Raw genomic sequence first — 288358 nt, forward strand, 5'->3', positions numbered from 1 at the left:
CCCCAATGGAAACAATGGTGCCCACTTCTTCCAGGCAATGCTCGCTGCTCTCCAAACCATCGACCTGTGGCCTGGTGCATGTAAGGTGGTTGCCACTGGACAAAGAGTCCTAAACAAGTTGCTTGTTCTACAGTCCTATTCCTGGAACTCTCAGAGTCTGGGTCAGCCCTGGGAATGGAGAGTTGAGAAGCCAACACCTAGCCTCTGCTGAATCATGTCCAAGAAACTGGCCTTCTCTGAGGATGTGTCCCATGGAAGACAGCTGCAAAGTGGCTGTATAGCCTTGGCTCAGGGGCCAAGTAACAACAAACTGTGCTACCAGACCTCAGGGTACCTCCACCCCCGCCCCACCCAAAGCATGGAAGACCTGATGACAGTATCTCCTCACCTCAAGCTCCCAAGGAATTCCCAGAGGCCTCCCACACCGTACCCTGACAGGGCTAGGACGCAAAGAGAGAAGCTGGGGAAGAGGTCCCAAACCTTAGCCTACTCCTGAGGACGGTTTGTCTGTTGCTTGGCCATTTCTTGGGAGTCCAGTGGCAAGTTCCAAAGGCCTGTGTAGCTCATAAAGAAGAGGCTCAAATATCCCAAAACCAGCTGAAACCAGCTCACCCATTTATTTGACTGAGAACATTAAGAAGGACAACAAAATTAAACAACCTTTAATAAAATTCCTATAGAAGACTCAGTCACAGGGCAAGAACTCAGCTGTCTTTCCCATTCATTGAGGACTGAGAGCCCCCAATATCCTTTGGAGAATAAGCAGTGGTTCTGCTGGATCGTGCCAGTACTCAGAGTGTCTACTTCACCTGCACATCAAGCCAGTAGTTCCTATTGCACATATTAACATTATTCACCACCCAGCACCCTAAGTGTGTGGTACCTCAAGAAATAAACTGAAGACTTCCATGTGGCATGAAACCATTTCAGTGTGAACTAGTATCATTGAAAAATCACATTATTACAAGTTTTAATAAATACAGTAAGAATAGCTGGCATTTTACTAAAATACTGAATTTTAGGTCTGGAGTTTATTCCATAAATAGGTTCCTTTTCATTTGCTTGCTTTCATCGATACATCTGCTCAAGTATTATGTACTATGAAGTGAATTCTTTCACAGATACCATATAAAAAGTATATTAATATGTGCCTCATTACAGAAGCAGCTGGAAGAACTGGATCGCAGTTAACCAACTGAAAGGTAACTTAGGAAAAAGCTCCGATTTTGTAAAACTTTAAATACAGGCTAGAGAATACCAAAGAAACATCTTTTTATATAGAACTCCCACTAGAAATTTTATAAATATAAATGCAGCATATTTTATATATATATATTATGTTCACCTCACCAACAGATTTTCAGCAAGTCTGGCTGGAATGATACTACCAGGTAGATAAATATTAACAAAATTAATGAGTTTCCATAGGATTAAAAGATTTCTTTTGAAAAATAATCTTAGATTCAGATTATAATTTGTACTTTATACAATTTTAAAAGGGAAGGAAGATAACTTTCTTTGATGCTTCATTTGGAAAATAAGAACAGTCCCCAGGTGTGGACAAGTTGTTGGCTGAATGGTAACACCTGGTCACAACACTGAAAATAAGTATTTACACCTTTCTCATAAAGTACCAAACACTTTAAAAAACAAAAAAGAGACATCAAACAATCCCTAGTAGCATTCATTCCTTGGCGTGCAAAGTCAGCAGGAAATGATTATCCATAATGTTGACAGGATTCATGATGAGTCTTGGAAGCATTCAAAAAGCAGAGTGTAGTTGTCAGGGATTGTTCACATTAGTTTCTGTGGGGTGCCTTGTTCTTATTTATCTCTGAGTTCATATAAAGGATTTCATTCCCTTTATAACATCTCTGGCAGGGTCTTGTTCAATTTAGTGCAAGTGCAAAATGAAAACAAAACAAAACTAAGGGGAACATTAGGAGCAAAGGCTGGTCGTTAAGATCTGTAGTCTTTCCGGACTGTGTGGGCCATCCAGTTCACTTTAGTAGTCCAGCTTTCCCTGAGTGCCTCATCAAATTTTTGCTTAAATTGTTTGAGTGCTTCTTCTTCACTTTTCCCTAAAGCAAGAGAGTCCTAAAAACAAAAGGGGAGAAATTTGATTTTATAGATCTGCAGTAGAGATATGTAAACATCAAAATCTGCAAGAGACTGGTTTGGCCATGACTCCCCAGCCACCACCAGGCAGAGTGGCTCACGTAGGTATCTCAAGTAGATATTATCTGCAGGATGGAGAATGAATACCAAGTAGTAAGATGATGCAGCCTTGTCAAAGGGTTTTTGAAGATTAAATTAACTTGTAGTTACTGCAAGACACACAGCTGCCCTTCTAGGAAGGTAACTCAAGGACCACTAACATTGGCCAAGTACAGGAAAGTTGGTGAAAAACAAGGTGCCCACCAGCTGCTCCCTGGTCTTCTAGTGTGTGGGCAAGAAGACACAGCCAATACGAGTCTTCTTCATGCCCCTTCTACAATGGGAAAATCATCTGGGTTACGAGCTCCTCTCCTTCATATGAACTTTCCAGAATCTTTTCCTAAAAACCACCTCAGAGGAAATGACTTTGTTCCAACCCTTCAGACATGTGAATGAAAGGGACAGCTCTAACTGAGCCCCACATCCACCAACTCCAACATAGAAAGCAAAGGAGTTGTAAGGGGTTGTACCTTAAGATACTGTATATCCTTGACTGATGTGAGCTCGGGGAGTCCTGCAGTCAACATCAGTGCAAAGAGAGTGATGAAGAGATTCCCGTGCCGTCGTAAAATCAGGTATGCATCTTCACAACACTGGCGGAACCTTCAGGAGATGCAGCAAACACGTGAGCACAGTGTTATAATGCGGGGAGACAAGCCATTTCATAAAGGAAACACGTTTAGATTTTCTATTAGAACTGCAACACTTCTGATTTTTATGCCTATGAACATAGTCACAGGGCTAAGATTTATCTCAATTATCAGGTTCCCTAAAACCACACATAATCTTTCAAAAACTAAACTAAATGAAAAGTCTATGATAAAGCACAGTGTAACAATCTTGGCTTTTCACTTGCCATGAGTCTCAAAAGCTGATCCCTAATCAAGTAAGGGTTTCTGAACATGAGTCTGGGTTCTGGATTTGAGGCCTAAACACTTTAATGCCACTCACCACGGGAAGTATATCCTGCAGACACCCAGAGTAAGAAATGACAGTAACAGTCACTTGCTAAGTATGTAGTATATTACAGTACATTATGACCACATGATATGTGTCTAATTATCACAATAACCCTTAAGTTTAATTATTTTTGTCCACATTTTGAAATAAAGAAACAAAGGCAAGGAGATAAGCATTATGTTTGGGAACATACAAGTAGGGAGGAACAGGGATATGCCTGTCCTGGAACCTAGGCTCCCTAATTCTTTTCCACACAGAATGACAGCAAAATGCCCACTCTCCTAGATTCTTACTGTCTGTCAGATGTCTCAGTAGAATCACAGAATTTTCTGAAGCAGGTAGAAAGCAGTACACTACACCCTGTAACTTACTTCCCATTTCTAGCATTCTCTGAGAGTTTCTGTCTCCTGAGCATTTCTGAACTTACACAAGGATGCGACAGGCAAACTCCCCCAAACCTTCTTTCTCAGACTGAGTACCTCCCAGGTCCAAATCTATCTCTGTTAGGTCAGAAGAGAAAGGGTTCGACATGTTTAGATATGATATGACATGATAGTAACACTCACCGGCCAAATTTTTCTGTGTTTCCTGTTTTTCCTTGTTGAATGACATGAATAAAGTCATAAGTAAGAATAAAAGGCACTCGCTCCCTTTTAATACCAAATTTAGATTTGAAATTTCCAAGAATATGTCCAAAGTCGATGTGGAAGAGCTGAAAAACACATGGGACTTAGTTTTCCTCATTTTTCTAGCAGCTTTCAGGTATTTCTATTTGACAAGATCGCTGCATCCCTGGACCCCATTCACGCCCACCCTCTGTTCACAGCTCACCACAGCACTCAGGAAGAGAATATTTCTAACAGTCTTAGGTCTTTTACACTTAATAATAACTCCAATATTAAGCTGTGGGTACTAGTGGGAGATCCCATTGGCTCCCTCACTTTGACTTCACCACTCAGCGGCATTTTCTCCCCACTCCTTCATGACTTTGACTGCTCCCTGGTATCTGCCTCCAGTTTTTGAAATACCATGTTTATAATTATTTTTACTTTGTAATTTTAGATTACTATTCTTTTTTTTTTTTTTTGGTGGTACTGGGGTTTGAATTCAGGTTCTCAAGCTTGCTAGGCAGGTGCTCTAGCACTTGGGTCACTCCAACAGCTCTTTTTTGTGTTTGACATTTTTGACATAGGGTTTCACCAACTGTTTGCCTGGGCTGGCTCTGAACCTTGAGCCTCCTGACCGCCTCCCTAGAAGCTAGCATAAGCCACTGGTGCCCAGCTGGATTACTATTCTTATCATGGAAAATGAGGACTTAGGACTCTTATACCAGATCACACAGTACTACATAATAGGGCACATTATGTCATCATTTCTGGTTAGATCATATTCGGTACTTATATTGCTCAGTTATGTAAATACATTTCAAAGGAAAGCCATATGGTCGTGGGACACTATAACTACATTTCCTTTTTTGTTCATTTTTTTTTTTCTTGAGAAAAATCTTTTTTGGTTTTGTTTATTAGTCATCTATGACTCTACTGTTAGTTCTTCCAAATTCTCCTTAAAACTCCACAAATCATTTTCAAAACTATTTTCCAGGGCTGAGGGTGTGGCTCAAATTGTGGTGTGCCAGCCTAGCAAGTGTGAGGCTGTGAGTTCAAATTCCAGTTTGGCCAAAACAAAACAACAAGACTGTTCTCCAGAAGGTGAGGTAATCTACTGGTTTCTCTCTGGGCTGGCTGTCTCTACTCCTGGGCTTCCCCCTCCCTTTTCTCCACTGAGGTCTCCGGTTTCCTCAGTTCCACATCACCCTCTCTTTTGCTGTTGATCAGGGTTTCTCAACACTGCCAGGCACTGCTGACATCTTAGGTCATTACAACTCTGTTATGGATTCTGTTCAAGGCCAGCCTGAGCAGTGAGACCTATCTCAAAAAAAAAAAAAAAAGGAAAAGATGCAGAAGAGGTCCAGCATTTGAGACCCTGCATGTTTGAAAATGTCTTTATTGCACCTGCATACTTTGTTTTTAGGGAGTGCTGGGGGTTGAACCCAGGACCTTGTGCAGGCTAAGCTATACCCCTCCACCTTCATACCTGGTTTATAGTTTGGTTATAGAACTCAAGTTAGAAGTCATTTCTCCTCAAAATTATGAAGGCTCACTCACTTCACTTTTCCAATGTAGCCCCTGAGAAGCTAAATCACTGACTCTTGACCTCTGCCATGTGGCCTGCCGTGTCTCTGGGAAGGCTTAGAAGCCCTGATGCACTGGAATGGTAAGGACCTTAGTAAGGTCTTCTCATCCAATGGGGGGCTTCTGTGCTCTTTCTACTAGATATTCATGAGCATCAGCTCTGGGAAATGTTTTATATCATTTGCTTGGTAAGTTCCTCCCTTCCTCTTCTCTATCACTTTTTTCTGGAGTCCTATCAGACTGATGGTATATCATCATTTCTGTCTTCTATCTCTTATATATTTATAAATATTGATATACAGAGATAGTCAGATGGACAGGTAGGTAGGTAGATAGAGCATTAACGCATTGTGGTTTGAGCTACATTGCCAAGATTTAAGTCTACTCTCTGCTGCCTCAGTTTTCTTACCAATAAGATGGGGATAATGCCATCATTATCACCACGAGGATGCCATATATAATAAACTTAACAACTGTGCCTGGTCACCACGAGGATGCCATATATAATAAACTTAACAACTGCCTGTCACACGATGTTTACACTATTTTTCTTTTAACTTTTTGTTTGTCCCTGTTTCTAATTTCTAAGAGCTCTACTTTCCCATTAAAAAAAAACAGAACTCATTATTACTTCATAAAAACAATGCCTTATCTCTTTTATTCCTGTTGTGATTTTTAAAACCATCCTCTGACTATTGCAGTTACTATTTCTTCAGAGTTCACCCCCAACCCCCATTTTCAAAATAGAGTTCTCTATCTTTCATGGTGAAAGCGTCCTTCAAATGTCTGCTAATCCAGGGGGCTGGTAGAGAACATGCTGAGCATGCCTGAGTCCCTGGTCCAATCCCAGCACTGGAGTGGGTGGGAATCTGCTAATCCAATGGAGAGTAGAATGGTGGATGCCAGGGGCTGGAGTGGGGAGATGTTAGTCAAAGAATACAAAATTTCAATTAGGAAGAATAAGTTCAAGACATCGAGTATACAACACAGTGACTATAGTTGGTAACACTGTACTGTTAAAAATTGCAAAGAGGATAGATAAACTTAAGTGTTCTCACCTCAAAAAATGTATGAGGTAATATGTAAGGTTATTAGCTGGATTTAGCCATTCTAGAATGCATACATATTTCAAAACAACATGTTGTACATTATAAATATATATGATTTCTATTTATAACAAAAATGTCTGCTAATCCTTGATTGAAAACAAGTCACTTTTTAGTGACTATGTAATGGTGGGCTTCCTTGGTGACTGGGAGCTTCCTTGTAGAGTGACTGGGGAGAGGATGTCTAGGTCTTTTTACTAAAACCAGATTCTCTTCAGCCTCATGCTGAGGATGGGAATATCCACGTGTTGCCAGTGTTTTTGCAACAAAGCAAGTGGCTATGGATTAGACAGTAGTACGTCAACATTCCTTTTTACTATGGCACCTTTCCCTTAGGCCCTATACAGCCCAGTCTCCACAAGTCACATGAACAGCTTCCTTCTTGGGGTAACAAAGGCAACTCCATGTACAAACTGCCCGTCAATCCCACTTTTCACCTCTTCCTGTACTCCACCTTGAGCCGTGCTTGGTGTCTCTGATGCACAGCTTGTCTGAGATTGACACTCTGCACAGACACTCAGGTTTCCATTTCTCAGCTCTGCTAACTCGCCGCCACTTCTCTCTCTCACTTGCTTTCATCTCCACATCTGACCATGTCTTTCACTGCCCAGGCCTCTTTGCTTGCCATCTGTGACTTACTGGGTTTACATGTGTCTTTTTATTTTCATTATGACTTTAGAGGGATGTCAGGAAAAAATGTAGAAAAAGCAAAGTGTTCAATCTAAGTAACCAGCAGTCAGAGGTAATGCTTTTAAGTATGTATACAAGAGTTAATTTTTAAAGTCCAAGCCAGAACTCCCAGCTCTTTGGGAGGTGTAAACTTCTGTGTTCTACCCAGGGCCAGAGTTCACATACTTGCCCAGAGGTTTTTATGCTGTAGGCCTACAGTTGGTAGGAATTCCAAGGGTGGCTAAGTGAAAAAATTTTCATTTGAAACTAAGTTCTTCTTCGTAAGTATTCTCATCTAGCTTCCCTAGCAACTTAAGATAGTACTCACACCACTTTTCTCCCCACTCCTATGTATGACACATTTGATGTTCTAAAAGAGAAAATGGCTCATCCAACTTTTCTTGCTTTTAGCACTAGATATGATATCCTCTCCTCTTTCATTTTTCCTTTCCTTCATTCACTCAGACAAGGTCTTACTATGTAGCCCAGGCTGGACATGAACATGCAATCTTCCTTCCTCAACCTCTCAGTTTTGAAAGTGCTGGGATTACAGGTGTGTATCACCATACCTGGCCCAAATATTTTTTGTACTGAAAGAATAGGCCACTTTTTAAATAGCGTAGTAATTTAAAAAAATTTTTCTTAAACGTTTAAGTAAGTGTTTACCATCTAACTTTAAGCAAATAAATGAAAACGTGAAGCAAACAGCTTATGAAACAAGGGTTGGTGGGAAATTTAAGGAAAGACAAAGACATGATTTTAATAACACTGAGGCCTTTGCCAGACCCTGCAGTACAGCTTACCTGGCCAGTTTTTTTTACCATGATGTTGTCACTATGTCTGTCACCAATCCCGAGGACATAAGAAGCTACACAGTAGCCAGCACAGGACAGGGTGAACTCCTCAATTGCTCGATCCAGGTCATCCCTGAATAAACGGAAATAACAAAGTTATTCATCCTCCAAGTGTGTGGGAAGGGATGACACCCAAACCATACCTGTTGTTCTCTTTTTAATTGTGAGGAGAACTTACAACACAAAGCTGCAAAAACCACCCGAGCAGAGCATAATAGGAGGCAGGCTAGGTTCAAAGACATTAGCTAACAGCCTTAGCCTCTTAACTGCCTGTGGCCTGGATCTCCCATTTCAGTGGGAATGAGGTTAAGTTTATGTGCATGGTAGTGAGAAGCAACTGTGGGCTTTGCTAGATCATGTGAGGGTTTGGGAACATTCTTATCAGTTTTGACCTCAGGCTGGAATTCTGTGTTTTTCATGTTTAAGGGCTACATATTGCAGTTCCAATAATTTAAGTGCTAACTTCAACTAGAAGTGAGTAATGTAGATGCTTTGGAGACAAAGCCTTAAGATAAAAATTTGGAAAATAATTCTCACAATATCCAAGTCCTTGGATATTATCAATAATAAGCTTTGAATCTGAATTTGAAGTATTTAGCCAAAAATACTTCCTGAGCACTTCTCTTCACTGTGAAACTCCTTTATTTCCTATATATTAATGCTCATCCAACACCCCAACTATAAATAACACAATTCTAAGCATTTCACTTTTAAGTTTGGAGAAAACATGGTCTACAAACTCATTTACCTCTATTATAAAATTACCCTATTAGAAACCCAAGTTCATATATTCATATTAAGTTGGTACAATTAAACAAGACTTCACTATGCTATTTTAAAGACATTTAAATTCTTAGGTTACAACTTATTGCAGGGCTTCTCAACCTTGATTTAAATAAAGTAGAATTCAATGCTAACAATCTAAGATTTTAGGAAGGCCTGTGTGTCATTCTGTGCTAATCTACAATAAAGCAGTAAGTAATGCTAATACTTCTAAAACACTGATGATTTCTATTGGGTGAATCATTATTTGGGCGAATCATTATTGCTCTTAGTACAAAAAAAAATGACAATGAAGCAGAATAAACTAACCCAGAATTGTATTCCTTAAGCCAGTTGAGAAGGGCATCTTTGTTGAAGGCTGCTGCAGCAGCCACATTGCTACTGTTCAGCTGAATGTCAGCAATCGTCTCAGAGGTGCTCACAACTTCAATGAGGCCAGAGCGATCTCCTGTTGCTAAACAGCCATAAGGCAGCATCCTGAAAGGAAAAACATGGGCATAAAGAACTGTATTTTCCTTAAAAGAGGAACTAGTAATTTGGTAGTTTTTTTGTTTGATCGTTAAAAAAGTTATCATTACTGACACACTTGCCATTACTCATTAATGTGTTACCATACCAAAAAATACAAGTTCTGTCTTCTGTTAGGAAATAAAACTCTTGGCCAACTGATGGAATGATTTACCAGAATTCCAATGTTCCAACTAAATGCATCACTTGCTACATAATTATTCTGGTGAAACAATTCTATCTGCTTTGGGAGATGGACAGAGCATGTAAGACAAAAGAGAAGTACTTAATTTTTGCTCTTAATTTTGGGGAAGGGGATCATCCTTTGAAGAACACCTAATAGGTGCCATGCACCAGGCTAAGTACTGCACACATGATGTTTGTGAAAGCAACTTCATTCTTCTAATAGCTCAGACCACAATCTTAAGATCATCTCTGACTACCGTTCTCATGCTCAACATTTATCAGCCTTGACAATGCATCTAGAGCCATCATGGCACACACCTGCAACTCCAGCACTCAGAAAGCAACCACTGGCTGGGACAGGAGGATCGTGACTTTGAGGTCAACCTTGGCAACATAGTGACTTTGAGGCAGGCCTGCTACATCATAAGACCTTAAAGAAAGAAGGAAGGAAAGGAGGGAGGGAGGAGGGAAGGAAGTCTAAGTACTTCTACACTCCCACCCTTCCTCTGCTAACACCCTAATCCATGTTACCAAGAACTTTTACCTCAATTGTTCTCAACAGTTTCCTAACTGGTCTTCCTTTTACATCATAGTCTGTTCCAAATGCAATGGTACCATGATACATTTAAAATGCATTCATATCACTCCCCTGATGGAAATTTCTGTAAAGGCTTCTCACCTTAAAGTGAAATTCAACATGCTTGCCCTGGCTCGCCATGGCTGCTTCAGTCTAGCCCCCTTCATTTCTCCCATTGTTCACTTTGTTCCTAGTACACTGATCTGCTTGCTTTGCTTAACCATATCGGGTACAATACTCAGTCACTCCTGTACATATGCAGTTTTTTCTACCTGGATTATTCTTCTCCAAGACATCTATGTGGCTTATTTCCTCACCTCTTTGAAGTCTCTGCTGAACTATCAATGTCTCAGTGAGGACTTCTTGGATCATCCTATTTACAATGGCAACATTCTCCAAGACAACAGTCACTATTCCTTTCCTGCTTTATTTTCCAATATACCTCAACTCTACTCAAGTTCGTATATATTTTACTTATTTGTCTGTCTCTACTATTTGGGTGTAAGTTTACCATGTGTGGATGTTTTATTCACTATCTATCCTCAGTGCCTGAAAATGTGCCTGGCACAAAATAGATGCTCAATAAATATTTCTGAATCAAGGTAAGTTCCCAATTTTATAGATGAAGAATGTAACTAACTTGCCAAAAGTCACATATTTAACTAAGCGGAAGGTACAAACTTAACCTGGGTCTGTGTAGTTCTTAAATGACCTTTTTAGTTTAACAGTCACCAGAATCACTGACTACGTAATAGGCTGTGTCTAGGGTAAACAATACTGAATAGGGAGATTGATGTGGAATAAGAACTGCTATATGTTTTACAGTGATTAAATAAAGATGTGATGTCAACAGATCTGCATCCTCACTTATTTCTTGAGTTGAAATCTTATCTTTCCAGCTAGATTATAAACTTCTTGGTGACATCAGCTTTAACTGAAAGGGGGTAACTGAAAATGTAGAGAAGGCTAGTAATCTTTCAGAGATGAGATCTGACATTCTAACTAGCTAAACTGGGTGTGGTGGCTCATTGCTATAATCCCAGCTAATCAGGAGGTAGAGACAGGGAAGACTGAAGAGATCAGCCTAGATAAAAAAGTGAGATTCCCCATCTTAATCAATAAACCAGGTGTCTGGCATGTGCCTGTATCCCAGTTATGTGGGGGAAGCCAGGGTGTAGGTAGGAGGGTCACTGTCCAAAGCTGGGCAGACCCAGGCAAAAAGCAAGACCGTATGTGAAAAACATAAAGTAAAAAAGGCTGAAGGTGTGGCTCAAATGGTACAGTGCCTGCCTAACAAATGGAAGGCCCCGAGTTCAAACCCCAGCAAGAATGATTACCAATAAAATGCTCTAAAAATATTTTAGATTGTCAATATTTTAAATTTTTGCTAAATTAAGAGGTGGTATTTTGCTTTGACTTGATCCCTAGTAAAGAGAAAACTTTTCTTGGTTCTCTTTGGGCCATTTTAAGCAGGGTTTCTAAGCTAGGTGTGTCAGCACATGCATGCAGTCCCAGTACTACAGCATCTGGAAGACTGGCAGGAGGATCACAATTTCAGGGCCAGCCTGAGCCATACAAAAAAACCAACAAAGAAAAAAATTTCTTTTGGAATTAGTTCTTTACATCCTTTCACTAGTATTGCTGTTAAAGATTTTCTTGATTATTTATCTGAACTCTTTACATACTACTATTATTTTTGGAGGTGTGGCCCAAGTGGTAGAGCACCTGTTTTGCAAGCCCAAAGCCTTGAGTTCAAAGCTCAGTCCCACCAAAAAAAAAAAAGCACCACTAATATTATTATTTTCTTCTCATTTTGGTTCAAATTTTCTAGAAACTCTACTATAATAAGAGTAACTTGGAAATGGAATAGGGTATTTAGTAAGGTTCAAGTAAAGATAAAGTAACTACAGAAAATGCGAAGGACAGAATTTATGGCCTCAGTAAACACTTGAGTGCAACTCTGTGCCAAACACTTTGTCAAATGTCAGAAATTAGCAGTCCCTACTTTCACTGAGCTTACAAAATGCAAACGCACAATGTGATCTCAGTATGAGAGAGAAGTGCCACGGCAGGAGACAAGGAAGAGCTCCATGAAGAGGAAGGGCTGCAGGACTGGAAGGGGTGCAAGGCAGAGCATGAGAGCAAGGTAAGGAGAAGACAGTAACTGTTGGGAATGACCACGCAGGACCGACAGGCCATGGAATAACTTGGGGGAGAAGGACACATGGGATGAGAAGGTAGTATGTGATTGCTAGGGCGTGTAATAACCAAGTAAAACAGGAAAATTTTGTTAGTTTCTAAAATTTCTTCCAAAGACAAATTCAGTATTTTACACTACTTTAAGCACTTTTCTAGTTCTGGCAAAAAAGGGTTGGGAGAAAAGTGTCAAATTACATTCTGGCTGACTGACAGACCAATGGTTTGCTGTCCATCTCCATTGTTAACTTACTTCTTTTAAAAATTTACCTCTCAGTAAAGAAAGGCAAGAGCATTATGTTTGTATGGACACTCCTCGCCTTATCGTGACACAACACGTGCAAAGCAAACACAGTCAGGTTAAAGTGCACTTTCTCACTTTCCTGCATCTCTTCCCACCTCACTTGCAGCCAAACTGGGCACAAGTCCAACAACTTCCTCTTCAAAAGCAGGCTGTGATGAAAGCATTCAGTGCCTGAGGATGGAACACTCACAACGGGAAGGAAAAAACATCCTTGTCAGAGAGACAGCTTGACAGAAGTCAAGCTGGGGACAAAGTCCTGGAGCCCTGATCATCTTATCTAGGCCTCCTCTGCACTGAACTTCTACACTTCTTACAAAGGGCACAGCAACACTTTTAGTAATGTTTACCTTCCTTTCTCATTCTCTCTGACCCAGGAGCAATGTTACCTTCCCACTAAAGCAAGAATTTAAAAATGAAATACACGGCACTGCAGGACAGTGGTAGCCCCATCTCCTTACTCTGAATGGATATGTAGCAAGTACTCTCTGTATTGACGCTGCTACACCCATCCAAGGCCAAATGACCCCCAAGGAGGCAAGTGTGAATCTGTGACCGCAAGTTTGCATTATTTTCACATTCTTCCTTCACTTTGAAACTGCCAATAACAGTATCATTAAACACCTTAGCTATTACTTCTGCATAGGTCTCTTAAAAGGGAAGTAGCCTCCATTAGTGTAACACAGATCTAAAAATCAATGGAAACAACTATCAAAAATTGATTTCATATGTATTCATAGGGACAAGGGACACAGGATGTCTACCAAGGGCAAGACATATAGACAATGCAATAGACTTGACAGAAAAGGTTGACTTGTTACTGTTTGTTAATCACAAGATGTCAAGGTATCTCAATATACTGATAGCTTACAAATGTTCTAATCTGACATGAAAGATACTAAAAAGGTATTACGAAACATCAGAGAAAAATTAAAATGAACAAAATCAATTTGCATTTATGCAAACATGGCACTGTTAGAAATACTAAAATAGTAATGTATAGAAGGTGCCCAACCACTTGAAATTGAACTTAAAAGAGTATGTGCTACATGACCCAGTTTAACCTGAACAGCTGGCCAAAAGAAAAACAAACACAATAGAAACACTGGAGCACATATATTTATAGAAACAGTAAAAAAGGTTTGGTGAGAAAAAGATACTAGTTTGAAAACTCAAAAAGAATTAAAGTCCTTCACTTAAAAAACAAAAAAACATGGGGTCAGAGGACAAAAAGTCAGCAAAGACCTCACTGGACAGATGAACTCCTTTACTGTTAGATAGACAATGCTTCCCATCAGGCAGCCACCAAGTTTATTTCTAGCAGTCCCACATGGGACTGCCTCCCTTTATCTGAGGTCACAAAGAACTTCATTTGATGCTAAATGTACCTTATATTTGGATAGAATGGATAAAGTTAAAACTAAGAGAAAACAACGTGGTTGGGATTTTCAGTTAGGCTGATGGGACCAGAAAAGCTGGGACAAAGTCTTCAGCTCGGGCTCTCGTGACTCATAGTATGGACTGAATCTGTCGTTAGCAATGTGCTAACTTTGGAAAGAATAAGTGAGTTCTAAGCCTAAATTTGAAGATTTGTCTCCCCATTTTGTGGTGGAATCCAACAGTATAGATTTCCTTTTTATAGAAAGAATCTGTATAGGCAACAACGTCAACAAATGGCTTTACGCCAATTAAAACCCCGTGGGGTTTCCTGTTCTCACGCAAAGGGTTTCTTTCAATGACCCATTCCTGTTACCTATGAAGTATTCCTTAGGAGTGGTTGGACAAAAAAACTTGCTAACTGATCATAGCTATAATTATGTTTTTATTTAAACAGTTCTCTTAGAAATTCTTCCTGATTTAAGGGAAACAATATGCCACTACTTTTTTAGCCACTGGGACTTTTTAGATGAATTATGATCTCTTGTCCTTACTCTAAACACTTCTCCAGTTCCATGAAATGAAAAACCACCACAGCAGATTGTTCTTTCTACCTTACAGAAAGGGAAACACATGCTCTCAAAGGGTCTGCAAATAGAAACTCTTCCAAGAAATAAAAATCAGGTATTTTGGGCATCATTATATTTTGGAAAACAAAGGGTTACTGAACTTGTTTTACTACAATTGTTTTCTAACATAGAAAAACTGGCAAAATTAATTTAAGAGTCTGATAGTCCTAGATTTTAATCTGATTCTCATCCTTTTATTTTAAAATCTCTATTGTCTGAATTTTTCTCCTGTGTTAAGGAATCACACAGCCTCACAGGGTTGTAAAGCTTACATGATATTACATATGTGAAGAACCGCCTAATTCAGTCGATAAATAGCAACTGTTTCAAAAGTTTTTTAAAAAATTTTTTAGCCAGGCATGTAGGTACATGACTGAGTGCACAGCTGAAGCAGGAGAACCCAATTTTAAGGCTAGCCTTGGCAACATAGCAAGACGCTTTCTAATGACAAAACCAAGGGCTGGGGTGCAGCTCAAGTAGTAGAGCACTGTTTAGAAGCACAAGGCCCCAAGTTCAAACCCCAGGCCTGGAAGAATGGGGAAAAACCCCCAAAACCAATAAATCAAATCCGTAAGCTGGTATGTGATTCTTGATATCTGTCCAAGCCTTCTTAAAGTTCAAACCTGTTCTTTCTGAAATTTCAAACACGTGTAATTTTAAGTCTGAAGAGTTTAAATAAAGTACTGTTATCTACAGCACACTGTAAAGTACTACACAACTACAACGATAGTAACAGCAAGAGGAAAGGAACTGCAAGAAGGTTTAAGAAATTTTGCTAGGGAGGGATATAACACGAGACAAAAAAAAAAAATTTCACTAGAAGTCTCACCGAAGATCCAGACCAGCTTCTTTCCAGAGCAAATCCATCAAGCGCAACATTTGGAGTGTTAACATATCCTGTCGCAAATCTAAGAAAAAAAACCTGCTTAAATGTATGTACTTTTTGTTTTATGCCGATTCACTCGTTAATTTAATGTTAATGAACTGAATTCAATCAAATTTAACTGAGACCATTCATAAAATGCTAATTTTTGTTCTAAAATTTTAATGTCAGCCATATTTACTATGTCGAACACACGCTTTCATTTGCCCAGCACTGTGCCATTTACTTCAGAAATTTAGTAAACATTTCTTAAAAACTGTTTGCCGTGTGTTAAGTCAATGTACTAACTGTAGAGATGCTATAAAACCGTTAGTACTATGCTGCTTTTATATTATGCTACGTTGCTATTTTCCCTTCTTGTTTGTTTTAGAGTTGTACAGGAAGTTCTTAGGAATTGTAACTGCACTACGGGTCCATAAAACTAACAGCTGAATGCTTATTACCATGTCTAAGAGCATTTTCAGTCTCAGCGCTCAGGAGACTGAGGCAAGATCATGACTTTGAGGCTGACCTGAGCGACGAAGGAAGACCCTGCCTCTAAATGAACGAACAAATAAATAAATGAGTATTTTGAGAAGGGTACTTTTAGGTAAAAGAGAATGTGAAACTAGTGACTAAGTTTTTGGGGTGTTTTTGGTGGCACTGGGGTTTGAACTCCGGGAGTGTCACACTTGCCAGGCAGGCACTCTACCACATGAGCCACTCTGCCAACCCCTTTTTGTGTTGGGTATTTCTGAGACACAGTCTTGCTATTTTTGCTCATGCTGGCCTCGAACTATGATCCTCTTGATCTCTGCCCCCTCCCAAGTAGCTAGGATTACAGGCAATGAGCCACTGGTGCCTAGCACGACAAGGTTTTTGTTGCTAACTATTTGTATGGTCAAGTGGTGTTAAATATCTAGCAAAACACCATGAGGGCCAGGGTGGTGGTACAAGCCTGTAATCCCAGTACTAGGGAAGCAGGCAGAAGCAAGAAAATTGAGACTGTGAGGGCAGTCTGGATTACATAGCAAGACCCTGTCTCAAACACAACAAAACAGTGGGTTCTTTATAAAGAATGTGTAAGTGCATCTTATGATAAGCACATTTACTTATGTTACCTCACTCAATTCCCTTAATAATGCTGGCATATGGATGATGTGTGCTTCACAGACATGAACTTGAGGCTCAATGAGTTTATAAGTCACACAGCTAACAAATCATAATTGGCTTCTGTTTGGGGTGATTGCTTCAGAGGCATTTTCTTTATAAGGGTCAGTCAGATATTTTAATTAAAATGTAAACTATAGCAGTAACATCAATATTGCTATCATTGAAACAGTACATATGAAACCAATGAAATATCCTTTTTTTTTTTTTTTTTTTTTTTTTTTGGTGGAATTGGGTTTGAACTCAGGCTTTGTGCTTGCAAAGCAGGTGCTCTACCACTTGAGCCACTCCTCCTGAAATATTATCTTCTATCACAATCTTTTTACCAAAGGAGTAGGGTACTTGGTACTTTATAGGGGAAAAAGAGGAATGTTTACTAGAAGATTAAATGTAAGTGAACTATGGAAGTCGCTGGCCAAGAGTAAAAGGGTACTTTATTTTAGGACATGATGGATTTGACTTGATGACCACTGACAGCTACTTCTTGGTTGCTGTTACACAGCTATAAAAATTAAGCAAATTCACAACAAATGAAAAATTATAAGGGATTTGGAGCTGCAAGAACCTCAGTACTTACCATCACCGTTTTTAAAAATCACTCCGACCGAATCCTCACCAAACACCTTGTTGCTGTACACCAACCACAACGGCTTCATTTTGGAGTCCATGTATTTGCACTTTTCCACACTGAAATCAGCCAAGAGGAAAGTCAGCCCACTTTCATGTTAACAATATGGCAAGACTAATTTTTCCCTGATACATCAGGCTTGGAAAAACTCCTCACCTAACTAATCCTTTCAGGATTTACAGAAGTCAAGAGCTAGAAAGTTTTCTTTTGGTAGAAAAGGAACCAGGTGGACAGCTCTGGCTGGCATCAGCTGATGCCGGATGAGTTGTACTTAACCCAGGACCTGCCTTTTCTCTGCTTTTACTTATAATTCCTCCTCTTGCTTCCTTAAATTTCCTTAACTTTTTAGAATTATTTTTAGTGAATAAAAAAAGTAGAATATATGACTAGATTAAAATCAGGAATGTTAGGAAATCATTATTTCTTAAAAGGGGATCAATTGTTTTTGTTGGGACTGGGGTTTGAACTCAGGGCTTCACGCTTGCAAAGCAGGTGCTCTATCCTTTGAGCCATACCTCCAGTCCATTTTGGTCTGGTTATTTTGAAGCTGGGGTCTCCAAAACCATATGCCAAGGGTGGCCTTGAACTGAGATTCTCCCAATCTCATCCCAAGTAGTTAGGATTATATGCATTAGCCCAGTGAGGGAATCAATTTTGAATTGATACTTTAGTGATATACATTGTTATTTTTTCATTACTTTTGTATGAAAGACAGTGAGAAATAAGTTTCCAAATTTATTCAAGACTTCATTTTAAAACAGGATTGTCAATGAGTAGATAATTTATTTGTGGTTTCCAACCACAATGTAGAAAATAAATTTAAGTACACACTATCAAAAGGATATTCCTGGAGGCAGCAATCAGGAGGACTGCAATTTGAAGCCAGCCCAGGCAAACAGCTCGAGAGACCCTATCTTGAAAACACCCAACACAAAAAAGCCGGCAGAGTGGCTCAAGTAGTAAAGTGCCTGCCTAGCAAGGACAAGGTCCTGAGTTCAAACCCCAGTACCACAAAAAAAAAAAAAGAGGAAATTCATGTGTAATAATTTTTACTAACTTCACAGGTAAGCTTAGCTGATAGGCATACATTCTACTGAACACAAGCAAAAGGATTTGTAAGATTTTTCCTTCCTTAATTATATTCCACTTACTGGGACTAATAGCTGGTCCTACTGCTCCCCCAAGGTAGTGACCCTAAAATCCTTCCTGCATTGCTATATACCAATGCACAAACCATAAGCAATTACTTACTAGAGTTCTGAGAGGATGACACATGGATTCAGAGGTGACTGCAGGTCAGAGAGGGCTTCCCGGTATGCATTCTGTTTTAAACAAGTGTGCATGGCCTCCTTTCCTTTAGCTCTGTTTAGCTTCATTGCATTCAGTTTGATTAAACTATTTAAAGTTTTTAACTTGTTGAGTGCTTCAACCTGAAAAATAAGTTTTCCCAAACCCCAAAAGTCATTTATTGTTAGAAAATAATAAATATAATGTAACGTGATTATTCATCAGTAACAGCTACCTCAAAACACACACACAGCTGAAGTAAAAACTGTGTTTGGCTTATGACAAGCATTTTACCTACAATAAAATAAAAGCTTATTTTTTAGCACTTGTTATTTAAGGCATCATTTAAAACTTTCTTAAACCTTTTTTTTGTTTTATTCTTACCTTCAACCGAAGACTGCCCATTGGTGAACCCATGCACACTTTCCTATCTTTTCCTTCTACTCAACTTTGCCCTTAAAATTAAGAATGGAAAAAGTTCTGGTATTTACCTCTACCACCACATCTGAGAAAAATACCCTTAAAAACCAAGTTCTGACAAAAAGCATCCTACACAAAGGTTTCAAAAAGTCTCAAAATTCACACAGAGAAGAAAAAAAGAAAAAGAAAACTCTTATAGAGTAAGACTAGGCTAGAGTCTACCATTTCAACAACATAAGGCAGAGTGCGAATTCACTACCCCCTAACACCACAAATTATGTAGCTGTGTCTCCCGTATCTGGGGAAATCACAAGGGTCAGCACATCTGGAGCGCAATGGATAAGCCTCACCCTAGGAAGACCACCTTCTTGATCATGGTATCTCCTCTACCAGGTATCTTAAACCTTTTATTATATGAAATTTTGTAGAATAGAGGAAACTACACAGGCATCAACTATGAGTATTCAAGAAGATAAGCATGAAATCAGAAATGGAGGCTCATACTTGTGATTCCAGCACTCAGGAGGCTGGGGCAGGAGGATTAAAAGTTTGAGGTTAGCCTGTGCCACACAGGGAGACCCTGTCAAGAAAAAAAGAAAGAGGAGGAGGAGGAGAGGAAGAAGAACAACTCTTATATGAAATCTTCTCAGAAGATTCTCTTTCCACTAATAGGATAGCTAGAATGGATTACTGTGCAAAGTATTTGTTGTTCAAGTCTAAATTACTTGTTCTTATAATGAGGTAACTCTGGCTATCAAAGCCTATGCAAATAAAAAACGTTTGCAAGTACAAGCAGATCAATAGTGGCCAGCTAAAACCATGTTAAATAACTGAGGGTCTTCATGTAACATACAAAATTCCTAAGAACACAGTAACCTCGGCCAACTATAAATCAAAAGGAACATTTTATGAATAGCTCATTAAAACTGGACACAACAAATGGTAGAAACATACATAAAATATACATAGGGCTGGTGGAGTGGCTCAAAGGGTAAAAGCACCTGCCTAGCAACGTGAAGCCTTGAGTTCAAACCACAGTGCCACTAAAATAAAAGAAATAACATATATAGAAAACATAGTGAGCACTGTGGCTTGAAGTTCCAGGAGCAGGAGGTTTATTTTATATGCGTTCAGTTTTGAACTCTGCTTCCATGAAGGAAAATCACCAGAACTCTACCAGGTGTGGGTCAAGCATGCAGTTTCTGCAGACAGGCTGAGACCTTGCTCACAGGAAACTCATGAGGTTCTATGTAGCTTGATGACAAAATCAAGCTTGCCAAGTTAGCCATCTGTCAAAACCACAGACACTTTTTGGGAGCTGTACAAACACTGGTGACAAGGGAAGCAGATGAAAACTGGGCCACGCAAACAGGAACTTTTTGAAGTCTTTCAAATCTGAATTTCTTCCGTGTTTGTACAGTGGGGAACTTTCAAGCCCCATCTTTAATTGTGCTGATATTCATTTCCTGGATCAGTGTCCTGAATGGCCATAAGTCAACTACTACCAGCATTTCAACATGCTGTCTTTTTATAGGCTTATGGTAATAACAAGAACTGCCATGTAAAGGGCAAGCTTCTCACAGTTCATCAGTTAAGAAGGTGAATAAGAATCATCTGTTTGTATACATTCCTTACTGTTGTAAAAATCAAGCCGAGGCTCCCAGGGAACCAAGAAAATGTGCAGAGTGATTTGATCATATGCCTGAAGGAAACAATGGTCATATGATGAGGTCAAACAAATAGGGACCAACCTTATGAGATTCTGTAGAAAATTTGGATTTTATTTTCAATGTAATGATGAAAATTTATTGTAGGTATTTTAAAAGGAAAATAATTGTGAGACCCTGAGTTCCAACCATAGAACCACAAAAAAAAAAAAAAAAAAAAAAGGAAAATAGTATAAAACACTCTCAACTAAAGATTACCTTGTCTTAAACTATGGGTGTGGCTCAAATGGTAGAGTGCCTGCCTAGCAAGTTTAAGGCTCTGAGTTCAACTTCAGTATCACAAAAAATTAGTGGCTATATAGAGAATGTGCGTTTGGAGGTTTGAGGAGCCCAATATAGGATGTTAATGAAGACGTCCAGTGAGAGAGTAATGGATTAGACTAGGATGATAGCCAGGGACACTAGCAATACAGACTGGTGAGACATTTAAGTGGTCTCTAAAATTAAGGGAATTAATAATATCAGTCACATGTTATTGTAAAGAATAAATGACCCCCAGTAAGTGCTGAACAAATGTTGGTTATTATTACTATCATCAATGGACTTTTCAAAAGGATGGAGTTAGAGGCAGTTGTTTTAACATCAGGAAAGTCCTAAATAATAAAACCATCTATGGAAGTCTATGAGAGTTTCTCTGGCAATGCAAATGAGTAGTATAGTGTAACTGAACTATGATAAGGATTTGATATGACATCAAGTAGAATACTAAAAAGGGGGCAAAAGTGAGTGAAAGACAAGAGATAAGGAAATAGAAGGTATTTAAGTGAGATAAACAGGTTAGAAGAACTAAGGAAATAGGGGAGCCTCTGCTACAAGGCAAAAATAATGTGCCAGAAAGCAAAGCCTAGGAAAGGTGTTTCCAATACTATGGAAAATTTCAGCTAAGTAGACTGACTATACTGGTTTAAGGATATGTCAGCAATATGAGACTACTCTGATATTTACTAGTTACAGCAGACTGATGTGTACCTACCGTAACAGTAAGTATCTGAGAAGGAAGCCTTCATGATTCATCTCCAACATGCATCCATATACCTAGTACATGGAAGAGACTAATTCCCCCAACATCTGATGATCCGTAGGAATTCTTTACCTAATTACTGTAGACTTTTCCTCTCAACCTTCCCCAAAGGGGGAAGTTACCAAAGTTAACTGTGTGCACTGGGAAAAAGGAAAGCATCAGACCTTTGGGGGACTACTGGATTAATACTAAATTCCAAGAGACCCAAAGTGTCACTGTGGTTCACTGGCCATAGTAAGAACTTATGGAGGTCAGTTATCAATGGTGTTTTAGCCCAGGACTGTCTGTCAGGGGGTTGTTAAAATCATCCTTATGTTACCTGCCAGTTTCTGAATGAATAATTGAAGAGCTATTCAGTAGCTGGAAGAATCTCCACACTGGTTCCTGACTTGTAAGGTGAGGGATGCTATGGTTAAGAAAGGACAGGTGGAAGTCTTCTGAACTGCCTCTAACTAGAAAAACAGGGTATCAAAAGAAATGATGCGTTCCTGAAGAGAATGAAGACAGGAATACCATCAGGGGCTTGAGAGATGTGGGGATGGTGATCCCCAAAACAAGAGGCTTGCCATTCCTTAGCTCCATAAATCTGGATTATCTCCACAATAAAATACAGAAATAAACTAGACAATGAGACTGCAACTTTTAGCAATACCCCCTAATTCTGCTATACTTTGTTTAGTGGGACATCTTCACAGTTCTCTCAAATACCTTATGTTTTATTTTTGCTTTAAAAAGGAAAAAAAAAAAGGCTCTAAAGGCCGTCATCATTACCCATTGTTAAACACATCTAAACAGGTTTAAATATTATGTTTAACTGTTTAAACTTATTAAAACTTAAGGCATGCTATTAATAAAGAAAATATGAAGAATCCTAGCTAATTAGGTTTCATGTGGCATTTGGTTAATGTTTCCCTGTTAAGTTTGTTGAAACTTCATCACTTGCATTATATTTTTATAAAAGAATGTATTAAGGCTAGGTGTGGCTGGGTGCTGGTGGACATGTCTCTAATCCTACCTACTTGGAAGCCTCAGATCAGGAAGAGCTCAGTTTGAGGCCAGTTCAGCCAAATAATTTGTTGAGACCCCCATGTCCAAAATAACCAGAGCAAAATGGACAGGAGGAGTGGCTTAAGTGGTAGAGTGCCTGCTTTGCAAGCATAAACCCCTGAGTTCAAACCCAGTTCCACAAAAAGGGGAGGTGAGGGCAAGGGAACGGACGGCTAGAGGCAGTGGCTCACATCTATAATCATAGCTACTCAGGAGGCAGAGATTGAGAGGGTCACAGTTTGAGGCCAGCCTGGAACAAAAGTTTGCAAGACCCGATCTCAACCAATAGCAGGGCATGGTGGTACATTCCTGTCACCTCAGCTACACTGAAAGTGTAAATAGGAAGGTCATGGTTCACGGCAGCCCAGGCATAAATGTAAGACCTTATCTCAAAAATAACTAAGGAAAAGGACTGGGAGTGACTCAAGTGGCAGAACGCCTGCCTACTGAGCAAGTGCAAGGCCTCAGTTAAAACTCCAGTATTGCCAAAAAAAAAAAAACAAAGTATTAATCATACTCCAATCTCTATGAACTAACATGGGGGAAAAGTCACATTTGATAAAACAGAGTAAACAGCATGAACAAAATTGGAAATGAATATTAAGACACAGCCAGTACCTGTTTAGAAAGCACTTTCATGTGTCCCACACTTCCTCGACAGTACGCTTCAAGGATGACACCAAATTGTACTGACACAGCAGGAATGTGCACCTCTGACCTGCAGAAAGTCAATATCCAAGTGGTTTATTTACCAAACACTTCTCATCACCAAATAAAGACTCTGCCTTTTTTGTTCTAGTATAAAATGAACTTAGGATGCCAACCAAACAAAAGAACTGGTCATCTCATGCATAATTTCTAGTAAGATGGTCAACCTTCTAATTTGTTAAGCTCCAGTGCTCAAAAGTTCTGAGATTTTATTAGCTAATCCTTTATACTAGAAGTTTAACATTTTTACATGTTACCAGGTTTGCTTTCTTTTGGTTGGGGAGGCAGATATCTTACCAATTTAGAGTTAATTATGCTGAAGCAGAGACCTATTAACTGGCTTCATTCATCTGACTGATATCTCAATTAGGTTCTATTTGATCTTTAGTTTCACTTAAAGAAGAGTGTATATATTTGGAAAAAGGAGGCATACTTTATTTTGTTGTTCCCTGAGAGATTTAAAAATAAGACTGAATTGGATGAGAAAAGAAGAGTAAGAAAATCAGTAAGGAAACCAATGTCCTACAATTAACAGCACGGTATTATAGAGGTCATATTCTCTTTAAGAAGCTTAACCAAGCCAGGTGTTGTGGCATACATCTGTAATTCCAGCACTTGGAAGGCTGACTCAAGAAGATCAAGAGTTCAAGGCCAACCTAGGCTACACAGCAAGATCCTGTGTCAAAAAAGACAGAAAAAAGAAAAAGGTATTTCTTTTTGATAAACATGAAAGTATCTAAGTACAGACTCAAAAATGAAGATTTTTCAATTTTCCTAGAAGGCATGGGGAGAAAGAGTAACTTTTACACTCCTGATTTGTAAGAGCTTGGTGAAATAAGGCTCATGTAGTTTTGAAAATGATCTAGTTAGTAAAGACACTGAAATGTAAATTGCTATTGTTACAGTAAAACTTCATCTTCACTCAGTAACAGCAGTGATGATAATATCACCCACAACCTTCTGAAAGGCATGAATAAGCCTGAACTTAGCCCAAATACAGAGGAAATAAGCACATCTGATTGGGAAAAAGTAATACATTAACTGTTAGTTTCAGTTAAAAATAAGCAGGCATGGAGGCACACATCTCAATTACTTTGCCAAATCACAAACTCAAGCTTAGGTATCAAGAAATAAGAGAAGGGGGATAGGAGTGTATCTCCTATCATGAGCAAGGCCCTGGGTTCAATTCCCAGAACCACAGGGTGGGGAGGGAGAAGGAGAGAGGGAGAGAAGGGGAAGAGAAGGAGGTGAAAAGGGGGAGGCAGGGGAGAGGAAGAGAGGGAGAGAGAGAGACAGAGAGAGAGAGAGAGAGAGAGAGAGAGAGAGAGAGATATTGCGATTAGAGCCAGTCCCCAAACAGTGTAAATGTTATATAGACAGATCCAGAACAACTCGCCCAGCTGCCTGATCCATCAGTGTTTATGTTACACTGGGTTATATTTACCAATGCACGCCAGGATCTCAAATTGAAACACGAAAGACTTACCTAAGATGCCAAAACAGAAACTGCCCTATCCTCCGATTAGCAAGTGCTCTTTCTAGTAGGAATCTAGAGAGCGCACAATCAAGAAAAGGCTCGTATTTTAAAACTTGCACCAGTTGTAGAAGATACTGAGACAGTTCTTCATCACTGAAAGAAACAAAAGACAGAGCAGCTCAAGAAAAAGATCCTTCCCTATCAAACCAGCAAATGGTAACTATGGCAACTCCTGGGTCTTTTGGGCTAGGCTGTTGTGTGTTACCATCACTGTACTGTTACAATATCACAAGAAAAGCTAAAGATATGGTGGGGGGGGAAGAGGATCAAAACAGATGCATGGGCTTTTTACCAAATGAATTCAATCGATATAATTAATGACTATAATCAGCCAAGAGTTACCAAAATATTAATTACGTTAATACTAATTGTTGATCATGTTAAAAAATGTTTGTATTTAGCAAAACAATAATTTTTCAAACAAAAATCATAGCAGCACATTAGGATTTATTTTACTTTGCTATTGTTAGGGATAAATAATTCCTTTGCACATGTCAGTGAATGATCAAAATCTTAACTTCAGATCATTTCAAGGACAAGGAAATGAATGTGTTGGTACACTGGAATTATACTAACTCACTGAATTAATATGACAGTATTGCAATATTGCAATTAACTGGACTGAATTACCTCAGGTTAGTGGTTATCTATTTTGTGTCTTCATCGCCAAACCTACTCACTATAAACCCAACTCCAATCGGAAGCAACTGCAAGTAGTCTGAAGGGACGAATCCCCAGTCATCTATTCAGTGCCTATAATGTTGGACAGCAAATGGATACAGAAGTAGGCTCAGGCAGATCTGGGACTGAAACCCAGAGCAGTAATTGACAAAATCAAAACTCCTAAGTATAAAATTTAACATAGGAAGAGCCATCAGCATTAGCTACGAGGGAGCATGGGAATGACAGAGAGCTCCTGAGTAGTTCACTACATTGAAGAAAAACCCTTGGCTCAGCCCATGGGGAACCAGGTGGCCTCTCCCTCCCCATCAGGTCTCCAATGCAAACTTAAGGAGACAGCAGAGCAACCAGGAGCTTCATTTCGAAACTGCTTATACCACAATATTAATTAATTTATTGTAAAACCATGCCTCTTATGAAATCTATAAATAGTGGAAAACACAGTAATATGAAAATAGGAAGCTGCTTCTCTCACACATCTAATTTTACTCCACAAAAATACTCCTGGTATCACAATGTTTAAAAGATACTTGATTTTAAAAGTAAGAAAAACAGACCATACTACCATACTTTTCTGAGAGCTCTCATCTTTCAAATAAACACATAGTACATAAGCCTCATACTTAAGGCCAGAAACAAAAAGGGATAAATAAACCTCAAAATGCTGTTGTCTAAGATTGTCATTTCTTTAATAAACACCATAGATTCTCACACATCTACTGTCCAAAGGGACTATACAAACAAGTTCATTGCAGCATTGTTCATAAAAGGGAACTTTGGAGAAACAACAATGTTCCTCAACAGGAGAATGAATTAAATTAAGATTAAGATGTGTCCCTAGATAGAATATTATGTAGTGTGGGACTGGGGTTTTGAACTCAGGACTTCACACTTGCAAAGCAGGTGCTCACTCTACCACTGGATACCTCCACTCCATTTTGCTCTGGTTATTTTGGTTAGTTTGCTCACAAACTATTTACCTGGGCTGGTCTCAAATCATGATCCTCCCAATTTTAGCCACCCAAGTAGGTAGGATTATAGGCATGAGCCACTGGTACCCAGCTAGAAATAAACTGCATTTATACATAATGGAAGAAACTGACCTCAAAAATATAACGATAAATTTAAAAACCAAGGTAGAGAACAGTACATAAGCCTGAGGTCAAGCCCGTGCTCCCAGCTGCTTTGGAGGCTGAGGCAGGACTGCTTCAGCTTAGGGCCAGCCTGGGCAACATAGTAAGACCCATTGCAAAAACAAGAAAAGAAAAGGGTGTTTTTGTGTAATTTTTAAAATGTACAATATTATTACATATTTATAATTTTATAGCTATAAATATACACAATAAAACAAAAGCTGTGGTCCGGAAGGACACACATGGCTACGGCAATAGCTGCCTCTGGGAAGGAAGAGACGTAAGCAGACCATGTCAGGAAACCGAGGACTTTAAATTTAACTTAATGTGCTTGCTTTAGGCAGAGGGTAGTCAGGTGACCGGCACCCAAAAAATCCCCTGGCCACCAAGTCTCCAACACAACTCCCTTGGCCTCTTCCTTTTTTGTGAGGCATTCAAGGAGACACCCTCATTCCTGCATGCCCCACTTATTCCCTGCCCCCAAGAAAGCCACCTGCAGGTGATACCTCATCTGTCGCAGGCAGCTCACAGCGTACTCCCGGACATACTGGTCTGGATAGTTGAAATCTAGAAGTTCCAGAGCTTCCCGGGGGGGCAGTTTAGGCCAAATTTGAAGTAGCGCCTGAAGCTGTTTAAAAATGGAAACTGGTTCAGACATAATGGAAGATGAAAGTCATCAGTTTTTCCCTGGCACAAAGGAGCACAGAGATGGTCAAAAGAAATAAAAACACACTTTTAATTATCAACCTCCAAAACCCATCTGGTTAATAAGGACTAACAAAGATTGTCTGTTGTTGAAACGTTCTGTATGTAAGTTTAGAAAGCTACTAGGTACTCATCTGAAAATAGAGTAAGACACTGAAAATGTGGATTCTAGAATGATTAGCCAGTGCATAACACAAGGACAAAGAAGAAGAAAAAAGACCTAGCTTTGCACTGCGGCAGCACTGTAGACAATGAGGTTTACTTGAGGCACAATTACTGCTAATTGGAAAAAATAATGATCTAGAAACATTTAAAGGTAAAATTCACAGTATGAATATAAGCTGCAAATCTCAAGCTAACAAAAGATCATTTGCATGTAAGTAGCTCATTAACACCTCAATAAAAAACCAAAAAGGAGTTCACGTCCAAAAGAATATTACATGATGGGGGCAGGGGGGAGAAATGACCCAAGCCTTGTATGCACATATGAATAAAATTTAAAAAAAAATTTATGCCAGATTCCATTATGCAAATACATATGTGTGTTTGCCTCACCTTGGCAAACATACTTATATAACAGAAATACATCTCATTAAACAATATTTGTCCTCCCTAAAAAAAAAAAAAAAAAAAAAGAATATTACATGACAGAACTTTTCAGTGATCTTAATGTGTAAAAGCTCCTCAAATCTTAATATAAGTAATCTGTCACAACTAAACAATACCTAGTTTATTTTTGATAGGCAAGATAACACAACCATTTCCTATTTACAGATGTCAACGAGAGTGACCTGGACACGGTGTTAACAAGGAAACCTTGAGTATGAGCTGGAGGTACAGGTGTGTGTGGGGAAGGGTTAGGGTGGACAAAGTCACACCGTTCAGAACCACCAGTTCCTGTGAACCCAAATCTTCTAGAGAGGACACTTTTTTTTTTTTTAGTGGGGCTTGAGCTTGGGGGCCTTCACCTTAAGCCACTTTGCTAGCCCTATTTTTGTAAAGGGTTTTTCAATAGGGTCTTGAGGAACTATTTGCCCGGCTAGCTTTGAACCTTGATCCTTCTGATCTCTGCCTCCTGAGTTACTATGATTACAGGTGCAAGCCACCGGCACACAGCTAGACAGGACTCTTATTGCCTTTCATCAGAGCACTGTGAGACTCATCCAGGTCATTCCTAACAAGAATTCCTTCTTCTCCATGATTCTGATATGTTTATAGCACACATTCTCATAAGGAATGGGAACTGAGAAAAAAATTAGTTATGGGGGAGAATGAAAAATGTTTTGTATGTTTGAATAATTTTTAAACTACTATTGGCATAATTTACATGTGTAATTTGAAATTTCATAATCTAAGTAAACAGATTACATTATTTAGCAAATATAGTGAAATACTAATAGCTTTTAAATTTTAACTTTATATCTCAATTTCTATTCTTAATCCATCCATGAGTAAAAAGTATAAGCTTTATGCTTGCTCCTTTTGCGTATAAATTATAGGTAACACGCTATGTTAATGTATATACAATGTATGTAAGGTATCAAAATCTAATAGGAATATTGCTGTTAGGGGAAAAATGACTAAAAATGTTCTTACAGGATATGGTAATGAAAAAAAAAAAAGTTGAGAAACACTGGTCCAAGATAAGGAACAGCAGAGTGCTGCCCTAAGATTAGACACAGTGACCAGTGGAACAGAATAAAGAACCTAGAAAACAACAAATCTAAAGCTAACAATTCTGCAACAAAAGTGTTAAGAATGTTCTTTGACACCCACAGAGTGGGAGAAAATATTTGCCAACTATACATCAGACAAAAGACTGATAACCAGAATATATAGGGAACTTAAAAAACTAAATTCTCCCAAAACTAATGAGCCAATAAAGAAATGGGCAAGTGAACTAAACAGAACTTTCTCAAAAGAAGAAATTCAAATGGCCAAAAAACACATGAAAAAATGCTCACCATCCCTAGCAATAAAGGAAATGCAAATTAAAACCACACCAAGATTCCACCTCATCCCTGTTAGAATAGCCATCATCAGCACCACCACCAACAACAGGTGTTGGCAAGGATGCGGGGAAAAAGGAACCCTCATACACTGTTGGTGGGAATGTAGACTAGTACAACCACTCTGGAAAAAAATTTGGAGGCTACTTAAAAAGCTAGACATTGATCTACCATTTGATCCAGCAATATCACTCTTGGGGATATACCCAAAAGACTGTGACACAGGTTACTCCAGAGGCACCTGCACACCCATGTTTATTGGGGCACTATTCACAATAGCCAAGTTATGGAAACAGCCAAGATGCCCCACCACTGACGAATGGATTAAGAAAATGTGGTATCTATACACAATGGAATTTTATGCAGCCATGAAGAAGAACGAAATGTTATCATTCGCTGGTAAATGGATGGATTTGGAGAACATCATTCTGAGTGAGGTTAGCCTGGCCCAAAAGACCAAAAATCGTATGTTCTCCCTCATATGTGGACATTAGATCAAGGGCAAACACAACAATGGGATTGGACTTTGAGCACATGATAAAAGCGAGAGCACACAAGGGAGGTGTGAGGATAGGTAAGACACCTAAAAAATTAGCTAGCATTTGTTGCCCTTAATGCAGAGAAACTAAAGCAGATACCTTAAAAGCAACTGAGGCCAACAGGAAAAGGGGACCAGGAACTAGAGAAAAGGTTAGATCAAAAAGAATTAACATAGAAGGTAACACCCACACACAGGAAATCAATGTGAGTCAATGCCCTGTACAGCTATCCTTATCTCAACCAGCAAAAACCCTTGTTCCTTCCTATTATTGCTTATACTCTCTCTACAACAAAATTAGAAATAAGGGCAAAATAGTTTCTGCTGGGTATTGAGGGGGTGGGGGGAGGGGGAGGGGGCGGAGTGAGTGGTAAGGGAGGGGTTGGGGGCAGGGGGGAGAAATGACCCAAGCCTTGTATGCACATATGAATTAAAAAAAAAAAAAAAGGATGTTCTTTGGAGAACATTTGATAAACTGTGCTGGGAAAATGGGATATCTATTCCCACTGCATAAGCACACAAGGAGAAGAACAAAACAAGACCCTAACCTCTCACCAGTTAAAAACATCTCAAACTGGATTAAAGATGTCAACATAAGAAAACAAAGAGGAAACACTTTAGGACAAGGATTTTTTTGGTGAAGACTCCAAAAGCACAGGAAACAAAACCAAAAATACACATCAAACTAAACACCTTCAAAGGAAACAAACAGCACAGTGAAGAAACAACCTATAGAGTGGAAGAAATTATTGGCAAACTATGTATCTGACAAAGAGATGATATGCAGAATGTATAAGAAACTCCAAATACTCATAACAAAAACACCCAATAACCAAATCAAAACTAAAATGTGCAACAAATCTAAATAGACATTTCCCAAAAGAAGACACAGAAATGGCCAAAAAGTACCTGAACAAATGCTCAGTATTTGTAATCATAAGGTGAACACAAATCAAAACCACGAGTTGCCATATTACTCCAGCAAGAATGGTTAAAGATGAAAGATAACAAGTTCTGGTGAGGAGATGGAGAAAAAAAAACTCTTGTACCACTGGTGGGAATGCAAACTGGTACAGCCATTATGGAAAACAGTATGGTGGTCCCTCAAAAATTAAAACTAGAGCTACTAGTTGGTCAGCGGTCCCACTATTATGTAGCTATCCAAAGCAATGAAACTGATTATTTTGAAAAGATACATGTACCTCTATGTTTATGGTTGCACTATTTACAGTAGCCAAGAAATGGAAGTTGTATGTGGAAACACACATCTGCAATCCCAGCATTCTGAAGACTGAGGCAAGAGGATCACAAATTCAAGGCCAGCCTGGGCTACAAAGAGAGACTCTGTCTAAAATAAATAAGTAAATAAATTTAACTAGGCCAGATGTGAGGTACATGTCTGTGATCTCAGCACTTGGGAGACTGAAGCAGGAGGACTGGAAAGTTGAGGCTAGCTCAGGCTACATAATGACCTGTCTTAGAAAAAAAAAAGCAACAAAGGTTATTTAACATATGAAAATATACCTATGAGGACAAGTAACATAGATACTGAAAGGCAGTTACAGAGATGATATTCTGTTACCTGAGCCACATCTTCAAGTTTATTCCACTTGATTGAAAGGAGTAATTTTGGCAGTGACTGTGGGAAATTCTCTCTGCAGTCTTGTCGCAAAGTCCAAATAAGATCCATTTCATTCTCACACAGCTGAGACAGGGGATCCCTATCCAAGATTTCTTTCAGTACCGCAAGAAACTTTTTTCCTCCTCGACTCTAAGAAAGTAAAATGCTCACTATAGAATTTAATTATGCAAACACTGGCAAATACTCAGCAAATTTACATGCAACGGAATTATATATAGTCATGAACTTAACCCTGTGAAATACAAAAATGTAACTCCTTAAAAAGATTAATAAAAATGACTCCTTTTAAAAAGTTTTCTTTACTCAATATTAAATTTATAAGCTAAGGACGAAGAACTTATTTTCAAAACAATTCTAAGAAAACTGTTTTTAAAATCCTTGTGCAAACACTAGGTGGCAGCATTGCTCTCATTAAGTGCCAATCATTTATTATTTGAACTGACTTCTTAATTCCTATAAACAAAAAACTAGGATGATTCAGACACATACGTGAAAACAAAAACAATAAACAGGTGCCTTGTTTTCTGTGCCTAGGCTCAAAGGCATAAAAGGTCTGTAGAGTAAGAACTATAGGGGCTGGGAGTGTAGCATGCATGAGGCCCTGGGTTCAATCCCTAGCAGAGCAAAATTAAAGAAGGATGAATCTCACCAGAATGGTGGCACATGCCTGTTATTCTAGCACTTGGACAGGAGGATGGTGAGTTCCAAGACTAATCTGGGCTACACAATGTAACTGTTATCTCCTAAAACGCTTCATTAATTAACTGACAAGTTGGTAAGTGTGTACCTGTAATAAAACTTAGCTTTGTTTTACTGAACTGCCTTTAAAATTTTTCTTTCTTTCTTTTTTTTTTTTTTTTTTTTTTTTTTAAGCTTTTCTTTCTAGGACTCTTATAACACAAAACTTATGGGGAAAAAGATGGGGTAGGAGGATTCGGTTCCCATGGTCACAGTGTGGCCCAAAGCCTTTCTAACCTGGGAAGACCGGGGACCTGACACACTTGGGAGTTAAGCATTCAAATCCGAAACACAAAATTTAAGCCAAGAGACACTAGTGGGGGAAGTACCAGTAATACACAACTTGCACTGAGAATATGAAATGATTTTCAGAGTTCTTAACGGTGAAGCAGAAGAGAGCCTATCCCAGTAATTTCTCCAAGTAGCCAACATTAAACAGTGACTTGATTCTGAGGGGAGGAGATAAACAACCATTGTTCCCATTCTGACTCCTGGCCTCTATATATCATATGGAAGGAGGGGCTTTGCTGAAGACACTTAAAAATTATAACCCAATGGTGAGAGAATACAAAGTCTTAAAATAGAAAGAAAAAAATTCTTCTTTACTTTTTCCTTGAGTACTAGAATCTTTATCCTTAGTCAAGCACATGACAGCCCAGCTAACGACTGCATTTCCCAGCCTCGTTGTGGTTCAGAATAGTCACACGACTAAAACCTAGTACAGAACTACATGTACTGATTACATTGCAGAAAAACTAGGCTACAGGCTCTAGTCTTGCTTTCATGTTCCTGCTGACTATAATGTAGTAAAGTAGGAAGCTGGGGCAGAAATATTAAATGACAATCTTGGCGGTGCTCCAAGGTGGACGACTTCTAGGTCCCCCACACTGTGAAGCTTTACTGCACTACTTTGCTGGAAGAGAGAAGTACAGCCCCCTCCCTCAACTAAATAAAATCCACTAAGACAATACTGTGAATACATAAAAATCAACAGCAGCATCCCTTATATACTGCAGAACCTGTTCTTGTGTCCAAAAAGGCCTTGCCAAATGAACACAGATCATTCACATTTAACAAAACACCAGTATGTACACTCAGACTCTTCTGCATGAGCCTTCCATAAATTCATTACCATAACTGGAACGCATACAACTCTACAACAGGAAAAGGCCACTTACTCTTGATACTTACTGACACATTAGCACTATCACTGCTTGCAATCTCAGCTGCCTTTTCAATAATCTGTTCAAAAGAAATTTTAAACATTAAATTTTGACTCATTTGTAGAATTTAAGTGCAAATAATTACACCTGTATTTAGACTACAAGGGCCTACATATGCTCGGCGTTTCTATACTTTATAACATGAATTTTCAAAGAAGAGAAATGTGCTTCCCATGTGCTTCCAACCCTTGACAACAGGGAAACAGCAGTATGACTGACGGAGATAGCAGCTCCTGGGGAGCACTGGGCTTGTCTGCAGACAAAATAACTTTTTTTTTTGAAAAATAAGTAAATGCATTCTGATTAAGAAAATGCAAATGTAAGTTACTAAATGTAGAGTAAGTTTACTACTATGGTTTTTTCTTAATCAACAAATGTCAAAAGGAGAAGCTGGGGCTAAGGTAAAGTTCTGGCTGAGGGCTTCCTTGCATGTGGGAAGCCCAGGGTTCTATCCCCAGCACTGCCATTATAAAACAACAACAACAAAAAGGCCTAAAATTATTTTTAAAATTCATTAAGTTTATAGAGGGAGCTCCTTCTTGAAAAGAGGGGAACTCCCTGGTATAGTGGGAGGTTTGACGGCTCAGAAGATGCAAATCCTGTTACTGAGTTACACAATCCTAAGTAAATAACTTACCTCTATTCTCATGTATAAAGTAAGTTCATTCCCATCCTATTCCATATAGTACTGATAAGAATGAGATTATGGTTATTAAAATTAAACCATAACTATAAACCAAACTGTAACCATAAAAGCAAACTGTATGTAAGTGGTTACAGTGGCAAACACTAAATTGAATAAAAAGAACCTAAGAGAACTTCTGCCTTCTCCATCTGTATTACTGACTTTATAATAACCATATACAGCTTGTACAGCCAAAGAAAAACTGTTAACTATAAACATACATATTTAAAGTCTAAAGTCTATGCCTAACTGACCTTCAAAACAGACTTCCCAAGTATCAAAAAGGCAAAAGAAGTTTCAATGACCAGGTATGGAAGATTGCAGCAATGGTAAAATTATAAACTTTAAAGGAACTCCTAGCAGAAAAACATTTTTACAGAACTTTAAATGAAAAGTACTTGAGTGGATACAATTCAAATGAAAATGAAAGAAACACTGAGTTACACAAATTTGCACAATGCTTTTTAAAATCTCTTCTAGGACTAGGGATGTAGCTCAATGGTACAGCATTTGCTTAACAGTACAAGGCCCTGGGTTAAGGCCCCAGCAAAACACACACACATCACTAACACAGGAGTGATTACATGTTTCATTTCTGAACCAACATGCTGGACTCATTTCAAACATTTTATATGTTCAGAGTTACATATACGAATACATTGATAGTATTTTTACACAGAAAAAGACCTCAGAAGAGAGCCAGGCATGGAGGTACACACCTATAATGTCAGCACTCAGGCTAGCCTGGGCTACGTAGTGAGTTCAAGACCAGCCTGAGCTGCATGATGAGACGCTGCCTCAAACAAAATAAAGCAAACAAACAAAAACCCTCAGAATCATTGTATTTTCCCCCTTTTTATAAATGAGGAACCTAAACTCCAGAAATGCATGCCTTTCTTGGTCAATGATAAAGCCAGAAGTAACAGGGCTTGTGAGCACCCTGCTCCACAGCCCTTCCCCTGAATAAAACTGTCAATGCATGTAAAGTTTTGAAAAAGAAAAAGATATACTGAACTTAAACTAACATACACAGCCAGAAATTAACACCTTGATTATTCTGAGCACAGTAGCTGCTGGAGTAATGCACTTACCTTATCAAAAGGCGGGTAATAATAGGGATGCTTTTTATTCTCTGGAAATTTAATGTGCAAAGCAGTTGCATTTTCAGTGTAAGGATTCGTCTGAACAGTTCCCATTGGATTCAACATTTCTTCAAGCTCATCTAAAACACGCAAGTAATTTTGATTCTTAAGAAAACGTTTCCAAAACTAAAAACAAAACAAAAACCCTGCAATGGGTTTCCTCTCATGAAAATGATCTAAAAAGTGTTTGGCAGACAATTATATTGGAAGTCTTTAGTGTTCTGTTAATGCTTGGAATAAAATTTGCACACATCTTTAAAATAAAGTTAACAAAAATTAATGGTTACATGACCTCTTCAAATTTAGTTAAGTCTTTTCTATTCTGAAAAAGAAGCTTAATTGGACCTGCTTTTCCTCCATCAAAATTAGGTGGCCACTGCTGTTCGTGGATTTCTGAATCATATGAAATCTGATTTTCACGGTCATCACAGAACTGATATTTGGAGAGCCAGAATGGCATTCTTCATGTCAAAGCTAATCTTGCTAATGCTCCTTTAATACGACTCCTAACACAAATACCTTCTCTGTAGTCTCTGCAATGTGCCTTTTACCTAACCAGCTGTCTCTTTCTTCATGGGATTCCCTCCTCTCTTCACACCCTAGATATGGTCCATTTACAGATCTGTGCGTGGACTACACTGTAGTCAGGAAACCTTGTGGTTCAGATAATGTAACGTCCTAATTTCATATATAAGTAAAATCAAGATGACAGAACCTTACAATCTAAGGCCTCCCCTTCCTATTCTGATTTCTGACACAGTTATCTTCTCTGTACCTCCTAAAGAAGACAGGGTCCATTCTGTCTATGCAAAATGTCCATCAAGTATGTACGCCCAGAATTATTGCCAAAAATAGAAAACCTTTACAAATTTCAATTCCTTAATCCTTTGCTCCTCTTATTTAAGATATTCTGATCTTACAGATTAGAGGATCACCTCAATGGAGGCAACTGTGCTTATTCATACTTCTAGAGCTGATTTCTCAGTAAATCATGTCCTATTTCTGCTCAACAGCAGCATCATACTTATTTGTCCTCTCAAAGGCAACTTATCTGAAGTCAAATGTAGCATTTTAGTATTTATCAGTTCCAAACATATAGAGATAATAATGTTAAAAGAGGTCACAAAAAAAAGGGATCCTGATGTGCTGCAAATGGAGAGGACAAATCAGTACAATCTACTGAACAGCAATTTCTATAAACAATATTTCTTTGACTCAACAAGCCCACTTCTGGGAATTTACCTTAGACATATAAATGCACATCAGCAAGGTTATACATTGTAGTATTGTTCGAACTATCAAAAGATAAACCTGCTTTTAAAAAAAAGCAGTTCATTATGCAGATATATAAGAGGAAAGAAAGCAAAGAGCAGAACACTATAGAAAATGTTAGTTTGTATAAGAATTTATCATTGTATTTCCTAGTGTATATACATGAAGAATTATGGAAAGACACAAAAGAAGCCAATTCAGTGATTATACACCTTGCAATGATAACCCAGGGATTCTGAGTGACAAGTTATTTGTAGTTTCTCTTTTCCTGCTTCCCCCTCTCCCTTCCCCTGGATAAATGGGACAGTTCTAGAGCTGATACCTGAAAAGTTAATTGTGTTTATTATTTTTATTGTACATTTTCTTAAGAGATGAAGTCAGTTTCAAAGTATGTTCAATAAATACCACCAAAAACTATTTTCACTAAAAATATCAGTCAAGTTGCTTCATGATTCTGGAGAGCATATGAGGGTCTAAATTAAGATTTCTGAGGACTGGTGGAGTGGCTCAAGTAGTACAGCACCTGCCTGGCAAGTATGAGGCCCAGAGTTCAAACCTCAGTACCACCAAAAACAAAACAAAACAAAACAAAAAACAAAAAACTTTTTCTTTTTCAAAAAAGCATAGTGCCTGAAATACTTGTTTCTACATTGTAAAAATACAGTTCCTCATAAGAAATGTGTCAAATACACATAGCTCTCTTGTATTTGATGAATAATAATTTATAAAATTTATGGGAGGTTTATGTCATGATGTTAGGAATAACAGAAAACACATGCACACAATTGTGAGGAGTTTATAAATGTCAGTGAATAACTGATTATCCAAAACATAATTTCTCAGGTAGCAATTCCTAACTTAAGAACAATTTCAAATACTTATCACTCACAAAATAATTCAGAAATTCCAAACACTCACAATGTTATCAAATACATTGAATAGAAAAAGAGAAAGAAATCCACTATTATTATACAAAGTTTATACTAAGAATTCCAACTTTGGGGAAATCAGTACAGAATAATACTCTAGGCTTGAACCAATTATGTAAGGTTGACTACCTTATTATTCTCTCTGGTGTTTAATTTTTTCATCAGTAAAAATGAGAATAAAAGCCAGGCAGACTGGTACATGCCTGTAATCCCAGTACTCAGGGAGCAGAGGCAGAAGGACTACAAGTTTGAGGCCAGCTTGGGCTATATAGTGAGACCCTGTCTCAAAAAAAAGACAGAGAAAGAGAAAACTCACCTGTCTCATTTGATGAGGGCACATTAAGTGATATTTGAGAGATCCAAGGATGTAGAAAGTGCTTCACTTATCTCAAACTTCAGACTAAAGCCAACTAATGAACAAGTGTTTTTACAAGTGAATGCACTTTCTAGTTAGTGTGCCTAGGAACAATAAACATTCAAAGACAAATCCTTTTACGAATGTGTCAGAGTAACCTATGTTCATCTGTTTTAGACAAACGATAAGGATATAAAAGGAAGGTTTATTTACTGAAATGCTAGAATGGTGAGTCACTAAGAAACTCCAACTAGTTCACAAGCCAAAAGCTAGTTACTCTTTAACACTACGGATTAGATTATAAATCTTACCAGGAAATGAAGACCAGCTGTGCAGTATCACGTCTCCAGACCTCAACTGTCCTTTAAAGTCAAAGACCATCGTGTTCACCCATGCTACAGGATAATGCTGTTGAAGAGACGCCATGGTATAAATATGCTAAGAATGAACTTCAAGGTACAAACATGTTCACGCCCTTTGTTTCAATGTTACTTCAGGAAATTTCTACAGTTCTAGGTGATCTCCAAAAAACCAGTCATCCAAACTGAAAACAAGACATACATGGGAAAATGTTCACCATCTCTCTAACAGTCAAGGAGAATCCTAAATGCCAGTTACTTACTCCAAAGTCTATCCACAAAATGCAATGTTTGCTGTACAGCCTTGACGAGGAGGAATTTGTGATGATTCGAGAAAATATGTATGATACTGTAGCAGGGTATGTTTTAACAATTTTTATCCCAAATAAATCTTAATGTGGGAGGAGGCAATGTCTCTAGGTATTGCAGAGTTTATCTCTCTAAAAAGGAGGCTGGTAGGACTTTTAGATACATGCTTGTAATCCCAGTACTCAGGAGACTGTGCAGAAGGATCTTGAGTTCAAGGCCAGCCTGAGCTAAAATAGTGAGACCCTGTCTCAAAAAACCCAAAAAGATAACTAAACAAAATGTGTACATTCCCTTGTTAAGTAAAAAAGGAAGAAATTTACATAGACACAGACAGCAATTGGGTTTTGTGTTTGTTTTGAGATGGGGTCTTGCTATGTTGCCAAGACTGGTCTGGAATTCCTGGGTTCAAGTGATCTTTCTGCCTCAAGTGCTGGGATTACAGGTGTGTACCACCACACCTGGCAGTAACCAAATTTTAAAAACATAAAATTCGTGTCTTTCCCCCACTTCCTAAACAACTTTCCCAAGATAAGAAGAAAATGAAAACACTTGATTACAAATATGGAATGGAAGGCTGGGTACTGGTGGCTCATGCCTGTAATCCTAGCTATTCAGGAAGCAGAAATCAGGAGGAGAGTGGTTCAAAGCCAGCCCAGGCAAATAGTTCACCAGACCCTGTTTCAAAAAACCCATCACAACAACAACAACAACAAAAAGGCTGGAGGAATGGCTCAAGTGGTAGAATGCCTGCCTAGCAAGTGGCAAGCACTAATTTCAAGCCCTAGTACCCAAAACCAAACCCAAAAACAAACAAACAAAAAAATACCCTTTATCCAGAATTTCAAAATTTGAGACACTCTGAAAACAAAAGGGTTTTTTTGGTTTGTTTTTGTTTTTGTGGTACCAGAGTTTGAACTCAGGGCCTACACCTTGAGCTACTCCACTAGCCCTTTTTGTGTTGGGTATTTTTGAGATAGGATCTTGAGAACTATTTGCCCAGGCTGGCTTTGAACCTTGATACTCCTGAGTAGCTAGGATTACAGGCGTGCGCACTGGCGCCTGACTGAAAACTTAAAAGTGTGTTCATGATTAATGTGATAGCAAAGTATGGCCAGAGATGACATGATACTAGTAAAAGTCTTTATTTGCCAAATTTAGTGTGAAATTCATATTTCACCCCAAATGCTGCTATGCTTAGTTACACACTTGTGTCCTAGACCCCACAAGGTATGTCGAGTGAGGTACAGTCTATGATCTTTCTGACATACACAAAATTCTGAATTCTCAAACATATCTGGCACCCAGAATTTTACTTAAGGAACTGCAGACAACTTATTTAAAAAATATTTTCATTCTTTTTTATCTGTATCTTCTAAAAAAGTATTTGTACATCTGTGATACAATACTTACATTATGAAATCTCCTAAATGTGCCAAAAGAACATGAATGAACAAGATATAACCATGGAAATTTTTTTTAAATGAATTCTGATTTAGTAGTACTTAAAACTTGACAAGATCAACAGAAAACACAATTAATTTCTTTGATCAAATCTTTCCCTATAGGGGGGAGAAATGACCCAAACATTATATGCACATATGAACAAAAGAAAAAATTTAGAAAAAAAACTCTTTCCCTGTATATATATAACAGTTTTCTGTAGGTGTTACTTACAGAACAATATTAAGATAACCTTGTTATTTTATAGATATAGAGAATTTTATTTTAGTTTGACATGACCCTAAAAATCTTCTTAGGCAATTCTTAGATTATACTCAACTTTAATTTTATTACACACTGAAGCTTTTTATTGTACATTTTTTTCCCTTCCTCTTTTTTTTTCCTTTATTCATATGTGCATACAATGCTTGGGTCATCTCTTCCCCTCTTCCCCCCCCCCATTACCCCCCCAACCCCTAGCTACCAAGCAGAAACTATTTGGCCCTTATCTCTAATTTTGTTGAAGAGAGAGTATAAGCAGTAATAGGAAGGACCAAGGGTTTTTGCTAGTTGAGATAAGGATAGCTATACAGGGAGTTGACTCGCACTGCTTTCCTGTACATGTGTGTTATCTTCTAAGTTAATTCTTCTCGAACTAACCTCTTCTCTAGTTCCTGGTCCCCTTCTCCTATAACCATGGAAATGTAATGTCTTTTTAAAGTTAGCTCTTAGGGACCAAAGTTACAGCATATAATTTAATTCATACTACTCAATTATTTCAGTCTCAAAACCACCCCACTATATAACCAAGTTTTGGAAGTGAGTGTATCATTACCACTTTTCCAGCTTTCCGGATGGTCTGGTATTTAGAGGGATTAATAGCTTTAGTTGATTTCTTCGTTTTTACTTTATCCAAAACCGCATAGACAGCAAAACATAACCGAGCCATTCTTGGCAAGTCACAAATATTAATATCAAATTCCAGTGGTTCGTTCCAAATGTGATCATTCTTCCCTGATGTCTCTGAGCTTACGATGGCTTTACACAGGAGCTCCGTACCATGAAAAAGCCCAGCCCTGACATGGGCCTGTAGGAGAGACAGATACAAGATCATGAGTGTTTTGCACCTGAAGAATCTCTCTTTCAGACAGTGAAGAACAACAGACTGGGAGAAGCAGCACACCAGATTTTAGAAGGCCTATTTTATCTATAGTGCTATTGGACTGTAATTAATCAGTATGTTGCTTGCTGAACTACAGATAGTTTTACCTCTTTTCACTTAGTAAGGACAGCAACTACATGATCCCAGGCTGGTTGAAATACAGTCTTGGAAGTTAAACAGCTGAAAGAACCAGGACAGTATGGATAAAGACACTATCAATAGCTCTCTCCCACTGACTCCACTTAATGGGGCTCTTCCTCCTCTTCTGAAGACTGGGGAAACAATGACTGGATGAGAAGGTTCCAAATTTCTTTCTACTTCTAAACAATTTATGAATCTGTCATTATTAGTGAACAGATACTCTGCCCATACCTATGATTATCCTCTGTCCTTTTGTTTTTTAGGCCCATATTGGGGTACTGTGGGGAGTGCATAAAATATCTCAGAAAAATTTACTGTCCTTTGAGTAATTTTTAAAGATATGACCTAATTATCTCTGATCTACAAGTGAATGGCAAAAAACTGAAGGCAGTACTAAAGGATGGACTAGGGTATAGCACAGTGGTTGAGTACTTGCCTAGCATTTACAAAGCCCTCAGTTCGATCCCTAGCACTTAAAAAAAATTCCCACCAGTACTAAAACACACAGATTGAACCAATGATATACTTTTTAAGGTCAAAAGTTTTTATATCAGCTTACTCAAATGTAACATTACCATACAATATTGATAAATATTTGCTGACTACATAATATATAAATGTGAATGACTATATATATAGAATTATTTAGTCTTGTTCATTCTAAAAGTTTATCAATAAAAACTTTTGACTTGTTAGGTGTTACTATCCCAATTTTAGAAAGGAAGGTAAGTATGCAAGAATATTCAGACTTTATAGATAATAAAACATATTAAACACTAATATAAAAATTTAAATACTGGTATTACCATCAACTGTCTAGTTATTATAAACATTTCTTATTAATTATCTGAACTTATAAACTATTAAAAAGTCAGGTATGGTGGCATACACCTGTAGTCCCAGCACTTGGGAGGTTCATAGCAAGACATTTCTCAAAAATCAAAAAAACAAAGGAGCCAGGATTGTGACTCAAGTGGTAGAGCACCTGCCTAACAAGTGTGAGGCCCTGAGTTCAAATCCCAGTACTGCCAAAAAACCCAATTAAAAAAATTAAAACTATGTTATACTGGCACAAATAAAGCTATAGTTTAGTACAACAGATACAATATAACGGCAAATGACAGCTTAGTTAATACACCAAATTCCAACAAAATAAACACAGATGGATCAAATGGTTAAACATTTTTAAAACAAATTTTTAAAAATTATTTAAGAGCTATCAGAACATCTGTTGAAACTGGGGGACAGGGAAGTCTACGAACTTTTTCTTTTTTTTTTGCGGGGTAGGGGGTGACACTGGAGTTTGAACTCAGGGCCTCACACTTGCTAGGTAGGAACTCTACCACTTGAGCCACTCTGCCAGCCCTTTTGTTTGTGATGGATATTTTCAAGACAGAGTTTCTCCAACTATTTGTCCAGGCTGAATTCGAACCAAGATCCTCCTGATCTCTGACTCCTGAGTAGCTAGGACTATAGGCATGAGCCACAGGCACCCAGCTCTATGAACTTTTTTATATTAAGATTTTCCTGAAGAAAAATTTTAACATAAAAGAAAACTGGTTACTCCACTCAAGTTTGGATTATTAAACAGTGAAGATTAAAGTAATAGGGCTTAGAAAGGATTGCCAAAATCACTAGGAATTTGGATCTGAACACATCAGCTGATTTCTCTCCACTTCAGGAGAAGGGATTTTCCTTCTATTTAATACTCCCGGTCCCACTTGCTCCAACTCCCAGGCACTCTGACAGGGTTCCTTTGCTCCTCTGCATTGGGAAAATCTTCCTCTACACCAGGCTCTACACCTGTGCAAGTCTCTCCCTTATCAAACTCAAGCAAAATCCTCCTCAGACGCTAACTAACATATTACTGTTTTGTACCATGATGTGAACAGCACTGGAATCAACTTAGACACCTCTTTGTCTCTGTCCTTCACTTCATCATGGTCTATACAGGGAGAAAACAGTCTGTAATTTAAGATTACTTAAATGAAGAATGAAATAACTCAAATGCTCTTAAAGGAACATTCACAGGATTGGGGTGTGGCTTAAGTGCTAGAGCACCTACCTAAGAAGCATGAGGCCCTGAGTTCAAACCCCCAAACTGCCAAAAAAACAAAAACAAAAACCACCTCTAAGGATGGGGGGTAGCTCAAGCAGTAGAGTGCTTACCTAGCAAGCACAAAGCCCTGAGTTCTAACTCTGGTACTGTCAAAAAAAAAAAAAAGCATATTCCTAATGTACTATGTGAAGAAAAGAACATGAATAGAAGTTTATACTAGGATGCCAGGAATATTGGGGACTTAATGACATAAGTCCAGTTATTGACTTTTTTTTTTTTCTGGTGGTACTGGAGTTTGAACTCAGGGCCTTGAGCTTGCTGGGAAGTCTTCTATCACTTGAACACCCCCCACATCGCCCCATGCTTAAATAACCTTTGATTTTATTTTAGGCCATCTTTAAAAGATTTTACAACTAATCTTCTAAAAAAGTATCATTAAAATGGTTGGATGCTTTAAATTTAAGATCCTATATAGAGACATAACACCAAAATGTCCACAGGTGATCCAAAAACTCACTAAATTTAATGAAAAGCAGGAATGGGAAAAAAATGAGTTTTTTTGAGACAGGGTCTTGCTATATAATCCAGGCTGGCCTCAAACTCACCTTTCTTGATATTCCAAATGCTAGAATTACAGCTATATACCACCATGCCCAACTTTTTTGTTATTTTTAAAAACAACCAGTTAGGGGCTGGAGGTTTTTCTCCCTGTTTTCAAACAGGCAGCTGCAGGACTGAACAGCCATAGTTTTAAGACAGACTACTTAACAGACCGGAAATAAAAAGTGGCTATTTAAATAAGACCCAGTCTCATTATGTTATCTAGGCTTATCTTAAACTCTTGGGCACAAGCAATACTCCTGCCTCAGCCTCCCATGTAGCTGGGCCTACAGGTGTGCACCACCACACCTGGCTAGGAGAATAATTTTCATACACACTTCATCTCTCATTTTCCTAATCACATTATCCTCTAAATAAAATTTAGTTGCCTATGAGAACCACAGAACAATTATTTTTTCCAAAGCAATTAAGAAACAGCTTATTATCAAAGTATGTATTATCACTAGAGAAATCCTCAAAACTGAAGAAATTATCAACTCCACAACCTTAAAACAGGTGATCAAAAACTTGTATGACATAATATATTCAAAATCCTGCTCCGTGCATTTAAACAAAATTTATATAAAATCCCCAAAGCAGTTCGCAAATACAGGGAAGTTAATTCACTGAGGTAGTTCCATACGGACATTAAAACACAGCTTTGTCACACAGACTTGCATTTTATTGAACTCCGGCTTCCTCACTTCCAAGTGCTAAGGCCTTGGACAGCATTCTCTGATTTGGTCTAATTTTTGTTTTGTTTTTTTTTTGGTGGTACTGGGGTTTGAACTCAGAGCTTTGCACTTGTGAAGCAGGTACTCTATTGCTTGAGTCACACCTCTGGCTCTTTTTGCTTGGGTTATTTTGGAGATAGGGGCTTGTTTTTTGCCCAGGCTTGCCTGAACTACAATCCTCCCATTTTATGCTTTCCACCACAGCTGGGATGACAAGTGCACACCACCATGCCCAGCTTTTCTCACTGAGAGGAGGTCTCACAAGCTTTTTTACCTCAGCTGGCCTGAAACTGTGATCTTCCCCATCTCAGCTCCCAAAGTAGCTAGGATTATAGGTGTGAGCCACCAGTACCCAGCTACTTTTTAATTTTTATTTTTAATGAGGATAGTAACTGAACTACCTCAGAGAGTTGTTGGGAGGCTTAAATGAAACAAGACAGGAAGAAACTTTAAGCACAGCAGCTGCTCAGCTGTGCTTACCATTGCACTAAACGCTATTTAGTGTTAGCAAAATTATAAGGTAGGAAGAAAGAACACAAAACTGCTCCAGTTTCCATTCTGGATTCACAGATTTTCTTTTCCTTCCTGGTTTATCTTCAGAAGACTTATCATCAGGTGAAGAACACATAATGGATGGGACTTCAGATTTATCAGACAGTTAGAAAGGGTCCATACTGCTGTACAAAATGTTACATTAAAGGGAGCTCAACAGGCAAAGAAGGAAAAAAGACACCTACTTCCAGTACAAAGACACTCTCCTGGCACTCCTTAAGAAAGGAAAATGGAGCTGGATGCCGGTGACTCATGCCTGTAATAGTAGCTAGTTTGGGAGGCTGAGATTGGGAAGGCTGAGGTTTGAGGCCAGACCAGGCAAATAGTTTGGGAGACCCCTCCATCTCCAAAATAACCAGAGCAAATGGACTGGAGGTATGGCTCAAGTGGTAGAGCTCCTGCTTTGCAAGCATGAAGTCCTGAGTTCAAACCCCAGTCCCACAAAAAAAAAAAAAAGAAAAGAAAAGAAAAAGAAAGGGAAAACAGTGTGGCACAGCTAGGTGCATAAGAAGACTGTGGGAATCAACAGGTTGGCTTGGGTTTGAGAAGCTAGCAGCAGAGTCATGCTGTTTAAGACCATTAAGCAGGAACACAGCTAAAACAATTCAAAGTAGCTCTTTGTGTTTAGGCTACAGAAAACCTTGGGTAAAAACAGGGTATGAAACTAGAGGAAAGGAGGGTGGTAGATAGGCTGTTGCTGTAACTCAGGGGGAAGTAATGAATTACTACAGCCTCAGGAAGAGAAAAAGAAAGGAATGGATAGTAAAGGATATTAATGAGGTATGCTCTGCAGGATGTGATCAACTGATTAGATGTGGTAAGGCATGGGGCGACCAACTCCTCTACCAAACTTGAGAGGAGACAGCCAAAGGGGGAATGGAGTGGGTCGGGGACACTGAGCGTAAGATGCCTTTAGAAATGTGTATTGCAATGAGTACAAATAGCACTCTGGAACTGAATAAATATCTGGTCTAGAGGAAGAGAACTCATAAATGAAGGTGGTAGAGGTTTTCAAGCTTCTTACAAGAATACTGGTAATACTGGCAGAGTGACCCAAGTGGTAGAGCACCTGCTTAGCAAGTGTGAGGCCCTGAGTTCAAACCCCAGTATTGCCAAAAAAAAAAAAAGAAAAAGAAAAAAGAATACCAGAATTCAACAGTAATTGCTTTCCAAGCCCTGAAGAATACTAAGTGAGAAGAAATTCACCCTGCTTGAGGTAGGGTCCAAGGCTAAAGCAAACAACCTATCTGACTTCTGAACTCTCTGACCTCCATCTCTCCACTGGGTCTTTCCTTTCCTGTAGTTGCACAATTCTGTAGTCACACCCTAACATGTTACTTCCTAACATGCTAACAACTCCAGGTCACTAATTTGTAACTCTTACTCCCTAACAGTCTTCCATTTCAACTCTCTTCAACACTTTCCACAGAAAAACTCACTTACCCCCAGCAAGGCCTCTACTTCAACAGCCAACACCTATGCCTCCATTTCTCAATCGGCTTTTCTGCTTTTACTCTCACCAAAACTCTGTAAGTGCTTGTCTCTTGTCACATTCATCTGGAAGTCCATAACCTGGAAACATCTAATTACCTGCTTCTTTTCCATGCCAAATGTTTGTGAGCCAACTGGCATCATGTCTGATCAATTTCAAACGTAAAATTATTACTTAATCTCCAGAAAAATATCTTACCCTTCCTTCACTGATCAAAACATCTACTGCAGGCTGGGCATCTGTGGCTCACAGATAGCTATTTGGGAAGCTGAGATCAGAAGGATCTTCAAGGCCAGCCTAGGCAAATAGTTTGGGAGACACCCATCTCCAAAATAACTACATCAAAACGGACTGGAGGTATGGCTCAAGTGCTACAGTGCCTGCTCTTTGAGCAAGGAGTTCTCAGCTCAAACTCCCATTTCCCCTTCCCCCAAAAAAGAAACCTTCTACTGCCACCAACTCTGTCAGATGAGCCTACCTCACATCCAAAAAACTACATTATTTATTGGAGCAGGGTTTCACTTTCTATTTGAGGCTGGAATGGAACTTGGTATCCTCCTGACTCAACCTCCTGAGTGCTGGAATTACAGACATACAACAGAAGGTCCAGTTTTGGTTTTTTTGGCTGGTACTGAGGTTTGGACTCAGGATTTCACACTTGCTAGACAGGTACTCTACCACTTCAGTCATGCTTCCAGCCCTTTTTGCTTTAGGTTGTTTTTTAGGTAATTTCTCGCTTTTTGCCTAGACTCGACCACAATCTTCCTATCTACACTCAGGAGTAGCTGTAAATGCCCGACTTAAGTTATCTTTTTTGTCAGGTTTCTGTTACTTAAAGATGACATGCTGACATGACAAGATGCCTCCTATCTGAACTCACACTTGCTAGGCAGATGCTCTTACCATCTGAGCCACTCCACCAACCCTTTGTTTGTGATGTGTTTTTTTCCAAGATAGGTCTTGAGAACTACTTGCCTGGGACTGGCTTCAAACTGTGGTTCTCCTGATCTCTGCTTTCTAAGTAGCTAGGATTACACCCTGTGAATCTACTGAATTTAGAAGTTGTAGAACATTAGAACACTGAAATATTACTTTGCTGTTATTTGTAAGATAAAGAAAGCAAGTCATTCAAATATCAAATTGGGTACCTAATACAAAAAAAATCAGAGTCCCAAATTTACCAAAGATATACCACTGTTATTACAAAGTCATCACTGTGAGATGATGAAATAGAGTACTGTGAAGTGTATTTTACTTCCTGAAAGATGTGGGTTATTTCAGAGTCACCTGGCATACCACACGTCTCCATGGACAGCAGAGAAGGGTGGGTAGGTGTGTCATCGGTCTACACTCCGAACCCTGCTGAGGAACTCGATGCCCAGACGGTGACTCTAACTATATCCCAGACTTACTGTGTATTTGACCTTAAATAGGTAAGCAATGTGGCAGGTGCCTAATCCTATACAAAAACCAGCATTGAGTAAAAATATACATACAGAATTTCCTGAAGGATACACAATGCATCCATTTCTTTGGAAAGTTCAAATAAAATATTACTATTCAATTAAAGTTAAACCATCACATGGCTGAGTAAGAATATTTTGAATTAGTTTGGTCTCTGATAGAATGACTTTTTCTTAATTTCTATTTTGTATCTACCTAGTAAAAGACACTATGAGATAGCTATATAAAATATCATACTCTACCACCACTGTGTTTCCTCATAAGGACTCACTAAACACGCCTCTCTTGATCTGTGGCATCATGAGCAACAAACTCGTGAATAACTTGTTTGCTTTCATGACATTCTGATTATAGCTGATTAAGTTTTCCTGTTCCCTTTGCAGGCTGGAGGCCTGGCTCAAGTGCTAGAGTGCTTGCTAGACAAGGCCCTGAGCTCAAACTCCAGCTTCCCTTTACTCTGTCCACTGATACACTCTGTGTGCCAGACAGAGCCAAATATGTAGCCCATATCAAGTAATTAATTACTTGAAAAGTAATTATTATTTTATACCTATCTACTAGGAAACTTGCTGCCAACACTCTTATTTCCTGTCAACTAAATAGCCTCAATTATTTTTTAAAACGTCAAAATTAAGAATGTGTGTATTATTAAGACACAAGGAGAGGCAACATGAATGTTCATCTCAAGTCATTTGAGAACTGTGATTAGGTAAATCACAAAACACTAAGTATATTTTGCATTTGTCACATGGGAGGTAAGAGGATATGAATTTCAGGTTAAAAATATTTCTTATTTTTGGTGGCCTTACAGATGTATGAATTTGTCACTTTTTATATATGGAATTTAAATATAGAGTAAAAAATGAATATTTTTCAAGATTTTGATGTTAAAGACAAACTACTTACAATAAATTTTAATAAATTTAAATTTAAAAATAAATTTTAAAATGGTAGTATCTCTTATTGACAATCTTTGAGAAATAATAACAAGCATCCACCATATAAGCGCTGAATAAATATTAGCTAGGTACTATTTTAGTTTTGAAATTTCTTTCTTTTTTTTTGGCAGTACTGGGGTTTGAACTAAAGGCCTGGTGCTCTATCACTTGACCCATGTCCCAAGGCTAGCTAATACTATTTTAAAAACACAAAATGCTAGTCCTAACTGCATCAACCCAAATTTCCGGCAAAACTCAGGTATAGAGAATGAAGGAGTATTACGTATGAGTTGGCTATGAAGCTCAAAAAACTCAAGTACAATGGGCTAGAAGACTCCCACTGACTGTGAGCAGCCACAGAAAGAGGTGACTTGGAAAGAGAAGCAATAAAGAGCCAGGCTGCTGAATAATCAGAGGTGGGAAGGAATGGTTAAGGGAGGGTAATGGGAGGGGCAGAACTAACCAAAGTAAAGTATACTCACAGAGGGGACAAGACTATAAAATAAGTACTATGTGGGGGGGAATACTTGTGGGAGGGGGAGAGGGTGAATAGGGAAGATGAAGGTGAGGGAATATGGTTGATGGGCTTCAGATATGTTCATGAAATAAAACATTGCAACCTCTTCCAACTGCTTTAAGTGTGTGTGGGGGAGATGATGGGAGTGATCTAACTAATGTACAATGTAAGGCTATTTGGAATGGTCACAATGAATCCCCCCTTGTACAATGAATATATCCTAATAAAAATGAAAAATAAAAAAAGAAGAACCAGGCTAGCCTGGGCTTGGTCACAATAAACTTAAAAAGAGACCCTGCACATTTTGAAGAAATCTGATGGGAAAAAAAATCATTATTTAATAGTCAAATTGTAATTTATTTAAGAGAAAGTCACTTACTTCTTTTGGATGGAAGAGCAGAATTGGGGACTGAACCCAGGGCTTCCTGCTACTGGGCAGTTGCCCTACCACTTGAGCCATGTCCCCAGCCCAATTTACATTATTTCTGCTTGAGAAATATCTGGTAATTCACTAAAACAATTAAAGTTAATAAATGGCTAAAGATAAACAAGAGTAGTAAAAATAATCTACATTTACAATAAAGTGATGAAACTTCGTCTTCTGAGTTTTGTGCCAGCCATGGAGGTACAGGCCTATAATCCCAGCACTTAGAAGGCTGAGGCAGGAGACTAGAGTTTAAGAGGCCAGCTTAAGCTAAGTGGCAAGACTGTGTCTCAATAACCAAAAACAACAAAAAAGAATTTTTTTGTTTTTTGGAAAAAGCAGTAAGAAAATCCATTCTCTAAACTTATATCATGTTAAGTCTTATAAAAACTGTCCCAGTGTCAGATGTCTTGAGTCATCTTCAGTCTTCTGAAGTTAAGAATTTTAAAGTACCATTTTACTTCATACAGTTACATGTTTCACATCCAACTTTGGGAAACTCCAAAGAAACGCTGTATCACAAGTCCTAGCACATAAGGAGAGCAAGAGGAGTAGGCTTTGTCATGCAGAAAACTAGCCACTGCACTACAACAGGGAGGTGCCAAGCCAACACACAGACTGCATTCCTATACTCACCAATTACAAATGTTCTGTGTTGGGCAAGATAGGAACTTTTTTTCACAACATCAACACCTTAATTTCCTTCTTGTTCCACAATATGGCCAAATCCACTACTTTTTTCCCTTTAGATATTAGACACAAAAAAAGATCAGTAGCATGAACAGGATAAATTCCCATGTTCTCATGAAGTCTCACTTTGCATCCCTAATCATTTATACAAGGGGAGAACTACTTCTTTTCTACTCATTCAATAATTGAGTCTTATGACTCAAAACTGAGAATTACAATTACCAATTTATTATGGAGGCTACTAAAAAGGATAGGAATGAACAGCCAGATAAGAAGGTATACAGGGCAAGGATCAGAACGGACCTTCTGTCCCCATGGAGCTAAGGAGTAAGTACCACCCTGTCAACGGATGAATGTATTTGTCAACCCTGAGCCTTTTGAACCCCACTCATTAGTTTTTATGAAGGTTCTAGTAAGTAGGCCTAGCTGATTAAATCACTGGCCACTGGTGATTAAGCTGGTCAGTAACCTCTCTTCTGACTTGGAGGACAGGGCATGGGGCTGAAAGTTCTAATATGCTGTTCACATAATTGATATCCCTGATACGCCCTAACGCCATGTAGGGACTTGTAATCTCCAGTAATCTTATTAACATAAAAAAATTCCGATCACTACCCCGATTCCAAGGATTTTAGAAGCTCTTGACTCAGAAACAGGGGATTAGATCAAATATAGTAAGACAAACTGTCACTCAGGAAACTATATTTTTCTAAGTTTTAGGAGTTCCGTATCAGAGTTCTTAATAAGAAATACATATTTCTTATTTATGCCCCAGTTTGTAAAAACAAATTGGTTCTGACTTACGGGATGCTGTGTAACCTTTACGCATGGTTACATTAAAGAGATGGTTACATTAAATGTGTTAATTCACTACACAAATATCTAGTTGCAGGCACTGAAATAAGGAGATAAAAAGGTTAAGATACATTTCCTGGATTTCTATACATTCTGATTGGTAGGGGTGCTGAAGCCCACACACTGGGCTGTGAGGTATCACGGCAAATGACTAGCATGTATGGCAGAAGCGTGAACACAGAGCACGTCTGGACATGCGTCATGTTTGGGTGCACTGAGCTTCGTGAATTTGTGTGTTTACATCCTTTACCAACATGAAGTTTCCTGTGGTTATTTCCTCAAGTAGTTTTTCTGAATTGTATCCTTTCTCATCTCTTCTTCAAAGTATACCTAGGTTAGACCTTCTGGTACTGTCCCACAGGTCACTGAGGTTCTATAAAATTTTTCACATCATTTAATTTTTCCTTTGTTCAAACTGAACAAAGTTTATTAATTTTTAAGTTCACTGACATTTTCTCATCACCATTCTGCTACTGAGTTCATTCAGTGGGTTTATAAAAACTCACTTATTTTTCAGTTCTAAATTTTCCACCTAATGCCTCCTTATAGCTTGTTTCTGGTTTTGATTTTTTTTTTTTCCTCCCTTTGAGACAGGTTCTCACTGTGTAGCCCAGGCTGGCCTTGTGATCCTTCTGCCTTCACCTCCTGAGTGCTAGGATTACAGGTATGCACCACCATACCCAGGCTTTAGCTTGTTTCTTGGTTGAGACATTCTTTCCATACTCCTTTCTACCATGTTTCCCCTTGATTGTTAGAGCATATTTACAGTAATTGCTTTAATGTCTCTGTGACAATTCTAATATTTGAGTCACCTCATTACAAGCATCTCTTGACTATCATTGTCCATACAACTTGAGATTTTCCTGGTTCTTTATATGCCAAGCATGTACTCCAGAAAATGTGATTGCTATGCCATGAGACACTGTGTCTCCTATGGAGAATGTTATTTTTGTTTTAGAGGGAAATGGCTAGGTTCAAGTACCAGGTTCCAATAAGCCTTCTCTATGAGCTATCCTTCTAAGGCCCGTTCAGTTTTCAAATCTTTTCCAGGGTATTTGCATTTGCCCAATGTGTGCATCACACTTTAGCCAGTCTGAGACTCTGGGTGATGGTTTATGTCAAGTTTAGTTCTCACAGGTATAGACTCAGATTCTCAGGTGGGCAACTAAGGGATGGTGTATGAGAATAAATAACTTTAAGTTGCTGCTTTCCCGAGTTTCTCCAACTCTGCAAGCTTCAAAGTAGTTTTTGGTAACCTGAGGCTCCCCTTTACTTTTTTCCCAACCAGAAAGCTGAGGTTTTATTCATAGGCTCTTCTTGCAAACTATGCTAAACACTGGAAGGACAGAGAGAGAGAGAGAGAGAGAGAGAGAGAGACAGAGAGAGAGAAAAGATAATGAAGGTTTACTCCATTCTCATGTCCAGCCTCTCTATTAGAGAGCACAGTTCAGCATGGAGTTTAGACTCCTATTAGTCCCCTCTACTGCCACTGTTGCTACTGCCATAGTACTGCTTCAGAGACTGGGCCAAATGAAGACCCAGAACAGAAAACAAACAAAGGAGAAAGGGAAACAAGGGTGAGATCTGTACTCTGGAAGTTAGAAGACGCTTTCCCCATCAGATCTGTGACCACTAGTTTCCTGTGCTCACTCTGGCTGCAGTAAGGCCATCTTTTTAGACTGTGAGTTACAGGGTGGCTCCCATGGTAGCAAGTGTGAAACCTAGAGTTCAAACCCTAGTATTACAAAAAAAAAAAAAAAAGTACACAAGACTGGGAAAAAGATGACCATGAATCCATATGCTACAGAATTCCAAGAACTCTCCCACAGCTGGAAGATAGGCAAAGTGGTGAACTGTCAGTGAATAACTAGGATTTTCATTTCAGATCTCATAGAGTCAGGTGGCCTACATGATCTCTGGGCCTATAAATGTGATGGAATGGACTCTTGTGGTTCAGTTATTTACTGCATGAAATAGCTGACTTTAAGGAAGATTATTTCAGTGAGTTTGACCTATTTGATGAACTCTATAAAGGGACTAGGAAGTTTTGAGCAAAAGATTTAAAGTATGAGGGACAGGGGCACAGCTCGAGTAGTAGAGCACCTACTGCGCAAGCATGAGGCCCTGTGTTCAAAGCCCAGTTACCACCAAAGAGACTCAAAGAATGAGAAGAAGTTGATGCTTAAAAAATTCTGTTTCTGGCCAGGTTCTTGTGGTTCACACCTGTAATCACAGCTACTCAGGAGGTGGAGATCAGAAGGATCACAGCTCAAAGCCAGCCCGGGCAAGCAGTTCTCGAGACCCTATTTCGAAAATACCCAACACAAATAAGGGCTGGCAGAGTGGCTCAAGTGGTAGAGTGGCTGCTCAACAAACATGAGGCCCTGAGTTCAAACCCCAGCACCACCAAAAAAAAAAAAAAAATTCTGTTTCTGGATTTAAAAACAGAGCAGACCACAGGTAAAAACTGAACAGTTTCTGGTAACACAGAGCAACTCCCAGCCAAGAAATGGGATTTTCGGTTCTTCAACAGTGAAGAATAGTATTTGGCCAGCAACTTGAATCAGTTTAGAAGCAGGTTCTTCCTTAGACCTGTTAGAAAGAAATGCAGCCATCACCTGGATTACAACCCAACACTTGTAAGACCTTAGCATAAGCAGAGAATCTAGGCACTCCACACCCAGTAAGCTAAGTACTGTCTTAGATTACTGAATTTGCACTTATTTGTTATGCCACAATAGGCTAATAAGGGGCTATTATGAACTTTATACCAACAAATTCTCCAAAGGACAAAAACTATCAAAACTGACACAAAAGAAATAGAAAATCTGACTACCTATGTTCCACTTATAAAATTAAATTCCTAATTAAGTCTTCCCACAGAGAACTCAGGGCTCAGATGGCTTGGAGTAAATTTTCTCAAACACTTAAGGAGGAGAGACTACCAATTTCTCATGCACTTGTTCAGAAAAGAGGAAGGGAAGGCTTCTCGACTGATTAATTCACTTCTGTGGTACTGGGGATCGAAACGAGGGCCTTGTGCATGCTAGGCAAGTGCTCTGTCTCTGAGCTGCAACTACAGCTTCTCAACTCATCTATAAAGGTAACCGTATCCTGACATAAAATCAGAGAAGGGCATTACATGTAAAGTGTAGCGCTGGAGATGTGGCCCAATGGGAAGAATGCCTGTCTAGCAAGTGTAAGACCCTGGGTTCCAGCCCCAGTACAGAAGAAGGAAGAAGAGGAGGAGGAGGAGGAGTAATAATGTAGACTAATATCCCCAATGAATAGAAAATATTAATAATTCAAATTAAGCAATACATAAAAACGCTAATACAACTTTACTAGGTGGGGCTTACTTTAGAAATGTAAGGTTGGTTTCAACTTTTGAAATGATTAAATTAACCGACTAAAATATAAAAACCATGTGATCATCTCAATAAATGCAGAAAAAGGAAATTGTCAAAGTGTAACACCCTTTCAGGATAAAAGTTGTCAATGAACTGGAGGAAATTCCCTGCCTTTCTTTAGGATTAAGAGCACAATGAGAGGCTGGAGGCATCACTCAAGTGGGAGAACACCTGCCTAGCAAGTGTGAAACGAGTTCTAGCCAGTGCCACCAGAGAGAGAGAGAGAGAGACTGCACAGCAAGAATAGTTACTATGATGACTAATTTTGTGTGTAAACATGATCAAGCTGCAAGATGCCCAGATATTTAGTACACATTATTCTGGGTGCTTCTGTTGAGATACTCAGTCAAACAATTTTCTGGTGTTTTAGGATGGTACTAACATTGGACTCAGTAGACTGACTATGGCAGATAACCCTCCCTAATGTGGGCTGGCTTCATCTGAATAAAGCGAAAAAGCTGACCCTCACCCAAGTAAAGAGAGAATTCTTCCTACCTGACTGCCACTGGACTCTAACGGAATACTGGCTCTTCCTGGCCTCAAGCCTGCCGGCCTTTAGGCAGACACTACATCCTCAGCACTCCCAGCTCCCAGGCTTTTGGGCTTGGGCAGAACTGGACCTACACCACTGGCTCTCATGGGTCTCCAGCTTGCCAACTTACCCGTAAGATCCCGAAGTGGAATTGCTCACCTCCATAATCATGGGAGCCACTTCTTTGTAATAAATCTCTGGTATATAGATATACTTGTATTTAATAAGATAATATAATCTATGTGCATCTATTTAGCTATACATACATATGTATCTATAGACCTATAAAAACATCTATCTCCTACTGGCTCCTATTTATAGGGAGACCCCGAAGTAATCCATCTACTCTCATCACTTCTACTTAGTAATGCACTTGAGGTCCTTGCCAGGGCATTATGTGAAGAAAAAAGTTTGGAAAAAAAGAAGTAAAGCTGCAATTTTTTTTCAGACTTCTCTTTAACATTAAACTAGAGTGTTGAACTTGTGTAGCAAAATGTAGCTGCAGGAAATCATGTCATAATTACACTGAATTTACTGAAATTCAACTACATAATCCCATGGGTGGGGGAGAAAAAAAGAAAGAGACCTAGATGGGGTATGGTAGGGAGAGATACAATAAATAATACAAGTTAGTAAGCCATTACTCCTCTTTCTATACACATGACCACAATCAATAGACTCCAGCCTGAGGGCTGGAGATGTGGCTCAACCAGTAAGAGCCCCACAGTTCAAACCCAAAACAAACTAAGAAACAAACAAAAACTGCGTAGAATCCAGCTTGATAGTAAACTGACAAACCTAAAAACATAAAAATCAATAATTTTAGACATTTTGCCACTGACAAAGAAATAAAGCATAATATTCAAGAGAAAAATAAAGAACACAGAAAAGACTTCTTTAATCTTCTTGAGGAAGAAATTGAACAGTAATAAAGAGAAATAACAAGTACAGAAAAATTAAGCAACTGATAAACTCTCTTCAGGGCTGCAGGCAAAGCTCAGTAGTAGAGTGCTTGCCTAGTATGTGCGAGGCCGTGAGTCCAACCCTCAGCACCGGAAGAAGAAAAAAATGAACTGAGTGAATTTGGAAGAAAAAAAGAGAGGAACTGATAAATTATCTTCAAGAGACAGATAAAATAACCTACAAACTGGAAGAATGAGTAGGAATTCCCATTTATTACTATATATTTTATACATCTGTACACAAAACTCATAGGGTAAAAGCATAGATGTGTATACATATATAAAATATGTACTATATTCCATATGATTTTAAAAGCAACTTTGACTGTATATGATTTCTGCCTTTAAGAATGAATTTCCCTACTGAATACTTAGTAATCCATAGGAATGACCAAGATTATTAAAAAGTAAATAAATCAGATTATAGACTAATGTATCACTTTATTCTATAACAAATCAACCAATTAAGAAATAAATACAACCAAAACCTTTCTGAGTCCAGACTGTGTGTGTGTGTGAATTTGAATATGAATATAACACACTGGCAAGGCTTGTTGAGTTTCAATTCCTTATGATGGTAAGACGTGAAAGAAAGAGAAAAATAAAATCATTGCTAAAATAGAAAACAGACAAATTGGTCATAAACACACATACAACACATAAAATGAAAAATTTAGTGCCTGTTGTGGTGGTGCATGACTGTAATTCCAGCGACGTAGGAGGTGAGACAGGAGGATTGCAAGTTTGAGCCCAGCCTGGGGAAATGTCAGTAAGACCCTATCTCAGAAACAGAAATAAGGTTGGCAGAGTGGCTCAAGCACTAAGAGCACCTGTTTAGCAAGCATGAGGCCCTGAGTTCAAGCCCCAATACCTCAAACAAACAAACAAACAAAAACCCAAAATAAAAACAAAAGGATGGGGTGTGTGGCTCAAGAGGTAGGTAGTGCCTTTGGCTAGCATATGTAAAGCCCTAGGTTCAATTCCCAGTAAAGCAAAAATAAGAAAGAAAAAAAAAATCTACCTGAACATAAGATCAAAGCCCTTACTTTCATTTTTTTTTTTTTTTTTTGTGGCACTGGGGCCACAAAACTAAGGGCTCATGCTTGCTAGGCAGGCTCTCTTACCAAAGCCCTTAATTTAATGACACTACTCAAAGAATATTTTAAGTTATGTTTATTCATGGTATACTACATATACAAAGTGATGTGATTACTATATTTAAGTAAATTATCACACAAGATTACCTTCCCTTTTTTCCCCCCCCCTCTGGTAAAAGTCCCTAAAATCTACTCTCTTAGCAAATTTCCAGTACATAACATATTAACTATAGTCTTCATGTTGTATGTACATTAGATCTTTGGAATTATTCATCCAAGATAACTCTTTGTGCCCTTTAACAGACATTTCTCTATTTCCCATCCCTCAACCCTGATAACTACCTTTGCACTCTCCCAAGGAATCTTTAATATCATGTGTAAAAGTGAGTGACTTAAGCTCAGTGTGGTGGTACACACCAATAATCCTAACTGAGGCAGGAGGATAATAAGTTCCAGGTCAGCCTGGGCTACACAGCTAGACTCTGTCTTTTTTTTGGGAGGGGGCAGGGAAGAGCAAGCAAGTGGCTGGTAATTTTTGGCAAGGTGACTCTGAATATATACTCATGCCAACAAAACATGTGAAGTGAACTGGATCTCTTTCTTGGATCGAAAAACTATTCTTAGTTTTCTGACCACCAAAAAAGGGAAAATGTATGCTTTATACTTTGAGGCAAAATGCCTTGTTCGATCTTTATTTAATTATTTAGAATTGTGCAATGAACCCCACGTGTTATCAACTTGTGGTCTATAATGCAGTCATCTACTTTCTTCCAGGAAGTGGTATTACATATTCTCTGTGTTCAGCAAGTTTAAAGAAAATAAAGGCTAAAGTGGAGGTTGAATGCAGTTCTGGCAAGGCTGACAGGAAAGTAAGCTCACATAGAAACTTGTGAATTGTAGTTTGGTTTAAATTTCTCAATCTATAAATAAAATTTGTTGGTCTTTCCATCAGATCTCTAGCCACTCAAAAAAATACTTAAAATATGGTAATCTCTATCACATGTTAATTGACGGGTATGGGTAAAATTTAATCTCTAATGTGACATTATTTGAGTGTATAAGTTATTCAATAACAAAACATAAAGCAAAATGAATTCTGAAAGTACTCACTTTGACAGTTTCTTCTGTGTTAAGTTTATTTCCCTTCACCAAGACAATTTGGAAAGGGTTGTTATTGTCCCAAACATGCTGCAAAATAAGGAATCAAGAGGTATTTTAATGAAAGAAATTAATATTCTATAATAGCCATGAAAATCATCTACCAGCTCTCAAGTCCATTGGCAAAATTATGAAAACAGAGCTCTGAATTAGCAATTGAAAATCATGTATATTAAATTAAGCATTACTGGAGATGTGGCTCAGTAATAGAGTATTTGAGTTTGATTCCCAGCACAAGGAAGGAAGGGAAAAAAAAGAAAGAGACTGCTAAGACAAACAGTAATAATATTGCCGGGTGCCAGTGGTTCACGCCTATAACCCGGCTACTCAGGAGACAGAGATCAGCTCATGAGACCCTATCTCAAAGAAAAAAAAAAAAAGAAAAGAAAAAAAATCCATCACAAAAAAGGGCTGGAGGAATGGTACAGGGTGTAGGCCCTGAGTTCAAATCCCAGTACCACAAAAAAAAAAAAAAAGCAGTAAGTTATAACCACTAGCACTTGGTTTTCATGGCAAAACAGCCAACATTCTACTACCTCTAAAGGATACCAAAAAAACCCAAATATTAAAAGCTTTGGACAGACTGACTATATTAATATAGTGACCATACTATCAAGGAACAGTTATATATATACTTTCTAAAGATTGAGTAACTGATAAAAAAAAATGTTAACTGTTCAAATGAACACAATGTTTATTTTATAAAACATATAATATTCATGAAAAAAACACTATTTTGAGGCAGGTATGGTGAGGCACACCTGTAATCCTAGCACTTGGGAGGATGAAGCAGGAGGATCTCAAGTTCAAGGCCAGCCTATGCTACACAGCAAGACCCTTTCTCAAATAAACAATAACAACAGGTGGCTCAGGTGGTAGAGCACTTGTCTAGCATGCATGAGGCCCTGAGTTCAATCCCCAGTACTGTGCAGAAAGAAAAATAACAAACAAAAAAACACTACTTTGGGTAAGCTGATATAAATAAAACACACTGATAATTCAACTATTTCTGCACAACAACTCTTTCTACATATCTAGATATTCTACTAGAATGCCTCAAATTGCTCATTCCAACTCTAGGTTTAAAGTCCAATCTCTAATCTGATGATTTTTGGGGGGGACAGCAAGAAAGTGAATGGCATATTTATGTTTATTTGTATGAGCAAAGAAAAATGATAGAAAGCTCATTTTTAAGTAAATGGTGATGTGTCTGGCAAACAGGCACTGGTTTTCACATAAGAAGTGAGCAAAAGGAGGGCAAGGGGCATAGCTCAAATGGTAGAGTGCTTGCCTAGCAAGTGCAAGGCCCCACCCCAGGTTCAACCCGCAGTACTGCCCATAGGTAGGTAGGTAGGTAGGTAGGTAGATAGATAAATAGACAGACAGACAGACAGACAAAGTAGGTAGGTAGGTAGATAAACAAGTCAGCAAAGGACATGTGTGTGAGACTTCGTATACAACCTAATAAAACCACATGCTTTCTTGGGGTTACAAGGTTCACAGATGGAACTTACAGAAATAACTCGTGTTTTCTTTGGTGGCAAAGGAAGAGGAGGGTTGGATGAATTCCGACTTATAGCAGCCTCGATGGCAATCATTTCCTGTTCATACATTTTCTTGATCTTGCAGCATTCCACAAGTATAAAATGGGGCAGGGTCCTATTCATCACACAGTTCCGGATATACTACAGTGGTAAGAAAGAAGGTATGTATTTTCAGGCAGATACTTAAATCCACAGAATACAAGTAATTTGAACAGCACTATACCAAAAGCACTGTAAAAGTATATCTTAAACAACTCAGTATCAAGTATCAAGATAATTTAAGGTGGGGCACAGTGGCTCACACCTGTAATCCCATTAAGCCAAGAACATACATAACTGCAAATAAAAATGACAGAAACATGCCACAATGTTACCAATGATAATCTCAAAGGTAGGGTAGAATTACTGACATCTATTATTTAACTCTGTGTAGCTTTCTGTAGGTTCTAAGTGCTCCACTATGGACACACTTTTTCTTAAATCAGAAATAAAAGATAACACACTCTTCTGAGAAGCTGATAGCTGATACACATACCTGGAACTGAATCAGCGGGTGATCACCAAACACATACTCCACTCTGCCACTGACTTGCAGCACATAGTCATAGGGGCTGGCTTCATCCTCCCTCCCATGAACAGTCAAACGCTTCTGGATTGCCAACTCATTTATTTTGATAGGATTCATATCAGGAGATACTTGAAAGCTAAACACATCCTAAAAACAGAAGCAGGAAATTTTTATAATTGTGCTGGAAAACCACAATAACAACCAGTTTATAATAATAAGTACAAATGTGCCTAATATTTGCATGTGTACAATCTTTGTCCTTTATATTCCAGTAAATTTTTCTGTATTATAAATATATGCCCATATAAAATTTCCTAAGATTTATGATAACTTGCAAGTCATTTACTGACCTCACAAGTAAGACTAATATTTCACTAAAGTTTATTATCAGGTAGTAAATCATGTACTTTCCAGAGAACATTTTTCTTTAAGATGTTACAGAGCCTGGGGCTGGAGGCATAGCTCAGTGGGAGAGCATATGCCTAGCATGCATGAGACCCTAGGTTCAATCCCCAGCACTGAAAAAAAAAATTAAGTCTATATGAAAGAAAAAATGCATATGTTGGTACCTGGTAAGAAAAGATCCATTGTTATAAGGACAAAACTACACATGGACAAATCTGTCCAATTTTACAAACATGGAAAGAGAAATACGTAATTTCTAGTGCTAGGGATAGAACCTAGGGTCTTTGCATAGAAATGAAAAATAAAGATGAAGGATTAACATGTCTGTTCATCATAAAACCCAATGGTACAAAGAAATATTACAGATTCTCTGATAATATGAAATCCTCTCATAATCTAACACAGTAATTTTCAACCATATGGTCATGTACCAAAGATGTAAGATGTTCAGTATCTCCCAAAGCAGCCAACTGCTACTGTAGACAGCTGCAATTGTTAGAAAATTCTCTACTGACCTGACATCAATTTTGGAATATTTTAAATTAATTTAAATCACTTCCTTTTTCTATAAGATATCTCAAATTCAAACTTATTAACCCTAAACCTCTTAGGTTTCATATTTGTTTTTTCTAGTATTTTTGCCTTTTTCTCCTGTATTTTCCATAAGGCCCTCATCAAACTCTGAATCATCTAGTGCCTAGATCTTGGACTTCCCAGCTTCTACAACTGTGAGAAATAAATTTCTATTGTTGACAAGCTGCGTAAACTATGTATTCTATTATAACAGCCTGATTAGAATAAGACGGTTTCATATGCATCAACACATACAGGCTAGGATAACTGGAGCCACTTTGAGAAGTTACATAACTCCCCTTTTCTTTCCCACTTCACTTCCCCAAAAAATATCAATGATCTATATGCTTGGTTTTTTTGACTGGGGTTTGAACACAGGACTCCACTTGCAAAGCAGGTGCTCTATTGCTTGAGCCATGCCTCCAGTCCAATGATCAATGTCCTAATGATTCTGCAAATCCCTCACCTTCTTCCCAATGACTTTCTCATACTTCAGGTTCTTCACATCTCCCTAACTAGCAACAACACCTTCTTGTGTTATCCCTTTACCTCTTGTATTATCAACCTCAAAAGTAACCACTGCTCCTTCAGAAACTAACCTGTCTTTAAAGGAACGTCATGGAGGGCTAGAGGTGTGGCTCAAGTGGTAGAGTGCCTGCCTCACAGGCATATTACCTTGAGTTCAAACCTCTGTACCACCAAGAAAAAAAGGGGTGTGGGCAAGTAAGTCATAGAAAGATATGCTATTCTTTTAAATATAATAGAAATGATCATAACTGCCTAAAATTGTGCTACTCAGTAAACTTTCTGTACTAGTGGAAAAACACTACATTGTGCTGGTAAATACAATAGCTCTACTCACAAATAGCTCTTAGGCACTTGATTTGTTGCTAGTATGAAAAAATGAATGAATTTATTCATTCATTCATTTATATTGTACTGTGGATTAAAGCCAGAACCACACTGCTGGGCAGGCCCTCTACCACTTCAGCTACTCTCCCAGCCCTTTTGGTTTTTACATTTTTGTTTTTGTGACAGGGTCTCCTAACTTTGCCTGGGATAGCATGGAACTCATGAGCCTCCTGTCTTCACCTCCCAAGTAGCTGGGATTAGAGGCATGAGCCACCACACCCAACAGAAATGAATTTTTATGTTAATTTAAATTTAAATCTAAATATAGACACATGGTCAACAACTGCTATATTAAATAGCACAAGTTTAAATGATAAAAATCCAAGTTCTTTAATGTGTCGTGAAATAATTCTATAATTTCCTCTATATTCCACTTCATACATAAATGGTTCAGAAACATTCTTATTATAACTCACATTTCTGTAAGTTCTTACTAGAACTCATTAGTTCTTATTAGAACTAATGGAATCGGGTTTGAAAAACAGCAGTCATTAATAGAATATAAAATGAATTAATATTTTTCAAGAATTAAGAGCAGCTTAAAATAAGTTATGAGCAAATATATCTGAAGAATCAAAGAGCAGTCCAAGAAACAAAACATAAATGAAATTCCATAGTCAAAGAAAAGAGAACGGCAAACTTAATTTTTCAAATTGACAGCATCGAATATTATCAAAGATAGGAGAAACCAAACTCCCCTGCTGGGAACATAAACTGGTACATCCAGCCAGGCACCAGTGGCTCATGCCTGTAATCCTAGCTACTCAAGAGGCAGGGATCAGGAAGATCATGGTTCTAAGTCAGTCTGGGCAAATAATTCAGGAGACCCTATCTTGAAAAATACCCAACACAAAACAGGGGCTAGTGGAGTGGCTCTAGTGGTAGACTGCCTGCCTAGCAAGCATGAGACCCTGAGTTCAAACCCAAGTATCACAAAAAAAAAAAAAAAAAAAAAAAAAGAGTATATCCAACTGAAGAACTGTCTGGTGATATCTAATAAACTGATTAGACACACATCCCTACAATTTTCCAACTCTGTTTCTAGGTATGCCCCCAACAAAAATACAGAGTAGCAGTATTCCATGTATTTGCAGTTGGTCTTCATACAATCTGTGTGTGTGCTTTCATGTACATGCATATATAACAACTGAGGAAAGCTGAACACTGACTAGAATTTGAGGATAAGAAGCAAGCAAAATAGATCAAAGAAGACAAAGAATGAAAAGATAAGCTACATACTGGAAGAATACATTTGCAGTACTTTTTTTTTTCTTCCTGGAGACAGAGTCTTGCTATATTGCCTCAAACTCCTGGGCTCAAGCAAACCTCCTGCATCCTGAGAAGATGGGACTAAAGGCATGTGCTATCTCATCCAGCTTTGCAGAACATATTAATGAAAGGATGAAAACTCCCCACCCCAGTCAAAACCTTCATAAATCAGTGAGAGTAACACAACCTAACTTTTAAAATACACAAAAATAAACAAACACAATAGAAAAAAGTATTTTGTAAGTATGTGAGAAAACATTCATCTTCATCAGCTTTGGTGGGAGGAAGCAATCACAAAGAAGATGGAGGTCGTTTTCATTCTCACTCTAGAGACTAAATGCCTTCAGTCTATTAAAAGTGTATTCTTTTCCTAATAAACTTTACTAATCACTTTTACTACAGAAGGAGGAGGAGGAAAATAGACTGTAACAGATTCATATAATGAAATTGTATATATAGTCAGGATTTCAAAATATTCCCCCAAATGCCTCTCTTAATTCTTTGAAAGCAAATTCTTATCTTTTAAAGAACTGGGGCTGGAAGCCTGGCTCAAGAAGTAAAGCACTTGCCTAGCAAGGCCAAGTTTCAAACCCCAATATTCCACCCCCCCAACAAAATACCACCTGTCATCTAGATTAAGGAGAATTCAATTGGACTGGTTTTTCCTGTATTTCAAGCAGTTCTTCAACAACACTTTCAATGACTTCATAAGACTTGTAATTGTACAAGGCAATCCATTTGCATTGTATTATCCAATGCTTACAAACAGCTGTAGACTGGAGACACCCAACAGACAAGCACATGGGTGGGGACAGAAACTTTGTTTAGAAGGCAGGAACCCAAATCACTAATGACTGGATTCACATATGAGCACTGTGGAAATTCAGCCTACCTGGGTAAGGAAAGGTTTATTTTTGATGGCTTCATTCTACGTGCTTCAATGTTTCTCGTGTTTCTGGCCATCCTTCTGCTACAGTCTTTGCAGTGCCCCCAAGTATCACTCTTCATTTCCTTACACACCCTCCAGCCTTCACCAGGAGACTACTTCAAATTATGTGCCCCCCCACCCCAATTATTTCTTACCCTGAAAGTGGCTGAGGCAAAAAACCAACTTTGAATGTACTGCTAGGGTTTATCAGTATACTTTACAAACTGTGACTACTGGAATTAAAAATTATGCAGGCTGGGTTAGAGGCTCAGTGGTAAAGCCCTTGCTTTGTATGTGTAAGGTTGTGGCTCTCCAACACCACAAAACAGTAATCATAATAAAAGAATAACAATAATACATGCGGGGATTTCACTGGAACTGTTGTTTTGTAAAGCTGAGACACAATAGGCCCATGACTCTCTTGACCTTGTTTCTTAAGTGCTCTGGTCTAAGGCTGCCTGATTCGGACTATCCAGTCACTCAGTGTGCTGTGTCTTTCACAGCAACTGCTGCCTAGCTTTCCTCCTACCAGTCCCATGGTTTTTAACCAAACAGCTATCTTGTTACATTTCTCTGATTTTTAGTTTGCCATTTCTCACTTGTTGCTTCTCATGGGCTAGAGTGATAATCAGCAGTTGATGGTGAAATGGTCGATGAGCATTTTACAGAAGGGGGAGAGGAGTGGGCAGAGAATGAATGAATATATGATGGAGTGGGTGGCCAGGGGCTTGTATTCTGAGATTGTGTCGCTCTTATTTTTTAGTAGTATCTATCACTTAAGAAATTCTATCAGTAATAAATTATTGTTTTGGGTTTATTTTACTTGGCCAAATAAAAATCTAAATTGTATGTGACTTCTCAAACATTTTTAAAAACTTAATAATTTTACTGGTCTATACAATCCAAGTATCTAGGAACTTGTGTTTAATGCTTTGGGGAAATGTTTACCTGAAGAAAAGGAGACCAGGGGAAAGGCATATCAGCTACATTTTCAACTATCTCAATATCTAGCGTGCAAAAGAAAAGGAGATTTCAGGGATACTACGCTGAAATGGCAAAAGTCAGAAGACAAGATGAACTTTTAAAATTTTTTAAATTTGAAATTTAAATATATGATTGCACACAGCGTAAACAAATTACTACAGGCGGCATAGGACACACATCTACACAGCAGTAGCTGTAAAAGGAATTATACAGACTCTAACCACGTTCTCTCTCAGTTCCTTTCAACTTCAAAATCTATGGCTGCTTGGAGTCCAGTCAGATTTCATTAAGATCTTCATCTACTATGTATACAGGATTCTGTGTTTAGAGGATGCTTACATTAAAATGTGTCTATCCCACTAGAGATTTCACTCATCTCTAATGCAAATCAACTGGCCCAAAAAGGCAAATTACCCTGAGTCAGGGTTTTCAAGCTGAATTTTAATCAACAGTAAATATCCTTATTCTACCTCTTAGTACAAAAGTCCCTAAACATATTTTAAATTTGAACCTGACACTTTATAATACTTAACTCTTGACTCAAATTGAACTTTTAGTCTCAATTTACCTCAGAACAGACTAAAAATGGCATTCCCCCCAGGCAAGTTTCTTATCTGGGGGGAAAATGCCTGAAAGCAGGATGCTTTTATCACATCTGTCCTAAGAAATACTTTTTAACATGTTTTCTAAAAGGAAGCAAAACTGTACAAAACCAGACACCTGGATAAAGTCCTGGTTCTACTGTTGACTATTAGGCCTGGCACAAAACACTAACCTCGCCCTTTCAAGTTTCTTCAGTGTTTAACAGGTATAAGTACTTTAGAGCTAGGTATACATAGCTCAGTGGCTGAGTGCTTGCCTAGCACATGCAAGGTCCTGGGTTCAATCCCCAGCATGGCAAAAATAAGAAGAGGACAACAACACTTTATAGGTGGGAACTGGAGAATATGAAAAATATCTTACATAATGTAAATGCTTAATAGAGAATAGCTACTATTATAATTGTTACCACTGTTATGGTTATCAGAGACTATCAAGAACAGACATCCTTGAATTACCACCTTAGTATAAGGCAGCACCTAGATGATAGGATGACCATACTTGACACAAAGGTAATGGCAAATAGATTATTCAGATATGGACTACTTATATATACACTTATTGTAACATCAAATTCCATACCACCACTTAATTTGCATTTTCATAAAATACAAATTAAGAATATGGAAAAATATTTTGATCAGGCCTTCCTTTATAGATATAAACATCTCTTTACAATGATTTGAGTTTTTTTAAACATACCTTTAAAATGTAAAAACTGAACAGTTAATTTTACAACACTATTCTAAACTATCAAGAAATCATATCAAAAAATCATAGAAATTATATATGCAAGGGAATCATTTTAGATGCACTACATAATTCTAAATATACACCCATCTTAAATTTTAAGTTTTCTTTGTAATTAGTTCTTACTAGGAAAGCAAGAGACACTTTTTAGAATGGCGCAGCATTCAGATAAAAATCAGAAATTTATTTCAAAGTATTTTTTAAGAAACATAAAGCTACCTGACTATTTTCAAAGTGAACAGCCACAATGAGCTTTCCTCCATAAAGTTTATCTTCCAAGTTTTCAAGGACAGATGGTTCGTGCTCTGGAGGATATGTCTGCTTCAGCCAGTCAATCCACGATAATCCCACAAGAGACTGAATCTTTTCCTCACTGAATTTACGCATTTTTCTTCGAAATTCATTCACTTCAGGATCCTTCAAGGCATCAAATTCATGAAGACCTAAACATATTTTGTAAATGTGTCATTTTCAGTAGCTAATAATAAATTAAAACACAAAATATTTTCAACAAAAATTAACTTGATGTTTGGTTTTTATCAAGCAGACCAAACTGGGCAGGAAAATAGTATGAAAGATCATAAAAGAAGCTAGATAAAATATTAAAAAATAAATCTCATATACAGAAGACAAATATAAACTTAAAACCTTATAAACGAATGTGGATTGATAGCCAGTCATATAATCACTGAAATTCATAATACAAAATTTAAAACTACCTATAAATGAGCAATAGTTTTTTTAAACAAAGCAAATAAATCACATTTAAAATATATGAGAAAGACTAAAAATCTAAAAATTGTTCCAAATATTGTATCAGAAAAAAGAAATCTCCAAATTATTATTTAACTTAAAACTTAGTAAACCACAGAGGTAGCTACACTGGTGCAGTGAAAGAGGACATGTAGAAGATCTCTATACCTTCCTGTCAATTTTCCTGTGGACCTAAAACTGCTCTAAAATATAAAATCTTAGCTGGGCATGGTGACATGCCTCTATGATCCCAGCACGAAAGAGACTGAGGCAGGAGGATACTGGAATTCAAACTCAGCCTGGACTACATAACCTGTCTCCAGAAATAAAAAAAATAAATGAATGAATGAGAGAATGAGAAAGAGAGGAGAGGAGAGGGAGGAAAGGAGAGGGAAAAGTAGGGAAGGGGAGGAGACAAAAAGAATATACAGCAGTGTAGGTGTTAAAAAGAATAAAATAGATCTATGTTATTAATAGCTCCAGATGTACTACATTTAAAAAGTAGGAAAAGAATAGGTCAGTAAGCTCTTTTATGCAAAAAAGAGCACACAGAAAATGCATAAATTTTTTTATTTAGGAAAGATAATCGGAGGGCATAACTCAAATAATAGAGTGCCTGCCTAGCAAGTATGAGGTTCTGAGTTCAATTCCTTTTCACTGGAGGTTGGAAAAATTAATCATGCAGTGTGGTACCTTACACTTTCAACACAGGAAATCATCAGAATCCAAACAACAGCTCTGAAATGATTAGTTGGAATAAACATGGAGAACTAAATGAATAGGCACCCCATCTTTCAGAAAAAGGTATTTTAGCCTGCTAAAGGCAGTCTCCTTTGGAGAGGAGGCAGCAGCCGTGTTCCTGAAATGTAACTGAAATAATTGTGTATTGTTTTCCCAGGAGGCATGATCTCACCAAGCCCTGGGTAGACTCCTCATAGACAGCTCAGCACTGAAAACATCAGCTTGTTAGATATTAAGGTGAAAATTCATATCTAGCTTTTCTAGATATATTAAGAAGTACAATTTATAAACAGAGATGAGCATATACACTTATGCAATGAAAACACTGTTTATATCTTGATCAAACTGCAGGGCACACTACACAAACAGCTTATATACAATAAGCCACATGATACTGCATGAAACATAGCATACTGTTTATAGAAAGAAACTGAAATCTTTTAGCAGACCATTGTGCTGTGCTTAATGGTAAGGCCACCAGATAAAACAGCATGCTCTGCCAAGCACAGTGGTGCACACCTATAATCTAGTACTCAGGAGGCTGAGGTAGGAGGAATGCAAGTTCGAGGTCAGTCTGGGTCACACAGTGAGTTCAAAGCCAGACTGGGCTACATAGTGAAACCCTATCTCAAACAAAATAAAACATCACAACAATATACAACAAAATCCAGCATGCCCAGTTCAATTTGAATTTCAGATAAACAATGACTAATTTTCAGCCTAAGTATATCCTATGTAATATTTGGATCTGTTGTATTTTTATTTGCTATGTTTACCAAGTTTATTTAGGTAGAAGTAATGTGGCTACTTAATCCATACTTAGAACACTGAGACCAGAGAAACACTCTCAGTTTTGAAAAAGTGGTAACATCAAGGGGCTAAGATGCCCTAAAGAAACTGTGCTCACTCTGGTACTTTTCAGCATAAAGATACACAAAGGTTATATATTTTCATCCACAAAACCACAAAACAAACAACTCATAAAACATACAAAATACATTTGAACTAAATACATCAAAAATATCAGTGGATATTCCTGTCCTGGGTTACAAGACTGTAAGTAATGTTTTACACTTTCTTTTCTTCCACATATTCTTTAATTTTTTTTATGAGCACTAAAACGAAGGAATTTTTTTTTCTAATGGATGGATACAAAGTGAAGATCCTAATAAGCAAGAGAAAGTTTTCTACTGAGTAAGAACTAAAATTTTACAAAAATCTTTGCATGTCTAGAAGATAAAAAGGAGTAGCTTTTGACTGGGGCCACTGGTATGTTAGAAAAGACTTGTACCATACATGATTATAAACATGTCTGGCATGGCTCAAGGATGGTACAGAGCCTGCTTGGCAAGAGTGAGGCCCTAGGTTCAAACCCAGGGCCACAAAACTAAAACCAAAAATAAGCTAGCTATCCTCTGAAGTAACACTTTCAGTGTCATCAAATATCAGTGTCATTTAGTAAACCATTAAGTTTCTATTCTAATGTGCTCTCAGCGAGTAACCTCAGGAACATCACTAACTAGTCTCAATTACCATAAGATCAAAGAAAAGTATCTTAAAAGGAATGGTACTGCATTATCCACATTAGAGAATCTCATCAATAGAGGAAGCCAATTAGACTCAAAACCTCCAGTGATTGTCTGGTTTTGTATCTAATCTTCAAAGTCCCTCAGTCAAGTACTGACAGTAATCCTAGCTACTTGGGAGGCTGAGATCAGGAGGATCACAGTTCAAAGCCAGTCCAGGCAAATATCCAAAATAACCAGAGCAAAATGGACTGGAAATGTGGCTCAAGCAGTATAGTGCCTGCTTTGTGAGCAAGAAGCCCTGAGCTCAAACCCCAGTCCCACCAAAAATAAATGAATAAAAGCCCCTTCCTCATAAACTCTTATAGTTTGTACATCAAGTCAATCCCCACTCTAGAGTGAGATCTTGATAAGCTGTTGGCCTTGGGACCCAAGATTTCTACATGGGGAGATTCTTCTCTGTTCTTAATTTTGTTAAAATTTTCCCTAGAATTAATTTTCAAGGAATTGCGTAGACATGATATATACTTACTCTCTACAAAAATAAGTTATAATTAAAATAATTTCAGTTAAGGAATAAAATTTGTCAAAAACATGAGCTATTTATGGAAATATTAACCCGCTTAAAGTCTTAGTTGGTATAGAGAGTTCGTATAAAATATGCTCACATTTTAAGGATATCTCTCTTAGGAAAGGGCTTTGAAAGTACATGAGGTAAGGAACAGTCTTGTTTTGTTTCAGCAGTGCTGGGTTTAAACTCAGAGCCTCAAGCTTACTAGGCAGGCTCTCTACCACTTAAGCGTGCCCCCATCCCTTTCTGCTTTAGCTACTTTTCAGATAGGGTCTTGAGGTTTTGCCCCAGCTGGCCTGGCCATGATCCTTCTAATCAACCCTCCTGCATAGCTGAGGTTAAAAGCTTGCACCACACTCAGCTTATTGGTTGAGATGGAATCTTGCTAACTACTTTTGCCTGGATTGGCCAAAATTTGATCCTCCTGACCTCTGCCTCCTGAGTAGCTGGGATTGCACATGTGCACCACGATGCACAACCTAAGAATAGTTTTCTTCTTTCTAAGTAGTCAAAGACCAATAATTTTGAAAAATAAATATAAATCATTAGTTAAAAACAACATTACATGCATGCACAGAATTATCACAATGAAACCCTCTTGTACAATATGTTCTTATAAAATATTGGTAGAGGAAAGCACATATAAACCACAAGCTCTTGTATTCCATGGCAATACTTCTAAACATTTACTCTCAATTCTGCACTTTTCTTCCCAAACTGTAAACAGTACAGGTCCATGGACTGCACTGTGAAAAGTTATATCTCATGATATACTTACACAATAACAATGGATACACTAAGAAGTCATACTAAGAACTTTTAAATTACCTTTTCCTATAAGGACACCAATTTTTGAGTCCAATTTTTCTGCAGGGTCACAACTTCTTGTCACTAATTTGAGAACTGGAAGAAAAGGTCTGACATCACAAAGTCTTCGTGTTTCATCTTCAAGCTCCTCATATACCGCAGTTTGATTCACACATGCAAACATGTAGGAGTCAATTTCCATAAGGAGGTTAAACATTGGGTAATTGTGAACTTGCTTCCATAACATCTGCAGGAAAAAAAAATAAGACATATTTATCTGGAATGGAGACACTAGTCTAAGCGTACAAGACACATGTATAAGGGTGCCAAAATCAAAACTCATTCAAGCTCACCAAATGTTTAGTAAGTGAATTACACATATTATAAAACTGTGAAAATAAAATAGAAGTAAATTCCAATGTATTCCAGCCTAGATACATTAAAGTTTTGGGGGTTCTGTTTTGTTTTCTGCAGTAGTGGGGAGAACCCAGGGCCTTATAAATGCTGTGCAAGTGCTCTACCACTTGAGCCAAGAAGACCTTTAGATTTTTTTTTTGTCTCTGAGATGGAGTCTTGCTAACTTTGCCCCAACTGGTCTAGAACTTGTGCTTCTTCTGCCTCTGACTCCTAATAGTTTGGATTATAGGCATCTACCACCATGCCCAGGTGCAACATTTTTAAAGAGCGAATTGCAAGACAGTGTTGTAGCATTACTCCATGTTTGTAAAGTAATATAACAGCATAACACACAAAACATGCATTACAAGCAAAATTACTAAAAGCAAATTATCTATGGCGATTAAGAGTCAATGAGAACTTTTATATTTAATGTTCCTATAAATATTATATATTCCAATCAAAAGAATTAAACATTTAAAGCATGCATCACCAACTTTATACCAAGTCTTAATTCTTTTCCTCAAGAATTCTTTTCTATTTATCCCTACTAGCACTGCCCTGTCAGGGAGAACACAATCAATCTCTCATCCTCTCTTCCCATGTCTCCTGGATGACATAATGTAAGAGGTTCATCGTAGAAACACAAACAGGATCACAAAAAGGGATTACATATTTGATAACCAGTACAAAAACCAAGAGATGGAGATAACAGACCTGGAGTAAAAGGTGTGGGCAATCCCAAGAGTCAGTTATATAAACCAAACAAGAGAAAGCACAGTCAAGAAAAGAAAAAAGTGGGTAAATGGTGCTTCATTAAAATTAAAATTTTCTGACTGAGTATGGTGATGCACACTTGTAATCCCAGAGGCTGAGGCAGGAGGATGGTGAATTTGAGGCCGGCTAGGCTGCACAGTGAAACTCTGTCTTAAAAACTAGTAACAATAATAATAACTAAAGGATGTTATCAGAATGAAAAGGCAACCCACAGGATGGGAGAAAATGTCTGAAAATCACATATCTGATAAAAGATTACTATCCAGAATATGTAAAGAACTCCTATAACTCAGTAAAAAAACAGTCAAATTTGAAAATTGCAAAACTCCTGAAAAGACGACCCTCAAAAAAATAATGGCTGATAAGAACATGCAAATATACTTGACATGAGTTATTACAAAAATGCACATAAAAACCACATTGAAATAACACTTAATATCTATTAGGATGGCTATTATGAAGAAACCAGAGGGCTGATGGAGCAAATCAAGTGGTAGAGCCTGCCCAGGAGGCAAGAGGCCCTGAATTCAAACCCCAATCCCGCAAACAAACAAAAAACCCCAGAAAATAACAAGTGTTGGACAGGATGTAGAAAAACTAGAACACTTAAGGCACAAGGCCCTGAGTTCAAAACCCCAGTACTGCCGAAAGAAAAAAATGGGACCCTTGTGCATTGCAGGTGGAAATGTAAAATGATGCCACCACTGTGGAAAATAGTTTAGAGGGTCCTGAAAAAGTTAAAACACAGCCAAGCACTGGTGGCTCACTCCTGTAATCCTAGCTATTCAGGAGGCAAAGATCAGGAGGATTGCAGTTCAAAGCCGGCCCAGGCAAATGGTTCCCAAGACCCTATCTCAAAAAAAACCCATCACAAAAAAGGGCTGGTGGAGTGGCTCAAGGTATTGGCCCTGAGTTCAAACCCCAGCACTGCAAAAAAAAAAAAAAAAAAAAGTTAAAACATAGAATTACCAGGGGTGGAGGGGACACTTTAAATTGAACACTTGCTTAGCTTGCATAAAGACCTGGGTTCTATCCCCAGCACCAGAAAAAGCAAAAAAACAAAACACATAGAATTATCACTTGATTAAACATATCCAATTTCTAACCAAAAGAACAGAAAGCAAGGACTCAAGCCAATATTCACAGCAGCACTGTTCAAAACAGGCAAAAGCTAGAAACAATTCAAGTATCTGTCAACAATGAATGGGTAAACTATACATGCTACATACATACAATGGAGCGCTAGTCTTAAGAATGAATGAAATTAGCATACATGCTACAATGCTATAACACACAAGATCTCTGAAAACATGCTAAGTGAAATAAGGCATGTATAAGAAGCTATTTCTTATACGATTCCACTTATATAAGGTACCCAGAATGTCAAATTCATAGGAATGAGAATAGAGATTATCAGCAACTGGAGAAGAGAGAAGTTAGGATGTAGAGTTTATGTTTGGGATGATGAAAAAGTGCTGGAGATGGCTAGTGATCGCTACACAGAATTGTGAATGTGTATCTAAATGGTGCATTGTATGTCGTCCATATTTCACAACAACAAAATAGGATGTCAGGAGTGGAGACACATGTCAGTAATCCCAGCACTCAGGAGGCTGAGGCAGAAAGATCATCAGTTTGAAGCCAGCCTGGGCTACATATAGAGTTCCAGGCTACATATAGAGTTCCAGTAACACATAGCAACACCCTGTATAAGGATGATGATGATGATGACAATGATGAAGAAGTACAGGAGGAGGAGGAAGAGGGAGAAGTGGAAAAAAGTAAAAAAAAAAAAAGAGGAAGTTTAGAAAAACAATTTCATGTATATGTTGGTCTTCAGCAGAAAACTCGTCCCCAAGAGTCATTGTGAAAGATGTATGTATGTGCATGTGTGTATATGGGGGAGTGGGAACCAACTGAACATCACACAAAAAAAAGTGCGACGAGCTAACTTTGATGGTTTTAATAACCTAAACAAACATCTCAAACTCGCTAATATAGGTCAATTTTTAACTCAGCTATCACATATGTGTTAAAAACAAATTAAAGGTGGGAGTGTAAGCACGTTTGATGTGTCCATGAGACAGAACATGTATCAAAAATCTTTAAAATACAATGACTTACAACTCCCTGTATAGCTATCCTTATCTCAACTAGCAAAAACCCTTGGTCCTTCCTATTATTGCTTATACTCTCTCTTCAACAAAACCAGATATAAGGACAAAATAGTTTCTGCTGGGTAGCGAGGGGTAAGAGGGAGTAAGGGGGGAGGGGAAGGGGGGAAGAAATGACCCAAACATTGTATGCACATATGAATAAAAAATAAATTAATTAAATTTAAAAAAAAATACAATGACCTAAAAGTTAAACCTCTCTCAGATTTACCATAATTTACATAAATTACATTTTCTACAATAGAATGACATTTTACCCTAAGTGACATAGAAAGTGAGCTAAGTCTTTAGAAATTCTGGCTAGTAACATACCTGCTTAATATAAGAAATGGTAGCTTCCCGAGGTACATCCAACTGGATATAAATGCCAGTGGGCAAAAGGAAATCCACAGATACGGAGCCATCAGACGCTATCTGTGAGTCCACTGCCCAGATGTCAAGGATGTCTGCCATAGCAGGAGGCATCATGAAGTTGAAGCACATTCATAACCACGGGGCCCTAGAAATCAATACACAAAACAGAGAAAACAGCCATTAGCCAATTTTAATATGACAAGCCAGGCATAGTAATACACACTTGTAGTCCCAGCTATTTGGGCGATTGAGGTAGGAGGATTGTGTGAGCCCAGGAGTTGGAGGCCAGCCTCTGAGCAACACAGCAAGACTGTCTCAGAAGAGGAAAAGGGAGTAGGGGGAAGGAGCTCACCAATCTGCAATTAGTTCTTTGATTTAAATATAGGCAATAATACAACAGGAGGCCAATTATAAGTGATACTTTAAAAAGGCAAGAGAAAGTCACTAGAAATAAATTACTTAATATGTATTTTATTATCACTACATGATTAAATATATACCCATAGTGATTCAAATTCAAGGTAAGTCTACAACATTTGAAAGAACTGTAGGTTTAAAGATTATAGGGTCCTGAGAAATTCCATTAACAACCACTCACCACATAATTTCCTCCTAACTCTTTAGGAAATATTAATTTCTTAGCTATGCTTTTCCTACAAACTCCAATGAAAATGGCAATCAAGAGAGCCCTCTCAAGATGGGTGCCAGTGGCTCACACCTATAATCCTAAGTACTCAGGAGGCAGAGATCAGGAAGATCGTGGTTTGAAGCCAGTCCAGGCAAATAGTTCACAAGACCCTATCTCGAAAAAACCCATCACAAAAAAAAGGGCTGGTGGAGTGGCTGAAGGTGTAGGCCCTGAGTTCAAGCCCCAGCACTACAAAATACATAAATAAATAAACAAACAAATAAATAAGAGAGAGCCCTCCCAGCCTGGTACAGGGGTGGTGGCTCACCTAGCTACTTGGGAAGTGGAAAGTGGAAGGATCATAGTTCAAGGTCAGCCCAGGCAAAAGTTCATGAGATCCCATCTCAACCAATAAAAAACCTGGGTGTGGTGGCACATGCTTGTCACCCCAGCTATGCAAGTGGGATAAATGGGAGGATCTTGATCGAAGCCCACCTAGACATAAACACAAGACCCTATTGTAAAAAATAACCAAAGCAAAAAGGGCTGGAAGAATGGCTCAAGTGGCAGAGAGCCTGTCTAGCAAGCGTTAAGACCCTGAGTTCAAACCTCAGTACCACAAAAAAATAAAAAAAAGAGTGCCCTCTCTCATGGCAGGGCAGATAAAAAGAGTAACAGAGGGGGTGAATTCGATCAAAGTACAGTACTTCCCATGCACATATGGAAACATCACAATGAAGCCCCTTTGTATAATGACTGTATGCTAATAAAAAAAGAGACCTCTCTCAGCTAGGATAATTTTTATGACAATGCCATAACCCAACACCTGAGCATTAAAAAGGCCAAATTCCTCAGCTCAGCTAACAAAGCCCTTCCTGCTGTCTCTCTCTCCGGCCTCTTTCACCTTGTTTTCCCAATCACTCCACAGTCCAGAACCTTGTACCATGGTGCCTTTGCCTTCCGCTGCTAAACTTGTGTTCACATAATGAATACTTCTCATGTTAAACCCATCTCCACAAATGCATCCTTCAACTGTGCTGTTGAAGTCTCACCTATTCCTTAACACCTTCTTTCAAGAACTTATAACTGTAACAGTAGGAGAAACACAGACATTAAAGTTAAATAAAGCAAATTCAAACCCCATGTATTTAAAGAAAGAATAATGACAAGAGACAGGAATCACTTTGAAGCATTTTTTTTCTGGGGGTGGGGAAGTGCTAGAGTTTGAACTTAGGGCTTCACACTTGCTAGGCAGGTGCTTTACCACTTGATCCATGCCTCAAGCCCTTGAAGCATTTTTGAACATTAGAAACAATAATGACTTCCATGGATAAAAACATCAAATATAAAGCCAGGTGCCAGTGGATCACACCTGTAATCCCAGCTACATGAGAGGGTGAGATCAGGAGTATTGCAGTTCAAGGCCAGTCTGGGCAAATAGTTCTTGAGAATCCATCTCCAAAATAACCAGAGCAAAATGGACTGAAGGTATGGTTCAACCCACAGAACACCTTCTTTCAAGCACAAAGCCCTGAGTTCAAACCCAAGTCCCACTAAAAAAGTAATTAAAAAAAATCTAACATAGATATATATAAATCATGAGTTAACAGTAATACAAACCACCCCAGTCCCACCTCCCCCCCCAAAAAAAGACACCAAATGATTATTTTGAAAACTGATAATAGAGAAGTAAATCAAAGACATCTTGTTAGTACTGACTATATTTCAGAGTAAACAAACTATCGATAAGGGTTCTTTTTTTTTAAGGGCATGGTGGCGCACACCTGTACTCCTAGCACTCAGGAGGCAAATTCAAAGCCAGCATGGGCTACATACCAAGTTCAAGGCCAGCCTCAGCTATACAGTAAGATTCTGTCAAGAGAAGGATGGGGGGAGTAAGGGGAGGAAGGTGGGAGGGAAAGAGAGATTAACAGTTCTGATTTCATCACCAATTACTACATACTACAGATCAGGCTTTGCCAATGCCACCATGCCTCTAATCTATAAATTCCTCTCATGTGATGAGGAACATTAATAGTTCTCACCTCTAATCCAAGTACAGAACCCCTTATAAATATTTTACACATAATCTGAAATGAAATTATTGATATAACACATACACACACATAAAGTAATGCATTACTCAGTATGTAAGTGCTTAGACATGACCACCCACTCCTCAATAAGGTACTCAAAGTTTGTGCCCACACAAAGAACCATCATGGATGTGACAACTGCAAATATGGAGTGATTTGGATGGGTTATATTGATGATCAAATGCCACTACCAATGGTGCCATGATTTTTCCAAAACAGAAAAATCACTACATTAAAATCATACCAAACATACTTTGTATTACATTGATATATAATAAACAGTTCAATTGTAGACTTGGATAATAAAAACCAGGCTTTTCACCTAAATGAATATCAGAAAGGAAATTCAAACATCACCTTTACCTAAGATACTGACTTGTGGTACAAAACTGTCCTGGCATTGCAGGATGTCTGCTTATCCATTACAGGACAGTAGCACCTCCCTCAATCACTCCATCAGCAGTAAGAACAAAATCACTCCCCACAGCCAGGCATGGTGGCCCTTGCCTGTAATCCCACCTACATGAGAGGCAGAGATGGGAGGATCACAGTTAGAAGCCAGTCTGGGCAAAAAAAGTTAGTGAGACCCAATCTCAAAACCAAACCAGGAATGCTGGCACAGCTACATGGGAGGCACAAATAAGAGGAACCTAGTCTGAAGCCAACCTAGGCAAAAAGCACAAGACTCTATCTGAAAAGTAACTAAAACAAAAAAAGGGCTAGAGCTGTGGCTCAAGTAGTAAAGTGGCTGCCTAGTAAATGCTGGACCCTGAGTTCAAAGCCCAGTGTGGCAAAAAAAAAAAAAAAAAAGAAGGAGGAGGAAAGAAAAAGAAAAAAAATCACTTCTCACAAATTTCCAAAGCATCATACTTCTACTTTCAGAACCACTGCTCTCAAACAATTCCTATTTCTCAAAGTAATGAGGTCTTCACAATGCATTTAGATCTAACCGAACCCTGTATTTCAAACACTAATGAACATCAGTTACTGTACTCTCTTGTTTGTGATGCTGGCGATCAACCCCAGGACCCAGAGCATGGCTGTGACACTGAGCTACCCACCTACTTTCTTGCACCTGTCTGTGTTTGTCATTGGCCAATTCTTAAGTGAAATTTAAGAAGTTCTAAGAGGAGAAAACTTAGCTCTTTACCTGACATAAGGAATGTTAAGTTCAGTATAACTAGCTTGTAGTTTTCAAGACCTTCAGTATAAACTTACTCATCAGACTACAAACCCCAGGCAGGCTTGTAGCATGGATATAACCCTATAAAGTAAGTAGGTATTGAGGGAGGAGCGGAATTCATGAAGTGTTCTGTGCTATAATTAAAATGGTACATCCTTTGTCAGACTAAAATGTAACATGGTGCTAAACAAATGAGGTAGCAGAACAACTTAGTAAACAGATAAATCTTACTAGAGGCTTTTTTGGGAGGTGGGGGGGCATGTTTGAGACACGGTCTTGCTATGCAACCCAGGCTGGCCTTGAACTTACCATATTTCTACTTCAGCCATTCGAGTGCTGGGATTACAGGTGCTTACCATAACAACCAGCTTTGCAGAGATTTTATGAAAACAAAATTATTGCTACTAATTTGAAAATAAAATATGTTCTGTGTCATATTTCCCGTAGCCAGCCTTATTTCATCAAGAGCAATGCTTGCACACGAGAGTCCATTCCATGAGTTTCAGATTGGGAAGTATCTTAAGAGTAACAGACTTTTCCCATTTTAAAGAAAAGAAAACTAGAGCCTAGAGATATATAATAAATCATCCAAGAAGACAGAGAGACAGAACTAGGACCAAAGTCAATGGTTTTTCCAAGTAACTAACATACTGTTTTCCTGTTTTATTTATTTTCTTTAAAGGAAACATTCTTCAGAGGGTTACCTAACCTTGGGAGATCTTAAGTCTTATTCTTCTGTCTGAGCATGAAAGATAAAGATCAAAGGCTGAGACAAGGAGATGTTAAAACTATGAAAACAACTTTTCAAGAGACAATTAACTCAATTAAACCCTTGAACTGTGACTACCCCATGTCAGTTATTCCCTGGCAGAAGAGTAACTGGGAAGTAAACTCCCCAGCAATGTAAAGTCAAGCCCCTGAATGTTAGTTCTTTAAATCAAATGATAAATAGAAACCAACATAAGTTGGTTCAATTACCGACGAACAAGTTCAACCGAAAACTACTTTGAAAAATAACGAAAGAAATTTTAAGAGACTGAAACGATTTTTTTTTTTAATTAAAAGTAAGAAAACTGACCAGGTATTTCCCTTCTATTATATGATACGGTTAGGAGAAAAGTGAATGTTCATAAAATACATTAGTAGTGGAAGGAACCATGCAGTTATGATGAATGCTACATCTGCACTGGAACCTTCAGTTTCATTCAGAGGCCACTTAGATGAAATGCAATGGGATTTGGTCCCCCGCTCCCATTCCAACATTTCTCCTGGCAGCAAATCAGTGTTAATTGCTTAAAAACTAATCAGTGTGGAGCTTCATCTTAAAAACTTACTATTTTATCTGAATCACTCTAATTCTATGTAAAAGCTATCTCTAAAGTAATTCTGAAAATTATTAAACCATTTCAGGGGCTAGGAATGTGGCTCAAAGGAAAAAAGAAAAAGAAAACATTTGTGTGTGGTATTGTTAATAAAGGACATGAAAAATACAAAATATAAAACAGTACACATAATGTAATTAGAATTGTGTTTCTAATTTTTTTAAAGCCCACAAGTAACAACCTAATTGCACAGAAATTAAGACTAGAAGGAAAAACTAACACAGGTCAAAACTAAATGTAGACTGGCACCAGGCTCACACCTATAATCCTAGCTACTCAAGAGGCAGAGGTCAGAAGGATTATGGTTTGAAGCCAGCCCAGGCAAAGAGTTCAAGAGACCCTATCTCAAAAATACCCATCACAAAAAAGGTTTGGCAGAGTGGCTCAAGTGGTAGAGTGCCTGCCTAGCAAGTGTGAGGCCCTGAGTTCAAACCCCAGTACGACCACCAAAAAAAGATGGACTGGAGGTATGGCTCAAGTGGTAGAGTGCCTGCTTTGAATGTGCAAAGCACTGAGTTCAAACCCCAGTCCCACCAAAAAAAAAAAAAAAAAAGAAAGAAAGAAATTAAACTTATAGTAAACTTTTTTTTTCCTAATGTTTCTTTGATGAGAACATATAGTTTATATATTGTTTTAAAGTTCTGTTATTCAGGAGACTTTAAATGAATACAAAGGTTAGAGGTAGGCTATTCTTTTATTTTTTTTCCCCCCGAGGCAAGGTCTCACGTGTAAACTTGTTAGTAGCCCAGGCTGCCTAGAACTTGTTAGGTCTATATTCATTACTATTTCTAAACTATGGATCTACATTCTTAATTTTTAACCTAACTATGTATTTATGAATACTTAAAGTACCTCTATAAAACAAATTTTTAAATCATAAGCTAGGTTTATTTCATGAATGCAGAGCAATTTTTTAGAACCATAACATATACTTCATACACCAAAATGACTTCTGTGACTATCGTAAACATAGACAAAATTAACTTGTTTTGCATTCCTCTTTTTTTTCAAAGCTTCTCTCAGCATCTATAATGCACACGCAGCTGGATCCCATCATAATACACTCCTTATAGAGTAACGCGTATACCTAATATTAAAATAGTACAAACTTGGCCAGGCACCAGCCTGAAATCCTAGCTATTTGGGAGGGTAAGCTGGGGGAATGAGTGGATTGTGGTCTACAGCTAGCCCAGGCAAAACATTTGCAAGGCCTTCATCTCAACTGAAAAATGAGTGCCTGCCATCCTGCTACTGCAGGAAGCATAAACAGGAGAATCACAATCCAGGTTGACACTAGCAAAAAGCAAGACCTTATCTCAAAAAAATAACCAGAGAGGGCTGGTGAACAGGCTCAAGTGGTAGAGTGCCAGCCTAGCAAACATGAGGCCCTGAGTTCAAACCCCACTACCGCAAAATAAAATAAAATAAGCCAGAGAAAAAAGGGGTGGGGTGTAGCTCAAGAGGTAGAGTGTCTGCCTAGCAAGGACAAAGTCCTGAGTTCAAATCCTAGTACCACCCCCCACCCCAAAAAAGTACCAACTTAAGTAACAAATGTTTTATAAGTAAAGTTTCTCCTCAAGAAAAAAAAAGGATTATCATCTTTGATCTTAAAAGATAAGCACTATGACCTGGTGTGGTAGTGCTCACTAGTAATCGTAGCACTTGGGAGGCTATGACACAAAGATCTCAAATTTGAGACCAGCCTGGGGTATATGGTGAGACCACATCTCAAAAAAAAAAAAAAACAAGCTGGGTGCTGGTGGCTCATGTCTGCAATACCAGCTACTTTGGGAGGCTGAGATTGGGAGGATCTCAGTTTGAGCCCAGCCTGGGCAAATAGATAGCTAGATGCCACCTACAAAATAGTTAGAGCAAAATGGACTATAGGTGTTGCTCAAGCAGTAGAGAGCCTGCTTTGAAGTGCAAAGCCCTGAGTTCAAACCCCAGCCCCATGAAAAAACACTATAAAATAAATTCAACAGAGGAATTAAAAATTAAATTAAATTAAATTAAAAATTAAAACTATCCACATGTTACATGTTTTACCAATTATAAGTAATTTTAAGAGTGTAATGTTGTAAGTCACTAAGTACATATTTGACTTTCTATTCTAGATTCTCTTTTTAATGTGGTATAAATATAAAGCACATCAATACTGGATCAGATCCATAGAGATTTTATTTACTGAAACACTAAGAGGTCTTTTTGACAGTATGGTTTCATCTATCTATTTTAGGTAGCTAATCATTATACAATTTGGACTGTATGACCTTGAATAAACTGCCTAATCACACTGAGCTTCAATATTCTAATTTATGAAAAATAACAGTAATATCCACCTTGAAGTGTTAACGTAAGGATTACATAAAATACACACAGGTAAAAGGACCTTGCATAGCATTTGGCATTTAAACGTGCTCAATACATGAAGACTGGTATTAACTTTCCTGAGGACTAATATAAGTAAGAACTGTCTCTTTCCAGTGAAAGTTATGCACAGCATATCACCAGCCCTGATTGCTGCCTGTGAAAGGAGTTAGAAAAGGGTTTCTCAAATGGTGCTCTCCAATGACCTATTAAGTAGTTTGACCACATGCATTTCCCAAAATTACTTTCCGTTTCTAGAGAAATCCCACAAAACAGTTCTGTGCTAGCAGAGCTGTGTTATTTAATTTCTCTTGAGTAACAGTTAAAAGGCTGCTGTGAGTCTTCTCTAAGGTATTTTCACTTCCTTTCTGTTACACAGTTTATTTCTGGTAAGTATTATTTTCATTGTTACTATTATGTTACATCATTAGTTTAAAATCAATGGCTCAAAAACATTTCAAAGAGACCAGGACTTGAGGAAGGACTCAAGCAGTAGAGGCCTGCCTGGAAGCATGAGGCCCTGAGCTCAATTCCCAGTATTGCCAAGAAGAGACCAAAATTATACCTGTCAGTATAATTCAAAAGTATATTCCTCATGACAAAACCAAATACAATGTACACAACTGCTATGAAATACATTCCCAAACCCAAGACAATGTTAATAACAATACTGAGGAAAAAAAAGCAGAAAGGAATACTGCAAAATTCCTTTATCGAATTACAATGGGGGCGTGTGGGGGGGTACTGCTTAATATAAATTGCATATGACAGAGCCCACCTGTGTATAAATTAGTTACAATTTTGCTTCATGAGGAATCCTAACATGAGGCACCTATATGAAGGAAAAGTACTCAGTGACTTCTTGTTCTGTTTCTGAATAAGAAGCCATGCAACAATGGTAAGGATCTTTCATTTAGTTTGTTATTTTGTAAGCCACACTGACACGGCAGTGGCACTCTGTGCCCTTATTGAGTCTGAGGTACCAACACGTACCCCCGTGTCAGTCTGTACTTGTACACTAGGCAGTCAACGGTGATCCAAGCACAGGTGTAAACATGAGACCACTGTCCACTACAGTTGTGTGACCTTCCTTTATATGAGTTAGAACATTCTATTTCATTACATGTATAGGCAGACTACCTACCTATACCTATAAAGTTCATTTTAATAAAACATGCTACTGAAAAGGAGTTTGAATCCAGTAGGGTTCAGAATCTCATTATTTATATTGCCAAACTTTCTCAAAAGGGGCTTTCTAGAAATGGTGTTCTAATTTATATCTCACTATAGTACTCATTAACAAAAAACTGTATTAGAGTTTTTTAATCTTAATTATCTAAAGGCAAAAAAGAAGTTCTTATGGTTTAAAGTACATTGCTAGTTACTTACAAAATCAAACTTTTACACATTTACTAGATTTAAATTTCTATTTAAATTACTTCTATTCATGTTAGCTGCTACTGTGATCTGCTCCCTGTTTTGAAGTATCAGTGTTAACTTCTGTGGCATTGTGTTGTTGATTATTTTGCAGCACTACAGCTCAAATCCAAGGCCTCGAGCACACTAGGCAGGCACTCTACCACTAAACTATGTCTGTTTTCATTTCTAATTGGCGAGGTCTCTCTATAGTGAGAATTTTGTGTCATAAGGATTTAGAGCCCTCCAAAAATACTAATACTTGCCAAAAAAAAAAAAAAACAAAAACAACTAATACTTAAGGCTAACCACAGAGGCTAGAGATTCTTCCATAGTCTGAGGATCCCAGTCCAGCTGAGCTATGATGAGATGCCTAAGTCAGATTACATCTTGGAGAGCACCCAGGGCAGCAGAATCTTAGCAGGAGTGTCTGCTTTTGGACAGGCTCTCAACACACACAGGAACCTCAGACCACAGTGCCCTCTAATTCAGATGTTTGCCCTACTTCTATCTTACTCCTTCCACTGACAATCATTAAAGGAATAGTATTAATATATATATACATATATATATTTGCTTACTTAAAAAGCACGAGAGAATTTTTTTTAACTCCCATATTCCTAACAACTTTTTAAAAAACAATACTGTCATATACAAGTAGTAAGAGAAATTTGGATACATAACATTGGTGCCCAATAGAAAAGAAGACTTTATTGCTATTATTTCATCAGACTAAAAGAGGTGGTGAAAAATTGTAATTCATTAGACTCCCAGGTCAAAGAATGGTAACAGCCTTTCTACAAAGGTTATAAAAACTAAGTCACAAGTCAATTATTCTAAAATATACTGCTGGTCTCTTAAGATACTTCATTTTAAATTAAAGAGTCTTGCCTCAAATGTTTAACTTGTTATAATTAACACATTAATTGTATATATCAATGGTATTCAATGTGCTGTTTCCATACATGCATACATCAGGCACTGATCATAGCCATTCACCCTTCAGCCTCTCCCCCACAAATATTTAATTTGTTATTAAGTAATGCTGGTGAATCTTTTCAGAGTTCTACTTTTCAGTCTGCCTTCCTGCTTCCATGCTTACCCCTATCATCAAGACGTAAACTGTTATAACTGGACACATATTTACAAGAAAGATATATTTCATCCCCATCTTCCCTTTTCCTGATTATTTCCCAATAATTCATAAAAATTAATAGGGGGTACAGGTGGGGAAAGATTAATAAAGGGTACTAAGTCACAGCTGGATAAGATCAGGAGCCTTATGGTACTACTGCACAGTATGGTGACATAGGTAACAATTATATACTTCACACTTCAAAAAGCTACAAGGATTCTAAAAGTTTCTACAACAAAAAAATAAATGTTTGAGTTAAATGTTTACCCTGATTTAAACACTATAAGGTACTCCATTAATAGGGACAATTTCATGTTTGTGTGTATCAGCTAAAAATTTTAAAATAAAAAAAATTAATGGGACAAAGACTACCAATGTCTAGTTTGTCACACAGCAACAGTTACCTTCGCTAGCCTTTGAGGAGCCAGATGAGGGAATTCTCTTACGTGACAGGAGAGTACATACTTCTGATTTTAAACATTTCTATTTAAAAAACAGAACATAAAGATACTCGAAATATACCTGTCGAGCTGAATGAATTAATGTGAAGCAAGCACCTGTGGCAAAGCAAACTGGCACCCAAGACAGGGCACAGGACACTGCCAGCACCTCAGAGCCCCCTGGATTTATCTGCAGACAGCAATGCCTCCCTCCAAACTAATTTCTGCGCTAAGTCCCACCCCCTTTATTTTCTTGCTTTTTAGCCATTTTAGTTAACTACACAGGAGTGAAGCAAATATCCAAGTAACTGGACACACTTTTGCACCTATCATCCAGATACAAAGACAGAAGCCTCACTGTCTCTGTAACAGCTTCTGTTTCTTGCTCTACTGGTGATGGGCTTAGCAGACTCCAAGGTATGTGGTTTTGAATGTCAGCAAATCTTCCCTACAATTATTCCTGGTTCTTGTTTACAAGTGACATCATGACAATCAGGGATGCCTGTTTGTGCAGCAAAGGTTACTCACATGTAACTGCTGTGAGAGTGAGTCAGGAGCCAAATTGTACAAGTGTGTGGTGGAGCTGGTGAGTAACCAACAGCCCTCACATCTAGGAACTGAGCCAGTGCCAGAAAGCCATCTGGATGGCAAACAGTAACACGAGAAGAATTTTAAATAGCTTACAGCTGTAGAAAAAGCACTACTCTAGGCTCTGAACCTTTTAGCTATTTCTGTCGGCTGTCATTTTGAAAATAAGTTATAATACATAAAAATTAAAAGAGCATCCTACAAAGGCTGGTATTTCTCCCTGACCATTTCAGGGTTACTCCTTTGCACAATGATTGAAGTTTGGTCTACACAGTATTCAAGTATTTATGACTTGCTTGTCTGCTTTAAGTCTTCTCCTTGGAGACCAATTTTCCTCCTACGCTATCCAGCCATGAATGACAAAATGCTTCTGTGAGCAGCTTTCATTTCTCCCTTACTACTTACAGTAAACAGGGAGGGGAGGCCAGGAAAACCGAAGAGGTATCTGTCCTTGGTGCCAAGTCTTTTTTTCCACTGCCTGTTCTCTCTGGAGGACACAATAAGCCAGAAGAGGCAGGCTATTAGCACCATCTTAGTATTAGGCCTTGATCAAAGAGGAAGGGAGGGGACTGGGGATGTAGCTCAGAGTAGAGTACTTGCCTGGTAAGCATCATGCCCTGGGTTCAATAAATATTTAGTCATCCTGTTTGAAGACACTTGATTAGGGGTGAGGGGATTAAAAAAACCACACACACACACACAGGGGGATAAAGGAGAATGATGGAGGGGGTGAATTCAACTATGATATATTGTAAGCACTTTGGTAAGTGTCACAATGTACCCCAAATACAATACAATAATAAGTTAACTAATACAAAAAAAAAAAAAAAAACCCCAAAACTGAGCAGTTTGCACCCAGCCTGTACAGAGCACTTGGGTCTGCTGAGGTAAGGAGGCATGTCTGGTCTGCTTCATTCAGATGGGGCCCCACATACTGCCAGGGAATGCCAAAGAGTGAAGGATAGTGAGACAGACATGCCTGCCAGGGCTTTCCACCACCACCTCCCAGAGCCCCAGTGACAAGAGATGAGGATGCAGTGTTGGGAGAGAAGCACGAGTACCCAGCTGAACTTCACTACAGGATGGGATGGAAGTGTCAAGATCGGAATACCTCTCTGCTGTACTTTGGGGGTAGTTTGTCCCTCCAGATGGGGAAGTTCATGTGCTGGAAGTTTGGTGCCCAATGTGTGCTCTTGAAGGGGCAATGAGTCCTTTAACAAGTCAAGCCTAGCAGAAGGTCAGTGGGGCACTACCCTCTGAAGCAATGATGATGTGATGATCTTTTTATGGACCCCTGATTAGTTCATGCAAGTGAGTTGCCTGAACCCCTTCCCCTGTACAGATTCCCTGTCTTGCCATGTGATCTCTCCCTTTTGTATGTATGTATGTATGTATATATGAATGAATATATGTATATATTTATTTATTTTTGTAGTACTAGGGTTTGAACTCAGGGCCTATACCTTGAGGCACTCCACCAGAACTTCTTTTTTTTTTGGGTGATGAGTTTTTTCGAGATAAAGTCTTTGAAACTATTTGCCCGGGCTGGCTTCAAACTAAGATCTTCCTGATCTCTGCCTCCTGAGTAGCTGGGATTACAGGCATGAGTCACTGGCACCTGGCAATCTCTCCCTTTTGTATGTGTTCCTGCATGATGTCATCAGCCATTGCAGGATGCAGCCAAGAAGCCCTCATCAGATGCTGAACTGATAGGCTGCCTGATCTTTTAGTTTTGAGAGGGTGGTTTGTAACTAGGATTTAAATTCAGGGCTTCACACTTGCAAAGCAGATGCTCTACCACTCTAGTTATTTTGGAGATGGGGTCTTATGAACTATTTGCCCAGGCTGGCCTCAAACCTTGACCCTTCTGATCTCAGCCTTCCACATAGGTAGGAATGCAGTCATGAATCACTGGTGCCCAGTGAGCTGTCTTATCTTGATTTTCAGCCTGCAAAACTGTAAGCTAAGTAAATCTCTTTTCTTTATGCATTACCCGGCCTCAGGTATTGTGTTACAGTGACTAAAAATGAACTAATAATACACTCACCTAAAGAGTCGAGGCAGCACCACAAGGCTGCTGCATGAACTCACCTCACTGACTTACTGTCCTAGCCTATGACCTGGGCACAATGGGACACATGCTATAATTCGCTTCACATTATTATATCTAGCATCCCAAAGAAACTCAAGTTTTTATGGTTATGCTATGTTTTTTGAGGCAAGCTCTTGCTACGGACTCCAAGCTGGCCTTGAACTCCATTATCCTCCTGCCTCTGCCTTCTGAGTACTGGGATTACAGAAGTGTACCACCATGTCTGGCTTATGTGTATGCTTTAAACTCAGCTTTCAGATAGTCTTATACTTAATTTGTAGCATTACCCCATAGTTAATCTAATAAATGATATTGTTTCAAAAACCTCATATTCTTTTAAACACAGCATGATTTTTATGTTTCCTAGTTGATTGTTTTGTTGGCATTTTTTGAGGCCCAGACTGGCCTTCAATTCGGCCTCCCAAGTATTGGGATTGTAGGTGCATATTACCTGGTCCAACTGAGTCATCTAAGCCAACAGAGAAATAAATGGGCAAAAGAATTAAACAGATATTTCACAGATAACCAGAAAACACATATGAGGGAAAATGCTTAATATCACTATTCATAAATATAAATTAAAACCATACCGAGAGTCATAGATCATCTTTGCCAGAAGAATAAACTAATTCAATCTCTTCCAAAAAGACTTTGCCATTAAAATTTCTATTACTATGTATATATTATAGGAAAATGAAAGGATAGTATACATACATAAACATTTAAGGTAAAATCTTTCATAATAACAAAAAATTAGGCACAACCCAAATGTACACTACTAGAACAAAAAATTGTACTAAATACAGTATGGAAAACTGGTAAAATACAGCTACACTAATCACCATTAATGAACCGTACAAACCATGTTAAGAGAAACAAAAATATATACATGATTCTTTTTACTTAAGTACTGTCAAAGCTGAATTGTGTGTAGGGATGCCTAAGAAAATAAGGAAATGACAGAAAAGTTCAGCAAGGTGTCCGCTAGGGAAAGGGAGGAAAGCACACACGACTGCCCTGGCTATTTTACACAGGGGTTTCATGTTTTCCCTGACCTTTAAACTTCACAGTAATAACACATGTGAAGACCCTAGGTAGCACCTGGCATAAGAAGCCCATCTGATGGGAAGCCATCCCCATTCCGCTGGCCCATGACCTCATGCCGGTGATAACAAAGCCCAAGCTCAACTGTACCTCTTCCAAGAATTCCCTCCATCCTTACCCCAATTGCTGCTTCTTGTAACCTTTGCCCCACCAAATTCCGGGGAGGAAGAGACATTAGAGGCTGCAGAAAAGATTTGTGATCCTGATAAACTGTTTGCCACCCTTGATGGTATGTACTAAGTTCCTGAATGACAGGGACAGGGTTTTGCATCTTAAGTGTCCCACACTGTGTCTGACACAACAAACAGGCTCTTAGGACTACCTACTAAATAATGAATACATGAATATACTATAAAGCTAAGCTGCCAATGTAAAATAAGTATTTGAAAAGCTTCATCTAGTACTTACTCACTTTTCCCAAACCCTTCAAAGCTTTTCTTGGGTGCTCAGGAAAAGGAGAAAGATGCCTCCATAGGCTGCTTTAAAATCTTTCCTAGCCAGGTATGGTGATGCATGCCTGGAATCCCACTATTTGGGAAACTGAGACAGGAGGATTGCAGGTTTGAGGCAGCCTAAGCTACACAGTGAGAACCTGTCCCCCCCCCAAAAAAAAAATTTCCTCACAGAAATTATGAATTTGTATCATAAGCTGCATACGATATTCTCCATTCATGAATAATCCTTAAACTTTTGGATAAAAAATTTCAATCCTTTTTTTAGAATGTCCTAAGTAAAAACCAGGCAAATTGGTGCACATCTACAATCCCAGCACTGGTGTGTGGGGGGAGGGAGCAAGACAGGAGAATCTCAAGTATATAGCCTGTACTATGTAGCAGGTTACAGGTTGCCTGGGCTGTAAGACTACGTTCCAAAAAAAGAAAAAGGTGTAAGTGATGTCCTGTTCAAATTTTAAACACAGGTTGGGTATCCCTTACCTGAAATACTTAGGGCTAGAAATGTTTCTTTTTTTCTTGGTCATGCTGGGAATATGACCCAAGGCCTCATACATACTAGGCAAGCACTCCATCACTAAGCCACAGCTTAGCCCTTATTGACTGACTGATTGTTTTAGTAAGTTAGTGGGACTGGAGTTTGAACTCAGGGCCTTACACCTGCTGGGCAAGCACTCTACCACTTGAGTCCTTTTTTATGGTGGGTATCTTTGACATGGGGGTCTCATAAACTATTTGCCAGGGCTTGCCTCAAACCCAGATCCTCCTGATCTGTGCCTCCCAAGTAGCTAGGATTACAGGCATGAGCCACCGGTGCCCAGACCATTTTAATTTTTTAATATCTGTATGTACGCAGTGAGATATCTTGGGGATGGGACTCAAGTCTAGACACAAAATTGATTTATGTTTCATACATGTTCTTTACACATAGGTTGAAGTAATTTGATGCAATATTTTCAGAATGCCTGTGTTGGGCTGATAAGCTATCAAACAAGGTTTGGTGTGGAATTTCCCATTTGAGGTATCGTTTCAGCATTCAAAAAGTTTTGCAGGAACCACACATGGCAGCACACACCTGTTATTCTTGTACTTGGGAGGCTGAGGCGGGAGGATGGTGAGTTCAAGGTCAACCTGGGCCACAGAGTGAGACCCTGTCTCATAAAACAAAATAAAATAAAAGGTTTTGGAGGGCTGTAGATATGGCTCAGCAATGAGTGCTTGATTGCCTAACATGCCTGAGGTCCTTGTTCAATTCCAAGCACCTCAAAAAAAAAGGTCTGGATTTTAAAGCATTTCAGATTACAAGGCTAACCTAAACTGTACATTTAAAATATACTCTATGTATTACATGTTAACGCTAGTAACCTTCCACAGAAGCAAAGCTATATTTAATAATACGTGACTGTCTAACATGCTCTTATATTGGACAGCTCTATGAGAACAACAAGGCAGCCATTATTGCCCTTTATGTACTATTTCCTCTATCATGTGGCAGTCAAAAGGCAAGTGAGATGCTTACAGCATAAAAAAAATAAAAAAATAAACAGTTTTGAAAGGTCATGCTATGCAGACAGCCAGAATTTTTTCCACAATATCCTTACTGTCTATGGCAGACTATATGACAATCTGTCCACAGTTATTTTCTGAATAAAAGCAAAAAGCACATCACATTATCAAAGGACCAGAAACCGTAGGCACTCAACAATACCATCTTTATGGACATTATTTCTAACTGCGCAAACATCCAAGACATAGTCATGAAAAAGAACCCTGAGGCAAAGAAAAGAACTGGAGGAAGAGGAACTAGTAAATTCTGGAGGGCAAGTTTAAATACATCACTGTAGTGTTTATTCACACAGATTATATAACATGATAAGAAGCTTCCAAAGAAAACCTTTTTAAATTAAACCAGATCATTTAGTGAGGACAAGAATAATAACCACAATATTGGGCTGGGAGTGTAGCTTAGTGGTAAGAGCATATGCTTAGCATGTGTGAGGACCTACGTTCAATCACCAGCACCTAAAACATAATATTAATGCTGACTATTCTTGAAAATATCCCAATCTAAATTGCACGTAAGGTAACAAGCTTCAAAAACCTCTTTGTAGCAACTGTGTGATCCTATCAACATTTTTCCCTTTAATAGTTTTCACTGGTCTATTATTCGTTGAAACAGGGAGTATCTTTTCCCAACTCATAAACAGACAATGAATCAGTCAACACCAAGGTGAAAATTTCCCCAGCGTCTTCTAAAAATTTCAAATTTGGAAGTTAATAACTGTATTCTTTAAAAATGGAGAAGGGTTGATGGTATAGCTTGGGGGAAGAGCGCTTGCCTAGCATGTACAGGCCTAGGTTTAATTCCTAGTACCACCACACACACACACACACACACACACACACACACAACCACACCACACACACACACATACACACACACACAACCACACACACACACACACACACACACACACACACACACACCACCAATACAAAAAAAACTTAGCCAGGCATGGTGGTGCACACTGACAATTGGGAGGCTAAGCAGGAGGATCTCTTGAGGCTAGCCTAGACTGTGTAGCAAGATCCTATCTCCAAAAAAAAAGGAGAATGGGAGGGAGGGGGGAAAAGTAAGAAAAGGAAGGTAAGAAGAGGAGGGAGGGAGGAAGGGAAAAAGGGAAGGAGGAAGGAGAAAAAAGAAAGCAGGAGCTCACTGAATCTTGTCTGGCCCTGGGAGATCAAAATACATGCTATTAATTAAAACACGCAGCTTTCTCTGGACACAGTAAGCATAGATTTCTGGTAAAACAATGTTAAGATTTCTTTTTGAGGCCCCCAGATTTAAAATTCCTTTGAAGATCTTTCACTAAAACTACCAGATAAAAAATGATGCATGACCCAAGCATAGTAGTTCACATCTGTAATCCTAGCTACTCAGGAGGCAGAGATCAGAAGATCATAGTTTGAGGCCAACCCAGGCAAATAGTTCTCAAGACCCTATCTCAAAAACAGCCAACAAAAAAGGGCTGGTGGAGTGTCTCAAGCAGTAGAGCACCTACCTACCAAGCATGAGGCCCTGAGTTCAAACCCCAGTACCACACATAGACAAAACAGAAATCTATGATAAAGAACCTTTTAAGGAAATACACCTTAAAAACATCACACTGAAGCCAGGCTCATGCCTGCAATCCTATCTACTCAGGAGGCAGAGATAAGGAGGATGTCTGTTTGAAGCCAGCCTGCACAAACAGTTTTCAAGACCCTATCTTGAAAAAAAAAAAGCCTTCACAAAAAAAGGGCTGGTACAGTAGCTCAAGGTATAGGCCCTGAGTTCAAATCCCAGTACCACCAAAAAAAAAAAAAAATCACACTGCTCAAAACCAGATATACAATAAAATCAAATCCAGACAAAGATAGGGAGAAATTGGAACTTTAGGGACTGCTGGTGGGAATGGAAAGTGGTACAGCTTCTGGGGAGGGCAGTATAGTTGTTACTCAAAAAGTAAACCCAGAGGTCTGGGGTGTGGCCCAAGCAGCAGAGTACCTGCCTAACAAGCTGCAAGGCTTGCGTACAAACCCCAGTGATGCCAATAAGGAAACAAACAAACGCAGAACTGGGGATGGTGGTGCAAGCCTATAATCCCCCCACTCAGGAAGTAGAAGCAGAAGGATTGTGAGTTTGAGGCTACATAGCAAGTTCAAGATCAGCCTGGGCTATACAACAAGACCCTGCCTCAAAAAAAAAAAAAGATTAAACATAGAATTACCATATGATCCAGTAAGCTTACACCCTGGCATAAACCCAAAAGAACTGAAAGACTGAACCAGGTATGTGTATACCAGTGTTTACAGCCGCCCTGTTCACAATGACCAAAAGGCAGAAATCATGCAAGTGTCCATCAAGAGAAAAAACGGAAGGACTAGGGACCTGGCTCAAGTGGCAGAGCCAGGCCCTGGGGATAGGGATGGGATACATGAATGAACAAACAAAATGAGATATGTACATACAATGCACAGCAAATCGATTTTTTTTTTTGAGACTGGCCTTAAATTCTTGATCCTCCTACACCACCACACCCAGCTAAAACTATAACATATTATTCAGCCTTTAGTAGGAATAAAATCCTGATACACGCTACAACACGGATAAAGCTTGAAAACATTATGCCAAGTACGATTAAGTAAAACAAAAAGGCAAATATTGTATGATTCCATTTATATAAGGTACCTAAAATAGTCATTTCACAGAAACTGGAAGCAAAATAGTAATGAGCAGAGAATGGACAGAGGAGGAGAAGTTTTATTTTGTTGCACTGCAGCTTTTGGGAACTAAACCGAGGGCTTCATCCACACTAGACAAGGGCTCAGTCACTGGCTATACCCCCAGAAAGAAGTTATTATTTCATGGGTAGGTATTTCAGTTTGGTATGATAAAAAAAAAGTTCTAGAATTGGATAGTGGGGGTTATATGTCACTGTATCCTTAGAAATGATTGAAAAAGTAAATTTTGTACTGGAGGTATGGCTCAAGAGCACCTGCTTTGCAAGTGTGAAGCCCTTAGTCAAACCCCAGTCCCACCATAAATACACACATACATAATACATAAAAAGTAAATTTTACATTGGGTATATTTTACTACTATTTAAAAACAAATTGAAATAAATTTGCTCATCTAAAATTCTAGGTCTTCTGTGTCTCTAACTCACCAGCTTTCTCTACTTTTTCTACCTCCCTATGGTATTCAAAAATTTCTTATAGGGCTGGCAGAGTGACTCAAGTTATAGAAAGGGCTAGATTGTTCTCTTTTATAGGCACTCTACTGCTTGAACCACACCTCCAGTCATTGTCACTTCTTGACTAGCCAACCAGTCCACTCTTTACCACTTGCCTATTTTCTTTCTCTTCATATCAAATATAAATTGGTATTTTCCTGTTCATTTCAATAATTAGCTCCATTAGAACATTTGGCACGGGGCTGGCAGAATGGCTCAAGCAGTAGAGTACCTACCTGCAAGTGTAAAGCCCTGAGTTCAAGCCCCAGCACCACCAAGAAAACAAAACAACAAAGAGTGCCTGGCATAATGCAGGTATTCGATAAATACTTATTAACTTTGGTAATTACCCTACAATGTTTACATCTCCCTTTATCCATCACTGATTAACTACATGTCTAACAGGTCAATGCTGACCTTATTAAAAAGTACGGGGGCTGTAAGAGCAGCACAAGTGATAGAGCATATGCTGAGCAAGCAGGAGACCCTGAGTTCAAACCCCCTTATCACCAAATAAATAAATAAAGTTTAATCAAGAATTTATAAAACCAAACAAAAACAAAATATTATCAAGGGGCTGAGAGTAGAGTATGTATTGTGTATGCATGAGGCCCTGGGTTCAATCCCCAGCACCACAAAAATCAGACAAAGAAGAAAAAAGTAGGATAAGAAATCCTAGCTTGGTACCTGTGGCTCACGCCCGTAATCCTACCCACTCAGGAATCAGAGATCAGGAGGATCGAGGTTCGAAGCCAGCCCCAGGCAAATAATTTGTGAGACTTTATCCCGAAAATACACAATACAAAAATGGGATGGCTGAATGACTGAACTGGTAGAGCACCTGCCTAGCAAGCGTAAGGCCATGAATTCAAGCCACAGTAGCAAAACAAAAAGGCATCATACAACTTTTTTACTCTTTGCCTAAAAATTCCTTGATTCACTTTCTCTTTCAATACACTGGTTTCTAAGCAAAAGGTTACTACTTTTACACAAGAGTTAAGTCCTTAACTTAAGAGTTAAGTTTTTGATTTCAAACTTTCTTACCTCCTCAGGATAAGAAATTTATCACTTTCTATAATATTTAAACTATTCTAATGCTCTTTTACCTAATATACACTACTTGCTAGTGCTAAAATACCTAGCAAGCGAGACAATCCCTGGCAGAACATGCATGTTTTATTAACAATATAAGTAGTCCATGTTATTTTTACTATCTAAACCAATGGAACTGAGAATAAAAATGGGCTTGGAAAACAGCTGGGCATTAACAGACCTGTATGACGTCTGAACCAAAATACAGTCACTGTAACCACAACTCCAGTGCTCAGGGAGGTGATGCTGCACCCTAAGTACCTACATGGTGGTTTAGTAAATGAATTAAGAGCTGAAATACTCAGACTTTATCACCTCTGTCTACTCTTCACTCAGTTCAGTCATAAACATCTCCCTTGAACTTGATCCTGCTGGGATCATCCATGACCTAACTGCCAAATCCAAAATGAATCTCTTAGCCAGGCATGGTGGTGTACTCCTGGAACCCCAGCGTTAGGAGGCTAAGGCAGGAAGACCTCAAGTTCGAGACTACCCTGGGTTACACAGTGAGCCCCACCGCACCCCACCCAGGCTGGTGATACAGATCAGTGGTAGAACACTTGTCTAGCTTGCATAGTGTCCTGGGTTCGATCCCCAGCACCACCAAACACAACATAGTAAGACCCTGTCTCAAGAAACCAAAAGCTTCTTCAGTTGTCAGTTAACCTCCTTAAAAAGTTTTCCACTACTACTTTCGACCCCTGCCCTTTTTCCTTCATGAAGCTCTGTTCTTAACTCTGTGTTACATAACCCTAAATATCAGACTGTCTTAAAGCAAATCCTAGGATTTCCAACACCTCAGAGATTTACTAAAACATTCAGAATCTAACCAATATTCACATTTTCCTTCCATATTTAACTTCTAGAAAACTAATGTAAGAGATTAAAAATGTAAAATTGGGTACTCACCTCAAAATGATAGCTCCCATTTCAATCTTTTAGGAAAATGGGTGACATTACTTATTTTTAAAACTGAAATTTTCTTGGAAGACTTTTTCAGATTGGAAGATTCACTACAAAAAAAAAAAGGTTGAAGACAAGAGGTATTAGTCTAAATGGGCAATGCTGAAATTTTATTACTTATGTGCTATTCACTTGCTCACGACTATCCACATTTTAAAATATAGGGGCTGAAGAGCTAATGAAGTTAAAGAGTTTTTATTTTGTTTATTAATATCTGGTGCTCCTTTGCTCTCAATTTATGACCTTTTTTTACTGCACTGTCTTTTTCTTATTAACTAATAGACTATATACATTCAGGATCAAGTCTGGCTACATTAAATTGCCCATGCAAAATAAAAATGTAAGGCCTTTTCATCAAGATGATACCATAAGCAAAGAAAGAGCCTGAAGCCAAAAGCAAAAGCTTTGAAGGCCAAAACTGCAAAGCTGAAAGGAATCTATACATCAGCTATCTCTGGCTGCCCACACCACTGTGGCTCTAAAGACAGCCCAAAAATCCTAGCAAAAGCACCCCAAGGAAAAACCAACTTAACCACTATGCATCATCACTCTACTCCCCACCACTGAGAAGACAACAAGACTTACTTAAGTTCACTGTGGACAGCAAGGCAATAAGCACCAGATCAAACAGGCTGGGAGGCTCTATGACACTAGAGTCACCAAGGTCAACACCCTGATCAAGTCTGATGGAGAGAACACAGCATAAATTCAACTGGATCCTGACTATGATGCTTTGAATGTAGTCAGTAAAACTGGGATCATTTAAACTAAGTTCAGCTGATTCTAAATGTAAATTATTTTGGCCATTAAGACATTTTTAATAAGTAAATAAATATAAATTGAGGGCTGCTCATTCAAAACTTAAGACTTCTGAAATAGGGCTGGCTTAGCATTAAACTAAGCATGACTTTTTTTTTTTTTGGTACTGGGGTTTGAACTCAGGACCTACACCTTGAGCCACTTCACCAGCCCTTTTTTGTGTTGAGTATTTTCGAGATAGGGTCTTGCAAACTATTTACAGGCTGGCTTCCAACTGTGATCCTCTGATCTCTGCCTCCTGAATAGACAGGATTACAGGCATGAGCCATAGGCATCCGGCACTTGAGTTCTTCTTAAGTGAGCAGCACTGTGTGACTGCACAGTGTATACCATGAAGCCAGCCATATTTACGACATGAAAATTCTCTCTCTCTCTCTCTCTCTCTCTCTCTATGTATTTTCTCTATTATATATTCATATGTCTCTATTATATATATAAAAGAATTAAGTTTTCAACAAATTTATGGTTTATCTTTTCATTTTCTTTATGGTGTCTTTTAATGAACATGAATTTTAAAAATAAGAGTAATGTCTTAAGACAATATCAAAGTATATCAAACTGCTTATTTCCTAAAAGTATGAGAATTACTCAACACAAAAATAACTAATTTAAGCCAGGTGCCTGAAATCTCAGCTACCTGGGAAGCTGAGAGCAGCCAGAGGATCATGGTTTGAGGCCAGCTCAGGGAAATAGTTTTCAAGGCTCCTTCTCAAAATAATCACAGCAAATGGACTGGAGGTGTGGCTCAAGCGATATAGCACCTACTCTGCATGTGTGAAGCCCTGAGTTCAAACCCCAGTCCTACAAAGAAAAAAAAACAAAAAGCTTGAGTATTTAAAAGGGGTAACAGAAGTCGGGTGAACAACTCTATATAATCCCAGCACTTGGGAAACTGAGGAAGGAGGATCATGAGATAAAGGTCAGCCTAGGTCACATAGTGAGACCTTGTCTAAATTAATTAATTAAAGGAAATACTTCAATTGAGAGGGAAAAAAAACACAATGTGACAAATATAGGCTAATAATAAAATAAGCATACTGTTTACTCTTCTTGAACCTGATAGTTTTTCCCCCGGCAGCCTACTAAGACAACTACAACCTTTAATATTTCCATCTATAAATCATGTATGGACTATCAAGGAAAAGAATGCAAGTCCTGGCAGTGGTGAAATCTATGCTGAAACCTTCTGAGAAAGACCACCGAGATCTCCAGAATGAGCGTCTAAGGCCTGCACAAATCCACCATGCTATACAGCCTTAAGATTTATGATTCTTCTCCAGTACTGCCACGTATGTGTTCTACTTCAGAGGAAACATTATAAATCAAGGTATTACTATTTCTACTTCAAACCCTATGAAGTAGTTAAGGAAAGTTCACAGAAAAGAAAAAAAAATTACCAGGCATTATGATGCATACCTGTAAACCCCAGATACTTGGGAGACTTGGGCAAGAGGATTTCAAGGTTGAGGACAGCCTGGGCAATTTAGTGAGACCTTGTCCCAAAATAAAAAGGACTGGGTGTGTAGCTCAGTGATAGAGCACTTGCCTAGCAAGCACAAGACCCTGGGTTCAATCCCCAGTGCTGAAAAAAATAAGTAAAATAAAAACCTGTATAAAAACATCATTTTCCACATATCAGTTTGCCAAAAATCCCAAGATTCTTTGTTGTAAAGAAATATACATCTCTTTTTATGGAAGTAGTATGGGCCCCAACTTAAGGGAAATTGGAAATATATATTGTAATTATATACTTATATAATTATTTAATATATATTTATATATTTCTTATATATTATATGCAATATATATCAAAGTATGTAAGACCCTTGATTAGTACCATCATGTGAAAATTTATTCTATATGTATAAAAGAATAAAATAATTGGACTGGGTGCTGGCATCTCACCCCTGTAATCCTAGCTACTTACAAAGCAAAGATCAGGAGGATCATAGTTTGAAGCCAGCCAGGGCAAATAGTTCATAAGACCTATCTCAGAAATAACACAAAAAAAGTGCTCGCACAGTGGCTCAATTGATAGAGCGAATGCCTAGCAAGTATGAGTTCAATCCCCAGTACCGCCAAAAAACAAACCAAGCATAGAATGATAAAATAACTGTTACACAAGGTTACTCACCATAGCACCGTTATGATAACAAGAAGCTGTAAACAAGCTGGGCACTGGTGTCTCACCCCTGTAATACTAGCTACTTGGGAGGATGAGATTGGGAGGATTGCCAGCCAGGGAAAATAGTTCATAAGACCCCATTTCCAAAAATCACCAGACCAAAATGCAAAAAAGACTAGGTGTGTGGCTAAGGAGTAGAGCACCTGCTTTGTAAGCACAAAACACTGAGTTTAAAAAAAAAAAGGTGTAAATGATCTAAATGTTTACAAATAAACAATTGGGTAAATAAATTATTTTAAAATAAGTGAATGCTAAACAAGCTAGAATATATACAGGCAGATATACAGAATCATCTTCCTTTTCCTTTGGCTCTGCATCCACAGGTTCAACCAACCACTGATTGGAAATATTCAAGAAAAAAATTTTGTCTGTACTGAACATACACAGGCTTTTAAAATTCTTATCATTGTTCCCTAAATAAAATTGTATATTTACACAGCATTTACACTGCATTAGGTATTATAACTAACGTAGTGATGATTCATGAAGCACATGTATGTATGTGATGACTATGGACTTTTATACAAGGGACTTGAGCATCCACGCATTTTGGTACCCTTGGTGTGTTCTGGAAGGAATCTCCCTTGGATAGTGAGGGAAAACTATACTCTGTAAAGATCTGTGTAGTTCACTGTTTAGTGAAAAGCACACTGTGCAAGGGGAAGGATGGGAAGACCAATCTACAAAACAATGGATATAATATGCTACTTTTTATATTTAAAAATATTGTGGATTGTGGCTTGGCTCAAGTGGTAGAGTACCTAGCAAGCACAAGGGCCTGAGGTCAAATCCCAATAGTGCAAAAAAAAAAAAAAAAACTAAAAAATAAAATATTGCTACTTTAATGGGAACCTATTACTATCACATAGACTAGTAAATAAACCAAAATGGGGTCTAAATACTATCAACATATACACAATGACAGCAACTATTCTACTACATCTGGAACTGAGATTTCACCATTGAATTCTGAAGTGTGGCCATATTCAACTGGCTTAGGTCCTCAACCCAAAATCCAACACTAGTCCCATTAAGAAAGGATATTTCAAAAGAAAAAAAAAAAAAAGGAAAATAAAAGAAAGGATATTTCCTCTACGATTCCACTGTGCTTCTCTTGGAGGTTAACCTCTTCTCCCCTAACAACATCTCACCTTAGCCTTCTTTCATTCTCACCTAGAAGACCTGGGGTACTCTGTTCATCCACCACAATTAAGTTGTGGTCTAATAAATAAGGGAACCTTAAAAAGGGAGACATCCAGAGTTTGCTGCCAATAATATTTGTTCCTTAAGCTAAAACAATGAGGAAACATGACCTGAATCATCCCATTAACATCATCATCTTTCGTTTACCTAAAATGCCAAACACTACTTAGATTAAATTCTGGCAATATCAAGACAAAAGAGGCTAGGTTCTAAACCTATGGTTCCTGTGCAAATGCTGCCCACTCCATCACCCCTGGGCCAGGTCCAATGTACCTACACAAGCACACTTTCCCTAGAACTGTTCCTGATTCCCCCAGGTTCACTCACATGCGTTCCTGCTGTGACGTGCATGTACCTTACTCATTATAACACATTAAAAATGGTGACTTGCCCTCGGCACCAGTGGCTCACACCTGTAATCCTAGCTACTTGAAAGGCTGATATTGGAGTACTGCAGTTTGAGGTCAACCTGGGCAAATGTTTGTGAGACCCAACCTCCAAAATAACCAAAGCAAAAATGGACTGAAGGTTTGGCTCAGGTGATAGAGTGCCTGCTTTGCAAGTGCAAGGCCCTGACTTCAACCCCCAATCCCACCAAAACCAAAACAACAAAAAAAGGGTGGCTACTTCCTTGTCTCCTACTAGACACTGTGAATCCCTCAGAACAAGGTGAAAGTCATATAATTATAATACAAATACCAAGCAAAGTGCCTTTGCATATGCAGGTAATCAAAGATAAAGATATTCATCAAAAGAATTCAAGAAACCACAGCAGCTGCAATGCCACACAATATTCTACCCAACCCTAAAGGCATTTTACTTTGTTCAATTCTCATTCTAAGGGAAATAACAGCTATATGTCACACTTTTCCGTAGTAAAATGAATCAATCCTTCAAATTTAATCATATATATATGATTTAATCATATATATATGTGTGTGTGTATATATACACACACACATATATATATGAAACTGGAAATATGGTGGTTCAGAGATAGAGTACTTTCAGGTGGGAGGCTTTGAGTTCTATCCCTAGCACCACAAATAAAATGTCTCCTTCTCCTATCACCCAACCCCTAGTACAGGGAGTGAACCCAGGGTCTTATTCATGAGCTCCAACATTTGAGCCATACCCCCAGCCCTAGAGTGGTAAGTTTTGCTGGTTTGTTTTGGGGTTTTTTTTAGTGATAAATTTTTATGACCTTTTATTCACTGGTTCTTTGTGTGTGTCTGTTGTTGTTGTTGTTCCTGTTCAGACCAAAAAAATCACATAAAATGATCATGGACTTCCTAACATGTCACTCTAGAAAATAACTTCAGAGTTCAGACCATTCATTTATAGATTTTTCATTGTTTTTTAGGCCCCAGTTTATAGTCAACATTCCGAAAAGTTAATTGGCTTAGTTTTTACTTTCCCTTTCAAGATAGTGGTCATTCACTGGACATACAGTCACCTGCATTCATTTTGTATTTCCTTTTGGATTTTTCTTCCTATTTTAGATTTTATATATTTGTCTTTGATTATATAAAACATTAATATAGTTCTAAATGTCAGAACTATAGAAAAAGATATGCTCAGAAAAGCATCCCTCTCCATCCCTGCTACTCCATCTCTCCCTTACATCCTTTTCATGATGTCCCCCACGAAACTGTATGAAGCCAAGGTCATCAGTTTCTGACTTCTGCTTCCTATGTATGTGTTTCCACAAATGAACAAATATGTATCTCTTTTCTTACTTCCTTCTTTTTTCTTACACAAAAAGTAACATACAAAAAAAAAAGTAACGTACTACAGATATTCTTTTGCACTCTGATTTTTTTTTCTTTAACAATATATCCTGGAAATTACTTTGTATCAACACATAGAATCCTCATTCTTTTTTATAGGCATTTAGATTGTTTTCAGAATTTTTGGAATTACAAACAATGCTATAAACTGGATTATGTCTGTAATCCTAGCTACTTGGGAGGCTGAGACTGGGAGAATCAAGATTCAAAGCGAGCCCTGCAAAGAGTTCAAAAGACCTCGATCTCCAAAATAACCAGACCAAAATGGACTGGAGGTGTGGCTCAAGCAGTAGAGCACCTGCTTTGCAAGCATGAGGCCAAGTTCAAACCCCAGTCTCACACAAAAAAATAAATAAAAACATATAGCCAAGTCAGGAGCCAGTGACTCATGCCTGAAATCCTAGCTACTCAGGAGGCAGAGATCAGGAGGATCAAGGTTCAAAGCCAGCCTGGGCAAACAGTTCTGAGATCCTATCTGGAAAAAACTCATCACAAAAAAAGGGCTGGTGGGGTGGCTCAAGGTGTAGGCCCTGAGTTCAAGCCCCAGTATTGGGGCGGGGGGGGGGGGGAAGAGGTCAAATATAACTATAGAAAATAAGACAGTATAGCTACATTTTTTTTTTTTTTGGTGGGACTAGGGTTTGAACTCAGACCTTCATGCTTGCAAAATTGGTGCTCCACCGCTTGAGCACTTGAGCCACACCTTCAGTCCATTTTGCTCTGGTTATTTTGGAGATGGAGGTCTCACGAACTATTTGCCCTGGCTGGCCTGAAACAAAGATTCTCCCGGTCTCAGCCTCCCAAGTGTAGCTGGGAGTGCAGGCATGAGTCACTGGCTAGTGTATCTACTTGAGAATACACACATATGTCTACAAGCTTTTTTAATTCAATACTGAGAATAACTGAGAATTATTGGACAGCCCCAAGCTTAAGCCTCATTCATCTTCTCCTCTGTCTTGACTTTTTGCTTAGGAATTCTTAGCCAGTCCTTGATGTTAAATATCACCAAACACTGACAACTTTTAAATTCCTATCTCCAGCAGGAACCTCGTTCCTAAACTTCAGACCTGTATGTTATCTGCTTGACACCTTCACTTGGTTACGTGACGACATTTCAAACTAGGCTAAAATAAAGCTATTGATAGCCTCCTGCTCTGCTCTCCCTCAAATACCATCAGAGACAAAGACAAAAATCAAACAAAAACCTGTTTATATCTCTAAAACATACCAGTCTCCCAACATTCCCACTGTTCCCGACACAGCCTTAGTCAGCTATCATCAGCATTTCTTGGCTATGCTATGCTAACGCCCTCTTAGTCCCTCTCTCCACTTCAACTCTCTTTAATTTTTTTTTTTTTTTTTTGAGACAGGGTTTCACTATGTAATCCAGACTGGCCTGTGACCCTCCTGCCTCATCCTCTTGCATCTCTGCTTCAACTCTTGTGTCTCTATAATTGCCATGTGTCAGAATAACCAGAATGTCCTTGGTATAGCTTAAATGGGATCACTCCAATTCCTACTTAAAACCTCCCAAAGGCTCCCCACTGTAATGCTATCTCAGTTGCAACTCTGAACTACAAGACCCTGTGTGATGTTAACAATGACCTAAGAGACCCTGCACAATCTGCTGTTTACCTCTGAAACCGTCTTCCACTCTGCTCTTCACCAACTACTTTCTACAGACTGGATTTTGCCTTCTCTTCCTCACACATTGATACTAATTTAGGATTTTGTACTTGCTGTCTTCTAGTCTGGAACGCTCTGCCCCGGGTCTTCTAACATTCAGGTCTCAATTCAAAAGTCAACTCTCCTGAGCTTTCTGTGCTAATGACTTAGCAACCTAAGTCATTCTCTACTGCTACTTATCATTTTCATATCTGTGAGTACTCACAATTCTTATTTATTGATTTACATGTCTGTTTCTTTTTTTTTTTATTATTATGGTACTGAGGTTTAAACTCAGGCCTTATACCTTGAGAAACTCCACCAGCCTTTTTTTGTGATGTGTTTTTTCAAGATAGGGTCTCGTGAACTATTTGCCCCAGCTGGCTTCAAACCTCAATCCTCCTGATCTCTGCCTCCAAGAAGCTAGGATTACAGGCGTGAGCCACTGGCACCCAGCAAGAAAGAGGTTTTTTTTTTTTTATTCTTTTTGGCAGCATTGGGGTATGAACTCAGGGCCTTCATGCTTGCTAGGCAGGCATTCTACCATTTGAGCCATCCACCAGCCTAATGACTGTTTCTTTCACTGAAAAACAGGGAAAGTATGGAGCTCAGCTTTGAATCCATACAACATAATTATTTATAAATATTTCATTAAGAGAAATTATTTGAAAATAACACATACTTTCATACCAAAATGAACAAATTCAGGAAGCACTTTAAAAAAAAACACCCTTATTTTGCTCAATTTATTATATGGTATGTAGCCTACTTATTACAATTAATTAAATCAAAGTTTACCCATTCTCAAACACAGGTAGGTAGGGGTAAGACTTAACAAAATTCTTTAGACAGAGTAAAAAGGAGATGAGAGGTCAAAAAAAGCAAGTAGACTAGCTACTTGGAAGGCAGAAATAGGAGCCTCACAGTTTGAGGCTCCCTAAGCAAAAATGTTAGCAAGACTCTATCTCACAGAACAAGCTGGGTGCTGCAGTCACAAATTTAATACCAGCTACTTGGGAGGCATAGGTAGGAAGACAGAAGTCTGAGGCTGAGCCAGGCAAAAAGTGTAGGCCCTATGTGAAAAACAACTAAAGCAAAAAAAGGCTGAAGATGCCAGGCACAAGTGACTCACACCTGTAATCCTAGCTACTCAAGAGGGAGAAATCAGAAGGACCACAGAGACATGGTTCAAGTGGTCCTGAGTTCAAATTCCAGTCCTACTAAAAAAAAAAAAAACAACCACACAAACAAACAAAAAAACTTTTTTATAACACATGGTCTAGCCACAGTTAGATACACACATCCTAGGGTGGCTCCAACACATGATCTTCCTGCCTCAGCCTCCTGAGTGCTGGGATTACACTTATGTAATATGCAACAAAACAATTTATTTTTACACATTTTATTTTTGGAAACTACACTTTTTTCAAAAAAAAAAAAAACAAAACCTGTCAATCAGAAGAGTGCCATTGTTTTCCATTTTTGCAAGCATCGTTAATTGTCCAGCATACTAGAAGACAGCTAGATTACATGATCATGTCCATTAAGAGCTCAGAAGTTTATTACTGCTGGAAAACTCTTGTTACACTTGTGAAAAAGCTCAGGGATTTCAGGGGTCCCCATCCCACACTCCGAGAATAAACCATGGTATCTGTCCATTTGTCTCTCTTTAAGTTCCGTCAAGCCCATAAGCCATGAGCCTTCTTCAACTGTGCACCCCATGAGGGAACATGGTTGACGGGCTTCATACACATATAAGAAATATAATGATGAAACTGTTTGCAACTGCTTTAAGTGGAGCAGGAAGAGGGTTGGGGGTAGGGAGATGGTAAGGGCAACCAAACCGACATGCAATGTAAGTCTACACAGAATTATCCATGAATCCCTCCTATACAATGACTATACGCTAACAAAACTCAAAAAAACCCTCTGCATCTCCAATGTCGTACACAGCATAAAATACATATCTTCTCAACAAACTTATTCCATGAATAAATACTCAACACACTGTAATATTAAAAGTGTATATGAATGAAGTAGGTTTTCCCATGACCAATTATTTAGCTAATAGAAATGTATAAAAGAAAAACTCTTAGGATAAACTGACAGCAATGCCAGAAGTAGAATAAAGAATACATTCAGACCTGGCATGGTGACACTAGATCAGAACTTTCCAAAGTTCAGCCCTAAGGGAACAGGGAAAAGAGATCCTAAAAAGCATCTTAAACTGTAAACAAACACCCACTGCTCCAGTCTTCTGACTAAAAGAGAATATCCACCTCTGCAGGCAAGGAGACAATTAAAGGACTGTTTTTGAAAACTGAGAGGGAGGGGAGGTGGTGTAAGGTAGGGAGAATGCCACTGAGTGATGATTAAGAAAGAATACAGGGGCTGGCTGAGTAGCTCAAGTGATACAGAAAATGTGAGGCCCTGAGTTTAAAAAAAAAAAAAAAGAAGGCTGGGCACCAGTGGCTCACACCTATAATTCTAGCTACTTGTGAGGATCATGGTTCCAAGCCAGCTTGGGCAAACAGTTTGTGAGACTCTATCTCAAAAATAACCAACACAGGGAGGGGGGAAGAGGGAGAATGATGGAGGAGATAAATCTAACTAAGATATATTGTAAGCATACATGTAAATATCACCATGTGTCCCCCTGTACAACAATTATATGCTAATAAAATTTAACAAAAAAAGAAAAATACTCAACACAAAAAAGGCTGGCAGAGTGGCTCAAGCAGTACAGCGCCTACCTATCAAGTGTGAGGCCAAGTTCAAACCCCAGTACCACCTAGGTGAGTAAATGCATCCCCGACCGTACTCATCTAAGTAAGCATCAACACGGTAGCATTACTACAGAGAGTGCGTGCGTCTGCCTCTCTTTAATCCCCTGACCCAGTATCTTGATACTCAGCCAGTATTATCTAGACTCGGTCATTGGTCAGACGTCCCAAGAAGCTCCCGGGTCTTGGCACCAAAAAAGAAAAAAAAGAAGCAACTGTGCCAAGAAAAAGAAATCCTTCTGCAGTAGGGCCTGGAATGCGACTAGGGCCAAGCATCACACTAGGCCAGAGCATGAGGTGCTCTCAGAGATTCGAGGTTGGTGGGGAGGGCCCACACTGAGCTCCTTCAGCTGTGCTGCACTGGGGAAGCCAACAGGGCCTTCATGCACTAGAGCTCATAGCCTCATTTTCTGGGCCTCCATTCTCAACTGTAAAGTAAAGCTCTGAAATGCAAAGTCTCTGTCAGCTTGTGTACCCAGGAAAGCCTTGATCCTTCAGCAGAACAAGTCTGACATTCCAAAAGATCTGAACTTTGACCAGTCAGTGCTCTGACAGGTCCATATCACAGTATTTAATTATTGTGAGATAATATACAAGCAAGTTAATACTGTTACCATACTTTCTAGAGAAATAAAAAGGTAAAGTAACCTCACAAATTTCCTGTCCTCTCATAGAGAAAAAGGCATGCGAATATTTTAGAAAGTAAAAATCATTAACAGGAATTTCTTCAGTTCCTGCTATGTCTTACAAAAGCAAGTCAGTTGTCCAGGCTTTTAGCAGTCACAATCACAGTATATTTTAAGAGCTGGAGGTGTGGTTCAAGTGGTTCAAGGGCTTAGCAAGCATAGACCCTGAGTTCAAACCCTAGAACTGAAAAAAAAAAAAAAAAATTAACCAACCATAGCATATCTTCCACTGTCACCACAACTGTAAATAGGGAACAAGACAGACATTCACTTTAGCACTCTCAGAACAAGGCTCACAGGATCATAATGCCATGGCTTAGAACATAAGGGGGTTTTGTGTGTGAGGGGTAGAGAAATTATTATGCATTATGTTCCTAAAATGAACTTAAATTTTGCCCTACTCCTAATTTTACTTATTGTGTTATCTACTCAAAAAAACCTTGACACAAGTCCTTCAACTAAGCATATACAATGATGTTTATTACTCTCATTTGATAGTCTCATCAATTATAAAGAAAAAAATTCTATACAAACTAAGCTAAAATCTAGCTTATGATTCTTCTATGGATGGCTGCCACTGCCTCAATTTTGCTAAACACCAACATAACATTACTAAAGATAGGACATATATTTTCTCTCTTGTTTAATATATCTGGCCCAGTATCTTGATAAAATGGAAGACACCCAACTCCTTGAGAATTCTTAATTTTTCAATTTCTTTCCAAGGGATACTGCGAACATTTAGAAAACTCAGTGAGTATGTTAATGGTGCTGGTGCAGTCTGTGATCAGAAGATTTTCAAATTCTTTTTATCCCACCGGAAATGGCAGGACACATGGGTGTAAAGGGAGTTTATTAAAATTTAGGCATGGGAAATACAAAGGGAAGCACGGTAAGGCCAGGTGGAAGCCAGGAGCCAAGAGAGTGTATTTCTGCTCTTCAGGTCCATTTAAAACCTACAATAACCTACGGGAAGGGAGAACCAGATGATTCTCATCCAATACTCATCCAATAATCAATGAGTGGGGAGGGGCCTGGGCGTCCCCAGCCAGGTGAGGGCAGTTCCTGGGCCAAAGCATGGTTAATCTAAGATGTAATTTTTTTTCCATGAGCCCCAAACTTTCCCTACTTTAAAAGCCTGCCGCAGATTGTGATTGTAAACTCCTAAGCGAAAAACTTACAAACTGTAAATCTGTCATAAAATTTCCCCAGTCCCAAACACACACAAACAATTCAATTAAGAGAAGTTTAGAGCTGGTGAAGTGGTTCAAACGGTAGAGCGCCTGCCTCCTAGGCATGAGGGCTGTGTTCAAACCCCAGTCCAAAAAAAAAAAAGTTCAAGAGCAACCTCTGCTATAATCATAAAACTATAAAACATCTAGGAGAAAATCTAGGTGACTGCATTTTTTGACTATTAGTTTTTCAGACAATACCAAAAAGCATGACTTATAAAGGAAATGGGCAAACTGGATTGTAATTACAATTCAAACCTTCTATGAAAGACACTATTAAGTCTCACGCCTGTAAACCTAGCTACTCAGGAGGCAGAAATCAGGAGGCTTGCCCAGGCAACTAGTTCTTGAGACCCTATCTCAAAAAAACCCATCACAAAAAGGGACTGGAGGAGTGGCTCAAGGGGTAAGAGCACCTGCCTAGCAAGCCCAAGACCCAGTGTTCAAACCCCAGTGCCACCTTTTCTTGCCTGCAGAAGTGACTTCTGGATTGGATGGGTGTTCAGAATTTCAAAGGAGTAGGATCAGAAGATCACTCATAAGAGATAAGCTCTCCAAATGGGTCCCGAGCCTGAAAATACTCACTCCAAGGAAAGGTGAACTAGAAGGCCCTAGATTTTGCCCTTCAAAATCCGGAAGCAGAATAGAGAGCAGGAATGGCCTGTTGATGATTCCATTTTTGTACCAGCTGGGAGCTGACACTCTGCAAGAGTTAGGCACTATCCTACAATATGTGGTCCATATGCTGTTTCTCTTAGATTCCAAATACTTGGGTCCAGGAACCACAAGGATGGCACTGCTTACAGTTCCTTAGTTTTATTTTTCATCCGTATGACTCAAAGCATGTGTATTCTGTCTATTCTCTCTCTCTCCACTTGCACAGAGCAAACTCTTTGTCTTTCTCTCTCACGCTACACACACACACACACACACACACACAGAGAGAGAGAGAGAGAGAGAGAGAGAGAGAGAGAGAGAGAGAGAGAGATGGGAAAGAGACAGTTTAAGAGTCAAAATATCATCCTCACAGTGTCAAGTCAATAGGTAATGCCTAAAAATGAAAAATCTAAAACTAACAGTACAAACCAGTTATTTTGAAAGAGGGAGGTTAAAAGAAAGAAAAGCCAACTAAATGAGTTCTAAGTGTTAGCCTTTGGAAAATGAAAAACAGAGAAAAAAACTGTAGAGGTGGCCACTGGTGGCTCACGCCTGTAATCCAAGCTACTCAGAAGGCAGATATCAGGAGGATCGTGGTTCAAAGCCAGCCCTGGGCAGACAGTTCGAGAGATCCTATCTTGAAGCCCTGAGTTCAAACCCCAGTACCAAAAAAAAAAGTGCCACAAAAAAAAAAAAAAAAGGAGAAACAAACAAATACTCTTTTTCCTAACACAAACCATAGAGGACTACATAACTATTTAAACTAACACATGAATAGAAGTGTCAAAAATCTAGGAATCAAGACACCTGAGTTCCAATACCAGCTCTGGCAATAACAAGCTTAAAATAACTTCAAAGTCTTCTTTAAAATTTTGAGGGCCAAAATGGGTGCTGGGGGCTGGCACCTGTAGTCCTAACTATTTGGGAAGCTGAGATCAGCAGGATCACAACTCAAGGCCAGCCCAGGCAAATAGGTACTCAAGATCCCATCTCCAAAATAACCAGAGCAAAAATGTACTGAGTTCAAACCCCAGTCCCACCAAAAAAAAAGTAAACATGCAACTCCCAAATAACCCAGAATTGTACTTGTGTGCATTTATCCCAAGAAAATTTACTTTCACACAAATATGTGTATTTACACACACAAAATGAGTGTTCACAGCTTCTTTTATAATGGCAAAAAGCTGAAAACCCAAATATCTTTCAATTTGTGAATGATTAAACAAAACTGTGGTTCATCCATAGCACAGAATACAAGTTAGCAGCAAGGAATGCACAATCATAAAAACAAAGTGATGGTGCCAGTGGCTCACACCAGTAATCCTAGATACTTAGGAGGCCAGACTGGGGCATACATAGTTCATGAAACCCCATCTCCAACATAACCAGAACAAAATGGACTGGAGGTGTGGCTTAAGCCATAGAGTGCCTGCTTTGCAAACTCAAAGCAAGCTCAAAGCCCTGAGTTCAAACCCCAGTCCCACAAAAAAAAAAAAAAAAGTAAAAAAGGAACAAGAATATCCTACCTCTGCCAGACGCCAGTATCCCACCTGTAATCCTTGCTACTAAGGAGGCAGAGATCAGAAGGATCACAGTTTGACTCCAGCCCAGGCAAATAGTTCGAGAGACCCTATCTAGAAATAAAACCCTTCACAAAAAAGGACTGCTATAAAACCGCTTATATTCTTGTTCGTTACCGAGCATGTGGAGAAGCGCTTTTTACTTATTTTTCGGCAACACTGGAGTCTGAACCAAGGACCTCCCATGCCTAACACTTGAGCCACGTCCACACCCAGGCATGGAGATTTGAAGTCACAGTTCTCCAGTCTGAAAATGAACTGTTTAATAATCTGGGCTAGTTTGCCACTTGACTATTTATTGTATGTCAAACATGACACCTGGTATCAATAAAGGAAATCTGTTTAACTGTTTTTTTTTTTGAGACAGCATCTCACTGTGTACCTGGACTGGCCTTGTATTCAAAATTCTCCCGTTTCCTAAGTGCTGGAACTACAGCCATGAACCACCAAACCCAGCTAGGGAATATTTTTGAAGGGCCTGATCCTTTTTAAGCACATGTATTTTACACACACACACATATATTTACTATATATGTATATCCCTTTTTTGGGTGTACTAGGATTTGAACTCAGGTCTCACACTTGCTAGGCAGGCCCTCTATCACCTGAGCCACACTCCACCCCTTTTTTTGTGTTAGGCATTTTCGAGATAGGGTCTTGAGAACTATTTGCCCCAAATCCTCCTGATCTCTGCCTTCTGAGTAGCTAGGATTACAGGCAGGAGTCACCAGCACCTGACAAGCCTTTATATATTACTGACAATATCACTAACATTTGCTTTATAATATAATCTTGAGCCAGGTGCCGGTGGCTCCTGCCTATAATCCCAGTAACTCAGGAGGGAGGGACCAGGAGGATCAAGATTTAAAGCCAGTCCGGGCAAAGAGTTTTCGAGACCCTATCTCAAAAATACCCTTCACAAAAAAGGGCTGCTGGAGTGGCTCAAGGTGTAAGCCCTGAGTTTAAACCCCACTACAGAAAAATAATAATAATTCTAATAACAATATAATCTTGGGCTGGGGCTATAGCTCAGTGATAGAGCTTGTGTTTAGCATGCACTGGCCTCAAACCTCGATCCTCCCAATCTCTGTCAGTCTCCCAAGTAGCTAGGATTACAGGCATGAGCCACCTGCGCCAGACCCGTTTTTTACTTTTATAAAAGTACAATTTAGGAAATAAACTTTAATGAAATAATGTTAAAGGAAAATTAGATAAATAACATTTGTCAATCACTGATATTGTCACAGAAACAACTCAGACTCAGGGGAAAAGGGATCCAGCACCAATTGAAGTCTCCTCAATTCAAGTCCAGTAGTCTGTGGGAAGAGGCATACTCAAAGTTCAATTCCTTAACAGTAAAGAATTGTACAGAATGCTCTCTTACAGTGGCTGGTAATGACAACAAACAGCCACTCACCTGAAATAAACTGCTTGGGATTCCAGAAATCTCCCTTATGTGCCTGAGTACTATTGAGTGAAGATACAATGTCAATGCCTAAATTCCTTTCTCATATGTGAAAGGCGGGGGACAAAAATCAAACAGTGCAAATGCTTGCTCTATTCATTTTTCAAGTAAAGAGAACAGGTTCATTTATTCAAAAGTAAATTTGTTTACTTCCTTATTCCCAATACTCTGGAATCAAGGTCAACACTACTTGCATATACCACCACCCCAACCCATTACCAGAGAATCAGGTGCTGGTGGCTAAGGTGGTAGAGTGTCCTGCGTAGCAAGCCTGAGGCACTGAGTTCAAACCCCAGTATCACCAAAAAAAAAAAAAAAGAAAAATTATATTTGTGTATGTATATATGGTGTGTGTCTCCAGAGAGTTTCCTTCTTTGAAAAGATAATTATAAACAAACTTACTGGAACATTTAACTACATTAAATGACCCGTATTTTGTTAATTTTTATATATATATATATAAAAGATAGGGGTAGCTTGGTGCCTAGCATATGTGAGACCCAGAGTTGGGATCCCCAGCACCATAAAAATATTCGAGTATTGTCCAGGATGTAATAAAGCATTTGCCGAGCAAAAAGCCCTGGATTCTGTTAAAAATAATAATAATAAATTTTAAATGATCGCATTTCAACTATTTAATACAAATAAGTCACTGTGTTTGTTACTATGTGTAAGTAATGTGTCTGAGGTAGCAATGAACTGGCTACAAAACAGCATCCCTTACGTTTCGGATGGTAGGCCTTCAGGTTATTTAATTCCTATGAAAACTTCCCATAAGCCAGGCTCATGTCTATAATCCTACCTACTTGGGAGACAGAGACCAGGAGAAAGGAGGTTCAAAGCCAGCCCCTGGCAAATAGTTCTCGAGATCCTATCTCAAAAAAAAAATCACAAAAAAGGGCTGGCTGGTGGTTCAAACGGAAAGGGCCCAGAGTTCAAATCCTAGTGCTGCCAAAAATAAATAAAAACTGTCAACAAAAAAGTAAATTATTCTAAACAAACTAAAGAAGACTCCAAGTTAGATTAAATTTATACTTCTGATCACCTTAAATATGTCAAAATGGAGTCTGACATCCTGTTGACAGTCACTCCAAATTCCTTCCAGTGGCTCAGTAGGTAAAGAATTCAAGGAATTCAGGTCTTCAAGGTCTAACAAGCATAGTGGTTAAACCATAGTGAACGCCAAATTATTTGGGCAATGCTGGTTGGTCATCTAACTCCTTAGACTCCTTCCATTTTTTCTGTACTTCACAACTGCCATTGCTTCTAAATAACAGAAGGGGTACAGTTGGTAAATAATATAAATTAGTTATTGAAATGTGCAATTAGAAAATATCATAAATTAGTTATTAGAAATGCAAGGACAACTATGGTCAGGAATGTGGTTAAACTACAGTTTAAAATAAAGCTTCTGGATTACCCACGGATTTCCTTTAATCCACATAATCCTTCTGTTGCAGGCAAGGATAATCAGGATCACATTTCCCTTGAAGGCAAATGAGCACTTGAGGTGGTCTCCCAAGTGACTAGAGCAGGGAGCAACTAAGCTCCAGGGCAGGGAGTGCTGCAATCCCTCCTGGGATTGCACTAAAGAGGACACAGAGCTGCAGACCTGGCTCTAGCAGTACTACCTGACCAGATTAAACTCTTGATTTCAGTAGGAAACTACTGCCATTTAAAGCACCAACCTCAGGTGATATGCCCAACATGCAAAAAAACTATTGTAAGGAAATAAGGAGAAGGTCATGGTGGCATATGCCTATAATCCCAGCACTGAGGGAAGCTGAGGCAGAAAAATCGCCAGTTCCAGGCCAGCCCAGGCTATACAGCAAGTTCAAGGCCACCATAGAATACATAGGAAGACCCAGTCTCAAAAAACAAACAGAAAGGAATCATGCATACTTGGGGAGAAGGGAAAACCAAAAAATCCTGGAGCCAGGACTCGAGGAAAGCCTGAGTTAGGATTGATAAAAGTCTGAAGAGATAATGGAATTTCAGGCTGGAACCCGGTGACGAGTTAATGGCAGGCACATTTGCAATACATGTAGTGTATCATCCCTTCAGACCCCAGGAAAGTCAGGCACCAAAAACAACCAAGTGCTAGAATAAAGCGGACATGTCAGCAGAATGCAACAGTGCTAGAGAGAGAAGGGAAAAAAGCTGGAATTCAGAACATAATCCCTGACAAAATTAATCTCATCACTCTACATGGGAATTCCAGTTTTACCAAAGAAAGACAACATGATCCATCTATGCAGGATTTTCACAGTCAAAGGCCCTAAATTTTTTAGATGGTCCCTATCATACCTTACATTATGGGATGTGGTGAGCTTGACAGGTTCCAGGAGGAGCTCTGCGATCATTTTTTCTTTTTTAATTTAAAGCCTTTATAGCATCTCTGGGTCGGTCAGGTCAATTATTTTAGTGCATATAAACAAATCATGCCAAAGATTGGCATTCTGTCATTTCCAAAAGGAGGCCAACAATTAGGGTGATCAATCAACCACTCATTCCAGTTCTGACAAATTCAGTTTATGACAACTTTTCTCTTTAAAAAAAAAACAAAAAAAAAACATTGTTGGGTGTCCCGTAACTCACGCCTGTAATCCTAGCTAGTCGGGAGGCAGAGATCAGGATAGACAACCTGGGCAAATAGTTCAGGAGACCCTATCTCGAAAAAGCCAATCACAAAAAAGGGCTTGGTGGAGTGGCTCAAGGTGTAGGCCCTGAATTCAAACCCTACTACTGCAAAAAAAAAAATTTACTTGACAGGGCACTAGTGGCTCACACCTGTAATCCTAGCTTCTGGGAGCCTGAGATCAAGAGGACTGGACTCAAGGGCAGCCCTGGAAAACAGTTTGAGAAACCCCCATCCCCCAAATAAGCGGAGCAAAATGGACTGAAGGCCTGGCTCAACTGGTAGAGTGCCTGCTTTGCAAGCATAAAGTCCTGAGTTCAAATTCCAGTCCCAACAACAACAACAAAATTTTTTAACTTGCCTAGCAAGCACAAGGCCATTCAATTCCCAGTACTAAAAAAGTAAAAGCCATGTATAGGGAGTAAGAGGGGAGAAGGTGTAACTGCAAAAGAGTCAGTGAAAAGGGAATTCTTTGGGGTGCAGAATTACTCTGAATCCTTTTAATGGAAGAAAATTCATAGGATTACACCAACAGAGTATTACTTTAGATAAGTTTTTTAAAAAACAATACCACTTCCCTTTTAATTAAAATCTCTACTCATCCAAAAAGAATAGTATACTGACTCTGAAGAAAAAGGTCTCAATTAGAGATAAGCAGCATGCATTATCAGAGCCACTATTAGTAAGGCCTTATACACATCCCATCTAATCACTTCCCTCACTCAACTGGAAGCTTGTGACTCAGAATTATTTCACCTGCAGCTGATAACATAAAAGGAACTATGGAATATATGCAGGAACAGCAAGTTAAAGAGGAAGTATACCATTTTAGAGCCATTCTAAAGGGCAAAATTGGAACCAATGTCTGGAAGATCCGGAAAGACAGACCTTAATTATGATGAAGTAGAGGGTCCCTTCAGGAAAAGAATGGCTGCTTCCTACAGGGTGTACTAGCAGATACTGAGCTGCCATGGGCTCACAGGCACTCTTAGAAAAATAGCCCATACAAACCAGGAAATGGAGGGGGAAAAGGGAATCAAAGTCAAGGGAAGGATGAGAGGTAAGAGGAGGAAGAAGGCAAAGGAGGAGAGAAGCTGTCCCACACCAACTTAAAACATATGGCTTCTTCCTTATCTTTCTTTTCTTGTGCCTTATGTACAGTATCATTCTTCTAAAATTTTTTCCTCTGGGGTGGAGGTATGACTCAAGTGGGGAAAGGCCCTGAGTTCAAACCTCAGTACAAAGAAAATATATAAATTTTCTTCCTCCAACATATTTTTCCCCTGCATTTCTACTTTGACAACAGAACAGTACATTTCTGATTTCTCAGTACCCTTCTTTGTTCACAGACTACTTAGAATCTTGAGTCTCAGGCAAATTTGGTCTTGGGCGGGTGGGAATCCTGAACTGTCTGTCTTGTTAAATTACATGAAAAGCACCCAAATAAGTAGTTAGCAGAACCAAGTGAGACAGATTTATCTCCAAACATGGTAAGATATGGTAATGCTAAATCAAATGGCTCAGAGGACACATACATACATTCTCCTACACACTTGCATGTAATGGAAGATGGGATTCAAAAACTAAATGGTTTAACTGAACAAAAAAATTTCTAGCCAAGCAGGATGCTGGTGGCTCACACCTGTAATCCTAGCACTTTGGGAGGCTGAGATCAGGAACATCTCAGTTCCAGGCCAGCCCAGGCAAATAATTTGAAAGACCCCCATCTCCAAAGTAACCAAAATGGAGGTGTGACACAAGTGGTAGAGTATCTGCTTTGCAAGCAGAAAGCCCTGAGTTCAAATCCCAGCCCCACAAAAAAATAATAACAACAAAAATCCTAGCCAGGTATGGTGGTACATGCCTGTAATTCCAGCACTTGCTGAGGCAGGAGGATCAAAAGGTGGAGGCCAGCCCAGGCTACATAGCAAATTCAAGATCAGCCTGGGCTACATGGCTACATATCCAATACCTGTCTCAAAAAAAAAAAAAAAGACAAAATCTTAGTGTAATGAGAAGCCACTAGAGCAGGAGAATGAGTATCAATCACTCTGACTGCAAAGAGACCAGTGAGAAAGCCACTACCCAGGAGGAGCTGGGGTGGTGCCAATCAAAATAATGTAAAGTAAACGTACTCAGGATAGACTTTGGAGGCTAACACTAACAGGCTTTGCTGAGGGCCCCGTTACACATAGATGGAGAACAGTGAAGCAGGGCTGGGGTGTTAACTCAGTACGACAGCAATGCACAAGCAGGCTGGGGATGGCAGAGAGAGGCCAGTAGAAATTTGAAGATTAGACGCTTGAAGTTCAAGTGCTGGAGGCGTGGCTCAAGTGGTAAAGAACCTGCCTAGCAAGTGCAAAGCCCTGAGTTCAAATCCAGTACCAACACACACACAAAAAAGAAGCACTCGTAATCCTAGCTACTCAGGAGGCAGAGATTAGGAAGCTCAAGGTTCAAAGCCAGCCCGGGCAAATAGTTCAAGAGACCCTATCTCAAAAAAAACCCATCACAAAAAAGGGCTGGTGGAGTGGTGCAAGGTGTAAGCCCTGAGTTCAAGCCCCAGTACTGCAAAAAAAAAAAAAAAAAAATCTGAGAATCTACAGTATGTTGATAGTATTTAAAGCAAAGAAAGAGAATGACGTTACTCAGAAAGAGCACAGGTAGAGAAAGGAAGAGACAGCCTGGAAACCCTCCCCACATTAGGATGTTTTGAATTCAAGGAGAGAAGGCCAAATCAATAAAGAGGAGCAAAGCCACAAAACTCTAGCACCTTGCAAGGTTTTTATATTATGTGATTCTCTAGCCATCCATCTCCTCCATTATCTACTACCTGGCACACACACATTCAAGTTTTATAAATTAAAAATAAAAATCTGAGGCCAGGACCAGGCACCTGTGGCTCACACCTATAATCCTAGCTACTCAGGATACGAGATCAGGAGGATCGAAGTTCAAGGCCAGCCTGGACAAAAAAGTAAGCCCCTATCTCAAAAATACTCAACACACACACAAAAAAAAGGGCTGGAGGGGTGGCTCAAGTGGTAGAGTGCCTCCCTAGCAAGCATGAGGCCCTCAGTTCAAATTCTGTACTGTCCCCCTAGCCAAAAAAAAGTCTGGGGAGAGGGGGATAAAGGAGAATGGTGGATGGGTGAAAGCAAGTATGATATATTTGATCTATTGTAAGAACTTTTGTAAATGCCACAATATACACACAACTAGCACAAAAATAAAAAATAAAAATCTGAGGCCAGCCAAACTTGGTGATGCATACCTGTAATCCCTACTACTTGAGACAGGGAGGCAGAAGATGAGAGTCTGATGCCAACCAGGCCAACGTTAGTGGAGACCCTACCTCAAACAGTAAAAGGGGTGGGGGGCTGGGAGTGTAGCACAAGTGGTAAAGTGCTTCCCTAACATTTGTGAGGCCCTGCATTCAATCCTCAGTAGCACAAAAAATAATTAAAATTTAAAAATCTGAGGGCTGGGGATGTAGCTCAGCGGTTAAGTGTTTGTCTCACATGCCCAAGGCCCTGGGTTTGCTCCCCAGTACCACTTAAAAAAAAAAAAAAAAAAATCTTGAGGCCAGAAAGCCTGAATAAGATCCTGTGCTCCCAGCTATTTTGAGCTAGGCTGAGGCCTAGTGCCAAAAGGTGTGCTGACCCCTGCACCTTTTCACAGTGTGTCTACTGCTGAGTTCGACAATCTAAACGAGACAACAGAAAAAATAAATAAAAAACACTCAGCAGAGAAGATCTCAAAGAAGAACATGAGAAAACAAGGTTCTTTTTTTTTATCGTTTTTTTTCATATAATTTGCTAATATTCACAAATTAAATTGGAGCCTTTATGGATCAATTTGTTCAAAAACAAAAAACCAGGAGGGGCTGGGAGTATAGCTCAGTGGTTAAATGCATGCTTAGCCCATGCAGAGCCCTTGTGAATGAGCACACACACATTGTGGGGGGGGGGGTGGAAAAGATAGGCAAGAGGTGGAAAACATCACTGAGTGAAAAGTCACTGGGGGTGTGGCTCAAGTGGTAAAGCTAGCACAAGACTCTCTGAGTTCAATCTCTAGTACCTCCAAAAAGCAAACAAACAAAAATCAAAACCCGACCTGTTTCGAGGCCCATCTCCAGCACCACAAGCAAACAACCTGTTTTTTCCACTTCTAAAAACCAGCCTGAAGGAGGAATGTCCTAGTCAGTGGGTCAATCAGTGTGAACTCTGAAGATGTTTGTTATATCACCCTAAATACAATTTCAGTTTTAAACCAGGTTTCACTTTGTTCCACACCTGCTATTCTGAAACTAGTTCAAGATCCCTCCCACCACCCTTTCCTGCACTAAGATACTGTGACTTACACAGTTCTGCTTTTATCATGACACCCTAAGTGGAGCATAAAAATCCCCAAATGATTAATGAACTGCTGAGAACTCTGACTCCGTTGGAGATGATTTTATTAGGAATCATATTTCCAAACATCCATTCAGTGCTTCAAAATAAGTACTCCTTTCATTTAATTATGATGACTTCACCAGACAGCAACACTGCCCACAATGATGTTTACAAAAGCACTTGTCACTCCCTTCGGATGTAGCAATGCAGAAAAAAGAGTCTGTTTCCATACTCTCCCTGTGTTTATATACTCTGTAACAAGTGACAGACCTTAAGTGTCACTTAAGATTGGTTAAACAGCAAGAAGCAACTCAAGTTCATGTGTCGCACCACCTTCAAAGCCTAAGCGAATTCTGAAATCTGCCAGGTTGCATTACACCACTAGGGTACCTGAGACAGCTTTCCAAGTCAGCCTTTGCAAGAAAAAAGAAACTACAGGATTATAGGAAGACACTAGAGACTAAGATAACAGGCTGCAGTATTAAGCAACCTCACTTGAGGTTACTGCAACACTAGCAGTTCGGAAATAAATGCACCCCGAACGCCAGGCACAGCCAGAAACTGGCGATCGCTACCAAAAGATGCTGCAGCCGAGCTGCCCCTGATGGCCACCGTTCACTATCACTGCCTGTCCCCGCGCCAACCCCACGAACGATGCATTATTCCCACCTACCGTAGCAGGATATTTTGGCCTAAGGCCCCAGGACTGGGCTGTGGCGGTACTGGGGTTCGAAAACACATCCGAAAGCCCAGGTCCCCGCCCCTAAAACACACTTCTGCGCAAAAACAGCACCTGAGGGCCGGGGATGGGGCGGAGGGGTGGGGACTCCAGAGGGGTCTGCATAGATGCAAGGAGCAAGGACTCCCGGTCCCCCCCAAGCGGCACCGCCAGCCCCCGCGGCCCGCGGCTTTCCGGCCGCCCGGAGGCCTGGGGCGCCGCTCACCTTGGAGAGCCCCGGGCGGGCCGCAGCCGAGCCGGGCGTCGTCCGCGCCGCAGGAAGCGCGGCGCTCTCCCCGGAGTCGCCAGCCTCGCCGACAGCGACACACAGAAGCGACCCGCCCGCCCGGCCCGCGCGGGGGCACCTCAGCCGGCCGCCGCGACCCTGCCGCCCCTCAGCCGCGCCGCATCCGGGTCCCGCGCCTCCGCACTCACCTGCCCCGAGCTCCGCCGCCGCCACCGCCGGCTCCGGGTACGCGGTCAACAGCCCAAGCCACCGTGACCGCCTCGTCCTAGTGTCCCCATCCCCGGCTCTCTCAGTCACCTCCCCAGTCGCACTACACCCTCCCGCCACCCACTGCCATGGCCCGCTCCGCCGCAGCCGCCGCCGCCACACCGACTCCGCCGACACGAGCACGCGCGCGCCGCCGCCGCCGCTGTGCCCGCGCGTGCGCGTGCCTCCCCCGCCAGCCTCCCAGCAGCCCCAGCCCCGCCCCGCGCAGTGCGAGGACCAATCACGGGCTCCGCGGCGGCCGCAGGGGCGCACAGAGGCCGTGCCGCAGCCTTGTCCTCCCCGCCTGTCCCGCCTGCGTTTGCGGCATCGCGAATCCCCAGCAAGCACCTGCCCTGCCCTCGGTACCCTCCCCACCCTAGACGCCCCCTTTGTCCCTCTGTCCCCAGCCCTTCGCTCTGCGATGCGGAACAGACTCGGGCCCCGGACTTGGCTACAATGAGGGCGCTGGGTCTGCTGCCCCCGCGCTGTGCATCTTCATTGAAATGCAAAAGCCCAGGCTTTGACGTCCAAGAGTCTTCTACGTGTTCATTTTTGCGATAGCAACAGTTAACATTTGTCTGCAGTGAACACTTTGCCCAGTCCCTTTCGCCGGCGTTATCTGCCTGTTGTCCACAACCAGGAAATTTCATGGCCCTTCCTTAAGGGAGACGCTTGAATTTAACTTCCTCCAAACCTAAACTGGGGGGCTGGGGAGATAGCTCAGTGGTAGAGTGACTACCTAGAACTCAGGGCCTGACACTTGCTAGGCCTAGGCAAGGCGGGTGCTCTTACCACTCAAGACACACACCCCAGCAGCAAGCTGATCATACTTTTAATTGACTCTTCATTTAAAGCAAGACCCATACCATAATCAAAAATAAAATTCCAGCTGGGCATGGTGGTGCATATCTGTAAACCCAGCACTCAAGAGGCGGAGGGAGGAGGATCACAAATTTGAGGGCAGCCTGGGCTATGTGGCAACACGCTGTCTCAAAAAAAAGTGCGGGGCGGCAGTGGCTCACGCCTGTCATCCTAGCTACTCAGGAGGATCGTGGTTCAAATCCAGCCAGCCTGGGCACGAGACCCTATCTCAAAAAAAATCCCTTCATAAAAATGGACTGGTGGAGTGGCTCAAGTTGTAGGCCCTGAGTACAAACCCCGATACCGCCAAGTAAAAAAAGAAAAGAAAGAAAGAAAGAAAGAATATTAATATAACTTTTGTGAGTCAGAAAATTTAAGAAAGACAGGAAGCGCAGAATCACTAAAGAATAATAAATAAATAAAAGCATTTGTTTACACAAAATACTTTGAAATTTTGTATTACATGGCAACAAGTATTTTTAAAAAGAAAAACACAATAGATGGAATAGAACTGGACAAAGCATATGGCAAACACATTGTATCTCTAACATAAAAGAGTTTCTATAAATGGATTTTTGACTTTTTTTTTTTTTTGGCAGGACTGGGGTTTGAACTCAGGGCTTTGCACTTGCAAAGCAGGCGCTCTACCACCTGAGCTACACCTCCAGTCTATAAATGGATTTTTAAAAAACCAAGTAGTATTTTTTAAACTAAACCTGCCTAGCAAGTGTGAAGCACTGAGCTTGAGTTCAAACTCCAGTACTGAAATGTATATATACATACACACAAATAGATTAACAGAAGAGAAAATCCAAGTTGTTGATAAAAAGAGATTTAATTTTTTTTTTTTTGATAACCAGAACTTCCAAAACAACAGCAAGCCAGGTACCAGTGGCTCACGCCCATAATCCTAGCTATTCAAGAGGCAGAGATCAGGAGGATGGCAAGCCAGCCCAAGTAGTCAAAGAAATCCTATCTTGGAAAAAACCCATCACACAGGGGCTACTTGAGTGGCTCAAGTGCTAAAGTGCCTGCCTAGCAAGGGTGAGGTCCTGAGTTCAAGCCCCAGTGTTGCAAATTAATTAATTAAACAGTTTGGGAGATGCAGCTCATGGTAGAGTGTTTGCCTAACAATTGAAAGGCCCTGAATTTGAACCCCAGCACTGAAAAAAAAAACAGCAAAAGAAGTTTAATTTCACAAATAAGCTTGGAAAAGCAAATGAAAACCACTTTTCATTCATCAGATTGGCACACTTTAACAAGAGTAATCAATGATACATGGGGAAAGAAACTTTCATACGTCTCACATGAAGTGAAAATTGTCACAAATTTTGTACCAGTAACCCGGAAATATGTGCTAAAATATGCATCTACCTACCCATTGACCGTTATCTATCCATTAACTCTTCCCTATAGAAAAACTAAGGAGAATTCCAATGGTAAGGTTATATACAAGGATACAAGGATGATGTAGTGTGTTGAGTATAGGCTTCCCAGACTGGTGGAGTGGCTCAAGTGGTAAATCACCTCCCTAGCATAAGGCCCTGAGTTCAAACCCTAGTACCACCAAAAAAAAAAAAAACAAAAAACAAAACCAAGCTGGGCACTGGTGACTCATGCCTATAATCCTAGCTACTCAGGAGGCAAAGATCAGGAGGATCAAGGTTTGAAGCCAGCATAAGCAAATAGTTTGCCACACCCTATCTCAAAAAACCCATCACAAAAAAGGGCTGGTGGAGTGGCTCAAGGTGTAGGCCCTGAGTTCAAATCCCAGTACCAAAATAAATAAATAAATAAGTAAGAGACATGTCTATATGGAACCTGTGAATGTGACCTATCGGAAAAAAGGATCTTTGCAGCTGTAATTAAGTTGAGGATCTTGAGATGTGATCATCCTGAATTTAGGATGGATCTAACCCCAATGACAGGTGCCCTTATAACAGAAAGGCAAGAAGGGCATGGTGGAACAAAGCTGTAATCCCAGCACTCCAGAGGTTAGAGCAGGAGGGCTGTGAGTTTGTGGTGAACCTGGGCTGCATAGGGAGAACCAGTTTCCACAAACAGGAAAGAAAATAGACAGTGAGAGCAAGGAAGAAAGAAAAGGAAAGAAAGGAGGGAGGGAGAGATTTAGCACATAGAAACAAAGGTGGAGAAGGAGGTAGAAGTAGGAGTAATGTGTTTATAAGCTACAAAGCACCTTGGATTGCTGACAACCATCAGAAACTAGAAGAGAAGTGTGAAACAGATCCTCCCTCAGAGCCTTTAGCAGGAACCAGTGATGTAGATATGTTGACTAATTCTGAGAGTCTAGAACTGTGAGGAAATCCATATCTTCTTCTTGAAGGCGATCAAGTTTGTGGTAATGTGCTGTGTGAGACAGAAAACTAACACAGTGCTTATTGTAGGATTGCTTGTAGTGCAAAGCAAACAAGCAAACTGGGAACAACCTGATTGTCAACCCATGCTTCCATTTTACCACCTCTAGACTGTGGAATATTATTTAATGCTGATAATGAATTAGATCTATTTTTAATTGACCTGGAGGGATAAAAGTGGAAAACTTTCACAACTGCAGACTAATGTAAGAGCAGTATGATCCTTTAGTATGTAAGTGGCCGTATGTATATATGTACATATATATGTGTTTATATATGTGTTTGTGTGTGTGTGTGTGTGTGTGTGTGTGTGTGTATGTTCATGAGCACATAGAGAAAGGGGTAGAAGAACTTACCCTAAGTTTATCATATTAGCTACCACCAAGGCCTAAAAGAGGAAGGTTGAGGGCTGGGGCTGAGGCTCAGGCTCAAATGGTAGAGCACCTGCCTAACAAGCCTGATGCCCTGAATTCAAACCCTAGTACCACCAAAAAAGAAGAGAGAGGAGGATTGAGTGAGTGAGCTCTTTTTTCCTTTATGTCTAAATTCTTACTTGTTGCAAACAGGACATGGATCATCTAATTCTTTTAGTCTAAGAAAAAGAATTTTAAAAGAAAAGAATGATTTAGTACTACTATTTTTGTAACTAGTTTTAAAATCCTAGCTCATGTTATAAACAAAGGAAAGGTTCTATTTGAATGGTTTTATATTTAAATATTCTATATGACCTCCACTTCCTGACTAGTTTGAAATCCAAAGTGTGTAAATTAGGGGTGTAACTCAGTGGTAGAACACTTGCCTAGCATACACAAGGCCCTGGATTTGCTCCCCAGCAGCACAAAAAAAAAAAAAGTAAAGGAGAAATCTAAAACATACAACCAAATGTGCAGTAAGAGTTTCTTCCCTGGCTATGAAGTTTTCCTCACAGGCGACAAATGTCATCAGCTTCTTGAGCATCCTTCCAAAAATACTGTGTATATATACGAGCAACTACAGATATGTTTCCTCATCTTTTTTTTTGTGGTACTGGGGTTTGAACTCAGGGCCTACACCTTGAGCCACTCTACCAGTCCTTTTTTTGTGATGGGTTTTTTTCCAGATAGGATCTCGAAAACTATTTTGCCCTGGCTGGCTTTGAACCTCAATCCTCCTGATCTCTGCCTCCTGAGTAGCTAGGATTACAGGTGTGAGCCACCACTTTTTCATACAGTAGGAAATGTTTATCAAACATTTTTGATACTTTTGATACATTTTCATACTTGCCTTTTTTTTCACACAGATCTCAGGTTATTTCTTATCCATACATAATGTAGTTTCATATTTTTTTGTGGTGCTGCGAATCGAACCCAGGGCCTTGTGTATTCCAGGCAGCACTCACTGAACTACACCTGAGCCCATCATCTCCAAATTCTACGGAAGGAGGCCTGGATACTGTACTCACATATCAGAGAAATCCAGCAAAGCCTCCGACATCCTGCTCTGCCCACACTGTTGGCATCCTGTCATCTTTCTCCCCCTCTCTCCCCCAACATGAAAAGTCCTAGTTACTGAGAGTGGGGCCACCAACCTTGGTAGGAAGGGGACAGAGCAGGAAAGGCAAATGGAAGGCAGAGGAGAGAGGGGAGGAGGAAGGGCAGTCATTTGAAGACAGACATACTGCAGACGAAAAGAACACTTGGAGAAAGATAAGGAAGGCAGCACACTGGTGAAGGAGAAAGGCAGGGTTTTGTGTGTATGTGTTATTTGTTGCTGTTTATTTCTGTCTTCAGGTAAGAAAAAACAGTTTCACAAATGTCTGGTTACTGGCTTTATCACTTATAAATATTGAATGCTGGCTTGGCTATTTTTTTTTTTATTGTATTGTGTTGGTGGGGGTTGAACCCAGAGCCTCACAAAAGATAGGCAAGCTACATCCCCAGCCGATGACTTGGTTTTAAAATGAGTATTTGTGATCAAATTATCCAGCCTCCTCCTATTTCCTTCTTTTATCTACTGCCTCCCAGGACCAAGATTAGTGCCTGACGTATATTCAGTGAATACTGCTTTTGTCAAACGCCTTTTTCTTTTTGGTGGTACTGGGGTTTAAACTCAGGGCCTCATGCTTGTTAGGCAGACGCTCTAACCACTTCAACCATTCAGCCAGCTCAGTTAATATTTTTGAATGAATGAATTTTATAGCTGAAGAAACTGAGGCCCAAGAAGCTAAAGGGTATGTTCAAGATCTCAGAGGCAGCTGGCACCCAGATATTTCACTCTTGCAGCTTTGCTAAAGTGCCTGCTAGTGTTTGGCCCACCCATATAGCCTCACCACGAATCTTGGGTTTCCAAACACTAGTTCTGCCAACATTCCATTCCCAACCAAATGGAAAACTCTTTTGGGATATGAGGAGCTATCTCTGGGTTCCTCTTTGATACAACCTACTGGTTTCTGAAACAGACCAAGGAACATTTTCCTTCTTTTTTTTTTAATCCATGCTTTTTAATTAAAAAAATTTTTTTGGTACTACTAGGGTTTGAATTCAGGGCCTCTACCATTTGAGCCACATCCCAGTCCCTCCCTCCCTTCTTCCCTTTCTTCCTCCCTTTTTTCCTTCCTTCCTTGTTTCCTTCCTCCCTCCCTCCCTTCTTTCTTTCCTTTATTCTATCTGAGATGGGGTCTCACTATGTAGCCCAGGTAGACCTCAAACTCACTATCCTCCTGCCTCAGTCTCCAATAGCTGGGATTACAGGTGTGCTATAGGTTCTGAGTTCTGCTTTTTAGATCTCTCTACTAACTGCCCCCGCTCCCTGCTCCACAATCCCAGTCATATTATCTTGACCAATCCTTCTCCAAGGCCTTAACCACCCCCCATCTTTTTTTTTTTTTTATTGCTGGAGACTCTACCACTGAGCTACATTCCAGCCCAGGTTTGGCTTCTATTTAAACTCCCTGTGACTGCTGGACTCCCCATGTGACTTTCACTCCACTGTTACCTAACCACTGGCTTCCTGTGGGTCTCCCAGTGGGCTCTAAGCATTTCAGGGCTGAAATGCGCACTTGCTGCCTGAAGATTGCCAGATCCAAGCACAGATGCCAGTTGGTTTTAATTGATGCCTTTTATTTTACATTTTTTCCTTCTTTCTGTTATTTATTTATTAATTTTGAGAAGGGGGTCTCACTATGTTGCTCAGGCTGGCCTTGAACTCGAGATCCTCCTGCCTCAACCTCCACAGTAGCTGGGATTGCTGGGATTACAGGTGTGTGCCACAGTGCCCAGCTGAAGACTCTTTGAAAAAAAAAAATTTCTGGGCTGGAGGTGTGGCTCAAGAGGTACAGTGCCTGCTTTGCAAGTGCAAAGTCCTGGGTCAAAACCCCAGTCCCACCAAAAAAAAAAAAAAAAAAAACTTCTCTGCCCCACTCATGTGTTTATCCATGATGTTCTAGAAGTGTACAGAGTCCAGACACCTACAGGACTGGAGACTGAAGGAAGCAGGGAGGGTATTCTGAAAAGGAGGGGAACGCTAGGCATCCAGACTCAGGGAGACCAGACATTACCTTTCTTCTGGAAAGCAGGAGAGTACATGAAGCTTTGGAGGAAAATTTCATAAAACACAGAAAGACAAAGTGAATTATGTGCTATTACACAACTTTCATGAAAATGAGACATTTCTGTATGAACTGATCTGAAACAACATCCAAAATATTGTTTAATAATACAGGTACAATGCAGGAAATTAATCACGCTACCACTTAAACATGCATAGAAACTAGGCGTGCTGGGCTGGGGGGTGTGGCTCATCCAGTAAGCAAGGCCCTGAGTTCAATTCCCAGTACTGCAAAGAGAAAGAGGCCGGGTACTGGTGGCTCATGCCTATAATCCTAGCTACTCAGGAGGCAGCGATCAGGAGGATGGTGGTTTGAAGCCAGCCCCCTGCAAATAGTTCATCAGACCCTATCTCAAAAAAGCCATCACAAGAAAAGGGCTGGTGGAGTGGCTCAAGATATAGGCCCTGAGTTCAAATGTTCAAATCCCAGTACCACAAAAAAAGAAAGAAAGAAAGAAGGAAGGAAGGGAGAAAGAAAAAAAGAAAGAAAAAACCAGGTGTGGTAACACACATGTACATATGAGACTAAGGCAGGGTTGTATGTTTGAGGCCAGTGTGGGCCTCATAGTGAGACCCTGTCTCAAAAAAACAAAACCAAACACCAACAAAAATAAACTAAAATGATTACCTAGAAGAGGAAGAAGAACTAGCCAGGTGCTGGTGGCTCACAATCGTAAAACTCTGAGTTTAAACCCCAGTCCCATGCCCAAGAGAGAGAGACAGAGAGAGAGAGAGCGAGAAGAGAAGAGAGAGAACTAGAGCCTGGGAAAAAGGGTAGAAGGAAGACTTTTTTTTTTTGGTGGGACTGGAGTTTGAACTCAGGACTTTGCATATGCAAAGCAGGCACTCTTCAGCTTGAGCCACACCTCCAGTCCATTTTGCTCTGGTTGTTTTGGACATGGTACCTCTTGAACTATTTGTCCAGGCTGATTTTGAACTGCGATCCTTCTAATCTCAGCCTCCCAAGTAGGTGATTTTTAGGCATGAGTCACTGTCACCCAACAAGAATTAATTTTTTTGATTATCCTCTTTTAGGAAATTCAACATTTTGATCATACCTACTTATTGCATATCTATTTCGTATACATGTATACATAAGAAAACAAAGAAAAGGACTGTCATTTGGCAGAAGGCAGGAAAGAAGGGGTGGAGCCTAGTAAGGGAGTCAGTGTGGCTAAGGGCACCCTGAAGGACAGGAAGTAGACTCAGAGACTAGCTTTCACACTAAGGCCATCACCTTATATTTTAAAACAAATGGTCTCCATCTATTAACTTGTGGCTGTAAAATGGTGCCGTTTGTGAAAGAAATCTAAGTTGAATGTTGAAGGGTATTAAATCAGATACTTTTAAGACCAATTTGTGCTGCTGTTTGTGAGGAGGTAGATAAAGATCAGACCCTGGTTCCCTGGGGGTTTGTGTGTGACTCTGCCTTGTGCAATGTGAGCTGTTTATCAGCAGAGGCACTGCCCTGTTTGTTGTGATGGACAAGCCACCCCTGTATACTATAATTTAACCTGTTTTTTTTTTTTAAATATTTAAGGAAGATAATGCAAGTAAATAAACATTTTTACTAATGGCTTGAATTAAACATTTTCTGGCCCATTAAGAAGAAGAGAGGAGGCCGTTTGCAGTGGTTCAAGCTTGTCATCCCAGCTATGCTGTAAGCGTAAATGAGGATCTCTGTGCAGGCCTGCCGGACATAAAGCCAGACCCTATCTCAAGAATAACCAAAGCAAAAAGGGCCGGGGTGTGGCTCAAGTGGTAGAGCAACTGCCTAGCAAGCTTCAGGCCCTGAGCTCAAATCCACTTATGCTAACAAAAACAAAACAAAACAAAACAAAAAATAGAGAAAGATGAATGGCAGGCCAATGACACAAGTAAAGGCCAGTTGGGACCCTGTCTCGCTGCGCACCAGTGGCTCACACCTGTAATCCTAGTTACTCCAGAGGTAGAGATCAGAGGATCATGGTTTCAGGCCAGACCAGACTACAAAAGCAAGACCCTATTTTAAAAATACCTGACAAGGGCTGGTGGAGTGGCTCAAGTGGTAGAGCACCTACCTAGCAAGTGTGAGGCCCTGAGTTCAAACCTCAGCACCAGAAAAAAAAAAAAAAAGAAAGAAATCCTGTCTCTAATAATAATTGATAATGGTAATAATAATAATAACAGCCAGGCTTGGTGGGGCATACTTGTAATCCCAAATAAATCCAGTTGCCTCTGCTATAGTCTACCCTGATTCAGCTCCTTAGAGAACTCACAGGGTTTGTTTTGCAAAACAAAGCTCTAACTAACTTCAAAGACAGTTACCTTAGCTAGAGAGAGAGAGAGAGAGAGAGAGAGAGAGAGAAATGGGCTCCATCACAGTCTTTTGCTCCTGTCATTTGTTTGTTTTTTGAGGCAGAGTCTTGTTATATAGCCCAGACTAGCTTCTAACTTGGGTCTGTAGCCCAGTCTGACTTTGAACTCATGATCCTCTTCCGTGAGGCTCCTGAGTGCTGGGGATTACAGGAGTGCCCACTATACTGGCTTCCATCGCAGCCTTTTTCCTTTAAAAACAGCAAGTCAAAGAACTGACTGACTGTAATGCTGCTGCTCCTTGATCAAGTCTTTATTTTAAAATACAGGTATATAAAGCAGTTTGACATTGTGTACCAGCTTCTGGTAGTTAAATCAAGCAAAACTCACAGGTCTAGAGCAGTCCTGAAATTCAGGTACAGTGTGGATCTTGAAAACAGAAACCTAGATTGCTCAATTTCCAAGGGCGTAGAGCAAGGGAAGTAGGAAGTGACTTCTCTAGACTTCAGTCCCCTCAGCTGGTCAAGGGGCACATAAGTTCTTCCTCTTAGCCTGATCAAGATTTATATTCAACCAGGCATGGTGGTGCTCTCCTGTAATCCCAGCACTCAGTAGGTAGAGAGTTGGAGATCTGCCTGGTTGACATAGCAAAACCCTATCTCAAAGGTAAATAAATACTCCTGCCTAGCAAGTTTGAGGTTCTGAGTTTAATCCCCAGTACCACAAAAATAAAAAAACGAATGAATGCCATGCGGATGCCGGTCACGTTTGGAATCCTAGCTACTCAGGAGGTAGAGATCAGGAGGATCGAAGCTTGAAGCCAGCCCAGGCAAATAGATCACGAGACCCTATCTCGGAAAAAAAAAAAAAAAAAATCACAAAAAAGGGGCTAGTGGAGTGGCTCAAGGAGTTCAAGCCTCAGTTCTGCAAAAAAATAAATTAAATAAATAAATAAATAAAAATATTTACCCACTGCCAGGTTGGGATTTTATATCAGTGGTAGAGCTATTGCCTAGCATTCAGGCCCTGGATTCATTCCCCAGCACCAAAAAACAAACAAACAAAAAAGAAGATGATTTATAAACTCAGAGTGACGAGGGATGTTTTCATCCAAACTAAACTTTCAGAATGAAATCAGCAAGAATTTGTCAAATGTTTCCTTCAAAGAAATTCAAGATAGTCTTTCAGTTTGTGGAGGAAAAAAAAAAAAAAAAAACGAAATTAATTCAAGGGTTTCTTACCAGCAGAAATTCACAAATGCATTGTTTTTCAATTTCAGTAATGTATCAATTTTGGGGAGGATGAACTAGTGTCCTGAGATTATCATTCTTTCATTCACTCAGCAACAGCATGAGGTACTGTGATGGGTGGGGGGCACAGGGAGGTGAACCAAACAGCGCAATTCCTGCAGCTCAGGCTGCAGAGAAGAAACAGTCATTAATGAGGTCATCACATGATGACTGCAAATTACATCCAAGTGCCATGAAGTGGGGGTGCCTGATGTTGTGAAAGCAAATAATAATGGGGAATGGACTTAGTCAGAAAGGAAGCAAAGGGTTCCCTAAGGAAGGGACACACAGCCTTGGTTTGAAGGAAGAGCTAATTTCAACCAGAGTGGAGGTGCAATGAAAAAAGAACAGCCTGGACAAGGGTCCTGTGGCAGGAAGGAAGATGGTCATTTGAAAGATCAAAAAAGGCCAGTGTAGAGGCTGGGGATGTAGCTCAGTGGTAGGGCATTTGTCTAGCAGGCATAAGGCCCTAGGTTTGAGCCCCAGTGCGAGAAAACAAAACAAAACAAAACCTCTTAATGGAAGTATTAAGAGTTACAGTTAGATCTTTCTCCAGGGCCTCTCTTTCCCACATGCTGATATGCCCTGGGTCACTTAGTCAATACTTGAAAGAGCTGTCTGGAGGGCAGCAGCCTAAGAAAAAACCCTTTACCATTGTTGTTTCTTTGTTTGTTTTGGCTGCACTGGGGTTTGAACTTGCTAGGCAGGTGCTCTTACCACTTGAGCCACACCACCAGCCCTTTGTTTATGTGGGTTTTTTCAAGAACTATTTGCCCCAGCTGGCTTTGAACCTTGATCTTCCCCATCTCTGCTTCCTGAGTAGCTAGGATTACAGGTGTGAGCCACCAGAGCAGCCCCTTTGCCATTGTTCAGTAGAAATTACAGGACATTGTTTTGGACTAAGCTCCTGCACAGACCAGGCTAAAAACCAAACTGGAGTACTGATCCTGAAGTTCCTAAGCTGTTTAACTGACATTCCAAGAAAACAGGATTACGGAGGTAACAGTAGAATTTCCTAAATTCTAACTGAGGTGATAATGGAGTTACCACTGTTTTAATCCTTACACAAAAAAGGTAACCAAAGTAACCTGATGTTAACTATTCAGTTACTTTTCTATTGTTCTGTCTCTTCCTTAGAAGGAGCATGTGAAATGAGCAATCTACTCTTTGTTCTGTTTTTGCTTTTTTCTGCCCATAAGACCAACTCCTTCTGGAACCCATCACTGTAATTATAATAATAATAGTTATTATTATTATATAATTACATTATTATTATTAGTAGTAGTACTGTTATTATTATAGCAGTATGTGGTTTGAACTCAGGTTCTTCCACTTGCTAAACAGGCATTCTCCCACTTGAGCCAAGTCCCTGGAACACTTATTCTATTTCATGGAATGAAGTGTTGCCTAATTCTAGAATAAAAAACCCACCGAACTTGGCAAATTTGAAAAAAAGTAAAACAAAATAAGCCCAATGAAGACAGTTAAACCAGTTGGGTATGGTGGTGCCCACCTGTAATTCCAGCACTTGGAAGACTGATGGAGGAGAATCAAGAGTTCTAGGTCAGGCCGGAACCACAGGTTGATGGCCAGCCTGGGACCCTGTCTCACTGGGCACTAGTGGCTCATGTCTGTAATCCTAACTACTGGGGAGGAAGAGATCAGAAGGGTCAAGATTCGAGGCCAGCCTGGGCAAATAGTTCATCTCAAAAACATCTGAGATGTTCTAGGCCATGCCTCCTGGTGCTTACCACAGGCTGTATTCTTACACTGATTGTATAGAAAGAGGAGGACATCTACTCACATACACCTCAGTCCAGGCCCTGGTCTATATAGTTATGGGGAGACATGAGAAAAAAGAAAAAAAGAGTTCCAGGCCAGCTTGGGCTACACAACAAAACCCTGTCTCGACAACTAAAGACACAAAGAAAATAAAACATTTTGAAAAAGCTGTGAGGTGAGCCTCCTGCCTCAAGTCCCAGCTACTTGGGAGGCTGAGATGGGAGGATCAATTGAGCCCAGGAGTTTTTTCCTCCCTCCCCCACCCCCCACCTACTTTTTTTTTTTTGGTGGGACTGGGTTCAAACTCAGGCCTTCACACTCACTTGCAATGCAGGCGCTCTACCTCTTGAACCACACCTCCAGTCCCCTGCCTCCTTCTTTAATAAATGGGCCTAGCTCTTACAAAACAGACCGAGTGTCTTCAAGGCAAAGATGCTGTCCGATCTATCTTTGAGTCCCCAGCACAGGGTCCCCACTTACATGATCCTTAATGCATGTTGCTGGAAGTAATGAATGACTAATTAAAACATATAAATGAATTTATTTTTGAGAAAACTACATTAGGCCCTGGGGATTATATTTAGGCTATTTGTTGATGTACTTGCATCTCCTACCAGTTGCAAAGTCCTTGAGGACAGGATGTACAAATATTGCTTATTTTATACTGCCACAATTAACTCAGGGCCTACATATCGTTATTATTATTATTATTATGTTTGTGGAACTGGAGCTTGCACTCTACCACTTGAGCCATACCTCCAGTCCATTTTGCTCTGTTTATTTTTGGAGATAGGGTCTCTTGAACAATTTTGGAGGGCTGGCCTTAAACCTTGATCCTCCTGATCTTGGCCTCCCAAATAGGTAGGATTACAGGTGTGAGCCATCAGTGCCTGGCCAGCAATTATGTATTAAGTCCCTTCACCTGAATCCACTATAACCAACAAGTACTGAAATAGGGATTCAGATCCCATCTGTCCCAGGCCAGAGTCCCTGTTCTGGGCTGGAGGAGTGGCTCAAGTGGTAGAGCATCTGCCTAGCAAATGTGAGGCCCCAGTTCAAATTCCAGTGCCACCAAAAAAACCAACAAACAATAACAAAAAAACAAGAACCCCTGTTCCTTCCACACCCTATGACTCCCTACTCTCTTTCCAGGATTTTACTTAGTTCATTGTTTTCTAGGAATATGTGATTCATGGTCTAACTGTACATGGCAACAAAAATTAAAAAAAAAAAAAAACCCAAAAACCCTATACTCAACTTGCACACCATTAGGTCATCTGTTATTTGAAAGAAAAAAAAAGCAGAGAAACCTCACCAGACTGCACATCTGATTAAATGGCCTTGAGGATGTAACACAAGCCAATCAAAGCACAGAAATTCAGAGTTCACCCTGCAAGGGCATCCTGAAATTGTGTCTCCACTTCCACTTGGGTCTCCGAATGAGCTTTGCAGGTGTTATTTTCCAGTGAGGGCCTGACTCAATAGCTGGAGAAGAAGCTCAATAGCTTCTTCTCCTTCATATGCAGGGATGTGTTAGTGTGTTATGTTTGTAATACTGTATATGGAAATGCAAATTGCATGAAAAAGATGGGTGGTTAATTTTACCACCCACTGAATCATGCAATCTTTTTCTTTTTTTCTTTCTCCTTTTTTTTTTTGGATTGAACTAAGGGCTTCCCACTTGCTAGGCAGGCACTCTACAAGTTGATGAGCCATCCCCACCCCCAGCCCTTTTTGCTTTGGTGAATACCTGGGTGGGTATGAATCTTGATCTTCCTGCTTGTGCTTCTCTGAGTTGCCAGAATGACAGGTGTGTGCCACCTTACCCAGCCATTGAATTGGGGTATGTCAGAACTTTTTTCCCCAGGCTGGTCCTGAACCTCTATCTTCCTGATCTATATCACCCAAGTAGCTAGGATTACTAGCATGAGCCACCTGGCCTGGCCAACTCATGCAATTTGGAAAAACAGTGTCCCAATACACGGGTAGCAGCTGCCACCATCCAATCTTAAGCATCTGGTTTTTATTTTTGCTGTACTGGGGCTTCACCTTTATTTTTGCTGTACTGGGCCTTCACCTTGAGCCACTCTACCAACCCTTTTTGTGATGGTTTTTTTTTTTTTTTTTTTTTGAGATGGGGTCTCTCGAACTATTTGCCTGGGCTGGCTTTGAACCTCGATCCTCCTGATCTCTGCCTTCTGAGTAACTAGGATTACAGGTGTGGAGCCACCTGCTCCCAGTTATCATCTTAAGCATCTTGAGTGTGAAAACCACAAATATCTTATTTAAATGAGTCTAGCTTTATCACTCTTGTTTTCTGAATATACGAGAGAGTAAGTTTCTACCAGGTAGATACCAGGCGGGAGTGAACAAGCTGCTGGAACCATAACAATGACTAAAATTGAGAGCCAAAGCTGTAGGGATCTTTGCCAAGGTGGAATTTATAGCCTAATGAGGGAGATGGCTTTTTAACCAATATTAAATTAAACCAAATTAAATTAAAAATTAAATCAAAAAGTTTAATTACAATATTATTATGAGTGTCAGTCACATAGGTGTAATTGAATGTAGGAGTAAGAGGCATTGTCTCAGAGTAGCTGATATTTAAGCTGAGTCCTAAAGGCCAGTTAGGATTTAACCAGATAAGATTTGAGAGGTATAGCCGGTGACTGGTGGCTCACACCTATAATCCTAGCTACTCAGGTGGCAGAGATAAGGAGGATGGCGGTTCTTGTTCCGAGGTTCAAAGCAAGCCTTAGCAAATAGTTCTTAAGACCCTATCTCAAAAATACCTAACACAAAAAAGGGCTGATGGAGTGGCTCAAGTGGTAGAACACCTACCTAGCAAGCATTAGGTCCTGAGTTCAAACCTCAGTATCACCAAAAAAAAAAAAAAGAAAAAAAAATTTAGAGTTGAACAAATCAGAGTGTACTGGTACATGTTTGTGATCCCAGCACTCTGGAGGCTGAGGTTGGAGGATGAGGAGGCTGAGGCCAGCCTGGGCGTCATAGCAAAACACTATTTCAAAACAAAACAAAAACAAAACACCCCCCAAGGGGCGTGTTTTGGGTGGTAAAGCACATGTCTAGCAAGCACAAGGCCCTGAGTTCAAATCTCAGTACTGCAAAAATAAATAGATAAAGAGCTAAGTGCACAGAAGAACACCCTGGTCACTACCCTGCAAAAGAGGATGTAGACCCCAAGATTCAGGAAAGAAAACAAAACAACCCAGAAGCTGCTCCAGCTTCCCACACCTAGGAATAGTGAGTTTCCCTGGCATTGGGAGATGGTTTTCGTGGTCCTTGTGGAAGTGGGAGAACTGAGCTGCTGCTGGCTAAGACAGGGCTGGAAATCTCACCTCAAGACTCCCAGGCTGAGGTCAGGCTCAGGGGAAGAACTCAGGGTCAAGAGGGCAGTGGGGTGAGGAGAAAGAAAAAGCTAGAATAAGATCCCATGCTGGGCTTCTTTGTCAGGAAGAGCCACACAGGATTTGGAGAAACGGGGGTATGAAAACAGATGTTAGTTACATGGTGAGCAGTATCTGGCCAGTTATGCCAGAGACAAAGGAAAAAAAGAATTCTCAAATCAGGTTTAAGTCTCAAATCACGAGCTCCATTAAATCACAAAACACACAGAGGAATGAGATTCAGGTTAACATGGTAGGCAAGGATGCAGCAGAATGGTGGCTTTACAGTATCATAATCCTCAGGCAGGGTAGGGTGGGGTCACAGTTGTTTGTACATCTGATTCTGGCTGGATTGCTGTTTCCTGCTGACCATACAGTTACAAGGACCAGAGTTCAGGTTTTACCAAAGGTGCGCCACAAGTGGACCTTTCCCTGGATCAAAGACACATGGACTCCACAGAAATGCATGAACCAGTACACCTGACCCCCCCAACTGAGGCAGTTGTGGGATTTTTTTTTTGCAATATGGGATTTGAACTCAGGGCCTACACCTTGAACCACTCCACCAGCTGTATTTCGTGAAGGGTATTTTCTTTTCTTTTTCTTTTTTGTGGTACTGGGGCTTGAACTCAGGGCCTTCATCTTGGGCCACTCCACCAGCCCTTTTTGTGATGGGTATTTCCGAGATAGGGTCTCCTGAACTATTTGCCTAGGCTGGCTTTGAACTGTGATCCTCCTGATCTCTGCCTCCTGAGTAGCTAGGATTACAGGCGTGAGTCACAGGTGCCAGCTGTGTGGATTTTATTTGTATATTTTGCTTTTTTTTTTTTGGTGGTAGTACTGGGATTTGAATTCAGGGCCTCATGCTTGCTAGGCAGGTGCTCTACCTCTTGGGCCACTCCACCAGCCCTATTTTTATATTTTGGAATGCAAACGGGGCCAGAATGGTTGTCATCTTCCACATTAAGACTTCAAGAATAGGACTGGGGTTGTAGCTCAGGTGGAGAGCTTGCCTAGATACATGAGGCCCTGGGTTCAACCCCCAGCACTGACAAAGACTCATGAATGAATATTCACTGTCTCATGTATATCTAGGGTGAAATGAGTAGCACTTCAAGAATAGGTATCTCTTGCTCCTTCCACCTTTCTGTGTTTTAACACACACACACCTTGTACTTATTATGTTTGCTTAACAAAATTTAAAAGCATTTATCTTACAACGTATAAGCTTATTCCTTTTCTAAAATAGAATCAAATAGTTACTAAAGCAAATCTATATTAAGGGAGGAATGCTTAAGGGAGGATGCTAGTCAGAGAATCCAGGTCAGAGAGGCTCTGGAAGTGATGAAAGTGGTTAAGACAAAAGGCCTAAAGCCCTGAGTAGGAATCTTCAAAGGTCAAAGAGGAAAGGGAAAAGCTAGCAGGAGGAGTGGCTCAAGAGGTAGAGTGCCTGCCTAGCAAGGGTGAGGCCCTGAGTTCAAGCCCCAATGCTGCCAAACAAAAAGAATCAAAAGCTAGCTGGGTGCTCATGCCTGTAATCCTAGCTACTCAGGAGGCAGTTCAAAGCCAGCCTCAGGCAAAGAGCCCTTGAGACACTATCTTGAAAATACCCAACACAAAAAAGGGCTGGTGGTGGTTCAAATGGTAGAGTACCTGCCTAACAAGCATGAGGCCCTGAGTTTAAGAATCAAAAGCTAAGCTGGAAGCCGGGTGCTAGTGGCTTAAGCCTGTAATCCTAGCTATTTAGGAGGCTGAGATCAGGAAGATTACAGTTCAAGGCCAGTCCAGGCAAATAGTTCTGGAGATCCCATCTCCACAAAAACAGAACAAAATGGACTTGAGGTGTGACTTAAGCAGTAAAGCATCTGCTGTGCAAAAGTGAAGTACTATATTCAAACCCCAGCCCCACCAAAAAAAAAAAAAGTTTTTTTTTTTGTGCTTAATAGACATTTACTATTTCTGTGTTTCCTCTTGGTTTCTTCTTATGCTGTCACAAATTACATTGAGCCAATGGGAACTGCCTTTTTTGCAAGTAAAAATGGTTGCAAATGGGTGATTTCATGAGGTTCATGTGATTATGAATGGAAGTGGGAATTTGCAAATTCTGCACAGGCCAGAGTTTGAATAAAACTGATAATTGTTTGGAGCTTGGGTTTGACTCAAACGCCAAACAATTATCAGTATATATATATATCAGTATATACTGATACACACACACACACACACACACACACACACATACATTTGTATCTCAAATAAATATCCCAAAACCCAATTCCAGGGTTTCCAACATGTCATGTCCAGCCACTGGTCCCAATATACCAATTAAAGAAGTGTAGTAGAGTGTCAGTGACGGTCACAGAGAGATTTATTAATCATTAGCTGTATGCAGGAAGAAGGCCATTTTTGGCATATCATCCTGAGGTTTAAACAGAGGAAGAAGAACTGGGGCAGGAGGGTGAGAACTTTGCATGATTAAACTGTCACGGTCAAAGGTGTGTGGTGAAAGGTTATAGTGGCCATCCTCTCAGGATTGGTCAAGTGGTGATTTGTCAGGGTAAGAAAGTCATTGTGGCCTGGGGGTAGTTTTGACTTTTGTCACAAGAAGTTTATCCATCAGTCCTGTCTTTCCTGGACAGGATCCCATAGGAAAGAGAGACTCAGAGCAAAGGAAACAGACACCAAAAAGAGGCAGAGATTCCAAGCTTCTCTCTTACTTTTACTTAATTTTGGGGCCCAGGTGAGGAATCTGATTTTTACCAAAAGTAGTGTTTATGAATCTGTTATAAAACAGACAAACAAACAAACAAAAAGAGCTAAAATGAAGGCTGGAGTCATGGTTCAATCAGTAGAGCGCTTGTCTAGCAAGCATGAAGCCCTGAGTTCAAACCCCAGTACTGCCAAAAATAAAAACAAAACCAACAACACAAAAGACATCCAGTGTACTGAGGATTAAAGGATTGTCCTCATTTAAGAAAAAAAAGCTAAACTGAATGTTTGACACACCAATGTAGTCCCTGCTATTCTGAAAGCAGAGGAGTTTGGGACCAGTTTGGGAAACATAACCAGATACCATCTAAAAAAGCTAGAGGCCTGGCTCAAGTGGTAGAGCACTTGCCCAGGAAACTGAACGCACTGAGTTCAAATCCTAGTACCATCAAAGATTAAAAAAGAAAAAAACCAAAAACCAAAAACAAAGCCAAGAGCTGAATCCATGAAGGCTAGAGGAACAATGAGCACCTTCAGAGGAGTGGTCAGGGGATAGTGGCCACAGGTGGGACAGGCAAGCAGCCAGGACAGGCAAATGTAGCCTAGCAGAGACCCTGGACTGGCAGGACTGCTAAGGCCCCAAGTTGAAACCGTTGGGCTGGTGGAGTGGCTCAAGTGGTAGAGCATCTGCCTAGCAAGCATGAGGCCCTGAATTCAAATCCCAGTCTGCCAAAAAACAAAACAAAAAACCCCACCAAATTGGAACTGGTGAGTTTTCTCTAAGGCTCACGAGAAATGAAAAGTCAGGTTCAAGGAAGCCTGGCCCAGCTCTCGCCTTTGGATCTGCAAACTAAGACCAGCTCAAACCAGGACTCTGGGTTTCTTGCAAATCTGTAACTTCCTTAAAGAGAGTTATTTTTGGTACTCCATGTTTCCCTGTAGTTCCACTACTGAAAGGAATAGGGTTTAAGCAAAGAAAGGTGGTGTAAGAGAGGGGCCATCCCTTAAAAGCTGGGGGGAGAGCTGTCCCTGACTTTTTTGGCGGGGGATGGTGGTGGGCTGAGCTACAGTGTGGGAGGCTGTGGGAGAAACAGGTTTAACAGTTGGATGGAGCTGGAGTTCCAGGAAGTTCTGACCTTCTTTTTCTTTTTTTTTTTTTTTTTAAACTGCTTGGCTTTGCAGTTAGAGGTATGGGGTGGGGGACTGTGGGAAATCGTTCTGCCCCTCCCCCACCCAGACTCCCTCAGTTCCTCTCCTACCTCTGCCATCACTGAACACTCATTGTCTGTCCTCTCGGTCTCTCCCACCAGACCGTGAGTGTCCCGGGAACAGGCACTGTGTCTGATTCACCTCCTCCGGCCTCACAATGCAGCCCAGCGTGGGGCTTGACACTTGGAGGTTTCTCAAAGAGTTACTTGTTGAATGAATGAACAAGTGAAAGCTTTCTCTGCACTGCCCCACTGAACGCTAGATGGGATTTACAAAGCAGGAAAGGACTGCTTACAGCTCTCAGCTCCTTACGAAGGCTCTTGTGTGCCTTTAAGGATGCAATAGGCCTAATATGTCCATATGCATTTTCCTGGCAATAGGAGTTTATACCCTTTTTTGTGGGATGGGATTTGAACTCAGGGCTTCATGCTTGCAAAGCAAGTGCTCTACCACTTGAGACACCCCTCCAATCCATTTTGCTCTGGTTATTTTGGAGATGGGGTCTCAAGAACTATTTGTCTGGGCTGGCCTCAAACTGTGATCCTTCCCATTTCAGACTACCAAATAGCTAGGATTACAGGTGTGAGCCACCAGTGCCTGGCCAGTGGCTAAGTATTAAGTCCCTTAGTTGGCGCTGGGCAATTATCATTTTTACACAGAGATCTCTCTCCCTGCAAAAGGAAAATTATCACATATGAGAAAAGTTCCAGGATACAGATTTTTTGCTTTTCCTGAACCAAATTGTTTTTCATCCTACCTGTACTGATTTTTTTTTTTTCTTCCTGTACTAGGGCTTGAACTCAGAGCCTACACCTTGAACCATTCCACCACTCCACTTTTGTGATGATTATTTTTCCGAGGTAGGGTCTTTGGAACTATTTGCTTGGGCTGACTTAGAACCTGATCTCTGCCTCCTGAGTAGCAAGGATTATAGGTGTGAGACACCGGTGTCTGTCATAGCATAACCTCCCGTGGAAGCCACAGCCAAGGCACCCTTACTGACTTCTCCCATGCTGCTGGCTCATTTATGGTTTTGCAGGTGGAAAGACAGAGTGTGAGGTGGGTGTGGGGCTCGCTGGAAGTGAGACCTCCAGGGCAGAGGCAGAACCAGGAACAGTTCTGAGATATCCTGCCACCTAATCCAATTCTTCTGGTACATTCAGCTGCCTGCCCTCCCTCCATTTAACAATGGAAGGAAAGAGGAAGTGGGAAAAAAATCAGGTCATATAATTGAATTAAAAGGGGTAGTTGGCCAGGACCCTGCAGCTGAGAGAAAGCAGCTCCTAGAATGGAAGGTCACAGAAAGCCACCAGGATTAAGAGTGGGAAATTAGTGACAAATATTTGCTTGTGTAGGGAGGTAAAAAAGTAAAGACCTCAGTGCTGAATTGGACAGGCACTGGGGAAACCTGAGCCTGCCAGCAAGATCTGTTCCAGGGCAGGGTCTGGAGAGGTGGAGAGAAAATTCCCAGCCAGCCACGTGGCCTGATACTGAGTATCGGTGCCTCAAGGGACAGATGAGTCAGTCCCATAGCATCCAAATTTAGAATGAAAAAGCCACTGGGAGGGAGCACTCGTCAAACACCTTTCCTGTGAGAGGGTTGGCTGATGATTCCAAAGTGGGATCCCAGCCCAGGAGCCCCTGGGCCCTGAAGGAAGGGTGCATTACAAGGAGAGGGAATGAAGTACTGTCTTCAATCTCCCTTCCTTCCTCTACCAGGTGTCAGCCAGATATGCCACCCTTGTTTGCTTTCATATGATTGTCTAAAGTCAAGGTTGCCGTGGAGAAGAAGTGCCAGGTGATTAGCAACATGTCATCTTACTGCTGGAGGCCAGGAAGGGAGCTTGGACATTCAAGACCATTTTTGGTGTTGGGCGTGGCTGTAAATGCAGCCTGTACCCCAAGGCCTCATGGGAGACAGTAAGGGGACGTGTGGGCTCCTTAGAGGAAGGTATATTCCATCACTATTCATGGCTGTTGAAACAATGACAAGATCAGATTGTATCACTCGACCTAATTCTATGCTTAGAAACATGGAAAAATGCCCCAGGGCAGGAATTGGTCCCTATAGAAACTGTTCTTTGCACTGTGTATGATGGTACACACCTGTAATCCTAGCACTTGGAGGCTGAAGCAGAAGGTTGTGAGTTTGAGGTCAGCCTAAGGGGAAAAAAAAGAAAGCATTAATGATGACTGAGCAACCACTTATTTTTGGTGTTATTGGGATTTGAACTCAGGGCCTCAGGTTTGCTAGGCAAGCACTCTACCACTTGAGCCACTCCACCAGCCCTGAGCCGCCCTTTTTAAAGCAGATTAGAAAGTTGTCCATCTTTGGGAAGAAGTTCATACTAGGTAACTTGTTTTTGTTTTTTTGAGATCCAGTCTCACTTTGTAGCTCAGGGTGGCCTTGAACTCATAATTCTCCTGTGTCAGCCTCCCAAGTGGTGAGATCACAGGCAAGCATCACTGTGCCAGGCTCTAGGTGACTTTTTTCTTTCTTTAAGTAAAAACGTCTATTTGGTGAGGCAGAGAGCTAACCCTAGACAGAGCTGGTACAGGTTTGGATGCTGAATGGCACATAAAGAAAGATAAATTTGCAGCCAGACAGTCTGCCCAGCAGGACCGGCTAGCTAGCATTCCAGGTAACACGTGGTTGGTGGATGAGAGCCAGCAGGAGGCTTGGTCCAAACCTAGCAGTGGCCTAATTACCCCAGAGGCTCCCCACTCCCTGGTCCTGGGCAGCACCTGCACTCAGCTCACGCTGTTCGGAGAAACCTAGGTAGCAGAAAAGCCGGAGTTGTAGCATTTCAGCTACTTCTGTTACACCTACTTCTGGGTCAGCTGCTGTAGGGCTTCAGGAAGTTGGTGCTCTGAATTTTGCAGTTCAGCATGGTCTGACTGCAGGGGTGGGTGGGGATAGTGCAGTAAATGTAGCCCATCACAGGGAACTGTCACATCTCCGTGATGCCACACTCGCCTGGGCAGCACAGAATGCCATCCATCTTGAGGGCTGTCTTCATAGGATTTCTTGAGGATGCTCTTTGTGGTACCTACGTATCTGAGCGGTCAAATGGCCAGATTCATCCTGCTTCTATCACTTGAACTCAAAACCACGCAGGGTTCACTTTGAGCTGGTGAACTTAATGTCGTCTACACCTGGCAGGAGCTTGGATGACATCCTTCTTAGTCTCACAGTGCACCATGGATGCCATCGAGGGGCACTTCACCCTCAAACGTCAGCATCTGTCAGGAATGGGGTGGCTGCAGAGAGGCAGGTTGGCTGTCACCCAAGGTAGGGGAACTCCTCCCTCTCACTGCTGGATGACACCACCTGGCACCAGTCCATCCAGGTGCGTCTTACTGTGACAGACAAAGATATACTGGGACTGGGAAGGCTTTTGTGGTGGAACAACTGCTGACAAGGCTTGGCCCAGCTGCAGGCTGTATGATTGGTTGGAGCAGCAAGACGGCACTATGGGACCCAGTGATGGAATGTGGGGGTGTGACTGAGGGCTGACTCCATGGCTCCTGCAGCTGCCTCACCCGGGAGCAGATCCTCCCAACACCATGCTGGGTGATTTTGATATGTGATTTTGTGTTTGTTTTCTCTTAAATCGAGGTGAAACATATAGAATATAAAACTTGCCATCTTAACTTTTCGTGTGTGTTTGGGGTCCTGGAATTGAACACAGGACCCTGTGCATGCTCTCTAAGCATTTACCACTGAGCTATATCCCCAGCCCTGCATGATTGTCCTCTTATTTGAATAACTTTCTCTAGAATACATTTGGCTGTGTGCTGGTGGGTGGGGCCCTGTCATCATGCCTATTCAGAAGGCACTTTGCCTAAGTTTCCTTCCTCACTAGATTGGGGTGTGTGTGTGTGTGTGTGTGTGTGTGTGTGTGTGTGTGTAAAAACCACTGCTACTTTCCTTCTACATATGCATACTTATTTTGACAAAGTAGAAACGGTATCAAACCACTCCAAAACTTAATGCTGAAAACTGCAACCCTTTTATTTGGTCACCATTCTGCAAATCATCAATTTGGACTGGGCTCAACTGGACATTGCTTTTGCTATTATCAAGTAGGGTCATTCACGACTCTAGTCTTCTAGTGACTCAACAGAGGTTGGGTAGTGTGAAGCAGCCTCACTCATGTGTTATCACTGACTGTGGGCTGGTTGGTTGATCTTTCCTGTAATATCAAGCAGCCAGGTACCAACAGCACAGAGGCAGAGGTCAAGACCCATCATGTAAGCCAGGAGCTGGTGGCTCACACCTGTAATTCTTGGGAGGCTGAGATAAGGAGAATCACAGTTTGACGCCAGCCAGGGCAAATAGTTCTCAAGACTCCATCTTCAAAATAACCAGAGCCAAATGGACTTAAGATGTGACTCAAATGGTAGAGCACCTGCTTTGCAAGGACAAAGCCCTGAGTTCAAACCCAGTCCCACCCAAAAACAAAAACAAAAATCCCACTGTGCAAACACTTTTCAAGCCACTGGTGCATCATTTTGGGTAATGTCCCCTTGTCCAAAGCAATGGGACTCTGGGTGAGCCAGAGTTTGTATGGGAGGGGATATCACAAAAGGCCAGCCACAGTCAGGTGTGGCTCACGGGGGGTCATCTTTTTTTTTTTTTTTTTGCTACTCCAAAGGCATAGCCTAGCTTCATTAAAGGACCCGTGCCACAGAGTCAATATAAAAACACAAAAAGTCCCATCAGTTTAATAACAATAAAAAACCCCAAAAATGGAAAACTGAGGGGGCAAGGGGAAGAGGCCCCTAGGCCAGGGGCACAGGGAGCCCTACTCATGGCACCAGGCCTGGCTGCAGGGTCCCTGGTATTGCTGTTGCTACAAGGCCGGGGGCCAGCAATTGTCCTATGGGAGCCACCATTCACATGGGTCAGGGACCCTTACTTCTTCTGGTGTGTGCTCAGCTTCTGCATGCCCTGGATCTTGTCCAGCATACAGGGGTCATCCTTGATGAGACAGTTTAGGTGCTATTTTGCATTTTGCTTTCTTTTTTAACAGCATAGCTATTTTCCAAGTTAATCTAATTATCATAATTACATTTGCAATGACTATGTGTGTCAAAGGACTGTGACAAAATGTACTTTATCAACTGTTACTCTATTTTGCATCATTTTAATTTTCACGACTATAAAGAATACGTTAGTTAAACTCTCTTTGTGAGTATGTACCATGTGTAAGGAATTATTTATTCAAGGTCAGTAGGACCATCTTCCCCTTAAATCTCTTCAGAGGAAAAACACACAAACACGTGAGTGTAGAGCACGCACCACAGAGAAAGCCAGGAAGAGAGGGGAGAGTGGGGCGTGGCAGAGCACGGCTTGCTAAGTGCGGTTTGCTATTTTATTGTTATCTATTTGGTTTTTTTCACAATACTTTAAAAAATTTTTGGTGGTACCAGCTTTGAACTCAGGGCCTTACGCTTGCTATTTTAAGTCCATTTAAAGAAACATTTTTAGGGAGTTGGGAGTGTAGTGATATAGAACACTTGCCCGGCACCTCTTATAAGAAGATGACTGGGATATAAGTAAGGGTATAAGAATACATCTATCCTACCACCAGCAGATTCAGTGTTCTGACCACAGTGAAATGGAATATTTACATTAAAAAACAAACATCTGGTCCACCTTGGTGACCATGCCTGTAATCCCAGCACTCTGGAGGCTGAGGCAGTTCAAGGCCAAGATGAAGCCCTGAGTTCAGACCAGTATTAAAAAATATATACATATAGCCTTCACGCCTGTAATTCTAGCTATTTAGAAGGCTGAAATCAAGAGGATTGAGGTTCAAAGCCATTTCTGAGCAAATAGTTTGAGAGACCCCCCCATCTCCAAAATAACCAGAGCAAAATGGACTGGAGGTGTGGCTCAAGCAGTAGAATGCCTGTTTTGCAAGTGCAACACCCTGAGTTCAAACCCCAGTCCTACTGAAAAAAATTCTGTCAATAGGTGAGCCAGGATGCCTAATCAAAATGTAACTTTATTATTTTAAGCAATTCATTTTTTGAGACATGTTTTCTCTGTGTAACTCAGGCTACCCTTGAACTTGCTATGTAGCCCAGGCTGGTCTCAGCCTCCTACCTCAGCCTCCTGAGTGATGGGATTACACAATGCACCACCATTCTTGGCAACATAGTATTTATATAGTCACTCATCTTAACTAATTCAGTTTTCTTTTATATTTTAGCTTTTAAGCTATAATTGCCATTTTCTGTCACTCTGGGGTGTGTGCCTGTGGTGAAGTATGTCAGGGTGGGGTGGAGGGGCTGATAGTGGGTCAGAGAGAAAGATTAATGGAAATTTAGGCTATTTTCATTAAATTAGTTAAAGAAGAACACTATGTGTATGGGAGAGAGAAAGGGTGAGGGAGAGAGACTGCATACAAAAACATCTAGGTTTTGTCACACTTTGAAATATACATGCTTCCTTGTGAAAAAAAATGGGGATAAAACTTTTGAAGTCATAAACGATCAGTTTTGGAGAGTATCAAATGTCTTTACTCAGGAGGCTCAGCCGAGTATTTCTTTCAGCAGCAGCTGAGTCTTGGCCCCTTGGGAGGGATGAAGTGTTCCATTGCCCTGGGCCTATGTGGGGCTCTGCTTGGCTGGGCTGGGCACACCCTTGGACCCTCACCAGGAGGTGTGGCTCATTTGTCCTAACAGGAAGGACCCCAGTCTTGGGCTTATTATGTCCATTTCTGTTTTCTAGGCTGGGCAGTATGGGTGGGACCAGTGTCTACGACCCATTGTACTATGTCTGTCTGGTCCATGAGAAAATGTTTCATTTGTGAGTTAAATGCCTGCATTTATTGTTCCTGCAATTCACCCATCTATTCGTTTGGCCCTGAATTTGTATGTTGGAGCATTCATGAATTCAGTATCAAGTCCAAGGCGCCTATTGTATTAGTTTTCTGTTGCTCCTGTAACAAATTACAACAAACTGGGTGGTGACTGAAAACAAGAGAAATCTCTCTTTTCTCACAGTTTCTAGAAGTCTGAAATGAAGGCTGGGCAGGCCAGCTCCCTCGGAAGTCTCTAAGGAAGACTCTTTCTTGGGTTCTGGTGATTGCCAGCAGTCCTTGGTGACTTGAGGTTTCATCACTTCAGTTTGTCTTGGCTTTGGGTTTCCCTCTGTGTTTGTCTCTTATGGGCTGAATTGTGGTCTCCTCCCCCCCCAGACTCGTAACCCTCAGTTCCTCAGAATATGAGGTTATTTGGGATAGGGTTTTTATAGAGGAAAGTGGGCTAAAATGAGTGGTCCTTAATCCTACAGGACTGGTGTACTTATAAAGAGGGGAAACATGCGTACTCCTCCCCCACACTTTGTGGACATGAAGGTAGAGGTCAAGGTGTTTCTTCTGAGAACCAAGGATTGCCAAAGATTGCAAGCCACCAGCAGTTAGGGGTGAGCTGTGGAATAGCTCATGACCCTCAAAAGGAGGCAACTCTGCCAACACCTTGCTGTTGTGTTTCTGGCCTTCAAATCTTGAAGCAGATAGGATTCTTTCATTTAAGTCACCCAAGTTGTAGTACAGTCGTCCTGGTGTCTGTGAAGAATTCGTTCCCAAACTCCTCAGTGGATGCCAAAATCCAAGAACCGGGGATTAGCTCAGTGGTAGAACCAAATATTGATGAAGACCTGGGTTCAATCCCCAGCACTGTGAAAAGGGGAGAGAGACAGACAGACAGAGAGAGAGAGAGAGAAGTCCTAGAATTCCTAGAAGTCCTAGAATTTGCCTTTAACCTATGTATACCCTCCAATATACTTTATTTATTTGTTACTTGTTTTTTTGAGACAGGGTCTCTCTTGGTAACCCCAGCTGGCCTCCGTAACTGATTCTCCTGCCTTGGCCTCCTACATGTATGTGCCACCAGGACTGACTTTCCCATATAGTTTAAATCATCTCTAGATTATTTGTAATACCTAAACACTAATGGTAAGAATAACAAGTCTGTATCTGTTCAGTATATATGCAATTACAAATATTTAAATGTGTGCATATGTATACATAGATATATTTATGTATGTGTGTATTGTATATGTTTTGTGGTGCTAGGAAACAAACTAAGAACCTCACACATGCTAGGTCGGTACTCTACTACTGGGCTATACCCCCAACCATTAAAAAAATATATCTATATATTTTATTTATTTGTATATTTATTGGCGGTACTGGAATTTGAACTCAGGGCCTCCCGCTTGCTAGGCAGGCACTCTACTGCTCTGGTTATTTTGGAGATGGGGGTCTCGAGAAGGATTTGCCCAGCCTGGCCTTGAACTGTGATCTTCTTGATCTCAGCCTCCCAAGTAGCCAGAATTATAGGTCTAAGCCAATGGTGCCCAGCTAATGGTCTCTTATTGAGTGTATCTTCAAAAACCCCATTTCCAAGTAAATTAAGTTATTTAGAGATAATGGGAGTTAAAACTTCAAAAAAAAAAAAAAACTTCAGAGTACCTTTTTGGGGGGATATAATTCAACTTCTAACACTTACTATACAAGATTTTAATTTTAGAAATTTGGGGTTTTTTTTTTTTGGTGGGACAGGAATTTGAACTCAGGGCTTCAAGCTTACAAAGCAGGTTTACAAAACAGGCACTCAACAGCTTGAGCCACTTCTAGAAAAAAAAATTTTTGGGGGGGTGATATTGAGCTTTGAATTCAGGGCCTCAAACTTGCTAGACAGGTACTTTTCCACTTGAGCCACACCTCCAACCTCTTAGAAATTCTTTTTTATTTGGCAGCACTGGGGTTCGAACTTAGGGCCTCATGCTTGCTAAGGTAGGCACTCCACCAGGTCCTATTTTGTGGTGGGTTATTTTTTTGAGGTAGGTTGATCCTCCTGATTTCTGCCTCCTGAGTAGTTAGGATTACAGGTGTGAACCACCAGCACCTGGCAGCCCCGTAGGAATTCTTTTTTTTTTTAATTTTTAATTTTAATTTGTTATTGTTTTACTGGGGGGTACATTGTGACATTTACAATAGTTTTTACGATATATCACAGTTGACTTTACCCCCTCCATCATTCTCCTTTATCCTCCCTCCTCCAAGAAATTCTTGACAATAAATAATTTTTACTGGTCAGATGTAATGGCACAAGCCTCTAATCCCAGAACTCAGGAGGCTGAGGCAGATGGATTGCAAGTTGGAAGCCAGCCAGGGCTACATAGTGAAACCCTCTCAGACACAAAACAAAGGGGCTGTATCTTCAGAGGCAGAGCACCTGCCAGCAAGCACGAGGCCCTGAGTTCAAACCCTAGTGCCACCAAAAAACAAACAAACAAAAAGAATTTACTGTACTGCATTCTTTGGTTGGAAAAGAGAGCAATTTAATTGTGTACCTCTTTATTTTAAAAATGAATGGTTGGCTACAGTGTGGCATTATGAAAGACCGACTCAATTATTCATTTTCTAATGAATAGTTCTGGCACATAAAGGTGAACCCAATGTTTAGCGAGGTTAACATTTTACCCCATTTACTATTGTACACTATTTAAATTAGCCTTCTTCCTACCCCACCCCTAAATTACCTCTTTGCTGTCATAAAAGTACAACTTGGTTATAGAAAATTATTCTACCCTACTTCAAAAAACTCCTTATCTTTCCACAACCTGATTATGCTGGTTAATTTGAGGTGTCATCTTGGCTATATTGAAGAGTATCTAGAGAGCTGATAGAGCTCCCAGTGTGTCTGTGAAGGCGTTTCCAGAGCAAACGGGTGACGTGGTGGACTGAGTGGGGAAGATCTCCCCTCAATGCGGGCAGGCACCATCCAGTCAGCTGGGAGCCTCACAGAAGGTGAATTCTGTCCCTCTCCTGGAGCTGCGACATTCTTCTTCTACCCTTGAACATCAGAACTCCAGGTTCCACAGCCTTTGGACTCGGACTGACCCAGAAACCCTTGAGGTCCCTCTCTCCTTTTTACTGATTCTATGTCTTTGGAGAACCATGATCGAAAAACCAATAATCCGTAAGTAAATTGAGTCACAGTCTATTAACATACATCACTGTATTAGATCTATTATTATACAGTTATTTAAAAACAGAATTAGAATCTACTGGGTTTCACAAGACTACTTTATGTTCCCTTTTTTGGTGGTACTGGGGTTTGAACTCAGGGTTTCACACTTACTAGGCAGGTGCTCTACCACTTGAGTCATGCCTCCAACCCTATTATATTCCTGTTGTAACTTTTTATTTACTTCAGAGGGTTCAGTGATAATTCCTTAAAGACTCAAGTGGTGCCCAGAGACAGGTCCCAGTCTGAAGAGAGGTCCCAGTGTTGGTATTACATAAATGAGGATCATGGCTCTGTGCTGACCAACTAGTTTTTGGTCCACTGACTGAGCAAAAAAAAATCCTCTTGTTTTACCAAACCAAAGGCAAAATGTGCTGACTGGTCCTTCTTTACCAGGAAAAATGTCTTACATTTCTATCTCTGTGGTATGAAAGGTTGGAAAAACAGTGTATGATCTTATAGCCTTGGCCATTGAGACTGCTCATGTTGGCTGTGAAAAACAGATGTCCCTGAATTCGAGTGACAGATTTTGTTTGGAAAGTTTAGGTATTTTTGTGCTAAGAGGTAAGGGAGATTTTTTTTTTTTTTTTAAAGCAGTACTGAGGGTTGAAGTCAGGGCCTCGCACTTAATAGGAAGGCTCTCTATCACATGCCCTTTTTTGCTCTGGTTATTTTGGAGTTAGGGTCTCACATTTTCCTCCGGGCAGCCTGGCCCTCTATCCTCTTACTTATTCATCTCATATTGAGATGACAGGCATGCGCCACCCAGCTATTGGTTGAGATGGGGTCTCTCAAACTTTTGGCCTCAAATTAAGATCTTCCTGATCTCTGCCTCCCAAGTAGCTAGGATTACAAAATCTAGACTCCCTGTCCTAAAAGAGTTTATAATCCAGTTGGAGAAAAAAAAAAAAGCAGCCCAACTACAGGTGGGAAAACAGAAGGAATGTTTTATTTTGAGGGTTGCCTGGAACTCCATCTGGTCTGGAATCCCTACTGAGGTTGAATTCCCCCTTCAAGGTGCTTTCAGCTCTGTGCCAACATGGGTCTGGTAAGGAACCCATGTTAACTTTTTTTTTAAATTAGAAAAGCAAGGAGTCTTTGCTCCCATTTCCTGTGTGGGGAACAGGAAATGTTTCTCTTTTTTTCCCCTCCCCCACCTTGTCTATACTTTTTCTGGTTATACTAAAATAAACCCTTGCTAAAACTTCAAAAAAAAGAGAAGAAATATATACTTAACACATTTAAAATATATGGTAGAGTGAGTTTAAAAAAGTCAAGCCTTCAATCTCCCACCTCCTTACTATCTGTCATTGATACAAGATGGTGGAGGATGACTATTTTTTATACTGAATAGACACATATGCACAATTTTCACCCCATACTTAAATTCTTTTTATTTATTTATTTATTTTTTGTGGAACTGGGCTTTGAACTCCAGGCTTACAAAGCAGGCATTTTATAGCTTGAGCCATGCCTCCAGTCCATTCTTGCTATGGTTTGTGTGTGTGTGTGTGTGTGTTTGTGTGTGTGGTATTGGGGATTGAACCCAGGGTCTTGTGCATGCTAGGCAAACACTTAGCCACTGAGCTACATCCCCAGCCCTATAAAATAGGGTCTTGCAAACTATTTGGGTCTTGCAAACTATTTGCCTGGGTTGGCCTTGGACTGCAATCCTACTCATCTCAGCCTCCCAACTAGGTAGGATTACAGGTGTAAGCCACTGGGATCCAGCTTACTTTTCTTTTTGTGTGCTGGGCATCAGACCCAAGGTCTTGCACATGCTAGGCAAGTACCCTACCACTGAGCTGCATCCCTAGCTCCTGTTTTCTTGTTTGTTTGTTATATTTTGGTGGTACTGGGGCTTGAACTCAGGGCCTTGTGCTTGAAAGGCAGGTACTCTAACACTTGGACCTCACCCCAGCCCTTTTTGCTTTAGTTTGAAATAGGGGTTCACACTTTTTGGAGGGGCCAGCCTGGACCACCAACCTCCTTCAACACGTGAAGATTTAATATTTAAATATTTAAAGATATTTAATATTTAACATATTAAATATTGGGAATATTTAAGATCCAAACAATAACAATTGCCCAGGCTGGTCACAAACTATTGGGAGTCAATTGATTCTTCCAACTCAGCTTCCCGATTGCTGGGACAATACTCACATATCACCACCATCCAGTCTTATCTACTATTTATTTATTTTTTTCATTTAATCCTTTTTTTTTTTTTTGGCAGTACTGGAGTTGGAACTCAGGGCCTTGCTTTTGCTAAGCAGGTGCTCTACCACTTGAACTACACCCCCCCAAGCCTTTTTGGTTTAATTATTTTGGGGATAGGGTTTCACATTTATGAATGGGCCAGCTTGGACTGAGATCCTTCTAGTTACACTCCCAAGTAGCTGGGACCACAAGCATGTACCACTATACCCAGCTTTTATTGGTTGAGATGGGGTCTCTTGAAGTATTTGCCTAGGCTGGACTCGAGCTGTGATTCTCCCAATCTCTGCCTCTCTGGGATTACAGGCATGAATTCTCCGCCTCCTCTTCCTCTTCCTCCTTCTTCTATTATTATTATTATTTTGCAATGCTGGGACGTGCACCCAAGCCCTTGCCCTTGCTAGTTAAGTCCTGTACTGCTGAGTCACATCTGGCTCTACCTTGTATAGAATAATCCACTTTTCCCCACTAATTTAAAATATCAGATTTAGGACCAGGAATGCAGCTCAGTGGTGCAGTGCTGTCCAGGCACATTTGAGGCCCTGGGATCCATCCCCAGCACCACAAGCAACACAAAATAAAACCATCTTCATAACAAGTCAAATTTATATACCTACTAATGAATTATATAATGATTTACAAATATGTTTGGGGCTTTTAATTTTGTTTCATTGATCTATCTATCTGGTCATTTCTCTTTACCCTACTGGTTAATTCTCCCATGTAAAATATGCTTAATATCTAGAAAAGTAAGTCACCTACCCCTCTTTTTAGGGTTATTTTTCAGAATTTTCCCAGATATTGTTGGAATATACAATTTTAAGTTGCCTAGTTTCAAAAATTGATGTTTTAATCTTGATTATGTTAAATTTATAAATTATTGTCAATCGACATCTTCGTAATATTGAGTCTTTCTCTTCGCTACGTATATTGTCTGCCTACCAGCCTGTTTTTTTTTTTAGGGGGTTGAGGGGTGAGACAGGATCTCACTATGTAGCCCAGGCTGACCTTGAACTTATGATACTCTTGCCTCAGCCTACTGACTGCTGGGATTACAGCATGGGGCATCACACCCAACCCAGCCTTTTGTTTGGAGGAGCCACTCCATCAGTGGGTGGTTCTCAACACTGGCGTAAGTAAGTAGGCGAAGCTTTTTTGAGTTCAAGGTGATGATGGTGGAAGGGAGGAATCAGGCTGGCCTGGGCTGTGTTGGGGGCTGAATGGCTCTGCAGTGGGGACTGTATGAGATTCCCTCTGACCCCGGTCCATTATCTGGGAAGCTCTGCACAAGGAGTCTAGTCTACTCCTTACCCCTTGGTATCTTTCTAGACCTCAAATACACATGAACTCATTAGGCCACCCCACCTGTCCCCAGTCACACCATTTCCTTTATCTTTCTTCCTTTTTTTAGAGTCAGGATCTTGCTATGTTGCCTAGGCTCCTCCCAGGGCTCAAAGTGATTCTCCTGCCTCAGCTTTCCTAGTTGCTGGAGCTACAGGCATACTCCACCATGCCTGGCATAAAGGATGTTTTTTCAGTAACATTTACCAATTTTCAAAAATATCCAGGTGACATGTCTGCTCATTATCTCTCTCTCTTTACTAGAATGCAAACTCTAAAAAATGCAGAATTCTTGTCTTTTTTTTTTTTTTTAATGGTACTGGGGTTTGAACTCAGGGCTTCATGCCTGTTAGGCAAGTGCTCTACCACTTGAGCCACTCCACCAGCCCTGTTATTCTCATCTATCTCCAGAGCCTTATAGATAGGCATGCAATCAATATTTGCTAAATTAATGAGTGAATGGAGTTCTCCACTCTTTGGTCAGTTTTTTTTTTTGGTGGTACTGGGGTTTGAACTCGGGGCCTCACGTTTGCTAGACAGGCATTCTACCACTTGAGACACTCTGCCAGTCCAAGTCTTCTTTTCTTGGAGGATGTTTTTCATAACCACATTAATTCTCATTTCCAGATTCACTTCTCTTTGCTTCCCGTAGTCAAACTTCTTGGCCCCATTCAAGGGCTTTGGGAGGAATTATTTGACCAGTCATTACTCCTGCTAACTGCTGTCTGCCTGGCCACAGAGCAACCATGGACCTTATCAACTCTCTTGCAGAATTTAGATACACTGTGTCTGCAGTATTCTCAGAACCCATCCAGTGGAGCAACCCTATCAAAAACGGAAATGAGGTTAGCTTGGCAGGAAATGAGGTCAGTTTGGCAACTGATGGGGAAACGCTGAGCAACGTGGAGACTAATAACTCAGTTGATGAAAGACATGTCATAAGGCGGTGCAATAAGATCATGTGAGTTGTACGCTGTGCAGCGCCATCTGGGCTTAGAGAGGGAAGATCCCTGAAAACTGGAGGGGGATTGCTTTCTGGGCACCTGGGTCAGGTGAGCGTGTCACAGAGTCTTCCAGCCTGGGAGACAGATCTCGTAAGGCACTTGCAGAAGTGACTTGGGTCAAAATCAATAAGCACTATTTATTGGGCCTCCCGTATGTTGTGCTAAGCATTTGGTATTTGTAATTCTTCCAATAAGCCTGTTTGCTTGTTTATTTTTGATTTCTTTTGAGACAGGGTCTTGCTATGAAGTACAGGCTGGCCTTGAATTCTCCATCCTCCATTGTCAGTCTCTGGAGTACTGGGATTATAGGTCATTATGCAGGTAATAATATCCATTTCACAGAGGATGAAACTGAAGTTTAAATGACTGAAGAACCCGCCCAAGGTCACACAGTGCCTTGTAAGGCATCAATCCAGTCTCTATTCCTATCCCAGCTTGGGCTCTTTTCCTTTTTCTATGCTAAGTGAGGGGGAACAGAGCAAATCTCGGGTTCTAGTAAATTCTTTTCCAAGCAAACATTGGTTTGAATCCATCTACCAGGATTCAATGCTTAATCAATTCTGAAATGTTACACTTAAGTCTTAGGAATTATTCTTGTTAATGGGTCACATAATGGAAATAGAAGGTAAGAGTCAATGTAGGGCCACTGCAATATTAGGACACCTATCAAAGACCATCAATCAGCAAACTGCAATTTCCAGCAGGAGCTAGCAGGCATAAAAGCTAACCAACAAAACAGACCCACAGATGGAAAAACCGATGCTGTTCATTTACATGAAGGATACAGTTGAGCTCATTAACCTCCCGTTTCATCCCCATCTTTCCTACATTTGTGGGAACAGTGATGTAATTACAACGAGAAAGAACAGAAACCAATTAGAATTATAACTTCAGTGGAGGACATTTCATATTTTCACATAGCCTTCTATTTCTTCAGGATATCTAAAGCCACCAGCTGTCTCCATCCCTTCCCCCCCATCCTCCCATCTTGCCCCCAGCACCCCCATCTTGTACCTAGGAAGTTTGGATTGGTACTCAGGGAAAGAGCACAGTTCTTCTTGGGTGGAGCAGTTGGGAGATATGGTCTGAAAACTGCCAACGGCTATTCACTTGTGGAAACTTGTCTGACAGAGTGGAGTCGACATGTAGAGAGATGAACAGACAAGGGGACAGGGAGAGAGAGCCTGTCTTAGTTCCGGTTGCCCTCCAGGCTCTTTCTGGGGTTTTGTCTGAGCTAATTGAGTTGGGTTTCTTTAACTTGGAACTTACTGATTTACCTTATTCGTTCCAAGCATTCACCCATCAGCTTTCTATTGCTGTTTGTGGTTCCTCCCCTTCTTATGTTGTAATGCTCTGTGCGTGTTGGTGTGTGTGTCTCCAGACATTCTAGCTTGGTGGTGTCTCTCCTTGCCAGTCTCCTCCTCTGCCAGCAATGTGCTCTTGGGAACTGTAAATATGCTTTTTTGTTTTATTTTGAGTCAGGGTCTTGCTATGTAACCCAAGCTGGCCTGGAACTCATGATCCTCCTGTCTCCACCTCCTGAGTGCTGGAATTACAGTGAGCACTACCACATCTGGTGGGAATTATAAATAAATTTTAATACTCAGTTAAAGTAAGGTTAGTTCCACAGATTTTTTTTGGCAGTACAAGGGTTTGAATACAGGGCTTCATGCTTGCTAGGCAGGTGCTCTACTGCTTGAGCCACACCTTCAGCCCATTAAATTCTCCTTCTCCTTCTTCTTCCTTGGTGGTACTGGGGGGTTGAACTCAGAACCTTGTGCATGCTAGGCAGGTGCTCTACTACTTGAGCCACTCTGCAGCCCTGGTTCTACTTTTTAAGTCTACCTCATAAGTTAAAAAATGATGTTTACAAAGTTTTTACCTGTACCACTGGATATGGGAAAATCGTTTTATTTATTTATTTTTTTGGCAGTGCTAGTTTTCCACTCAGCGCATTATACATGCTAGGTAAGCATTCTACCACTGAGCTACACTCCCCTTTTTTTGTTGTTGGAAATGGACTCATCGCCTTTCCACCACTGAGCTAGACTGCAGCCTTATGGGACAGTCTTTTTCCATTTTGGGATTGAACTCAGGGCCTTGGGCACACTAGGTAAATGCCCCATCTCTTAAGTCACACCCCCAGCCCTTTTGTTTATATTTTTTTCCCCTCTTAAATGCAACACTAGATGTATCTCCTTTTTGAGGTAGGGTCTCACTGACTTTGCCCCGGTTGGCCTCGAAGTCTCCATCTTCCACCTTCTGAATAGTTGGAGTTATCACACCTGGCTACAGGAAAGTCTTTCAGTACTGAGAATTGAACTCAGGGCCTCACCCTTGTTAGGCAAGCACTTTACCACTTGAGCTGTGCCTCCTGTCCGGGAAAGTCTTTATTTTGTAGAGAAATAAATGAAACACTAGAATTGGAATTCAGGACACAGGACTACAAGTGGCCCTTCTGATCTGGGTGTGTGACCCTGGGATTTTTTTTTAGGTGGTACTGGGGTTTGAACTCAGGGCTTCACTCTTGCTAGACAGGAGCTCTACCCCTTGGGCCACTCCATCAGTCCTTTCTTGTACTATTTTCGAGATAGGGTCTCACAAACTATGTGCCTGGGCTGGCCTCGAACTTCCATCCTCCTGCTCTCTGCCTCCTAAGTAGCTAGGATTACAGGCGTGAGCCGCTGGAGCCCAGCTTGAGTGAATTTCTTGAAAGATTTTGAATTTGCCTTCATCTGCTAAATGAAATGAATCTGTACACTGCATGCTCAGTAAATGCTTGTTGACTGAATAATCAAGGACCTGAATTCCAAGGTCTTTTTTTTTTTTTTTGAGTCAACTGTATGGACAATAAATTCTCTTTGATCTTTAGGGCTCTAACTCATTCTTAGCGCACTGAGACCAAAGGCCATGCCCTTCCTCTTAGTCTGTTCAAAGATCAAAGCCAGGGGAGAAAGCCTTTGATTGGCCGAGCTTCTGCTGTGCCCCAGGAGGGTAGCCAGAAGAAGTCTCTGTTGGAAGGTATGCTCCAGGGACCTCTGCAGTTTCCTTAGAGAGCACAGATTCCTGGATTAAGTAGTTTGTTTGTGCAGAAATTACTAGTAAAGTGAATACAGGCTCTAATTTACCATAAAATTATCCCATGTGATCCAAATGAAATGTACTCATGGCATCAATTACTTTGGCTTGCTTGTGCCTTTTCTCCACTCCCTCGGTGGGAATAATCAGATCTGACTACAGAAACTCAATAGCTTTTCCATTAGCTGCAAGCATTTATGGAGCTCCTTAGTGTGGTGGAGTAGCTGGGGATGTAGAGCGGTAGGAGGCCCGTCCTGAATCTTAGAAACCCTGGCTATTCCAAAGATGAATCTTACTGTAGCCATTTTTAATTTATAAATCAGTAAGTCTGTTTGACAAAGAAACTTTGTAAACTTTTTAGGGGGCTTGTGGGGTGGCTCAGTTGGTAGAGAGTCTGCCTAGCAATCGAGAGACCCTGAGTTCAAACCCCAGTACCAACAATTAAAAAAACCTTTTAGGATCTAGATTTGGGGCACAGGTCCACAATCTTGGTAATTTCCTTTTTAGTCTGTAATCTTTCCCCATCTCTGTTTTTCTTTTCTTTTTTTTTTTTTTTTGTGGCAGTAGTGGGGTTTGAACTCAGGGCCTCATGCTTGCTAGGCAGGTGTTCCTGTCACTTGAGCCACTCCACCAGTCCTTTTTGGTGATGGGGCTTTTTCCTGATAGGGTCTCACAAACTATTTGCCTGGACTGGCTTCAAACTCCCTTCTGATCTCTGCCTCCCAAGTAGCTAGGATTACAGGTGTGAGCTACTGGCACCCAGGTGATCTTTTTTTCAAAATATTCTTTGCTGTACAAGCAATCAGATAAGCTTGAAGAGATTATATGATCATTCCAAGAGATGTCAAAACACATTCGATGAAATTGCAGGATACTTAATATTGCACAATTGTTTAACAACACACAAAAAAGAGTTGTTTATACCCAAATGGAAGGGTTTCCAACACAGGGGAACACAGCAACAGAACAGTGCAGACTCATGAGTCTCCATCTCCCTCTCTCTCTCTTTTTCTTTTGGTGATACTGGTGTTTGAATTCAAGACCTTGTGTTTACTAGGCAGGCTCTCTTCAACTTCAACTACACCCCCCAGACTCTTTTGCTTTTGTTATTTTTGAGATAGGGTCTCACATTTCAACCACGATCCTTCTTATTACACTTTCTGTATACTTGGGATGTTAGGCACATACTTACCAAGCCCAGTTTTTTATTGGTTCAGATGGGGTCTTGTGAATTTTTTGTCTGGCCTGGCCCCCCCTCAAACCCTGATCCTCTTGATCTTTGCCTCCCAAGTACCTAGGATTACAGGTGTGAGTCACCATGCTTGGCCCTTATGTTGAAGCAAAAAAAGAAAAGGATGTGTAAATATATGGCAGTGTACGTGAATTCAGAAACACAAGTCTCGAGGGATACACGCTTAACTCGGATAGGTTTGATTCTGGGCGAGAAGGGGACTAGGAGTTAGGGTGTACAGGACACTGTGGTGTTATTCAGGTGTTTCTCCCCTTTGTGGCACAGAAGATGGAACTCAGGGCCTTGCGCACACTAGGCAGCACTCTGCACATGTCCTCTTGAGTACCGACCACTTACCCCAGTTGCCAGGAATGTCGCCTGCTGAGAACTCACTGTGTGCAGCGTCCTCAGACACTGTCATCAGCTGTGCGCAGCAGCTTTGCAAGTTTAACACCCCTCCCCCCGGGACCGATGGCATCCAATGACTGGTTACTATGGGGTACAAATGTGTGTCCCTTTTGCCTCAATTTGGGACAGTTCTGAAGGGCTATCCTAGCTTCAGAGGTCCTGAGAGAGCCTGCTGAGGTCACTTTCGCAACTTCATCACAGCCTGACTTCTCTCCGTGCTGAATTTTGCATTTCTCGCTGCTTCTAGATCTTTCTGAGAGCCCTTCTCAGTGAATCACCTACATGAAAATGTGTGTCCGGGTCTGTTTCCTGGAGTCCCTGGCCTACCACAATGGGCAAGAAATTAGTGGGAAGATAGGCTAGGTGGGTGTGTTTTATATTGCGTTATCATATGCAAACTCGGATAAATTATAAGAATCTATTTTTGGACTGGAGGTGTGGCTCAAGCAGTAGAGGGCTTGCTTTGCCAGCGTGAAGCTCTGGGTTCAAACCTCAGTTCCACCAAACCAAATAAGAATCTATTCTTGTACTGGAGGTGGTGTAGCTCAGTGCTAGAGCCCTGGCCTAGCATATTTGAGGCCCTGGGATGGATCCCCTCACCACACACATACATAAAAATCCAATATATAGTTTTAAATTTACTCTAAATATCATTGTCCAATAGAAAATATAGCAACAATGTTGAAATAACTTTTTCTTTGTTTGTTTTTTGAGACAGGGTCTTGCTATATAGCCCAGGCTGGCCTGGAACTTACAATCCTCCTGCCTCAGCCTCCCAAGTGCTGGGATTATAGGTGCTCCAGGGAAATAACTTAAAAAAAAAAAAAAAAAAGAAACTCATGGCCTGCCTACCTTCCTACCTGGTAGTCTCACTTCTGCATTGAGTCATTTTGTTTCTACATGCTTCCCTTGAGTGGGGATCACACCCAGTCATATTTTGCCTGGCTTGCTGGAGTGGACAGAAGCTCACTGTAATGTAAAGATTTCTCATAAAGAGAATTGTTCATTGCCCTGTAAAGATGACCAAAGAGCAAGAAAGACATAGGTGACCCAGATAGAACTCTGAGAGCTGCAGTCCAGAACAGGTGACTTCATTGCATCCCCGAAAAAGGACATTCCTAGAGGAGTTTGCTTGACCTCCCCCTGCCTCCTAACCAAAGCTTCAGAAGTGAAACCCTGGGCTCTGAGCTCCAGGTGCTCCCTGCAGTGTCCTTTCCACAAAGGACAGTTGTCATTTTCAAAAGGCTGACTGCATTCTCTCATGAGGCTCTTCCCCATGGCCAGCCCAGCAAGCTTCTGTTCCCCTAATGTAGAAGAATTCTCGTTCTGGGAAGAGAATGGAGAAACCTGTGCCAAGGACCTGGTTATGAATGGTCACCCCAAGGAAGGAAGTACCTGTGTTCTGCACTGCTCAGGAGCCCCTGTTCCCCCAGCTTTCTAGTTGAAGAGTCTTTGGATTCTGATCTCCAGAAGCTATGGGGGAACACTGTCCCATTAATTATTCTCACACATCCATAAACTGACTATTGATTTTTTTTCTTTTTGCCATGCTGGGGCTTGAACTCAGGGCCTCGTGCTTGCTAGGCAGGTGATTCTACCAGCCATAAATTGCCTATTGAGGAATGAGGATCTCACGTTGGCCCTTGAACAATTCATCTCAAGTGGAGTGGCTTGACAACTTCTCTCAAAAAATGAGGAACTGCTGCTCACACCTGTAATCAGTCAGGTGCTGCTGGCTCACACCTGTAATCCTAGCTATTCAGGAGACAGAGATCAGGAAGATCATGGTTCAAAGCCAAGCCCAGGAAAATAGTTCATGAGATCCTATCTTGAAAAACCCTTCATAAAAAAGGACTGGTGGAATTGCTCAAGAGGTAAGAGCACCTGCCTAGCAAGTGTGAGGCTCTGAGTTCAAACCCCAGTACTGCAAAAACCTGAAATCAATGTTGGTTGATGCAGGACAAGGATGCATTATTTCGACCCAAACAAACCTCATGCAACTCTAATTTCAGAAAATAACAAGTGTTGGTGAAGATGAGTGGAAATTGGAGACATGGGAGTAAGATTAAGGCCCACCTGCCCCCCCAACCCCCACACACACCATGTCCCCCAGCAAACTCTGTCCATTTCATCACCAAAACCTTCCCTAATGCATTTACTTCACATTATTACCATTTTTAGCTTTGGTGGGACTGGAGTTTGAACTCAGGGCTTCACAATTGCAAAGCAGGCACTTTACCGCTTGAGCCACGCCTCCAGTCCACTTTGGTTATTTTAGATGGGGTCTTGCTAAGTATTTGCCGGGGCTGGCCTCAAACTGTGATCCTCCCAATCTCAGTCTCCCAAGTAGCTAGGATGACAGGCATGAGCCACCTGCCCCTGGCCTTTTACTTTACCCCAGCTCTTCCTGGGTAGTGGCTTTCTAACTGGTCTTGCTCTGATTTTCACACAGCAGTCAGAGTGATCGTTACTCAACTCCTGCTCCAGTGCCTTCTCATTGCACTAAGAAGAAAATCCAAAAAAACCCATAGCTAGGATTATAGGCATGAGCCACCAGATATCAGCAAACATCTTAAAACAAAACAGCAGCCAGGCTCTGGTGGCTCGTGCCTTTAATCCTAGCTAAGGCTAAGGTTGGAGGATTGTGTTTTGAGGCCCAGGCCAGGCAAATAGTTTGTGAGACCCCCATCTTCAAAACAACCAGAGCAAAGTGGACTAGAGGTGTGGCCCAAACAGTAGAATGCCTGCTTTGCAAGTGTGAAACCCTGAGTTCAAATTCCAGTCTTGAAAACAGCAACAATGACACAATTTTTTTTTTTTTTTTTTTTTTTTGGTGCTGGGGTTTGAACTCTGGGCCTACACCTTGAGCCACTCCACCAACCCTTTTTTTTGTGTTGGGTTTTTTTCGAGATAGGGTCTCACAACCTATTTGCCTGGGCTTGTCTTTGAACCATGATCCTCCTGATCTCTGGTAGGATTACAGGTGTGAGCCACCGGTGCCTGGTGACAATTTTTTTTTTAAATTAAGAGGTGAACTCAGTGGTAGAGTGGGCCCTGGGTTCAAACCCCAGCATGGAAAAAAAACAAAAAAACCTAACAAACAGAAAATAATCCCCAAGTATGGAAATGTCACAATGAAACCCTTTACTATGTACAATTTAATATAGGCCAATTAAAAATAAAAAACTCAAGCCAAACAAATTTTAGTGTAGCTCAGTGGCAGAGCTCTTGCCTGGCAGGTGGGTGGCCCTAAATTTAATCCCTAGCATGGCAAAACAAAAAACATCTAGACATCTAGAGTCCTACCTTTCCCCTCCCCTTTTTTTGAGATAGGGCCTTGCTATAAAGTCCAGGCTGTCCTTGAACTCATGATCCTCCTGTCTCTGCCTCCTGTGTGCCTGGATTACAGGGACGCACAGCTACATGGGCCAACCACTTCCTATCACTTCTGTCGCACTGTTCTGAGTCCTTATCATCTCTGATTTGGATTAATGCAATAACTGTCATAAGGATCACATGTGATAGGAGCTCAGTAAGTAACAAATAAATGTATAAAAGAGGCACTACCCAGGTAAGGCATATCACTGGCTGTTTCACAGGTCACGGTTAAACGGCAGAGCCCTTGCCATAATTTGGGAGGGAGTTAAGAAGACATATTATTTGGTCAGGAAGTGCTGTGGGTCTTGAGAAGAGACAACAGGGAGGAAAGAGAGGCACACACAAGAGATAGTCAGTAGAATTGTGATTTTGAGTGAGGGTCAGCAAAGATGTAACAGGTCATCGAGTGTCCCTGTCCTTATATTTGCTGGATTATCTTTTGACCTTGCTGGATACTTTGCTTCCTTCTGCTGATCAGTCTAACCCAGTGTCCTGTGAAGTGGTCTTCAAGAAACTGAGACAGGGCCAGGCATGGTGGTACATGTCTGTAATACCAGTTACTCAGGAGGCCGAGATCAGGAAGATCAAGGTTTGAGACCAGCTCAGAACAAACAGTTTGTGAAACCCTATTTTGAAAATACCCAACACAAAGGGCTCGTGAAGTGGCTCAAGTGATAGAGTGCCTGCCTAGCAAGCATGAAGCCCTAAGATCAAACCTATTACCGCCAAAAAAACCCACCACCACCACCAACAAAAACACAAAACCCAAAGCTGGGGTAGGGCCAGGCACAGTGGTTCATGCTTGTAATCCTGGCTATTCAGAAGGTGGAGGTAGGAGGATCAAGATCCGAAGCCAACTTGGGCAAAAGCATAAGACCCTATCTGAAAAAAAGAAACTAGAAACAAAAGGACTGGGGCATGGCTCAAGTAGTAGAGTACTTGCCTAGCAAGCATGAGGCGCTGAGTTCAACCCCAGTACTGGGCTTGGGTGGGGGATGGGGAAGAAAGCCAGGGCAGGTGAAGAGAGCAGTTTCCTTCTGAGCTTTGGGGCTGCATCCTGTGGGGGAAGGAAATGGACTGGTCCAAGTGGGCTCCTCCAAGTGGGGCTAGAGAGGAAGGGGGAGTATAGCATGTATGTGTGGCTTTGCATCCCTCCCTTTACTCTTGGGCCATCTTGGCCACTCCTTCTCCCAGGAGATCCAGGAGGAGGTCCAGTTACTGCTCCTGATAGTCTAGGTCTTCTGCCTGCTTTGGGCTTCTTCCAGAGGGTCTTAGTTCTGTCCTCTGACTCTTTAGCCATTCTTTCAGCAGGTGCCTAAGGCCTGCTTCCTTCCTCTTGGCCGCTCTGCAGCTCTTCTCCGGACTGGCTAGTGGAGAAATGTGTGGGGAGAGTGCTTGCTTGAATCTCCTGCGTGTTGAGCTCAATTTCTTCCTTTGGGTGGGTTTTTAGCTTCCAGCTGGGAACCTTGCCACAGTAATTACAACAACCACACTCTGCATGGAGACTCTTTAAAGCCATATAGTCAAATAAATAAGTAGAAAGGAATTCCTAAGGGAAGCTGAGTGGTTATCAGAATCTCCACCCCTACCAGACTCAGAAGCTCTGCCCGTAACTGCTGGAGAGAGATATGTAAGCAGCTTGAATTCTTTCTATAACCACATTGAGATCAGATGTCCTGAGGGAAGGGGAGGTCCCTGTCCTCCACCCTGTTCCTCTCCAAGCCTATGGCAGTGCCACTCACTTGGTGTACTGAAAGAGGCCCCCAGGGTCTCACCTGACTTCTTCCTTAGTCTCAGCCAGGTTATCTTTCCCAGGTTTCTGTAGTTAGATGGGGACCATCTAAAGTTATGGCCAAGCCAGAAAACACATGAAAAAATGCTCATCATCTCTAGCAATAAAGGAAATGCAAATTAAAACCACACTAAGATTCCACCTCACTCCTGTTAGAATAGCCATCATCAGCAACACCACCAACAACAGGTGTTGGCGAGGATGCGGGGAAAAAGGAACCCTCTTACACTGTTGGTGGGAATGTAGACTAGTACAACCACTCTGGAAAAAAATTTGGAGGCTACTTAAAAAGCTGGACATCGATCTACCATTTGATTCAGCAATACTACTCTTGGGGATATACCCAAAAGACTGTTACTCCAGAGGCACCTGCACATCCATGTTTATTACGGCACTATTCACAATAGCCAAGTTATGGAAACAGCCAAGATGCCCCACCACTGACGAATGGATTAAGAAAATGTGGTATCTATACACAATGGAATTTTATGCAGCCATGAAGAAGAACGAAATGTTATCATTCGCTGGTAAATGGATGGAATTGGAGAACATCATTCTGAGTGAGGTTAGCCTGGCTCAAAAAACCAAAAATTGTATGTTCTCCCTCATATGTGGACATTAGATCAAGGGCAAACACAACAAGGGGATTGGACTTTGATCACATGATAAAAGCGAGAGCACACAAGGAAGGGGTGAGGATAGGTAAGACACCTAAAAAACTAGCTAGCATTTGTTGCCCTTAACGCAGAGAAACTAAAGCAGATACCTTAAAGCAACTGAGGCCAATAGGAAAAGGGGAACAGGTACTAGAGAAAAGGTTAGATCAAAAAGAATTAACCTAGAAGGTAACACACACGCACAGGAAATCAATGTGAGTCAACTCCCTGTATAGCTCTCCTTATCTCAACCAGCAAAAACCCTTGTTCCTTCCTATTATTGCTTATACTCTCTCTACAACAAAATTAGAGATAAGGGCAAAATAGTTTCTGCTGGGTATTGATGGGGGGGGAGAGGGAGGGGGCGGAGTGGGTGGTAAGGGAGGGGGTGGGGGCAGGGGGGAGAAATGAACCAAGCCTTGTATGCACATATGAATAATAAAAGAAAAATGAAAAAAAAAGTTATGGCCAAGGAAAGTTGATGTTTACCACCTCCAGGTGTGGCTAGACAAGGCATACTCACTTCTTCCTTGGGAGCTTTGGAGGAGGTGTGCTAACCATGGCAGCACCATGCATGGGAGAAGTCTGGGTTCTTGATTCACAGAAAACTGCCCTGCCCCCAGCCTTTTTTATTTCATGACAAAGAATTTTATTTTTTTGAGACAGGGTCTTTATATGGAATCCAGGCTGGCCTCGAACTTGTGATTTTTTTTCCTGCCTCAGCCTCCTGAGAGCTGGGAATACAGGTGTGGTAAGACAAGGACAGCTGTAGAATGTGTGCACATTCAGAATTTGTCTTACTGTTGTTATTTAACTTCCTCCTCTATTCCTTGTGTTTCCTGTAAAACGAGAGTCAACTCTACAGACTCAGTTAGATCTGGATTTGCTTTTTTGCTAAGTATTTCATAGGACATCTGTGTTGCAAGCACACTGGAGTTCAACCTCCAGTATTGCCAAACAAAAAGAGAAGTATTAGAAGTATTTCAAAGGTGATGTACTTCGTATTGCACCACACCAGGAGGACACCGTGTCGGTTTGCCCAGTGTGGGTGACGTTACCTTGAAGACTGAGCTCAGCTGCTTTCCTCTCTTTACAGTCAGTGTGGAAACCATGGGTGCTGTGATGGTTGATCTTGAACGTCAACTTGATTGGATTGAGAAGCGCCTGGAAGATTAGTAAGGCACACCTCTGGGTGTGTCTTAGGGGCTTCCAGAGAGGGTTAATGAAGGGGGAAGAGCCACCCTGAATGTGGGGGGCACCATCCAATAGGCTGAATGGAAAAAAAAAGGGGGAGAAGAGTATTAAACTAGAGACACACTCTCTTCCCTCCCCCTCTCCCTTTCTTCCCTTCCCTCCCCTACCTCTTCTCTCTTTCTCTCTCTCTTTCTCTCTCTGCTTTCTGGCTGCCATGATGTGAGCTGCTTTGCTCTACCACACCCTCCCAGCCATGATGGAAAAGTGAGCTAAAGAAATCCTTCCTTCCCTAAGTTGCTTTTCTTAGGTATTCTGTCACAGCAAAAAGAAAGTGACTAACACAGGTCCTATGGGGTTACCCTTTGTCACCATCCTAACATCCTCTCCCTTAACTATATTTCACTCAGTGTTTTCAGCATCATTTTGGTTCCTCTAGCATTTATTGAGCAACTTACTATGTGCTGGCGTTATTTTTAAGATTTTTCTCTGTATTTCCTCCTTTAATCATCACAATGCCCTATAAGATAACTTTATTCCATTATTGTATAAATAAGAAAACTAAGGCATACAGAGTGCATCTTAGTTTTTTGTTGCTGCTGTAACAAAAATGCCACAGACCTAATGGTTTAAAACAACATAGTTTATCATCGTACGGTTCTGAGGTCAGAAGTTTGATCTGGACTGAAATTGAGGTGTAGACAGCACTGTATCGGGAATGTATAAGTCAGGGTTCTCTTAGAGGAACAGAACCACTAGGAGGTGTGTGTGTGTGTGTGTGTGTGTGTGTGTATCATTAAAAAATTGGGATTTATTAGATGGCTTTACATGATTGGAGGCTAGGTAGTCCCCACCCTGGAGAGTCAGAGAACCCAGCAGCTGTTCAGTCCAAGATGCTGGAGAAAGCTCAGAACAAGGAGGACCAATGAGTCATCCCTGGATGGAGGCTGGAGGCCCCCGAGCTCCCTGGAGAGTCGCTGGTGTGATCGACACAGAAAGGCTGGAGCAGGTGGAGGCTGATGTCCACTCACTCAGGAAGAATGGAGCTTGCAGCACTGGCTGGCTTTCTTTTCCCATTTTTATCACATCCTGGCCCCAACCTATTGGATGCTGCTGCCCACATTCAGGGTGGGTTTTCCACCGCAGTGGCTGTCCCACTTGCCATTCATCTCTGGACACACCCTCAAAGACACACCGAGAAGTGTGCTTTACTAATCGCCTAGGCATTTCTCAATCCAGTCGAGAATCAAGATGAGCTGTCACTCTAGGCTCCTTACTTTTTTCCAGCTTTAGAAGCCACCTGCCTTCCTCTGCTCATGGCGCCTGGTGGATGACAAGCCTTGTCAGGCAGCATCCCTCTCATCAGGTTTCCATTGCTGCGTGCCCTTCTCTAACTCTGCTGTCTCTCTTGGTCCTCCCTCACCCACTGTTAAATTTATTTATTTATTTATTTTTTTGTTATGTAGCCCAAGCTGGCCTGGAACTTTTTTTCTTTTTTTAATACTGGGGTTTGAACTCAGGGCCTACACCTTGAGTCAACCCACCAGCCCTTTTTTGTGATGGATTTTTTGAGATAGGGTCTCTTGAATTATTTGCCCAGGGCTGGCTTTGAACCATGATCCTCCTGATCTCTGCCTCCTGAGTGACTAGGATTATAGGCGGGAACCACCCACACCTAGCTAAATCAAAGTTGTGATTTTTTTTTTTTTGGTGGCACTGGAACTTGAACTCAGGGCCTCACACTTGCTAGGCAGGCACTATTACTGTTTGAGCCACTTCTCCAGCCCCGGCCTCAAAATTTTGATCCTCCTGCCTCAGCCTCCTGAGTGCTGGGATTGTAGGAATGCACCACCACTCCTGCTCTCTCACCCATTTTTGCTTACAGTAACTTTTTGGGGGCGGGGGCAGTGCTGGGCTTTGAACTCAGGGCCTCATACTTGCTAGACAGGCATTCTACCACTTGAGCCACGCCCCCAGTTCTCATCCTTTTTTTTGGTACTGGGGCTTGAACTCAGAACCTACACCTTGAGACCTTAAGCCATCCCACCAGCCCTTTTTGTGAAGGATTTTTTTGGGACAGGGTGTGGAGAACTATTTGCCTGTGCTGGCCTCAAACTGTGATCCTCCTGATCTCTGCCTCCTGTGTCCTGTTCTCACCTATTCTTAAGGGCCCTTGTAACTGCATTGGGCCCACTAGATTACCAGGAAAAATCTCCCTTTATTAAGGTCAGTTGATCAGCCACTCAATCCCATCTGCAACCAGAATGCCCCTTTGCTCTGTCACCTAATGAACTCACAGGTTCATTAGGTAAGTAACTTGTCCTGGTCACACAGCAAGTCAACAGCAGAGCCAGAGCAGGCCCTGAGTCTGGTTTTAGGACTCACGTTTTAATCCCTATGCTGTGTAACCTCTACCCATGGACTAAGCAGTGGGGCTGGGATGATTAATTACAATTTACACAAGATGTCCTTCTAGCCTCCCTCTTCCCCTCATTTCACAAGCTGTCATGAAATTCTCTGCTTCGATTTGACTTCCCTCAGTAGGCTGCAGTGTGAGGTCAGAGTCTGGAGCCAGCTGGCTTGAGCTCAAATCCCAGCTAGGCCATGTCTTTTATGTGGGTAAGTCTTTAAAGCTATTTGTGCCCCTGTTGTCACAGTTACAAAATGAGGAAAATAATAGCACCTACTCCATGAGATGTTGTAAAGAGTTACAAATGGAATGCTCATATAGCAAGTGTCATATGTTAGCTGGGATTCTTTTATTTATTTATTTTCTGGCAGCACTGGGGTTTGAACTCAGCACCTCACACTTGCTAGGCAGGTGCTCTACCAGCCCCTTACCTAGGATAATCGTCATCATACCATTTCCGTATTTTCCTAAGGAGTCACCTGTCCAGACTGGCTTTCTGGCCCCTTCCAGGTTTGGCTCTTTGGTATAAAAATGCACACAAATTTTGACTTCCACATCTGCCTGTGGACTCAGACAGGGGACCAGACTTCTAGAAGTGGATCAGCAAAGGGGACAGAATTGAGGATTTGAACTTGCAAAAATGAAGTTTAGATCTTAGGTCATGGTGAGCCCAGGCAGGAGTAGCCTGTCTGTGGGACCTTGTTCAGGAAGCTGAGGGCCTCCTTTTTTTTTTTAAATTTTAATTTTTTTTATCTTCATCCAAGGTCATTAAATGAAACAGTCACATAGGGAACAATCGTCCACAAAGCACACAAAACTTTCACTGATATAAATATCTAATAATGGTAAAATTTCTCATCATAAATCCAGAATACACTTGATTTTTAAATTTTTTTGGTGGGATGTGGGTTTGAACTTAGGGCTTTGCCCTTGCAAAGTAGGCACTCTACCACTTGAGCCACAACTTCAGTCCATTTTGTTTTGTTTTTTTTTTTTTTTTTGGAGATGGGGGGTCTTAAAAACTATTTGCCAAGGTTGAGCCTAGAAACTCAATCCTCCTCATCTCAGCCTCCCAAGTAGCTAGGATTACAGCTGTGAGCCACCAGTGTCTGGTGGCTCGTTTTGTTTTTTGAGAGAGTCATCACTATGTAGTTCAGGCTGGCCTCAAACTTGTAATCCCCCTGCTTCTGCCTCTCCAGTGCTGAGTTTACAGATGTGCACCAGCACTCCAAGTCTCATGTTGTATTTTTACCTGAACGCATCCTGGAGGTTTTTTCCATACCAGTATATCTAGGTCTACTTCTTTGACTCTAATGGCTGCAAAGCCATCCTTGCTGAATGGATGCATTATAATTTATTCATTGAGTCTTGCATTGATGGACAGTCAAGTTGTTTTTGTCTTTGACAACACTGCCACAAACCTTTTTATCCATGAGTCTTTGTGCAAATGTGAACTCATACTGCAGGATATACTCCTAGAAGTAGAATTGCTGGGTCAAAGAACATGTGCGTTTAGAAATTGTGATTTACACTGGCTGACTGTTTACACAACAGCTCAGATTGTCTCTCATGGGAGAAATTGAGGCTCCCCCCCACCGCCCCGAGGCTGAGCCTTTGCCAGTCCTCTCTCCACCACACATCCCAGCATTGCACAGGACTATTCACTTCTTAATATTTGGTCTGACTTGACATAGGGTCTTGGGATGTCCCCAATGGCATTATCTTCCCAAAATTGCATTTTATTCTGTAGCATGGGTGCACTATAATCTGATTAGTCATTTCCCTATTGATGGAGCTCGCTCTGGTATGGACTATGCAGATCATTTTGCAAAGTGCATTTGGGTGAGCAGGTCAACGGGCATCGTTATGCAAACTGTTGCCTAAGCTAATAATAATAGCTGGCGTTCTCTGAGTAGTGGGTGCGTGCCAGGAACTGCTTGAAGTCCTCTGCAACTTTCTCAAAATCCCTATGAGTTAGTTCTTATTATTAGATTAATTTTATAGGGACGAAAGCTGATAGGTAGCATCTCCGAGGTCTGGAGCTGGTAAGAGCTGGGGCTGGAGCTAGAAGTCAGTCAACCCTCTCCAGCCAGCAGTGCTGACACTATGAGAGATGCCTGGCCTCCAGTGGGGGTTGGGGATAAAGGGGTCACATTTAAAAGACAGCAGTTGTCCCACTGCTTTCCAAAATGGCTGTGCCATTCTCTGGTCCCAGAATGAAAGAGAGGCTCCTTCCTTCCTTCCTTTCTCCCCTCCCTCCCTCCCTTCCTTCTTTCTTTCCTTTCTCTCTCACACCTTGAGCTTCTCTACCTGCCCTTTTTTTTGTGATGGGTTTTTTCAAGATAGGGTCTCACAAACTATTTGCCTGGGCTGGCTTTGAACCATGATCCTCCTGATCTCTGCCTCCTGAGTAGCTAGCATTACAGGTGTGAGCCACCTGTGCCCAGCTTGCGTTCTCTCTCTCTCTCTCTCTCTCCCTCCCCCTTCCTCCCTTCCTCCCTTCCTTCCTTCTTCCCTTCCTTCCTTCCTTGACAGGGTCTTGACTTGCTATGTAGCCCAGGGTTGGGATTATAGGCATGCACCATCATGCTAGGTGAGTCCCTTTTTCTAAATACTGATGTCTTTCTCATTCCTACACGCCATGTGTAGGGATATGGAGATGAGACATACCCGAATAAAGTCCTGCCTGGAGCAGGCTGGGCTGATTGAAGTGCCAGCTGGATGGCCAGATGAAGGGGAGTAGACAGGTGTGGAGAGGGAGAAAGACCAGATCGGAGGACTCTGTGCAGTACACCATCTTACCTCCAGAACTCACTCATTTAGCAAGTTTGCAGTGTTCCTTATTTTTCTGCTCCAACTTCAGGTTTGGCTGCCCTTCCCCTTCCTGTGTTTGGGTCTGCTGGAGTGTCTCCTCTGATCAGAGAGGACTTCCTCAGCACCCTGTATAAAAGAAGATGTCTACCTCACCACCCTCTCCTTACCACGACCCTGCTTTGTTCCCCCTCCTCACACCCTTTACTATTTCTCTTTTGTTACTGCCTCTCTCTTGTCTCCTGTCTGGAGAAGCATACAAGTTTCATTAGGGCGGGCGCTTTGTGTCTTTGGTTCACTGATTTATCCCCAGTGCCTAGGGCACTTCCTAACATTTAATAGGCCCTGAGTTGCTACTTGGAGAATATATCACTTAATTTTCACTGTTTCATGATGTGGGGGTGCAGAGACGGGCAGGACAGAGTTGTTCCCAGGGTTTCACATTAATCGTGCCCAAGGGTAGGAGCTCAAAGAGGCTGTCCCGCCTCTGGGCTCCAGCTGTCACTTTGTCCCTCCTGCAGCCGCGCCCCCGACCGGCTGCTCCGCAGCGCCCCCTGGCGGCCCCGCGCCGAGCTGCACGCAGGCCTGGGCGCCCGCGCTGGAAACCCTAGTTGCTCCCCGGCGGTCGTTTCTTCCCCGCGTTCAGATACTTCTGCTTTTGCCCGGGGTGGAAGAGGAAGGCTGGGGAGGGCTGAGCGCAGAGCGAGGCCGGCGGGCCATGGCGCCTTCTCCCATTGCGTCATCCGCAAGACCTGCTTCTTCAAGGTCAAAGACCCCTCACTTTTGGAGGTCCCTGGTTCTCCCCCGGCCAGCAATGGCTTCATCTTCCGCCCCTACCCCTTGCGGGGGGCGAGGTCAGAAGGCGGAGGAGAAGAAGGTGGTACTCCCTGTGACTCGATGTCCCTCGGCGGGTACTAGGGCTTTGGGACGGAAGCGAGCGTCACCCCTTAAGTGCCAGCTCGGGCTTCTTGCTCTGTTGGCCGCGCGCCCTAGGCGAGTCCCGGGTCTGCGCCCATCCGGGGAGCTGAGAAGTCGAGCGCCACCTGGCGGCCGCAGCTTGCAGCCCTGATGCGCTGGCCCTGGCGTGGGGTGTCTGCTCCAAACCCTGTCCCTTGCCTAAGAGCCCCGGCCCATTTCACTTAGTGGCCGGGGCCTGGATCAACTAGTATGTTACGACAATAAAGTAGGACCGGTTTGAAGAGTCAAAGAATGTGCAGTTCGTTCATCAGAGTGGTTTCCATTGGTGCTGGCACTCAGATTTCCTGCCTTCATGGACGGCATGAGGACTCAAAGTGGCTCGCCTCCTCTGTTCTCTTTGTTCTCATCCATCAGTCCATCCATCCATCCGTCCATCCATCCAGCCATCATTTTTTTTTTTGGAAGAAAATTACTTTCTTCTAATTAGCTCACAATAACATCACAACAGCTGGTTTAAGGAGGCCACATAAACACTTGTGCAGCCCCAACAACGGTGTAGATGTTGCTGTGGAATTTGTTTCTTTGGCTTGATCTACTGCTTGATCTACGCCTCCAGTCCATTTTGCTCTGGTTATTTTGGAGATGGGGGTCTTAAAAACTATTTGCTCTTGATTGGGGATACTTCATTCTCAACCTCCCAAGTAGCTAAGACTATAGGTGAGAGCCACCAGTGATGGGTTGGAGGTATTTTGTATGTTAAGATGTGATTAATATTTAAATCAGTAGGCTCTGAGTAAAACAGATTATCTTCCCCAATATGGGTGGACTTCATCCAATCATCTGAGGATTTATTTTTAAGCTGGGATGGAACCCAGGGCCTCATGCATGCTAGGCAAGCGCTACATCTAAACTTCAGATGAAGACTTTGATAGAAAAGTCTGAGGTCCCTGAAGAGGACAGAACTCTGCCTTCAGGCTGCCTTTGGATTTAAAATTGTAATATGAACTCCTGCTGGCATCTCCAATCTGCTAGTATGACTTGTGGAGTTTGGACTTCTCAGCCTAAAATTGAGTCAGTTCCTTAAAACAAATCTCAGGACTGGAGGTGTGGCTCAAGCAGCAGAGCACAAAGTCCTGAGTTCAAACCCCAGGCCCACTGAAAGCAACAACAATGAAAAACTAGCTTGCATTTGGTTAAGAGAGAAAAGAAAGAAAGAAAGAAAGATAGATAGATAGATCTCAATAGATCTGTTGGTTTTGTTTCTCTGGAGGACTCCAGCTAATATAGTCTTCAATTAATGTTGGAAGCTGGCTGTGATGGTTCATGCTTGTAATCTCAGCACTCAGGAAGCTGAGGCAGGAGGATCTTAAATTGGGGGCCAGTCTGGGCTACGTAGTGAGAACCTGTCTCAAAAATTAAAAAAAACAAGGTGGAAAAAATTTCACAACAACCCAGGCTAAATAACAACAAAACAATGGCTTCTGTTATTACCATCTAACTGTTTGGGACAGTGAGTAAGACTGAGGCTTTATGGGTCAAGGCCACGGGTATGAGCCCTAGGAAACTATGAGCTTCCTGACCCCTCCCAATGGAAACCTCCGCACTCCAGATGAAGAAAGGGTCACAGAGCCCTGGACCCGTGGTCAGGATGTTTGGCTGTGGTTTATGGCTAGGTCACTAACTCATTGTGTGACCTCAGGCAGGTCCTCGACCTTCTCTGCTTTTTTGGGTTTCTGAGGAGGTCTGGCTGGGTGATGGGTGGGCTACTTCCCATCCAGAATTTTCTTGGGTGCTAAGTTGGTTTTCTACCAATCTGTTTATTTACTTATTGGAGTTTGGTTTTTGCTTCCTCGGTGGATCTAGGTTAGGTGCTTGACTTTATGCTCAGGAGAGAGGCCCTATGACTGAATCATGGCTGCCCCATTCTGGGATGGAAAGAATGCCTCAGGCCTTCCCCTTCCTGCATCCTGGCTGCTAGACATAAAGGCTCTGGGAAACAGCATAGGTGGTGGTCCCATTTCTGACTCTAAACCCCCATCCTGTGTGATACCAGGGGCTTTGGAATGTCAGGCCTCAGATACTATAAGAGGCGCTCAAACTGCTTTTGCTGAAAAGCACTGACTCCTTAGTTGGGGACACAAATTAACTAAAAATGGGAGAAACTTGGCATCTCTGCCTCCATTTTGTATCTGTCTTTTTCTCTAAGCTGTTCTCTTTACAGCTGCTATGCAATAACCATGGATTCCAGAAAGGACAGAACTGATAACATCTTTATGACAAGGAGCTGAAACCTTCCATAAGGAACAGTGGAGACTTGCAGGACAGACCACCCCTCCAAATGAGGACAGTGACCTATAGTGATAGGCTGCACCCTGGAGCAGGAGCAATCACCTCATGTGAACCAGATGGCTCCCCTCAAGTGATGACAGTGATAACATCTTCTCTGGACCCCTTTGGGAACACTTGGACTGAAATAATGGTCAGCCAGAACACACCTGTGACTGGAACTGTTTAACTATGTGTACCTTTGTCCCCTGCCCCCAGTTCTTTTGTCTACTTAAACTGATAGCCCATGTCTGTACCCCAAAGACGGCTGAGGATGAGCTGAGTGCTCACTCTGCCTCTTTCCACGTCTTGTCTCTGCCCGCACTATGCCTCTTTATTTGGCATTTAGGGGCGGGTGGCCGGATCTGGAATATGGAATCTCAGAAGTTTGGGCCTTTCGTCCAAAACTCTGGTTTCACTATTACAGCCACGTTATTTGTGGTCTCCTTGGCCTGGCATCCCTGCCTTGGAGCCATGCAGATGAAGCAAGAAACCCAGGGCCCAGGGCACAAGGAGGACCCTGTGGTCACCTCCGAGCATCTCCCACTTCTCCAGGGCCTGCTCAGAAAAATCAGTGAACTTAGGTTACCGAGCCCGTCCAGTCTGCAGGTGCTGTAACCTCTGAGTCAGTGGCTTCAATCTCTGTCTGTAAAATGCAAGACGCTACCTTGCTGCAAAGCTGCAGCTCCTTCCTGTGCGCCCTGGAGTGGCCAGGGATGCTTCACTCATGCGCAAAAGCACTTCTCTCACCTTCCACTTCAGAATGTGATCACCTGTGAAGTCAATTAAAGGAGGTGATTTTGCGACCATTGCTTCCCAGGCCTGTGATAGTCGTGAGGCTGTATTCCTGTCCAGGGGTATCTGTGAGCCTCTCAAAACTGCAGACCTGGAGGACCCAGAGGGGCCGTGCAGTTGTGTGTCCCCTGCAGCCAGACTTTCTGTGACCCTCCAGATGTGGGAGGATGCCCCTCTCTCTTGTTCTGAGCTACACCTGGTGGCCTGGGCCAGGAGGAAGGCTGCCTATGGTCCTGGAGCTCTCAGGACCCTCCCAGGAGGATCCTGTTTGGAGCCAGCCCAGGACCCCATCTCCAAAATAACCAGAGCAAAATGGACTTGAGTTGTGACTCAGTGGTAGAGTGCCTGCTTTGCAAGTGCAAAGCCCTGAGTTCAAACTTGAGTCTCACACACACACACACAAAAAGCCAAAACAAAAGAACTCAATCTCTCCTCAATCCATCTGTGTTGGCTTTACTACCAGGCACACTTTCTCCACTGTGTGCTCTTGAAAGTTCCAGGCTTATGTCTTCCTGATAGCTACCAATGTTAGTAGAAAGAGAACTTCTCTTTCCCTCAACCCCCTGAAAAAATTCTGGAATTGGGTCTGTGATTGAATTCACTTATCTGTCACTGAAGCAATCCCTGTGAAAGATGGAGGGGGGTGACATATCCAAATACACACCCTTCCCATGAGAGTGGAAGAGGAGGGGTGCATGACTCCATCTGAATGAAGGGACTGAACGCAGGGTGGGGTAGGTTCCCCTAAAGAAACAGGGATAGACGCCCGATAGATACAGAAGTTCAGGTATATGCTGTATTCAGGCACATCTGCGTCCCTACATTGGGAACAGCTGGGCTTAGGCTGGGGTCCCAGCTACAGCTAAGTGCCACCATAGGAGATGAGTGAGGATCTTCCCTTGAGAGGCATAGAGAGGGCTAGTGTTTGGATCACAAGCGAGGCTTCTCCAAGTTTCATGTGCATGTGAATTACTGGGATTATATTCAAGTTTAGATTCTGGGTCAAGGTCTTAGAGCAGTGATTGTCAGCCAGGGACAATCCCCACCCCTACAATTTGCCAATGTCTGCAGATGTGTGGTTGCTACCATGGAGTGGGAAGAGGAGCTACTGGTCTCTAGTAGGCAGAGGCCAGGAAAGCTAGTACAGTACCCAGAACGGCTCTTCACAACAAAGAATTATTTGGTCCAAGTTGTCAATAACACTGTGGTGCTCTGGACAGCATGGAGCTGTGGACAGGGTAGAATTGCCTGTGCAAAGGTACCGAAGGAGGAAGAGTGTGTGGCTTATGGGGACAGGGCACAGGCAGCCTGGTAGGAGGGAAGGGTACAAGTTCATGAAGCCACAAAACCACTGCTATCCTGGCTTGGAAAGCAGTCTGAAGGCTCCCTACAGTCTTTCTACTGAAAAGTCTGCTTCAGATGAACTGGGACAACCTCCCTCTCCTGTGAGCTTGCTGGAAATACAGAAGGAAGCTAGGCATGGTGACTCACCTCTGTAATCCCAGCTACCCCAGAGGCAGAGATGAGGAGAATCACAGTTCCAGGCTGGCCCAGGCAAAAAGTTGAGACCCCATGTCAACCAATAAAAACTGGGCATGGTGGTGTGTGCCTGTCATTCCAGCTAGGTGGGAAGCAAAATAGGAGGATCTTAGACCAGGGCGCCCAGGGTATAAAAGTGAGACCTTATTAAAATAATAATTAATGGGGCCGCAGAGTGGCTCAAGTGGTAAGAGCACCTGCCTCTTAAGCGTGAGGACCTGAGTTCAAACCCTAGCGCTGCCAAAAAAAAAAAAATAAATAGAATAAAAAAAAATTAATGTATGTGAGCTACAAGTTAAACAACTTGAAACTTTCCTTCCCCATTTGTAATGTTGTCTTTAAATATTCTTTAGTTTGTCTATAGTTGGAAAAAAATCACTTAAATTTAGATTTTCAAATGAGCGTGGTTTAGATTAAGAAGTTTCTTTGGGGGAAGGGAGAGAGGTTCAACTTGAAAAATGTAATCCTGACCAAGAGATTTCAGTGGTCTTCGCTCCAGTGCAATTCTACCCTAAATTTAAACAGTAGAAAGTGAGTAAATATGAAATCCATTTTTCCTCCCCTGCTGCCATTTTCAAGCTGGGGACCCCACAAGTTATTTCATCTTCCTCAGTCTCACTTTCCTTATATATTAAAAGAAAATAAAATATAGTTTGTGGGAATTATGTGAGATAACATGGGATGGCTGAATGGACAAAGGACCTAGTAAAAGCAAGTTACTGTGGTTATTATCCAGATGAAAAAGTTGGTCTTTGCCTTCAATAATGTTACCATTTAGACAGCACAGAAAAGACAGGCATGGAACACAAAGCAAACACGACAGATGAAAGGGAGTCAAGGGCTGTCAGCCTGGTTCAAGGGGTAGAGCCCCTGCCTAGCAAGCATGAGGCCCTGGGTTCAAACCCCGGTACCAAGGAAGCATGTGCTGTAAGAGTTGAGGCAGGAAAAACTTCATGAGCAAAGGGGACTTGGGATTGAGGCTGATTTTATTTAGTTTTATAATGTTCTGAATTTCTCAAATTCCCTGCAAAAAATATTGCCTAGAAAATCACATAAAAGGTCTAAAAATATACTGTGCCTTCCTTGACAAATAATTTCAAGGAAAGAGACAGTCACATATCAAAGTGCCCATTGCAATATTTTCTTTCTGTAATATGGAAAACTTGGAAGCCTCCTAAATGGGTGAGTTAAATACGTTAGGTAACATACTCTTGGCTGAATATACAGCAGGTTTTTGTTGTTTGTTTGGCAGCATTGGGGTTTGAACTAAGGTCTCACACTTGCTAGGCAAGGGCTCTACCATTTGAGCTTCTATCAGCCCTTTATGTGTGTGTGTGTGTTGCATATTTTCCAGATATGGGATGGGCCTTCAGGAAATATTTGCCCTGGCTGGCTTCGAACAAGGATCCTTCTGATCTCTGCCTCCTGAGTAGCTAGAATTACAGGCGTGAGCCACCAGTGCCTGGCTATTCTGTGTTAAATGGTGAATAATTGTGTACCAATATAGGAAAATGAAAAGCAGTGGCTTGTTAGTGGTCAGACTTTGGAAGACTGTTGGATTTCCATCCTGCTTGTAAGCTGGCAGATTACTACAATATTGTGCAATAAAAAATTAACAAGATCAAAGAAAGTAAGTGTGAAATTTCACCCAAACATTGGGGCTTTTTGTGTTTGCACTCTTTGCTCTGGGGACTGTAAAGTGTCTGGCTGTTTCTTCAAGCCTTGGCAGGTCCCCATCGCTGACCCTTTGGTAGCCACCTTCCGTGTGGAAGTCGCAGCAAATCCAATTTGCTCAGGACCCATGGAGACTGTGCCTTCCTTCCCCAGCGCGTGATGGGGCTGTCCCCCTTGTCGCAGGGGGTATCTAGGCAGAAGTCTGGATGCGGGTTTTCTTTCTTTTCTCTTTATTGATGCTGTATATGATTTGAACAATGGATGGCACAGTGGAAGAAAACAGGCTTACACTTCTGTCTTCCCTGAGCAGCTGTGAGGGGCCAGGCTCAGGTGCTGCGCGCATAGGTAATCTGGGATCACGATCCCTGCGACGACTTCCTTCTTACGCGTCACCTATGGCAGGCCCAGGTCTTAAAACCCAGAGGCCTGTGCCCTTTGGGGGACGGTGTCTGAATGGCAGGCACCTCGACGGCCTCGCGGCGGAGGCGGGCTCCAGCCACCCACCCAGCTCCTCTCCCCTCTGGGGCCATCTGTACCGGGCGGGGAGGGGCGGGTCCCCGGGTGTCGCGGTGCAGACAGAGGCCGGTCAGCTGCGTCCCGTTAGCGGGGACAGGCTCGGCACGGAGCGGGCGGCGTAATGGGGACCATGCTCGCCCTAATGGAAAGCAGCCGTCGCGCCCCGGCCAAGCCCCTTCCCACGGGGCCGAGAGCGGCCGAGATAAAACGGAAGAGCCGCGAGAGGCGCTTTGATTCCAATACGAAACAAATTATTCCTCCCGGAATGGAACAAAATAAGTCAGAGCGGAATCTCACGGCCGTCATTCCTCCCCGCAAGCCTCCGCCGGCGGCCCCCGGGCCTGGCGACCCGCGATGCACCCGGGCGCTGCCCGCCACTGCGGTGGGGAGTCGGTGTCCCCGAGATCACCTCGCCCCATACCCCAGGCCAGTGGGCGAAGGAACCCCAGAATCCCCTGGATTGCTGGGTTCCACCCCAAAGTCTCTCATTCCATAGGAGGGATGGGATGGAGCCACCTGACAGATGGTCTTCCACTGCCCTGGTGGTTTGCAAAGTGTGGGCCCAGATGACTGGGCCCTAGAGAGATCTGCAGGGGGCCAGTTATCCGATAGTCCCCACCCCACACCAAGGGCCCCTGATCAGTGTGCCTACCTTCACTGACCCCCTTTACAGCCTATTTTTTATTTTGGGGGTGCTGGGGATTGAACTCCCAAAATACATGCTAGGAAAGCGTTCTACCAGTGAGCTACACTCCTACCCCCCTGAAGACTTTTTTTTTTTCTTTTTGGTTGTACTGAGGTTTGATCTCTGTGCCTCAAGCTGGGTAGGCAGGTGCTCTACCCACTTGAGCCACACCAGCAGCTTTTCTTGCTTGTTATTTTTCAGATAGGGTCTCCCTAACTTTTTTTTTAAAATCCTGGCTGAGGCTGGCCTTGGACCTGGATCGTTTTACCTGTGCCTCCCGAATAGCTGGGATTACATGCAGCCTAAATGCCAGCATTTCTTGCTAGGATGTCATCTCCAAGTTCTTGAACCTGTTCAGGGAAAGCTAGAAGCCCAGAAGTGCTTAGATATGGGACGTCTAGGATGAGAGCATCTTTAGAGTCCCTAGAGCCGACTACTGGCTCTCGAACCTGAGAGTGCATTAGATTCACCTGGAGGCCTTGGCAAGCTACAGAGAGCCGATGGCACCCCAGAGTTGCTGGTTCTGAGACAGGCCTGAGATTTGCGTTTGTAACAAGATCCCAGGTGATGCTTAGTCCCATACTTTGCAAACTACTGCTCTAAGATTCATTTAGTATCTCCAACCCTTTCTCTAGCCTCAGCGGCTGGATTGTCTCTGGATGCTCCCATCGATAACTGCCTTTCTCAGCTTTCAGAAGCAGCTTGGTCTTGGGGTCTGGGCTGCAGGCTCTTGCACTAGATATGAGTGCTCTCATCTCCTCCCTGCTATCCTTACCCTCTGGGTTTTCTTGCATTTCAAACATGGGCCAGGCTGGAAAGAAGATTGGGGAAGGGATCCCCTTTAATATGTACATTAGGGTCCTTGCCAGGTCAAGTCTACAGGGCCTACTGGTGCATTTCTGCTAGTGAGGTGAAACTTCCTAGGTACCTTGTATATCACAAGGAATTTTTTTTTTGACAGTACTGGGGTTTGAACTCAGGGCCTCATGCTTGCTAGGCAGGTGCTCTTACCATTTGAGCCACTCCACCATCCCTGTTTTATGATGGGTTTTTTTGAGATAGAGTCTTGAGAACTATTTGCCTGGGGCTGGCTTCAAACCTCAATCATCCTGATCTCTGCCTCCCAAATAACTAGATCACAGGTGTAAGCTTAACTATTAACTGGTAATCATAACTATTTATGAAATAGTTACTGATTGGTTGTTTAGAGGAAAGAAACCAAAGCAAAATGTAGACATCCTCCAGCCTGCTACAGACGAACGTGACGTTCCCACAAGTGTTTGTCAGCGTCATTGAGGGAGCAAGTTACCTCTTTGACCCCTTGAGGGCAAGGAGATGTGTCAGAGGCTCCTGGGTGGGCATCCTGAAGCTTGGCTCTGTGGGTGGGGTCAAGCAGGGTCAATGTGATCCATTTTGGGGGTTTTGAGACAGCCCCAAAAGCTGGAGACCCTGGAATAAAAGGGGCTATTGGTTTATGGGGCCTGTCATCAAGAGAGGCCGTGGGGGACCATTTTTTTTGTTGCAGTGCCTCGGGATTCCATCCAGGCAAGTTTCCTTAGAAATTTAACATAACACTGAAGAGGTTTAAGAAATGTCAAATGTGAATGACCATGGAATTTAAAATTTAGATTAGGGCGTCAGCCTCCAATTTAGGTGAAAATAAGCAAATAAGCTATAAGAAAATCATCCTTTTTTTTTCTTTTGAGGTATTGGGGATTGTATCAAGTGCCAAGTGAGCTATTTCAGTCACATCCCTAACTCCAAATCTTGAGATTTTAATTTTCCTCTTAATTGGTTATTTTGAGACTCTGTCATTAGGAAAAGGCTAAATTGGTAATAGGTGTCCTCTTTGGTCATTGCCATGGACCCTTGTTGTATTTTGGAATCACCAGAGTTGCTCTGAAAATATCTCAGTGTCCTGGCTACACCCTAGATGTGGAACTTGAGCACAATATTTTTTAAAGCATCCTAGGTAATTTTGGAGTTCAGCTAGGACCAAGAACCCTTGAACAATTGATTGAGTGGACCAATCAGCTTCCCTCTGGAAGATGGAATTAGTACTCAGAGATTATAGCTGTGACTGGGCTCATCTCTTGCACAAAGCAGAGAGACCTGGCCACAGTAGAAAGAAAAATTCATTCTTAAGACCACCTCAGCCTGGCTTCTAGCCCAGGTTGGCTACCACCCTATTTAGGGCTCTAGGGGTCACTCACAAGACCTTATAATTCCTTCCCTGAGTTGGGTTTAAGATACATCAGATACATTTAGTGGATTGATCTTACTTGTGCCCAAAGAGGTCTGACACATGGAGATAACACAACAAAAGCATGCAATAGCAAAACATATATCCAGCACACACACACACACACACACACACACACACACACACACACACACTCACACACACACCCGGTATTGGAACCAGGCTCTTTGTAAACTCCTTGTGGTCCCAGTGGAAGACTTTTTTGGAGTCTATGTTTTCCAGAGTCCACTTGGAGAAACCTATTTTCAGTTCAGTTGGGAACAGTGGTGGCTTCTTATTGTGGCTTCAACAGAATCACCTCAAAGAACTATATATAGCTCACAGGTTGCCAACCATATTCAGATGCAGAAAAGGTCTTTCAAGATCTTGAAATCAGTGCTTTGAAACCTTTCTCCAGCTGGGCATGGTGGCTCAAGCCTGTAATTCTAGCTATTTGGAAGGCAGAGATCTGGAGGATCGGTTGAGGCCCAGGCACAAAATTTGTGAGACTCCATGTCAACCAGTGACTTGGTGTGGTGGTACTCACCTGTCACCACAGCTACACAAGGAAGCACAAATAGGAGGATGGTGATCCAGGTCAACTGGGGCATAAAGTGAGACCCTATCTCAAAAATAGCCAGTATAAAAAACGGCTGGGTGAGTGGTTCAAGGGTGAGGCCCTCAGTTCAACCCCCAGTACCATCCAAACCAAACAAACAACAAGAAAATCAGCAAAAAACCCACCTTTTTCCATGAAATTTTTCTGTGCCATTGGGGTCCACTGTGATTGTATGGTTGGGTTAAAGTTTTCAAAACTAAATTATTCTTCTCTTTCTCCTCCTTTTTTTTTTCTTTTTCTTTCTTTCTTTCGTTCTTTTTTTTTTTTTTTTTTTTTGTGATAGGGTCTTGCTAAGTAGCCCAGGCTGACCTTAAATTAGAAATCTTCCTGCTTCAGCCTCCCAAATGTTGGGATTATAGGTATGCATCATTAAACTTGGCTTCAAATTCTTCTTTAGTTTCTTTCCCAGATGGAGCTGGTGTCCCTTTCATCAAATAGGTTCTAGGAGATGAATCTTTTTTTTTTTTTGTGGGGTACTGGAGTTTGAACTCAGGGCTTGTGCTTACTAGGCAGGCCTCTAGCACTTGAGCCACGCTTTGCCCAGGGCAGGTCTCAGAACCTTGGTTTTCATACATCCATCTTTCATGTAGCTGCGATGACAGGTACATCTGACTTCTCTATTGAGATGGGCTCTTGCTAACTTCGCCTCCCCACCCCCAAGGCTGGCCTTGAATCTCGATCCTCCCAATCTCTGCCTCCCTGAGTAGCTGGGATTGCATGAATCACTGCATCCAGCCCTGGGAGATGGATTTTGAAGGCATTTTGTCTGGGGGATGGATAAGAGCCTAGTCTGTGGACTTATAAAAGCCCAGTGAAGTTCGGGTTTGTTGGAGCCCATAGAACATGCATTCAGGCCACAGGGACCTTTCTAGCTTGGCTGTTTGACCTGGCAAAACCTATCAGATCATTTGCTTTGCCTTCTGAGCTCTGTAGACACAACCAAAGAAGAAAAGTATGTGTGTGTGTGTGTGTGTGTGTGTGTGTGTGTGTGTGTATGTGTATGTGTGTTTGAGAGCAAATGTACCTTTTATTTTAGAAACAAAAATATCATTTCTGACCCAACAATAGCCGGATCCCTGTGAATGAAGGGTTTGCTTATTTTCCTGTTTTAACGGTCCTAGTATAAACAGCCCAAGCCCAGGCCTGATTGTCAGTGGGTCCTGAGCTGCCCAACCAGAGTGCTGGAAATGACTCCCTGAGCCCTGAGAACCCGGACCGGCTTGGTGCCAGGATTTGGGCTGTGCTTAACAGGAGCAGTGGGGTCAGGAGTTGAGGGAAAGGGCTATTAACTGATGCCCAAGACCAGAGTTAACGCCAGAAGCAACAGCAAGCGACCTTTGCTGTAGAGTCAGGAGGAGCAGTAACTACCGTGGGTTGAAACTTTCTTTGTTCAGGCACCAGGCCGAGAGTGTAATTATTTACTTGAATATTTACAAAAGCTTGATGTGGAAGGCATTATTACTCCATGCATTACTCCAGTCATAGAATGCAGTCCAGAGAAGAGAGTAGCTTTTCTGAGGTCACACAACCTCTGAGGGGGAGAGTCAGGATCAAATGAAGGCCTACTTTTCTCCTAGTCATTACAAGACACTGTGTGCAGAAACCCAGGGCACAAATACCATTTTACTTCCCAGTGTACAGGGCTTTCATCCTGGAAGCTGGCTAGGGCAGGTCCTGCTTTTTTCAAGACATGGAATCTACCACCCAGGCTATCAGCAGGGGTTAGAAAGTTCTCTTCCAGCTCAAGGCAATCCAGAATTGGGGTGTGTGTCGGGGTTGAGTTGGTTTCTTTGTGTTGTATGATCAGGACCCTCAGTCTCCTTGTGTAGCTGGCAAAAGATTCAACATTTATTGATCAACTACTGATTATACATTTAGTGTGACTAAGGAGTCTTTCTTGGGCCCGAAACAGACAGAATTAGTGCTGGTATACTGTATTAAAAAATTATGTGTCAGGTGCTGGGGCTCATGCCTGTAATTCTAGCTACTCAGGAGGCAGAGATCAAGAGGATCATGGTTGGAGGTCAGCCAGGGCAAAAAAATCCAACACAAAACTTGGCTGATAGAATAGTTCAAGTAGTACAGCACCTGCCTATTACCTGCCCAGTACCACCAAAAAAAAAAATATATATAGTTCGTCCATGAGATAGATTATTAAGCAATGACTGAAAATAATTTTTAAAGGAACAAGATATGAAGAAACCCTGATAGTGAAAGATTAAGGCAAGCAGGATGCCAAACTACAAATTGCACTCAGGAGGCTAAGGTAGGAAGACTTCAAGTTCAAGGCCTGCCTGGGCTACATAGCAAGAGCCTTTCTCAAAAACAGAAAACAAGTAACAAGACCTCTGAAAATTCTATGGAAAATATAGTCTGTTAATTAAAGGAATTGGACTTATTTTTTAAAAATATATAAATAAAAGACTGGAGAAATATCACCAATATATTAACTGTGGTCACCTCCCGGGAGTGGGCTGTGATGGCAGTACTTTCTGTTTTCTTTGTTCATCAAGTCGCAAATTTTCTTCAATTTGAATGATTTTTTTTTGGTGGCATGGGATTTGAACTCAGGGCCTCACACTCTTACCACTTGAGCCATTCAGCCAGCCCTTGAGTGATTTTTGTAAGGGAGGAAAAAGTGAAAAGGTGAGAAGTCCTAATCCAGCGTTGGAAATGCACAGCTAGGATGACCGATTGCATTTTCCGCGGGTGGATTTTAGCTGCTGGAATTGTCTCGGGCTGTCTTATTTCAAGAGTGAGGATGGAGGTGCCTTAAATTTGTGCGGTGTGGGCAGAGAGGCATGAAGATCATTTTTGAGGGACAGCGAGGGCACCGCAAGATATAGAGGCAGCCAGACGGTGACCATGGAGTAGAGTTAAAGTCTACCTGGAGGCAGGCTTTTCTGGACGCAGCCCGGCGACCCAATCAGCTGCGGTGGCTGGGAGCAAAGAGGCCTGGGGCTCTCCCCCGAGTCCCCAGGGTCCGCCGGTGGCCTGCCGCGGAGGGCCTGGCGGGCACCTGCGGGTTGCGGCTTCCCACGCGGGGCCCCTCACCTCCCGAGGGCCGATCGGCCGGGGATCCCAGCGGGAGCCGCAAAGGAGCGGATTGCCAGCGCAGAGCTCGGACTGTCCTCGAAGCTCTCCCAGTCGGAGCACCCGGAGTCTCCGGTGACCGCGGGGGGCTAAAGGAGGGAGTTGAAAAATAGACGAGGGCCCTGACTGTGGCTGAGTGGGCGGCGGCCACTCTGGGGATCCAGCGACTCAGAGCAAGGGTCGACTTGCGAGAGCCCTTCTGGTGGCTGCGGCCCCTGGGTCCAAAGAAAGCGGCGGTAATGTCGCATGGTGCCACCAGAGGGCAGCCTCGAGAATGTGAGGCCGCCCTGCGACCTTGCCAAACTCCACCGGCTCCCTTCCAAGTGCCCAGACTCTGCGGGGTGGAGGTGGCCTGGGGTCCCCGAGAGCTGCAACTTCAGTGGTCAGGAGCAAGGGTATCCCGCGAGACGTGGTCAAGCTACTGCCCTGGGGCAGCCTCACTCTGGGAAAACTGGACCTTGCAGGGGACCTGGTAGGGAGAGGGAGACCAAAAGCCTCAGGAGGGGAAAGTAAGAGAGAAGCCAAAGCCCAAGCACAAGGGAACAGATGTTTTTCAGCAACAGATTCCAATGATGCTGGTGAGAACTGGGATAGTCTTCGCGTCCTTGATGAGGGAAGTCAGGGGCTAGGAGAGGCATGGCTCCAAGGCTTGCGCAGGGGACTTGTCACAGTGGGGACCAAGTGATCTGAGATGCAAGCAGAGAGATTCTGGGGGTAGAGATCCAGACACATCTAACTGGGGGATTCCAGTTCCTACGTCGGCCACTTTCTGGCTGTTGAACTTGGGCAACTCACTGTACGACCCTAGCGCTACAGTAAAACGAGTACCGTAGGCTCCGGGTCTCTTAGGGACATTAGGAATTGGAGACCGCGGGAGGTCAACGAATTCAAGTTTTCTCACTGCTCTCGCACGACATAGGGCTCCTGGGTTTGCATCTGAGGTGACTTGGCTGCCTTACAGACCCAGGCCCACCAGCCTTTGGGATCCAGTTTCGCGTGAGCGGTCATGGTCCTAAAGCCATCAGGAACGCTCCCTCCCGCGTCCCCAGTCACACTCCAGCCAGCTCCAAACTTCGCTGCCTTGAATACTTGGGGCACCCAGTTGCAAACGAATTGGAGCCCTGTGCCTGGTGCGATGGGTCTCCCGGGAAGCCTGGCGAAGAGCCAAAGGGCCTACCCACTTTGGGGTTGCTTGGAGCACAAAATAGACCCACTGTGGAGCGCAGTCGGCAAACATACCTACTGTCAACCGCTTGGATCTCGGGGATCTTTGGCTAGCTTCGGTCTCTCCCAGACTGTATGCAAAACGGGCACCCACTAACTTCTCTTTGCTTGTTTTGCCATCTGTAAAATTCGAAAGAAGAGTATTTCCCGGGGTGGCTGTGCAAATTGTGTTTGAAAACTGTAAAGACCAGGATAAATGTGAGTCATAATTAGGAGTCAGGATCTGTCAGCCCTATTCGTACCTGCGTAGTAGCCAGCAGGATTTATAAACGTGTGCACAATCACATCGTTCTGTGTACGTGTGCACGCTTGCCTCCATATGTATGCACACGTGAGAAGCGCACTCACAAGTACCCGTGTACACGCGCGCAGGTCCAGCACATCTTGTGCCCTCGCGTGCATGCCCACTCTCAACTCCGCACGCCAACACGGTCATCTCTACCTGGAGGCAGAGTGTGTATATTAACCCACCCGTTGCGCCCTAGCTGGGTCAGGGGAAGTAGGGTCTCGGGTGCCGCTCTGGGGTGCGGAAAAGGCCGGATCCGGGTCTGTAGGTCAGCGCCTCGGCGCCGCCGGGCTGCTTTATCTCTCATCTGCCAGCGGTGGGCAGCTCCAGTTTCAGTGGGGACAGAGACCCTTGAACTGGCTGGTGGTGGTGGTGGTGTGTGTGTGTGGGGGGGAGGTAGGGAGCAAGAGAAGGAGGTAGTGGAGGGCGCGAGGCCGCAGGGCCTCGATTCTTGGGTCTTCTGCCTCTCTAGCTAGCCCCCACGGAAGGGAAAGAAGTTCCCTGACCCATTCGGCTTAGGAAGACGGCTCTATATCCCCTCATGCCATCCTAAAGAAAGGCGAACGGGTCTTGGAGAATATGTGGCGTCAGGGTTCTTTGGGGTTACAGCGAGGGCCAGGTACCCCAGGTGTTCCTGGCAGCCACTTAGCGGGACAGCGCTCCATCCCCCAGCGGGCAGGTCGCGGGCTGGTCCTCCTCTTTTTCCTACGAAGGAATTCTCAGCTGAGCTGCACCCTAGGTGCGTTTGGGGTACCCTGGGACCTCTCAGGCCGCTGTCTGCAAGGCCAACGCAGCAGAGGCGTCAGTTCCGCAGTGGCCCGGGTTTCTAAATCACAAAGTGATAACCTCGGATCACGAATGCTTTCCGGTCTTCTCTGTAGACCCCTTGGGACGACGGAATTCTTCACAGGCAATTTTAGGCCCAGCTGCAGGGGACTCTGCCGCCGAGACTCTATTGGAGGCCCAGAGGGGACAGACATCTCACGGGTTCGGATCCTACCAACCGAGCCCAGAGATTACCAGCGCCACGGTCTCAGCAAAGATTGCGCACGATTCCACTTCGGAGGTTAGAGTCAGGCTGGCAGCCACCGCTCCTCACCCTTCCCGGGCTTTTAAATAGAAAAACAAAATGCTGCTTGGAATGGGACTAAAGGGTTTAGTGGCCGACGCCTTCCAGAGAAAACGCGGATGGATCGGTGTCTCCTTTTGGCCTGGGGCTGGAAGCAGAACCTGGCTTTGTAGCCACTGCCACGAGGACCCACGAGGCCACCGGGCTGGCACTGTCCCTATACCGGCTTGAAAGGGGCCTTTGGGATGGTCAGCTGCCCCCTCCCTCGGGATTCCTCAGGGCGCTGACCCGGCCTTTATCTCGGCACGGTCAGCAGTCGCAGGGGCTTCAGGAAAGAGGACAAAGGCCCGGTGTCGCTGCGGGCGGGGGCTGGGTTTCCTGGTTGCTCACTCTCACAGCGCTTAGCGGTTGTTGGGGGGAGATTTTTAAAAATATGTTTCGAATTTCCTTTTTTCTTTTCTAGAAACAAACGAAAAAAGAGCAAATAGGGTGTCGTCCCCCTTCCCACTTCATTCACGGAGGTGAAATTTTCTTGGGATTTTGGGTTTTCCTTTTGTTTGCCTGCCTAGATAAACGATTTTCCCTTAATACAGAGGAAACTCCAGGGAATGGCTTTGTTTTATTCGGTTTGATAAGGCTATTATTAAGGACAATTGGCTAGGCTGAGGTCCCACCTTGGAGAACTGAAGTTGGTCTCCCTTGCGTGCCTGAGGCTCCGACGGTCACGGTCCTGGGTGCACGCGGCACCTCTGCGGGCGATCGGGGACTCGTGCGCTCCTCCTGCCGCCCCACGGTCCAGGTCACCCGACTGTCAGACCCGCCGAGGCCTAACCCCAACCCCGAATTTTGTTCAGAGCTGACCGAGAAGCTCAGCCTGTGCTCGAGAATCTGAACTTGCAGCGCCACCCACAGGCCTGCGGCCTCGAGGCCAGGCCCGGGTCTTCTCAGGCCGCTGACCCCCACTGCCCTGGTCCCCACCCGCGAGCGGCGCCTCGGCCGGCTGCAGCTCGGCCCAACCCGCTTCCTGCGTTTGCCCCTCGGGTTTCCCGTTTCTCCACAAAGGCCCTGGGGAGCCTTGCCCACAGGCTGACCCCCAACCTCCCAACCGGATGACTACCTTCTGCTCTTCTGAAAAAAAGAAAAAGAAAAATTCAAACAGTCTCACGTCCCCTAGAGAGGCGACTGAAGGCTGGAGAAACTGTGAGTGGCGGCCGTCTCTGGCCCCAAGCGTCTGGGTCTGTGTCGCTTCGCAGATCAGTTGGACCCATCTTACAGAAAACCTTGAAGATGGCCTTGAAAGCATCAAGAGGTTCATTGAAGGAGTCCTGAGTGGGATGGTGCCCACCATCTGTGCCCTCAGGGGTGCAATATTTACTACAACGGGCAACAGGATGTGCCTCCTCCCTGCGGCCAATGGGCTGAGCAGGGTGGACTCTGGGAGGTGCTCGATTGTCTGGGCTCTTGGGGTGCACAGAGGTAGCCTGGCTGTAGAGATTGGTTGAACTCTACGAAGTTAGTACTAAAGACTTTTCTTTCTTTCCTTCCTTCCTTCCTTCCTTCCTTCCTTCCTTCCTTCCTTCCTTCCTTCCTTCCTTCCTTCCTTCCTTCCTTCCTTTCTTCCTTCCTTCCTTCCTTCCTTCTTCCCTCCCTCCCTCCCTCCTTACCTCCCTCCCTCCCTTCTTCTTCCTTCCTATAGGGGATGGAAAATTATTATTTTACAGCTACAATAAACTGGGCACTTTGAATTAGAATATTTGATTGTTTTAATAACCCTGAGAGACATATGTCATCATTTGTATTTCATCAATGAGAAAAGTGAAATTTGGAATTGGTATTTGCTCAGCATTATGTAGTTATTAAAGAGAGGAACACCTGATTCCACACCAGCTCTCCCCAGCTCAATGGGTCCTCTCTTTGCCTTATCTTACACAGGCCAACTCCCCGGGGCAACATGGTCCCAGAAAAAGCTTGTCACAGCTTAATATCCAGCCAGAGCCTGTGCCGCAGACAACTTCCACACCAGTCTCTCTTGCATGGTCTGCTGGAAGCTGAGACCCAGGCCTGGGCTTCCCTCTCCTGGCAGGCACATCAGGTGTCAGGGCCTGTGCTACTCAGAGCCCAAGTAACAGCTAGGTTCAGCTGCTCTCAGGTCTCAGAATTTCTGAGGCTGTTTGCCCCACATACGGCTGGGTAACCTCTGGCTGGCCCCTTTTTTCCTCAAATCTCCAGGATCTCAAATATAGTATAATTCTGGATTCTTGGGACCTAGTCTCGTTTTTGTGTAGCCTCAAGCCTGCTTTCTCCAGGAAGCTGAAAGTCACTAAGACAGCTTGGTTTTAAGACTACATCATTTCTAGTTGTTCCAACTGAGAGCATGAAGGTTGCTCCTGTCAGTTCCATGCCTCTGGTCCCCATCTCATAGGAGATAGGTGTTGGTTTCTGGTCTCATCTCTTCCCACAGGTCCCACAGACCACTCTAAGGAACAGGGGCAACAGGGCAAGGTCCGAGGGTTGTGATCACTACTGAGGTAAACAAGCAGGTTGGGGACACTGCTGGGCTCTTGAGCATGACCAAGCCACTTCCTGCTCTGGACCCATTTTGGGTTCATCAAGAGAAGAGCCCAGTCTAAGGTAGTTTCCTGGCCCATCTTCTCTCCGCTGCTGCACAAAGCCTAAGTGGACCCCCAATTTCTACCCACCACCAGGGGGCTCCACACAATCCATCTTTCAGTCTTGCCTGGTCAGAGCAGGGCAAAGGCTAACCTCAGGTGAAAGGTCCTGGGCTTCTCCCCCATCAAAACTGAAGTGGGGAGGCAGGGAAATCTTCACCGATCTGAGGAGAGAACAGTTCCTTCCACCCTCTGGAGAGGGGTCGGGGCAGCATGAGAACTCCCTGGGTCCCCCTCCCACAGTCCCTCGGTGTATGTACTATATTGACAAAGACTTTCCGCTAGTCCCACGTGGTAACTGCCTATCCCTGCTCCAACCCACTTACTTTGGACAGTTTTAGGGAAAATGGAGGTAACTAAGGATTTGGATGTAAATTTGGATGTAAATTTGAGGAGAGGGCTCACTCTGCCGTGATGAGGTGAGGATGGTTATGTATCTAAACATACCCTTCATTCAGTACCCAGTGTAAGCAACTCATGACCCAGAACCTTCAGAAATTGGCAGGGTGTCTGTTCTAACTCTACCTTGTATTTATAGTACACAGTGGCAAATATATATGCATACACCCACGTGGGCTCCTGACCATCTAGACCAGACTGTGTATGTTAAGGCGTAATTGCTACACATCAGGAACTCTCTTAAATATTTTTGCTCTCACTTAGGAAATTCCTTAAATCAGCTTCTCTAATGAAACTCCAAAGTGCAAAGAGAGAGGAAAGAAAGGAAATGAGAGATGGAGACCGTCTGCTATTGCCCCAAACTTTTAGCACTGGGAGAAAATAACAAACTTTAGAGATTCAGCGAAATCCCCAGGGCTGGAATTAGAGACAGATGTCTTCCTGCAGGCATGGGGAAATGGGTATGACTTGGCTCCCCTCTCTCACCTCCTGCAGTCCCTGTGTAGATCCCGGAAACCTCTTCCTCAGCCCCCTCACCAATTCCTTAATTTCAGCTTCCAAGCCTTGGGTGCCTCTTGCCTTTCAGTTCTCAGGCACACAGAGAGGCTCTGTCCTCCAGTACTGGCTTAACACAACTTCTGCACCTCACTGGAGGTGGGCTACCATCTGCACAGCAAGAGCTGTGCCTTCGAGGCTGCCTTTCCTTGCCTTTTCTGCTCTGAATAGCAGGTAGAGGGGTGCTGACAGCCAGCCTCAGAGCAGTGAGCCTCTGCCAGATGAAGTAAAGGCTGTAAATATTCTGTGTTCTTTCAGCAAGCCTAAAGATACACTCTGAATATAACTGCATGCATCACCATGAGGTATGAGGTATGACACATACCTTGGTCCCAGTAAGCACTCCCTAAATATGAGTCATATACTTATTCAGTGCTCCCACTATATGCCTTGTCTGCAGGTGAATGACAGACACACACTTCCTATCCTGTCACCAGGGCACAGCTGACACTGTACACACATTTGCAGCAGACACAGAATATGAAACTGCCCATGGGATACTTGTTCACATCACAGAAAGCACACACAGACAAGTGCACAGCAGCACACACTTTTCTGCAACTCTCCCTAGTCAGCCAGACAGTGGAGCAGCAGGGCATAGGAAGCACCCAGATGCCAGGCCTGACCAGCCTCTTGGGCTGCCCACCCCAAGTGAGCCTCCCCTTCCAGACTGCTCACAGAAGTTCTGCAGGCTCGGGTCTCAGGGAGGCTCTCTGAGAACCCATAGGGCTTCCTCTGCTACTTGGTAGCCTGGGGGTTTGCCTGAGGGAGGAGCGGTTGTCCTGAGTCTGAGCTACTTTCCCCTTGGTCCCCATTACACGCAACAGGGATACAGACCCTGGCATTTCCAAGGCCTGGTCTTCAGTTCACTAGAGAGGCCTACAGGTTCATTGCCAGGGGCGCACGGCCACAACTAGCTCACCCGCAGGCCTAGACTCGCCTCTCTGCCATCCAGGCCTTGGGAAAGAGGTGAGAGACGTGGGACTGAGGGTCTAGCCCTAGTTTCGCTCCAGTCTCTGCAAGAGACTGTCGATACCTGTCATAGCCTCCCAAGACTGAAGGCCGACCCTAATCTACCACAGAAATTTAGGCTGCAACCCTGTCCAACGCCTTGTGTGCTAGCATGGAAGCCGGGGTCTTAATTCGTTATTTGAAGATCTCAGTAAAGGAGAGAGAGATTGGGGAAAAAAAAAAAAAAGGATTTGATTTCTGGAGCCACACAGAATATTCAGCCCTCTCAAAAATCCTCAAGTCTCTTACCCGTATCTCAAGGTAAATGAATTCTAATTATTTAAAATAATAAAGCTACGATCACTCATTACGTTTGTAAACAACGCTGCAGTTTACAGAGCATTTCCAAGACCAGGACGTTAGACAGAATACTCTCTTCGGGCTGTGATATTTGATTAGAAAAACTTAAAAGTATGAGGATAATAATGAAAACACAGCTCGTACACCTAGAATACAAGGCATACCACAAACTTGCATAGGTGCAAAAATAGAACAAGTCCTACCTTACAGTAGCCCCTAGCGAAGGTACCCGCGCAGACAAATCTCTCTGATGTTACACTGTCGCACCAGACCAGCGATGACAGAAAACAAACAATCTCTGGGAAAACAAAGCAGCAGCGACAGCCCCAAACGCTTGCCACCCGGGTTGTCCTCAACCCTTGTTTAGATCACTCTGAAAAAAGGACATTTTGCTGAAAAGCTCCTTTTTAAATAGCGGCTGAACTAAGGCGCGAAGGAAATAATGTAAGTCCGTGTTAAAAGAAAAAAACAAAAAAAATTTATTCAGGAATTGACAAGGCACACACACACACATACAGATACAACAAAAGTGCTCTAGTTCTTTCTAGAAAATTTGGTCCCCGAAACGACACACTACACAACAACCAGGTCTAGGGTTTTTGGGACAGCCGGCTCCGGGCCACAAGCCCGCCTGGGCCGGCTGTTGCCGGGTTTCACATTTCTCCTTCCCAAGGTGGGAGAAACAAGACGTTTGGAAAACAAAAATCTGGGAGGGGAGAGCCTTCCCTGCCACTAGCACCAGGCGGGCAGTGATCTCCCGGGTCCGGGGCTTGGATTTGTTTCTGACTTTTTTTTTTTCCAGATCGGGGGAGAAGGAAACTTCTTCGTTTCGATTCGTAGGCGAAACCTTCCTGTCACTGGTTATTTTCTCCTTCCTCTGAACCCAGCTTTCTGAAGGCCCGACGGAAATTCTACCGCAAATCTCCCAGAAGAGAAGACAAGGAACACAAAAGCTTTTTGATTCTGACGTTTGGTTTTTAGCAGACTGCAAGGCCATAATACTTCTCCGGTCTTCCCGGTGAATGTCTTTTTCCCCCCCCTTAAAAATATTTTTAGTAGTATCTTAAAAAGCCCCAACGATCTTTTCTTTCTTTTTTTCTTAGCAAGACATTAGTCCAAAGCGCGGGGTGGAGCGGAGGAAACTCAGCCTTCCTTCTCGCGGGGATGTGGCGTAAACCCGCGCGCAGGCCGCGGAGCGAGGTCGCCCCAGCTCCCCGCTTGGGCCCAACCCCCGCCCCGCCCCGTGCGCCCCGCTGCAAGCGGCTCCAAGAGGGTTCGCGGAGTGACCCGACACGTTCCTCCTTTCTCCAGCGGCGCGGGTCGCGTTCCCGGCTCAGCCCAGCGCTTCTAGACGAGGACAGCGCGGCAAGCGTGCGGTGAGAGCTGAGCGCGAGCCCACCGACCTGTAAGCGAAGGCCAAGAGGTCTCCGCAGCTGACTCGCGGCTGCACCTCGGCCCGGGCGCTCCCTCTCCGCGGTGAATTTGGGCAAGGAGTGTGCAGCCGAGACGCTGGGGCTCCGGGAGCAGATGCGGCCTGTGGATCGTGCGCAGAGAGGCGGCCTCAGGGGCAGGGGAGCGCTAGGGCACCGTGGGCAGGGACGAGAGCACGGGGGCGGGGGGGGGAGCAGTGAGTGGAGGGGACAAAGACCAGCGAGAGAAGCAAGGAAAGCGAGGAGGCGCAGTAGGGTTGCTTGGGCGCTGGCTCAAGCTGCCCCAGCGAGTGCGCGGTCCGACTGGCGGCGGTTGTGGCTGCGATCAGAGCCGGCGTCGGGCGTCCTGGCATTCTCCGATCGGTCCGCGCCGGCATGCAGTGGCCCTCAGAGATCGAGGCGCGAGTGCAGCGCTCCGGTCTTGCTGTCGTGGTCCCAGTAAGAGCAATGCATCATGGCGAGCTCGGGTTGCCGGGCGCAGGCGAACTGCAGGCCGGGCGCGCTAGTGGGCGCGGGCGCCGGAGGCGCGGCGGTGGCCGGGCTGGCGGGGCTGAGCTGGCCCGGGGGCGGCGCGGCGGCCCCGTGATGTGGCGGGGCTGGCGGGGGTGCGGCTGCCGGGTGCAGATGGTGCGCGTGTGGATGCGGATGGGGATGCGGCGGCGGCGGGGGCGCGGTCGGCGGGCCTCCCAGGCCGTTGTAGGAGTTCACTACGCCGGGGGGTAACGCCATGCTCTGCACGCGGGAGTACGGCCCATAGGAGGCTGCGGGGCCCGCCAGCCCCTTGACCACAGCTGCCGCACCGGGACTGCCCGGCCCCGCGGCCGCCGCCGCCGCCGCTGCAGCCGCTGCTGCCGCCGCCATCTGGCAGGAGGCATAGGGCATGGGTGAGGGTGGCTGTGGGAGCGGCCACGAGTTGTTGAGGAAACCCGACTGCAGGTACTTGGGGGGCGCCAGGTAGCCATAGCCGTCGGTCCCCGCGCCAGCCACGCCGCAGCCGCCAGCGGCCCCTCCGGCTCCGAAGAGCCCCTTGCCGGGTTGGAAGTGCGCGGGCGGCGGGCGGAAGGGCCGCTTCATGCGGCGGCGGCGCCGGTAGTTGCCCTTCTCGAACATGTCCTCGCAGGCTGGGTCCAGCGTCCAGTAGTTGCCCTTGCGCTCGCCGCCGCCCTCGCGCGGCACCTTGATGAAGCACTCGTTGAGGCTGAGGTTGTGGCGGATGCTATTCTGCCAGCCCTTCTTGTTCTTCTCGTAGAACGGGAACTTGGCGATGATGTACTGGTAGATGCCAGACAGGGTGAGCCTCTTCTCGGCGCTCTCGCGGATCGCCATGGCGATGAGCGCCACGTACGAATACGGGGGCTTCTGCGCCGGGTCCGGCTTCTCCGGGGCTGTCCCGCCGCCGCCCCCGCCACCCTTGCCGGGGCTCTGCGGCGGCGCCTCGGACTCCTTGACTGTGCGGCCGGTGTCCGGGGCCAGCAGGGTCCCCGCGGCGTCCTCGGGCTCGGGGTAGCTGGCCATCATGACAAAGCCGGCGCGCCGCGGCCGGGCCGCCCCTGCTGTCCTCTCCAGGCGCTGCTCCGCGAAGAGTCGGGGCGCACGAGTCCGATCGCCGCCGAGTCACAAACTTTTCGGAGACTGCAGATGCCGCCCAGGATCGTCCTCTCGCTGGAGGCCTCTCTCTGCTCTCGCTCTTCTTTCTCTCCCCCCCGGGGAGCGGCCGGCGGCAGTGGAATCAGCCTCTGGCCATAGGGAGTCTGCCCAACAGCGAGGGGCTTCGGCCTCGCCGCCCCTCCCCGCCCAGGCCAGTCCCCGCCTCGGTGGGTTTTCTTTTCTGAGCCTCCCCCTCCCCCACCCCCCCGGTTTCCCCAGGCGCGACCCGCGTCTCTGGCGGAGCTGCCTCCTGGAGTCCCCAGTGCGCCAGGACCTCGCTCTGTTCTGATTCGTATGGGCTCTGCCGAGTTCCGCTTGCGTCAGGCGCCTTCGCCCCTATAGCGGGGCAGCCAGCCGCGCACGGGCGAGTTCATCTCCAAGTCACTTTTTGTAAACGCCCCGCACAGCCGGGACCGGCCTGCTCCCGCTCGGCGAGCCTCGGGGGCCCAGCAGACAGCCGGGCTCAGGCTCTCACGAGCCCTTGAAATCTGCTCTGCGGATTGAGCCGGGAGATGCCGAGGGCCCCGATGGGGTCCGCCTGCACCCGGCAGTACCCAGGGAGCTCGGGCCCCAGCGAGGAGAGGCACTCCAAGCCTCCTCGCAGCTTTCAGGTGAAAGAAAAGGACTCCTTCGCTCTGCGCTTTGGGCTGTCCTGGGGCTAAAGGTCTAGCTTGGCCATGGGGGAGGGTCGAGATGGCGACAGGGCCGGCCCGGGGTGGAGTGGGAGAGCTTCGTGGTGGCTTGGAGAAAACCAGACCAGAAACATGTGTCATCGAACGAAGAAACCTCGGCCTGCTGGGTCCCTCGCGCTCTGAGTGACTGGGCCGGGATTGGACTGGGGAGAGGATCGCTGGGAAGCCGCCTGGCTCAGCCGGAATCGCCTCGGTTCATCTCTGCGCACTGGGTGGACAGAGGAATCAGACCGCTGCTCGGGACCCGCATTGTAACCCTACGGATTGGGCGTGTGCTTTAACACAAAGTAGATACCCCTCTGCTCCTGCTCGGACACAGACAGGGATGTTACCGTGGGCCTTTGGGGACCGTATGCGTGCGTGTGCACAGATGTCATGTATGGAAGGCATGGGGAGGGTCTGTCCTTGAGATGCTTGAGATACAAGCAGTCCAAGTGCAAGTGTGCAGGTCAGAAACAGGAATGCACGTGTACAAGGTGTGAGATTATATTTAAGAGGTACAACACATTTATACTTATGGATATGTAATATTCGTATCAAATATCAGAGTAAACGTGGTTCCCGGATATAACATCTTCTCTCTTTCTTCTTCCCTTCCTTACGTTTTCTCTCTTTCTTTCACAAATTCTTCCTTGCCTCCTTCCCTCCCAGTATACATAATTCTATCCTAGACTCTGAAGAAAAACAACAGTCAGAAGGAGGCACTTGTTCAAATCTTCATTATGATGGACATTTGTTCTGATCTTTCTTCAGGGGTGAGTTCTCACTACCTTGACTAGGACCTAGTTACATCAGAATGTACAGAGATTGTCTCAGAAAGAATCTTTGAGGACTTCAAACTCAGGTGTGTTTTTTAAACACTGTGCCTTTGCACAGCATCTGAAATTATGACGTGTGAGAAAGATGGCTGGCATTTTGAACTTTCAAGCCCCAAACTCTCAGGTGCTAAGGAGGAGGCCGGGATGCTTTGTGGAGGAAGGTGCACTGAATGAATGCATGCAGGTAGATATGTGTCAGTGATGAGCAAGTCTGGAAGGGCTAGCCTAGTGGCTGTCACTACCTCTCCCAGGCACCCACCCTCTGAGAGTTCTCCTCAAGTCCGAGGAGCCCACAGTGGCCTGTGGCTCCAGCATCCACAGGCCACCTACATATGCTGTGTGCTTCCCACTCAGGCGACTGTGTGCATTCTGAGATGCACACATCTCTGGAATGCAGCATCTTGAAGATGACTCCAGAGAGGTCAACAGGGCAACCCTAGCCTGACCACCATGGTGAGAGGGAACTACAGGCTCACCTGAAGTCACCTCAGTAGATATTGCACCTCCAATCCCTTCTTGAAAGTATCTCAAGGTAGCTTGGTTGTTTTCCCTGGGATTGTCTTCCACTGCCTGGAGCACACATGGGCAAGCAGCCCTTCTTCAAAATCCCGGTGATTGCTTTGTGAGCAGGAGTGCAGATGTTTTTCTTCTTCTTCACCCTCAGCTGTGCCCAGGCTATGGGTAGGAGTGGCAAGTCAGGTTGGGGTCTGCTGCAGACTGGCTCCAGGAGGGCGGCAGGAGGACAACAGCTGGGTCTGGCCCCATCCTGGTGGGGGCTACTCTCTTCTTTCCTCTCCTGTTTTTGTTTTTTTTTCTGACCACCCAGGCTGGCTTTCTGTCTCTCTCCTCCCACCCCCTCCCGGCATTTCCGCTGCTCAGCTCTGCAGCAGCCAGGTGTAACAGCATTGTTCTGTGTGTCATCACTCCCTGAATTCCACACTCGGCTCCCTTTTCAGCCTCTAAGGAGCTCGTGTGTGTGTGTGTGTGTGTGTGTGTGTGTGTGTGTGTGTGTGTGTGTGTAGGGAATGGGGGTAAAGGAGAGAGACCCTTTAAAGGATCTCTGAGTGGGAAGAAGAGGAGTCCTGCTCCCCAAGGTATCGATTTCTCGCCGTCCTTCCAGGAGCAGAACCTCCAGCCCAAATGGAGACGTGGCGCCCCACGTGTACACATTTGCGAGGAGCTGGAATTAGTCTCTCTTCAAGATGTGAGTTCCTAAGGTTGTTGTCGTGGGAAGGCTGAGAAACAGGCAAGAAATTACAGGCGGCGCAGTGATCGCTCCAGACCCACAGGGAGAAGCCACGACTGGAGGTGCCTAGGGAGAGGATCGGCTTGAGTCCTGTCCTTGTGGCGGTTCAGCCTGCTGTGGGGCGGCGGGCGCTGCAGGAAACGGTGGGGTACGCTGTGGTTTACTTCCCAACCCCTTTAGGCAGGCCGTGTAAGACCCCGGTTTCTGGAGAGGTCGGGATCCTGTCCCGCCGGGCACATTTTGTCCAGGCCATGTGGACCCCACTGGCATCGTGGCGACGCAGGGCCAGACTCAGTAACCTCGGGGTGGCCTTCAAGGGCCGGGGTCCTGAGCCGGGCGGAGCTCACGAGGGCTCCCCGCAGCTGCAACTCAAGGGTCACCTCGCCTCTTGCCCTTGTGCCACCGGAGCGCCATCTCCAGACACCGTGCTAGGGATCCGTGGATCGAGTGTGGCCTCCCTGGAGGCTGGCAGCGCCTGGGAGGCCCGACAGTCGGCGCGAGTAATTCCTGGGCTTGGATGGAGCGCGCGGTTCTCACGCTCCAGGGCAGGGAGTCCTGCGACAGCAGCAGGAACGCGGTGGCCGGGCCCAAGGACTGCACCGCTTGGCCTGTTCCGCGCTATCGCCAGGTCCCCTGGGCTCCCCTAATCCCAGCTTCCAGCTCCTGCGCAGGGAGAGAGGAACCGAGGAGGCTGTAGCCTGTGGTGTAGCCTCTGCCTGTGTAGGGGAAAAGAGAATCTTCAGTGTGCTTATTAGTACACCCCTCCCCCAATTCCTCATCCACGACTGTCCCACTCACCGGCCTGTCCACCCCTCCCACCTGCGCCACATGGACTCCTCTTCCTTTTATTCAGATCTCAGGCCTCGGTCCCTTTCTCAGTCCCACTAATCGCCCCTCCCCGCCCCCCTTCCCCCGTTACACACACTAGCTCAGATCCTGCATATTGGTGGAAAACATGTCAAACCGGTGCCCTTTTCACTCATCCATTTCACCACACAGAATGATTTGTTGGCTCCACGTCTGCAGGTCTGACTCCCACAAGTGTATGGATTCTTTTATGCCCTTGGCTGGTGGAGGGTGATTGGGCTGCCACCTGGATGTCCCCCACAGCAGAGTTGTTCAGAGTACCTTTTGAGAGTCTCATGCACAGAACATGTCTTGGATGCACTTTTTTTTTGGAATTGGGGTTTGAACTCTGGGTTTTGCGCTTGCAAAGAAGCCGGTGTACCACTTGAGTCACATCCCCAGTCCTCTGATACACTTTGGCACACTCAGGTGGCTCATACCCACCTCGTCTTCGTTTTGATGAACAGGTTGAGGTTCATGGGGCTTTGCACATAACCACACAATGCCAGGCCAGTGGGCAATAATCTGTTTGGCTGGGATTAGCAGTCACTTACCCAAATGTGTTTGGGAGAGAGAGTGAGAGACAGTAAGAGAGTGGAAAGAGAGAGAGTGAGAAAGGAGAGGCCACTCCCCACTGTGGGAACTCACAGATGAGAACTGTTTCCAGTGGGCCTCTTACTAAGCCGGGCTGGGAGGCAGCAGCCGAGAACTCTGGGCTCCTTACTTTCTTGTGCGATTGATGTGGAGTTACAAGTCCATCAGCTTCTCTTGCCCCAAGGAATGTGTGCCCTGCCTCTATCAGGCTAACTTCAGGGTAGTAGGTCTTTCTTCTGGTTGGGGCCAACTCAGGGAGGAAAAGCAGAGGGAACTTGAGGACCCCCCTCCCTCCTAAGACCTCTAGGATGCTCCCAGAAGAGAATTCTAGGGTGGAAGGAGCTGTTGGCCATCATCCTTGATTTCCCCCAGGACTTCTGTGCCCCAATGTCATCTTGTTCAGTCGTGAACAGAGTGTTCTGCCACTAGGCCCCAGCTTGGGAGTACAGTGCATTGTTTACAGTGGCCTTGTCATCTTTCACCAGGCCCAGACTCTATGCCTTGATGGACAGACACTGTCCCCATGGCTCAGTCCATGCTTACCACCAGGACAGCCTTCTGTTAGAATCAGAAAATGGTTCTGCTCTGCAAAATAAAGCTAGAATTTCCAAGGAAGGGACTGTGAGTGGGGAAGAGTGACTGGCTCACTGAGGCCAGCTCATTTCTCAGAGTTCTCTGCCATTTGGGGCAGCCTATTCCTTATGGCTGCACAGCCATACCAAGACCTTAGCAAGGATAAGGATAGCTTCCTGCTTCTCTGATCACAGAGAGCACTTGCCTGAAGCATCTATTAAAGCAGACTGTAATAGAAACTGAGAGTCCTCGGCATCTAAGGGAGCTGGCTTGCAAGGTAAGGCCTGTTGCCCAGAGCCCCAAAGCCCCACACTTTCCACGAAGGGATGTCAGAGAGAGCTCTTTTCTTTGGTCCTCATTTCTGCCTCAGTTTCCCTCCACAAAATAGATACTATGTAAAGAGCTTTCATGCAGGATGGTGGTTTTTGATGCTCAGCTGCCATGCTATCCAGAGAAAGGGAGGGAGAAGGGCCGAATTTTGTGTTTTATATTACTGGCCTTGGCACCGTGGCTCAAGGGGTAGTGGCTGCCTAGCAAGTGTGAGGTCCTGAGTTCAAACCCCAGTACTGCCAAAAACAAACAAAAAGCTATTGTATATATTACTGGCCTTCTTAAAGAGATTGTGTGTGTGTGTGTGTGTGTGTGTGTTATAACTTACAGATAGTAAGCAATACATAGCCCAAGTGTACAGTTTTGGCATAATTTTCCATGTAAGGCATTGCATAATCACCACTTGGATCTAGATACGGAATATTTAAGATAGCCCTTAACATGTTCCCCAGTCAATGCCTGTCTCCAAAGGTAACCTGTAATTCTGATTTCCTTCATCATAAATTAACTTTGCCTGCTTTGAGCCTCTTATGAATGGAACTTATGGTGTGCACTTTTTTGTATCTAGGTTCTTCTGCACCATTTATTTTTAATATTCACAGGCCTTGAGACAAGTGTCAAATATTCATTTCTTCTTGTGGCTCTGTGATATCTCACACTTTGCTTACCTATTCACCTGTTCTTTCTAGTGTTGCGATATGATAAATAAAGTTTCTGTCACCATTTTTTGTACATGTCTTTGTGAGGCATTTCCTTACCCTTGAGTGAATACCCAAGAGTAGCAGTATGTTTGCTTTTAGTAGATTTTGGCCAACAGTTTCCAAAGGGCAAAAGCCAGTTACCGTGCTGTACAGATATGCCATGAAGAGGCTCCCCTTTATAGACATTTACTAACGACACACTGCCCCTTCTATTATTATTGCTCCTTTTATAAAAGAAATGTAGCTATTCTTCATGAAGGACTTATTTTGTGGAGATGATATCATCTCACTTCATTTTTATGACAAAACTGAGGGGCTGGTATGAGTCCCATGTTACCAAAGAGGAAACTGAGGCTCAGAGAAATCGAGTGACTTGTCAAAACTCCCCAGTTAATAAGTGGCAGCTTATCTTAAACAAAAAATGTCTTTTTTTTTTTCAAAACTAGAGAGCAGGAAGGCAAAACAGTTCTTGTCTGGGGGGTTGGTACCAGCGTGTGGCGGGGAGGACATAAGAAAGGGTTTAGGAGGGTGAATATGGTGGAATATTATGCACTCATGTATGAAATGGAAAAATAAGACTTGTTGAAACTATTCCAGGAATGGGAGGAGAAGAGGGATAAAGGAGAATGATGGAGGAGGTGAATTCAACTATGATATATTGTAAGAACTTTTGTAAATGTCACAATGAACCCCCCCCCCGTACAGCAATAATATGATAATAAAAAAATTTAAAAATAAGTGGCAGTTTGACTTTGGTTCTTAGAATTTTACCTCTGCGCATGTGCCTCTGTTTGTCCCTGTAAGGTCACAAAGTCCTTCCTTCCACATGCCAAATCTAGCTTCTCATTGAGAGACCCACTTCTTCTCTGCTGTCTCCAAATACCTTCTCACAGCTAGACTTGGGAGGCCACACACACATATGCACAGTTTCTCTCCTATGGCTGTACACACTCACTGTGAAGAAGTGAGTGAATTTAATTCAGAGCTTGCCAAACCCTGGGCCCAGCGACCTGATGGTGCTCTTCTCAGAGAATTGGCAGAAGATTGGACCAGGGACAAGTCTATTTCTGGTCCCTGGTTCTGGACACTACAGAGGAGAATTCAGAAGCCTTCCTTTCCCGAGTCCTGGTTGCCTTCGGTGACATTAGCCTGGGGCATCCTTCTGCAGCATTTGCCCAGGGATGCTCATTTTGTTGTGGAAGGAGGTGATGACTTGGAGACGCTGCACCTTGCCCTGGAAAGAAGTAAGTGAGGAGGATGTGTGGCCTGAGTCAGGGCAGAACAGGAAGTTGGGAGTGGAATATCTGGGCAGAGTACTTGCCTGGGCTCTGTGGAGAATGGTCCCTATGGGGATGGACAGCCAGTAGCCTATTCCTCAGGTACTTGGTACTAAGCTTCCTGGTAGACTGAGAAGAGCATGGTCCCCGTGTGTAGAGGTCACATGTGGCTCTAAACTCCATGTAGCCAGCCCCTCCTCAGGTCCCTTTGTAGGCTAATTGAGGCCTTGCTGGGCTCTGGGTTTGTAATTGGGGGTAATTACTGACAGGCTGCTGTAGTGGTACAAGCAGGCTTTTGTTGGGCAAGCAATAGTCAGAATTTGGGGGCTTTGAGAAGGGACAGTCCAGGATCGTGGTGTGCCCTGTGGCAGGTACCTCTTGGCCCTGGTCTTAGCTTGGAGGCAGCAATTCTGAGGAATGGGGCCTGCCAGCACATCTGAACAGAGAGGGAGCCCTCCTGGGGGTGATGGAACTCAGGTCTGCGCTGGGCCACAGAGCTGAAGTCCTTGCTCCTGGCTCTTACCTGTGTACAACACCAGCAGGCTGAGAGGCACCATGGCGGACAGATGACACAGGCTTCCGTTTCCAATTCTTAGCGATGTCATCATCCTGGGAAATAAGGAAGCTTGCCTTGCTTCAGAGTTTTCAAATTTTAGTTTTTTTTTTTTTTTGGTGTGTGTGTGGTCCTGGGTCTTGAACTCAGGGCCTGCACTTGGAGCCACTCCACCAACCCCTTTTTTTGTGATGGGTTTTTCGAGCTAGGGTCTTGCAAACTACTTCCCTGGGCTGGCTTGGAACCTCGATCTTCCTGATCTCTGCCTCCTGAGTAGGATTACAGGTGTGAGCCATCAGTACCCGGCTATCTTTTTTTTTTCTTTCTTGAGACAGGGTCTCACTATGTATTCCAGCCTCAAACTCAAGATCTCCCTGCTTTTGCCTCCTGGGTGCTGGGATTATAGCTGTGACCGCCCACACACAGCTACATCTTCGTTTTTAGGAATTAAATCATGCAGATATGGTTGAGGACCCCATGGATCCTTCCTTGATCCCTTTCTATCCCTCTCTCTCATGAGGTGATGACCACCATGGTAAATTCGGCATTTTAATATTCCTCTAGCTGCTTTTGCATGCATAGCTGACCTACATCCACTGCTAGGCAATAGTTTAGTCCTGTGTTTCGTAACTTTATATAAATGGTATCCTGTTGTTGCAGAAAGACACGTGCATGCTTTTTCATTCAACATATGTTTGTGGAAAAAGTCCTGGTGGGGACACAAAGACAAGCGCTGTTCATTTTCCCTGGGCTGCCCCACTCCATTGTATGAACACTCCTCAGTTTATTTTTCCATGCTCTGTTGAGAGGTGCTGGGTTAGTTCCTATTCTTTCCTTACCAGAGTCCTGCTAGGGACTTGTTTATGCATGCTTGCTACTACTCACGTGCCTCAGTTTACCCAGCAGTGGGACTGCTGGATGAAAGGTCACACGCATCCTCTGCTGAACCTGTGACTGCTGAGTGCAGTCTCAGCTGCTGTTTCTGTGGAGCAGGGAGCAAATCCTTCACCTTGGGAGGATTCCTCCCCACGTGGGAGAAGATGTCAGCTTGGCTTTCAGTGGGTCTGTCTTGAATTCAGGCTCTGTGATTTACTTGCTGTGCGATTTTGAACCTGTTTTTCAGCCTCTCTGTGCCTCAGTTCCCTCATCTGTAAGACGGTGACGATAGTGTCTAGATTGTGGGGCTCCCTAGAGGATTAACTGAGAAATGCATAAAAAGGTTTGGTATTGAGTCTGGCAGAGAGGAAGCACTAGTTATGACTGATCGTGTTAATATTGAAATATGATAGTTTAGTGATAGGTTTGTTATTGTTTTTTTTTTTGAAACAGGGTCTCACTATGTAACCCAGGACAATCTTGAACTCAAGATCATCCTGCCTCAGCCTCTTGAGTGCTGGGATTACAGGCATGTACCTCCAAGGTCAGTTTATGTTTATTATTATTATATAGTGTCTCCCATCATTCTCTCTCTCTCTCTCTCTCTCTTTCCCTTCTCCCTCCCTCCCTCTCTGTGTTTGGAGACAGAGCCTTGCTATGTGTTTCAGATGAGCCTGGAACTTGTTATCTTCCTGCCTTAGCTGCTGAAGATTACAGAGGTATGCCACCACATCGCTTCCATCAGATTATTTCGAAGACAATCTCAGAGATCATGTCTGTTACTTCAGGTATATAATAGCTCAGGTTATATTTGGAAAGTATAAGCACGTAAAAACCATAGCTGCTGTGCCAACAGCATCCCTAAAACCAGAGGGAGATTTTAAAATACATTGAATGGTTAATACTTAATTTTTCTCAATTGTTTTCTTTTTTTCTTTCTTCATTTATTCATATGTGCATACATTGTTTGGGCCATTTTCTCAATTGTTTTCAAAAGATTTTAGTTTGCTTGAATCAGGATTCCAATGAGATCTATATATTACATTTGGTTAATGTGTCTCTAAGTCTTTTTAAGTCTACAGATAGCTCTCTTTTCTCTTTCTTGAAACATCTCTGTTTTTTTTTTTCGGTACTGGGGTTTGAACTCAGGGCCTACACCTTGAGCCACTCCACCAGCCCTTTTCTGTGTTGGGTTTTTTCGAGATAGGGTCTCCTGAACTATTTGCCTGGGCTGGCATCAAACTTTGATCATCCTGATCTCTGCCTCCGGAATAGCTAGGATTACAGGTGTGAGCCACTGGCTCTGGCTTAGCTGCTCATTCTTGGCATAAAGTATCTCCTCTTGGAGGCTGGCACACCAGCAGGATGGACCAGGTGTTTGGGCTCCTACAAAGGTGTCTGTGCTTCCTTTCATCTCAGCAGTTGTGATCCAGTTCTGTAATTAATTTTAATTTTTTTTTGGTGGTGCTAGGGCTTGAACTCAGGGCTTTGAGCTTGCTAGGCAGACACTCCACCACTTAAGCCACACCCTAAGCCCTTTTCACCTTAGTTACTTTATTTTTTATTTTTGGCAGTACTGGGATTGAACTCAGGGCCTCACACGTGCTAGGCAGACACTCTACCACGAGCCCCTCCACCGGCCTCTTTAGTTACTTTTTCAGTGGGGTTTTGCACTTATGCTCTGGCCAGCCTGGAACCCATCTTCTTCTTTACGCTTCCCACACAGATGGGGTGATAGGTGCATGCCACCATGCACAGATTTTATTGGTTGAGATGGGGTCGCATGAACTTTTTGCCAGGCCTGGCCTTAAATCTCTGTCCCACCAATCTCTGCCTACTATGTAGCTAAGATTACAGGTGTGAACCATCACACTAAGTTTATTTGTTAATTTATTTATCTCCCTCCACTAGACTATGAACACCTTGAGGATAGGGGTTGTTCTCTCTCTCTCTCTCTCCTCTCTCTCTCTCCTGCTTCACCACGCAGTAGCTGGGATTATAGCCGTCTGCCACCACACCCAGCCTCTTACTCATTTCTGTATTCTTAGTGCCTGGTGTGTAGTATGTCTGGCAGAAAAGTGTTTTTTAAACAAATGCCTGGGATCCCATATTTAGAACTTTCTTTTAGGTGAAAATTTGGTTTGGTAAGGGATTAGACATACAGTGTTATTAGTCACTGACACTTTAGCATGAATCAGTCCAGATTTAATTATAACTCTGTGAGAGTTGGAAATGGGGTGGGAGGAAATCCAGGACAGTGTTAGTGGCTGGTGTGTGTGCGTTCATGAATGGTGAGGTGTGAGCATGAAGAGCAAGGGAATTCAGAATGGAAGAGAACCCCGGAGGCTCTAAGGGTGGAGGGCAGAGGGAGCGCGCGGCCTCCCCTGCGCCAGGCCCAGGATGGGACCTCCTGGGCGGAAGCGGGGCTCGCGGCGCAGGGGCTTCCTCGCTTTGTAGGGCGGGCGCGGTCCCCGCACCGCGGCCCGGCGGAAGCGGCGGCAGACGACCGATCGGAGCCACCGCTGGGCTGGCGGTGTCGTCCTTCCCGAGGTGGCGGCGCAGGAAGTCCGCGGGAGTCGGCACCCCGCGCTTGGGGCTTCCCGCCCGGCACCGCGCATCGCGCGCACGCTGCGGGGTCCGGGAGCGCACGGGGCGCAGGCGCGCGGGGATGGGGTGGGGGACAGCACGTCCATTAAGGGCCGAGGAGTCGCCCTGGTTTTAGTTTCCTATGGGAAATGGGTTCCCACGGGTTTGGGGACTGGGCGAGGTCTTCTGGGACATTACGTGACCAGGGATGGTCTCGTCCTAATCTGGACAGTCTGTGGATGGAGTTTGGGGTGCACACACGCACGGCACACTGGAGGCTTGCGCATGCGTACGCAGAATGCACACAACTGTGCACGCAGGTAGACGCGTGTCCTTGTGCCCCCCGCCCCAGGCTGAGTCTCAGGAAAGCCATCTGTGTGGATTGCCTATTGGACCTGCTTTTCAGAATGAGTGTGTGTGTGTGTGTGTGAGTGATTTCTGTGAAGACCCACCAGATTTTCCTTGGCTCCTGGAGTTTGGGATGGAAGCAAACTTGAAAATATACCAGCCGTCTGCGCGGGAGGAGGCAGCTTCTACCGCATGCCTAGCTTTGTTGTCCCCAAGGATGCCTTTAGGCACGACGCTATGACTGGTGGAATTGGGCATTCATTCATTTCGTGGTCATATCCAGGCCACTGCCCCAGTATGGTCCTGTCCTGAGCCTGGTGAGCTGGAGATGGAAAGGCTTTATTCTTGCCATGGGCAGTGGGAAGGTAATTTTCTTTAGTGGTAAATGCCACTATGGGGGGAAGGTGGAGGCTGTGGAAGTATGGGGAAGTCTTCCTGGAGGAGGTGATGCTGGGGCTGAGGTTGAGGGAGCAGAGGGGCATGTGGGGAGGCTCTGCAGAAGAAGAAGCCTGTGTGCAAAGGACAGAGGAGGGAGGGAAAGGACAGAGGAGGGAGGGAAAGGAGCCACCTGCAGCTGGGATACATAGTACCCAGTGTGGGAGGGGTGGTGGGCCTTTGAACTTTACTGTGAGGTCTTTGGGGGTGTGAAATGGGAGGGAAAGAGATGGTCAGGTGTTAGGGAAGTGATTGTGGCTCTGGGTGGAGGATGGGTGGAGGGAGCTAAACCTGGAATAGGGAGTGCAGGTAAGAGGCGATAGGCCCTTGCTAAGCAGGGAGCAGGTGAGTGGAGAGAAAGGCACACCTGAAAGACATTTGGCAGGTAGGATCACTGGTTAGGTGTGACAGAGAGGGAGGAGTCAGCAACTTCCCAGTCTTGGACTGGATCAGCTGGGCCCAGGGCACAGTCATTTTCCTAGACCTGGAGGCAGAAGGCACAAGTTTGGGGGCGAGACAACTATCTTTGTGTGGAGTGAGGTATATGTTGCCTGTGAAATGGCTGAGGGACAATCCAGGTAGAGATGTCTGTGAGGCAGTCGAGAATGCAGGTGTGGCCTCAGGAGAGAGGTTTACCTATAGATGGGACAATACTGAGGTCACTCTCAGCAAGAGTAGCCCAAGAATTGAGAGGTGACCAGGAGTGAGCAGTGTCACAGAAGCCTTGGAGGACAGTGGCCAGGATCTGCTTAGGACCCTGAGGCCCTCCTTCAGTGGCTCCCAGGCCTGGTTGCTCTGTTCCTTCATGTGGTGAAAACCTAGAGTGGCCAGACAAAGAAAGGCTGGATGGGGGCTTCTTATGAGGGAGGTATTATTTATGTCACTCCTACTCTGTGCCTGTATTTTTTCATATGTCACCTCTGTCTTCAAACAACTCTTCATGTAGAGGTTAGCGTCCTCAAATGAAGTAACCATGGTTGGGGAGGTTCTGTCTTGTCACAGGTCACATAGCTAGTTACAGTGGAGCTGGGATTTCTTGCTTTATGTATCTCAAGTTGTTTTTAAAGACTGTTTCTTGTTTTTATTTTATTTTTTCTTTAGTGCACATTCTGGCAGCTACCTCCTGGGTTGGCATTTGGACCCGGCCTGCCTTGCCCACACCCTCAACCTCCAGGCCACGGGACTTCAGAGGAGGCCTGTCTCCCAGATTAGCTCCAAAGACAACAGGCTCCTGAAGAAGAAAGAGGAGGCCCAGGGAGGCCTGTGATGGGAAGGGCTTCCCAGAATCAGTGGGGAACTTCCTCCTGGGAAAGCCATGAAGAGGGCTGGTCCTCTCCCAGGCCAGGCGGCAGAGAATCCGGGCCCCAGCTGTTCCTGCCCAGCCTCCTACAGCCCCAAGCGCCCACCGGAGACAGGAGGTCCTGCCTGCTCACTGCCCATTGTCCCAGCACCACAGTGCCTCTTCCCATGTGCCTCCTGTTTACACAGGAAGCCCACTCGGGGTGCTACCTCTCTCTCTTGATGGCTGCCTCTGAGCCTACATTGCTCAGAGGCAGCTTCAATGAGCAAAGTAAGGGACTAAAGTAAGTTACCACTGGGGGCCGGGCGTGGTGTCTCACGGCTATAATCCAAGCTACTCAGGAGGTTGAGCTGGGGAGGACTGTGATTTGAGGTTAGCCTGGGCTACATAGCATGTCATGAAAGTATGACAGGCCACTCATTAGTTGTAGGACCTCGGGCATTCCCACCAACAATCTAAGTGCAGAATTCCCCTCTGTAAGTCAGGGAATGTTGTTCCCACCTGTCTCATAGATTTGATGTAAATAAAAAAAAAATGTGTTCAAAATACTGATTATCTTTCACCTTGAATTGTGCCAAATTTCAGCCGTGTTCCAAATGCAGGTAGCTTTCAAATTCTGTGATGCTCTTCCCATGGACAATTGCATCTGTGTCTCCTTCCCTTGAATCTGGCGGACTTGTGACTACCTTGACCCATGTGGTATAGCAGAAATGATTTTCTGTGACTTCCAGGCTTTGCTTTGACTCCAAGAACACTTGCACTTGAACCTGGAGCCATCATGAGAGAATCTGACTGCTCTGCAGTTTGGCCGGCAATGAAGATTGTTCTTTTTGAAACATTACCAGAGGGGCAGGAATAGATTCTTCCAGTTCAAAGATGACAAAAATTAAGAAAGATAAAAACAAGTATACAGTGTTGCAGTTAAATCCAGTTCAAAGATGACAAAAATTAAGAAAGATAAAAACAAGTATACAGTGTTGCAGTTAAATTATGAAGGGACATTCCTATTAGATCGGAAACGGAGAAACATTCCTGAAATAAAGAAGTAAATAGAATGTGACAGCCATAAGTTGACATGCTTCTGAGAGCATGCGCGAGACATATGCAGAATTGTGTCTCAGAGGAGGTGCACACGATTGAGAGTGACCAAGCGACAGACATGCTAAGCCTTTGTCACGATTATCTGCACCTTTTTTTTACAGCAGTGCTGCCTGAGGTATCCACATGTCTGCATTTTCCTTGCTCAGTTCCTTCTGAGTTTCATTTCCTTCTTTCAACAGTACGTTCTTTATTGTGCTTTCACCAAAGTCCTGGGAGTACTAATTCTTTGAATGAAAGAAAATGTAATTCCATTTGCCTTCTTAAATGACAATATGGCTGAATATGGAACTCGGAGGTTGACAGTTACTTTTCCTCAGCATGTGGAAAATACTTGGAATATTCCATGAGTGTCCGGCATCTGTGGTTGCTGTTGAGAAGTCAGTCTAATTATTAGTGAAGTTGAATAAGTCCTCTAGGTGAGGAGTCTTCTCTTCAGTTTTGTTTTCATGCTTTACTACGATGCATCTAGCTATGGGATTATTTGTATTTAATTTGCTTGGGAATTAGAATAATTCTTCCTTATGAGGATTCATATTTTTCATTGTTACTGAAAACTGTTGATGACTGTTTCTTTTAATATTATCTCTTTCCAATTCTCTGCTCTTTCTTTTTACAAATCTGCAGGACCTTCTCTTTCTCTTCTCCTTCTTTCTTAATTACCTTCTGTACTTTCTGTTGCTGTATCTTTCTTGCAAATTTGTAGGTAATTTCCACATAATTGTCTTCTAATTTACAAATTCTCTTTTCAGCTTCATCTAGTCCTGCAATTTACTCAAATTTTGATTTTGTTGACTGTATTTATTTTTTAATTTCCAGAAGTTTTATTTGGTTCTTTGAAAAAAATTCCTGGTATTTCATTATGGTTTTTCTTTTCTCTCTCTCTCTCTCTCTCTTTCTTTCTTTCTTTCTTTCCTTTCTCTCTCTCTTTCTTCCCTCTCTCCCTCCCTCCTTCCCTTTCTCCCTCCCTTCTTTCTTTCTTTCCTTCTTTGTCTCTCTCTCAAAATTATTTTAAACATATTCATTTTGGGTTGGTAAAGTGGGAGAGGGGAGGATATAGGGAAAGGTATAGGAAGGTGGATGTGGTGGAAATATTTGGATTATGGACACGTGTATAGTGGAGAAATGAGACCTGCTGAAACTGTTCCAGGAATGGGGGAAGGGGAGTAAAGGAGAATGATGGAGGGGTGAATTCAGCTATGATATGTTGTAAGATGCTATTTTGTAATGTCACAATGTTCCCCCAGTACAATAATAAAAAAACATTTATTTTATAGTCTTTCAGAATGTTCAATTATCAGAAGCTGTAGAAATGTCCTTTCTTCTGTTTATTTTGTCTGTAACTCTTGCTTATGGCAAACTTTTCTTTGTAGGGTTTGCCATTTCTTTTCCTTTTTTTGTATTTTGGTGACACTGAGATTTGAACTCAGGGCCTTGTGCTTGCCAGTCAGGAGCTCTACCACTTGAGCCACTCCTCCAGTCCTGATTGGCCATTTTCATTGGTGATTTCTTTCTCGGGGAGAATTCTGTGCTGACTGAATGGTAAGACTGTTTCCACAGAGAGATTTTATTTTACTTATACCCTGGAGATTTAACCAGGCTGGGACTTATTTTTTGTTTGTTTATTTATTTTTGACTTTGGATCCCTGCGCACAGTCAAGTGCACCTTGTCCCCTGGTACAGGATTAGTGCTTTGACTTTTCGTGGGAGACCAGCTTCAGAGCTATCCCTGCGCTGGTGGTGGGAGGGGGTTTCTGGCTCTCTTTTCACTAAGGGTGCAGTTCTTCAAAATTCTTGGCCTGGGGCTGGAGGTATGCTTATGTGGTATCTGCCTAGCAAGCAGGAGGCCCTGAGTTCAAATTCCAGTAGAGAAAAAAAATCTTTACGGATGCTTGAACCGAGGGCCTTGAGCACGCTAAGCGTGTTTTACCCCTGGGCTATGCCTCTGTCCCCCAAATATATTTTATTTTTAATTGAAACACAGTAATTATACACATTTAAAAAATCATATACACATTTATGGGGTGGAGCGTGCCATTTTAGTACTGTTTAAAATGTGCAGCAAGCAGATCAGGGTAACTGTCATATCTATCATCCCAGGCATTCATCATTTGTGTTGGAAACATTAAAAAGTATTTTTTCAATATTTCCTTTTTTTTTCTGATGGTACGGGGGCTTGAACTCAGGGCCTCATGCTTGCTAGGTGGGCACTGTACCACTTGAGCCACACACCCAGCCCAAAATTAGTTATTTTTTTGGGGGTGAACTTGTTCAAGCAACATGTAGGGAATTATCACAATGACGCCCCTTCTTTCTATTCATGCATGCTAATAAAAAGACTTTTAAAAGTTCAAAAATTAGTTTTTTATTCCTTATCAGTACTGGGACTTGAAATCAGGGCTTCACACTTCCCTATCACTTGAGCCACTTCACCAGTCCCTTTTTTGTGTTGGGTATTTTTGAGATAAGGTCTCACTTTCATTTTGTCCAAGGTGACCTTGAACAGGGATCCTCTTGATCTCTGCCTCCCAAATAGCTAGGCCAGCAATGCCCTCTGCTTAAAAGATTAATGATTTTTTAAATCTAGAATTTCTCTGAGTTTGTAGTAGGAGGCCCCCCCTTTTTTTTAGCAGGTCAGGTCCTCCCCCCCTCTTTTCTTTAGCAGGTCTGGTCACCATGAGCTTTTTCAAGCCATGCATACGCTCCCTCATAGGAACCTTGCAACACCAATGTTAGTTATCAACTTCCAAGTGTTAAGAGATTTAGGCTTAGCTGGGCACAGTGGTGCATGGGGAGACGAAGGTAGGAGGATCATGAGTTCAAGACTAGCCTGGGTTACATGGTGAGACCCTGACTCAAAGAACAAAGCACAACACAGTGAAACAAAGCCCAAACAAGTTTAAGTCTTGTCCCAGAACTGTCAGGGAGTAAATGGCTATGTGGAGATTTGAACACAGTTTTCTCTAATTGCACACAGTGATAAAGATCACTGCAGCCTCTATTACAAAAATCTCCAGCATCAACTCTGATGATCGTTTTGCCGTGTTTGTTTTTATTGTATACCTTTCCATTTACCTAGTCTTTTATTAATCCAGCTATCCCTCCCTCACTGCTTTCCTTCCTTCTGTGGATTTGAACTCAGGGCCTTGTGCTTGCAAGGCAAGTGCTCTGCCACTTGAGCCACACCCCCAGCCCTTTTGGGATTCCCTTACTTTTTGGGTAAGCTCTTGTGGTTTTGTCAGAGCCAGACTTGGACCTTGATCCTCCTCTCTGTACCTCTTTTATAGCTTGGATTACAGGCTGCATCACCTCGCTCAGTTTATTTGTTGAGATCAGAGTCTTCCCAACTTTTTGCCTGGGTTGACCTTTAACCATAATCCTCTCCATCTTCACCTCAGAGCATCTGGGATTATAGACGTTAACCATAGCACCTGACCCATGACTCTTTTTTTATCTCTAGGTCCAGTGAATTGATTTTAACTCTGTAATTCTGAGTTTTGACGAATGCACACACTAGTGTAGTAGAAGTTGCCATGTAGAATGGCATTAAGGAATTCCGTTTCCTCCTGCCCCTCCTGGGCATCCCTGCACCCTCCTTGAGGGAGAATATTCTTCTGGCACTGTTTCCCATAGACCAGCTTTTCCTGTTCTGGAAATCATGTAAATGGAGTCTTACCAGGTGCGCTGTCTTGGATGAGATTTCTTCTCCCACAATAATGATTTTGAATAATAACGGTTAGGCCGTGTGGTGCGCGTTAGTGGTTTGCTCATTTTCATTGCTGAGTAGCATCCCAGTGGGCTGCCCTATCACTTAGGCACTTTCCCACTGTTAGACTGTATTCAGGTTTTGGATGCAAATTACGAGAAAGCTGCTACAAACATTTTACTAAATAACATGACTGTTACTGTTATCAATCAGTACTGGGGTTTGGACTCAGGGCTTCAAGCTTGTTTGATCTACTCTGCCAGCCCAATGACGTTATTTTAATAGTTTCTTTGACACTGACGTAAGGAGAATAGATAGTGTAACGCCAGATTGCAGTTAGGGGAGATGAGGATGTATAGATAGTGAACAAGGCCAGTTTTCTTTCTTTCTTTCTTTCTTTCTTTCTTTCTTTCTTTCTTTCTTTCTTTCTTTCTTTCTTTCTTTCTTTCTTTCTTTCTTTCTTTCTTTCTTTCTTTCTTTCTCTCTCTCTCTTTCTTTCTTTCCTTTCTTTCTTTCTTTCTTTCTTTCTTTCTTTCTTTCTTTCTTTCTTTCTTTCTTTCTTTCTTTCTTTCTTTCTTTCTTTCTTTCTTTCTTTCTTTTCTCCTTCCTGCCTTATTTCTTCTTCCTTCCTTCTTTCTCCTTCCTTCCTTCCTCCCTCCCTCTTCTTCCTTTTTTTTCCTGTCCTGGGTTTGATCTTAGGGCCTTGCACGTGCTAGGCAAGCACTCTGCCACTTGAGACAATATGTATATATTTGACAGAATGATCCAAAAACGTTTACAGGAAGAGAAGGAGAGGAAGAAGGAGATGGGAATCCTGGCCTCTGGGGACAGTCCATGACTGCCCTCCTCTTGGACCTGCATCTCACTCAGACCCTGGCAGAACCCAAGGACCCTGTGGCTGCTCCCAGCTTTTATTGGCAAAGTCTTGGGACTCAGCTCAAAGGACACCCCCTCCAGGAAGTCTTTCCTGACTCCACAGAGGGCAGAGCTCCTGTCATGACTGTCCCACAGCATTTACCACTATTTGTACTTGGCTATTTCTCTGATTTGACCCTCGTGTCTATTTCTCCTCTTTTTCCATGTCTTGAAAACAGGAATTGTATCTGTTTTGCACACATTATATTCTCTGTGACCTAATGGAGATTGGCTCTTAGCAGGAGCTTGGGAAATATTTCTGAGCTCGTGAAGCATTTTGATAACATGAGCATGTGGTTTGTGGTTAGAACTGGGAGTAAATTCTGTTTATACCGCTTGGCTTATCTCACCCCTCTGAGCTCGGTTTTTCCATCTGAAAAGTGGGAACAAAAACATTGCTGTCTAGGGCTGATGGGAATACTGGTTTTTTGTTTTTTTGGCAAGATTGGGGTTTGAACTCAGGGCTTCATGCTTACTAGGCAGGCGTCCTACCACTTGTGCCGCTCCATCAGCCCCCTTTTTTGGGAGACCTTGGAAATTGTTGGCCAAAGAGCAGGTGCTGAGCACTGGTGACTGTCAGAGCATCAGCTTTGATGTGACGCCAGTGAACACACTTGATCATGGGTAGCTTATGGCCCTGGTGACCAATGACAGCTGGCCTCACCGTCTGGGGTCAGGCTGGGCTGCAGGTGGGAGCTTGAGGTTCCTCTGACCTAGGAAATAAGGGCAATGCTGGAGTTGGGGTTTGACGAGGTCACTGTGCCATTTAGGCAGCCGTCACCAAGACCTTGGGGGGAAGACAGCCCTGGGCACCTCCAGCCACTGGCCTCTGCCAGGACAGTGGATGGAAGCTGAAGGAAGCCATGGGAACGGGGAGGGTGAGGAAACCAGGTGGCCCCAGGAAGCCTCAGGCTTGGCTGGCGCTGGTGACTGAGAAGGGAACAGATGAGAATGTCAGGGCTCTGGAGGGGATAGGGTTTCTGCCGCCTCCAGCTGTCCTAAGCTGCCTCTGCTGTTTTCCAGAGGGACCCAATTACCACTCCTTGTGGAGCCAGGGCCGAGGGAGATCCTGAGGAGATAGGAGGCAGCTCCCAGCAGGACAGCAAGGGCCTTTTAAGCTCCCCTAACCGTACACCTGTTCATGATAATTTGAGATTTGGGGCCTGGTTTGGGGAAACATTAGAACTTTTCAACAGAGTCCCTTAGGTCTCCATGGAGCCTCAACCTTTCAAAGGACTCTCACAAGAGCGGATGCGTTTGATCTCTGTCCCAGCTCGAAAGCTGCCTGGACAGAGTTTTATGGCCTCTGCACTGAATGTCACCCTGCGATCCAGAGATGGGAAGCTACTTGGCTCCAGTCATCTGGTGAAGAAGGGATCCAGGACTCCGGTCTCTGCAGAGCCTCTTCCTTGTGTCACTTGCCCAACCAGCCAATGCACGGAAGACTCCCCAGTTTGCTGCAGACCCCACCACGCCCTGTTGTACCACATCAATCTTTTATACCTCATTTAATTACCTACCTGGCCCTTGAAGCTGCCCTTGCTCAGCGTGTTGCACGTGCCAGCTTGTCCTAGGTGCTATGGAGGTGCAGGAGAAGGTGAAGTGTCCTCTGTCCCCCCAGGAATAGATGGCAAGACATGCCCTCTGAGACTGCAGCCTGAAATTCTGGGTACACCGTGACAGCAGTCATGGGATAACAGGCCTGAGGGTTCTAAGCTGGGCCTCCATCGTGGGGGGGTTTGGTTGGGTTAGCAGAAGGGCAGACCTTCCAGCAGGGAACCTACAACAGCAAGCGTGGGGAGGAAGGACAGTGGCTAAGGTGTCATAGGATGGAGAGATGGCTTTTCTGTGCAGAACTGAAGGAAGTTTGCAAGGTTCCTGTCTTTGAATCCATTTCTACCATGAATATTCACTAGAATTCGCGGCTATGTGTCAATCACCTAATAGGCACTCAACACACCTTATCCAATTTCATCCTCTACCCTCCTCCATCATTGCCATGGAGTCGGTCCTTTTCCCATTCTACAGATGTGCAAAGATGACTTCACAGATGGGGTCTACTGAAGTCAGTGACTTGCTTCAGCCCAGTCTGGCTCTAAACCCCATGCTTTCCCCACACTGAAATCTTCTGGGGTCAGGAGAGTTGTGGGTCCACAGTGGGGCAGAGGAGAGGATAAACCCCAGGAGGAAGTGGAAGTGACAGAAACTGTGAGGCAGAGTCAGGAAGTAGGGACCAATTTGGCTGTGCAGCGCAGTCAGTTGGGGAGAGGTCTGATCGAAGCAGAACTTCCTGCTCAGATCCCAGTGCCTATGTTGGGGATCTTGTTTGGTTCACTCACTGGCCGAGCAGCCTGCCTGGTCTGACCTGTGTCTTCCCCAACATACTAAACTCTTCTTTGGCCGGCCCTGTCTGCAGACTTTCTGCTAACACTTGGTTCTTTTCTGCCCTTGAACCTTTGCTCTTTCTCCTTCTTGAACGACATCCTCTGTCCCCTCTACCTCTCCAAATCCTGCCTGTCCCTTCTGTGTCCACTAGAAATTTTATCTCCTTCTAGAAGTGCTCCCTGACCACTCTAGTCATCCTGGTCCTTAGTTGAGGATACCCTAGTTTATAAGCTCCCCAAGTTCAAGCAGGAGGCACAAACTCCACCCAATCTCTGCAAGCGACACAGACATGATGGGCAGTGTGGACCACTGATGAAGCAGTGTTTGTGAGCTGAGCAAGGGGCCAAGTCTTTCACACACATACACCTTATTCAGTCCATGGTGCAAGGCAGCCATAGCAACGCTTCTCTTTTAAAGGTGAGGCATAGAGACTCAGAGAGGCTGAGTGGCCTGCCTGGAGGAGGAATCCACCCTTGACCCAACCTCACTAAGGAGCTCACACTCTTGCCCCCTCTGCAAGCCTCTAGCATCCAAAAGCCGGAGCAAGCATTGATCTGCACTAGCCCTGGGTGTAGAAGTGACAGGAACAAGATGACTACTCGGAGGCACCCACGGAGGAAATGTGAGTGCAGGGCATTGTGGGCTTGTGGGGTGGTGGGCCACTTGGCAGAGCCCTTACAGCAACCCCCTCCTGTTTTCTGGTGCTCTGCTTTTGTACGCTTGTGGTGTGTGTGGTGTGTGTGTGTGTGTGTGTGTGTGTCTATAAAACCAGCTCTATCTTTAATCAGTTTTTACTTGGAAGGTGAGCTGGAGTGACTACAGCTTGCAGTGGTTTCCATCTTCTGGACGTCAGAACAGTCCCATTTAGGGTGGGCAGGGAAATTTGGGGCACCATCTCCAACCCCAGCTGCCCACAGCTTAGGGTTCCTGGCTGCATGAGGCCTTGAGAACCCATCCTCCTGCCCAGGCAGGATGAACCAGGCCGGAGGCAGGCGGCAGGAGAGGAATGCAGCCTCTGGTGGCTCCTGACAGGGCATCTCTGGAGCCCTCTCCCGCCTCTCAGCAACTCCAGGCCACGGCTGTGCTGGGGATGCTGGGGATTAGTGGCCTAATTCCACCAAGAATCCTGTTTTTCTTAGCCTCACACGGATTGCTTTTTAGGAAAGGCCCCTCATCTAATCAGCCTGAGTCAACAGTTCCATTTATTTGGACACGTGATGTTATGAGATGGGCTGTGCTGCTGTGTTTTTGTACCGTATATCTGGTCTGCCCTTCCAGGATGGCATCAGAGAGAGAGGTGCTGCAGGCCGCCCACTGGCCTGGCCTGGCCTGCAAGCCCTGCCTGAGAGGGGCTCTGCAGAGCCAGAAGGGAGGCCACGGGTCTGCTAGCCAGGCAGGAGATACCCTCTCCTGGATTTCATAATATGAAAGTGACCCACCCACTGAGGGTCCACATCCCCAGCTTCCTCTCCCGTTGGTGCTATTGAGTCAAAATTAAGAAGGCATTAGGGACCCTTTGACCAAAACTCTTTCCTCTGTTCCCCATCGGAATCAGAAGAGACTTCTACCAAGGGCTTTTGATGGAGAGAGCCGCTTTACCACATCCATAAGTACTCAACACATGCAGAGAAAAAAAAAAAAGTAGCTAGATGTGGTGGTATAACCCTAATCCCAACATTTGGGAAGCTGAGTCAGGAGGATCATGAGTTCAGGGCCAGCCTGCCCTATATAGCCAAATTGTATCTCCAAAAACCAAGACAACCCCCTCAAAAGTGATAGCTGTTGTTGATCAAGCACTTACTATCGACAATGTGCTAAGCACACTCTCTGTCTCCCTCTCTCCCCATACTCTGTCGTGGTGCCTATTTGCCTAGTGGAGGTGAATGTCCTTTCCCCAACTCTGATGCCCTCTTCCATTCCTCCTCATCCTCCCCAACTCTGATGCCCTCTTCCATTCCTCCTCATCCTCCCCAACTCTGATGCCATCCTTCTAGAATCTTTTCTGTGCATTTATGTACGTATACATCATATATTATTTCAACCCCATTTTACAGATGAGAAAATTGAAGCAAACAAGGTAAATGATTTGCCCAAGGTCAAACAGCCAGGACAGAACAGAGTTAGGTGTGAAATCCAGGCCTGTTGTGACCACAGAGACTGACAGGCAACCCTGTCCTTCTGGCAACTCCCTGATCCTGGCAGGCTCCAGACTTGGGGCCTTTGTAAGACCAATGCCATCTACTTCTTATCTGTCTCTCCTATTTGCCACCCCTGTTATGTGACTACCCCAAATAAAGGGCTGGAGCTCTGCCCTGCTGCCTATTCTTCCTCTGACCTGGAATCATGACCAACCAAACTGTTTTACTCACACCTCTTTCTGCCTAGTGTGCCCCAGAGCTAGAGGGGGATAGGGGCCACCCTTTGTCCAGAGTATGGGTGGCAAACTCACTCATGTCCCAGACTACAGGGCACTGGTGGCTGAGTATACATCTTTTTTTTTTTTTTTTTTAACCCAAACAGTATTGCTGGGAACAGCAACGATTCAGCAGTTTTAGGGGCTACCTGCCATACCTAGGGGAGTCTGAGAAGGCAGGTAGTCATTACTTGCTCCTGCCTCCTGCCTACAAGATAAAGTTGGTCTTGAACCCTCAATCTTCTTGCCTCAGCCTCCTGAGTGCTAGGATTACAGGTGTGTACCACCAGGCCCGGCTTCTAAATATTTACATCTTTATAATGAAGGTCTTTGGCCAAGAACTTCTGTGCATGTGTAAGATACAAAAATTAATTCTCACAACAGTCTTGGCAAGGGGAGGATGGGGAGAGGCAGGAGTCAAAGATATTCCAATGCTGAGCCTGGAAGCATCTTAAAAAGGTAACAGGACCTTCTTTCCTGTTGAACTTCCAAACCTTCTGACCCTGTGCTTTTTGCTCTGGAGTTTATCAGGGACACTGGGGCCAGGGGTGTAGCAGAACTAAAGTTACTGGGACAAAGCTGGAGGCAGGTCAGTGCTCCACAGGGAAGTCCCAAGGGCCTGCAGGCAGCCACTGCCACCAAGAACTTCTAAGGCCAAGAAAGAGAAGTCTCCAAAGCAAACATCCCTGCCTGGTCCCAGGCAAATGTGTTCCTCATCAAGACAGATACAAACAAAGTTTATTAAAAACTCTTCTAAAGGGACATTCCAAATCACCAGCAGGCCTGCTCGAGGTGACTGTCTATTCTCTTGCTCACACTCATTCCGGCCTTGTGGGGGCTTTTCAAACACCCAGTCACCAATGTGTCCAGGAAGGAAAATAAACAGGCGGCTCAGGGTGACCCCGCTCTCAGCGCGAGCCTGCACTTTGTGACACCACAGCCGGGGAGGTTGATAGGAATGACCCCAGAATCCAGCACAAACAGGGCAGCGAGGCCTCTTGGTCTGTGGGGGTTTGCACCCCTCCTTCTTTGTGCCCTAATGGCAGCCCACCGGGCAGAGGAAGGGCCCCTGCGGTTCCCAAAATGGTGGCTTGGTATAGTGGAGTGGAGTGACTAGAAAAGTCCCCAGTCTTTTGCATTCTGGGAGGAGGAGTAGGCTTTGCTTCTCACTAGCTGGAAATCTTATCTGTGAAATTGGTGACTTTTTCCCAGTAGATGGGAGTGGGGGTTACTCTTGGTGGATTGGGGTTTGGGGGGTCTTAGAGCCTGGCCCACATGTTTCCCAAAGCATGCTGGGGTAACCATGGATCCCTAGAGTCCTGTGATGCACAGTTTAACCCTCTCCTGGGATTTCAACTAGGATTCTGAGTTCTAAATAATCTGAGTATACAGGTGACTGATAAGCTCATAAAGGGGAGGAAGAGTCAAGTCTGGGTTGCCTCTGCCTCCTGTGTCTTACTTTAGCATCTTTATTGCAGAAAATTCCAGAACCCTGTGAAGAGTGGCATAGTTGCTGCCTCCTGCCATTGGTGTGCGCATCTGTGCTAATTCTAAACTGTTAGCAAAGACCCTTCCACATAGTCAGGACCTAATGAGTACAACTATTGTTAGTTGCATTGTTGGTCACATTCTAGAACATTTTGGGGAGACCAGGGGGTGTCTAGAGTAAAGGAGGAGAGGAAGAAGAAGGAGTCCATGGGAAATAGATGGAATTTTGCTGCTGATAAAGCCACACCTGAACAATGTATTGAGCGCTTTCTGGGAGCTGTATCATGGGTGGAGATTACAGTAAGTCTCCCACACTGCAGGTTACAAGGGAGGAAACTGAGGCTCAGGAAGCTTCAGCAATTGCCCAAATCCAAGGTCTGAAGAGGAGCCTGAGATTCAGGCTGTTTGATGCCAAAGTCTGGACTCTCAGCCCCGCAGAAGTCCCCAATTCTGAGGCAAGGAGTGCTCGCTTCCTAGGTCAATGATAGTGGAGGTCTTGAAGCACATGTGTTGTCCTGGAAAGAGCACAACTAGGGCTGCCAACTGCAATGGTGGGAAGTCCTCCTGTCTTCCTGTACCAGTGTGATGTTCAAAGCCAGGGAGTGACTCGGCCAGTTTTGGTGAGCCCAGCTTTCCTGGCTGTAAACTAGTGACCTCAGCTCTAGGAGTTGAGACAATCACACCACACAGACCACTTGGACCTAATATGGAAGCATCTCCAGGTGGGGCTGGGGCACCAGCGTCTTGTTAAACTTCCTGGTTTTTCCAAAGAGCATCTAGGCCCGAGGAGGCCTAGAAAGAGAATTAGCTGGAGCTTTTATTCTCTTTTGTGGAGAGGCTGGGGTGTGCGTTGGAAGAGCAGGACATGTATTGAGGCACAGATTGTGTATGGGTAAGGAGGCGTAAAAAAAGGAGAGATCAAAGACTGACAAAGGTGGCTCAAGGTATAGGCCCTGAGTTCAAGCCTGAGTACTGAAAAAAACAAAAAACAAAAAAAACCAAAAGACTGACAAAGGGGCTGGAGGTGTGGTTCAAGCGGTAGAGCACCTGCTTTGCGAGCTCAAAGCCCTGAGTTAAAAAACCAGTTCCATTAAAAAAAAAACAGGGTTGGCAGAGTGGCTCAAGTGGGAGAGTGTCTGCCTAGCAAGTATGAGGTCCTGAGTTCAAACCCCAGTACAGCCAAAAAAAAACCAAAAGACTGACAAAGAACTCTCGGGACTCTGAGATTCAGGCAGGCTAAGTGTCTGGGTTCAGGTCATGGGCTCAGGGCAAGTGGCAAAGCTGGGACTCACATCTCCTAGGTGATGACCAAAGGACTGGAATTTTTAAGATTGGTGTCTTATTTTTTACTTGGTGATGAAGTTCTGCCCTTGACCTTCTCACACTCTCTCTCTACCCAATCAGATTCAGTCATGACCAGAGCTCCCACACCGCCTGACTCCCAAGTTTTTCTTTCCAATCTAGACAGTTCCTTGGAGCCTCAACCCATTTTACAGTGACTCACTTGATATCTCCATTTGGATGGTGCCAAAAGGCACCCAAGACCCCAAGTGGGTCCTTCCGGTGGGTGGCACCAAGACCCAGACTGGACTCTTCCTTCTCACTGTCTGCATGTCCACCAGAAGTAACTCTCAGTACCTGTCCTTCTGGTACCTTTTTTTTTTTTCTTTTTGACAGTACTGGGGTTTGAACTCAGGGTCTCATGCTTGCTTGGCAGGTGCTCTACCACTTGAGCCACTCCACCAGCCCATCCTGGTATTTCGTAAGGAGTTGTCCTTCTTGTCTTCTCTCAATTTTCCTTGTCACCACTCTAGCAAAGTTACCATCATCTTTGGTCATTTATTCTTTTTATTTTTTGGTAGTTTATTCTTGCTGACATGATTATTTGATATGTATCTGCCTCCTCACTAGTTTATACTCTGTGACAAGGCAGGGACTGCCTCTTCTGTATTCTTAGCACTTTACCTGGCCATCAGGAAACACTTGTTGAGGGTTATTCATATAATGATGATTCCAGAATAGGCTGCTGCTATCCAAGCTGAAACTGTGCTCAGTGAGGTATAGGCACATGGGCTGAACAAGGGGATTTGAGGTCACCACATGCTCTGAGATGAGACCCAGCCACACGACAAGGCAGGTGAACACACACACACACACCCACACACATTCCACACACACACACACACATATCCATCCTTGGTCAGCTCTTGCTTGTTTATTTGGTAGGCCTTATCTTTACTTGGTAATTCAATTATGAAATCAATATTTGTTTTTTTGTGTGTGGTACTGGGGCTTGAACTCAGGGCCTCATGCATGCAAGGCAAACACTAAACCACTGAGCTATATCCCCAGCCCGGCAATTCAATTATAAAATCAATCTATAACTGTTTCTCAAAGTATGTAGTTAATAAAAAGAAAAGCTATTTTGATGGTTTTCAGCTAAAAAGAGGGTCGAAATAGCAATTTTATCAGCTGCCCTTCAAAAGTGCTTCTGTCGGTCACAGTATTTCACAGAGGGAAATACAATATTTCCTATTCCACTTGATATGGGCTCTTGCCTGAGGTGACAGATTGTGTTACCTCTGGACCAGGACATCCGTGGGTAGCCTGCAAGGTCAAGTCAAGGTTACATTATGCTGCCTCTGTCATCAGAACATGGTCCAGTCTTCCCTCCATTGTTTGTTCCAGTGAAAAGTCAAAAGAGTGCATCTCTGGGATTCTAGCAGAGTGAGCCATGGGATACAAGCTCCTTTTCCAGAACCTTCTCTTCTAACATACTTCTCCAAGAAAACTACCCAACCTCATGGTCCTCCTGGTGGCAACTCTGATGCTGTTCCTGCCCCCACGCAGAACAAAATGTCCTCAAGGTCAGAAATCACGGTCTTTCCACTCCTTTCCTTCACCAGTTTGGTCCTTCATGGTTGTTAGGACTTCCTTGGTGGAGGGTGGAAGTTGTTAAAATTTAACTACTGGGGTCAGAAAGACTAAGTTTCCGCTAAATATGCTGAAAAAGCCCTCTGCTGATGGACATGTAATTTTCTAAAGAAAAAAAAAACACAAAAGAATAAAAGGAATCATTCATGTGTTATTTCTGAAAAAAAAAAAAAAAAAAAAAGAAAGACTAAGTTTCCTTCTGAACCTGCAACTTGCTGGCTAGAATTTTGGGCAAGTTCCTTAATATTGCTTTGCCTCACTTTTCTCCCCAGTAGGAAGGGACCAGAATAGTGGTTGTTATTTGCGTAAGTACTGTAAGAGTCTACTTGTGAGGCAGATTCCATGACATGGGCAGATAACCCCCTTAGTGCAGTGCCTGGAAGCAGGAATTGCATAAGAAATGCCCATTTATGGCATGCACAGAGGGTGGAGATGCCCCTCCTTCCTGGAACCGGGGTCGAGGGAGATGCTGGCATATTATGGCACCCACCGGAGGTGAATTCTCAGGCTTTCCAAGTGTTTCACTCCTTTGTATCAAAAAATAGAAAATAGACCATTGCTCTCCACTGCCATCTTACTAAAATCAGATTTAGAAAGCACATATTTTGCAGATTAAATGCTATCGGTGTCCCTCACCAGCGGTTTGTTATTTGCATATGTACCACAGATTATGGTAGTTAATTTTATTTATTATCTCTTAATTTACTTGTATTTTTTTCAGGATTTTTAACATTTTTTGTTGGTACTGGGGATTGGACTCAGGGCTTCACACATGCTTAGTAAACGCTCTTTTGAGACAAAGTCACACTAAATTGTTTAGGCTGGCTTTGAACTTGAAATCCTCCTGCATCAGTCTTCCAAGTAGCTGGGATTATAGGTGTGTACCACTATGCCCAGATTCTCTGGGGCTCTTACTTTATCAAAGAGGCATTTAAAAGGAGCTCTTCAATTGTTCTTCGGCACCAGGGTAGACAGATGCACAAGCCTCACTTTCTTAGGCTAAAACTCCAAGCATCCTGGATTGACACTCCCATGAGGTCAAGAACACATGCTATGAATTGGTTCTTGTGCACAGCCAGTCCTAGCCCCAGCATTAATGAGACCTGGACAGGCATGGGATGGCTGAGAAACTTGGGACCAGGCATGACTCAGAGGAGGTCTGCTTGTGGCTACTTCTTAGGCTGCCATCTTGTGGCAGTTGCTCTGAGGAGAGTCTGCCTGTGGGTCCTAAGGTCTCCAAAGACACCGCTCCCCTGTGTTTTGTACAGTTCAGCACTGGCATGCATTGTTCTCACTTCCTCTGAAGGAAAAGTAGAATGGACAAGATAACCTCAGAATGGGGCCTCCTCCAAGTGATATGGCAGGGGCAGTAGGTGGCCCATCATTTGTGGAGCACTTATTATGCACCAGGTGTGGCTAAGCATAATGAAATATTATTTCATTGAATCCTAACCACAGTCTCAGCTAAGCTCCGCTATTTCCCCATTTTACAGATGAAGAAGCCAAGGTAGAAAGAAGATAAGGTGTATGACAAAATTTTGAAGCTAATTTGTGGTAGAGTTGGGACTCAAAATAACCTCGTTTTGACCCAAAAGCCCATGCTTTCATCCTCCCTTTACAGCCCTAGTGGGCTGTGGAGCCACAAGGATCAGAAAACCTGTCCTGGCTTAGCCACTTGGATCATGTGAATTTGGCTTAGTCCCTTGACCTCTCCCACCTTGTTTTTTCATCTGTAAAATGAAGCGTCCTCATAGGAAGGTTACAAAGATCAAACAAGATAATCAGATGAGGGTTTCTTCTCCCCTACCCTGGGAAGGGAAGAAATGGGAGGGGCCGCCTCTGTCGTTGGTCCTTCTACCATTTCTGCCTTCTCTTCCTCCCCTGGGCTCTACAGAACGTTCTATACCAGCACCAGGAGGTCCTTGACCACTGACAATATGGTCTATTTCTCATTCTAGGCTGCCTGGGCAATTCAGCTCTTCACTGGATGGTGTGAAGAGGTCTGGACTAGAATCTAGGAGAACTTGCTGCTAGTTCAGTCTCAACGCTGAGACTGGGGTGACTTCTGATCCTCAGTCTCCTTATCAGGGAGATGGGAGGTTTGTCCGTATACAGAGCTGAAGTGCATGTGTGGTACATATGCAGCCACTTCCCCACTCCGCACCCACGTAGACCGTGATTAATCATTTACAGCATCTTGCGGTGATGCTGAATGGGCACAGAGCCCTCCCCCACACATGGAGGCAATCACTGTCAACTGCTTAGCGTTGAAATGACAGTTAGAATCTCTCGGATATTCCTGGAACCATTTGTTGGCCAAACACCATTTAAAAGCTCTGCCATTCTGGTTGTACTTCCGAATCTTTGGTCCTCTGAGGGTAGTGCAAAGAGTGGGTCCGAAAGGAGGGGAGTTAGCCTATCTACAGGCACATCCAGCAGCTGTGTGACCTTGGGCACGTTGTGTGACCTTGAACAAGTTACTTACAATCACTCAGCCCTGTTGTCTTAGTTATAAGAAGGGAATCTTTTTTTTTTTTGCTTTCTGTTTGCTTATTGAATTTATTTTTATAATACAATGAAAATGATATACATACCACTTTAGTATAAAAGTTAATCCTTTGAAAATTTCTTTTTAGGTGAAATTGATATACTTTTACTAGTTTACTGAGTCCAGATTAAAAAAATACTGGATGATATTAAATCCCCTTAGGAATTATTCTGATTGGTAAAGGGAAAAAAAAGGTATGATAGAGATTGCTGTGCATGGAAAATGCTTTTTTAAAATGAATACATTTTTATTTTATTCATATGTGCATACAATGTTTGGGTCATTTCTCCCCCCTTCCCCCCACCCCCTCCCTTACCCCCCACTCTGCCCCCTCCCTTTCCCCCTCACCCCCTCAATACCCAGCAGAAACTATTTTGCCCTTATTTATAATTTTGTTGAAGAGAGAGTATAAGCAATAATAGGAAGGAACAAGGGTTTTTGCTGGTTGAGATAAGGATAGCTATACAGGGCATTGACTCACATTGATTTCCTGTGCATGGGTGTTACCTTCTAGGTTAATTCTTTTTGATCTAACCTTTTCTCTAGTTCCTGGTTCCCTTCTCCTTACTGGCCTCAGTTGCTTTTAAGGTATCTGCTTTAGTTTGTCTGCATTAAGGGCAACAAATGCTAGCTAGTTTTTTAGGTGTCTTACCTATCCTCACACCTCCCTTGTGTGTTCTTGCTTTATCGTACGATCAAAGTCCAATCCCCTTGTGTTTGCCCTTGATCTAATGTCTGCATATGAGGGAGAACATACAATTTTTGTCTTTTGGGCCAGGCTAACCTCACTCAGAATGATGTTCTCCAATTCCATCCATTTACCAGCGAATGATAACATTTCGTTCTTCTTCATGGCTGCATAAAATTCCAATGTGTATAAATACCACATTTTCTTGATCCATTCGTCAGTAGTGGGGCATCTTGGCTGTTTCCATAACTTGGCTATTGTGAGTAGTGCTGCAATAAACATGGGTGTGCAGGTGCCTCTGGAAAAAAGGGAATTAAAATATGCTCTGCCCAAAGGCCTTGCTGTGAGCCTGAAATCACTGTAACTTCCCTGTAGGCAGCGCCTGAGTTCCTGCCAAGGCTGCACCCTCTGTCTTAGGACAGGGCGTGGCTTGGAGAAGGCCCTCTATAAACTTTTGCTGAATTGAAGTCTAGTAGAATATTGAATCTGTAGAAATAGAAGGAGCTATAACCTGGAGCAATGTGCCCTTGGGAAGTGGCTCTCAGTTTTCTTTTTTGGTGGCACTAGGGTTTGAACTCAGGGTCTCGTGCTTGCTAGGCAGGCACTCTTACCTCTTGAGCCACTCCACCAGGCCCCTTTTTTTTTGTATTTGTAGTGGGTATTTTTGAGATAGGGTTTCAGGAACTATTCGACAGGGGCTGGCTTTGAACCTTGATCCTCCTGATTTCTGCTTCCTGAGTAGCTAGGATTACAGGAGTGAGCCACCGGTGCCTGGCTGGCTCTCAGTGTTTATGGAGCACAGAGCTGGTTAGGGGAACCCACTCCAGGGAGCTGAGGCAAGATGACTGGGGTGGGATTGAGGAACTTCTGAGTTCTATAGGCTCTCCTGGGAGGGCTCTGTGGGGGTGGAGGGGGGGAAGAGGAAGGAAGGAGAAGGCAGGGGAGGAGATTCTTCTGTAGATTTGGCTATTTATGAGGTTCCCAAATAAACTGAGTAGAAAGTAGAAAACAAACGTAATATTTGGGATTTTTTTTTCTCTGCGTGTTGCTAAACAGGCATCTTTGCAAACATCCCTGTGTTAAGTGGAAATTGAAGCATTTCGTCCTTTTCTTTAGTGTGTGATAATGTAGCTTGCGTGGAAACAAATGATAGAAACTATTTGGGGTTGATATTTTAATTCACAGTCATAACCATCATTATTGTCACCCTCATTATTCAGGCTGAATTATGAATTATTGAGAGACAGATGGATTTTGAATTCATGTTAGCAATTCAAAATAAAACCAAATTTAACAAAAAAATATGAATTTTCTTTTTGAGATAGTCTTGGTGGCCTTGAACGTCAATCCTCTTTGCCTCAGACTCCCAAGTTCTAGGATTACTATGAAAGGTTAAAAGTATGATTCTTTTCTTTACTTTTCATCACAGGGCCTTTCCTCCATAGTCAACAAGTTCTGTTAACCTCACGAGGGAGGCATGAGTTAATCTGTGAACTGTACTTACAATGCTGCTGGTAAATTCTCATAAAATGGTGTCTATTGCTCCTTATTACACTACAACAATCCTGTTAACATAAATCTAACTTCAGAAGCTACCTGGTTATCCCACACCAGTGGAGAATTATTTGACTCACAGGCATTAAATTCCCTGCCAACAGAACACTTCTATTTTACGAGTAGAAACTTGTGTACTCTGAGCCACCTGGATGGAAGCAAGTAGACTCCCGTGCTTCAGAAGTAGGGCTTGATGGGCACAGCCCCATATTCTCCTGGTCCCCAGGAGGAGTGGAGATTTCAGAACCCTAGCTGGTGGTTGTCACATGGCTACACCACCCACACAAGGGCTCCTTGAGTTCTTTTTCTATGGTGTCCCTTCCCCTTTCAGATTCTTAGCTGTCTCTGCTCAGAGACTGTTCTGTGCTCTTCCTTTTAACTTGCTGCTCCCAATTCCATCAGGGACAAGCAAGGCATAGTTGAACTCATATAAAAAATAAGAGTAGGTCTGTCTATTCAGAGCCAGAGTGTTCGTTCAGTCCTAGGAATTATGATTGCTATACAAACACTTTACAGAGTTGAAGTGTTACCTGGACATTACCCTCGAGGAACACTGAAGAAGAGCCTGCTGTGCTCAACCCCTAGCCTGCCCAACATGCCATTCAGCCTCATTTAGGCCTCCTAACTACCCGAGTCTATGCAGCCTGTCTCACAAGTGAAACCAGATGGCCAGGATGGGCAGAGAGAGACCTACAAAGATCAGGGAAAACTGAGCTCACCCACAGCCCCAAACTGCTTCTGAATCGGATCATCCATGAACAAACCCCCAAACTCCTTTTATCTCCCAATCACCAAGAACCTGATCCTTTATTTAGTCCCGAAAGTCGGAAACTAATCTTTTATTTATCTCTACTGTAATCCCACTTCAGGCCGTGTATGGAATATACCACTTGGGAACAGACCTCTAGGATTTCAGAAGGACCCTCCGTTGGGGAAGTGTGAGGGATTTAGGAGGGAAAGTAAAACCAGGCCCAAGATGTTTTGGCTCCCTATGTGAACTGGAAGAAGAATGCAAGTCATTTGGGATCCTGTGATGGGGACTGAGTGGAGGCTGAGGAAATGGGGCTGGCATGAGGCACGATGGTTGGAACAACCTCCCAGGTTTCCTTGGACACCATCTTGGCCCTCAAGTTAGGGCAAAGAATCACTGATAAAGAGTCATGGCTGCTTTAAGTTGTAGGGTTTGCCCTCTTTGGTGGATCAGGGAACAAAATGTATGGCCAAAGTGGCAGGTGAGGTGCCAGTCAACATCCCAGCTCTCACTGGGGTCCTCATAGGAACACCTTCACCTCTGGAGCACTTCCAGACCACCACCTCTGCCCTCTTTTGCTCATTCTGGTATCCAAAGAATATTTTCTGAAGTGTGTGCTAGGGCCAGGGTGGCACTTGCCTTTAGTGGTGAGCAGGCACTATGGGTGCCTCATAGAGCTCAAAGGCTGTGCAGAGAAAGCAACCACAGACAGAATGAACAATTTATTAAACTGTGATGGAAAGAGGGGAGGGGTTATATGGTTTTTGGGAGTTCCTATCGGTGGAGAGAAGCTTGTACTGCAGTCAGACAAGTCAGCTGACTATTGCGGGGTGAGTAGGTGTGAACAAGGTGCACAGTTAGGGGTCAGGGAGTCTTTGAACACTCTTCCTCACTCCTTTTTAGTTTCTCCATACTTCTTCCAAATCTTCGTTCATACTTGGGCCTCAGGAGTTCAATTCTAGCACCTGTTTCTGGGCCCCAAGTCCCTGGCACCACCTCTGGAACTAGTCAGTTGGCCTGTCCCTTGGTAAGCCCCCTGCTTAGGAGGTGGCTGCCCAGACTTGGTCCTCACCTCTCCCATATACTCACAAATCAGTAATCCACACTCCATGTTGGCCAAAATCTACAGGGCTTACCCAGTACCTGCTGGCCCCATATGGGTTACAGAACATGCCATTCTTTGTCTCTCAAGCATTTTTGTCTCAAGTTTGCTCCTTCACTTCCCCCATGTTCCCTCTGCTAGGGACAGATCTTGCTCTGGGCACTGGCTGAGTGGTGAAAGGAGACTGGAAGAGGGTTAGGATGTGGGGCCAGTGAAGGCTTCCTGGAAGGGGTGACACCTGGGAGAATTGCATTACCCTTCTGTCCATTTTTGCCTCTCTCACACGTGTCCACTCATCTCTCTGACCTGGCCTGGGTGTTTCTGGGCTCCAGCTTCAAGAGTCAGAGCTGGAAGGGCCTCTGGAGATCTTCTAGTCTGACAGGTGGAGATAATGAGGTCTCCAGAGGAGGACGGATTTGCCCAGAGTCATGTGCTCAAGGAAACATGATGACCAGTTACTACTATCGTTCCACAGTCTGTGTGGAGGACTGACTCCCTCCCCAGTTGTAAATGTTTTCTTGAAGCTGACATCCGTCCTGAGTGAGTGATAGGGCCTTCTCATCTACTCTGCCCCTCCTTCCCCTTGATTTAGCATTGTCTGATGGTCTCCAGAGAGAGGTTTGCAGGGCGTTTCAATGCCTTTCTGCCCCTGGACAGGAGAGCCTGGCTGGGAGGTGTGCTGGGATTCTTAGGGAGGACCCTTCCGGGCTGCTGTCCATTTAAGCTTCCTCAGGTATAGTGTCTATGAGCCCATTCCTGGTGCTATAACAAAATACCCAAGACTGGATGGCTTATAAACAATAGGAATTTATTTCTTACAGTTCTGAAAGCTGGGAAGTCTAAGATTAAGGAACCAGCAGATTCTACATCTGATGAGGACCTGCTTCCTGCTTCATAGATGGCACTTCAGGGCATCCTCACATGGTGGAAGGAGCCAGGCAGCTCTCTGGTCTTTTTAAAAATAGCTAAATGTAACTTTTTTATTAGCTCGTATTAATTGTACAAAGGGGCTTCATTGTGATATTTCTATACATGCATATAACATACCTTCTCAAATTCAGTCTATACTTTATTTCCCACCCTCTTTTTTGAACAATTTTTAATGGGTTTCATCCTTCTCTGTTCATACACACATATGAAATATTTTGATCATATTCACATCTCTTTATCCTCACCTTTCACCCTTCCCTCTCCTCCTGGTTCTCACCCACAAACAACCCTCCTGTTTTATGTTCATGTCATTTTTTTAGGTGTAGATTCCACAGCTAAGAAAGAACACCTCTTGTTACCATCTTCCACCCAGACACTGTGGTGGGTGTCCCTTCCTGAGCCATGATTGTTCTTTGTTTTCAAGCCCCCCAGAGTTTCTCAGTCTCAAATAATAGGCCCTCTCTCAAGATCGCCTCTTACTATACTCTCAGAAATGAGGGGAGTGACAGAATGTCTTTCTTTGCTAACCCTAAACTTTCACACCAGAGAAATCACTGTCTCAACCAGTCACTGCACTGGGTTTAAGGCTTGCAGGAGGTATGGGCTTATCTTGCAGCTAGAGGCCATGTGGCTTACCTTGTGATGGCATCTTCAGCTTCCCCTCCCCGCTCCAGGGAGCTGGGATGGGGCTTGGAACTGTTTGCTGCTTTTCTCTGTTGTCTCAGTTTCTCTGTGCTTTTTTGTTGTCCTGCTCTCTCTTTCATGATTCACAATGATCTTCCTCTCTTTCTGTCTTCAGAACATATCCTGTCCTGTATTATCATACTCTTCTCATTTGTGGCATCAAAACAGTGATGCTTCCAATCCACTATCTTGCCCTACCTCTTCTCTAGTCTTCTACAAAGGCACTCCTAATTCATGAGAACTCCTTCCTCATGATATAATCACCCCACCCCCAAAGGCCCTGGCTGTTTTTACCAAAAGGTTTTCAACTATGAATTTGGAGAAATACAAGCGTTCAGATAATAAAAGCAGCAAAGCTTCATTTTCAAGAGCTGTGAGACCCAGGGTACCCTACTTCAACATTCCATAATCCTCAGCAAAATGAAGGTAAGAATAGTGATGCCGATGAGGCCATTGGATCTCATTCTCCTTGTCAGCACTTCCTCAATCCTTTCCCACCTCCAAACCTCAATAAAATGATTTGAACTATAAAAGCTGGTGTTAGCATTGGAGCTTGAATTAAGTCATGTTTGAGAACTGCCTGATATATAGCAAGTGTACATCAATTGGTATTCTTCTTTTTTTCTTGTAGTGTTGGGAATTGAACCTAGGGCCTCATGCATGCTAGGCAAATGCTCTACCATTGAGCTACAGACCTAGCCAGGTCAATTGCTATTCTTGAAGTTCCTGTTCATCCCTGATCCTTATGGTCATGGCCAGTGGTCAGGGAAGATATGACAGCTGCAGGAATGCTGTGTCCAGAGGCCTGGGAATTGGCTGGTAGGCCAGGCTGCTAACAAGGCCTCTGGGGAATTAGATCTTCTTCCCACCTGAGTTTGATTAGTGGGTTGGTGAAGGCTGGGGTGAACTTTGAGGGCCTCAGATAAATAAGCAATAATCTCCTGGGGTGTTTGCCAATTTGATAGGAAAACAAAGAAAAAAAAAAAAAAGACACTCCGTAAGTGTCTAAAAGCCTTTCTAATGAGCATGACAGGTAAGGATATTTGTATCTCCAACCCATTGTTTGTGCACAGGATTTCTAATTCCATGAAGCCTCAACTTGCAAGGCTTTGAGCCTGTGGTGGCAGTAGAGTGCAGGCCTCACTCGGCCTGGCCTGATGGATAGGTTTAAGAGGAACCCAGTTTGCTTGGCGCCAGTAGCTCACACCTGTAATCCTAGCTACTCAGGAGGCCTAGATCAGGAGGACTGTGGTTTGAAGCCACCACTGGCAAATAGTTCCTGAAACCCTATCTCAAAAATAAACAATTCAAAAAAGGGCTGTTGGAGTGGCTCAAGTGGTAGAGTGCCTGCCTAGCAAGTGTGAGGCCTTGAGTTCAATCCCCAGTACCACTCCCCCCACTCCCCAAAAAAGGGGATCACAGCTCAGAACAAAAATGTTGGTGTGCTCCAGCACTGAAAAAGAGAAACAAAAACCCCAAACAAAATAATAACAACAATGAAACACCCTTTAAAAAAATTTGTTTTGAGACAGGGTCTTACAATGTAACCTAACTGGCATCCAATTCGTGATCCTCCTGAGTGCTGGGATTATAGGTGTGCCCCCATTATGCTCAGTTTTAAGAGTTCTTGCTAGAACCAGGCCTTTGTGGGGGCAGGGCACAAATGATTATCTGGATGGATTTCTGAGGGCACACACACCAGCTGGTGAACCTTTCCAGAGAGCCATGCGCCCATATAGTGCCCAATTAGAGCAAGGGAATTGAGGCACAGAGCTCGGTGCCCCATCTTTTGGACTGGAATCCAAACTTGTGGACTCATCTGTTCTTCTGTTCTTTTTGTTTTTGGTAAGAAATTAGATTTTTATTCCAACTGTACTGAGAAGCAATTATGTTAAGCTGGAGAGTGAGGTGACCTGATTTTCTTTTTTATTTTATTTATTTATTTGGCATGATGGGGTTTTGAACTCAGGGCTTCAAGCTTGCAGAGCAGGTACTGTACCACTTGAACCATAGCTCCAGTCTATTTTGCCGTGGTTATTTTGGAGATGGGGGTCTTGTGAAGTCTTTGCCTGGGCTGGCCTTGAATCATGATCCTCTTGATCTCAGCCTCCCAAGGAGCTAGGATTATAGGCGTGGATTATACTGGTGCCCAGCATTAAAAGGCTAGTTTTATTTTGAGATAATTCATAGGCCATAAAATCCACCCTTTGAAAGTGTACCATTGAGTGAATTTTAGTTATTTCAGAGAGTTGTGTTACTGATAACCACTATCTAATTCAAGAACATTCATTTCCTCCAAAAGAAACTCATACTCATTAGCAGTCATCCTCCAACCCTCCTTCCCTCAGCCCCGGCCATAATCTATATTCCTCCTCTGTGGATTTGCCTGTCCTGGACATTTGCATAATGTAATTGTGTTTGCATGTGTGCATTTGTGTGTGTTTGTGGTGCTGGGGATTCAACCCAGAGCCTCATGCATGCTAAGCAAGCACTTTACCACTGAGCCACACTTCAGCCCTGTATCATGCTTATGTGGTTTTTGTGTCTGGCTTCTTTGCACTCAGCATGTTTTCAAAATTCATCCACACCAGAGCCTATATTAATACTTCACCCCCCTATTTTTTTTTGTACTAATGGAGATTGAACCCAGGGTCTCATGTTTGTGTGCTCTACCACTGCACTCATAGCCCTTTCAATTTAATTTTGTTTCTGAGATAGGGTCTCCCCAGTGTTGCCCAGGCTGGCCTCAAACTCAAGATCCTCCTATCTCTGCCTCCTGAGTAGCTGGGATTACAGTTGTGTATACCTTGACCAGCCACGTTTTTCTTTTCTTTTCTTTTTTTTTGCTAAATAATATTCTATGCTTTTATTTTTATTTTTTTCTGGTACTAGGAATCAAACCTCAAACCCAGGGTTTTGGGCATGCTAGGCAAACACTAAACCACTGAGCTACATCCACAGACTGTAATATTCTATTATATGGCTATACATTTTCCTTATCTGTTCACCAGTTAGTAGTCACATTTGGGTTATTTCCACTTTTTTGGCTGTTTCAAATATTTGTATGCAGGTTTTGGTGTGGACATATATTTTCATTTCTCTTGGATATATACCTAGGAGTGAAATTGCTGTGTCATATGACAACTCTGTTTAACATTTGAGGAACTGCCAGACTGTTTTACAAAGTGACCGTCGCCAATGAAGAGCCTCACCAGCAATGTGTGAGAGTTCTACTTTCTATAGATTCTCACAGACACTTGCTGTTAATTGCCTGTTTGGTTTTAATGATCCCAGTGAGTATGAAGCATTAGCTCACGATGGTTTAGAACGAGATTTCCCTAATTCCTAATGAAATTGAGCTTCTTTTCATGAGCCTATTAGTTAGTTGTATGTATTTGGAGAATTATCTACTCCAATTCTTTGCCTGATTTTTAATTGTGTGATTTGTTGTTCTCATCTTTTCTGAAATGTACTGGTGGGCGATTATCTGATCCTGTGGCCTACAGGGGTTTCCTATCTCTTTGAAGTGCAGAGCTCACCATAGGAACCACCCTGCTGGTTCTATATTGCCCTCTGAGGTTTCTAACCCTGGCTTTAGAATCCCTGGGAGTGGGCCACGGTCACAGTTTGGGACCAGGTGATTGAGAAAAATCAACGTGGGGGAAAAAGCCAACAGCTTTCTGACTTGTCTTGTGACCTCTATGAGTTTTAATCCAGTTGGTGACACCAAGCTTAAACCTGTGTAATAACTAGGAGAGGGCATGAGAGGAAGTTGGAAGGTGTATCAGGGTTGGCATCGATCTATACAGTCCGGATGGCTTGGCACAGTCATGGCAGCTTTGCTCAGGTCTCCTGTCTGCTGCTGTATAGGACAGACTTTCTTTTGACCCACCACTTGGCCCCGGATAGCGTTTCCTGGCCTAGACTTTCTGTCCTCTGGTGAGATCTTAGCTATCTGGAGACTTCAGCCCTCCATGTCATCCCCAGTGACTGCCCAGTCATAGAGACTTCCCTTCTCTGGTCTCTTCTTCCTCCTTCTTTTTGACAGTCTGGGGTTGGAATTCAGAGCTTGTACTTGCTTGTCAGTCAAGTGCTTTACCACTTGAGCTCTCCCTTCAGCCCTTCTTGCTTTTTTAGTTATTTTCAGGTAGGATCTGAAAGTTTTTTGCCTGGGTGGGCCTTGACTGCATTTCTTCTACTTAAGCCTCCTGGGTAGCTGGGTGAGTTACCACACCCAGTTTTGTTTTTTTAGAGGAGGTCTTGCTAACTTACTGCCTGGGTTGGCCTCGAAACTTGATCCTTTGATCTCTACTTCCTGAGTAGCTGTGATTATAGGTGTGAGCCACCTCTCTCTTAGAAATGATTTCTAGATTTTTTTTTTGTGGCACTGAGGTTTGAACTCAGGGCCTCATGCTAAGAAGGCACAATACCACTTGAGCCATGTCTCTAGCCCTCCTCCGCTGACTTTCACACTTACCTTCTCAGGAACTTGCTCCTTTCTTCCTGGATAGATGGGCCTTAAAGTACAAAATTACTAATTTTTTTCCTCTCAAAACCTAAAACGGCTGGTGTGGTGCTTCATGCCTGTAATCCCAATTAGTCAGGAGGCAGATGTATGAGGATCTCCATCTGAGGCCATCCCAGGCAAAGCTGGCATGATACCTTATCTGAAAAACACACTAAATGAGAAAGGACTGGGGGCGGGGTTCTAGTGGCAGAGAACTTGCCTAGAAACGTTGAGGCCCTGAGTTTAATCCCTAGTACCACAAAACAAGTAAATAAAAACTTAAAATCACCTTTGCATTGGTGGCTCATGCCTGTAATTCTAGCTACTCAGGAGGCAGAGATCAGGAGGATCTCAGTTCAAAACCAACCTGGGCAAATAGTTCAAGAGACTCTATCTCAAAAAATATCCAATGTATAAAGAACTGGTGGATTGGCTCGGGTGGTAAAGCCCCTTCCCAGCAAGCATGAGGCCCTGAGTTCAAGTACCAGTACCACCAAAAAAATCCCCTGACAAACTGTGGTGTCAGCTCCATACTTTGCAAAGCATTGGCTGAACACTTTTTTTTTTTTTTTTTTTGCCAACGCCTGTCTTCTGTCTATAACCTCTTGGATGATAAAAATGGGGCCTACTCTGAGTCTGCTCTTTCCTTTACTGTTCATTGTCTGACCCCCAAACCCATTCCTCCATCCTGCTGAACCTCCACTTGTGCTGAACATTAAGCTAGTCTCTCAAATGAATTGTAAATCAGAAAGAACAAACATAGCAGAAGCCAGAGAAATAAACACCAGTGCTACCAAAAAGGAAAAAAAAAAAACTTCTGCGACAGTTAAGACTGAAGTTCACCTCCTCCTAAGACTAAAAGCATTTCTGAAGACAGAGTTGGCATGCACAAGTTGATAAGACACACTACACTCAGGTATCTTGGCTTTTGCCAAATCCCTAAGTAGCAAGCAAAGGAAGGGTAATTTGCACTTGCATCGTAGTGTTCTGAGAACATCCCAGAAAATCCAGTGGTTTTTTTTTTTTTAAATGACACTGTAGTTCGAACTCAGGGCTTCTGTCTTGCAAAACAGTCATTCTACTGCTTGAGTCACACATCTAGTTCATTTAGTTCTGGTTATTTTGCAGATGGAGTCTCAAGAACTGTTATCCCAGGCTGTCCTTGAACTGGAACCCATATTCTCCTGATCTCTGCCTTCTGAGTAGCTAGGATTACAGGCGTGAACCACCAGCACCAGGCCAGTGCTTTTCTTCAGGTGCCTGCAGAACTGCTGCATCCATCTGCTTTAGAAATGTTCTAGATATTTGTTTCTGGAATCATGGAGAGCTGCAGACTTTCCTCCTTAATAGAGCCTGGTGCTGAAAAGGACCTCCAGCAATTTTGTCCCTTCTAGTACTTGTGGATGAGATGTACCAAGTGGTCAAGTGTACAGGAATGCATCATGTTTATTATTCCCCTATTGTTCCAGGCCTAAGTTATTTTCCTCTCATTTTTACTGCCCTGGACCAGTACCTCCCAAACAGACAATTGCACTTGACCTCTAACTTAGACTGCTTTCCAGGGAATTCACTAAGGCATTCCTCATGTAACCCCCACTTTACTCAAGAGGACCTCCCTTGCTGCCTGCTAGTCATCACCCTGTCCTACTGCCCCAAGGCATTGAATCTCTATTCCAATCTAACATCATAGATTATTTTCCTAGTCTAAAAGGTAAATATTCTATGTATGCAAATAATATATAAAGTACTCATATTTTTATGTGTGGCTTTTTTCACTTAACATTATGGTTGTGAGATTTATTCAAGGTGGTTTAAAAGGTTAAGGTGTAACTTTTCTGCCAGGAGAAAAATTGACTCTCCTGATATTTAATAATGGATTAAAAAAGAGTCAGCTTTGAGACATCAGATTGAAAGGTAACCAATTTAATCAAGGTTATACCTGTCCTTCCCACTGACAAAACTATTATATTTGATATGTGAGCAATTAAAAGAGAGCGAGACTGACAATATATGAAAATAACAAATGAACTTTTTTAAAATTAAAATTTTATTTATTAAAAATGCATTAATTAATGGTGCAAAGGGGTTTCGTTGTGGTATTTACATGCATGCATATAATGTACTTTAATCAAATTCCTCTGGACTATATTAATCTTTCTTAGCTTCGCTTTGTCCTACTCCCTCCTTTTAAACAATGGTGGGTTTTATATATATATAGTATAAAATTATCACCTGTACACATGAAAAATTACATTATTATACCCGTAATTGGGAAAGTGCAACATTTGAAATTGAAATAACATTGGCAAAGAACTTCAAGTGTTTCACCATCTGTCTGGGCAAACCCGGATGAACCCAAAACTGCTCTAAAATTCAGGAATGCCCATGTGATTAAAGTAGAGCAGAGCTGGTTTGGAATGAAATAACATCACAGCTTCATCTCTTCCTTTCCTCCCCCCAAGAGTTATTACTTTTTCTATTTTTTAAATCTTAATTTCAGAAATATTTCCACTACATTCATATATCATTTATTCACTTATTTATTCACTAGATTATTTATCCCAATTACTCAGATCCAGGAAAAGAAGTTAAGGAGAAAGAGAGGAATGAAATTGGTCTACTCAGGAGGGGGAGATCAGGAGGATTAAGGTGCAAAGCCAGCCTGGGCAAATAGTTTTTGAGACTCTATCTCAAAAATGCCCAACACAAAAAAGGGCTGGCTGGTGGAGTGGCTCAGGTGAGAAAGCATCTGTCTAGCAAGACTGAGACCCTGAGCTCAAACTCTAGTACCACTAATAAATAAATAAATAAATAAAACACATAAGTAAGTTAAAAAACTTAGAAAATAAAATTGGTGACTAGAAGTACCTTCTCAGGGACAAGCTCAAGCCTGTAATCCTAGGTACTCTGGAGAGATAGGGAGGATCACCATTGGAGGCCAAGCCTGGCAAAAAGTTCTGGAGACCCTATCTCAACCAGTAAAAAGGCAGGTGACCTGGCAGGCACCTGTGGTCCCAGCTACCAGGGAAACATAAATAGGAGGGTGCCCGCTGGGCATAAAACGTGAGATCCTATGCATGCAGACATGAACTGAAAACAAAAAGGGCTGGGGAGTTGCTCAACTGGTGGACAGAATGCCTGGCAAGTGGGGGACTCTGAGTTCAAACCCCAGGGCCGCCAAAAAAAAAAAAAAAAAAGTACCTCTGGGGATGTTGGGGAAACGCAGGGGTAAATTCATCATTAAAAAAAGAAGGAAAACAACAACGTGGATTGGAGAACAGAGAAGCATGGAGAAACGGTGAAAACCAGGGTAAAGCTGAAAGTATATTGAGGTGAGTTTTAAGCAAGAAGTGGGGTGAAACACGGGAACCAGAAATGCCTAGAAGGAACAACTCAGCCAGCAGAGCAAGGGAAGTCAAAGTCCATGTTGGCTGTCTGTCTGTCTGTCCTCCCTGGGATTCCCAAAGGCGCTTTCCTGGAGCGGCTTGTCTCATGGATGTCTTTATGGGCTTCTGACCAAGGCGTCCTACTAAAAAGGCAAAGGAGAAACCGACTAGAACGTCAAAGCAAAGCAAGAGGAAAAAAGCAGCCACCCACTGTCCCCCACTGAAGAAGATGGGTATCCAGATGCCAAAGTGGGGCGCTCATTCCTACCTGGAACAGGCGTCTGCGGGCCTTGCAGGCAGGGCGGGGAGGGCGCCGAGGGCGCGCGTGGGGACCCGGGCTCCTGCGTGGGCTCGGAGAGGGAGGCAGAGGCTGCAGCGGTGAGCCTGGGAAGGGCCTCGGAAGGTCGAAGATGGAGTGCCAAGGGCCTCCGTCTGGGTCGTCGCTGGGCGATGGCATCGGGCCCAGGCACCAGGGGCTGGACAGCCTTGCGCTCAGGACGCCGGGGTCCCAGTCCTCTTCGTAGGCCGGTCGTTGGGCGGCGGCCGGGTAGAAGAAGCCGTGCTGGACGCCGCCGTCCTCCATGGGAGCGCCCGCGAAGGCGCCCAGCTCCAGGCCATCGGGCCAGTGTCCCTGCGCTCCCAGGTGCTGCTCGGCGAAGTCCAGGAGGCCCTCAGGGACGACGATGAGCTTGTGTCCCTGCAGCGCGACGGTGAGGACGTTGGCGGGCCCGGGCTCCAGCACCAGGTCGACGTGGCCCAGGGGCACCCGCAGGGCGCAGCCGGCGGCCAGGACCACCAGGGAGGTGGTGGGGTGTTGCAGGGCGAGCAGCGGGCCGGGGTCGGGGCCGGCGGGCTGGTCCAGTCGGGGGCGCTTGGCAGGGCCGGGCCCTGCGGGCTGCGGTGCCCACCCGGGCTCAGGGTGGGCGCTGGGGCTGCGGGGCCGGATGCCCACCATGTGGACGCGTGCGGGCTCCCGGGGCCTGGCGACGCGGTGGGTCGTGCACGGGTGACCGTCACGGGTGGCTGCCACTCTAGGTGGGCGAGTGGGGCCTACAGTCCTGTCGTCTGGCAGTCTCTGGGCACCGTCTAGGCCTCGCACCTTGTAGTCTTTGGCCGTCCTCACGCAGAGCTGGATGTGCACAGGAGTGCTGAAACCGTCTGCCAGAAGACCCCAGCACCCTCTGTATATATACTCAGCTTCCAGCCTTAGCTCCGCCCAGGGGCGTGGCCTACTGGGGATTGGTCAGTGCAGTGCTTTGGATGAAGGCTTCCTGGAAGTGTGGGTAGAAAATTTCTTGAATAGCCTTTTATGGTTTTTAATGCTTTTATCCTTGCTTAACAAAGTAAGAGCCCACCCAATCTTGTAACTGTTTGCCTATGCCTGATCTCTCTGTTTAAGTTTCTTATAAATGAAAGTCACAAGTGTTCTCACTGATAATATAGAAACATAGAAGATAGCTGAACTGGTTTAAGAACATAACGCCCCTAAACTTGACATGATAATTATGCAAACTACATAAATGAATATTGTCTTCTTATAAAAAGAAGATAGTTTATTTCAAATAATTATCAATATCTGTGAAAACAGAGAAGTTTCTATTAAATAACTGAAACTGTTAAAAAAAGAACATTTTCCTTTCCGTGTCCTTTAAAAAGGGAAATTATAATTTAAAACGATATTTAGTAAAGAAAATTTGAAAAGTATAAAATGTTTAAGTTTGATCAACCTCCAGCATGAAGTGTGCCACTACCCGTGGACCCGATCCCTTGCTGGAGTCTATGGTGCTGCGCTCTAGGCAGGCGCTCTGCACTGGAGCCACTCTGCCAGCTATGGTGTTAACTCCTTCTTGTGAATTTTTCTTTGGTTCTTTTAACATTTCTTGGGTTTCTTTTTGAGAATGGTTAATGAAAAGATCTTCAATTTGATCACATATCAGTGAACAGTCATCAAGGAAACTGAAATATCAGATTTTTTTCTTTTATTTGCCTCGATTTCTTCCTTTAGCTCTATGATTCTACTCATTTTCAGTGTAAATTTGTTTATCTTTTGTTGATCTTCCACTTGCTCTTAGCCTGAAGGCGGAGAAGCACTCTTTGGTTGATTATCCAAAGCAATATTGACATCTTTTTGCAGTGGCCATCTTGTAATTTGCCATCTTGGATCTGCCTTCCTGGAGTCTGCCATCTTGAAGTCTGCCATCTTGCAGGCTGCCATCTTGGAACTATCTAATGTCTAAGATTTCCCAGAAGTCTATGAAAAAGATCTTCTGTATCATCACCCATCATTCCTTCTCCAGCTCATGTACGAATCTGTCAAAATTTTTTTCATTTATGACAGAAATTAAGAATACAATTTTTACGTTGGCAAAAGGTTTTAAAATATAATGAAGTGAAGCTGGGTATGATGGGGCCCATCTGCCATCCCAGCACTTGGGAAGCTGAGAGAGCAGTATTGTGAGTTCATGACCAGCCTGGGCTACAATGTAAGGCATCCCTGTGTCAAAAATCAAAAAACAGCAACATCAAGGCAAAACGAAACAAAAACAAAGAGAAAATTACTTCAGTTTTTTGTTGGAGGTTAAGTTGTGATTATTAAAGAAGAGAAGTTAACTTTTTTCCTTTGAAACTTGGTATTTGACCAGCCTTATATTGAGTGTAAAGGTTCATTTATCCTCACAAGTAGTTCAGAGAAAGGAAGTGAATTTTAAAAAATTAAATATACAGTTTATGTTGGATATGGGACTTAACCATAGGCCTGTCTACCTTTATAATAGGGACCTTTGATTTTTTTAACTCATACTTTATGTGAAAACATTAGATATGTAGCTTCTAGGTCCTTTGCCACTCTCTCAAGTTTAGGGTTTCTCCTTCTCATTCCTTGAACAGTTTCTCCTCTTACTCTGTTTCTCTCTCCCTCATTGATTTGGTCATAATTCCTGCTGATTTCAAAATATGCCTGGGTGGTTCTTCCAAAACTTTGGTTTATCTCCATCTGTACCATTCTCATTCAATCCAGAGTCCCTATCCTACTTCCTAGTCATTATTTCTGCTTGTGTTATAGGTACCTCAAATGAGACACATCTAATTGAACTCATATATATATTTTTAAAATAATTTTTTCCCCTCAAGGTCTTTGCAACCTCAGAAAATAAAAATTTGCTTTTAAAAATAATGCTCAGTCTCCAAACCCTCAATTTATTCTCTGAATTACCCCCTGAGTCTTCCTCTCTTTTTACTCTGAGAAATCCTGTTTTCTAGCCAGGTGTGGTGGCATAAATCTATAATATCAGCACTCACAAGACTGACGCATGTGGTTTGAGGGATTGAAGCCAGTCTGGACTACATAGGGATACCCTTTCTCAAAAATCAATATCCAAGAAAATGATACTTCAGATCACTCTTCCTGCCACTGTTTTCATAAGATGGTATCATTTCTTGTGGGAATTATTACACTCCATGAAGGTAATGATTTTTAACTGATTTGTTCTTGGCTGTATTGCCAGAATTTGGAAAAATGTCTGTACATACTAGGTACTTAATGATTGAGTGAAGTTTTCTGACATTACATCTTGAGTGTCCTCATTTCTTATCTCTGTGATAATGCCCCCATCTTGGTGCTCACCATCTCCATTTCCAACAATCACATGGGAGAACAGATACTGCTGTCTAATATCTGTGACCTTATTTCATATATGTAAGTATTTTATATATTTTTGGCCTGCTGCTTAGAGTTATGGATGCCTTCTTTATTCCAGCACAGTATTTCCGTTTTTCACTTCTCCCCAGTCTATGGTTTAAGATCTTAATTATATTTACCCTCCAACGTTTACATATTTCATACTTGGCAACTTACTTCATTCCTATTTAAAGCTGCCATATTGTGTAATATTTTTCATTGCTACACTATTTTATTCTCTCATGTCCTCAAATTGCATTTATTTGAAATATCCTATAACTGACAGTCTATAACTGACAGTCTACCTATCTACTATTCCAGAGAGCAATTTTTCTTTTCCTTTTCTCAGGCTCACTCTCATTTATTCCCACTTACTGTGATTTGTTTCCTTATGTGTTCTTTAATTTTGGATTAAGAATTAAGAATCACTGGGACATTATTACCAATAAGATTCTTAGCCCCAGCTATTAAATATATTCTCAGAGAAGGTTTGTTTTGCTTTTTCCAGGTCTACCATCAACTAGGGAATATCTTAAAGTAAATTCTCACCTTTTACCCTCAAAGCACACGTATTTCATCCTTTCTCAAGCCTGAGAAAGACATGTTTCATTCTCATTTCCTTCTGTACTGAGCCCCCACCCCTTTTTTTGTTAGCTTACTTACAAGAGTTACCACGTTTTGGAAGTCAGGGTGTGTGACCATGGAAGTTTCCTTCTGTTTTCCATAAGTAGGCTCTTACAACCACAGTTCTAGGTTACCTTAACTTCTCAGTTACCCTCGAACACACACTGACCTCTGGGATTCATGATTTGTTACCATTTTTGGCTTTAGGCAATTTTGCTTATATTTTTATAAGCTGTGTGTGCCTTTAAAAAGAGTGACATTTTTTTCTCCATCACTTTCAAGAATTTGTTTTTTTTTTGCGGTACTGGGCCCTGAATTTGGGGCCTACATTTTGAGCCACTCCACCAGCCCTTTTTTATAATGGATTTTTTTCAAGATAGGGTCTTGGAACTATTTGCCCTGGCCAGCTTTGAACCACAATCCTCCTGATCTCTGCCTTCTGAGTAAGTAGGATTACAGGTGTGAGCTGCCAGCCTTCAGCCTCAAGAATGTTGTTTTTGATGGTTCCTTAGGACTGTTTGGTCACATATTGCAGAAAATGAATGTCCTTAGTGTCTAGATTATGAAGCTCTTTGAATAGAAAGTTTGCAGATATAAAGGAAATGCAAATTAAAACCACGCTAAGATTCCATCTCACCCCTGTTAGAATAGCCATCATCAACAACACCACCACCAACAGGTGTTGGCGAGGATGCGGGGAAAAAGGAAGCCTCTTACACTGTTGGTGGGAATGTAGACTAGTACAACCACTCTGGAAAAAAATTTGGAGGCTACTTAAAAAGCTGGACATTGATCTACCATTTGATCCAGCAATACCACTCTTGGGTATTGCTGTTACTCCAGAGGCACCTGCACATCCATGTTTATTGCGGCACTATTCACAATAGCCAAGTTATGGAAACAGCCAAGATGCCCCACCACTGACGAATGAATTAAGAAAATGTGGTATCTATACACAATGGAATTTTATGCAGCCATGAAGAAGAATGAAATGTTATCATTCACTGGTAAATGGATGGAATTGGAGAACATCATTCTGAGTGAGGTTAGCCTGGCCCAAAAGACCAAAAATCGTATGTTCTCCCTCATATGTGGACATTAGATCAAGGGCAAACACAACAAGGGGATTGGACTTTGAGCACATGATAAAAGCGAGAGCACACAAGGGAGGGGTGAGGATAGGTAAGACACCTAAAAAATTAGCTAGCATTTGTTGCCCTTAACGCAGAGAAACTAAAGCAGATACCTTAAAGCAACTGAGGCCAATAGGAAAAGGGGACCAGGTACTAGAGAAAAGGTTAGATCAAAAAGAATTAACCTAGAAGGTAACACCCATGCACAGGAAATCAATGTGAGTCAATGCCCTGTATAGCTATCCTTATCTCAACCAGCAAAAACCCTTGTTCCTTCCTATTATTGCTTATACTCTCTCTACAACAAAATTAGAAATAAGGGCAAAATAGTTTCTGCTGGGTATTGAGGGGGGGGAGAAGGAGGGGGCGGAGTGGGTGGTAAGGGAGGGGGTGGGGGCAGTGGGGAGAAATGAACCAAGCCTTGTATGCACATATGAATAATAAAAGAAAAATGAAAAAAAAATGAAAAAAAAAACAATAAAAAAAAAAGAAAGTTTGCAGATGGCTGTTGGCCCTCTCTGGTGAATGACCAGATAATTAGGCAGAGACTTTTGATCACTTGACTGCTGTGCTATTAGCAGAGACAGGAGGATTTCTTGAGTTGTGCTGGGAACTGTGGATAAGATGAGTGAACAAAGCGATTCCATCTTCTGGAGGCAGAGCATGGATAGGAAATACTGAACCATACTGAAAGGGAGGATGCCAAGATGGCAGATTTGAAGTACCCAGCGATTGCTACCTTCTCCAGGGGACAGCAGTAGCTGAAGAGCAGCTACTGTTCGAAGCTCACAGCTGGAAAGAAGGTGGCTGGAGTCTCAGATGAAATGTTGGACTTGGATTTTGAGTGACACTGGAGTGAGACTTTGGGAGTGTGGGGATGGATGGATATATGTTGTAGTGTGAGGAGGACATGAATTTTGGTGGGCAGGTGCCAAAGGCTCTGGTTTGTGTATGGTGTGAATATAGTTTGTCTCTCAAAATTCTGTACTTCTTCCTTTCCTCCCTCTTCCACCTTCCCCATTCCTTTCTTTCTTTCCTTTCTTTAAAGAAATTTATTTTTGGTGGTACTGAGGATTCAACTGAAGGTCTCATGCTTGCTAAGCAGGTGCTCTATCTCTTGAACCACTCTGATAGCCTTTTTAATTTTTGAGATAGGGTCTCACTTAATGCCTGGGCTGATCATCCTTCTATTTATGACTCCCATTGTTTCTTGGATGACAGGCATATGTTACTGTGTCCAACTTTTTTTTTGTGCTAGTTCTTGAGTTTGAACTAAGAGCCTTGTTTTTGCAACTCCACCAGCCTTGTGTTCAGCCTTTATTAGTTGAGTTGGGTTCTCACTAATTTTTGCCTGAGCTCTCCTCAAACCAAGATCCTCCTAATCTGTGTTTCCCAAATGGTAGGATCACAGACCTGAACCACTGTATTAGCTTCCTTCCCTCCCTCCATTTCTTCTCCCTCCCTTCCTCCCTTACTTGTCTCCTCTCCTCTCTTTTCTCTTTATTTTCTTGTAGTGGGGATTGAACCCATGGTCTCTCACTTGCTCTCTACCACTTGTGCTATGCCCCCACCCTTTTTGGTTGTATTTTGTTGTTGAGATAGGGTCTCATTAACTTTGCCCAGGCTGGCCTCATATTCTCAATCCTCCTATCTCTTTCTCCCAAGTTGCTGGCATTACATGCATGTGTCTCCATGCTCAGCTTTCACAATGTTGTGCTGGAAGTTTGGTCTCAGTGTGGTGATGTTAGGAGATGGTGGAAATTCTAAGAGGAGGAGAACTACTGGAAATTAATTAGGTCCCTGAAGGCATCACCCTAAAAAAAGATTAGTGCAGTTCCCATAGGACGCTGGTCAGTTCCTGCAAGAATAGTTTGCTATAAGGCAGGGTGGGGTGGTATATTCCTTTAATCCCAGCACTTGGGAGCTGGAGGCAGAATGACCTGAAGTATTAGGCCAGCCTAGGTTAAACAATGAGCTCCAGTTAGTATAGGCTACAATACCAGGTCACAAAAAACCAAAAAGAAGGAGCAGAAAAGATAAAAGGAGGAGAAAGAGAGTGTTGTTATGAAAAGAGAAAACCTGGCCCCTGAATTTTTCTGGTTGCTTTTATCACCATGTGACATCTCCATCTTTTTTATTATTTATTTATTTATTTATTTTGCAGTACTGGGGCTTGAACTCAGGCTCTACACCTTGAGCAACTCTACCAGTCCATTTTTGTATAGGGTTTTTAGAGATAGGGTCTCTAGAACTATTTGCCTGCACTGTCTTGGAACCCATATCCTCCTGATCTCTGCCTTCTGAGTAGCTAGGATTACAGGCGTGAGCCACCAGCACCAGGCCAGTGCTTTTCTTCAGGTGCCTGCAGAACTGCTGCATCCATCTGCTTTAGAAATGTTCTAGATATTTGGTTCCAGGAATCATGGAGAGCTGCAGACTTTCCTCCTTAATAGAGCCTGGTGCTGAAAAGGACCTCCAGCAATTTTGTCCCTTCTAGTACTTGTGGATGAGATGTACCAAGTGGTCAAGTGTACAGGAATGCATCATGTTTATTATTCCCCTATTGTTCCAGGCCTAAATTATTTCCCTCTCATTTTTACTGCCCTGGACCAGTACCTCCCAAACAGACAATTGCACTTAACCTCTAATTTAAACTGCTTTCCAGGGAATTCACTAAGGCATTCCTCATGTAACCCCCACTTTACTCAAGAGGACCTCCCTTGCTGCCTGCTAGTCATCACCCTGTCTTACTGCCCCAAGGCATTGAATCTCTATTCCAATCTAACATCATAGATTATTTTCCTATTCTAGAAGGTAAATATTCTACATATTTAAATGACATACCATACACTCACATTTTTATGTGTGGCTTTCTTCACTTTACATTATGCTTGTGAGATTAATTCGAGGTTGTTTAAAAAGGTAGGGTGTAACTTTTCTGTGTGGAGAAAATTTGATTCTCCTGATATTTCCTTAGTTGCACTGAAACAGAATCAGCTTTGAGACACCAGGTTGAAAGATTATAACTTAAATTCAGGTTTTACCTATCCTTCCCATTGAAAAGGTGAAAACCATAATATTTGATATGTGATCAATTGAGAGAGAGAGTGAGATTGACAATGTATGGAAATAATGAATGAAATTAACTAATTTTTAAAATAAAAAATTTTATTTATTAAAAATGCATACGTTAATTATGTAAAGGCATTTCATTGTGATATTTACCTACATGAATATAATGTACTTTAATCAAATTCCCCCCACCCATGTTACTCTTTCTTAGCCTCCCTTCCTCCTTCCCCTCCTTTTTAACAGTTTTTGTGGGTTTCATTATGTTTTTCCATGCATATACATACATATGTATATAGTATAAAGTTACCACTTGTACACGTGAAAAATTACATTACTATACCGAAATGAGGAAAGTGAAACATTGAAATTGAAACACTATTGGCAAACAATTTAAAGTGTTGCACCATCTATCACTCTAAAATTCAGGAACACCCATGTGATTAAAGTAGAGCAAAGCTGGTTTGGAATGAAATAACACAGTTTCCTCTCTTCCTTTCCTGCCATGAAATAGTGCTCTTGCTATTTTTTAAATTTTAATTTTAGAAATATTTCCACTACACTCATGTATCATTTATTCACTTATTTATTCAATAGATATTTATTCAGATGGCTGAGATCCAGAAAGAGGTGTTAAGGAGAAAGAGGGTAATTGGTCTACTCAGGAGGAAGAGGTCATGACGATCCTGTTTCAAAACCCACCTGGGCAAACAGTTTTGTTTTTTTTCTCAAAAGTACCCAACAAAAATAATAAGGGCTGGATGGTGGAGTGACTCAGTTGGGAGAGCATTTGCCTAGTAAGTGTGAGGCCCTGAGCTCAAACTCTAGTACCACTAATAAATAAATAAATAAAACACATAAAGAAAAAAATTAAAAAGCTTAGAAAATAAAACTGGTGACCAGAAGTACTTCTCAGGTACAAGCTCAAGCCTGTAATCCTAGGTACTCTGGAGAGATAAGGAGGATCACCATTGGAGGCCAAGCCTGGCAAAAAGTTCTGGAGACCCTATCTCAACCAGTAAAAAGGCAGGTGACCTGGCAGGCACCTGTGGTCCCAGCTACCAGGGAAACATAAATAGGAGGGTGCCCGCTGGGCATAAAACGTGAGATCCTATGCATGCAGACATGAACTGAAAACAAAAAGGGCTGGGGAGTTGCTCAACTGGTGGACAGAATGCCTGGCAAGTGGGGGACTCTGAGTTCAAACCCCAGGGCCGCCAAAAAAAAAAAAAAAAAAAGTACCTCTGGGGATGTTGGGGAAACGCAGGGGTAAATTCATCATTAAAAAAAGAAGGAAAACAACAACGTGGATTGGAGAACAGAGAAGCATGGAGAAACGGTGAAAACCAGGGTAAAGCTGAAAGTATATTGAGGTGAGTTTTAAGCAAGAAGTGGGGTGAAACACGGGAACCAGAAATGCCTAGAAGGAACAACTCAGCCAGCAGAGCAAGGGAAGTCAAAGTCCATGTTGGCTGTCTGTCTGTCTGTCCTCCCTGGGATTCCCAAAGGCGCTTTCCTGGAGCGGCTTGTCTCATGGATGTCTTTATGGGCTTCTGACCAAGGCGTCCTACTAAAAAGGCAAAGGAGAAACCGACTAGAACGTCAAAGCAAAGCAAGAGGAAAAAAGCAGCCACCCACTGTCCCCCACTGAAGAAGATGGGTATCCAGATGCCAAAGTGGGGCGCTCATTCCTACCTGGAACAGGCGTCTGCGGGCCTTGCAGGCAGGGCGGGGAGGGCGCCGAGGGCGCGCGTGGGGACCCGGGCTCCTGCGTGGGCTCGGAGAGGGAGGCAGAGGCTGCAGCGGTGAGCCTGGGAAGGGCCTCGGAAGGTCGAAGATGGAGTGCCAAGGGCCTCCGTCTGGGTCGTCGCTGGGCGATGGCATCGGGCCCAGGCACCAGGGGCTGGACAGCCTTGCGCTCAGGACGCCGGGGTCCCAGTCCTCTTCGTAGGCCGGTCGTTGGGCGGCGGCCGGGTAGAAGAAGCCGTGCTGGACGCCGCCGTCCTCCATGGGAGCGCCCGCGAAGGCGCCCAGCTCCAGGCCATCGGGCCAGTGTCCCTGCGCTCCCAGGTGCTGCTCGGCGAAGTCCAGGAGGCCCTCAGGGACGACGATGAGCTTGTGTCCCTGCAGCGCGACGGTGAGGACGTTGGCGGGCCCGGGCTCCAGCACCAGGTCGACGTGGCCCAGGGGCACCCGCAGGGCGCAGCCGGCGGCCAGGACCACCAGGGAGGTGGTGGGGTGTTGCAGGGCGAGCAGCGGGCCGGGGTCGGGGCCGGCGGGCTGGTCCAGTCGGGGGCGCTTGGCAGGGCCGGGCCCTGCGGGCTGCGGTGCCCACCCGGGCTCAGGGTGGGCGCTGGGGCTGCGGGGCCGGATGCCCACCATGTGGACGCGTGCGGGCTCCCGGGGCCTGGCGACGCGGTGGGTCGTGCACGGGTGACCGTCACGGGTGGCTGCCACTCTAGGTGGGCGAGTGGGGCCTACAGTCCTGTCGTCTGGCAGTCTCTGGGCACCGTCTAGGCCTCGCACCTTGTAGTCTTTGGCCGTCCTCACGCAGAGCTGGATGTGCACAGGAGTGCTGAAACCGTCTGCCAGAAGACCCCAGCACCCTCTGTATATATACTCAGCTTCCAGCCTTAGCTCCGCCCAGGGGCGTGGCCTACTGGGGATTGGTCAGTGCAGTGCTTTGGATGAAGGCTTCCTGGAAGTGTGGGTAGAAAATTTCTTGAATAGCCTTTTATGGTTTTTAATGCTTTTATCCTTGCTTAACAAAGTAAGAGCCCACCCAATCTTGTAACTGTTTGCCTATGCCTGATCTCTCTGTTTAAGTTTCTTATAAATGAAAGTCACAAGTGTTCTCACTGATAATATAGAAACATAGAAGATAGCTGAACTGGTTTAAGAACATAACGCCCCTAAACTTGACATGATAATTATGCAAACTACATAAATGAATATTGTCTTCTTATAAAAAGAAGATAGTTTATTTCAAATAATTATCAATATCTGTGAAAACAGAGAAGTTTCTATTAAATAACTGAAACTGTTAAAAAAAGAACATTTTCCTTTCCGTGTCCTTTAAAAAGGGAAATTATAATTTAAAACGATATTTAGTAAAGAAAATTTGAAAAGTATAAAATGTTTAAGTTTGATCAACCTCCAGCATGAAGTGTGCCACTACCCGTGGACCCGATCCCTTGCTGGAGTCTATGGTGCTGCGCTCTAGGCAGGCGCTCTGCACTGGAGCCACTCTGCCAGCTATGGTGTTAACTCCTTCTTGTGAATTTTTCTTTGGTTCTTTTAACATTTCTTGGGTTTCTTTTTGAGAATGGTTAATGAAAAGATCTTCAATTTGATCACATATCAGTGAACAGTCATCAAGGAAACTGAAATATCAGATTTTTTTCTTTTATTTGCCTCGATTTCTTCCTTTAGCTCTATGATTCTACTCATTTTCAGTGTAAATTTGTTTATCTTTTGTTGATCTTCCACTTGCTCTTAGCCTGAAGGCGGAGAAGCACTCTTTGGTTGATTATCCAAAGCAATATTGACATCTTTTTGCAGTGGCCATCTTGTAATTTGCCATCTTGGATCTGCCTTCCTGGAGTCTGCCATCTTGAAGTCTGCCATCTTGCAGGCTGCCATCTTGGAACTATCTAATGTCTAAGATTTCCCAGAAGTCTATGAAAAAGATCTTCTGTATCATCACCCATCATTCCTTCTCCAGCTCATGTACGAATCTGTCAAAATTTTTTTCATTTATGACAGAAATTAAGAATACAATTTTTACGTTGGCAAAAGGTTTTAAAATATAATGAAGTGAAGCTGGGTATGATGGGGCCCATCTGCCATCCCAGCACTTGGGAAGCTGAGAGAGCAGTATTGTGAGTTCATGACCAGCCTGGGCTACAATGTAAGGCATCCCTGTGTCAAAAATCAAAAAACAGCAACATCAAGGCAAAACGAAACAAAAACAAAGAGAAAATTACTTCAGTTTTTTGTTGGAGGTTAAGTTGTGATTATTAAAGAAGAGAAGTTAACTTTTTTCCTTTGAAACTTGGTATTTGACCAGCCTTATATTGAGTGTAAAGGTTCATTTATCCTCACAAGTAGTTCAGAGAAAGGAAGTGAATTTTAAAAAATTAAATATACAGTTTATGTTGGATATGGGACTTAACCATAGGCCTGTCTACCTTTATAATAGGGACCTTTGATTTTTTTAACTCATACTTTATGTGAAAACATTAGATATGTAGCTTCTAGGTCCTTTGCCACTCTCTCAAGTTTAGGGTTTCTCCTTCTCATTCCTTGAACAGTTTCTCCTCTTACTCTGTTTCTCTCTCCCTCATTGATTTGGTCATAATTCCTGCTGATTTCAAAATATGCCTGGGTGGTTCTTCCAAAACTTTGGTTTATCTCCATCTGTACCATTCTCATTCAATCCAGAGTCCCTATCCTACTTCCTAGTCATTATTTCTGCTTGTGTTATAGGTACCTCAAATGAGACACATCTAATTGAACTCATATATATATTTTTAAAATAATTTTTTCCCCTCAAGGTCTTTGCAACCTCAGAAAATAAAAATTTGCTTTTAAAAATAATGCTCAGTCTCCAAACCCTCAATTTATTCTCTGAATTACCCCCTGAGTCTTCCTCTCTTTTTACTCTGAGAAATCCTGTTTTCTAGCCAGGTGTGGTGGCATAAATCTATAATATCAGCACTCACAAGACTGACGCATGTGGTTTGAGGGATTGAAGCCAGTCTGGACTACATAGGGATACCCTTTCTCAAAAATCAATATCCAAGAAAATGATACTTCAGATCACTCTTCCTGCCACTGTTTTCATAAGATGGTATCATTTCTTGTGGGAATTATTACACTCCATGAAGGTAATGATTTTTAACTGATTTGTTCTTGGCTGTATTGCCAGAATTTGGAAAAATGTCTGTACATACTAGGTACTTAATGATTGAGTGAAGTTTTCTGACATTACATCTTGAGTGTCCTCATTTCTTATCTCTGTGATAATGCCCCCATCTTGGTGCTCACCATCTCCATTTCCAACAATCACATGGGAGAACAGATACTGCTGTCTAATATCTGTGACCTTATTTCATATATGTAAGTATTTTATATATTTTTGGCCTGCTGCTTAGAGTTATGGATGCCTTCTTTATTCCAGCACAGTATTTCCGTTTTTCACTTCTCCCCAGTCTATGGTTTAAGATCTTAATTATATTTACCCTCCAACGTTTACATATTTCATACTTGGCAACTTACTTCATTCCTATTTAAAGCTGCCATATTGTGTAATATTTTTCATTGCTACACTATTTTATTCTCTCATGTCCTCAAATTGCATTTATTTGAAATATCCTATAACTGACAGTCTATAACTGACAGTCTACCTATCTACTATTCCAGAGAGCAATTTTTCTTTTCCTTTTCTCAGGCTCACTCTCATTTATTCCCACTTACTGTGATTTGTTTCCTTATGTGTTCTTTAATTTTGGATTAAGAATTAAGAATCACTGGGACATTATTACCAATAAGATTCTTAGCCCCAGCTATTAAATATATTCTCAGAGAAGGTTTGTTTTGCTTTTTCCAGGTCTACCATCAACTAGGGAATATCTTAAAGTAAATTCTCACCTTTTACCCTCAAAGCACACGTATTTCATCCTTTCTCAAGCCTGAGAAAGACATGTTTCATTCTCATTTCCTTCTGTACTGAGCCCCCACCCCTTTTTTTGTTAGCTTACTTACAAGAGTTACCACGTTTTGGAAGTCAGGGTGTGTGACCATGGAAGTTTCCTTCTGTTTTCCATAAGTAGGCTCTTACAACCACAGTTCTAGGTTACCTTAACTTCTCAGTTACCCTCGAACACACACTGACCTCTGGGATTCATGATTTGTTACCATTTTTGGCTTTAGGCAATTTTGCTTATATTTTTATAAGCTGTGTGTGCCTTTAAAAAGAGTGACATTTTTTTCTCCATCACTTTCAAGAATTTGTTTTTTTTTTGCGGTACTGGGCCCTGAATTTGGGGCCTACATTTTGAGCCACTCCACCAGCCCTTTTTTATAATGGATTTTTTTCAAGATAGGGTCTTGGAACTATTTGCCCTGGCCAGCTTTGAACCACAATCCTCCTGATCTCTGCCTTCTGAGTAAGTAGGATTACAGGTGTGAGCTGCCAGCCTTCAGCCTCAAGAATGTTGTTTTTGATGGTTCCTTAGGACTGTTTGGTCACATATTGCAGAAAATGAATGTCCTTAGTGTCTAGATTATGAAGCTCTTTGAATAGAAAGTTTGCAGATATAAAGGAAATGCAAATTAAAACCACGCTAAGATTCCATCTCACCCCTGTTAGAATAGCCATCATCAACAACACCACCACCAACAGGTGTTGGCGAGGATGCGGGGAAAAAGGAAGCCTCTTACACTGTTGGTGGGAATGTAGACTAGTACAACCACTCTGGAAAAAAATTTGGAGGCTACTTAAAAAGCTGGACATTGATCTACCATTTGATCCAGCAATACCACTCTTGGGTATTGCTGTTACTCCAGAGGCACCTGCACATCCATGTTTATTGCGGCACTATTCACAATAGCCAAGTTATGGAAACAGCCAAGATGCCCCACCACTGACGAATGAATTAAGAAAATGTGGTATCTATACACAATGGAATTTTATGCAGCCATGAAGAAGAATGAAATGTTATCATTCACTGGTAAATGGATGGAATTGGAGAACATCATTCTGAGTGAGGTTAGCCTGGCCCAAAAGACCAAAAATCGTATGTTCTCCCTCATATGTGGACATTAGATCAAGGGCAAACACAACAAGGGGATTGGACTTTGAGCACATGATAAAAGCGAGAGCACACAAGGGAGGGGTGAGGATAGGTAAGACACCTAAAAAATTAGCTAGCATTTGTTGCCCTTAACGCAGAGAAACTAAAGCAGATACCTTAAAGCAACTGAGGCCAATAGGAAAAGGGGACCAGGTACTAGAGAAAAGGTTAGATCAAAAAGAATTAACCTAGAAGGTAACACCCATGCACAGGAAATCAATGTGAGTCAATGCCCTGTATAGCTATCCTTATCTCAACCAGCAAAAACCCTTGTTCCTTCCTATTATTGCTTATACTCTCTCTACAACAAAATTAGAAATAAGGGCAAAATAGTTTCTGCTGGGTATTGAGGGGGGGGAGAAGGAGGGGGCGGAGTGGGTGGTAAGGGAGGGGGTGGGGGCAGTGGGGAGAAATGAACCAAGCCTTGTATGCACATATGAATAATAAAAGAAAAATGAAAAAAAAATGAAAAAAAAAACAATAAAAAAAAAAGAAAGTTTGCAGATGGCTGTTGGCCCTCTCTGGTGAATGACCAGATAATTAGGCAGAGACTTTTGATCACTTGACTGCTGTGCTATTAGCAGAGACAGGAGGATTTCTTGAGTTGTGCTGGGAACTGTGGATAAGATGAGTGAACAAAGCGATTCCATCTTCTGGAGGCAGAGCATGGATAGGAAATACTGAACCATACTGAAAGGGAGGATGCCAAGATGGCAGATTTGAAGTACCCAGCGATTGCTACCTTCTCCAGGGGACAGCAGTAGCTGAAGAGCAGCTACTGTTCGAAGCTCACAGCTGGAAAGAAGGTGGCTGGAGTCTCAGATGAAATGTTGGACTTGGATTTTGAGTGACACTGGAGTGAGACTTTGGGAGTGTGGGGATGGATGGATATATGTTGTAGTGTGAGGAGGACATGAATTTTGGTGGGCAGGTGCCAAAGGCTCTGGTTTGTGTATGGTGTGAATATAGTTTGTCTCTCAAAATTCTGTACTTCTTCCTTTCCTCCCTCTTCCACCTTCCCCATTCCTTTCTTTCTTTCCTTTCTTTAAAGAAATTTATTTTTGGTGGTACTGAGGATTCAACTGAAGGTCTCATGCTTGCTAAGCAGGTGCTCTATCTCTTGAACCACTCTGATAGCCTTTTTAATTTTTGAGATAGGGTCTCACTTAATGCCTGGGCTGATCATCCTTCTATTTATGACTCCCATTGTTTCTTGGATGACAGGCATATGTTACTGTGTCCAACTTTTTTTTTGTGCTAGTTCTTGAGTTTGAACTAAGAGCCTTGTTTTTGCAACTCCACCAGCCTTGTGTTCAGCCTTTATTAGTTGAGTTGGGTTCTCACTAATTTTTGCCTGAGCTCTCCTCAAACCAAGATCCTCCTAATCTGTGTTTCCCAAATGGTAGGATCACAGACCTGAACCACTGTATTAGCTTCCTTCCCTCCCTCCATTTCTTCTCCCTCCCTTCCTCCCTTACTTGTCTCCTCTCCTCTCTTTTCTCTTTATTTTCTTGTAGTGGGGATTGAACCCATGGTCTCTCACTTGCTCTCTACCACTTGTGCTATGCCCCCACCCTTTTTGGTTGTATTTTGTTGTTGAGATAGGGTCTCATTAACTTTGCCCAGGCTGGCCTCATATTCTCAATCCTCCTATCTCTTTCTCCCAAGTTGCTGGCATTACATGCATGTGTCTCCATGCTCAGCTTTCACAATGTTGTGCTGGAAGTTTGGTCTCAGTGTGGTGATGTTAGGAGATGGTGGAAATTCTAAGAGGAGGAGAACTACTGGAAATTAATTAGGTCCCTGAAGGCATCACCCTAAAAAAAGATTAGTGCAGTTCCCATAGGACGCTGGTCAGTTCCTGCAAGAATAGTTTGCTATAAGGCAGGGTGGGGTGGTATATTCCTTTAATCCCAGCACTTGGGAGCTGGAGGCAGAATGACCTGAAGTATTAGGCCAGCCTAGGTTAAACAATGAGCTCCAGTTAGTATAGGCTACAATACCAGGTCACAAAAAACCAAAAAGAAGGAGCAGAAAAGATAAAAGGAGGAGAAAGAGAGTGTTGTTATGAAAAGAGAAAACCTGGCCCCTGAATTTTTCTGGTTGCTTTTATCACCATGTGACATCTCCATCTTTTTTATTATTTATTTATTTATTTATTTTGCAGTACTGGGGCTTGAACTCAGGCTCTACACCTTGAGCAACTCTACCAGTCCATTTTTGTATAGGGTTTTTAGAGATAGGGTCTCTAGAACTATTTGCCTGCACTGTCTTGGAACCCATATCCTCCTGATCTCTGCCTTCTGAGTAGCTAGGATTACAGGCGTGAGCCACCAGCACCAGGCCAGTGCTTTTCTTCAGGTGCCTGCAGAACTGCTGCATCCATCTGCTTTAGAAATGTTCTAGATATTTGGTTCCAGGAATCATGGAGAGCTGCAGACTTTCCTCCTTAATAGAGCCTGGTGCTGAAAAGGACCTCCAGCAATTTTGTCCCTTCTAGTACTTGTGGATGAGATGTACCAAGTGGTCAAGTGTACAGGAATGCATCATGTTTATTATTCCCCTATTGTTCCAGGCCTAAATTATTTCCCTCTCATTTTTACTGCCCTGGACCAGTACCTCCCAAACAGACAATTGCACTTAACCTCTAATTTAAACTGCTTTCCAGGGAATTCACTAAGGCATTCCTCATGTAACCCCCACTTTACTCAAGAGGACCTCCCTTGCTGCCTGCTAGTCATCACCCTGTCTTACTGCCCCAAGGCATTGAATCTCTATTCCAATCTAACATCATAGATTATTTTCCTATTCTAGAAGGTAAATATTCTACATATTTAAATGACATACCATACACTCACATTTTTATGTGTGGCTTTCTTCACTTTACATTATGCTTGTGAGATTAATTCGAGGTTGTTTAAAAAGGTAGGGTGTAACTTTTCTGTGTGGAGAAAATTTGATTCTCCTGATATTTCCTTAGTTGCACTGAAACAGAATCAGCTTTGAGACACCAGGTTGAAAGATTATAACTTAAATTCAGGTTTTACCTATCCTTCCCATTGAAAAGGTGAAAACCATAATATTTGATATGTGATCAATTGAGAGAGAGAGTGAGATTGACAATGTATGGAAATAATGAATGAAATTAACTAATTTTTAAAATAAAAAATTTTATTTATTAAAAATGCATACGTTAATTATGTAAAGGCATTTCATTGTGATATTTACCTACATGAATATAATGTACTTTAATCAAATTCCCCCCACCCATGTTACTCTTTCTTAGCCTCCCTTCCTCCTTCCCCTCCTTTTTAACAGTTTTTGTGGGTTTCATTATGTTTTTCCATGCATATACATACATATGTATATAGTATAAAGTTACCACTTGTACACGTGAAAAATTACATTACTATACCGAAATGAGGAAAGTGAAACATTGAAATTGAAACACTATTGGCAAACAATTTAAAGTGTTGCACCATCTATCACTCTAAAATTCAGGAACACCCATGTGATTAAAGTAGAGCAAAGCTGGTTTGGAATGAAATAACACAGTTTCCTCTCTTCCTTTCCTGCCATGAAATAGTGCTCTTGCTATTTTTTAAATTTTAATTTTAGAAATATTTCCACTACACTCATGTATCATTTATTCACTTATTTATTCAATAGATATTTATTCAGATGGCTGAGATCCAGAAAGAGGTGTTAAGGAGAAAGAGGGTAATTGGTCTACTCAGGAGGAAGAGGTCATGACGATCCTGTTTCAAAACCCACCTGGGCAAACAGTTTTGTTTTTTTTCTCAAAAGTACCCAACAAAAATAATAAGGGCTGGATGGTGGAGTGACTCAGTTGGGAGAGCATTTGCCTAGTAAGTGTGAGGCCCTGAGCTCAAACTCTAGTACCACTAATAAATAAATAAATAAAACACATAAAGAAAAAAATTAAAAAGCTTAGAAAATAAAACTGGTGACCAGAAGTACTTCTCAGGTACAAGCTCAAGCCTGTAATCCTAGGTACTCTGGAGAGATAAGGAGGATCACCATTGGAGGCCAAGCCTGGCAAAAAGTTCTGGAGACCCTATCTCAACCAGTAAAAAGGCAGGTGACCTGGCAGGCACCTGTGGTCCCAGCTACCAGGGAAACATAAATAGGAGGGTGCCCGCTGGGCATAAAACGTGAGATCCTATGCATGCAGACATGAACTGAAAACAAAAAGGGCTGGGGAGTTGCTCAACTGGTGGACAGAATGCCTGGCAAGTGGGGGACTCTGAGTTCAAACCCCAGGGCCGCCAAAAAAAAAAAAAAAAAAAGTACCTCTGGGGATGTTGGGGAAACGCAGGGGTAAATTCATCATTAAAAAAAGAAGGAAAACAACAACGTGGATTGGAGAACAGAGAAGCATGGAGAAACGGTGAAAACCAGGGTAAAGCTGAAAGTATATTGAGGTGAGTTTTAAGCAAGAAGTGGGGTGAAACACGGGAACCAGAAATGCCTGAAGGAACAACTCAGCCAGCAGAGCAAGGGAAGTCAAAGTCCATGTTGGCTGTCTGTCTGTCTGTCCTCCCTGGGATTCCCAAAGGCGCTTTCCTGGAGCGGCTTGTCTCATGGATGTCTTTATGGGCTTCTGACCAAGGCGTCCTACTAAAAAGGCAAAGGAGAAACCGACTAGAACGTCAAAGCAAAGCAAGAGGAAAAAAGCAGCCACCCACTGTCCCCCACTGAAGAAGATGGGTATCCAGATGCCAAAGTGGGGCGCTCATTCCTACCTGGAACAGGCGTCTGCGGGCCTTGCAGGCAGGGCGGGGAGGGCGCCGAGGGCGCGCGTGGGGACCCGGGCTCCTGCGTGGGCTCGGAGAGGGAGGCAGAGGCTGCAGCGGTGAGCCTGGGAAGGGCCTCGGAAGGTCGAAGATGGAGTGCCAAGGGCCTCCGTCTGGGTCGTCGCTGGACGATGGCATCGGGCCCAGGCACCAGGGGCTGGACAGCCTTGCGCTCAGGACGCCGGGGTCCCAGTCCTCTTCGTAGGCCGGTCGTTGGGCGGCGGCCGGGTAGAAGAAGCCGTGCTGGACGCCGCCGTCCTCCATGGGAGCGCCCGCGAAGGCGCCCAGCTCCAGGCCATCGGGCCAGTGTCCTTGCGCTCCCAGGTGCTGCTCGGCGAAGTCCAGGAGGCCCTCAGGGACGACGATGAGCTTGTGTCCCTGCAGCGCGACGGTGAGGACGTTGGCGGGCCCGGGCTCCAGCACCAGGTCGACGTGGCCCAGGGGCACCTGCAGGGCGCAGCCGGCGGCCAGGACCACCAGGGAGGTGGTGGGGTGTTGCAGGGCGAGCAGCGGGCCGGGGTCGGGGCCGGCGGGCTGGTCCAGTCGGGGGCGCTTGGCAGGGCCGGGCCCTGCGGGCTGCGGTGCCCACCCGGGCTCAGGGTGGGCGCTGGGGCTGTGGGGCCGGATGCCCACCATGTGGACGCGTGCGGGCTCCCGGGGCCTGGCGACGCGGTGGGTCGTGCACGGGTGACCGGCAGGTGAGGTGGGCTGGAGAACCCGGGGACCTCAGTCCTATGGTGTGAGCTGGTCTCTGGGCTCTGTGCAGGCCTCACACCTTGTAGTTTTAGACTTTCTCAAGCTGACCAGGAAGTCCACAGGAGTGCTGACAGCTGCCTACCAGAAAAATCTCAGTGGCCTTGGTGTATATACCCAGCTTCCACCCTTAGCTCCGCCCAGGGGCGTGGCCTACAGGGGATTGGTCAGTGCAGTGCCTTAGATTGCTTGGTTTTCCAGAAGTGTGTGTTTAAAATTTCTTGGATGACCTTATGGTTTTTAACGCTTTTATCCTTTGTTAAAAAAAAAAAAAGTTAACACAATCTCAAAACTTCTTGCCTATGCCTAATCTCTCTAAAATTACTTTATAAATAAAAATTGCAACAAGTGTTCTCAATTATAATATAGAAACAGAGAAGATAGCTTAACTAATTAATAACATAACACCCCTAAAGTTGATATAATTGTGCAAACTACATAAATGGATATTGTTTTCTTATAAAAAGAAGATAGTTTATTTAAAATAAATAATCAAGATATGTATTATAGGCAAGTTTCTGTTAAATAAATGAAATTGTTTATAAAGAATGTTCTAATTTGCATGTCTTTTAAAAAGGTAAATTATAAAAAAGAAAAAAGGGAAATTATAATTTTAAATGATATTAAACAAAATTTAGAAAGTATAAAATATTTAAGTTTTATCATCTTCAGTGCTTCTTTTTCTGCTGACTTTTGCATGTAACTGAACTTTCAAATCTAATACTCAGTAATCCAATTCCACTCTGGATAACGGTGTTTACCTTTTTTTTGCAAATTTTCCTTCGGTTCTTCTAACATTTCTTTTGAGAATGGCTAATGAAAAGATCCGCAATTTGACCAGGTATCAGTAAACAGCCATTAAGAACCCTCTTCTAAATTTTGGAGGGTTTTTTAAAAAAAACTTTTGTTTTTTCTTTTAGTTTTTTGAGTCTACTGGTTTTCTGTGCAAATTTGCTTGTCTTTTGTTGATCTTCCACTCCATCTTACCCTGAGGGCCTAGAAGTGATCCTTTGTTGATCTTCTGAAGCAAAATTGACCTCTTCTGCAGTGGCCATCTTGGAGGCCACCGTCTTGAAACCATCTCGTCTCTTCTAAGTGTTTCCAGAAGGCTATGAAAAAGAGCTTCTGTATCATCACTCATCAGTCCTTTCCTGTCTTTCTTACCTGTTTGTCAAAATTTCCTTAGTTTATGAGAGAAATTAGGAATACAATTTTTACTTCAGGAAAAAAGGGTTTTGAAAATAATGTAGTGAAGCTGAGTGTGGTGGTGCCCACTGGCAAATCCCAGCACTTGGGAGGCTCAGGGAGGAGGAGTGTGAGGTGAAGGCCAGCCTGGGGGTACATAGGGGTTCTGTCTCAAAAAGTAGAAACAACTCAAAAAGTAGAACAAAAAAACAAAGTGAACGTTACTTCAATTTTTTTTGTTGGAAGTTAAGCTGTGGTTATTAAAAACAGTAGTAAAAAATTAACATGAGGTTAATTTTCTTTGTATTGAAACTTGATATTTGACCAGTTATATTGAGTGTAAAAAGTTGTTCATCCTCTCAAGTAGTTCAGAGAAGGGAAGTGTGTTTTAAAAAATTAAATACTTGGGGATTCCAAGATGGTGGCTAGAGCCGGCACAGAGAATCTCCACTTCACGTTAAACGGAGAAACAAGGAGGGCCCCTGGGCCGCCAGAGGCCGGCACCCACTGGGAAGATGCGGACCAACTTACTGTCAATTAGTACACTAACACTCCCTGTTTATATCTTTGAAACTCTCTTGTCTGATACCTTGTTCTGCTTTCTCCCTCTTGTCTGTATATTTGTTTTCCCTTTTTCTTTAACTTCTTGCTTTCCATCTCAGCTCACCCTTCCATTCTAAATATTACCATTGTTGTTATTACAAGCTAGAAAATACTTAATTGCACCCAGTACAGGGACAGTAACAACACCAACGACAATGACGGGAAGACAGAAAAAACAGGGAAACCAGTTTCCCCACAGCAAAAAATTAGTACAGGAACCAGAGGGGAATGAAGAGAACAGAAACTCAGATCCAGACTCCAACAAAATGAAGATAAACTATGCCAAAGGACCCAATGAAGCCCACAAGAATAATTTAAAAGAAGGCATACTACAAGTACTCAATGAGAATTTTATAGAGATGATACTGGATAGGGTCAACCAAAATGTACAGGAGACACTAAAGAAATTCCAAGACAACAAAAATAGAGAATTTGAAAAACAAAAGAAGAAATAAAGGAAACCATAGAAACACTGTATAAACACCAAAGTGAAAGAGAGAACACAATGAATAAACGGATAAATGAACTCAGGACAAAAATAGACAACATTAAAGAGGAAAACTGCCAGGATATGGAAAACCTCAGAAAAAAGAATGAAACAGAACTGCAAAACAAAACAGAAGGCCAATCCAGCAGAATAGAACAAACAGAAGACAGAATCTCAGAACTTGAAGATGAAACAGTAATTAAAGGAAAAACCAAAGAACTATTAATTAAACAACTCAAGACCTGTGAAAAGAAAATGCAAGAACTCACTGACTCCATCAAAAGACCAAACTTGAGAATCATGGGCATCGAAGAAGTAGAAGAGGTGCAAGTGAAGGGAATGCATAATATATTCAACAAAATAATAACGGAAAATTTCCCAAATCCAGAGAAAGATATTCCCATACAGATGCAAGAGGCCTCCAGGACACCAAACAGATCAAAATAGAACTACTCCACGAAATATCATCATTAAAACAACAAGTTCAGAAACTAAGGAAAGAATATTGAAGTCTGTAAGAGAGAAAAAACAAGTAACATACAAAGATAAACCCATCAAAATCACAGCAGACTTCTCAACAGTAACATTAAAAGCAAGAAGAGCGTGGGGTGAGATCTTCCGGGCACTGAATGAAAATAACTTCAACCCCAGGATACTCTACCCAGCAAAGCTATGATTCAAAATAGATGAAGCAATAAAAGTCTTCCATGATAAGCAGAAACTAAAACAATGTGTGACCACAAAGCCACCACTACAAAAGATGATTCTGCACACAGAAAGTGACACCCAACTTAACCATGAAAAGGCAAGCAGCACCAAACCACAGGAAAAGAAAAAGCAAGACAGTAGAGAGTAACCTCAACTTAGGTACACACAATCACACCTTCAAACAACTAAGACAACTAAATGGCAGGAATCACCACATACCTATCAGTACTAACGCTTAATGTTAATGGACTTAATTCACCCATCAAAAGACACCGTTTGACAAAATGGATGAAAAAAGAAGATCCAACAATTTGTTGCTTACAGGAGACTCATCTCACCGACAGAAATAAGCATAGGCTTAGGATGAAAGGCCGGAAGAAGATTTACCAAGCCAATGGCCCCCGAAAACAGGCAGGAGTAGCAATACTTATCTCTGACAAAGTAGACTTCAAACCTACATTGATCAAATGAGATAAAGAAGGACATTCCATACTAATAAAAGGGGAAACAGACCAAAAGGAAATAATAATCATCAATCTGTATGCACCCAATGTCAATGCACCCAATTTCATCAAACATACCCTGAAAGACCTAAAAGCATATATAAACGCCAACACAGTGGTTGTGGGAGACTTTAACACCCCATTATCATCAATAGATAGGTCATCCAAACAAAAAATCAATAAAGAAATCCAAGATCTAAAATATGCAATAGATCAAATGGACCTAGTAGATGTCTACAGAACATTTCATCCAACTTCTACACAATATACATTCTTCTCAGCAGCCCATGGAACCTTCTCCAAAATAGATCATATCCTAGAGCACAAAGCAAGCCTCAGCAAATATAAGAAAATACAAATAATACCATGCGTACTATCTGACCATAATGCAGTAAAAGTAGAACTCAACAACAATAGTAAAGACAAAAAACATGCAAACAGCTGGAAACTAAATAACTCATTACTTAATGAAGGATGGATCATCGATGCAATAAAAGAGGAAATTAAAAAGTTCCTGGAAGTCAATGAAAATGAAAACTCAACCTACCAGAACCTATGGGACACAGCTAAGGCAGTCTTGAGAGGAAAGTTTATAGCCATGAGTGCATATATTAAAAAGATTGAAAGATTCCAAATCAATGACCTAACGATACATCTCAAACTCCTAGAAAAACAAGAACAAGCAAATTCCAAAACAAATAGGAGAGAAATAATAAAAATAAGAGCTGAAATCAATGAAATAGAAACCAAAAAAACCATACAAAGAATTAATGAAACAAAAAGTTGGTTCTTTGAAAAAATAAACAAGATCCATAGACCCTTGGCAAACCTGACTAAAATGAGGAGAAAAAAAAACCCAAATTAGTAGAATTAGGAATGCAAAAGGGGAGATAACAACAAACACCATGGAAGTCCAGGAAATCATCAGAGACTACTTTGAGAACCTATATTCAAATAAATTTGAAAATCTTAAAGAAATGGACAGATTTCTAGATACATATGATCATCCAAAACTGAACCAAGAGGAAATTAATCACCTGAATAGACCTATAACACAAAATGAAATTGAAGCAGCAATCAAGAGTCTCCCCAAAAAGAAAAGTCCAGGACCTGATGGATTCTCTGCTGAATTCTATCAGACCTTTAAAGAAGAACTGATACCAACCCTCCTTAAACTGTTCCATGAAATAGAAAGGGAAGGAAAACTGCCAAACACATTTTATGAAGCCAGTATTACACTTATCCCAAAACCAGGCAAAGACACCTCCAAAAAGGAGAACTATAGGCCAATCTCCTTAATGAACATTGACGCAAAAATCCTCAACAAAATAATGGCAAACCGAATTCAACAACACATCAAAAAGATTATTCACCACGACCAAGTAGGCTTCATCCCAGGAATGCAGGCATGGTTCAACATATGAAAATCAATAAACGTAATAAACCACATTAACAGAAGCAAAGACAAAAACCACTTGATCATCTCAATAGATGCAGAAAAAGCCTTTGATAAGATCCAACATCATTTCATGATAAAAGCTCTAAGAAAACTAGGAATAGAAGGAAAGTTCCTCAACATTATAAAAGCTATATATGACAAACCTACAGCCAGCATTATACTTAATGGAGAAAAACTGAAACCATTCGCTCTAAAATCAGGAACCAGACAAGGATGCCCACTATCTCCACTCCTATTCAACATAGTACTGGAATTCCTAGCCAGAGCAATTAGGCAAGAAGAAGGAATAAAAGGAATACAAATAGGTAAAGAAACTGTCAAAATATCCCTATTTGCAGACGACATGATCCTATACCTTAAAGACCCAAAAAACTCTATTCAAAAGCTTCTAGACATCATCAATAGCTATAGCAAGGTAGCAGGATATAAAAATCAACATAGAAAAATCATTAGCATTTCTATACACTAACAATGAGCAAATGGAAAAAGAATGTATGAAAACAATTCCATTTACAATAGCCTCAAAAAAATCAAATACCTAGGTGTAAACCTAACAAAAGATGTGAAAGACCTCTACAAGGAAAACTATACACTTCTGAAGAAAGAGATTGAGGAAGACTATAGAAAGTGGAGAGATCTCCCATGCTCATGGATTGGTAGAATCAACATAGTAAAAATGTCGATACTCCCTAAAGTAATCTACATGTTTACCATCAAAATTCCAGTGACATTCATTAAAGAGATTGAAAAATCTACCATGAAATTTATATGGAAACACAAGAGGCCACGAATATCCAAGGCAATACTCAGTCAAAAGAACAATGCAGGAGGTATCACAATACCTGACTTCAAACTATATTACAAAGCAATAACAATAAAAACAGCATGGTACTGGCACAAAAACAGACATGAAGACCAGTGGAACAGAATAGAGGACCCAGATATGAAGCCACACAACTATAACCAACTTGTCTTTGACAAAGGTGCTAAAAATATACAATGGAGAAATAGCAGCCTCTTCAACAAAAACTGCTGGGAAAACTGGTTAGCAGTCTGCAAAAAACTGAAACTAGATCCATGTATATCACCCTATACCAAGATTAACTCAAAATGGATCAAGGATCTTAATATCAGACCCCAAACTCTTAAGTTGATACAGGAAAGAGTAGGAAATACTCTGGAGTTAGTAGGTATAGGTAAGAACTTTCCCAATGAAACCCCAGCAGCACAGCAACTAAGAGATAGCATAGATAAATGGGACCTCATAAGGCTAAAAAGCTTCTGTTCATCAAAAGAAATGGTCTCTAAACTGAAGAGAACACCCACAGAGTGGGAGAAAATATTTGCCAACTATACATCAGACAAAGGACTGATAACCGGAATATATAGGGAACTTAAAAAACTAAATTCTCCCAAAACTAATGAACCAATAAAGAAATGGGCAAGTGAACTAAACAGAACTTTCTCAAAAGAAGAATTCAAATGGCCAAAAAACACATGAAAAACTGCTCACCATCTCTAGCAATAAAGGAAATGCAAATTAAAACCACGCTAAGATTCCATCTCACCCCTGTTAGAATAGCCATCATCAGCAACACCACCAACAACAGGTGTTGGCGAGGATGTGGGGAAAAAGGAACCCTCTTACACTGTTGGTGGGAATGTAAATTAGTACAACCACTCTGGAAAAAAATTTGGAGGCTACTTAAAAAGCTGGACATCGATCTACCATTTGATCCAGCAATACCACTCTTGGGGATATACCCAAAAGACTGTTACTCCAGAGGCACCTGCACATCCATGTTTATTGCGGCACTATTCACAATAGCCAAGTTATGGAAACAGCCAAGATGCCCCAGCACTGACGAATGGATTAAGAAAATGTGGTATCTATACACAATGAAATTTTATGCAGCCATGAAGAAGAACAAAATGTTATCATTCGCTGGTAAATGGATGGAATTGGAGAATATCATTCTGAGTGAGGTTAGCCCGGCCCAAAAGACCAAAAATCATATGTTCTCTCATATGTGGACATTAGATCAAGGGCAAACACAACAAGGGGATTGGACTTTGAGCACATGATAAAAGTGAGAGCACACAAGGGAGGGGTGAGGATAGGTAAGACACCTAAAAAACTAGCTAGCATTTGTTGCCCTCAATGCAGAGAAACTAAAGCAGATACCTTAAAAGCAACTGAGGCCAATAGGAAAAGGGGAACAGGAACTAGAGAAAAGGTGAGATCAAAAAGAATTAACCTAGAAGGTAACACCCACGCACAGGAAATCAATGTGAGTCAACGCCCTGTATAGCTATCCTTATCTCAACCAGCAAAAGCCCTTGTTCCTTCCTATTATTGCTTATACTCTCTCTACAACAAAATTAGAAATAAGGGCAAAATAGTTTCTGCTGGGTATTGGCGGGGGGGGGGGGGGAGAGGGAGGGGGCGGAGTGGGTGGTAAGGGAGGGGGTGGGGGCAGTGGGGAGAAATGAACCAAGCCTTGTATGCACATATGAATAATAAAAGAAAAAGGAAAAAAAAATTAAATACTTGGTTTATTTTGGGTATGGAACTTAAGCCCAGGCATGACTAGCTTTATAGCAGGGAACTTTGAATTTTTTTACCCATATTTTTATGGCAAAAAACTAGATGTGAAATTTCTGGGTCCTGTGCTACTTTCTAACCTTTAGGGCTTCTCCTTCTCATTCCTTGAATGGTTTCTCTTCTTACTCTGTCACTTTCTCTCCTACATTGAATTGGTCATAATTCCTTCTGATTTCAAAATATTTCTAGGTGGATTTTCCCAAACTTTGGTTTATCTCCATCTGTACCACTCTCACTCAATTTAGAGTCCCATATCGCACGTCCTAGTCATTATCTGTACTTGTATTACAGACATCTCAAATGATACAGGTACAAAATTCAACTTATGTTATTATTTTGTAATATAATTTTTTTCCTCAAGGTCTTTACAATCTCAGGAAATGACAGTTCTACCTTTTCAAAAAAAAATGCCCTGGCTCAAAGCCCTCAAGTTGTTTTCTGAATTATCCCTGGGTCTTCTTCACCTTTTACTCTAAGAAATCCTGTTTTCTAGACAAGTGTAGTGGCATAAGCCTATAATCACAGCCCTAGTGAGACTGAGGCAGGAGGTTTGAGAAATTGAGGCCTGGGCTACATAATGACACCTTGTCTCAAAAATCTAAGGCCAAGAAAATGCTACTTCAAATCACTCTTCCCGCCACTGTTTTCATTTAAGTCGGTATCATTTCTTGTGGGAATTATTGCACTCCATGAAGGTAGTGATCTTTAACTGATTTGTTCTTGGCTGGATCCCCAGAGTTTGAAAAAAAAGTCTGTAAGCAACAGGTACTTAATGAATGAGTGACGTTTTCTGTCATTATATCTTGAGTGTCCTCATTTCTTATCTGTGTGATAATGCTCCTCCCCCACCATTCCTCCATTTTCAACATGGTGGAACAGATCCTGCCGTGAGCTTCGCTTGCATATCTTGTGTATTTTTGCCTCTCTCCCTTAGCTTCATGGCGGCTTTCCTTACTCCAGCACAGTATTTCCGTTTTTCAGTTCTCTCCAATCCTTTGTATAACACCTTCCTTAGATTTTGCACTTCAATGTTTACATATTTCATACCTGGAAATTTCCTTTCATTCCTATTAAAAGCAACTATATTGTGTGATATTTCTCATAGCTATACTTATGTTATTTTCTTTTATGTCCTCAAATTACATTTATTTAAAATATTCTGTAACTGACAGTTCACCTACCTACCATTTGAGGGAGTGATTTTTTTTTTTCTTCTTGTTTAGGATCTCTCTCACTTATTCTCACTTATTGTGGTTTGTTTCCTTATGTGTTCTTTGATTTTGGAGTAAGAATTTAGAATCATTAGGACATTATCATCGATAAGATCCTAAGCCTTGGTGCTAAGATATATTTTTAGAGAAGGTTTGTTTTGCTTTTGCCAGGTCTACCATCAACTAAGGAATATCTTAACATAAACTCTCAGTTTTTCTCCTCAATGCAGATGTGTTTCATCCTATCTGGAGCCAAGCCTGACACAGACACCTTTCATTTTTATTTCCTTTTGTATTGAGTTTCTCCTTCCCTACCCGCTTTTTGTTTAGTTTACTTATAGGAGGTACCAGGTTTTGGAAGTCAGGGTGTGTGACCACTGAATTTTCTCTCTCTTTTCAGAAATAGGCCATTACAACCACAATTCTAGGTCACCATTAGTTCTTAGGTACCCTCAGGGCAATGTCTTGTCCTCAGCACCCACTGACTTCTCCACGTTCAGGATTTGCCACTGCATTTGCCTCTAGGGGTTTTCTCATATTTTTATAAGCTGTATTTTGCCTTTAAAAAGAATGGCTTTCTTTTCCTCCATCACTTTCAAGAGTTTTATTTTTGATGGCTCTTTAGGATGGTTTATATCACCATTTGATGCAAACATATTGCGGAACACCACAACCACCAGGTGTTGGCGAGGATGCAGGGAAAAAGGAACCCTCTTACACTGCTGGTGGGAATGTAAACTAGTACAACCACTCTGGAAAAAAATCTGGAGGCTACTTAAAAAGCTAGACATTGATCTACCATTTGATCCAGCAATACCACTCTTGGGGATATACCCAAAAGACTGTGACTCAGGTTACTCCAGAGGCACCTGCACACCCATGTTTATTGCAGCACTACTCACAATAGCCAAGTTATGGAAACAGCCAAGATGCCCCAGCACTGACGAATGGATCAAGAAAATGTGGTATCTATACACAATGGAATTTTATGCAGCCATGAAGAAGAACGAAATGTTATCATTCGCTGGTAAATGGATGGAATTGGAGAACATCATTCTGAGTGAGGTTAGCCTGGCCCAAAAGACCAAAAACCTTATGTTCTCCCTCATATGCGGACATTAGATCAAGGGCAAACACAACAAGGGGATTGGACTTTGAGCACATGATAAAAGTGAGAGCACACAAGGGAGGTGTGAGGATAGGTAAGACACCCAAAAAACTAGCTAGCATTTGTTGCCCTTAACGCAGAGAAACTAAAGCAGATACCTTAAAAGCAACTGAGGCCAATAGGAAAAGGGGACCAGGAACTAGAGAAAAGGTTAGATCAAGAAGAATTAACCTAGAAGGTAACACACACGCACAGGAAATTAATGTGAGTCAACTCCCTGTATAGCTATCTTTATCTCAACCATCAAAACCCTTGTTCCTTCCAATTATGGCTTATACTCTCTCTACAACAAAGTTAGAAATAATGGCAAAATAGTTTCTTCTGGGTATTGAGGGGGTAGGGGGGAGAAGGAGGGGGTGGAGTGGGGGTTAAAGGAGGGGGTGGGGGCAGAAATGACCCAAGTGGGGAGAAATGACCCAAGCCTTGAATGCACATATAAATAAAAAAAAAGGTATAAAAATTGGAAAAAAAACCCAAAACCTTGTTCCTTCCTATTATTGCTTATACTCTCCTTTCAGCAAAATTAGAAATAAGGGCAAAATAGTTTCTGCAGGGTGAGGGGGAGAGGGAGGAGGTGGAGTGGGTGGTAAGGGAGGGGGTGGGGGCAGGGGGAGAAATGACCCAAGCATTGTATGCACATATGAATAATAAAGCAATAAAAATTTAAAAAATGCCCAATACAAGAAAAAAATATTGCAGAAAATGAATGTCTTTAGTATCTAGATTATGAAGCTCTTTAAATAGAAGACAGTTTTGCAGACAAGGCTATTGTCCCTCTTGAGAATGACCAGAAAATTAGGCAAAGACTTTTGATCACTTGACTGCTGTGCTATCAGGGGAGACAGGAGGATTGCTTGAGTTGTGCTGGGAACTGTGGATAAGATGGGAGAACAAAGTGATTCCATCTTCTGTAGGCAGAGCTTGGATAGGAAATATTGAACCATATTGAAAGGGAGGATGCCAAGATGGCAGATTAGAAGCACCCAGCGATTGCCAGCTTCTCCAGGGGACAGAATCCAAACAGCTGGAGAACACCAACCCTTCAAGGCGCACATCTGGAAAGAAGGTGGCTGGAGTCTCAGATGAAATGTTGAACTTGGATTTTGAGTGATACTGGAGGGAGACCTTGGGAGTATGGGGATGGATGGATATATGTTGCAGTGTGAGGAGGACATGAATTTTGGTGGATAGGTGCTGAAGACTCTGGTTTGTGTATGGTGTGAATGTGGTTTGTCTTTCAAAATTCCTAGTGCCTGATTTTCTCTGTCTGCTTGTATCACCATTTGATCTCTCCTTTTATTTTTTTCCTTTGTGCTACTGTGGTTTGAACATAGGGTCTACACCTTAAGCCACTCCACCAACCCTTATTTCTGAAGATTTTTTTTTTGAGAGGGTCTCAAGGAACTCTTTGTCCAGGCTGGCTTTCAACCTTGATCCTCTTGATCTGTGCCTCTTGAGTAGCTAGGATTACAGGCATAAGCCACTTGTGCCTGGCTCAAGTACACCTCTTTATAAAGTAAAAAATAAACACCTGAAATAGGCTCTGGTTCCAAAAGAAAAATATAAAACTTCAGGGACCAGAAATGGAGTAGAACACTCAATCTCTGCCTAGTCAGCTGATACTTTGATATACTCATGGTACTGAGACTGAAAGATATTGTGACAATTAGGATTTCCACTCTTTGAGGGACTGAAAATTGGCCTACTACCTACAGTCAGAGCTGAAAAGGCATTCACCACTATTTCATGGTGGTGAAATTTCTGTGGTCGATCAAAGAAAGGCAGATTGAAACTGGAAATAAGCAATTGTGTCATTGCTTGGAGGTTAGACTTGTGATTTTCAAGAGAGGCAAATCAGTAGTTCCCAAGGTCAGATTAGGTTGTGGTCTTTGGAGAACTAGGAAGTAGAAATTGTTAGGATTATAAATATATAATGCAAAAGATGAATTTTTTTCCAGTGTTTAACCCAGGGCCATGGACAAAGATGAATTCCTACTCACACCATACTCATGTATAAAAACTACTAAGCATATGAGGCAATCCAGTGTAATTAAAAATAAATGAACAATTTTACTTATAAGGAAATTGAAATAATTGAGTTGTTAGTTAACACTGAAAAATTTCAAAACTTAAGTGGTGAAATAACATCCATGAAATAAACCTGGGATATTGGGATACCAAATGGAGGGGATTTTAAAATAAGAGGGAGGTAAAAATCTTGAAAAACAAATACAATCTTGAAATTAAAACTTCCTTATAGAAGTATAAACTGAATACTGGAAGCAGCTTAGGAGCAGCCAGTTATAGGATGTGGTAGTAACTTCTTAAGGTAGTAAGTCATAAGGATGAATTGAGCAGTGTTATTATATATTTGATTGGATTTTCAAATGGGGATCTGTGGAGATATTTTAAGATAGAGCCTAAGATTTTTGCAGGATTTCAGGCAAGAGGAAATTTCCAAGATTGGCAGTTAACTAAATTTCATGAAGCCACATGGAAATAGAGTCTAGCACTAGACACATTATAGTGAAACTATAGAACACCAGAGGCAAATAAGCATTTTCTTTTATTATTCATATGTGCATACAAGACTTGGGTCACTTCTCCCCCCTGCCCCCACCCCCTCCCTTACCACCCACTCCGCCCCCTCCCTCTCCCCCCCACCCCCTCAATACCCAGCAGAAACTATTTTGCCCTTGCAAATAAGCATTTTAAAATATACAAAAATGATATGGAAACACAAGAGACCACGAATAGCCAAGGCAATGCTCAGTAAAAAGAAAACACTGGAGGTATCACAATACCTGACTTCAAACAATATTACAAAGCAATAACAATAAAAACAGTATGGTACTGGCACAAAAACAGACATGAAGACCAGTGGAACAGAATAGAGGACCCAGATATGAAGCCACACAACTATAACCAACTTATCTTTGACAAAGGAGCTAAAAATATACAATGGAGAAATAGCAGCCTCTTCAACAAAAACTGCTGGGAAAACTGGTTAGCAGTCTGCAAAAGACTGGAACTAGATCCATGTATATCACCCTATACCAAGATTAACTCAAAATGGATCAAGGATCTTAATATCAGACCCCAAACTCTAAAGTTGGTACAGAAAATAGTAGGAAATACTCTGGAGTTAGTAGGTATAGGTAAGAACTTTCTCAATGGAAACCCAGCAGCTCAGCAACTAAGAGATAGCATAGATAAATGGGACCTCATAAAACTAAAAAGCTTCTGTTCATCAAAAGAAATGGTCTCTAAACTGAAGAGAACACCCACAGAGTGGGAGAAAATATTTTCCAGCTACACATCAGACAAAGGACTGATAACCAGAATATATAGGGAACTCAAAAAACTAAATTCTCCCGAAATTAATGAACCAATAAAGAAATGGGCAAGTGAACTAAACAGAACTTTCTCAAAAGAAGAATTCAAATGGCCAAAAAACACATGAAAAAATGCTCACCATCTCTAGCCATAAAGGAAATGCAAATTAAAACCACACTAAGATTCCACCTCACCCCTGTTAGAATAGCCATCATCAGCACCACCACCACCACCAGGTGTTGGTGAGGATGCGGGGAAAAAGGAACCCTCTTACACTGTTGGTGGGAATGTAGACTAGTACAACCACTCTGGAAAAAAATTTGGAGGCTTCTGAAAAAGCTAAACATAGATCTGCCATTTGACCCAGCAATACCACTCTAGGAGATATACCCAAAAGAATGTGACCCATGTTTATTGGAGCACTATTCACAATAGCCAATTTATAGAAACAGCCAAGAAGCCCCACTACTGGCTAATGGATTAAGAAAATGTGGTATTTATACACAATGGAATTCTATGCAGCCATGAAGAAGAATGAAATGTTATCATTCGCTGGTAAATGGATGGAATTGGAGAATATCATTCTGAGTGAGATTAGCCTGGCCCAAAAGACCAAAAATCGTATGTTCTCCCTCATATGCGGACATTAGATCAAGGGCAAACACAACAAGGGGATTGGACTTTGATCACATGATAAATCGAGAGCACACAAGGGAGGGGTGAGGATAGGTAAGACACCCAAAAAACTAGATAGCATTTGTTGCCTTCAATGCAGAGAAACTAATGCAGATACTTTAAAGTGACAGAGGCCAATAGGAGAAGGGGACCAGGAACTAGAGAAAAAGTTAGTTCGAGAAGAATTAATTTAGAAGGTAACACACATGCACAGGAAAGCAATGCAAGTCAACTCCCTGTATAGCTATCCTTATCTCAACTAGCAAAAACCCTTCATCCTTCCTATTATTGCTTATACTCTCTCTACAACAAAATTAGAGATAAGGGCAAAATAGTTTCTGCCGGGTAGCGAGGGGGTGGGGGGGAGGGGAGAGAGGGGGTGGGAGGTAAGGATGGGGTGGGGGAAGGGGGGAGAAATGACCCAAACATTGTATGCACATATGAATAAAGGAAAAATAAATAAATAAAAAATAAATAAATACAAAAATGAATAAACAAAATGCACACAAAAGGAGTAACAATTTGATTGGCAGACTTTTTTTTAATCTGGAACAAAAATAGTAAAACAATGGATTAATATATTGAAATGTCATTTTAGAATTAAGAATGAGTATTTAAGCTAGGTGCTGGTGACTCTTGCCTGTAATCCAGCTACTCAGGAGGCAGAGATCAGGAGGATCAAGGTGCAAAGGCAGATTGGGCAGTTACTGAAACCGCATCTCTAAAATAGTCAATACAAAAAAGGGCTGGAGGAGTGGCTCAAGCAGTAGAGTGCATGTCTAGCAAAAGTGAGGCCCTGAGTTCAAGGTCCAGTACAGCCAAAATAAGCAAACAAATAAATAAAATTAAAAAAGAATGAGTATTTAGCTGATGGTGTTGGTGCATGCCTGGGATACCATTACTCAGGAAAGAAAAGCAGGAGGATCATGAGTTCAAGGTCAGCCTGGGCTATATAGCAAGACCTTATCTCAAAAACAAGAGTATGGAATAAAAACATGTTTCAGGCATGTAAACTGAGAGATTATCACACAACACATGTAAAAACACATGTTTATACTTACAGAATCAAGATGGTTTACTACAGATAGGATACAGTAGAAATAACTATTAAAAATGAGGAATATTGAGGATGACTTAGGGAGTGTAAAAACAAAAATACAAGAAAGAATTGGTAAGGTATGGTGATAAATTTTATTGACATTTTGAAATGAAATGATCTTATTGACTACAGTTTTACAAGTAACATTTTATTTTCTTCATAGAAATGGAGCAAATGTGGTATTAACAATTTAATATTACAAGTTCGGCTTGCATGAGAAAAAAAACCTCTGGTCAGAATTTGAAAGGTATAAAATAATATGGAAGAGAAGTAATGGAAACATTTTCCATCCATGCATTGAAATCACCAGATGAACAGATTTAAAAAGAAGTATATACTTAGGCATGCTGATAATCTACACAAAACTCATTCAAAAGTGAGAACTAGATGGACTAGAGGACAGCGTCTCAGAAGGTGAAGAGATCGCTATGAAGAAACACTATAAATCACGTACAGTAATATCATACAAGGAGATGCCCGAGAGCAGTTAGAAACACCAGGGAGGAGATAAGTCATGGCTAAAAGTCTTCATGAATGCATGGAAAGCATACAAGGAACTCACAACATAAGAAATGGTGTGATTTATTGGTTTGGGGAGAAACAGGAAGGGCAGCGATATGAAGTTGGAGAAACAGTGGATTTTTAAGAGAAAATAGCTGATGCAAAACAAAGGGGGATGATGGAACGCCTTGAGAATGAGTTTATGAAGTCCAGAAATCTCAAAGTACATTTTCTGGTCTCCTTAGGAAATATTTGATTTCAAAGACAGGAGGTAGAATGTTTTCCTTATCTGCTACCATTGGAAGTGTGCATGGAAAACACAATTGCCTGCACACAATTCCAGGTTGCTGGATGCTCCATGTGAAGGTCTCTGAGAATCACACAGGGCCTCCAGGAAAGTGGCCAGAGTTGTGTTAGTGTCCGAGCCAGCGGTTCATTCATTCCTGAACAGACAAGAAATTTCACTAACAAATCACAGGAGAAACAAACTGCCACCTCAAACCCAACCTAAATGAAAAATGCAACTGTCCATGGACCCCCAAGGATGATGTTAATACGTAGGAGGTGCATGGAGTCCACCCGGTAGGATCACTAGTACCCCCAGCTAGATTGGGAAGGAATCCTGGAGCAGTTCATTCATTTCTAGAACAGGCAAGAAATTCTGCTCAAAAGTCACGGAGAAACAAACTGAAATCTCCAACCAAACCAAAACGAGAAACGCAGCTGCTCAGTGTCTCTGAATGACGACGTCAGTATCTAGGTGGTGCATGAAGATCAACCCTGTAGATACCAGACAGCGAGCAACTGTGGAATGGTTCATGCATTCCAGGAGCAGGCAAGAAATCTGAAAAAAAAAAAAAATTAGAGGAGAAACAAACTCGAACCTCAAACCAACCCCGATGGAGTTGCCCAGTGTCCGCGAATGTAGATGTCACACCTCGGGGCGGTGCTCGGGACATACCTGCGACATCACGAGATGGCGAGGAATCGCGGGGCGCTCCACTCACTCCTGGAACAGGCGTCTGCGGGCCTTGCAGGCAGGGCGGGGAGGGCGCCGAGGGCGCGCGTGGGGACCCGGGCTCCTGCGTGGGCTCGGAGAGGGAGGCAGAGGCTGCAGCGGTGAGCCTGGGAAGGGCCTCGGAAGGTCGAAGATGGAGTGCCAAGGGCCTCCGTCTGGGTCGTCGCTGGACGATGGCATCGGGCCCAGGCACCAGGGGCTGGACAGCCTTGCGCTCAGGACGCCGGGGTCCCAGTCCTCTTCGTAGGCCGGTCGTTGGGCGGCGGCCGGGTAGAAGAAGCCGTGCTGGACGCCGCCGTCCTCCATGGGAGCGCCCGCGAAGGCGCCCAGCTCCAGGCCATCGGGCCAGTGTCCCTGCGCTCCCAGGTGCTGCTCGGCGAAGTCCAGGAGGCCCTCAGGGACGACGATGAGCTTGTGTCCCTGCAGCGCGACGGTGAGGACGTTGGCGGGCCCGGGCTCCAGCACCAGGTCGACGTGGCCCAGGGGCACCCGCAGGGCGCAGCCGGCGGCCAGGACCACCAGGGAGGTGGTGGGGTGTTGCAGGGCGAGCAGCGGGCCGGGGTCGGGGCCGGCGGGCTGGTCCAGTCGGGGGCGCTTGGCAGGGCTGGGCCCTGCGGGCTGCGGTGCCCACCCGGGCTCAGGGTGGGCGCTGGGGCTGCGGGGCCGGATGCCCACCATGTGGACGCGTGCGGGCTCCCGGGGCCTGGCGACGCGGTGGGTCGTGCACGGGTGACCGGCAGGTGCGGCTGCCAGGTGAGGCGGGCTGGGGGATCTGGGGGACCTGAGTCCTGTCTTCTGAGGCGTCCTGGGCTCCCGCTGGGCTCGGGCTCGCGCCTTGGAATCTTGGGCCTTCTTCACGCAGACCTCCACAAGCACTGGACGCCAATTCTGTTGCTAGTGACGTAGCGGAACGCCGTAGGGAAGTGTCAGGCTAAGCCCCGCCCCCTCGAGTCTCCGCCCCCATCGGCGGCTCTGATTGGTGGGTTACTGAGCGAACTACTTTCATAGGCCTCTAGGTGGCTGAGCAAGTGTGTTTTCTAGCGCTTGACTTCCGGACGCCAATTGCAATGGTTTGTGTGGAAAGGAAGTGTCACCCTAGGCTCCGACCCCTGGAGGTTTGCCTTTGACTAAAAGGCATTGTGATTGGTTGATGACTGTCAGGATGTACTTTTATGGCCTATAGGGTTGAAAGGATTTGCATAGCTTATTTTTAGAGAAAAAATTATAGGCCAGACCTATCATGGCTGACCTTTAGATTGATTTTATGTTTCTCAATGGTTTCAGGGACTCCAGAAAAAAGATCACTCAAAAAGATTCCTCCCTCCACATTTACCCACTTAAATGGCACTTGGAATTTCTTTAGTGTTTGTTAAATCATTTCATTTTTCTCTTTTTGAGATAGGGTCTCACTGTGTAACCCAAGCTGGGTTTGAGTTTGCTGTGCAGCCCAGACTCGCCTCCAACTGGAGATTTCCTGCCTCAGCCCAGAACCATCATGGTTGTGCCAGTGTTAATCTTAGCTTTCTTGAGGCGAAGATCCTGTTGGAAAAAAAAAAGAGTCAGTGGAAAATACAGATTTCTTTCTCCAGCTCCAGGAGAAGTGCTTTAAAAATACTAAAGAGAAACGTTTGTGGTAATTTTTTCCTGAAGTTTCAGACTTGTAATGATAATTATAACATTAAAAATTAAGAAAATGTCAATATAATTACAAATTTTGATTGAGCATTTGTATGTCCATCATTTGACCAAGTATTTAATTTTTTTTCAATCCTCACAACAGTTGAGACTTTGAGTGGTAAAGTCCATATTCTGAAATTATATACATAGTTTGTATTGGATGTGGAAATCAAGTGCGGACATATCTGATTTTAAATCAAGGACACTTTCTGTATGTATACATATATGTTACACACAGGAGTCGCCATTGGTAAGGTATGTGCCATTTAAATTAAAATGGTTCTTCCCGTTTATATTCCTGTGTGCCAAATGTGTTTCAATTTCACGACACCCTTACATTTTTCATAGTCAGATTCTTAAATCTTTTCCAACCTCTTATGGTATTTTGTGTTTTTACTTTTCATTTCTGATTACTTAGGAAGTAGATAATTTTTCATATGCTTATTGGCCATTCTTATATCTTCCTTTTTGAAATATTCCTATCAGCTATTTTTTGTTTTAAAAAATTGAATATCAAAATATTGTATGCCATTTATTTATCAGACATATGTATAGCATATGTCTCTATCACTTTCCCATAGTCTTCAATGATTTTAACACCTAATTCCCTGTTATACTCATCAGTTCTACTGGCATACCTTGTGATGATTTTAATATTCTCATAGACTTTCCTGGAATCCTGGCCTTAGTTCTCTTTCCCTTCAACAATTTTATCCTCCCTCCTATTCACTGATTCATACTCGCCTTTGTAATTATCCCAAGTTGCAATCCTCTTATAAACTCTCTTGACTTAAATCCCTCCAGTTTTGGCACTATTTTTCTTCTTTATATATGAAACTCTTGTATTAGTCAACTGTACTTGCATTCCTTACCCCCCCATCTTTTTTTTTTCTTTTTTTTTTGGTGATACTGTGGTTTTAACTCAGGGCTTCATGCTTGCTAGACAGCTAAGCTTCCATTTGAGCCACTCCACCAGCTGTTTTTTGCCTTCCTTATTTTCAAGATAGGGTATTGTGAACTATTTGCCCAGGCTGACTTTGAATAGTGATACCTCTGATCACTGCCTCCTGAGTAGCTAGGATTACAGGTATGAGCCACCAGCACCAGCCTCCCCCACATCTTGAACCCCCATCTGTCCACACCAGTCATCTACAAGCATTCTTATCAAGGTCACCAGTGACTACAACATTATTAAATCTGATGATTAATTCTCAGTCCTCATTTTGAATTATAAGCAACACCTGACAATCAATAACTCCACTTTAAAGATTTCCCTCCCTTAGCTTCTAAGGTCTTAAACTCTCCCAAACTGTCTCTCTGGCTTCTTATTTCCTTTGCTGTTTTATCTTCTTCTGAAGGTTGGAATATCTAAGGAACCAGTTCTTTGGCTTCTTTGCTTTTTTCTATCAACTTTTATACTCTTATTTTAAGTGCATCTGTATGTTATTGTCTCCCTCCTGTACCTCTCCTTTGAACATTTGACCGCATTGTCAGCTTTTTCACCTGGATATCTATTAAGTTCAAGCATATGCAATTTTCATTTTTGTAGATTAGAATGGTTGAATAGTGCTAATTTTATATATTTTTGTCAAATAATACACAGTTCAAACTTCAGGTCCTTATCTGAGCTCTTCATATGTCCATCAAACTAATTCTCTTAAAGAGTTCCCCATCAATTGGACTATGAGCACATGATAAAAGTGAGAGCACACAAGGGAGGGGTGAGGATAGGTAAGACACCTAAAAAATTAGCTAGCATTTGTTGCCCTCAATGCAGAGAAACTAAAGCAGATACCTTAAAAGCAACTGAGGCCAATAGGAAAAGGGGAACAGGAACTAGAGAAAAGGTGAGATCAAAAAGAATTAACCTAGAAGGTAACACCCACGCACAGGAAATCAATGTGAGTCAATGCCCTGTATAGCTATCCTTACCTCAACCAGCAAAAACCCTTGTTCCTTCCTATTATTGCTTATACTCTCTCTTCAACAAAATTAGAAATAAAGGCAAAATAGTTTCTGCTGGGTATTGAGGGAGTGGGGGGGAGAGGGAGGGGTGGAGTGGGTGGTAAGGGAGGGGGTGGGGGCAGGGGGGTGAAATGACCCAAGTCTTGTATGCACATATGAATAATAAAAGAAAAAAAAAAGAGTTCCCCATCACAGTGTTTGTAACTTCATCCTTCCTGTTGTTCAAACCAAAACCTTGGGATTATCCTTGACTATGTTCCTTACACATTCTGTATCCTCTCTATCAGGTACCCTAGATCATACCAGTCTTACCATCCCTCTTGCTGCTAGTTTCACCTCTTTAGTGAATTATTGTAGAAGCTCCAAAAGTGGTCTCCTTGCTGGTCTCCACAGAGGAGCTAGAGAGGTACTACTGAACCATGATTAGTTCATGCCACTCTGCTTAGACATGTCCAGTTTCACTTGGGGGAAAAAAACTAATGCTTTCTTAATGGGCCTAGAGGCTTCTGTATGGGCCTCTTGCTCACCCTCCATTATCTGCCGGATTGCACCTTCTATCACTTTTACCTGTTCCTTCTGTTACAGCTCCATGGTCTCTATGACATTCTTAAAAATCAACAGGCATACAAAGATTTTGCCACTGCTCTTGAAGCACTCTACATTCTCACTTTTTTTTAATTTGGGTCTTCTCCTAATGTTATTAATTTGGGTTCTTTTTTGGTTAAAAAAGATTTGTTACCAATCTTTTTTAGCTTTTCAAAGCACCAATTCTTTGTTTCATTGTGTTTTGCTTTTTTTTTTTTCAGTTGTCATTTAATTAATTTCACCACTGATCTTTTTTTTCTTTCCTTATACAAATTTTGGGTTTGAATTTTTCTTACTTTTCTAAGGCTCTGAGGTGCATCATTGGGTTATTTATTTGAGGTCTCTGACTATTTAATGTAGGCATGCATAGCTATAAATGTCCCTCTTAGTACTGTCTTTACTGTATTCCACATATTCTCATAACCAGTGTTTTGACTTTCATTTGATTCTAGGAATTTTGAACTTTCTTCCCTGAGTTCTTCTGTATCAGCCAAAAGCATATTATTTAAATTTCAAATGTTTGTGCATTTTCTGTAGTTTCTCATGCTGTTGATTTCTAGTCTTTATGATCTGATAAGATGTGAAAAATGATTTTTTTTTGTATTTGGTAAGATTTGTTTTATGGCCTAAAGTGTGATCTGTTTTGGAGACAATTCCATGTTTGCTGAGAAGAGTGTATTATCCCTAGCTGTTGGATGGAATATTCTGTAGATGTCTGCTAAATCCATTTGATCTATTGTGCAGTTTGACTGTGAAAGGTTTTGATAATTTTTTTTCTATCTGTTAATGAGAATGGGGTATTGAAATCTCCCCATTATTATTGTTTCTGGATTTATTTGTCTTGTTATATCCACTAATGTTTACTTTATGAAACTGGGCATATTGGCATTTGATGCATATATATATTTATAATCATTATATCTTCTTGATGTATTCTTCCTTTTATTTATATTTAGTGACCTTCTTTAACTCTTCTGAATAATTTTAGCTTGGTGTCTGTTTTGTCAGAAAAGAGCATAGTTACTCCTGCTTTATTTTGGATTCCATTTGCTTATATTATCATTTTCCATATTTTCATTTTAATTTCTTGTATGTGTGTTGGAATGCGACATGTGTTTCTTGCAGACAACAAACAGTTGAATCTTGTGTTTTTGAAACAAGTATGTGTTTTTTAATCAGAGTGAAAATTACAGTTAACTCTCTACATTACAGTTGTTATTGAGAAGTATTTGCTGTTTCCTGTGATTTTGTTACTATTGTTTTATTACCTTATTGAGTCAAGTATTCTGTGTTTTTTTTCTCTCTTAATCCTCGTAGGAGTTGGCAGGTTTATTGAGTTGGTCATATTTGATTCTGTCTGAATTCTCCCATTCAAGTACTAACCAGGCCCAACCCTGCTTAACTTCCAAGATCAGACAAGATCTGGGATATTCAGGGTGGTATGGCAGTAGACCTTAATTCTCATTTATTTAATTATTCCTCTTGTGAGATTTATTCTTCCTTGTTTGTGTCTGTCTTTCTCATCTCTGTGTAGGTTCCTCTTAAGTATGTTCTAACAGTGGGTATGGCTCACGTGGTAGAGCACTTCTAGTAAGCAAAATACCCTGAGTTCAAACCCCAGTATTACACACATGTGCACAAGCTGAGGATGCAGCTCAGTTGTTTAGTGGTAGAGCACTTGTCTTCCATGAAAGGCCCTAAGTTCAATCACCAGCACTAGAAAACATAATATTCTTTCTTCTTTTTGATCTAATCTATTGGTGATGCTTTCCCCTGAGACTTTTGTTTGATATATTGAGTTTTTCATTTCCAAGATTTACAGCATCTCAATTTCCTTGCTGAATCTCATCCAAGTTGAAAATTTTCCATCAAGTCTGAAATTCACTTCCTTACTTCATTCATGTGCATGTTTAAATCCTCTTTGAGGTCACTGATTATTTTTAAACTACACTTTTCAGTTCTTTGTCCTACAATTCAGTGACTTCAATATCTTTGGATTCAGTTATTAGGCATTTTGAGCTTTTGGAGGAGTCATATTGCCTTGCTTTTTCATGTGTCTTGTTTTCTACATTGTATTTATATATCTGTTTGGATGGATACCTCTTTCAATTTTTCTTGCATCCTCATTATATTTGTTTCATTTAATTTTTAAAATTATCATACATTAATTATACAAGTAGGCTTCATTGTGATATTTCCATAGATGTACATACAGTGTAGTTTAAATAGTTTCAGCTTCTCTATTATACCTTAACTCCCCTTCTTCCCCTTTCCAACAGTATTTCTTGTGGGTATCAATATGCTATCTTATATATATAATGTATATGCACAAAGTATATATACACAAGTACTTTGATCCTGTTCAACATAGAATACTTTCTCATTTTCCTCTACTCCTTCCTGCTGATTCCCCCTAGACAAGTCCCCCTTTTATACTCATGTTCCATTATTATTATTATCATCATAATCATCATTATTTTAGGTCTAGATTAAGCATATGAGTGAAAACATGACATTTGGCTTTTTGAGATTGGATTATCTTGCTCAACATAATCTCTAGTTCCATCCATTTTCCTGCAAACAACATAATTTCATTTTTCTTTATGGTAGGATAATATTCCACTGTGCATATATTCCACATTTTAAAAAAACCCATTAATCAGTTGTTGGGACTTAAATTGATTCTAAAACTAGACTATTGTGAACAGTGCTGCAATAAACATAGGAGTGCAGCTATCTCTCTTACGTGTTAATTTACACTCCTTTGGATATGTGCCCAAGAGTGGCATTGCAGGGTTATAAGTTTCTAGGGTTTGAATTTTGGGCCTCACACTAGTTTTAGGTTTTTGATGAACTTGCATACTGATTTTGATAGTGGCTGCACTAATTTACATTTCTATCAACAATGTAGGAAGGTTTCGCCCCCTCCCTTTAACCCCTCCCCTCCTGTATCCTTGCCAGAATTCAGTGTTGTTTATTTTCTTGGTGATAGCCATTCTGACTAGGCTGAGATGGAATCACAATGTTGTTTTGATTTGCATTTCTTTTGTGACAAAGGATGTTGAACATTTCTTCATGTATTTATTTGTACTTCTTTTGAGAACTATCTTTTCAATTTACTGACTGGATTGTTTATTCTTTTGGTGTTTAATTTTTTGGAACTCTTTATCTATTCTGGATATTAATACTTTATTTGGTGAATAGCTGGGAAAGATTTTCTCACATTTTGTAGGTTGTCTCTTGATTCTGGTAATTATTTCCTTTGCTGCACAGACACTTAATTAGATTCAATCCCATTTGTCAATTCTTGCTGTTGTTGCCTGAGCTCTTGGAGTCCTATTCAGAAAGGAGTTCCTTTCAATATCTCCAGGGATTTGCCTATGTTTTCTTCTAATAGTTTTAAGAATTTAGGTCTTACATTAAGATCTTTGATCCATTTTGAATTAATTTTTGAATAGTGTGAGAGGTAGGGGTCTAATTTCAGTCTTCTACAAGTGGAAATCCATTTTTCTCAGCACCATTTGTTGAAGATGCTGTCTTTTCTTCTAAGGATGTTTTTGGCTCCTTTGTCAAAGATCAGATGGTTATAGACCTGTGTGGGTTTCTATTTTATTCCATGGATCTTTGGGCCTGTTTTTGTTCTAGTACCTTACTGTTTTGTTACTATGGTTGTGTAGTTTAACTCAAAGTCTGGTATTGTTATACCCCCAGTACTGCTGTTATGGTTCAAATGTATTTTTGCTATTTGCGGTCTTTTATGTTTCCATATAAATTTTAGGAATTTTTTTCCTGACTCTGAGAAGAATGATATTGGGATTTGATAGGAATTGCATTGAATCTGTAGTGCTTTTGATGATATAGCTATATTCACGGAATTAATTTTGCCAATCCTTGAATATGAGGGATCTTTCAATCTTCCACTGCTTTCTTTAATTTTTTTTCAAGATTTTATAATTTTCATTGTAGGGCTCTTTCACTTCCTTACTTAAGTTTATTCCTAGGGATTTTTTTTTTGTGATATTGGGGTTTGAACTTAAGGCTTAGATTTGCTAGCCAGGCTCGCTACTGCTTGAGTCACATCTCCAGTCCTTTTTGCTCTGGTTGTTTTGGAGATAGGGTTTCACTTTTTGTCCAGGCTGACCAGGACTAGGTGGTTCTTTTATCTTAAGCTTCCAGTCATAGCTGGAATGATAGATGCATGCCACCATGCCCAACTTTTTTCCCTTGAAGTGGGGTTTCACAAACTTTATTGGCTGGGCTCACCTGGAACCATGCTCCTCTTAATCTCAGTGTCCTGCATAGCTGGGATGACAGACATGTGCTATCATGCCTAGCTATTGGTTGAGATGGGGGTCTCATAGACTTTGTTTTTTTCCCAGGCTGGCCTTGAACCATAATCCTCCTGATCTCAGCCTCCAAGTAGCTAGGATTATAGGTGTGAGTCACCAGTGCCCAGCTCCTAAGTTTTTTTGTTGTTGTTGCTGTTGTTTTGTTTTTTGCAGCTATTGTGAATGGGGTTGTTTTCCTGGTTTGTTTCTCAGCCTTGTTCATTGTTGGTATATAGAAAAGCTACTGATTTTTGTGCATTGATTTTGTATTCATCTTTTGCCAAATTTTTTATTAGGTCTAGGAATTTTTTGGTAAGTCTTTAGGGTCTTTTAAGCATAGGATTCTATCATCTGCAAATGGAGCTAATCTGACTTCTTCCTTCCCTATTTGATTCCCATTTATTTCTTTCTGT

General features: G+C 42.5%; 6 protein-coding genes, 1 long non-coding RNA gene, 1 other non-coding gene and 1 pseudogene across 13 annotated transcripts; 2 read left to right on the forward strand and 7 right to left on the reverse strand.

Moving 5' to 3' along the window:
- Positions 1 to 583: 583 nt before the first annotated feature.
- On the reverse strand, positions 584 to 121696 carry LOC109691805 (phosphatidylinositol 4,5-bisphosphate 3-kinase catalytic subunit beta isoform). 6 transcript variants are annotated; one of them, XM_074059634.1, is made up of 25 exons: positions 121507 to 121696; positions 97200 to 97303; positions 87181 to 87262; positions 75499 to 75685; positions 71861 to 72086; positions 67661 to 67884; positions 60988 to 61167; positions 60423 to 60593; positions 58861 to 58938; positions 40957 to 41208; positions 38325 to 38421; positions 35407 to 35537; positions 33599 to 33649; positions 31610 to 31798; positions 27282 to 27403; positions 24911 to 25054; positions 23335 to 23434; positions 18466 to 18644; positions 17164 to 17273; positions 15384 to 15462; positions 9091 to 9258; positions 7948 to 8071; positions 3744 to 3889; positions 2688 to 2820; positions 584 to 2097 (listed from the first exon to the last, which is right to left on the reverse strand). In XM_074059634.1, exons 4-25 carry the CDS (start codon positions 75667 to 75669, stop codon positions 1960 to 1962), a joined length of 3213 nt encoding a protein of 1070 aa, XP_073915735.1. In that variant the 5' UTR covers positions 75670 to 75685; positions 87181 to 87262; positions 97200 to 97303; positions 121507 to 121696; the 3' UTR covers positions 584 to 1959. The 6 variants fall into 6 exon arrangements, with proteins under 6 accessions (XP_073915735.1, XP_073915734.1, XP_073915733.1 ...); XM_074059633.1 differs by lacking the exon at positions 87181 to 87262 and adding an exon at positions 97839 to 97936; XM_074059632.1 differs by lacking the exon at positions 87181 to 87262.
- Positions 19157 to 19322, reverse strand: LOC141418747 (U1 spliceosomal RNA). Its single transcript, XR_012443391.1, has one exon. It is a non-coding gene; the product is annotated as a U1 spliceosomal RNA (small nuclear RNA).
- A 12007-nt stretch (positions 121697 to 133703) lies between the features above and the next one.
- Positions 133704 to 133821, forward strand: LOC141418721 (small nucleolar RNA SNORA51; annotated as a pseudogene).
- Positions 133822 to 195673: 61852 nt separating this feature from the next.
- Positions 195674 to 213224, forward strand: LOC141418532 (uncharacterized). Its single transcript, XR_012443161.1, has 4 exons — positions 195674 to 195938; positions 206599 to 206689; positions 206814 to 206933; positions 210616 to 213224. It is a non-coding gene; the product is annotated as an uncharacterized lncRNA (long non-coding RNA).
- On the reverse strand, positions 195931 to 197942 carry Foxl2 (forkhead box L2). The gene has a single exon (XM_020172007.2). The coding sequence runs from the start codon at positions 197508 to 197510 to the stop codon at positions 196380 to 196382; it is 1131 nt and encodes a 376-aa protein (XP_020027596.1). The 5' UTR covers positions 197511 to 197942; the 3' UTR covers positions 195931 to 196379.
- A 10296-nt stretch (positions 213225 to 223520) lies between the features above and the next one.
- LOC141418511 (proline-rich protein 23A-like) lies at positions 223521 to 242858 on the reverse strand. The gene is made up of 2 exons (XM_074059296.1): positions 242172 to 242858; positions 223521 to 223595 (listed from the first exon to the last, which is right to left on the reverse strand). Exons 1-2 carry the CDS (start codon positions 242856 to 242858, stop codon positions 223521 to 223523), a joined length of 762 nt encoding a protein of 253 aa, XP_073915397.1.
- A 58-nt stretch (positions 242859 to 242916) lies between these two features.
- Positions 242917 to 252787, reverse strand: LOC141418512 (proline-rich protein 23A-like). Its single transcript, XM_074059297.1, has 2 exons — positions 252101 to 252787; positions 242917 to 242934 (listed from the first exon to the last, which is right to left on the reverse strand). Exons 1-2 carry the CDS (start codon positions 252785 to 252787, stop codon positions 242917 to 242919), a joined length of 705 nt encoding a protein of 234 aa, XP_073915398.1.
- Positions 252788 to 252845: 58 nt separating this feature from the next.
- LOC141418513 (proline-rich protein 23A-like) lies at positions 252846 to 262715 on the reverse strand. Its single transcript, XM_074059298.1, has 2 exons — positions 262029 to 262715; positions 252846 to 252863 (listed from the first exon to the last, which is right to left on the reverse strand). Exons 1-2 carry the CDS (start codon positions 262713 to 262715, stop codon positions 252846 to 252848), a joined length of 705 nt encoding a protein of 234 aa, XP_073915399.1.
- Positions 262716 to 279375: 16660 nt separating this feature from the next.
- On the reverse strand, positions 279376 to 280068 carry LOC109674339 (proline-rich protein 23A-like). The gene has a single exon (XM_020151333.2). The coding sequence runs from the start codon at positions 280066 to 280068 to the stop codon at positions 279376 to 279378; it is 693 nt and encodes a 230-aa protein (XP_020006922.2).
- Between the last annotated feature and the right edge of the window lie 8290 nt (positions 280069 to 288358).

The sequence above is a fragment of the Castor canadensis genome, chromosome 17 (genome assembly GCF_047511655.1).
Source record: "Castor canadensis chromosome 17, mCasCan1.hap1v2, whole genome shotgun sequence".
Taxonomy (NCBI): domain Eukaryota; kingdom Metazoa; phylum Chordata; class Mammalia; order Rodentia; family Castoridae; genus Castor; species Castor canadensis.

Coding starts and splice junctions, on each gene's coding strand:
- LOC109691805 (XM_074059635.1), bottom strand. CDS start 75,669: ATGTGCTTCAACTTCATGATGCCTCCTGCTATGGCAGACATCCTTGAC. Junction 72,087..75,498: donor CCATTTCTTATATTAAGCAG/GTATGTTACTAG, acceptor TTTTTCCTGCAG/ATGTTATGGAAGCAAGTTCA. Junction 67,885..71,860: donor TGGTGTCCTTATAGGAAAAG/GTAATTTAAAAG, acceptor AAATATGTTTAG/GTCTTCATGAATTTGATGCC.
- Foxl2 (XM_020172007.2), bottom strand. CDS start 197,510: ATGATGGCCAGCTACCCCGAGCCCGAGGACGCCGCGGGGACCCTGCTG.
- LOC141418511 (XM_074059296.1), bottom strand. CDS start 242,858: ATGGTGGGCATCCGGCCCCGCAGCCCCAGCGCCCACCCTGAGCCCGGG. Junction 223,596..242,171: donor CCCGCAGACGCCTGTTCCAG/GTAGGAATGAGC, acceptor CCTCGGGCCTAG/ATGCTCTTTGGAAAAACCAG.
- LOC141418512 (XM_074059297.1), bottom strand. CDS start 252,787: ATGGTGGGCATCCGGCCCCGCAGCCCCAGCGCCCACCCTGAGCCCGGG.
- LOC141418513 (XM_074059298.1), bottom strand. CDS start 262,715: ATGGTGGGCATCCGGCCCCACAGCCCCAGCGCCCACCCTGAGCCCGGG.
- LOC109674339 (XM_020151333.2), bottom strand. CDS start 280,068: ATGGTGGGCATCCGGCCCCGCAGCCCCAGCGCCCACCCTGAGCCCGGG.